The sequence below is a fragment of the Gasterosteus aculeatus genome, chromosome 2 (genome assembly GCF_964276395.1).
Source record: "Gasterosteus aculeatus chromosome 2, fGasAcu3.hap1.1, whole genome shotgun sequence".
In the NCBI taxonomy this organism is placed as follows: domain Eukaryota; kingdom Metazoa; phylum Chordata; class Actinopteri; order Perciformes; family Gasterosteidae; genus Gasterosteus; species Gasterosteus aculeatus.
Genome location: NC_135689.1, coordinates 15,987,773 through 16,266,273, shown reverse-complemented (window position 1 = coordinate 16,266,273; position 278,501 = coordinate 15,987,773). Strand labels below are relative to the sequence as shown.

General features: G+C 45.0%; 19 protein-coding genes and 1 long non-coding RNA gene across 76 annotated transcripts; 5 read left to right on the top strand and 15 right to left on the bottom strand.

Annotated features, from left to right (window-relative positions):
- Window positions 1-773: 773 nt before the first annotated feature.
- Window positions 774-15,141, bottom strand: ano11 (anoctamin 11). Of its 5 annotated transcripts, XM_040193309.2 has the most exons (25): window positions 14,165-14,386; window positions 13,920-14,087; window positions 13,343-13,463; window positions 13,036-13,229; window positions 12,832-12,939; window positions 12,201-12,337; window positions 12,053-12,110; window positions 11,866-11,976; window positions 11,612-11,777; window positions 11,053-11,143; window positions 9,887-9,983; window positions 9,654-9,797; window positions 9,326-9,463; window positions 8,672-8,770; window positions 8,428-8,530; window positions 7,080-7,191; window positions 6,938-6,992; window positions 6,742-6,839; window positions 5,787-5,923; window positions 5,427-5,632; window positions 5,202-5,338; window positions 4,916-5,006; window positions 3,859-4,054; window positions 2,609-2,631; window positions 774-2,067 (listed from the first exon to the last, which is right to left on the bottom strand). In XM_040193309.2, exons 2-25 carry the CDS (start codon window positions 14,049-14,051, stop codon window positions 2,041-2,043), a joined length of 2,781 nt encoding a protein of 926 aa, XP_040049243.2. In that variant the 5' UTR covers window positions 14,052-14,087; window positions 14,165-14,386; the 3' UTR covers window positions 774-2,040. The 5 variants fall into 5 exon arrangements, with proteins under 5 accessions (XP_040049243.2, XP_077941043.1, XP_077941051.1 ...); XM_078084917.1 differs by having other exon boundaries at window positions 774-2,631; window positions 13,920-14,074; window positions 14,165-15,141; XM_078084925.1 differs by lacking the exon at window positions 2,609-2,631 and having other exon boundaries at window positions 13,920-14,074; window positions 14,165-15,141.
- Window positions 15,142-15,781: 640 nt separating this feature from the next.
- Window positions 15,782-29,731, bottom strand: plekhm2 (pleckstrin homology domain containing, family M (with RUN domain) member 2). 2 transcript variants are annotated; one of them, XM_040193301.2, is made up of 20 exons: window positions 28,878-29,731; window positions 27,783-27,889; window positions 27,520-27,629; window positions 27,308-27,407; window positions 27,018-27,105; window positions 26,725-26,899; window positions 25,845-25,904; window positions 24,148-24,406; window positions 23,320-24,075; window positions 23,147-23,216; window positions 22,608-22,698; window positions 22,423-22,487; window positions 21,799-21,887; window positions 21,482-21,614; window positions 20,895-21,085; window positions 20,647-20,712; window positions 20,409-20,568; window positions 20,049-20,228; window positions 19,114-19,230; window positions 15,782-18,976 (listed from the first exon to the last, which is right to left on the bottom strand). In XM_040193301.2, the coding sequence occupies exons 1-20, from the start codon at window positions 28,935-28,937 to the stop codon at window positions 18,839-18,841; spliced, it is 3,015 nt and encodes a 1,004-aa protein (XP_040049235.2). In that variant the 5' UTR covers window positions 28,938-29,731; the 3' UTR covers window positions 15,782-18,838. The 2 variants fall into 2 exon arrangements, with proteins under 2 accessions (XP_040049235.2, XP_040049236.2); XM_040193302.2 differs by lacking the exon at window positions 25,845-25,904 and having other exon boundaries at window positions 28,878-29,722.
- Window positions 29,732-29,911: 180 nt separating this feature from the next.
- Window positions 29,912-34,225, bottom strand: ddost (dolichyl-diphosphooligosaccharide--protein glycosyltransferase subunit (non-catalytic)). Its single transcript, XM_040193349.2, has 11 exons — window positions 33,814-34,225; window positions 33,321-33,431; window positions 33,124-33,210; window positions 32,946-33,049; window positions 32,741-32,835; window positions 32,427-32,520; window positions 32,066-32,214; window positions 31,328-31,475; window positions 31,097-31,217; window positions 30,854-30,960; window positions 29,912-30,542 (listed from the first exon to the last, which is right to left on the bottom strand). The coding sequence occupies exons 1-11, from the start codon at window positions 34,208-34,210 to the stop codon at window positions 30,393-30,395; spliced, it is 1,563 nt and encodes a 520-aa protein (XP_040049283.2). The 5' UTR covers window positions 34,211-34,225; the 3' UTR covers window positions 29,912-30,392.
- Window positions 34,226-34,376: 151 nt separating this feature from the next.
- On the bottom strand, window positions 34,377-42,078 carry zbtb17 (zinc finger and BTB domain containing 17). Of its 4 annotated transcripts, none has more exons than XM_040193313.2 (15): window positions 41,700-42,078; window positions 40,667-40,913; window positions 40,342-40,521; window positions 39,592-39,912; window positions 39,391-39,486; window positions 38,886-39,148; window positions 38,435-38,577; window positions 38,039-38,339; window positions 37,764-37,851; window positions 37,329-37,445; window positions 37,100-37,220; window positions 36,570-36,700; window positions 36,191-36,454; window positions 35,965-36,042; window positions 34,377-35,614 (listed from the first exon to the last, which is right to left on the bottom strand). In XM_040193313.2, the coding sequence occupies exons 2-15, from the start codon at window positions 40,869-40,871 to the stop codon at window positions 35,175-35,177; spliced, it is 2,748 nt and encodes a 915-aa protein (XP_040049247.2). In that variant the 5' UTR covers window positions 40,872-40,913; window positions 41,700-42,078; the 3' UTR covers window positions 34,377-35,174. The 4 variants fall into 4 exon arrangements, with proteins under 4 accessions (XP_040049247.2, XP_077941064.1, XP_040049249.2 ...); XM_078084938.1 differs by having other exon boundaries at window positions 39,400-39,486; window positions 40,667-40,908; XM_040193315.2 differs by having other exon boundaries at window positions 39,400-39,486; window positions 41,700-42,020.
- A 396-nt stretch (window positions 42,079-42,474) lies between these two features.
- On the bottom strand, window positions 42,475-45,774 carry hspb7 (heat shock protein family, member 7 (cardiovascular)). The gene is made up of 3 exons (XM_040193376.2): window positions 44,787-45,774; window positions 43,272-43,396; window positions 42,475-43,097 (listed from the first exon to the last, which is right to left on the bottom strand). Exons 1-3 carry the CDS (start codon window positions 44,950-44,952, stop codon window positions 42,918-42,920), a joined length of 471 nt encoding a protein of 156 aa, XP_040049310.1. The 5' UTR covers window positions 44,953-45,774; the 3' UTR covers window positions 42,475-42,917.
- A 2,246-nt stretch (window positions 45,775-48,020) lies between these two features.
- Window positions 48,021-57,000, top strand: clcnk (chloride channel K). Of its 2 annotated transcripts, XM_040193328.2 has the most exons (19): window positions 48,022-48,372; window positions 48,749-48,880; window positions 48,963-49,091; window positions 49,889-50,028; window positions 50,140-50,217; window positions 50,708-50,783; window positions 51,194-51,319; window positions 51,984-52,068; window positions 52,333-52,434; window positions 52,863-52,947; window positions 53,414-53,569; window positions 54,132-54,201; window positions 54,324-54,434; window positions 54,631-54,847; window positions 55,359-55,492; window positions 55,768-55,850; window positions 56,112-56,192; window positions 56,522-56,608; window positions 56,803-57,000. In XM_040193328.2, the coding sequence occupies exons 1-19, from the start codon at window positions 48,198-48,200 to the stop codon at window positions 56,839-56,841; spliced, it is 2,106 nt and encodes a 701-aa protein (XP_040049262.2). In that variant the 5' UTR covers window positions 48,022-48,197; the 3' UTR covers window positions 56,842-57,000. The 2 variants fall into 2 exon arrangements, with proteins under 2 accessions (XP_077941026.1, XP_040049262.2); XM_078084900.1 differs by lacking the exons at window positions 55,768-55,850; window positions 56,112-56,192; window positions 56,522-56,608; window positions 56,803-57,000 and having other exon boundaries at window positions 48,021-48,372; window positions 54,631-54,884.
- A 1,251-nt stretch (window positions 57,001-58,251) lies between these two features.
- fam131c (family with sequence similarity 131 member C) lies at window positions 58,252-67,009 on the bottom strand. Its single transcript, XM_040193371.2, has 6 exons — window positions 66,661-67,009; window positions 65,246-65,310; window positions 64,166-64,250; window positions 60,174-60,413; window positions 59,810-59,899; window positions 58,252-58,800 (listed from the first exon to the last, which is right to left on the bottom strand). The coding sequence occupies exons 1-6, from the start codon at window positions 66,689-66,691 to the stop codon at window positions 58,529-58,531; spliced, it is 783 nt and encodes a 260-aa protein (XP_040049305.1). The 5' UTR covers window positions 66,692-67,009; the 3' UTR covers window positions 58,252-58,528.
- Window positions 67,010-75,192: 8,183 nt separating this feature from the next.
- On the bottom strand, window positions 75,193-96,221 carry epha2b (eph receptor A2 b). 2 transcript variants are annotated; one of them, XM_040193303.2, is made up of 17 exons: window positions 96,011-96,221; window positions 95,347-95,426; window positions 93,245-93,893; window positions 83,883-84,038; window positions 83,254-83,607; window positions 82,947-83,077; window positions 82,652-82,823; window positions 82,461-82,560; window positions 81,726-81,781; window positions 81,489-81,614; window positions 80,662-80,859; window positions 80,488-80,549; window positions 80,135-80,344; window positions 79,860-80,009; window positions 79,559-79,752; window positions 78,458-78,613; window positions 75,193-76,996 (listed from the first exon to the last, which is right to left on the bottom strand). In XM_040193303.2, the coding sequence occupies exons 1-17, from the start codon at window positions 96,093-96,095 to the stop codon at window positions 76,888-76,890; spliced, it is 2,988 nt and encodes a 995-aa protein (XP_040049237.2). In that variant the 5' UTR covers window positions 96,096-96,221; the 3' UTR covers window positions 75,193-76,887. The 2 variants fall into 2 exon arrangements, with proteins under 2 accessions (XP_040049237.2, XP_077941010.1); XM_078084884.1 differs by having other exon boundaries at window positions 80,674-80,859; window positions 96,011-96,220.
- Window positions 96,222-110,884: 14,663 nt separating this feature from the next.
- Window positions 110,885-136,342, bottom strand: spen (spen family transcriptional repressor). 2 transcript variants are annotated; one of them, XM_040193283.2, is made up of 15 exons: window positions 135,780-136,342; window positions 132,812-133,132; window positions 126,234-126,851; window positions 123,472-123,629; window positions 123,089-123,289; window positions 122,849-123,000; window positions 122,604-122,729; window positions 122,303-122,416; window positions 122,110-122,223; window positions 121,918-122,018; window positions 114,046-121,828; window positions 113,572-113,913; window positions 113,280-113,474; window positions 112,929-113,087; window positions 110,885-112,812 (listed from the first exon to the last, which is right to left on the bottom strand). In XM_040193283.2, the coding sequence occupies exons 1-15, from the start codon at window positions 135,860-135,862 to the stop codon at window positions 112,681-112,683; spliced, it is 10,599 nt and encodes a 3,532-aa protein (XP_040049217.2). In that variant the 5' UTR covers window positions 135,863-136,342; the 3' UTR covers window positions 110,885-112,680. The 2 variants fall into 2 exon arrangements, with proteins under 2 accessions (XP_040049217.2, XP_077941003.1); XM_078084877.1 differs by lacking the exons at window positions 132,812-133,132; window positions 135,780-136,342 and adding an exon at window positions 131,156-132,672.
- Window positions 136,343-139,362: 3,020 nt separating this feature from the next.
- Window positions 139,363-141,472, bottom strand: tmem82 (transmembrane protein 82). Of its 2 annotated transcripts, none has more exons than XM_040193362.2 (6): window positions 141,331-141,472; window positions 141,165-141,237; window positions 140,810-141,002; window positions 140,242-140,656; window positions 139,981-140,171; window positions 139,363-139,653 (listed from the first exon to the last, which is right to left on the bottom strand). In XM_040193362.2, the coding sequence occupies exons 1-6, from the start codon at window positions 141,422-141,424 to the stop codon at window positions 139,576-139,578; spliced, it is 1,044 nt and encodes a 347-aa protein (XP_040049296.1). In that variant the 5' UTR covers window positions 141,425-141,472; the 3' UTR covers window positions 139,363-139,575. The 2 variants fall into 2 exon arrangements, with proteins under 2 accessions (XP_040049296.1, XP_040049297.1); XM_040193363.2 differs by having other exon boundaries at window positions 139,981-140,168.
- LOC144385288 (uncharacterized) lies at window positions 140,581-141,930 on the top strand. Its single transcript, XR_013451485.1, has 2 exons — window positions 140,581-140,714; window positions 140,812-141,930. It is a non-coding gene; the product is annotated as an uncharacterized LOC144385288 (long non-coding RNA).
- Window positions 141,931-143,720: 1,790 nt separating this feature from the next.
- mad2l2 (mitotic arrest deficient 2 like 2) lies at window positions 143,721-147,138 on the bottom strand. Its single transcript, XM_040193372.2, has 8 exons — window positions 146,650-147,138; window positions 145,995-146,113; window positions 145,821-145,892; window positions 145,631-145,731; window positions 145,454-145,548; window positions 144,959-145,032; window positions 144,763-144,855; window positions 143,721-144,546 (listed from the first exon to the last, which is right to left on the bottom strand). Exons 1-8 carry the CDS (start codon window positions 146,687-146,689, stop codon window positions 144,508-144,510), a joined length of 633 nt encoding a protein of 210 aa, XP_040049306.1. The 5' UTR covers window positions 146,690-147,138; the 3' UTR covers window positions 143,721-144,507.
- Window positions 147,139-148,636: 1,498 nt separating this feature from the next.
- Window positions 148,637-151,686, top strand: slc25a45 (solute carrier family 25 member 45). Of its 2 annotated transcripts, none has more exons than XM_040193370.2 (7): window positions 148,637-148,825; window positions 149,213-149,269; window positions 149,355-149,398; window positions 149,503-149,574; window positions 149,683-149,871; window positions 150,726-150,960; window positions 151,119-151,686. In XM_040193370.2, exons 1-7 carry the CDS (start codon window positions 148,783-148,785, stop codon window positions 151,397-151,399), a joined length of 921 nt encoding a protein of 306 aa, XP_040049304.2. In that variant the 5' UTR covers window positions 148,637-148,782; the 3' UTR covers window positions 151,400-151,686. The 2 variants fall into 2 exon arrangements, with proteins under 2 accessions (XP_040049304.2, XP_040049303.2); XM_040193369.2 differs by having other exon boundaries at window positions 148,637-148,846.
- Window positions 151,687-152,351: 665 nt separating this feature from the next.
- Window positions 152,352-157,529, bottom strand: LOC120829332 (solute carrier family 35 member E2A). 2 transcript variants are annotated; one of them, XM_040193357.2, is made up of 9 exons: window positions 157,222-157,529; window positions 156,337-156,797; window positions 155,602-155,737; window positions 155,336-155,463; window positions 154,883-155,003; window positions 154,748-154,801; window positions 154,597-154,669; window positions 154,273-154,418; window positions 152,352-154,014 (listed from the first exon to the last, which is right to left on the bottom strand). In XM_040193357.2, the coding sequence occupies exons 2-9, from the start codon at window positions 156,608-156,610 to the stop codon at window positions 153,753-153,755; spliced, it is 1,194 nt and encodes a 397-aa protein (XP_040049291.2). In that variant the 5' UTR covers window positions 156,611-156,797; window positions 157,222-157,529; the 3' UTR covers window positions 152,352-153,752. The 2 variants fall into 2 exon arrangements, with proteins under 2 accessions (XP_040049291.2, XP_077940980.1); XM_078084854.1 differs by having other exon boundaries at window positions 156,229-156,797; window positions 157,222-157,523.
- Window positions 157,530-159,615: 2,086 nt separating this feature from the next.
- On the bottom strand, window positions 159,616-170,879 carry nadka (NAD kinase a). 6 transcript variants are annotated; one of them, XR_013451480.1, is made up of 12 exons: window positions 170,766-170,879; window positions 169,953-170,129; window positions 168,249-168,332; window positions 164,433-164,562; window positions 164,145-164,253; window positions 163,931-164,016; window positions 163,743-163,845; window positions 163,487-163,629; window positions 162,972-163,132; window positions 162,131-162,866; window positions 161,788-161,870; window positions 159,616-161,388 (listed from the first exon to the last, which is right to left on the bottom strand). XR_013451480.1 is itself a non-coding variant. In XM_040193344.2 (12 exons), exons 1-12 carry the CDS (start codon window positions 170,846-170,848, stop codon window positions 161,241-161,243), a joined length of 1,404 nt encoding a protein of 467 aa, XP_040049278.1. In that variant the 5' UTR covers window positions 170,849-170,879; the 3' UTR covers window positions 159,616-161,240. The 6 variants fall into 6 exon arrangements, 5 of the variants coding, with proteins under 5 accessions (XP_040049278.1, XP_040049279.1, XP_077940964.1 ...); XM_040193344.2 differs by having other exon boundaries at window positions 162,131-162,288; window positions 163,033-163,132; XM_040193345.2 differs by having other exon boundaries at window positions 162,131-162,288; window positions 163,033-163,132; window positions 170,651-170,827.
- A 646-nt stretch (window positions 170,880-171,525) lies between these two features.
- On the bottom strand, window positions 171,526-201,663 carry gnb1a (guanine nucleotide binding protein (G protein), beta polypeptide 1a). 5 transcript variants are annotated; one of them, XM_040193365.2, is made up of 11 exons: window positions 201,167-201,663; window positions 183,064-183,170; window positions 182,288-182,326; window positions 181,943-182,049; window positions 178,636-178,699; window positions 178,293-178,455; window positions 177,360-177,426; window positions 176,294-176,495; window positions 175,746-175,962; window positions 174,016-174,131; window positions 171,526-173,561 (listed from the first exon to the last, which is right to left on the bottom strand). In XM_040193365.2, the coding sequence occupies exons 2-10, from the start codon at window positions 183,118-183,120 to the stop codon at window positions 174,025-174,027; spliced, it is 1,023 nt and encodes a 340-aa protein (XP_040049299.1). In that variant the 5' UTR covers window positions 183,121-183,170; window positions 201,167-201,663; the 3' UTR covers window positions 171,526-173,561; window positions 174,016-174,024. The 5 variants fall into 5 exon arrangements, with proteins under 5 accessions (XP_040049299.1, XP_040049301.1, XP_077940950.1 ...); XM_040193367.2 differs by having other exon boundaries at window positions 201,338-201,645; XM_078084824.1 differs by lacking the exon at window positions 201,167-201,663 and adding an exon at window positions 184,374-184,724.
- A 2,486-nt stretch (window positions 201,664-204,149) lies between these two features.
- On the bottom strand, window positions 204,150-248,113 carry cfap74 (cilia and flagella associated protein 74). 28 transcript variants are annotated; one of them, XR_013451474.1, is made up of 40 exons: window positions 247,979-248,113; window positions 247,303-247,401; window positions 247,081-247,162; window positions 246,695-246,859; window positions 245,832-245,930; window positions 245,627-245,731; window positions 245,157-245,330; window positions 244,652-244,762; window positions 243,640-243,742; window positions 242,609-242,766; window positions 242,253-242,466; window positions 242,021-242,173; window positions 240,083-240,241; window positions 239,831-239,949; window positions 235,479-235,545; window positions 234,784-234,873; window positions 234,399-234,584; window positions 234,076-234,190; window positions 232,744-232,838; window positions 231,756-231,878; window positions 231,514-231,635; window positions 227,193-227,321; window positions 217,070-217,157; window positions 214,840-215,013; window positions 213,836-213,969; window positions 213,446-213,701; window positions 212,641-212,775; window positions 212,432-212,538; window positions 211,991-212,125; window positions 210,464-210,573; window positions 210,324-210,379; window positions 209,193-209,312; window positions 208,861-209,016; window positions 208,544-208,682; window positions 208,202-208,356; window positions 207,910-208,042; window positions 207,024-207,154; window positions 206,553-206,687; window positions 206,009-206,176; window positions 204,150-205,807 (listed from the first exon to the last, which is right to left on the bottom strand). XR_013451474.1 is itself a non-coding variant. In XM_040193288.2 (39 exons), the coding sequence occupies exons 2-39, from the start codon at window positions 247,394-247,396 to the stop codon at window positions 206,072-206,074; spliced, it is 4,965 nt and encodes a 1,654-aa protein (XP_040049222.2). In that variant the 5' UTR covers window positions 247,397-247,401; window positions 247,979-248,113; the 3' UTR covers window positions 205,916-206,071. The 28 variants fall into 28 exon arrangements, 21 of the variants coding, with proteins under 21 accessions (XP_040049222.2, XP_077940908.1, XP_077940904.1 ...); XR_013451460.1 differs by having other exon boundaries at window positions 212,432-212,775; window positions 214,840-215,043; window positions 242,021-242,176; XR_013451462.1 differs by having other exon boundaries at window positions 212,432-212,775; window positions 242,021-242,176.
- Window positions 248,114-248,743: 630 nt separating this feature from the next.
- gabrd (gamma-aminobutyric acid type A receptor subunit delta) lies at window positions 248,744-270,136 on the top strand. The gene is made up of 9 exons (XM_040193350.2): window positions 248,744-249,265; window positions 256,966-257,081; window positions 258,972-259,039; window positions 259,605-259,825; window positions 260,670-260,752; window positions 266,544-266,681; window positions 266,987-267,142; window positions 267,728-267,939; window positions 269,093-270,136. Exons 1-9 carry the CDS (start codon window positions 249,198-249,200, stop codon window positions 269,414-269,416), a joined length of 1,386 nt encoding a protein of 461 aa, XP_040049284.1. The 5' UTR covers window positions 248,744-249,197; the 3' UTR covers window positions 269,417-270,136.
- LOC144385036 (uncharacterized) lies at window positions 261,016-264,539 on the bottom strand. Of its 6 annotated transcripts, XM_078084764.1 has the most exons (4): window positions 262,648-264,539; window positions 262,268-262,413; window positions 262,021-262,166; window positions 261,016-261,499 (listed from the first exon to the last, which is right to left on the bottom strand). In XM_078084764.1, exons 1-4 carry the CDS (start codon window positions 264,496-264,498, stop codon window positions 261,249-261,251), a joined length of 2,394 nt encoding a protein of 797 aa, XP_077940890.1. In that variant the 5' UTR covers window positions 264,499-264,539; the 3' UTR covers window positions 261,016-261,248. The 6 variants fall into 6 exon arrangements, with proteins under 6 accessions (XP_077940890.1, XP_077940888.1, XP_077940887.1 ...); XM_078084762.1 differs by having other exon boundaries at window positions 262,268-264,539; XM_078084761.1 differs by having other exon boundaries at window positions 261,016-262,413; window positions 262,648-264,278; window positions 264,348-264,539.
- Window positions 270,137-271,641: 1,505 nt separating the features above from the next.
- Window positions 271,642-276,558, top strand: LOC120829329 (transmembrane protein 26). Of its 2 annotated transcripts, none has more exons than XM_040193355.2 (4): window positions 271,642-271,791; window positions 273,003-273,213; window positions 274,594-274,738; window positions 275,330-276,558. In XM_040193355.2, exons 2-4 carry the CDS (start codon window positions 273,020-273,022, stop codon window positions 276,230-276,232), a joined length of 1,242 nt encoding a protein of 413 aa, XP_040049289.2. In that variant the 5' UTR covers window positions 271,642-271,791; window positions 273,003-273,019; the 3' UTR covers window positions 276,233-276,558. The 2 variants fall into 2 exon arrangements, with proteins under 2 accessions (XP_040049289.2, XP_077940892.1); XM_078084766.1 differs by having other exon boundaries at window positions 271,667-271,795.
- Window positions 276,559-278,501: the final 1,943 nt, after the last annotated feature.

The following is a 278,501-nucleotide window of genomic DNA, read 5'->3' as shown; positions in this document are numbered from 1 at the left end:
TGGGATGTGCTGCGCATTAGTATTGCAAAAATCTTTTCATCACTATATGATAATGATTCTGCATTATACTCCACATTCTGAACGGTTCAGCCTTATCAGAAATGCAAATGAAAGCCGTTGGACGTGCCGTGTTTCAGCGTGCTGTTTGCTGCATCAATTACCTTGTGGCGGATTTGGAGCTGTATTTTGCAGCCCGTGCACGTGAGCGTCTCCTTTCTCGCCGCAGCACACGGCCCATGAGGCAGCCGGTGTCCACGGTGCATACCTGTGCTTACTGACAAGTACTAACTCACTCTTCCTGCAGGCTACGGCAGAGGAACGCACAGCAATCATAACAACCGGAATATGAATGTGGCAAAGAGAGGCGGAAAGGGAGGGAGGGAGAGAGCGTACTTACACCAAAAGTAATAAAATAATAAGCACGACAAGAGATAGAGGGAGGAGAGCGCGGGAACTGGTGGTGAAAGGCCGGCGGAGAAGGACGGGGGCAGGAAAGTGGAGAAGATCAAATAAAAGTCAAGAGTTGCCTAAAGCCACAGCCATTGGTTTAAGCTTGAAAGGGGAGGAGGGAGAGGAAGAGAGAAATCATCAACAAACATCTGTCTGTCTCTGACTCCTAATAAATCAGCGTACTCTTTACCGGTCTGCAATGCGCCTCTGTTTGGAGAGAGTAAGCAGTGACGGTAGAATGGCGTGAGAACAAACAGTTCCTCCCAATAGCACGCTGACATTACAGCAACAGCATTTCAAAATCCCACGCTGAGGAGAAATACGCATTCAACAAACTACGTTTATTTTGGTCCAAAAGTGTTTAAATGGCAAACATCCCACACATGAAAATATGTTCTATGTTGATACTATATTTCGTATCTTACAGCAGCAACTCGCAGAAATCATCCGTACGAAACTCTGCACAGAGTTGAGGTACAGAGGATGGGCATGCTCAGCATCCAATGTGTATATACATTGCAAACAAGTGTAGATGTCTAAATATGCTCTCCATCCCATTGAGGACATCAGATAATCAGCTCACAATCAACGCCTTTTGGAAATGAACTGAAAAATGACCGGTTGGTCAATCATTTCAACACAATGGTTAACTCCAAATGTAGGCCAAAGATGTACAATTTAGCCAAACGGGACCCAGAGGCTTCATTCATGTGTGTGCGTGTGTTTGAGACGGAGCGGTAGAGAGGGTCTCCCCTCTGACCACAACCAGTGAAGCTCACTGACGGGTGTGTCTGCGTGTACTCGGACACCCAACTGTGAGGTCACAGTTCACACCAACGCATTAGTGCTTCAAGATGAGAACTTACACCACTTGAGGTCAGAAAACACAACATTTTTGGGTGGAATTACCCTTTAAAGTCATTAAAACCATATAGCATCAAAATAATGACAAAACTCAGTAATTCAGTAATTAATTCAGTATGACTTTGTAACTAGAACAAAAAGAACAGAACACTGATAGCATTAACAATTCATGCTGCAAATTTAGTTAATAATACTTAAGTTTTTGGCATAGATGTGGCTTAACTATGGTAGATGTTATGCCCATTACTGTGCTGCATTTTGAGTTTTTCCCCAAACTAATTCAATACTCATTTATACATATATTAAGGCATCATTCCTGCCAAGATAAAAAAAATACATTAAAATAAAAGCGATGGATGCAGATTTAAAAGAAATTAGGCTGAGTGCATCAACAAACTGTACAAAACACATTTTCTGGGAGATTTTGTTTTTGATTCCTTCAAGTGCGATCCGGCAAAGCATCGGTTGCTGTGCGGTCAGCACCCAGTATGATTCACGAGGAGATGCATTTCTGAAGGCCTTAAGATAAGACTTGAGTTGAGGACTTGTGGTCTCCAGATGAAAAGAGGAGTTTCTGCTCACCAGAAAGTCCGCGTGGGGACGTGCACATTAATGAACACAATGACAAACAGAATCCCAGTGCAGGAGCCGTATTCCACTCAGCTTCACCAATGCTGTCCCAGATGTGAAGAAGAATCCCTCAAACCACCCGCTACCAGTCCTAACTCATGCTTCCAGAGGACGCGTCGCTGGCTTCAGGGGAGGACGTGCGGTCGGGTTTGGACACAGAAGGAATGGGGAGGGAGCGCAGAGGAAAAGCAGAGAATTAGTTTTTTCAGACTGACTACTGTAAGAGGAATGAAGAAGGAATATATCTGACACGTTTTGTTGGAACCTGCTACTAATGTTGCAGCTGGCAGCTGCTATCGTTTATTATGCTTTAAAACTGTCAATGAAACCATATGCGATGAAAAGCTGTTCAGTAGAATCCTTCTGTGAATGTAAATGTAAGCAGGATGTTACTCTCACGTCAAGAAGGAAGCTGTGGTTAGATTGGCATACCGCTACGCCAACGAGGGAAAGCACAGCAGCCAGAGCCAACCAAGTAACGCGTTTAATCTCCATCAGTATTGTGAAGCACGTTTACACTGACTGTGTACATGCTCCGAAATCGTGTTGTGTGGGTTGCCAGGTTTGGTAGAATTGTAACTTGAAGGCAAGACACTTTAGTTCCTTTTCATCTGATCGATCCTTGTGGGGAATGTCACTTGTTTACGGGTTGTGTGGTACTCACCTGCTCTCCTCCAGCAACATTCACTACATGAAACACATGACAACAACATGGGTCAGAGCTCAGGGACACACACACACACACACACATATACAGACAAGGAGGAAAATACACTCTGCAGGACTGTGTTTTACACAAACAAAATGTGATCCACAAAGTATGTGTTTGCACTGTTGTACTAATCTCTTTTTACTTCCTGCATGAATGTAACGCTGCAAAAGAGCAGCATTAACAGAGAACATTATAATATATGCCAACAGCCCACTGCCTCCATGGATGAAATCATATTCAGACACGGACACATTCGGCTCTTATCCCACACAGATTACCTCTAACGATCACGTTGTGTGACGTGCAGCAGGTTTATAACAGCAAGTCGAGCCGAAGGTGCTTTACAAGCGCAGCGTGGAGGTGCGTTCGCTGCTGGGTGAGCTTTTAAAAGCCTTTTGAAAACTGGAATTTATTTATGTGAAATAACAGTGACCGGTTTAATGCTGGATGTGAACTCTGGTGGTGTACTGTATTGTGTTACCAACTAACGAAGAATATCAACATCTAAATGTAAACATGAATTGTGATATTTAGGTGAGGTATCATGGAGGTAAAACAGACCTTTGTGGATATCTAATTTACTTTCATAAAAAAAAATCTTTATATTATAAGGACATTGTTTCTGAAAAGAAACAGCAAAAACTACATTCTTGTTCACTTCTCTGTATTTGTGTGGCAGCAAATCAGCAGCAGCTTGAGATGCAGATATCTGAAAACTTTAGCTTATAAAAAAATGGTAGCTAGATATAAACTGGGCCAAATGAATGAATGAAATATGTACTTAAGTGAGTTTGATTCAGAATAATATCACCAGAAGAATAAATATTTGTGTTTGTGAAATATGGAATGTACCCTGTAATATTTGTAAAATATGATATACAATTTATTATTTAATTTATTCATAATCGGTCCTTAAGACTCACCCTTCTGTTCAAGGCTGGTATCACCTTCAAGCAGACGAGACGACTGACATACACACACTACGACTGACATACTATACACTACATACTGATAATGATTTGATTTACATGTCATATCATACCGAATAGATCTCGTACTCCCCCCTCATTAAAACAGGTGAGGACACCTGATTTAGTCTAAACTAGCTCTCGTGCTAAATTTCCAAAGACGAAACTAAGGTTACAGCTTTTTAAAAGCAACATGAGCATCACCGCATTGTGTGTGTCCCTCGCTCTACTGACCGGGGCTGGATGTGCGCGCGGTGGCAGCGGGGGCAGCAGGGGGGGCCCCTCGGCCTCGACTCCCCAGCAGAGCCTCGTGGTTTTCGGCAAGCGCCTGCTTGGCTAAGTAGCGCTCCCTCTTGATCTTCAGCTCGAGTGACTCTGGGACATCGGGCACGATCCAGTCGATGGCTCGCAGCACGAAGAACACCACATGCTGCCGGGGGAGGGAAGACGTGCAGACAGCAAGACAGTTATGCTCCTTGTCAGATAGAAGAAAAAGGCAATTCAAACAAGGTAATAAATAAATAAATATATATATATATGAAAGCAACATCCTGCTTTGGTGTGATTAATATTTTGTCCAAAATATTTGCTTGGACAACTTTTTCAAAAAGTTTTCCCTGGAGCTTTCAGCCCCACTGTGTCCATACAGCCTGTTTTGCTGAGCACCACCTCCCTTTTTTGAGATGCAGCCTTTGCTTGGATTAAGAACTCAAACCGCTGAACAGACACAAGATTGAGTTGAAAACTCTAACGAATGATCCTCAAAATTAACTCTTTTATGCTGAAATTAAGTCACATGACGTTTCTAATGATCTCTCATCATTCTATTTTATTTTTTGCAGACTTTACCTCTCACCAATTGCCAGAATTCAAAGAATTGCATAACAGCAAAAAATGCTACTCCTGGTTCTCTACTTGATTTTTAATTTCTTGCCCCACTTTAATCGGACATATTTATTCAGTGATCACATGTAATATTAGTAAAATACTACAATTTTCTTAATGACAACAACATCAAATTAACAGGAGGAGAGGACGTTTTAAAGATGTAAAAAGATGAAGTGTTCTGTTGCAAATTTCCAAACCAGGAATGCAATTCCTAAAAAGAACAAAGAGGGTCAGAAAAACAAATCGCAGATGGTCACAGCTTGGAGGACAAATAGAGACGGACGGGGCTGAAATGCATGCAACTGAATAGGGGATGGGGATGTGAATCTGTGGGCATTCAAATCACTGAACCATGTAGAAGGAAATAGATGATCAAATGGAGACAAAGCAGCTCCTGCTTTACCTCAAAAGCAATGATAAAACCCAGTCTGACGCCAAGAAGCTCCCAGTAGAACAGAGAATAGTCTCCATTGTTGTCTCTGAAGGCTTTATATCTAAGAAAAATACAAAATGAACAGTTAATGCAGAAAATAATGTGTAATGGTTGAAGTGTTGCACTTTTAACTAGATTAAAATCAAACTGCCGCTTTCAAACTCCTTCGGAATTTTGCAAAAAAGACGTGAAACAACAAAATGTGAAAGTCAAACTCTCGGTCTACGTGCATTCAGACTATCAGCATTTAGTTTACCTGCACATGGGGTTCTCAGTGTAGTTCCGTGGGGCGTAAGCTAACGTGAAGTTGACATATCCATTAAGACCATCGTCAAACTTGTACTGGTAGAGCAGCCGAGGTAAAAAGTCGGATGTGAAGGCTATGAGAAAAGCCTGCGGACGGCAGAACAAAACATTACAAAACATCACGTTTGAGATCAGCGCCCGGTGGTGCGTGGAGGCCATTTTCGATGTCGCTCACGTTGGCGATGACGGACAGGTGGGACAGGGCCTCCAGTATGTTGAACCAGACGCCGATGTTCTGGGCGCGCTCAGCCACCGGCCGGCGGTACTCGCATGCAAACTTGTGCGCGTCCAGACGGATTTCCACCCAGTTGTTGAGGAGGGCGAAGAGCGGAGCGAGCGGGAACGCTGCCACGAAGATGGTGATGAACCCAAACTGGAGCACTGCAGAGAGATGAGGAGGCAATTCACACTTACATTATTATTTTTTTTACGTAGGTAAAAAGTAAAAAAGGTAAAAGAAAAAATTGTGATTCGTTTTATAAATATTAGAAGAGCAGAGACATCATGGATTTAGGATACAGCAGCTGATACTCACCCATTTCCAGGTACTCTTCAAAAAGGCCTTCACACTCCACCAACTTGTAGTCTTCCTCCCAGCGCCGAGGCTCACGGGACGCGTTCTCCCCCAGCACCTTGGCCAGAGTCCTCTTCTGGTGCCAGGCCTTCACTTTACTGTTGGAGGAGGACAATAACGTTAATAAATGCCTTTTATAGTCACGCAAATCTTTAAAGAATATTATTTAAGTTTAAAAATGCCTATTTTAAGTCTTTATCTGTAGCCTTTTTCATTTTGTAACTCCTGGTTACAGACAATAATGGAAAAATACTTTACATGGATAACCGCTAAATTTCAGCTTTGAGAATTTGGCATTTCTGCCAGCACAAATCAGCCTCAGAACAATCCGTACACGTGAAAAACACCTGAACCACACGGCCCTTTTAGCTCGATCCCACTAAATAAAAAACAATCTTTTATGGTGACGTTTTACGGTTTGACACAGAACGTTCCCCAGTGGCGGAACTGTCCGAGATAAGAGCAAAAAAGTATGACTAGGAACAGCTGCTCTGATACCAAGAGCAGATGCTGCCACTCGGAGGGCATTCGGTTTAGCTTTGCCTTCGGGGCATCAATAGGTCAAAACTATATTTTGAATTGGGACGCAGCTACAACATAAAAAAAACAACAACTAACCCGACATGCAGAACAAGCCTCGCTGACTGATCGCCTTTACTGACTGCAGGTTACTCTTTGTTTTACCAAAGTGTGTCTGTGCTGCAGAGTTATATCAATGAGCTTTACTGCATTAAATAAAAAGAGCTGCACGCAAGAGATGCAACGCCTCAAAAAAAATGACAAAAAAAGTAACATATCAGCTTTTGATATACAGCCTTTTTACACTAGAATACCTTGTTGCGCTCATTTCAATACAACACATTGTATTCCTGAAAATATATTCTATTAAGGTATTTTTTACGGATGGGAAACTTACGGGATAACAAACTCCTGAATGTTGTTGATGACTTGCTTCCCCACCATAATAATGAAGAGCTGCTCAGCCAGTTCAATGAGGCAACCGCCAGGACCACACTGCAAAAAAGAGTGAAGACACACAGAGAGATAGAAAAATGTTCTCACATCAAAGAAAATACTTCCATTTCAAATTCACTAGAAAATGATAGACTCACATCTTCATTTCTCATCCCAAACAAGGTGCCATAGTTGCTGGGGTAACCCACAAACCTGCGCACAAAGAGAGGAAGGAAAGTCCAAATCTGTTCTTCATTAGTCAACACCCTGTGTGTGTCTGTTGAGACGGACTTGTCTAACCTTCCTTTGAAGAAAGCCACATAGAAGGGGGACGAGTAGAAGTTGACAAACTGGAAGATGAACACCTTGAAGATGAAGGCATTGTCGTACTGGGTTTGTGTTCTGTGCATCTCTGCAACAGAGAGGACATGGACACGAGACAAAAACGAACTTAATGTCCTTGCTTAAGTGTAAAAACTGTGCTGCCATTTAACTTATAGAAACAAGGGACAACACCACGAGAACAACAACAACACCACGAGAACTAAGAAATAAACTAGAATTATCCTCAAAAATGTCCAATGCAGTGAAATCGACATGTCAGCCGAGCTCAGTTCTTGACTTGGACCCATTCTGATTGACTCTTCAGCTTCTTCCACTGAGTCTCATGGAATGAATCCTTTACACTGCAAAGGTGACCATAATCTAGCGTGGCCATTGTGGAGCGGCTATAATCTCGTTGTATTTAAGTAGCAAAACACAAGGAATGTGTTTATAGTACAGCTGTAACAACGGCGCTGGAATGTTGATTATTCATGCGTCACGCGTTTTATACTCTTGTTGTGTTTAGCTGTAAACTCAACAGCTACAGTATCTTGTGAGATATCACATTTTACAGTGACCACTTTGGCGCGTGCCCAGCATACACAACCTCCAGAGAAAAGGGTCACTGAGGTGGCTAAAATGATTATTATTATTTCGCTTTAATAAAAACCGGTGGTAGATTTGTTGGCTGTGTTTTTTGCATAGAAAATTAAATTATCATGTATTAATTTCTTTCATTAAAGAAAAGAAAATTAAATCCTAAATTGTACAAAGTTACCTAATTTTGAAAAACTGTGGACGCCATATTGTTGGTGTGGATGTATACTTTGTAACTGCTTAATCTGTTGTACAAAACACTTAAAAATAAATATAAAAAATGAGAATTCAAATCTCCACGACTAATGTTGCTGCAGTGTTTATGTGTGTGAATGCTGCACAAATGTGTCTCATCTTATTAATAGCTTAACATCCCTTTTATTATTCAGTGTGTTTTATTCCTCATCTGATCATTATGCACTCTATGTGTTAGAATTCATTTCATTTTGTTTTACTTTCGATCATATTTTACATCATGGCATTCTAAGCCTGTTTTAATGTTCATTCTGTAAGTATTTCCCTTTCCTGTAAGGATTTGTGAACTTCATTTCTTGTATAAAAGGTACGACACAAATGATTCATTATTATTAATATTAAACTGCTGGGATAAAATCCAAACCATCATCGACTCTTTGACGAGTCTCACCCTTTAGTTAGTGGAGCTCCAGTGAGAGGCTGATATAAATATAGAGCATTCTGCTTGTTGGAGAGCAGTATTGATTCTTACCCCATTTAGTGAGCTGCTCGGCTAATGCGGTGTAGACTCGGCCCATCAACAGAATGAGGCCCAGATTCACAACACTGCTGGAGACGTTGGCTATGGTCCCTGCCTGGAGAGGAGATCACACACATGTGCCAGTGTCAAGTATGCACATCTCATATACAGACACACAGACGTGTGCACTGCTTTTCAGTGCAACACTATTCATAACGGAACAAATGAAATGCACACCGATGGAACTGTGGTGTACCTCTGTACGCAGGACGGGGCTCCCAGTGCGGAACAACATCAGGCTGATGATACCTCGGCACATGACCACCGTCACCAGGAAAATCATCACCACACACAGCTGAGTGGGGAGATGCAGGGGTGGAGAACATACAACAGTTGGGGGATTTTGCGGAAGTAAAAAAAAAGCGATATTCTGAACTTTTAAACAACAGTACATGTGTATCAGTGTGTATCAAAGTTCCTTCCTGAGATTGCTGCTATAAATGATACAATCACCAACCAAATGGGGCGCAGCCATTATAAACTGCATCGCTCTGCATGTTTGGCAGATTTTTCCAGGTGCCGGTGAATTGTCAAACACTAGCTTATGTCGTATCAGATCACATCGAGCCCTGTGGGCAAATTACCTGGATTCATTAACAGACACTGCAGGAATAGTAAACACATGTGAAGTCTCTCCCTCTTTAGGATCGCAAGAGGAGCTGCTGTTCTTCACTGTATAATTGACTCAATAAGAGATTGTGTTCCTCGAATCCAGCGGAGTAATCAACCGCAGTAATGGAACAAACTACAATGCGTTCATCAGATTAGAGATTGGTGTTATCGACAAGCCAATATATTTCACAAGGAAAAGCACAACATCTGCCTAAACGCTTTGTCTACTGTGTCTCACCATCATAATAATGATCATGGAGCCAGTGAACATCCGGGACAACCTGGTCTTCTCAGGAAAGTAGGGCTCTTTCACCCCAGTCACTGGGTTTGGCTCCATAGTCGGGGCCGTGGCTGCAAACTCTGGGCGAGGACGCTCCTGAGGGAACACCGCGAGCCAATGGGTCAGACTTGAATAGATTCTCCAGAGGTGACGCCGCTAACTCCATTGACATAACAGAAGAAAATGATCAAATACATGTATGTATTATAAATTCTGTGTAAAACGTTCCGTGGACGTGTGTCGTATTTCATACTGGACGCAAGTAAGAGAGGAAGGATTGTGAGACCTCTTCTTCATGGAAGTCCATGCAGTCCCAGTGATGGGACAGGGTGGCCATCTTCCTCTTCCAGTACTCCAGGAAGGTCACGGCCCAGAAGGACATGAACACGCTGAAGAGGACTGTGCCTGGGTGGTCAAACAAGTAGCCCAACTGCAATGCAGACAGTACATCCAATTAAAGTATTTATGCATTTTAATGAAAAATGAGTATAAACAGGTTAGGTGGCAGATGTTTGTTACCTTGGCCATGGTGCATGTGTCAGACATGTTCCAGGCCTTGCATGTATTACAGAGAGGACACATCAGATAACTAGCTTCGCTGTTACAGATGTCTTTACTGTTGACACATAGACACAGATCAGTTACAACATTCAAACAACGACTGCTTTCCATATTCCTACTAGACATTAACTTGAAAAGTGAAGCCTGGACTGAGAAGCGTCGATCTTCCTTATTAACATGGTGATTATCATGCAGCATGAGGTGACTGCAGCTACTTTCCACGGACTGCTCTCCGACTATTCTACATTAATCAGGGGCTCTACCAAAGAACCAATAAACCTCATCAATCTGAGACCTTGGGTCGTGTTCTTTCCTGAGATATTGATTTCTTATTGACTCTTTTTCTTTATTTCTTTTACTGAAACCAACAGGGTGCCATAGAACGAGAATGGTTAACACAATCCACTGCTGAAGGAATCTTAGGGTACAAACACACTTGAGGGTGTGTTCCATGATGCTGTTTAGGTAGAGTGGAGTCCACTGGGTCGATGAATAATGAATAAGAATTTGGGAACAAAAACATACTGAATAATTAGGTGGTTTGCTTTGATGCTTTGAGTGGTATGTTTGTACTGAAATCTGTGCCAGCTTTAGATAACGCATAAGACTGTAAGTAGAGATTTCTGCACAATTTAAGTCGTCATTTAAGAATCTCTTGTCTGTGTGTGAAGTGGGAAGCTGGACTACAGCAATGTTACCAAACGTGGAAACCGCACTGCAGGAACAAGACTGCTAGAAGTCACTGCCCCCTGCTGTTATCTTCCATTAAATATTTCCATGTAAATAGACTTTAAGATTACTCATTTTTGGCAGATTTTTTAGGCCAATTTACATTTACTTTTCTGAAACGAATGAAATGTCTATCTGTGACATGATAAAAAAATATGTGAATATGTTATTTATTGTGTTATTTCCACTACTGTATATACTGGTAGTATAATACTAATACAGTACTACTCATACTACCAATACTAATACAATAGCATACATATCAAAACAAATAATATTGTAAAATTGGTGGAACTCCAATTTAAGATTTAGCGTGACATTCTAAATAAACTGCCTATTGCTCATTTTCATTCATCTTGTGTTCTGCAGTTACAGATGCAGGTGTGTGGACTCACGCTGGCGCGTTGGAACCCATGGACAGGACTCCAGACACAAACACCAGGGTTCCAACCACAGCCGCCGGCAGCAGCCACGCTGTGTAGAAACCTGCAGGGACACGAAGCTCCGTCAGCTGATGCCGGCATGTGCGATTACGTTGCTGTTTGGTGCCTTGAATATCCTTGACGAAGCGCTCGGTCAAGCCATGCAAAAGATGAACGTGTTTGAATATACTTTAGTATAACATACTTCACTCCTCATACCAAGATGTAAAATGTGCACTAGATGGATCCCTCCTAGATACATCTACCATGCAGGAGTAGCCTAGACCGATGTGTTGTACAGTGTGTTACATTGTTGAGGACTATTCATTTCATAGTATGTTGGATGCACAAACACGTATCCCGAGTTAAGAAAGTACGTATACCTCATAGAAGCCTTTCAAAATGACAAGTTAAAAAACGCTATCTGCTGATAAGCACCATGAGATGCAAATGAAAGCTGCAGAAAAGCTTTTGCAAACTATTCATTTCAAAGCACTGAAGCTAATGGGTCTAAATACAAACCAATATTTACCCAGCCAGGCAAAGTAGAGTGCAATCTTCTCTCCAAAGTACTCCCTGATGTGGTCCAGAGGTTGGTACTTGTACCATTTCCACCAGCGGGCCCAATAGTGGTAAAGAATCTGCCTCTGGTTCAGCTCGTCAGGACGGATCTCGTGCTTTGGAAGCTGAAAGGGACCCTGGGAGAAAGAAAAGAATAACTTGGTTAGAGAAAGAACAGAGCACGAGCTTTTCATTCGATTAAAGAAGAAATAAATGATATCGGACCTCGTGCAGCGGGAAAGCTGCCGTGTACACGCCTTCGTTTACCAGTCTGTCCACACCAACCTCAGCCCTCTTCCTTCTGCCGTACACCGTCCTGGCAAGAATCTCGTACACCTGAAATGGCACAGCGAACGCTCATTTGACGAGAGCCACAGAGCACACGCGCTGCAGAGGACGCCCTGTTACTCACAACACGGTGCCTCTGTGCGTTGGTGAAGAAGGACTGTTGGTCGTTGCAGCCTAGGAACCTATAAAAGAGAGACACATATACACTTTTATATATTGACAAACTTAATCTTAACGGATCCTACCATTTATTTTTGTTACTTAGAACACACCTGTTCATCTTTGACTTGCGAAAGGCACATGTGTAGTAGTCCAGCGGCCTGTTTGGCACCGACTCCATCATCGCGTTAGGTATGCACAGTCTCTTCAGAACCAGAGCAGATGTGTTCAGGTCCAGGTTGGCCTGGGCCTGCAAGTTAAACACATAGAGAATGAAGAACATTTATGCTTCTTCTCTTAATAAAGTCAATATTTTGCTGAGAGCAATCTTAGAGCTTGTTAGGAATGTTGAAATCAACCGTTTGGGGCAGTAAGTTTGACCTCTGCCCCCCCGACCCTCTAACGATCTAAAGCAGTATAAAAGATGAAGGACTATATTTCATAAAGGCCTAATGTTTATACCACGTTTCGTCCCGAAATCCGTAATCCAAGCCTCATGGCTGTTACTAAAGAACGGGTATATTGTCTGAGAACAACACATTTCTAGTATAGTAATTTATAATGCACATATTGAAAGAGCTTGTTTCACCATATTATAGTTCAGTGTATCATCAAGCCAAAGGGCGGGCATCTAAATGTCGTTCCAGCTCACGGTTGATGAGGTATTTCAGGCTGGACTCACACCTGATGGGCTCGGAGTATCATTCATAAAACATCACAAAATCCATAAACAGCCACACTGACCTGCAACGGAGCCCTCAGACAGAGTTCCTCCGCGTAATACAGCAACACCTCCCAAGGAGCGCTAAGTTTCAGAAAGTGAATCGTTTTCTTTTCATTGGCTGTTTCCTCCTGAAGGGAAGAGAGGCCACATGAGGCCCTTAAAAGAACTTTAGCCTTACGAAGACGTTCTAATAAGTTCGTGATCTACAATCTGATTGGCGGTACCTTTTCCATGAGCAATCCAGCACTCTCCAGATTCTGGACGAACTTCTCCCTCCACTGTGCCAGCTGTGCCTTCCTGCGTTCAGACCTGTTGTTCTCCTCCGCTGGCGCCGCTTCCGCCCCCTCAGCGTTCCCCCGGCTCTTTGTCTTCCCTCGCTTTTTTCTCCGTGAGCGAATCTCCCACACCAGCACAAAGTCTAGACCCGGATCCACAGAAAAAAGGTCCAGCAGGTTAAGTGAAGGACTGACTCCGTCATCCATCAGTGAGCTGCTGACCAGCAACACGAGGCGAGCTGCGGACGCTGCTTACCGATTTTGGTTCGGCCATCTCTGAAGTAATTCCCTAGCTGTGGAACTGGCTGGTTGCTTCTTGCGTTACAGCGACTGTACATGGGATCATCATCATCGCCCACTTCGTCAACAGCTGCAAACTAGAAGCATGCAAAACACAAGTTATTGTCAGAATCGACTAATCAGAAACAAGTCAGAACTGCTGGCGAAAACAGATTATGTTCTCTTAACATGTGCACGTCATTTCTTCTTGTATGACAGTTAATTAGCTCTGAAAGAGGTTTAGCCAATGAGATCCTGTGGCGTTACTCTGTATCATAAAAGCCTCCACTTTGCAGTCATTAGGCCAAGTCACATTGCTAAAACAAGAGATTTTTGATGGTCCCAGTAATGTGCGGTGCCTCGTACCACATTGTACCACTAGAAATTTCAGATTTACTGCAAAATCGGAGAGAAGTCAGTGAGGAGTGACCGTATGAGTAAAGCAGGGGTTATGGCCGCTTTATAAATATGCAGTCATTTAAAGAACATATATATCTATAAGATTACTACAAGAGACACAAAACATTATCGGACAAAAGTAAAATACTGCGTACACATCTAGCCGGGATGTAGCTGCCGTTCTGCAGGCTCCCATAGCCGCCCGTGCTTTGTGCTTCAGCCACGTAGTCCAGATCCAGGAGGACCTCTCGGTCTCCCTTCAGCAGCTCTGAGCCCTTCCTCAACATGATGAGACGGATGGCAAAAGGTACTGTGGAAGAAACCTGCAATTATCACGGAAAGCATCCTCAGATGACACGCGTGCTTAAGAGAAAAGGGAAAAGCATGGCTGATACTGCACCTCTGATGTGGTGAAAACCAGGCTGCCTCCCGTGTCCTCTCCCTCTTCTCTATCTCTGCATCCGTCAGGCTCCACCGATAACTACCGTAATAGACGTAGCATGCAGGCAGCAGCTGACAGCATTACAGCACGGCACACATTCCCACTTCGTAAATAATGTAATAGTCGGTGTGGGGCGGACAATGAGAGGATCTGCAGCACCCTCATTATGCAGGATATAGCGTGTTTGGGGGCAATCTGCTCTTTGATGTGAACGGGTATTCCCTCATCCATACAAGCCGTTTTTTGCACATTTTTATTTAAATGGTTGAGAATTGCCAGCGCTAGAAGAGAAGCTTCACCCCACATTTAGCTTAATTTGACCGGAGGTACGTCATCACAGGCACAAGACTTCAAATACTGTTGGCCGATATTCAGAGGTGCTGTTGTTGAACAGCCTCAAACTGCATCAGCGCTATAGGAGACATAATTGGATTTCTCCAAAAGCCCTGCTGCTTTTCAGTGGGCTGCATCGCTGCGGTCAAAACAGAGCTGGAGGAGAAGAGCCCGTGAGATACATAAAGAGGGGGAGGAAAAGGGAGAGAGGGAGGATGCGTTAAAGTGGAGGGCTAGAAGAGAGTGAGGTATTAAAATTGCATTAGAAGGTGAAAAACTGAGCACAGGAAATGAAGCACAGCAGTACGATTTAAGGGATTGAAATACTGCTGTCTTAAAATGAAGTCACCAAAACACAAAAATACCAACATGGGTAATGAATGTCACATAAAATAGCAATTCAGTTATTCATTTCTTTTCTTTTCTATTATTTCTTCTTTCTTCTTTTCTACACATGATGTCATCGGGGTCACGTTTGGCGGTTTCTAGTTTGAAAGATTTTGGCAGGAAGGATCCAATGCAAGATACATCCCGTTGAATGGTGGAAAGGGATCCAGTGGTTTAACTAGGGACTAAGGTAAAGGACACTCCCCTATATTCCTCTTTCACATCTGTAAAGTTGTGTGCAGAGAACGTGATTGGTGGAGGTTTTTTTTAAAATATTAACCATTTGGTGTTTGAATGGTGCCCCAAAATGATGAGGACTTCTCCCTCACACAAATCTCCTTTGGCTGGCTTTGTGCTGTGGAGTTACTGCACAGTGTTGCGCGAGCCACGATTGATCAACTTTAACTGCAACTAAGAAGCTTGATCCGAATTATGGAAACCAGTCTTCATTTCCTGAAGGATGCGTACAATCAAAGCACCGAACAGGGTTTAAAGAGGAAGTTCATGTGCGACCTCTACTAGCGACTGTGAGGAACTGCAGCTCTAATGAAGAATGCAGCAATACGACACGACGCTTATCTGACAAGAAGTCAGTGCGCAGTGTTCATAGTGAAAGCCCTCCTTTGACTAAAGCAGGAAGGACAGCGTGCAACGTGACCACATATTTCGTTTGTCTAATAACAGTTTACTTCCCACACAGCTGCTCTCTTACCTGTAAATCTCGTGTCCCTGCTCTAACATGACTGTCCTTGTGTTTCTGAACGCTCTGGTCTTACCTACAACAGAAACATATCTGAATGTTAAAAGGCAGGTATACTGGTCCGTAGAGCGCATGCATCACCACAGGAGCCGAGGTTTTGTTTCAGTTTATTCAGTTAGGCTGTCCAATCACAACGGTTTATTTGTACATTCATTACCATTATGAACAGTGTAAAACCCTCTGGGAATGCACATCTTCCTGTGTGAGTGTACAATATTTTATATTTGATTAGTGCTGTATTTACAATTCAATAAAACATGATACATAGGGGACATGCAGTAATACCGTTAGGAACAAAGTCAAAAAAGCGCTTCTTTTCACAATGCATAACTCAGACGATGTTATCCACCATTGGCCAGCAATGTCACAAATTCTAAACACTGCTCAAATAGACTTGCTTGAATTCTGTATTTATATACGTTCGTAAGCCACAACTCTGTGCAGTTGATTCTTTGTTGTTAACCCAACAAACATTTCAAGTAAGTCCAACTATTGCAAGTGTGCTCTCCCTGGTCCAAAAGTCCTGAAGACGACTTCAACCCCCCAACTTGCCTCCTCAGAACCCATTCGATTATTAAAGGACTTCTACACACCTTTTCCAACACCTAATATTATTTTTCAGCTGTGTCTCTGTGCGCAAAATAATTTCATAATGCTGCATCAAACCAAAATAGAAAACGGGACTTAAAAATATCAAAAACAAAACAAAAAAAACAAAACAGCAGTATTCAAACAAATAACACACGGTGGGTCTTAAGGTTTGGATGTGACGGACCCTTTTCACCTGAGAATAGATTTCTTTGTTTAAAAAAAAAAAAGATAGAAGAGACCAAGTGGCACTTAGAAAGGCTTAAAGCACAGATTAATGCTGACGTGTAACACACGGTGATTGAGACACAATAAATAAGTGACACATGTATAGGTCTGGGTATCATTTGAAGCGTTTGGCGTTTAAAAACAAACAAACCAGTATCATACTGTACTAATAGAATCCACTTTGACACAACACATAGGTTATTTTTATTAACTGAAAAACGCAGCATGATCTAATTAAATAACAACGAGCAAACATTCTGCACCAACATTCAACGTTGAGCGCAGAAACCGTATTGCGAGTGATAGCGAGCCCAACAGACAGCACATGTTTAGCCTCAGACGAGTGGAAAGAGAAGAAACTAGAACATCCAACATAAACCCAGGATGATTGTTTCATCGCAGTCTGCCAAGTCAACACCAGGAGGAAAAACAGTGCCTCGTATGTGTAAAAGGCTTCGTCCGGTTGAGTCGAGGCTGACAGAAAGGCTTCATTGTCACTGCAAAATAAATCCCCGGCTGATCTCCGCTCAGATCTCAGGTGATAACGACCGATTGAAACACATGCACAACCTCCTGCTGCCGAGAACCGTAGGGAAACTGAAGGGTGGTTTAGGCTCTTTCTATCCCGCTTCCAAAAACAGCTAAAGATATTACTATTTCAAAATAATCTGCTAAAAACAGAAAAAAAATGTCTGTTTAAAGTAATAATCTCAAATAGTTCTCTTTAAACGATGGTCTGCAGTCACTATTTTTTGGGAGTAATTAACTACTACGAGACAACGCAGTGGTGTTGAGCGTGCACGGCCCACTGGTGACAGCTCCTGCGAGCGCACTATGATGAAAATCCCAGGAAGATGACTACAGACACTATTGGGACAACTAGGAAGTTTGATCCAAAAAAAACACCTGCAATTATTTAGAGAATAAAATGGAGATTCTAGCTTAAAGGATTCCATAAACATCAGACATGGTCCGGCACCACTACATTGCTCATGGAGGAAGGGATGTTCTCATTAAGTAGAGAGATCCACTACTGTATCGTAATGTGCCACCAACCCCTGGTGGAAAATAAAATAAAAACAAGAGAACTTGTCTGTCAGAAACAGACTCTTCAGTGTAATTCTTCCTCCTTGCTGGCCCACAATAAGGGGCCGTATGTGTAACACATCGTGTTACTCACTCAACTAAATCATTTTGTAACGATTGTTCCCACTTTCTCTGCAGAGGTCATAAAAAGCATGTTATATTAAAACAACTGCTACCATTAAAAAAAAGACTAACAGCAAAAACAATGTGCAAGTCTGCATGGAAGCCTCCACTCGTCTCTACTGGGTGGAGATACAAGGCAAGTCTTCATTCAACGTGTGAAGACAGTGCTCAGATGGAGAATGAGCATGTTGTTCACAGTGCAACTGAACCGAATATTCTTCATATTGTGTAGTGTAGAGGTATGTGCACTTAAACTGAATATCAGACACATCCATAACCATCAAGGACTACGTGTTAATGCTGCACACAGACTCTAGAACCGTACTGGTTTAGTACCTGGTACTAAGGAGTGGCTTATCTTCACACTGTTGTCTGGCTTGTGCAGGTTAGAGGGCATCACTTCTGTGTGTACAAGGCAAGGACGGTGAACTTCCTCCACGTAGCGCACAGGCATCAACTGCTCCTGACGTGCATCGGATTGGTTTGTTTCTAAGTCACTGTGCAGGGAAGCTGCTGGTTACGGGTCCTTGTCCCCCCCCCCCTCCCCCGCCGCTTAGCTTCCTCAATGCAGTAAATGTGTGGGTTTTTTTCCCGTTCAAGCCTCAAAGTCAAGGTTTACTTTGTGCTGGCAGAATTCCCAAAGTTCCCAAATTTCAGCAGGATGTAAGAATCGTAATGGTGGCGGGCGTCAAAGTCTTTGCATTTCCTACAGGGCTTTATCTACACGGATGGCACAGAACTGCTGTTTCTTAAGAAGCTCTCTAAAAGGAATAATTCCAATGTGTCATTAGAATCTAATGCAAATCTCTATTGTCTGTTAAATATTGATTTATATCACTTGAAGCCAGAATATCTTGCTGTTGCGCTGTGCCGTATGCATTACCGATTCTGCCGGATGCTTCTCTGATAGAAACATTTCATCAGTGAATCAGAGGAGCTTCACATGCTTGTGCTGTAGTGCATCGAACCACTAACCTCGTCTGATTTTCAGCTCAGTTTACAGTCCCACCGACTGAAGTTACTCTGCGTATCCTGGAGCCATAGAAGACTGTTTACCCAATAGTCCCTCCTATTGGCCAACCACAGCTTAGTGTACGCGTGTGTGTGTGTGCGTCTGTGCGTGTCTGTCAGCACCAGGGCTCACGCTGGGCTCTGCCCCGGGCCAGACTGTCCGCCCTCTGCCAAGCGCTAGTCATCAGGGCGAGGGCCTCCCCACAGCGCTTCTGCACGGACACGTCCAACACTTCTCTGTGGGGAAGATCCACCTGTGTATAGTGAGGACATAAACACGGGTTTGACATTAGCAGCATTTAATGAATACGTGGAATGCGAAGATCTCTGGGTTGCCAAATATCGCAATATTATTCAACCGCAATAGAGACTGGTGTGATTATCCTCCCACCTGGTAAACGGCCTTCCACGTGTCGTCCAACGCCTTCAGCAGTCGATCTCGCTCTCCACAGCCGCTGAAGTACAACACCCATGGGGGGAGGAACTGGGACCGATCCGTTGCAAACTCCTACAGAGGGGCACGTGGGACAATTACACCAGGACTACTGTTCAATGTTAACGCCTTTAGATCCAACAAACATTTTGCTAAGGCTGTAAGAACTCAAGAACCTCCTGTGCCGTCAATACAATAAGGACATACTGAAGGTAAAACTAAAGCTGCTCTACATGTGACTAACAGACAATGTCAATTCAGTAATGTCATACTGTTCTCATGGTTGCAAGCAAGGCCGTCGATTAATACCAATTATACGTCTCGATTTACTCGTTACAAAATATAATGATGTGGAGGAAGGCCCTTTTATGACAAAGTTTAACTAGAGATGAATTAAACATGAGGCCCAACAGGTTGTACTCTTGATCTCCTTTTATCTGAAAGCTATTTCATACCAGAGTCAGCAGTTTGTTTGACGGATGTCTTATAAGGTTATGAAGCCCATTTCAGACTGGAAATATCATATTACGGAGAAACGGGTACATGATCAAACATCTTTGTCAAGACAAGAGGATTATCCAGAATACTTTGATCTGGATCGGGCGAGTAATCTTTCTAAAATCCTCCCATTTGACATTCAGTGGAGAACAATTCTGTAATAAATCATAAAATAGATGATATATATATATATTTGATGTAATGCATCTGTAATCAAAAGCATGTTCCTGCAAACACAAGGGAACTTAATAACAACTTGATAGTCAATACATACATATATAAAAGTGTTTTGATATCATATATATATCTCATATAACATAAATCAACTAGTTTAAGTCTAACATAAAGCCATACATTGGAACAACACCAAGAGAGGTTATGAAATGGCCACTCACAATGACACAGTACTCCTTGTTGGCCTCCACGCTGACGGAAGTGACATCACAGATATCGGCGCTGCCGAGCGAACGGAAGAAGCTGGTCTGACAGTCCTGATGGCAGGTAAGCAGCTTCCTGTCCGTCATCACCAGGCAACACGGGATACACGGAGCGGGGGCCACACCCTGAGGGATGACCTGCAAGAATAGTGGCTATTATGTCAATCAGACCTTTATAATGAATGTAGTATTAAAAAGGTTTGACGTAATTTAAGGCCGGTGGGTAGAAATGCTCATTGAGGATTGATCATAAACCAACTGGTGTACTAATGAGCAGACGGACAAAAGCCTGTGAGTAGGCGGCATGTAACTCGTTACCCCTTTGGAGACGGACTGGCAGAGCAGCAGCATCCACTCGGCCATGTCCTGCTCATTGTTGGCGCAAAGCTCCAGGGCCGGCCGCTCCGTCAGGATGACGTGGAAGGCGTGCGGACGCTCTGAGCTGTTTGAGCGACGGCAACCGCCACAGTGCCCTCCTCTGTCGGGCATGAAAACACATCAACATCCTGCAATGTCCTGCAATGACGGGTCAAAACGTCAGCCGGTTGAAGCTCACCCCATGGTGACTGACAGCACAGGGGTCACGTCGGTTCGTTCTGCATACAGGTACAGGATCCCCTTACTGCAAGAAAAGATAATATTCACCTAATCAATCAATCTGAATCAGAACACACGTGGTTGGTATACAATAAAAAAGACAGTAGTAGACAGTAAGTAACAGGATGATGGAACCCGGTCGACCTCAATGAACATATTGATCGGAGCGGAGCGGGATGGTGGCGTGCGTGCGTGACCTGTAAATACCTGAGAACGAGGTAGCAGCTTTTCCACACCTCTCTGCCCAGGTAGGTGCTTCCAGCCCGGTACTGCAGAGCCCCCTCCTTGGTGCTGGCAGACAGGCCCGAGATCGGTGGGCCACCCTGGGGTGACAAAGCCATGTCCATAGGATCCTCCCAGTGGACCAGTGAATACAGTTGGATAGACACTTCGCACACCTGGAGAAACGAGAAAGTGTTAGTTTACCCCGTATGTCAGAGTAAAAGATAATCTTATCATACGGGACTCCCCAAACTTAATACAATAAAGTAGTGTAAATGATATATTTTAAACTTCGAGGAAGACATTATCATATCATTGTTGTGATGCAATTTTAAAAAGTAATATTTTTACATATTTGATATGGATTTTTACCCACCCGTGGTATATAGAAATAGAGAGTAATAGAGTGTTATAGTCTGCCACACACTAGCTTTGATTTGAGATCACTTGTGTCACAAATCACAACAGTGAGTTTCCCTTTGATGAGTAACATGTTTGTATCATTCTTTTTCAAAGAGCCGACCTGTAAGAACGAGCCGATACGGCGTGTGAGAAGCTTATCGTGTCTGTACCTCACACTGAGACTCCTGGGAGACAAACTTGGTGAGGGACAGTTTCTCCATGGTAGCGTCAGTCAGCACAGAGGGGTAAGGAGGCTCCCGACAGCCCTTCACCATGGCCGATTCGAGGACAGACAGGAACCACCTGCAAGTGAAGAAGGGCAGAGTAGATAAGTTGAACAAAGTGCCGCGTGTGCATCACAGTGCACCACGTAAACATGTATAGAGTAAAGTTGTGATTTTGGAGGTGTGCATGCCGGCTCTTTGCACGGGGACAACGGGTTGCACACTGCTCGAGGAAACAGGAAGGAAGAGATTGGTCCACTCACAGAGTCAGAGAGGCATCAGCGGTGTCCAACAGAAATTTCCTCCGTCTGTTGGTGCAAACCACCGCCACTGTCTGTTGGTCAAGGCCCACCTAAAGAAAAACAAGCATTGCAGCTGATCTATCGGACGGTGAACGAACATGGTTCTACCAGCCAGCTGTCCCATCTGGCTATAGTCTACGTAGCTCATAAATATATTGTTATTAACTCTACATGGACCACATTTTGGACCATGCAGAGCTTTTCCATAATCACAGGATAGCTTGCTAGATAGCAAATATATTAGAACAAAAGATGAATATAATACAACAGTTTTAATTAACAAGTAGCAAATAACTATGAATGTACCTTTGACAACTACAAGCGTACGCTTCAGAAATATGTGAGAAATATGCATTGTTTAGCCCCGCCCCCACATTCCCTCCATGGTTGTGTTTGTGTACAGACGCGTGGGCTGTCATCAGCTGGCTACTTTTCCCCCACTGACTGCCTACTACATATCCTTGTAGAAAGCCCCCAGCATGTGAATCCAATGAGGCAAAAAAGACAAGCCGTGTGTAAATAACAGTGGCTCTAGACACGGACCCATGTTGGACAACAGAAAATCCATTTGCAGAGGACACTTACTGAAAGGTAGTCCAGCTCGTTATAGGAAATGGCATCTTCCACTGTGTACGGTTTCTCTGCTGCACCTGTGGAGGGAAAACGTAATTACAACCAATACGTGTGCCGAGCACAACCTGGAGCAGTTTCTGCCTAAAGAACACCTGAAGAAACTCTCATTCGTACATGCTGGCCATTCACGCACTTACCTTTCCTAAGCAGGTAGATGTAACAGTCAGTCAGCAGCAGGTAGAGGGGCTGCAGGTCCCCCTCCATGTGACCCGTGCTCATCCTCACCATCTGAAAACACACAGGCAAACATCCACAATTCATCTGTGTTGCTCATCAATTATTACAGACTAGTGAACTCTTAATTCATTTGGAATTATTCAGGCAATTAAGCGAATGGCAAATTGTAATACATCTACATTTTTCTTTCTTTATGCATGATAAAAGTGGGGATTTTTAAACCAGACCGCTATATCCCTAGAACCTGAGTAAAAGCAGTTACAAGGAAATTGGCAAACAAGAGTCTTTCAACACTTCCACTAAGCAACAGTCTCCAAAACCACTTCTGTCCTGTCAAAGATTGAAAACAGGCCTGGTAAGAGAATAAGAACAAAAGACCACGGCATTGTGCTGCCTTACTTCTCCAAATGTTAATATGTACATTTCAAATATTCACATAGACCGAAGGATGTTTTTTTAAAATAAAACCTCCCCAAAAAACAAGTCGGTCGGTCTTCACCTTGAAGAGCTGCTCCTCGTTCTCTCTGAATACGTGAATCATGAGAAGAAGCAGGTGATTGTTGTCCACCCTGAAAATGAGATGAGAATGAAGACAAACATTAAACCCACATTAAACAAAACTACAACTATAAGTGTGTGTGTGTGTGTGTGTTTTCCCTCACAACTCCTTACTTAAACTCTGCAGGGTGAGAACGCTCCGCTTCCTCAGTAAATTCATTGTGGACAGTTTTCTCTCCTTCCTCCGCGTCCACCTCGCCGGCCTTCATCTCGGCCTTCTGTCCTGCTGACGCTTCTGCGTCTCCTTCATCTTCGAGACCGCCTGAAAGAGTTTGCGACCGGCTATGCTCTGTAGGGTCATCGTAGCGACCACCTGAGGGAGGAGAGTCCGAACTGTTGGGGGTAAAGCAGCGTAACTCTGCAGGCTCAGCAGCGGCCTGCAGGAAGACGGAGGTCTCTCCCGCTGCCGGGTCGGGAGGCTCTCCCTCGGACTTCTCCCGAAAGGGTTGCCGCGTAGGGGGCTCGGGACCCCGGTTACAATCTGACCCCCTTTTCTCCCCCTCCCCTCGGCGCTCCCAGACCTCCTCAATCTCCAGAGCCCCGTTGAGCCGGTCCATGACCTCGCGCAGCGGCTGGCCCACAGCCTCCATGGAGGTGTCCGTCATCTCCGGGAGCCTCAGGAGGCCTTCTGCCCCCTCCTCCTCCTCCTCTCCTTCCTCCACGACCTCTGATCCCACCCGGCTTCTCCCCAGCTCGCCCTCTGCGTCCGGCTGAATTACGGCGCCGTTTAGCGAGTCCATGTCCTCCGAAGACATCCGCCTGTTGTCCGTCTCCAAGTGCTCGGAGGAGACCGAGTTATGGAGGCTGCTGATGGAATCCGTGGAGCCTTTCCCGCGTCGCTTCTTCGAGGTTCTCCGTCGCCGGGCCATCCTAGACGACCAGAGGGGTTAGCCGCGGTTCCAATTACAACAACTGACGCAAGGCGAGCCGGTCGCAGGTTACCTGATGACCTCCAGCTCGTTGCAGGCGCTCTCTGCGCTGTAGCAGCTGGCCAGGTGAACGGGCGTGACGTCGGCGGAGGTGTTGGTGTCCGAGTCCTCGTTGAAGGGGTTGTGTCTGTGCGTTGGGCTGTGCGGAGCCAGAGGAGCTGCAGCCCTCGCCTGGACAGCACCGGCGGGAAGGAGCGCTGTGTCGCTGACCACCGTCTGGGGATCGGAGCCACTGGATCGCGGGCAGCTGGCCTGGTCGGTCAGGTCGCCCTCTAACATGGAAAGTTACATCGAGGGTTCAAATAGCAGTCTCCCGTATTCAGTCCGAAATGTGCAGAAGAGTTACAGGGAATTCTTGCAGCCACCGTCTCGCTGGTAAGTCGATTGATCGATTTACAAATCTAAAAGTTTTTAGGTAGTAGTTTGAAGTACTTTCTAGCAATACGCAGTCAGAAAAGGTTATTTTTCCTTCATGTTTTGAATAGCAATAGAAAGCTGGCCAACGAGACAGTTTCACAAAAACTGTGTATTTCTTCATCAGCATCGCACACAAACAAATGTTAGCGGCTGCAGTGTCCTTTGTAGTTCTTAGGCAGGGGCAGAAAGGGACAAAACGCAATGCACAGGACATCAAGTAGCAGCTTTTTTTTCATGGCACAGGCCTAGGTCATGCTTTACCACTGCACTTATAGAGGCGTCATACTAAACACATATTTAGATGACATCATTTAGAAGAATCAGCATGTTTGATTCATCCTGAGTGGACTGACCTCACTGTGGAAGAGACAACCGCATCCATTTTCAAATTTTAGTGACTTTCGCTATGTGGTCATACAAACTACAAACGCCGACAAGCGTACTGCAAGCCGATGCTGTAATAATGTTAAAGAATTTGCCATCTATGTACTTAAGCAGAGGTTCTTGATCACACTACGGTTGAGCTGAACATAGACCAGTGCCACATATCACACGGAAAGACAACACTGCACCAGACAAACAGGTAGCACCGCGTAATGGAGACGAGAGCGAGCGAGGCGAGCACCAGGTTGTACACCAAGCGGTTATCTTGCAAATGAAAAGGCTGAGCAAGCATTCGGATCATTCCCAAGATGAGTAACACGTGCAGAAACGGGAGGGATGAACCCGCCCAAACCGAGGAGCCGTGCTTCTTCCTAAACTTACCTTTCCAATTGTTCACTATGATCTGGTTCAATAATTAAACCCAACTCTTTGAGGAAAGCCTTACCAAAAGTCAACGTGGATTCTCACATTTTACTAGAAATTAAAATGCTATCAAAATACTTTAGGTTTTCAGTTTGATCATTCCCGATGTTTAATGGAGGTTAACATAAAGGTCTGTGCATGTGAATTAAGCCATCGGCATCCTATATCAAGTCAAATCCACAACCAATCCAGGTTGTAGACTGGTCAAAGTCATATCAGCCACATCAGTACATTTGCTGAACATACCAGACGTTAGAAGCACTTTTCATTGTGCTCCTTTCCGTGGCCTCAGACCAGCAGTGTGTTGCACCAGCCAGCTGTACTTTACATACCAACACGTCTGATTACTGACGAGAGTACACAGCATGCATTGCACACAAACTGAGAGATGGCCGGGCCACATAGGAGGGACAAAGGGAGATAGGAAGGAAGGAAGGGAGGCAGGGATGAAATGGCAGGAAGGGGATGGGTTGACCAATGTCCCACCTTCCCAGTCTGCACTTGGCAATGACCGCAACACAGGGAAGATGTCACCGAAATCATAATCTAAAAAAACAAAAAGGATGACATTCAATATCAATATTAATATTAGAGAGATGAAGTGGAGACAGGAGATTACAATGGAAGAGAAAATAACATGATGTATGGTATATAAATAACAGACTCAACAAAGTGGGAACTGAAACTAAAGCGGGACATCTGACTCACTACTTTGTGACGGGGAAAACGTTAGGTGACAAAATCCTGTAACCGCAAGGACCTCTTGACCCCAAACGGCCCATTTGACGGAATGAACTTTGGTATTCCTGAGTCACGGGAGTCTGCGAGGATCATTTTAACTTCTGCTTCAACATGCCACCAGCATCACTCCCTGAATCTGTGCCACTGCATACGAGTGTGTAGTTGAGGCTCGAGCCGAACATGAACCTGAAATAAATGCTGATTTATTATCACGATTGGTCCTAAAGCGTCCAGATTAGTGGCACAAAAAAGTCTCACTCGTCTCATACGTGATGCGGCTAATTCAAAGGCTGGTGAATGATTCAGATGTATAAAGCAAGCATGATTATGTAACCAGTTAAACTAGCCAGGTGTCCCTCCTCTAAAAGTAGACAATCACTGGTGAATAAGTGAAGCAAAGGGCTTAAACAAAGCTGTTCTGAGCTGAAAATGTGGATCAGTATCAAGGCACATAATAGGAGATCACTATCAGTAAATAAAAAGGATTGAAGATGTTTTTTTTATCTCAGACTGAAACAAATCTGTTATCTCTCCTCTCTTATCAGCAAAGAGCAGCGGGCGCTTCCACCATTAATCACGGCTCCGACGCCAACCAGAGTAAATCGGGACACACCCGCCTGCTTACCTTCACTGGAGGGGGCGATGGCGCTGTCATCCCACTCCAGGTTGGTGGAGGTGAGGGAGGTGAAGGAGTGCAGGGACAAGCTGTCGGAGCTGGGCAGCCGCTCCTCAAAGTCCAGCAGGTTCTGGGGTTTGTAGTATTCCGGCATGTAGGGGGCCACGTCCAGATACGGCACATCCTGTTCCAGCGACACCCAGAAGAAACGTTACACACACACACACACGCGCATACACACACGCTGCGATCGATTTCGGAGCGGCTTTGTATATTGATGTCGTCATGAAGCGCATGCTAACCAGCTCCAGATCAAAGCGAATGAACTCCAGGCCGGACACCAGCGTGAGGAAGAGCGTGAGGTGGTCATGACTGCAGACCAGTGCGTTCCTAGCAGAGAGGAACATCAGTTAGCGTCATGGAAAAGACAGACATTCACTTCTCTCACCACAAAACCAATGTTTTCACACTTGAGATCTTTCGATTTGTTTTCTGAAAACCACAGCAAGTAGTTCCTGAAATGCCACTTCCACCCGTTACATACCATCAATATATTTTAGGTAATAAAGCTCAGGGGAACTGGATCACTTACTTGAAATAGTACTTTTGCAATAATGCCTGGTTCTCCTGGAAGAGGCGCAGATAGCTCTCTAACGAGCTCTCACTCAATGCCAGGTACAACCAAGCTCGGCCTACACAGAAAAGAGAAGTTATTTCCTCTGAAATGCCCCACAAACATGCACACAAATTAACACTGTGAATGTGAGTGTGTTTGACAAAGTGAGAGCGAGAGAAATGTCTCACTTCGACCGAGGTTGGTTGCTATGTGCTGAAGCTCATCGATCTGACGGACGGCCTCTCTCCTGGTGAAGTGAAGGACCAGGACCCAGTAGCCCGAGGAGATGTCCTGCAGGCTGGGAGAAGAGGGATGACACAAGAGGTACATTTTTACAGAAATGGAGCATTAACGTACTGTGATGTATCCACATGTTGATCTATTACTTGTATTCGGCATAATGCACCTTTCCTCTTTCTAGTGTGCAATTTGCTGGCAGAAAGTCTCTTACCCATAAAGCAGAGCATGATCGAGGTGTTCACAGAGGCGCTGGAGGACCCGGTCGTGATTTCGGATGGCGGGAGTCTCATCTTCGCAGGCGGCAAAGTAACTCTGCAACTACAGCGGGACACGGTTTCTCCGCTGCTGGTTTAGAGGCTCGTTTCAAAAGCTCACGGTTGAGCTACAAAAATCGCCCATTTTTATCAAAATCTGATTGTATTGGGAAAAAGCTATGACAAAAAGGACAGACCTTTAAAGCTACACTTATGAAGCTATTTCAGTTTAACAAATAAGTTCGCTGTATGAAAAAATAAAGTATGTTAGGTAATTTTCGGCTGTAAGGAATTTTTAAACCAGATGATGAAGTCATCTCATTATCTTTGGTGCTTCCGCACAGTGGATTGTAAAGAGCGGTATCTTCTGACATGACTCAGCAGTGCTTGAATGAGGTAAACACTGTACTCGTTCTTGGAACCTAGAGGAATACATTTTCATATGCACTGCCATGCTCTTTGTGCAGCCTTTACAATAGAAGGGAGGCTTGACTGCATGCATGTGGGACTGGTGGGCTACTAATGGGAAATCACTGAAACAGATGACGAAAAAACTGCATGAGTTCTTGGAAAGTGAATGTATGAGCGTGCAGAAAGTCCAGATAAGAGGATGCAACGTTGTCTGTCAAGTCGCGAGAGTCTCACAACCACATCAGGCACAATTAGTCTAAAAGAAATGGTTGCACGACTAATGTAAATTAGGAGCAGAAATCTACTGCGTTACGAATGTGTGTCCTGATCTATTAGCTGCAGGCGTGTTTACGACGCATGTTGCAGTGGGCAAACAAGACCAGTTCTGTACACGTAGCTCAACAAGAGAAACTGAAGCCACAACACAATAGAACAATTGAGAAAACGTAAAGAACAGTCGACATGTGATTTGATCCCGTGAGTAAGGGAAAGGCCCACCCAGCTGGTCACGTCCCGCCGGGTTGAAAGTTGCCCTCTTTGGCGGACAAAAGATGACCGATCGCTAGCTTCAAGACATCACGTGAAAACACTTATATTGCGTGACAACGTCTACGCGCGCGGACCAACGGGACAACACTTACCTTTTTGACGGATAAGGAGATGTTTTCCAATATGCGGTCCTTTACTTTCAGTTGATCCATCACTGGTCTGCTGGCAGCTCGCGGCAGCCGGTCAGCTGACTTCAGAGAACAAGAGCGCTTGTTTTTGCTAAAGCTAACGCCCGGCTAGCTAAGCTAGCTAGCTAGCGATCATGATGCTGTCCGCCAAAGTAACGACACGGCGCCGGCTGTCACTTGTACACGTTCCGCTCGACAGCACCGCTGCCACGCAACCGACCACGTTAACGCCGAGACGGTGGCGCGACGAGCCCACGGAGATGCGACCGACCCGGTTATCCAGGTGACGTTAGCCGCGTTGAGCCACTCGGCTTCGCTAGACGTCGAGGTGGTGAGCAAGTTCCGAACGCCGCCGAGGACAACTTTTAGTGGCGTTCGTTCATTCTCTAACTTTCACGTGTTTAGCGTCAGTAAACTACTTTAAACACGTCACATATTTGCCTATACAAGTTTATTCATTTTCAGTCACGGAAAGTTAGGGTTACTTTTTGTGCTGCTGGTTTAACGCCGTTTCAATGGGAAGTCACTGCCTCTCAGGCGTTACGTCACTGGTAGCCTTATTAGCGCGTGGGAAGACCGCAGTGACTACAAGTTGCATTTGCTCTTTATGCAAAAAATACATTAAATCCCTCTATTATAGATCAGCGGAATCCCCTCAACAATCCGGCGTGCGTACAAAGATATATATTTACTAATTTAGAAATAAACCTGTGTTTTGAACGGCTCCATCCGGTCTGACTGCGTGCAGCTGAGCCAATCACGTGGAAGAGACTAAAGCAGCGTTGGTGATCGTTCCTCTGGTTCACACTGCAATGCTGAGAAGATTGTATCAAGAGACCAGTAGGTTTCATAATCCTTTAGTGAAGTAATGTCGTAAATACGCTCGTTTCGCTCTGGAAAGCAGCTGCTCATATAAAGGGGCTTATTTTTAAACCACCAACCAGGTTTCCTGACTGGAGGCCCGTGGCATGACAAAGAAATCACAGGAATTTCTAGTGTGGAATGTCAATATTTTATTGTTAAGATGACTCCAACCTTTTTGGAAACGCTTATTAAAAAAACACATTAGCAGTTGGCATATTCAGTGCATTTAGCAATAACATTTTCTGATTGGAAACATTTGGATCAAATTGTAATATGGATTTCTCTCAGGTTCCAAGGGATGTGCTCTACTTAATAGTTAAACGTAAAGAAACTTTATACAAACATTGACTGAATGCAGGACATAAGCCTTTGAATGAGGAGTACAAAAAGCCCCAAAACAAACCCCTAAATGACTGCACCAGGGTCATATCTTTTTTGACTCCATCACCTGATTAGTTGAGAAACCCAATAACCGAACAGAAACTGTATTTTTTTTTAAATGGAGATTTGCAGACCAAGTCCATGCATGAAGAGATTCAAGCCATCAAGACATTCAATTTCAACTCCTCACACCACAAGTTCAAATGTGTATTCTGGTCGTTCCGTCTCCCTGCATTAGTCAGACTTCTCCTTCTCTTTCATGTGCAGGAAAACTATGCTGAAGACAAAGAGTCCTGCCATCATGGAGAAGACGCTGGCATAGTACGGGAAGGCTGAGGGGATGAAGCGCTCGTACTGAGTGTGCTGCAGGGGACGCACTGATACCTGTGATGAAGAAATAAAAGCGTACGGTCAGGGCACCACGAAGCATGGGTGTTAAATTCATTATAGAGTAGGGATAAGCTCTTCTATGCCAAAGTACTCAAAGTAGACATTTAAATACTAGACCAAGGCTTTGGGATACAGTAATCACTGGGATACTCATAAAAGGTATTGGGGATAAAGAGGTGAATTAATTGATCCTTAGTATTTCAGACCATTTGTCAATTTCCATGCATGTAGATCGGAGGACCGCAGCCACAGCAATATTCTGATATTGGTTTGCCAAAGTGAAGTACACCTTCCAATCAACTTGCCTGAGTCGAGGAGTAGAGATGTGTGTATCCCAGACGGTTGTAGTCCACCTTGAACTGGAAGACGCCGTACACATCAGGCAGCGTGAACTGCACGCTATATTTATCTCCTGGGAGAAAGACAACAGTGTTAAGCGTGGATACACTGCTTAAGTGCAGACAGCTCAAACACACAAATCACAAGACTGCAACACATTTAGACCATAAGCCTGAATTAATGTGTATGTTCTATAACCCCAGACAAACCTTTCCTCTTGAGATAAGTCCTGACGAAGGGATCGATCCTCACAAACTCAAGCTGAATGTCATCTCCGTTGAAGGGAACCCAGCGGCCCTCGGACAACATCTCAATGACAATGCTGTACTCCTGTGTGGGAAGGGTTTACACGGGTTGAGATATGCACTTAAAAAGGTACTCAGCAAAAACATTTTCAGGCTAAGGATTGTTCACATAGGCACCTGAAATTGTGAACTTACCACCAGGTCAGTGATTGTGTAGGCTGCAGGGGGATTTTTCTCTCCAACAGGATGATGGGTAACGGCTCCCACCCGGAGGACTCCAGCCTCCTTGAACACCCAGCGGGACAGCGCCTCGGCCAGCTCCCTGTTCCCTGTCTGCTCGTACCTAACAAGAGGACCACGACAAGAGGAGTTCTCATCAACTAGTCTATTATTGTCTGTCAGTCAGTTGTTTTTGTTCATGCTGGTTCTATTTGGACATTAAAATGTCCATTAGAATAACTTATATTAATGGTCAGAAACCAATTAAAAAATATCTGGGTTGAAAAAAAAAAAACAAGCTTCAAACTATGGCTGAACTATTCATTTCTTACTTGTTGCAGTCTTTCACATTACAAGTTAACTCCATTTAATACTCAAAGACCATGTCAGACTACTTTTCTCCACTACAAACCAGCTTTATTTAAAAAAAATTTAAAAAAAAGTATGCTGAACTACATTTGACATTAACAGTAACCTGACATCCACATACAAATGTGGTGAATTTTACCCTTTTTAAGGGTTTTAAGAAACTCAACTGTTGGCATTTTAAGACTATGTAAGGACTTGCATGCACCTTGGTTGAATAGTAAATGAACATTGTTCAAATTAAATTAAAAAAATCAGTGTCACTATGACCAGTGTTAGTCTGTAACTGGAAGCTATTTGCCATGAGACAAAAAAATGGATCGATGGGATTTGAAGAGCAAAGACTACCTCTGGGAACCAGGCGTGGCTTTCTGCACAGCAGAGTTGAAGAAGGCGTCGCTGAAGAACTCCAGGGAGCCGCTGAAGACCACTCTGGCATTGTTTCTGGCCTGAAGGCCGGCAATCATGAGGGTGTTCTTGCCAACAGCATGGGGGTACTGGAGAGGTGTAAAAGCATATTTTATTAGGCTCTCTCTGGTTTCTGGCTCTCCAAGGAAACTATAGATTCTCCAAAGTCGTCCTGGACGTTCATGGATGATGAAAACACAAAAGTATTTCCAGTCAGGCCTGCTGTGACTAAATAATGTCTGAATAGACTTTTTCGTGGCATAAAAATATCAGACAGAATTGTTATCTTTGATGATCTTACCTGAGAGATGGGTCTGTCAGGGAAAAATGAGTAAGAAGTAGAGGAGCCAGTCAGGATGTCCAAGACCAGAGGGTTCTCTGGGTCTGCCACCATGCTGCAGGGGAGGAAGGGGGAGATGTCGCGTTAGTCAGACTTTATAAGACTGCCATTAATAAACCGGTGCAATGAAAAACACATTAAGGATTCTGGGAAAGTAATCAAGTAGTCATTCACTTTCATGGAATAATAATAATTCAGAAACAGTGATGGTGATTTCAGGAATATACCATGAACCCTTAGTTGCGAACATGTAAATCGTGTTGCGTTTTGCTTACCCAACACCCCGGAACAGAACAGGTTTGTTGGTGGGTTTGCCGACGATGGTTGGAGCCTTTATCAGGATCTCTGGATCAGCAACAATCAGCGTGTGCTGGAGACAAGAAGGATCACTTGTAAGAATCCACATGCAGCATCAGCTGTAGGGACTAGATTCGTGAGACAAACTGAATGCGGCGGCTGTCTGAACAGAACTCTGCTCACCTCCCCAGAGTCAGACACGTCATAGTTGTGATGGTCAATGACAGCAGTCTTTTCCTCATCAAACTCGATGCCGCACTCGCTGCCCAGCTCCCTCAGAGGGTCACCTGTGTAGCAGGAGCAGAGCATCAGTATTCACATTTCTACACACTTTGTACAATATTGCAGAAAAGCCACTGACCAATATCTGAACTGGCAGCAACCAGGACGTTGCCTCCACCATCAATAAAGGATGTAATTGTCTCCACGTTAATATTTCCTCCAAAGTCTGCCAATGACCAGAAAGGGATACAAGTATTAATGTTACAAAAAAGGCAAAAACATCAACAGCAAGCTTAATTTATTGTATACAGCATGTGTGAAAAGTGTGCAGTTTACCCTCAACTGATGGAGAGAAGATGACCAAATGGTCGTACAGGAACTGGCCATATTTGATCAGAGTTAGAGAGGAGTCATCAGCGGTCTTAAACGTGATGTCGAAGCCACGATCTGAAAAGGAGAGAGAGAGACTTCATCACTGAAACATTGACACACTTGCTGAGCGTCGTTGCATGTACTACTGCGTTATGCCGAAAGAAAGTGGCTCAATTTCGAACAATTTCGCTGTAAGCTCACATTACCAAGCAAGTACCGTGCCACCGGATGGATAAATATAAGTTACTTCAAACTGCCAGCGCCTTAAACTTAGATTCACGCGACAGGGCTAACACAACATGCTAGCTTAATGTTAGCATGTTGTGCAGCGTGAAGCTCGAGTACGAGCACTTTAACCGCGTACTCCTGAGACCTGTTAGCAAAGCGAGGGACTGTCCGGAGTAAAGAGGAGAACAGTTAAGGGAGTAAAATGGCAAAAACCTCGTAATTTACTGACCTGCCAGACTGCGGAAGAAGATTGAATGGGTGTCTCTGATGTTGAGGTTGTCCAGCAGAACCAGCGTCTTACCGTCCGCCAGAGCACAATGCAGCATGGACGCTAACGAAAGGAACACAAGTATATTGTGGTCCAACAGTCTGAACCTCCTTTGGGTCATCGTGCCGCTCCGCTTTTTGGAGGATAATAAAGGACCGGACGGACTCGTCTGCACGACTGCTGTCAACGACGCCATTTTGCTGCAGAAGTCGGCGTCAGCCTTAGGAGTCGACTCAACTTTGACCCCGAGATTCAGCCAATCAGCGAGAGGAACGCGTCCTTCTGGGTTCCTCTCCGCCAATGGGATGGAAGCTTTATTATAAGACTGACAGCCACGGAAGAAGTAGTGTGGAGACATGTAAAACCAGTTAATGTGTGTTTGTGCCTGTGAGGGTGACTTATTTTCCTCAGTGAATCAATAGATTGTATTACTTAAACAATCTTGACATTCTGAGAGCAATATAAACACAAACTTAACAGCACATTGTACATTAGCAAAATAACATCACAACGAAGCGGATGCGTCAGACTGCAGACACTTTATTGATGAGATGAGGACTACCAGTGAGCCTTACAGGTGATGATATAAGCAGACAAGATAATGACATGAAACCATTGGTTTCAGGGAACAATCTTCACACTATTATGATCAGTTTACTGCAAAACAAGAAAAACAACTGTCCTTCTATCAATGTGAGAGTTCTCGACCAGGCTGTCATCTGCATTTATATTTATTCCTTTCTCTTTAAGCAATTCATTTAAGACCTAGTTGCAAGAACATATAACACATAGAAATATTACACACACAGCATTTACAGTGTTTGATTCATGACATCATCCAACTTCTGGAAAGAGGAGTGAATTTACGCCCATCTCAATCTTAAATCTGCTGACATGTTCATGTGGATAATCTCTATATAATGTGAATTACAATACTCAGTACAATAAAACTAAGTAAGTACAATAAAATATTTTTTACTATTAAAGGGAAATGTACATCTCTCTTCTGGGTGAAATGGAAAAATAACACTAGGACTTTCTCTAATGGAAAGACAGGATAATCCTGCGTTTCATTCTAAAAATAAACATACTATACAACTTAGTATAAACATCTCAGGAAGAGTATCAACATTTTTTATCTTATCACTGGACCCTCTGAAATTAGGACTGCAAAACACATTTTTGACCATACATTCAAAGATAAAATTGTGTACAAAGTGTTGTACGTTGTGAAGCCAGTTTAGATTCATAGCACGGCATGTTGAGACTCAGAGGCCTTATTAAACTCAATTAATGTCTTCATATTTCCTTCTCCTGCCCCACTAAGCCTGACTCTCACATTCCATCTCTTCTTGTTTTTCGTCTTCTGCCTCTGCTGCATCTTCATCTTTTCCTTCCGTGTGGATCTCGATGGGAGTTTCCACCTCTTCATCTTCCCTCTCCCCCTCAGGAATCACCTCTCCAGTCTCTTCGCTGTGCGTCTCCCCCACCATCTCCCCCTCTGCCTCTCCTTCTCCCTCTCCCTCCTGGGCTCGGAAAATCAGATCTCCTTCCTGGATGACATGTTCAGCTGTGGCTTGCCATGCTGTTGCAGATTCCCCCTCAGCAGTGGTGGCTGTGGTGTATTGGTAGAAGTCAGAATCTGCCTGAAACATGACCAGTGCCTGAGCGGTGTGGATGCGTACGTGCTGGGCCAGGGAACTGGCGTCCAGGAATTTGTCACCACATGAATCACAAGCATACAAAATCTGGGTGTTGGGGTCTGGAAACAAAAGAACATTTGACAGAGTTAGTGATTCGAGTTTGTATTTGGTGTCTACGTTTGAAAAAAAGGGAAAACTCTTATTCTACGCAGGAGACCGAAGATACAGATATTGTGTTTTCAATAGGAAATGTAATGTTTCTGTTAAATGTGTTGACAGTTAATGCTGAATTCCAGGATTTCTCAGCTGGCCGTCCCAGTTCCAAAGCCAGGGCCTAAATTGTAATAATGCTGCTGCACCCTTGCAGTAAAACAGCATTAGCAAAAATAGTTTCCAAAGCTTATTAAATATTCAAATACAATGTTTTAAGTAACGTTCATACTTTGTAGAAATTTTCTTAATGTCCTACCTGCTTCATGCACTCTCTCTACCGCCTTGGTTATTTCAGCTTTCAAAGCCTCCGTCTCATCTGCAGACACTGGAACAACTGTCAACAGACACAAAGTAAACAAACATTAAACACCTTCAAATACTTTTAATTCTCATATTTCCCATTGAACAGGTGCATCAATTGTCAGAGATTCAACCCAAGGAAATGTTGATATTTTCCCTGACATCACTGGATGCTGCCTGACCTGTCAGCTGAGCGACCGCACTGGCTGCCAGGGCCTCAGTTGCCAGGGTGACGATGTCCTCCGTGGTGACGGTGACTATGTTGATCTCGTTGTCAGAGGGGCACGCCCCCGCAGACCCGTCGCCCCCCTCATCCGCGCTGCCCCCGCCCATCACCAGCCGCTTCATGCCGGCCTTGCCTTGGTGGACGGTCTTAACGTGGGAGCGCAGGTTGTCCACCCGGTTGAAGCCTCTGCCGCATTTATCACACAGGAAAGGTTTCTCCCCTGAGAGAGCAGGACGGAGGAACAGAATCAACGGGGCGAAAGTAACAATCTCTGCTGGACGTCTCCCTATTTCCACCATTGCTCCACAATTATTTGACACTAATCCTGTCCATACCTGTGTGAATGATGATGTGCTTCGACAGGTCTCCCACATTAACAAATGCCTTGTTGCACATCTGACACTTGTGCGGCCGGACATTGTCGTGGTGCCGGATGTGATTGGCCAGTTGACTGGACTGCACAAACCTGTCCGGAGACAAACATTAAAATGCATCCAGCACACACACACACACACACCATGGCACCCCATTTAAACAGCCAGTCCAAAAAGATTCCAGGGAAAGAAAATATTTTCAGTAGATGAAGATCTGCTTCTCCTTCTGCTCTGTGGCAAGCTGCTAAATGGCTGGTTGTTTTATCCTATTCCTAGCTATGTGTTTTATTGTGATACGGGGAGGGAATTTTCCCCCTAAAGACAGTAACCTTAAGATAACACGTGAAACCGAAAGTTAATCTTTTGTGCTCTCATTCTTTAAACACTCTCCCAATGTCCTTGTTAGATAAATTAAGTTTACATTCCCCAAGAAAAAAGTAAATAAAAAAAATACAACTTTTGTTAAAGCAGTGATTTATCTGTTTGCTGACCTTTTGCCACAGCGATCACACACGTAGGGCTTCTCTCCTGTGTGCTGTCGGACGTGAGCGATGAGCGAGCTGGCCTGCGTGAAGGCCTTGCCACAGATAACACAGACGCAGGGCTTCTCTCCTGTAGCCCATGAACAACAGTCTCATCGTGGGGGATGTAAATCATACATGCGCCGTTTCTCAATGAAAGCACATCATTCCACAGTCTCTACGAGTGTCACGGAAGTACCTGTGTGAATGCGTTCATGCCGCTGCAGAGCGCCAGGGTCACTGAAAGCTCTCTGGCAGTGCATACAGACGTATGGTTTCTCCCCACTGTGAACTCGCAGGTGTCTCTTCAGATTCCCTAAAAAGCACACAAAGGTTGGACCAAATGCCTCAAAGCAATGACGTTCCAGAAGAAAACCTCCTTCAGATGACGCGCAGACTGCCTGAAAGCAGCTGGAATTAAATAATACTGCACCATTATCAGGAAGTGATTATACAGTTGCTTGGATTTAAAGTATCAGAAAGAGTTTAGGTAGAACTTCAGTTTGGTGGGTGACAAATGGACTGTCCATCATAGCGCTTCTCTAGTCTTCCTAGAGCTCAAAGCATTTTAACACTACACTTCACAACCGTACAACAGACCTACGCGTCTTAAGAAGAATGCGGTCTTTCTTACCTGAAGTCGTAAATTGTTTGCCACATTCTTTGCACTTGAGAGGCCCGTCGGTAATATGAATCTTTAAGTGAGCCTTCAGATTTCCCGGCTAAGAAAAACATAAAATCAAGTAATAATAATAATTGGTTAACAAAGTCAACATAACATCCGTAAATAGCGCTGAATTGCCTCTCGATGTGGCTGTCAAACTCTACATTTCACCGGCATACGAGAATCTGCCAACATTACCGTTTGGGAATAACATGTTGTGTTTTGTTTGCATGGTGTATTATTACCTGGTTGAAGCGCTTGTCACAGTATGAACACTTGTTGCCCTTCTCCGTGTTGTGCGTCTCCAGATGTCGCATCTTGGCGGTGGGGTCGGAGAAGGACTTATCGCAGTAGTCGCAGTGGTACGGCTTCTCGCCGCTGTGCACCAGCTGGTGGCGCTTCAGGTTGCCAGACGTGGTGAAGAGCTTGCCGCACATTTCGCAGCTGTACCGCGCTTCGCCCGTGTGCCGCTTGCGGTGCAGGTTGAGCAGGCTGATCTGGCGGTAGCTCTTCCCGCAGGTCGAGCAGCAGTACGGCTTCAGAGGGCTGCGAGGCAGCGACAGCGGCAATTTAAGACACAATCCCGGTAAGAGCAGGTGCCGGTGAACCATATGTGTCCAAGTAGAAACAAAGGGATTCACCTGTGTGTCTTCTCGTGGGCTTTACAGGCCGCGGGGTCGGAGAAAGCTTTGCTGCAGTCGCGACAGCTGAACGGCTTCTCTCCTGTGTGAATGCGCATGTGTCTCTTAAAATTGCCAGTGTGGGTGAATTTCTTGCCGCAGTCCTGAGAAGAAGAAAAGGTCACGTCGAGTGAGCAAAGCCTATTCGTGCTGAACCTTTATGTGAACCCCCAACATTTTACAAACATCTGCATGAAAGCTCCCGGAATCAGAAATGTGTCCAGGTTTGATGCAGATATATTAGATTTGATGCAACAGTTATCAACCATTCCACAATGTGTAGCACAAAGTTGATGACATTTAGTTTCATACACTTACAAGTACATACAAGTACAAAATTAATTCAGAATTATTTTGAACATTAGAGTTAAGAAAACGAGCCTCTTCCCTCCTGCACCCGGACGTTCCTCACCTCGCATTTGTGTGTCACAGAGCTGTAAAGCTTTGACTCGGATCGGCTGCTCATGGACGCTGACTGATTTTGTCCCCCTTCCCTCTCGCTGCCCGAATTGACCCCTTCAACATCGTCATCGTCACCTTCCTCTCCCGACCCCTCTTCGTCGTCGGCTTCCCCGTCCCCGGTCTCCTCAGCGTCCTCCTCCGGTTCACAGGCTAGTTCTGCCGCCCTCTTCTGAGTTTGGGTCTTTGGTGGGGCTTCTTCCTCAGAGTCATTGTCTAAAAAGGGCGACGATTGAGAAGTCTCAATCTCGATCTGTTTGTGTATGACACACAGCCTCACGCGGATTAAAATTTTTAAATTGGTATAAAGGGCCTCATATGCCTGCATTTAAATGAGACTGAAACTCTACACTAAAATAATTAACAAATAAATCTATTGAAAACTCTTCTAAATGTACCAATTTGCTTGACTTTTCAGTCTGGAATATGTTGGGAAAGAAGAAGTGGGGTGGAACTACCCTGCTCACCAGGTGGGAAGTTTCGGTGAGGCGGTTTTCTGATTCGTCTCCCCCGAGAGCTCATGTATGACGAGCAGGCAGATTTCAGCGGTGATTCTGTGAACAAAAGAAAATTGTCTCTTAATTAAGAGATAAGCAACTCTATAATATTTGCAAATAATAATGGACAAATTCAAAGTCATTCTGTCGCTACACACTCACTGGGGATGTGGTCAGCATCAGATGGGTCAGATACGGGTGCATCTTCTGCAGCACTTTCCTCCTCCTTCTTCACAGAGATCTTCTTTTGAGGAAGGGGGGCGGTTTTGCGGACTCGTCCTCGGTCCGATTGGGTTCTGGTCGGGCTGGGAGGAGAAACCGTCTGTTGTTTCTCGGTGGAGACGTCTTCCTCAATATTTTCATCATTTTGTGTGGGTTTTTTATCTTGCGTGGGCGCGCAGGGACTTTCCTCTGCTTGAGATGCCCCCTCTGCCAGGTCTCTCTCCAGTTCCTCCCTCTGCTCGCCTTCTTCGCGTTTCTCCTCTGGTTTGTTGGTAAAGACAAAAAGGAAAGGTCTCCTTCTTTAGTACAATATGGTGGATAAAAATGGTATATAAAAGGGACCATATTTTATACTTTGTGAATTTGAATCTAATATACTAATATCACAGTAGGCTTATAAATAAAAATCAAAAAGAACCAGATTAGACTGATCGATTGCACGAAATTTGGATATTTTTGAAATTGTCTGTTGATTATACTTCACCGGATGCAAAAATATGCCGGGGAAGTATGTTATTGTTAATCGCTTACCTGTTAACTAACAAATACACACAGGCAACTTAATTGAGGTTAACCACATTAAACTGTTGATTCATTCAACACAGAAAACTGTCTCCTGCTAACCTCATCTGTCCACCAGCGGTTCAGACATGAAAATCTGCCGAGGTTTGTGCATCAATCCAGACTCACCAACGGCAAAATCCAGGGTTATGAGGGACGGAGCAGGATTTGCCATCGACTGGTACGCAGAGCAGGCGTTTACAATTTCTTGCATCTGTAGAAAGTTAGCAACTGCAAGCACGTCTTCCACGTTCTGTGGACTTAAAGTCAGCTTGGCTGTGTACATGAACTCCAAGACCTGCCCCAAACCTGCAGCGATAACCAACAATACAACAGGCCGGGTCAGACAGCAGTAACGATGTGGTACATGAACTGTTGATGTAAAGCACTGTGACGCCATGGGCGGTATAAAAAAATGAAGTACATGTGTAAAGTATACAAAGACTCGACCCACCCGCTGCATTGCTGATGTCCAGGTGCACCACGTCTGTCTGGTCCAGGAACAGGGTGCGGAAGTAGACACTGCAGGCCGCCAGCACGGCTTTGTGCGCCTTGAAGTCCACCCCGTCCACCACGAAGGTGCAGTCACACAGCATGCCCTGTCTGCGCTGGCGGTTCAGCTGCTCCAGAACCTTCCCGCTGTGCCAAGGGAACTCCATCGTCCCAGAGCCCCCCAGGAGGGCTGCAAGAGGCCGGCTGCTCTGCGGAAAACACGAGCAAAGGGCTCGAAAAGGGCTGAGCGGCTTGGCGTGACATTTCAACCTTTGATTGCTCGGTTTCTGCCACACATTTTCCCCGTTAAAAAAAAAGGTTTCAGGCAGAGTTTTGCAATATTGGAATATCCTCAATTGTCAGACAACAACGTTGTAAGAGCTGTAAGTATTCTGCAACTAATTTATATTTGCAAACACGACAGTACCTCATTTTATAACGGTTAGGTCAATTAAATACATATTAGTTTATTTATTTATTTTTTCACATTTTTGTTGAGGTTTGTCCAACTACCTTTAATGCAAAAGTCAAACAGGTACTTGTGTTTATTGTTAGAACAAAGTGTGTCAACACAAACTTAGCAGGAAATACTAGAGGGAGAAGTAAAGGACCCCAAACACACACACGTCGTATATAAAGAACGTCATCTACCGCGTTAATGTAGGAAATGCGTCGCAATAATATGCGAGTCAACAAGAAGCGAATTGAACCACAATGTGGCTTCTGCCGCTGGAAACACGTGACCGCTGCTGGGTTTGTTTTAAACGTTTTGACAGCTTGGTTTGACGGTGCAACGCATCGATTACAATTCCTCCATCCTTACAGCTTCGTTATCGGGGATTAATTTAGCGTGCCTGAACACGCACAGAGCGAAGGGACAAGATGGCGGACGGCCGAGGAGCGCTCGTCTCTCCGCCGCTTGTTGTTTTCTCGGCTAGCTCGCTAACTTTGCTTTATTCAAGCGCCATTTTATTTAAGAACAGCTCGTGGATTACCTCTGTGTTATCGCTTCTTCACTCCGGGTTCAAACCGATGCTCGGGCGGTGATACCGAGTGTTTGGCTCGGTTAGGAAAAACAGACCCAATCGAGTTTTTCGGCGATCGATCCTCCCCCGTTGACTCCGTCCACCGCCATCTTCCTCTCTCTGATCGATTGATAGGGACCGGCCGGATGTATCGCGGGCGCATGCGCAGTGTGAACACGCGACGCGTGCCTACGACGACCACGTGGGGGCGCGATTTGCTCGACTAACTTACGGCCGCGTCGAATAGGGATCAAAATAGTTTTTACTTGAATAGAGCCCTTGATGAAAGCAGGACAGTTGTGTCGTAAATGCCGCCTTTGCGTCACAAAATAATTGAATAAAAGCACCGTCTTTCCTCTTAGCTCAAATGTCTCATTCATTTCCTTGTGGTATTCACTGCTTACCAACATTTAGGCCTTTGTTTGTCTCATGTAGGGATATATCGGGGAGAAAGCACGCATTTTGACGCTAATCATGCTTTAAAACAGCTCATTATTTCATTGGGATTGGTAAATTATGGTTCTGTTCTAAAAAAAAATACATTTTGGACAGCGGCTGAGGACTTAACACTGAGTTGATGCCTCCAACATGCCATCTACCAACAAAACAAGGTTCATAGAGGTCTAAAAGAAACCATTTGCACTTCACATACTATATACTATATATACTAATATATATATATTCATATACTATATGGCAATTTTCAATGTCATAAAGTATGTCATTCAAGAGACCACACATGATATTTATCGTCAAAGCAGGATCATTTAATTCAAATAATAATACATAATAAGTTATTATTAACGTGGCATCAGTTGAGGAGAGTCTTCATGTTTAGGACAATGTTAGGGGACCGGAGTAAAGCGATCAGGTAGTTGCTATGTGTGTGCGTTTGCTTGTGTGTGCGCGAGAGAGAGGAAATGCCCAACCTCAGTGTCTTAGCATGTTACGTGCAGACGTGACCCATCGCTGTCGCGTGAGAGGAAGTGACTCCGATGCAGATGAGCAGCAACAGGCATCGCTCCAGTGACAGAGGGAGAATGCGCCGTGTTGCACAGAGCACAGGGGGGGGGGGCAGCTCTCTCTGTTGGGCGTTTAAAGTAGAATGGTTAAAGTGAAGACAGGAAGTCCAGGAAGTAGCACGAGAACACAAAACATCTGGAGTGCGACACACGCAAAGGGGGCTCTTCAGATCTTGATCTCTGTGCGGAAGGTCTGTGCGAGCTCGTGTTTGGCCGGGTGTCGCCGCGCCGTGACTGTCAGGGTCCCCTCGGTGCCCAGCGATGATGTCACCGAGGTGGGGTCCACGTCGTCGGGCAGCTGGCACTTGTGCGTGAAAGTGTTCATGACCGAACCATCTTGCGCCAACTGCAAGTTAGAATATGACTTAGTGCATTGTGACAGAGAGGATGCATATTGTGACAAGAGGTGCGTCCACTGCACAGTGCTCTGCGTTAAACCACACCGTCGCTTCAAGGGGAACACTAATATTGATCTAAAGACTTATGGTTCCAAATAAGAATGAAAAGGGGGTCTGCACACCTTCTCTGCATGAACCTCGATCTGGTTGTTGGATGTGGTGACGATGACATCTTCAGGGGAGAAGTCCTGCACGTCCACCGTGAACTGGTACAAATCTCCAAGAGTCTTTACATTACCAGATGCACCTGACGTATTTCAGCAGGAGAAAGGATGTTAGAGCAGGAAAAGTATCACTTTTATTCCAATCTTATCTCATTTCTATGTTCAATAAAATCGTAGTAAACACTAAATGACCAAATGTCACTTCTCTGTTACGTCCAAGTTAGCTGAGATATAAAGCTTTCTAGAGAGGCAATTTTTTTTTTAAAAACACATAAAGGATCATTATTTTTTTCTTTAAAAACAAACATGTTTAAAAAAACAGTAAAATGAGGACCACCTCAAAACGTTACAAAATACATTTTGACCCAACAAATAGAAAAATCATTGCATTGCTCTGGTTCAGGGTGTTGGCTCTTAATGTAACATCAGGAGATGAGAAGTGCGTTGACTGTCTTTCTATTCTTAACACAATGGAACAAACGGGATTATTGTTTAGTCACATGTTTCATTTGGCTCTCCATTCCTTTATTTCCATTTGGACGTATGGACTAAAATACAAAAATATCATTTTTTATAGTGTTAAGTGTCTATTTAAACACCTTTTAAACTTTTAAGAACATATTTGGTCTGAGAAGAGCAGTAGAAGAGCTTTGTGTGCAGATGCAAGGTCCAAATCTCGGTTTGAGTAAATGGCCAATTATGCGGCACAAGACAAAAGAAGCAATGATGAGGCAGAAACAGGGTCCAGCAGAGACACACGAGTGGTGTGACTTCACATGCGCAGGTTAGTTTGACTGCGTGACATCATTCCAAATCTGCGTGTGTATTTGATGTGTACACCGGTCACCGGGCGACCATCTGGTCATTCCTCACGCAGGCGTCATTCCAGATTCTCAGTGTGTGAAGTCACACCGCCGCTGGCAGCCAGTCCAGCATTCTCCAGCCGTGCATGTGTGTGTGTGAGTGTGTTGTTTTGCCTTGTTGTGCCTGCAGACACTCACAGTTCTGCTCTGCCGCCGACCCCTGGGCCACATAAACCCAGAGCCCATTTAAAGTCACACGTTCACACGTCTGTGTGCCAGCGGTGAACCGACGCACAGCGGTTCACACCGGCCGCACACACCACCGAGCTTCCAGGTGAAGCACGCAGAGGGAAACGTCTCCCCGACCTACATGTGTATTCTAAACGACCCCAAAACATGTAATGGGAGAGCCGAGCGGTTCCTCCGTGCTGGCAAAAAAAGTTCCTACATTTTTGGAAACACATCTTCTCTGTACACATCAACCTCACCAGAGACCCTTTTCTTTTTTCTCTCAACGGTCTCAGCTCGGATATAATTTGTCACCACAGAAATAAAACACCACGAGCCTTCAAGCAAGTTGCCTCCAAGCCTGCACACAGATCTCAGTACAAGCTGCCCCTTCAAACCCCCCTCTAGCAGACAATACGAGAACCGGACCCCTCCGACTTACTGGGGAAGCCCAAGGCCTCGCTGCCGGGCCGCATGAAGGAGCCAAAGTCCTCAGCGAACAGTCCCCGGCTCTTCTCCATGTGTGGGTTCCCAGAGGACGAGGACGAGGACGAGGTCTGGTGAAAGCTGCGCTCCGATCGATAGGCAGACGAGTTGGTCCCGCTCATGGATGGCAGAGAGTGCTGGGCGAGGCACAGGAGGAGAGAGAGAGAAGGGAGGGAAGAGGGAGGCGGGGAGTCTTCTGGTGTGCGGACGCTTTCAACGCAATGAACAGCACACCCTTCTCCTGTCCTTCTTATCTGCCCGGTCCTTTATGGGTTTGAATTCCCCCTGTTTGTATTTTGTTAAAACTGTGTATTTGCCCCCCCTCCCTCGGCCCTTATCTACTGCGCCGTCCAGTCGGCGCGCACGTGCGTCACAGCTCAACGGAAAAGGGTAACAGCGTTCTATATTTATCATGACAGCGATGGAGTGAGCGGCTTGTTGTTGGAAAAGTTGAGGGCATTGGAGGCTTTGAGGTTAGCAGGATGTGATAGAGGTAGAGAAAGAGCCGGGGTTATGGCGAGGAGGTGGAGGGGCGGGGGGAGGGGGGGGCAACAGTTGTCATTTCAGACGCATCGCCCCCTGAAATAGACTTCCTCTCCTCCCTTTAATTCAGCTTACACTCCATTGCTTCATCGGCCCGTCCTCCTTCACCGCCATGCCTTTGTTCTCCAATTGGACTGTCACACGGTTCTGCCATCACATGGAATTGCCCCAGTGGAGGGATTTTTCTCATCCGTTTATTATCTCGGTTATAAACACCTCAAAAATGGCCGACCGTGGAAACCGCTGTGTTCGTCCCGCCGAGCCGGTCGGAAAGTGGAACTCCCATTGGAAAGTGAATCGCGTCGAGAGCAAACAAAGATGGAAAGAATGCGTGACAACAAAGGCGTCAGCGCGAGCAGGGGACTTAGTGGTGACATTGCTTTGTGGCTATTAATATCTGCGCAGAGAGCACAGGGCATCGTGATTAGAAAACACTCACTGCCCCCCCTCCTCCTGTCATCGGTGACAGCTAATCCGTTAACATCCATTTATGGGCTCACTGGACTTCTGCTTTTGTCTTTACAAAACAACAACCATTTATTGACCGACACCACGCAGCTGCCACGCCGGACCTCAAATCTTGGCGAATCGAAGATGTCCTGAAATTCAACGGTGGTCCGCAGCTGAAACCAAACGAACCAAAGTGTCCGACGCCATGTTTGAAAGGTTACCCGGCACAATGTGCCTGCAGTCTTATCAGTATAGAGCTCAGGGTCCTCGGCTGGAGGTCTAAATCCAGACCAGCAACTCACAGTTTCCCTGCCAGGGAGAAAAGACCCCCCCCTCAACCTCCCCCCACAGTACCAGCAGTAATATTGCTGGTTCATGCTGGGCTTTTATTCAGTTAGATTGGGTTTTGCTCCTCTGATCCGTTGGGATCAAAGCTGTAGGGAGAGTCAGGGGAATGAATATGTTAGTAATGTTAATCAAGTCGGTCATGTTATTTATCTTGATCATTTTTTTTTCATCATAACAAAGGTCAAAATGGTCGCGGCTGCAAGGAAATAAAAGTAATTTAAACAAATCAGTTTTCCAGCCGCAGGGTTGGAACACACAGACTGATCGCCAGAAAAGAAATGGTCTCATAAGTGACTTTGAGTCCCCTCTATGTGTGTGGGCTTGTGTTTGCATTCTCATCTGGCCACACACACACACACACACACACACACACACACACACACACACACACACACACACACACACACACACGTCTTCCTCAGCTGCTACATGTTACGCAATGTTGCAGGCGGCGGGTCAAGTCCTACAGTGATGAACCTGGAAGGTCGTCCCACTATGATTAATTTGATTAAGTAAGATGGTCGTCTTCATGAGGACATGATGAGGTCTGTGAGACTGGGTCTTAACAGGGAAAATATATATATAGCATCACTTCACTTTTGGACACTTGGGGCAGCGTTTTCATATTATAGACACTTGATAAATTGTTGACTTTTTATCAATAATGCAGCTGCAAGATGAAATAAAATGATACAGTTACTTAATTCAATTTCCTAATCCTGCAATTGCTGTCAAAGAATATATATATATTCAGTAAAGAATATACAGGTTCAGCTGCCTCATAACCCAATGTGTTAAGTTTAAGTACCACGTAAGTTGTTTTAAGTAACACATTAATATTGTAAAATGAAAGCCAGTTGTTCCCAATATTGTATAAATAAAAAAACTCAATCACAAATGGATATATATTTATATTTCATGTGCTTTCCTTTTGTATTTCTATTGGAAAAAAAAATGTTTAACCTATGATGTCTGATTTATTTTTACTGTCAGTTTGGAGATTTTTCTTTTCTTATAACGCCTGAGGAGAAACTTCTGTTTGTCAGCAATGAATGTTTATGATAGTTAAGTACAAAATTTACGGTCTGGTTCTCTGGTGGGTTCGGGTTGTTGTTTCCATGGAAACAAGTTTTTATAAAGACAAGAGCAGTCTGTCGATTTCTAAAAGAGAACATGTGTGTTTATGGGGGTTTAAGTGTGGCTGACGCTCTGTAATCACACAAGTGCTTATTGATATCCGCTTGGGGAGGTGAAACTGGGGAAAATAAACATTAACTAAAGGCTCATTTAAAGTCTGTGTGTGTGTGTGTGTGTGTGTGTGTGTGTGTGTGTGTGTGTGTGTGTGTGTGTGTGTGTGTGTGTGAATGTGTGTGTGTGTGTTCTCCAAGATCAGAACACCGATTGCCTCGACCTTCAGCAATCCGTTCGAATACACAAAACACTCACTTCCTACAAAGTGCCGGATATTTACCAGCTTCATAATGATCGTTTCCTCTTAAAAGTCTTTTTCTGGTCCTACAGGGACTTTCAAACGAGTCTTTGAAACCAATCACTGACGTAAGAAAAGCAATAGCAAATACTTTAGATGTATATCTTCAAATGACTCTTTCTCATCTAATTCCCCCGTTTGTTGAATATATTCCGCATTGTTCTTGATCTTTCTGCCGACAATCCTGTAATCTCTGCTAATAGAAAAATGATTGTGGGATTGCTATATCCAATTTTTAATTAAAATGCCCTGTAGCGTGAAAAAGTCTCTCTCACTGCTCCGCTGCTATAAAGTCAGATGAAGGGCACTTGTTCAACTAAAGAGTTAATATTAGCTACCCTTTCAACCATGACTGCTCCTTCACCTCCATGCAGATACCTCGATAAAGGTCAGAGTAGCAACACTGTGCAACCTGAAGGTAAGTCTACCTGTCTTCTAGTTTCTTTTGGTCAGCAACAGCAATGAGTGCATCCGGGCATTCATATTTCTCCCTCCAATCATCGAGCATTAGTGTTTGATTGAGACTGTAATCACACAATGACGCCAACACTCCGAGACCCAACAAAGAGCCCGGAGGAGCCTGCTGAGAGCCAAAGCGCCGGAGAGGACAACGACCGGGAGCGAGCAAATCAATCAGACCCGTCGTGTGATACGATTCTGCTTCAAGCTGATCCATGGAAACCATGCCAACGGTCCCGTGCAACTGTCAAAGGTCAGACCGAAGTAGAAAATCGTTAGAATGTGATCGATACCAACCCCGATCAATAAATCAAACTATCTATTCACGACCTCAAGCTGAGGCTTGAAGCTTTGAGCTTATTTTAAGACATAGATTTGACTTTTGCAATGCTTTGAAAATGAGGGGAACTGTTTGCTGCTTCACTACCGAGATGTAATATTCTTACGCATTCATGTGCGTTGCTATATTTCTTTACATTGTGCTGTTTAAATGTGTTTTTTTGGTGCCTGTTTGCATTCGTGCAAACAGGCAATGCAGCACGTAAATGCAGCGAGAAACTACACGTACTGGTAAATTGGAGAGACTTTCGAGACGAACGAGGCTTAAAGCTCCACCCTTGACTCCTCAGAGTGGCTGCTGAGGCTGAGGAGCTGTTTGGGGACAGTGTGTGGGATGGAGTGGTACGGCTACGCTGCTCTCGGCATTTCAATGGCCGTCCTCAGCTTCCTGGTGGACCTGAGTGTGACGAAGCTGCTGCGAGGTAGACGCACTCACGTACGAGGACGCAATGGGCGTGAGCCAATGACGGAACCGCTCACGTTTCGCTTTTGCTCCACGTGCAGCTCACCAGTGGCTTTATTTGAAGCTGGAGGGCAACGGCCTGCTGCAGTTCTTTTGCTGGACTCTTTACCCAGCATGCCTCTGTGCTGCCGCATCATCGTTCACTGACAACATCTGCCCGTTCTCCACAGGTCTGTACGGCAGCAGTTTAGGTTGAAGCATCAGAGTAAATATGGGCCTCACCTTTGTTAAACACAACTCCAAATGCATGCGACTTTTGTAACAAACCTTCATCTGAGAGCGACAGTTAGAACACAGAAAGAACAGGTAGGAAAGTGTGCTGAGGCCAGAGGTGGAGGTGGAGAGGCATATACACACTGAGGAGTGCCAAAGGGAACTACTGCTCACTTTCCACAGCCCAAATAATGCAATTTGTGTTTGAGTGCTTTTACTTGGATGGACAAGCAGGAGAGCGACGCTCATGCAAAATAGAAATTGCAGTTGTAAAATAATGGTAGGGAACATTTACAATAAAAACAGGGATTATAATGCAGCATACTGACGTAGGAGCTGACTCATCTACTCGCCACCTGTGCTGTGGGGCTCGCATTGCTCGGAGGACGGGGGGCAAAACAGTGGGCATAGCCCCCCCCCCCCACCACCCCCCTCCCACCCACACAAGGCCACAAGTTCTCATCAAGTGGGAGACTTGAAAAAGTTGAAATAAAATACTGAGACAAATCTAACTTTTCATTTTACAAACATTTTTCTTTTCCCACCGAGCAAACGGCATTGAGAAAAAGTCTAGGCCGATATTATCTTTCAAACATAAAGGTAAACTTGAAAGGTCAGGCAAGATTTTATCTATCTGACAGAAAATGTTTAGGAAGAAAGGATCTCTGTGCGGTGAAAAAGAGGTCTGGGTGCAATTTAATCTCAAGGAAGTTTTTCTTTTTAAGCGTCTTTCTGTCAATTTCTTTCTCTGCAGGCTCGGGGATACCAGAGGTGAGGACCATGCTGGCAGGCATTGAAATGCCTCATTACTTGTCCCTCACTAATTTGTTCACCAAGCTCGTAGCCCTCGTCTGTACACTGGCAGCCGGCAGCACTATTTTTCTGGGCAAAGTGGTGAGACGCATCTCAGTACACCTGTTTGTCCTACAAAGCGTCCATTTGAGATTCTTTGCCATGAGTCTTAAACATACATGAACATATATTCTATTTGTCTCTTAACATCAGGGTCCATTTGTGCATCTCTCCACCATCGTGGGAGCGTACTTCAGCAACCTCTGCACTCTAATACAAGGCAACAAGAAGGTAGACCTCAGGAAGAGATTCCGTAATGTGGAGCTGAAAGGAGAGTGAATATTGGACTCAGATTCAGCCTGTTGCCTCTCAGCTCTGAATGTACCTTGATGTACCTTTGAAATTAGTTTGATCAAATCATCTTGACTCACGGTCTATTAACTCACTTAACGGTCTCCGTCAGCTTACAACATGCAATTTAATGTCAGTATTTACACCTTGAATGAAGATCATTTGGAAGAAGAGAGGTACGCGTGATACTGAACCGGTTTCCTCTTAAAAAATATAAATAATGTCCTTGTTCTACTTTATGGATATCTTTCACAAATTTCCGAGCAAGGTTCGGCCTATTAGTAGAAAGGTGAACGTAATTGCGAGTGTCATTTAAATTTTGTACTAGATTTTCTCACGGGCAAAACAAATAACATTTCCCCAGGCGTGTAACAATATGGAATAAAATCATAAGGAATGAGGAAAAGACAGCTTATGCCGTCTCTTTTAGGAGCGAGCTGCTGGAGAGATGCTGGTTGTTGCTGCTGCAGTCGGAGTAGCGAGCTGCTTCGGAGCCCCCATCAGTGGTGAGGGTTCAGCATCAGGAGTAATGAACTACCTGCTCGCGCTATATCCGTACATCTCACACATTCCTCATCACCACAGCTCCGCCTCACCTCTCCCGCTTGTTAGCTTTCGCATATTCGCTCTTGCCTTTTATCCTCGCTATCATGTCAGTGTGATCGGTATTTTCTCTCACCTCTCCTTCTTTTGATCGCCTCTCTGCCTCATGCTTTGAGCCTCTCAGCACCCTCATAAGGATTCAGCCCCTCAGCACATCTGTGCTCACACTGTCAGGTTAATTGAAAATGACCTTATTATTAGTTAAATACTTACACTTTGAATGCATCATTTCCACATGTCCAGTTTGCATGACTTTTTTGTCACATTCAGATCATTTTTTAGTGACTATCTCGAACCTCCTCTGCTCCTGTAGGTGTGTTGTTTAGCGTGGAGGTGATGTGTTCTCACTTTGCACTGAGGCATTACTGCCCATGCTTCTTCTCGGCCGCGTGTGGAGCTTTGATGTTCCGCCTGCTCTCAGTGTGGAGCGGAGACGGAGGTAATGGAGACGCTGGCTTCTTCGCAGAAAACCATTGCAGATGAGTGGGAATCTATTACAGCCAGAAACAGGGGCTCATTATTGTGAGATGTCCACCAACGTCTGGCCTCGTAGTATATGTGCAAATTGAAAAATTGAGTTTGGTTTGAAGGTCCAGTGCGTCGGATAAGAGGCCGCGATCCCCCGAAAACTAAGCTTCGTCGTGCTTGCGTTATGAATGATTTGTTTTTCTGTGGCTCAAACCCAAACGATGATGCTTTCACATTATTCTCCATAACTAAAGGACACCGTAACTCACACAGTTGTTGGCAAGGGAAGAGTGAGAACAGGAATATTGTTTACAACCTGCGACCTCACCACCAGATGCTATAAAACCTTACAATCCTTCCAAGAACTGTCCTCCCATGAGCGCGTCACATTTGAGGGCTGACTGACGTACTTATTTCAAAGTAAATGTAAATGCTTTGTTCATTCCAGCTTGTCAGCAGCGTTGACAGCCATCTAATTACTTGTCACGACAATAACTGGCAGCATCAGCTTTTTCAAAATTAGCAGAAACATTTCAGCCGACAGGCTGCAAATTTCAATAAAACTACGATTCGATTTCGAGGGGGTGTGCGGGGATGAATAAGAGGGATGACTTCAATTTGTTCTGTGTCCACAGAGACTCCTCAGGCGTTGTTCAAAACAAACTTCCCCTCCTCTTTACCTTTCTACCCACTGGAGATTATCCTGTTTGCCCTCCTGGGGTGAGTTTATTTTTGACAGTATCCGCACAGTTAAAGTCCCCAAACTATAAAGAGACATTTTGTATTCACATCAACACGTCTGTATTCCTCCTCATCAGTTGTCAGATTCATCTTTTCCCCTCAGGTCAACAGTTTCTCAGCCTCTTCCTCCTCATCTCTCCCCCGAGGATAATGACTCCCGATCGTCCACTGATGGCGAGGTTAAAATGAGCCTCCCGTCTCCCGCTGTGGACTTAGTGCTTTGGGCTTTCCGTCTGCTAACAGGCTGCTGTGTGGAGCTGTCAGCTGCTGCTACCTCTTCTGCCATCGGCGCGTCCTGCGATTCACCAAAACCAACCCCTTCCTGGTCAAAGCGCTGACGACAGAGTGAGCCATTTGCCCCCCGCGAAAGCCAGATAGTGATGAGTCACCAGCGGCGTAAGACTGACTCGTTTTGATGTGTTTTGCGTGGAGTGACATTTCAAGCAGATTGATGGGCCAACGTTGCAAAAGCCTGGTGTGTTTCTACATTTAGTATTGCTCATGACATTCTGTCCATTTTACCATAACAACCAACCGATGTTAGCCATTTCATTTGTAAACCAGATAGTAGAATCTGGAGATGCAGATGTCATCCAGATGTCAGAAGTAGTTCCATCGTATAGCTTTGAAAGTATAGATCTGAAAAGGACCAGAGATGATCTTTATTTTGATCAGTCAACCCATTGAAATACATTTGAATTTTTAATAGGAATCACTCAAATGAAAGTAACATTGTAACAATGGTGTCTGCGTATGTGAATAAATCTCTGCAGGAAGGGTCTATACTCGGGCGTGGTGGCTCTATTCCTGGCATCTCTCACATTTCCTCCCTCTGCTGGTCAATATATGGCTTCAAAGGTAGGAATGAACTAAATTAAGGGGGGGGGGGGGGGGGGGGGGGGTGCGTCTAGAATTGATGACATGCTATTTAATGAAATTACATTGCATGAAAAAAGGAAATGTTCTGCGTGAGTCGACCGATCAATGATTATTACATCGAGCCAACCCTTCATAAACCCTCCAGCTGACGCAATGCTCATTATATACATATATATATAGATATATATATATAGATATATATATATATATCTATATATATATACAACAAACAAATATTCCCCTCTTTGAGTGTCTTTAGCTAAAATTCAAATCATGGATAGAGTATGTATAGTAAGTATGTACAGTACAGGCAGATGGATTATTAGATACAAATGTGCTTTTGTGAGAAAACCGACTGAATAACCGCAGCCTCGTCTTTTAATGTCCCGCCTTTGTCCAGTTGTCCTCGTGTTTGGAATCTGAATGTCAGAAATGTCTTTCGCAGCTCACCATGAAGCAGCTCCTCACCTCCTTACTGGATAGCAGACAGTGGAGCTCTCAATCCCACAATGCCTCCGTTCAACCGGGCCCCGATCCTTTGTTGGAGTGGAGCTCATCAGGGAGCCCGGTCCTTTCTCTGGCTGTCTTTCTGCTCGTGAAGGTACGAGCAAAAGGGGGGAAGCCAATTAAGAAAGGATTTTTTCTCAAATCTGTCACCTGCACTGACAACCAACAAGGCAGTCGCTGCACTCGTTGCCTTTGGTCACGATGACGCACAATTAACATACAGTAATTGACATTACTGCTCACTACTATTGGCATAGTGAGCAGAAGACTCTTCACCCCTTCAAGCTGAAATGTCTTCTGACGGCTGATGCTCCCCCACGGCAACGCTGCAGAAAGAAAGAAGAACAGAAATCTCAACAGTTTGGAGGAGACGCCATTGATTGAAAACCTCGTCAACCACTGCACACATCTAATATTCTCATTTGCACTCGTAGCGGATGGAAGGTTTACTTGTTGTTGCAGAAAATAGAAGCTTTTGTATGTGAACATTTTTTGCTTTGGGGAACAGTTCTATAGACTGTGATAGTACACCACCCCCCACCCCCACCCACATCACCACCAGCACATTTAAGTGGAGAAAAATGGGTTTATTTTTGCTACATTGATTTTGAGGCTGGCTGAGGAGGAATTTGACGGTGTGTGTTGTCTGTCTTGAGGTGTGGATGATGGTCCTCGCCTGGACTCTGCCTCTCCCAACCGGATACTTCATGCCAGTGTTTGTCTACGGTGAGTGAGAGTTTTTGTTTGGCAGTTTATCAGTTTGAAGTTTGCCTTGTCGTGTTCTGTGAAAGCTGTGAACTAAACGATTGAGAAACGCTTTGTGTTTTTTTTCTGTTTTGGATCTCCAGGGGCGGCTTTGGGCCGTTTGTTTGGAGAAGGAGCAGCGTATGTGTCTTCCACTGCGTTGACCTCCAGCCAGCAGTGGGCTTCTGTGAATCCTGGAGGATATGCACTGGCTGGTAGGGGACATCGATCAGTGCCTCGTTGTTCAATTAGAGATGACATCACCTCTATAGTGTTTAAATTAAATTGTATTTTCCAATGATTGAAATGAAAAAGTACCATGGTCGGCCTGGCACTGACAGTGTGGTGATGTCACCAGCATCAACGTTGCTCCTGCACGCTCGCTGTCTCCGTGTGGTTTCCTCCTCGTAGGCGCAGCGGCCTTCTCCGGCGCTGTGACGCACACCTTGTCCCCGGCGCTGCTGGCTTTAGAGTTGACCGGTCAGTTCAGCCACGCCTTACCCGTACTCCTCGCCACTCTGCTGGCCAATGCTGTGGCTCGCTCTGGGCACCGCCCATCTTTTTATGACGCGCTCTCCATCGGCAAGAGGCTCCCACACCTGCCCTCTCTGGTGAAGGCGTCCCCCCGGTGAGATAAACATCAAGGGGTCCGATTGTTTCTAGAGGTACGGCGGGTTTGAATGGTCACATCTGTGGTCGGCAGTCACAGTAAATAAATGGAAGGTCATATGGGAGCAGTGTCAGAGGCCCTGGAAGACCTTTAAAAGCAGTTCATGACATTTGTTGGCTCTCTGGATAACAATATTAGTCATGCACTGCTCCAGCGTGACATGGTTCAACTGATATTAGGTGGATGCCACTAAATATGACATAGACAAAGGATCCAAGGATCCAGATGCTTCTTCGATGTGTGTTGTGACAGGAAAAGCTAGAAAAGAGGAGTTAAATGTGAACATTGGCCGAGTGAGAAGACCTTCCCATATCTGTTAAAGTGAAGATATTAGTGTTTTGCCACAATATTCATTTGCAATTAACTTCTATCCATCAATGAATCGTTACGACCTGAGAATGATTTGAACCTCCATATGTGTCCGATTTAACCACAGCTGCTTTAGTGTGACACGATTCCCACCTTGCAGGCTTCCCTTCACACCAATTGGACAGGTTTTGGGATCAAGATCAGTGCAGCTCCAGAAGGTAGCTGGGCCAGCGGAGGTTCAACATGCCGTGAACACCAGCACTGACCAACAAATCCCTGTGGTGGACTCACATGGTGCGGAGACAACGCAATCGTTTAGTCTACATCTTCCCACAAATGATTAAACTACACATAAGTGAGAAGATGACATATCGACACAGTCATCAAGATCCTCGAGAAAATTAGCAGACAAGTGGCGGATAAAGAAGTGATTGTGACAATTGAAAAGCTCCAGCAATTCAAAACAATTCAGTGTTGAACTCGCAAATCACTTGGAGAGCTGCACACGCTGAACTGCTGCACCGACTGGCAACAGAAATGAAATCGCTCTCCTTTCTTCTGTTTTCAAGAGTCGCAGATTGTACTGGGCTTTGTTCTCCGGTCAGAGCTGCTGATGTTCCTGCGTCACTGCGAGACCGATGGCGTCACACAGGTAGAACGGCGCCGTTTAAAAAGACGGGTCTCGCTTTCACAACCCGCTCATCTCGTGACACCTGACATCTATTTTAAAGCATTATAGTGATAGAAAAATAGAGCTGCTACTAGAAAAAACAGATGGAAGCAATATCCAAAAACATATGAACATATTTAGAGACAGTACAACACAACTGTGTAAAATACTTCCTAAAATACTACTTAAAGCTGAGCATGCGTAGAAAATGTACACAGCCTTGTTTTGTGTTGCTCTGTTTAGACTTTGGAGAAACATCTGGATGAGGTCTGCTGCATTCACCCCAACTCTGTGCTGTTGTCACCACACAACACCGTTCAGGAGGTGGGTAATTACTCTTCAGGCCAATCAGCTCCTAGTTCACCAACCAGCTGGGGATCATGGTCGAGCATCCAGCAGTGCAGGAAATTTCCGAGTAGATGGCGTACAAAAAAAACAGAGCTAAAAGCGAGTGAATGCTGCACTTACATGGCCAGAAACACAAATGATGAATTTGGAAAGTAACTGCTGGTTAATGCAGGTTTGACAACATACGGTTGGTAGCAATCTTCTCACCTAACTCTCAAATAAATGAAAGTGAATAATCATATTTTGAGCCATTTCTTTTTTAGATAATTGTTACTTCTAATCCATTTTCCCTTTTGTCCTCACAGGCGCACGGCATCCTGAGTCTGCTTGGAGTTCAGACCTTGTGTGTCGCAGACAGGGGGAGGCTAGTCGGGGTCATCACGTGGCCCGAGGTAATGAGTGTTTTTTCACAAATATAAAACCCAATGCTAATGACACACCGAGCTTGAGTTTGTCTGGTTCCTCTTTGTCTCTTCTACAGGACGTTTGGACACAATGTCCAATGTCCTCGTGTACGTTGCTAATTTGCGAATTGAAAGCCGTCCCTTCCCTCCCTCCCTCCCTGTGTTTCTATTTTCTCCTCTAGATGAAGAGAATATTAGAAGACTTGGCCAAAGAAATCTGAGCAGCAAACATGAATCCATGTCTTTCCCCAATAGCAGTGACACAGGCTTGGCTTTAATAATGAAATCACTTGTTCATTGCATGAAGGTAACAGTGTTTGCATTCAAACTAAACTGGGATCAGCTGGTTCCTTAACATGTATTAAATGCTGTTGTCTTCACATTTTTGAATTTAGCGGGATCTTGTATCACACATCTCATTCCCTGACCTTTTTTTATGTAACATACTATTTAAAGTCTACACGTGTCAATGAAAGCAAAAGCTAATACAACTGTTAGACCAAATAACACGATCTTGCTGCGTTTCTTGAGAATTTATATGGATGGAGGGATCACTATGAAATTCAACTTCGGGAAAGATAAACCATCACATCTACCAGATTCCCATGCAACTTCAGCATGTCTGCCTACAACATCCCAAAAGCATCAAAAGTTAATATTGGTGTACTGCAATGCATATTATGAATATTATGAATAACATGAACATTCACGTGAATAGTAACTGGAGAATACGAAACCGAAGATAACTTCTTTGTTTCGTAAAGGAAGATGTGGGGCCTCAGCGTGGAGCGTTGCTCTAGCAATATTAAAAATATAACACCACTGCACAAAACATCAAATCAAATGTGCCTATTTACAACACTAACGTGACTCAACCCAAACAATTAAAAGCATGAATGCAAAACTCCTACTCTCCCACTCGAGCCCCCCCTTCAGCACGGCACGAATAAACAAAGACAAATAAAACACAAGAGGGCCCATTCAGTTAATTAGTCAAAATGCAAACTCAGTCTAGTGTTTTTCTGGACGGACTTAAAACAAGCTACGTGCAGACATGTCCGGTCTACCTTCCCCTCGGCTCATGTGCCCGAGCAATCACTCCAAGTTCCGTTCCCTCATTGAAAATGAAGAGTCAAATGGGTCTCTGAACAAAAAGCTGAGCTGCTCTCTCACTCGTGTGCCCGGATTCAATCACGCCACACGCGTGCGACAGGCGTGTTTGCTGCTTTCCTGTTGATTCCAGACTGAGAGTTCTGACCATGATTGTGAAATAATCATTCTGTCGTTACATAAAGACCTGGGCTGCTCTAGTTGAGGGTTCTTTTGCTGTGAGCTACGCTGAGATGGTGAAAGGGGAAACAGACCGAGCAGCACAGCTTCATTACACGTAAACGTTTTGCTGAAAGAAACACCGGGACGAGCAACGCAAACACCTCCCGTCCTCAACCAGCTCTCAAACACAAAGAAATGCAAACATCCCCCCAGGAAACACAGTGACAGCGTGAATGCCGGATAATCATCCTGCAGTTGAGACCCAGACAGATAATTGGGTTTGCGATTTTCTTTGCGACAGACTTCTTCTTCTCTCCATATCAGCTGAGAAACCTCAAAGAAGACACATTTACAATTCCTTTCTTGTTGTTTTCTTTACTCGGGCTGCTTTTTATTCAAGGACAAATAAAAAAAAAAAAATCAATTACCAATGGAATTATGTACATTCACAAAAGCACAAGCCTCAACATGGGGAAGAAAATACAATTTGGAGTGTTTGTAACAGAGGACGAGTGGCTGAAGCCACCCTCGGCCGGCCAAACCTCACAAACGTCCCCCCTTTATGTTTTGGATCGGCCGTGTAAGTCCCCTCAGCAGCGCTCCTTTCAGAGATTACCGCCGAGATCGCCGGCGAGCCTAGTTATAAAAAACATCATCCTCGGACAGAGAGCTGCTGTCTACGTGTCGCACAGCAGCCTCCGCGGGCGCAGCGCTTCCGTCCTCGAGGGGACGACCTCCGTCCCGCTGGGCGCTGGACGTGGGGGAAATGCTGTGGGCCACCGGCGGACAGACCAGGTTGGCCGCCCTGTTTTCACCATACGTCTGTGCGTGGATGCTGTACAGGTGGTGAGGAACGCTGAGGCTGCCGCCATCCAGCAGGAACTGGGACAAGAAGTGGTTCTGTGCAGCTGAGGAGGGACAAGGGGAGCGTCAGCGGGATGAACTCTGACAAACAATTACAGCCCGGTCCTCTCAGGAGGTGGAGATTTTTGAAATCCCTCACACGACTTATTCTGAACCAGCGGCTCCATGTGGTTTTGAATATAGATCACATAGAACTGTAATTCCAATAAACAGTGGCTTTTCTGCTAGTACCATGTATAGATAGAGGATGAATGTCTTCCTCTTGTTCATTTCAAACAAATTTAAAGCAAGTAGACTTCAACGGAACAAGAATAACAGGCGAAAACCAAATATTTGGGGTTCGTTTTGGCAAAGTTGAGTGTAATTTAGATGTACTGTGTGTATCCAGATGTGGACTGTGATCATATGGAGCAAACATGCACAGCATGCTTGTGCAGACGCAGTCTCACAGCAAAACGTGTAGTAGCTTTCGTTTCGTTTGCAACTAGGTCACGTGACTATCAACTTCCCCTCAGCTTAAACAAGAAAATGGCGGACTGTCGGTCTATTATCTGTGAGAAACACAATATTTTAAGAAAGCATCAGCATTTGTGTGCATTTCGATGGCATTTCTAGCGAGAAGTATGCGTTATATTTTCATAATCTTCTATCAGAGAATGTGGAAGACCTTCCGTTTATTAGTTTCTAGTGACGCTGCAAGGCAATGTAAATGAACGGGCCAATACAAAACGTAGTATTGTCACGATGTTGGGGAGAAAGCGTGAGAATACCACGTTCCACAACGCAGCCATCACACGTTTTGCTGTGAGACTGGGTTGGCTTGTGCAGACGCAGTATCTGGAGGGCCCACTAACCACCTTCAGAACCAACTTTGCGATCCAATCATAGACATCTGTGTTGCACATATACAAGTATTTAAGCAGTACAGCAGGTGTTGATTGTGTCAGGAGGTCAAAAAAAGTAAAAGATTTAGAGAAAAGACTTTAAAGTCAGACTTTTGGGACGCAACAGATTCCCATTTCGTTAAAAGTGACACACGTTGACGTGACAAACCTTGTAAGCTGGAGGACGGCTGCTGTAGGCCGTCATTCAGGGACCACACGTTCATGGACGCCTCGGCCAGGGCGAACTGCTCTGCTACTCCTGCGAAACAAACACGCTTGGCGTTTCTTTTCTCAGAAGTCCACCTGCGCTTGTCAACCGTTATCACAAAACAATGTAAATCGAAAAGAAAAAAAAACAGTGCTCTAGATTTGAGTCACTGCCCTGACACGTCTCAGTCGGGGTTATTGATTTTTTTTTGTCAACGCTCTGTCTGCAAAAAGCCAATCGAACAGAGACGAGGCCCGCGGGGACGTGAGCGTCTCTCCGCCGACCCTGTTTGTCCCTTCCATTGAAACCGTTTCATCCGTCTCACCTGCAGCGAAGCGAGCTTCCTTGATTTCGTCCGTCATCTGGGAGTAGAATTGCTCGTCCTCGTGCAGCGCCGTCCCCCCCCACCCCCCGCCGCAGCGCCCCCGGGCCGCGCTCCAGCCGACCCCGCTTCCTGTGGCCTCGCCTCCTCCACCCCAGCCCTTCCACTCGATCAGGTGAGCCACTCGTCCCTGTGCCATCGCCGTGGGCTTGGTGATGCGCTCCTTTATCGTGGCCACCAGACCTGAGTAAGAGGAGGAGAAGGAGGGCCGCCGTCACGACGAAGAGGATTAGGTGGACGTCCACAGCAAGGTGTGGTAGCAGAGGATGTGAGGAGACAATTTGAGGTGGTTTCCAGGAGGTCATATTGAGGGAGGAAATAATGTCGTATTAAGGGAGAGGAATATGGAAATGGAAAAAAAGTGAAGCGAAAGAGTGATTAACAATGAATTGAGAAGAGCACTTAGCATAATTCAGATTTGGACGGTGAACATTTTCGGCTGATTTGCATAACTTGAAGCATGAAAGAGGCGTTTCTGCCGCGGCCGTGTGATGTCGAGCTTCACTGGGGTTGAAAATTGCAGTATAACAGCACCCGAGGGAAATTTGGAGAGAAATGTACATTTTCTTGTTGATCACTGACAGCACTTCAGCAGCCGCGTAACAAGCTCACAGGGATAGAAGACCTATAATGAAAATTACACAAACCGTCACATTTCAGTTGACCAAAAATGGCACAACACGACGTTGCTCCAGCTTTACTTTGTAGTTTATTTCAGGCTCTAGATATCGGTTTAACAAAGGCTGGATTGAAACATATTGCAAGGACAAGGGAAAAGTCCATCAGCTCTCTGCATGCTGACTTCAACACGTGCAAAGCGTTCACGTTGCCTCGGCGCGTGTAGGTTGAAAGCAATGTGCACAGACACGTCATTTGTGTGATTTGGACTGCTGGGTGTGTTGATTCGCTGCAAACAGCCAATAAGCCAACTGTGCAGACATCAGCTGCACGTTAGCTAGCAACAGATTGCTCTGCCTTTTACAATCACTTCAGGTTTTGTCAGAGCACACCTTAATAATGAACTATTCAAGCCCGGTCACAATGGAAGGCCTGTCTTTATTCATTTAAAGGTTGAGAAATAAATCAGCTGCTTTAAAAGTCACCGTTGTGACTCAAATCCAAGCCTCCAATCATTAGCTCTGTTGCTTTGACTTAATGAACTTCTGTCAAGACTCGAGCAGCATCTAATAGACGCGTCGTGACCCCGTATCTCAGCAGTAAAATTGTATTCATAACCCGTAGAATCACTGGGCCGAACTACAATGGAGCCCTCATTTCATGTAATCACAGGACAAGGTTGGAGAGGTGAAAGGAAATGAGGAGGTTGAAGCAAAAGTGACAGTCCTGAAATCCGCGGCCCTTATATTGCAGAACAGCTCAGTTAAACAGATGCAAAAGGATGGAACAAGCTTGGAAAGGTGAAAACAGAGAATGAGGAGGAAAAGGTTAAGATTATGGAAAAGAAAGCAGGGAGAGAAACGCGATGAAAGAGGGAAAGAGGACACAGTAACGAGATCTAGAAACAGTTGATAAAAGAAGAGATTACAGAGAGTCAGCAGCCGCTAAGTGAAACAGAAAGAAAGAAAATCCTGACGCATTATTTTCATTCGAGCTCAACACCTCCCGACTCTTTTTCGGGTTCTCTTGTGCACTGTGACACCCGCTGCTGTCTCACCCATTCACACTGGGACAATGTGTCTCTGTGCTGGCTGACACTCTTAAGGTGATGAGAGAGACAAAAATACAGCTTATGTTTGCATCTATTTAAGTAACCCGGTGCAAAACCACAGGAAAATCCCATTTATTTGTCAAAATTGGATAACTTAGCATTGCTGTCCACACTGGATTGCTGAAATGACATCAGGCTGCCGTTACAGAGTAATCGTGCTTTGGATGTTTCAATGGGCTCGCAAATATTTCTCTGCTGATTTCTAGGGGTGAAATCCCTTTTGGATTGAAAAATGCAACATTAAATAGTTGACTAGAAATTATGAGTTGTTTCTGTGTTTTGCACATGAAAACCTATATTTAATAAAAAGTCATAATATTTGATGTTATAACATCATTAAGCTCAACTGCATTAACTGATATTGTTCACAAGATGGAAACAAGATTGATATATTATAAAGCCAATTTAATTTACACAGAAAACAGACATCTGAGCATCATTAGCATTCATGAGTCATACCCCACAGATGTAAGTCCAGTGATTACCAACTCAGTTTTTGGTCTCTTTACCCGCTGGGTTGAGTTTTTGATATTTTATTTTCATGAAAGAGGCAAGAAAAATAATACTGCCTCTTTCGTGGATGCAACAAAACATACATTATTCTGTATGTATTTATCAGTCTTGTTTATCCTGTTATCACACAGGGATGCATAATAATCATCGTGATACCATCATAAAACTGATACAGGGGATAATAATTCAACCAGAATCCGTAGGAATGAGTCCATTTACAAAAATAGATGCGTATTGTCAGGCATCACTCCCTGCTGTTGATGTGAGGAAACAAAGGGGACGAATAAACAGGGAGTGTAGGTGTCAAGCTTTGTTATTTAGCCAAACAACTTTATATCACATCCAGAAGGGGGTTTAATTGGTAGGAACTATGATTTGCAAGCACCACCAGTGTTGATTTCCAGTTGTTGTTGACGTCACCAATAAGAAAGAAAATCAAAAACTGCAGGCACAAAAAATGGATTTTGAAGGCTAAAAGATGGTCCAGTTCCCTCAGAGTTTATTGTTATTGATGTGTCAGGACATCTGGTGCATCCACTGAAATGAACTACAGTTCATACCAGGCGTTCAGCATCCTATGTGGATTGAATCAAATGTGGAGGCAGTCACTTGTCACCATTAGCAATCTTTGGCGCTTCCGGAGGTCGCCGCTTGGCAAGGCCGCACTACGTGAGCCCGGCTTAGATCACCGGACTGGAGGAAGCTTTTCAACAACACAGCTGTACAAGGGATCACTAAAGTCATGAGGCCCCATCCTTCATTTAGCGTGGCTGAATGTCACATTGGCTTTTTGGCATCTGATTGTTGAATCCCTGTCCATGACACATAACAACTGCTGCAAGGTTTACATTGTTCAATGGGACACTATTGAATTAGCGGAATCTAATGATTTTATTTATTTTTCTTGGTGACGCCAGTTTTTTTAACCATTCGCTGTTGAAAAAAATTTCCTCATCTTAATGAATCAATCCAACATCATTGCAGAAGAAGAAGAAGAATTGTAGCAATAATGTTCTGCATGATATTGTTCTAAATCTGATTCCAATGTATACTATTAATACAATTTGCTGCAGTGTGATCTGATTTCAGCAGCTTGTCGGCTGCACTTTGTGACTGCTTCCCTCAACAGAACTTAGTGAGTGATTAAGTCTGAGTAAATGCCAAAAAGCCTTTTTGACCGATTCTGTCATTCCCAAAGCAGATGTTGGCCTCTCAGCAGCCTCCCTCAACCTCTGCATTCGTCTGACATATTCATGAGGTTTTCACATCCTTCATAATTATAATGACGGGGTAATAAAGGAGCATTCACTGGGAAAGGTTCAGCGAGGAATAACACATTAAGTCACATAATTAGCCCCCCCCCCCCCCCACGCAGACGGAGGGAAGCGCTGACGATGGGGAATAAAAGAGTAGGAGACACCGACCGCCTGCGTATCAGACTGTGTAGTACAATGACCTCACAGCTTATGTGTTTGTACCCTATGGTTGAATGCACTTATTGTACGTCGCTTTGGATAAAAGCGTCCGCTAAATGACATGTAATGTAATGTAATGTGTGAGAGAGAAATGGTATGAAGCGGGATTATAATACTACACCAATACTAATGCCATTTCCCAACTTGCTGTTTCCCCAGTTTCATAATGGAACACTGCATGACCTGAACCTGTGTGTGTGTGTGTCTGTCTGTCTCACCAATCAAAGAGGAGGTAGCAAGCTCGCCGATATCATAGCCATCGCTTTTATCCGACACACTGCCATTGGTTGGATTCTGGCCATTCTGCACAGCATGATGCACAAGAAGTAGGAGAATGTCACATCCTTATCATTGATGTAAGGGGAAAAAATGTAAAACAAAGATAGTTGCTACAATTCATGACATGGAATTATTAACAACAGAGAGATGCATTGTTGTCTTATGTAGGAGCAAAACAAGAAAAATCCATACACACATAATAGCAAATGTATCTTCACACACACACATTGTTGAAGACAATAACAGGTGGCATTTGTGTAAACATATCAACACTCAACATGGTAAGAGGAACTCCGCTGTAAATTAATTTCCCTTGGTTTATTATTTTTGATCTAAAAGTAAAAAAGTTTGCAAGAACAATAGGACTACAAGTAAGTTCATACATTAGTGGATGGTTCCACTTCAAAGTGCTGGAATTCATTCCAAATTAAATTATACGGACAATAAGATGCAACATAAGAGTCATTTTAATGTAAAATGGGAAAATTGGGAAAACCCAGCAGTCTCTTGGGCAAATTATGGCCGTGTCTATTTTTGGAATCAAGTACTTCATTGCCAGATGTTTGTCACTGCAAACCCAAGAGGTCTTAGTCCTCCCAATGGAACCACTCTTTTTACGTGCCAACAAGATTATTCCTTCTTTAACAAATGTTTAACAACTTTTCATTTTAATATCATCACATCTTTAAATGCATGAGGACATAATGATTGTAAGACAAGTTTGACAGGTTTAACATTTGTTTTATTTCTAATGGTTTGAATTGGCAATACCTTTTAATTTTGCTTTTGCTTTTTTTTTATTGCAAAAGAATGTTGACATACTTTTAACAATCAATTAATGAATTGGTAAATCCACTCTATACCGCCTCAAGTACCTTATCGTATCCCGTCATAATTCAGCTGAACCAACACTGTAAAATCCAATACTTGTTGCTTTCAGTCTGCGTTTTGGAGGCAGACCCACTGGCCGACGTCAGGCCTCACAGGCCCTAAAGGTGAAGCAGAGGCCTTTCACTCACCTTTACAGAGGATGGCGGTACGCGGTCGGCCTGGTCCTGCCGTGCTGTCATGGTACGGTGGAGCTCTGTGGGGAGCCACACACACACACACACAGATGCCGGCGTTATCGTCATGCTCTATGTGCGATTGGTGTGTTTTCCTGGCGAGGCTGAAGCTCCATAAAGCCAAAACCCAGTTGACACAGACGGCCGGGGGGGGCCAAGCAAGATTCAACTGGAATCCTCTCTGCACAATTATCTCCGCACACCGGGCCTGTTTGCTTTTTAATAGACGGCGATGAGTTTCATATGAATGGCAGGAAGAAATGAAGCGCGCTTCAGAGCAACGGCAAATTAACATCATTAGAAAGGTCAGCGGGCACGTGGACACTAGCATTTACAAACATGGCTGGGGTTTCCCCCTGGGATGGTCTGTCGCTATGGATACGCGACAGCAACAAGAGGCCAGCGATAGGCTTTCATTTACTGGAGTCACGATCTGTGCTCTGGCCTCACCAAAGGGTATCAGCAAGTGAAAAAAAACGTCATGATTTATGGGCTTAACCACACACACACACACACACACACACACACACACACACTCCAGCTGTTCTCTCAGTCTTCCAGGAGCCTCACAGCTGGCTTCCCTCTTTTTTGTCAGCTTGAAAGCGCTGCCCTCACACCCTCCACCTTGTTAAAAGGGATCCTTGCTGAACAAAAGCAGGCTTCTTATCTCACAACATATTGACTCACAGATCCGGGCTAAAAATAAAGTGTGAGAATGTGACATGACGTTAGATGCCGCACACTAATCAAACAACAAATTATTGTTCAGGAGGTATCTCAGACACCTTCAACTGCCCTTTTATTTCTGATCCTTTGTTTTGACAGCACAAATAAGTGTTGTGTTCCCCCTGAAAGAACAAATACTGCCTCGTTTCCACTGAGAAGCTTCCTAACGCTCCCGGCAGACAGCAAATATGAGAGAGAAAATTGCAACCCAAGTCACATCCTCCAATCACGTGAAGTTGAATATGAGCGTTGGATGGGGCTGTCTTCTGTCGTCCGCTGATCCTGGCGGTCATCCGATCAACTTGCCAAAAGTCCAGTTTCTCAACGTCCATGGATTGATTCTCAGATGAACAATCACAGCGAAAAGTGCAGATGAAAACAAGTGGGTTGCCTGCTTTTATCTGCGCTCTGCATCCGATTACATGCAAGCGGGGGCTTAAAAATAGGGTTCAGGAGGTTGTCATTGCCTCAGGGACCTCGTTCGTTTTTTCTAAAATCGCCTCTAAAAAGCAAGATGTAACTTTTCCAAACAGCTGCTCCCCTCGAATGCTCGTTGGCCGCCGCCAACGCCTCCCGCGGGTTGAGCCGACCCCCGATGACACACGCAGACTTGGACACACAAACAGGTGGATTCGGGCACTGACCTTTGTGGCCTTTGCAGAAGCAGGCACCCATGGCGTCGCGACGGCCGGGCGGTTATCTGTTCACCATGGTGGCATGAGGATGAGGAGGACGAGGCACGGGTGACAGGGACGGAGAAGGGGAGGAAAGCAGGCGGGGGAGGAAAAAGGAGGGACGATCCGGCGGAGAGAAGCGAGGAGGGGAGGCAGCTGGAGAGTGCGAGTGGAAGCCGGATGGGCTGCAGGCTGATGCATTGGCTGACTTGTCTGTATAGGAGAGGAGAGGTGAGGGAGCGACACAGACAAAACGTGGGGAGGGGGAGACGGAGAGAGAGAGAGAGAGAGAGAGAGAGAGAGAGAGAGAGAGAGAGAGAGAGAGAGAGAGAGAGAGAGAGAGAGAGAAGAAATCGGGGGAAAAGGCATGAATGCCCGTTTGCTGACGATTTAGAATCTCCTCCCCTCTATTTCCTCTTCCACCTCACTATTCTTCCTCTCCATCCACATGCAGGAGACTCACTGTGAATGGAGGGCTTCATATTTTGACAGTTCAGCACCATTGCATTGTGCCAAATAATCAAATGGCCGCTACAAGTGCATTACACGCATCATGTATTGGACAGATACCATCTGATTATTGCTGTTTGTGGTGTTTAGGATGTTTACGCTCCACGAACTCTGAAATGAATATTTTAATTTCTAATTTTCAGAGATTACGGTTTAATAAATAAACACACAGACTCAATAACACACATTCACACCTTTAAACAAAGCCTGCTTTGTCTCTCGTGACCTCGTCGGCTCGGTTACACACACCTTCACCTGTAATGAAATGTGAGAATGCAATGTGATAATGTAACCAGGGCTCTTGGGGGAAAATCATGTTGCCATGGCAACCAAGCCACTTCATTTTTTTTAGAAGCTTTTTTTATTTTTTTTTAAATGAAGTCAAATGAGTCCAAGCTGGGAAATGTGGTCCTGATAAAGTTTGCGCAACCCTGGACACGCCAGCATCCAGGGGATTAGAAAAAGTTGCGTGCGATTTCTTCATAAGAATTTATTTACCCTTTACAGTGAAAAGTCTTCTCGTGCCCTTGCTAATGATGACAAGATAAGTTCTGTCCTCGATGGGCGGGAGTTTGTTGGAATAAACCTCACATCGATGACACACTTGTTTGTTTTAGTTCTCCACCTGCAACAAAGCGCAGCGTGCAGCCACTTCTGCACACTCTGTTTCAGGCTGAGAGCTGCCAGGTGACTTAAGTGTATAGAGAGTCCTCTTGGAAGGCGATTTTAACGTGTCAGCAGAAAATGAGTGTACTGCATAGCAGGCCAGCAGCTAGATCATTAAGTTATCGTTAAATTATGACTTAATTCACGCTATATTATGACCGTTTCCTCCAAATATTGCATCTTTATTGATGTGTTGTTGGGATGAATAAGTGCCACTGGCATATTTAAAGAGATTACTTCCCAAAACAAAACAAACAAAAAAGGAAGAAAGAAACGTGCGTTTATGTGTGTTGATTCAGCATAATAGATAATATTAGAGGACAAAAGTTGATCTTCACATGATTTTCTAGCATAGAGAAGCAATACAAAATGATTGAGAGCCTTACTTCATAGCATTTCCATTACATTTTTATCATTTCTGGTGTCGCCGTGCGCAAGCCTCATCCTGCGTGTTACCACCGCTCCCTGTCTGATGTCTGGATTAGCATTCTGTAGAAATACTCTTCATGAGAGGTCCGTACATTCAAATATCTTCAGCCAACGTGTGCTGACTTTTAAATTGAATCTTTACAGATGTTGTGTGTAGTTTGAAATCCCCTCCTATTCAATTAGTTTATTATTCCCTGTTAGTGAACAAAAGCAGTAAAAAGAAACGTAAGAGCACGACCACTAAAGCATCCATACAGATACTGATTGAATTACAGCAAATAGCCACAAATCCCAGTGCAGGTAGCTGTTAGGACAAAACAAACACCCTTGAGTCAGCTCTTGATGCTACATGACACCGTTACGTCTCACAGAGGCTTCACCCAGCACTTTGTGTTTGCTTATCCAGATGCAGTTGATAAAGCATTGACAGGGAGTCGGTCATATTTCACCAGCAGGTCACTGAGCCTTGCAGTAGATGGCTATTGCATCACATAGAGTTATGCTTTATCCGAAGGATGTTTTGGCATCTGAAAGATAACTATTCTGCTCCTAAGAATTTCACAAAATCCATCTTTTGCAATGATCCCTGGAACCTTTTCTAAGACTCTTTCAGGCCGCTGGACTGGAATTAGAGAGGCCAACGTGGTCGTGACAGAGAATCCTTGTTGGGAAGAGTCTGACATCTTGTGGTGAAAAGACAAATGTGCTCAGTTCATCATCACGCATCTTTTCGCCCTACATTTTGGAAAGCAGCACCGCAAACATCCACATGTGTTTTCTGTTGACTCCTTGGAAATGTGTTATTAATCAAAACTTGCAACGCCACTGAAGGCGTGCGTGGAAAAGTGGTACCTCGTGGTCCTCGCCTGCCTCGCATGTTGCAGACACCTTTTTGTCTTAACATCTACTGCCCATAGCATTGGATTTCTGCCTGGATTTGAAGTATGTTTGGACATTAACGATGAGAGAAGTCCTCCCCGACTCCCCGTGCAGCTGAGGAGAGCCGAGGGAGCTGGAGGAATGTGGCATGGCTTCACACACTGATGCTCCTCCCTTGGAAGCCACAGACATTCAGCGGCAGCCATTTGTGTTGCGCTTTAGGGAAGGAGGATCATTCTCAAAAAGCGCCATCCACCATCCACATAAAAAGTTTCAGTCAGTTTCGACTTTAGTCTCGAGTCATTTTGTGCTTTTTGAGTGAGCTGTTGTGGTTTATATCCCAAACCACCAGCTGGTTGGAATCTTTCATTCCCGTGGGGCATCGTCAAATCACCCTCACAAAGCAGAAGGAGCCATAAATAGACGCAAACACAATAATCAGATGATTGTGATCTCCACGATTGATCAAAATCACCATCTACACTCAAGTTGTCCCAATCAGAAGAGCTGAACAAAGCTGCAGGATATTGCATCTTTTCCCTGAAAAGAACAGACCAATGTTTGACAAGCATGTACTAAACATAACGTGTCATATATGCATCATCAATCAAATACATCCTCCAGAGATAAACCATTATCATAAAGTATACTATATAAAATGAAAGAATAATACATTCATTTATTTGTGAGGAATACATAGACTCTCCATATTTATATGACAAATCCCCCGAATCAGTAAAGAGCTTGTTCGGCTTTTGCAGTGGTAATGTGGACCCACGCATGTTTCCTTGTAGATTGATATGAGGCAAAAAGATGGGAACTTTTAATACAGTCTGGATACAATCAGTTTTATTTTTGATTTCTAGTACCAGTGGAATATGTAAAAAAAGGCAGATAAGAAAGATTAAGACATAATTTGGCTCTTGGTCATGGAAGTATGCTCATGGTAGATATATGATATGATTCCAAGATAAGGTAAGTATATCCGTTATAATCTAGAATGATAATTTATCAAAATAACTAGTTAAGTACTAAGTCCTCTTAATGTGTTAAGCCAATTCTCAAGGAGAGTCTTCGGCATGCGTAACTCACCAGCGTGATCCCCAGTGGACTGATTAGGAACAGCAATTCCCTTTATGTCTTTCTGTAATTCTCACACTAGCCGCTTATAAAACCCCCTAATCAAAAAATTCAGATTTGTTTTTAATGGCTTGTTTACTTTCTTTGATCCACATTTTCTAATGTCGGAGGTTACGAGGCCTGTGAACAAAGCTCACACCATTAACATCTGGTTAAAATTGTTTTTTTTCTCTCCTTGAAGATTTTGGAGACACACGTGCCAAGAAAAACATGAAGAATGCTGGGAAATGCCTCGACTGTCTGTTGTACAACGCAACTGACCATGTGAGACTTTCTGAGGAAGTGTGAGGGACTTTCTGTGGCTTGCCTGCGCATGTGGCCGGTGACTGGAAGTCAAAGTTCCGTTTGTCTCAATAACTAGGTAATCACAGTTGTGTGTCTTGTGTGTTAGCACCTAACTTTTGCCAGAACACCCTCTGTGTCAGCCCATAACATTAGCCTGAGAGTCACATGATAGACTGAGCACGTTGAAAACCACTGTCTGCAGACAGGCAGACCACTTTTCACTCCCCTTCCGATCTTCCTATCATTTTTAGTGTTTTGCCACAGAAGAGCCAGAATCCCCCATCTTAGCCTTGAGGAAAATATATTCCTGATGACATAAACCCAAATGACTGCTTCGTACCACACAAAAGGCATGTGAAAATAAGGAGGACTTTTGCTGGCTAATGGCTTGGCCGCTTGGCCTGCAGCAAAGTTGGCAAAGTCTGTCAAGGCTACACCAACAGGAAATTGCATTAATCCAGAGCTGGGCTGAAGTAATTCACTCCCTTCTTTATTCAAGGCTTTGCGAGGGTTTGCAGCGGACCACCTCGGCCGTCAAAGAGAAGAAGGGGAGTGGGAGGCCTGGGGGCCTGACTGGAACCTCCCATCCATGTGCTCCCTAATTGGTTTAATGACCGTAATTATCTGCTGGGGTGCATGTTGTGCAGGGGACGATTAATGGCCTCCAAAACATATGCAGACAGGCGGAAATTAAGGGAGAGGGGCGCTGAGGCAAAGAATAGCTCTGCAAAAGGAAAATAGCCATAAAGTCGCAGAGAGAGACGCATCCTGCTGGGTGAGAGAACTACAATAATGACACAGCAGTTTTCTCTCCTTCTTTATGTGAATTTTGTTGCTGTTAAAATGTCACATTAACTTCTAAAGCTTAGTTCTTCGTTGGATGTATTGTGAGGCAAATGCAGAGGACATACCACCCATGCAGGGACAAGGTATGATCAAATGCTCGCGATCACATGACACACACGACAGTTGAAGGTGCACACACATGGAAGTTGCAGCACCACTGATTACCTCTCCAAATGTTCTCTGACTGTATCGAAATATTACCATTTTCATTTATAATAATTGTTTTGGAACACAAGTTTGGTTCTGGATGGTGAACTTCTCTCCAAGATTCAGACTAGATTCAACATTTTTAATATGGAATGCTAAATATTTATTTCAAAACTCGTCTCAGCGCCACACACACACTTTACACCAATATCCTGTTATTACAGCATTCTGGCCTGTAGATGTTGTAGATGTACACTGCACATATTGTTTTAACATAACAGCTATGTATATATATATATATATATATATATATATATATATATATATATTTGCTTATCTTGCGATCTCTGTTTAGCTGTATGTCTGAATTTGTAACCCCCTGCATTTGTTTTCAGCTCTGTGTGTAAATAAATATATTGAGAGGCCCACCGACAAGCCGAGTCCCTGCGATGTGTCAACATACCTAAACAATAGCTGACTCTGATTTTTCAGGGGTGTGTTTTCTTAACTCCAGAACCTGAGTGCCCCCGGACTGAAAGTCGCCAGTTAACAGGGTCACTTGATAAAGTGAAACGGGGGGGGGGGGGGTTAGTTGCACGCACTGCAAGTACCAGATAAGGACCAGCTATATATTTGTCCTGCATTAATACGTTTTTTGTAAGGCAGAAATGTGACCGTTGACTTATTCCACGTTCCATTTTCCTTCTCATACTCCAGATATCTCGCACACGTTACATTAACTATGAAACGGAAACTATTCAAAGAGGCCTTGCAGTTGCAGAGATGTGTCATTGCAGTGGCCTGCGGTTGGTATCGCAGACACTCGAGGATTTACAGTAATTTTCTACCTTGTTGGCCTTTTGTTTGTTGCAGGTCATTCAGGTTACAATTCTATTCAACACGTTGTTACTGTTGTTAAGACTAAACTACTACAGCTCAACTTCATCTCCTAAAAGACAAAAATCCCTGCAAATCCCTTTAAAACACACAGAAATATATGACCTTTTTAATTGTGTGCCACCTCAGACGGTTTTAGGACGAATTCTGCAGTTCGGCGATTCTGTGCTCAACACAGCCAGAGAGGCACCGTCAGATTATAGCCTCTTGTAAAGACGGATCTGTGCGAATTTTTCTGTGTTGAGTGACATCAGCGGTGCCATTAGCAGGAATATGGATCGAATTAGACCGGCGTTTTAAAATATACAAAGAGTGCGGAAAGACAAGGCTTATGTCAACAGCAGCTTGTGTGTCTGCTCTGCACCCCCCGACCCCCCCCCCCACATGTCGCCTGGTGCTGACATCAAACAGATCACAGCAGCACAGTTTGGGAAAATGCTTGCTGCTGGTAATCATTATTTTCTCCTTACTGTCTCATTAAATAAGTTCATTAAATCATTAAGTTCCAGCAGCTTGATGAGGTTGATGAGCCTTGGCAGAGTTTAGGGTGTAATCTTAGATCAGGATGTATAAAATCTTTTTGCGGAGAATGTAGTGAAAATTGGAAAATTGAGGGGCCCGGAGGAGACTTGAGTAGCAGAATAATCTGCGAAAGCCTCGCAGGGCTGGTGAGAGAAACTGCAGCGGAAAGACGCAGGAAGACCAATATAGACAGAAATTGGAGGATGTGTTTTCTGGTCAGGAACCCATTGCTAAAATTAGCGTGGATGTAAATTCCTCGGCGTGGCCGCTTTTCGGATCCCTGCATGACACTGCGAGCTGCCAGGAAAACACAAGACGGGAAAAAAAGAAAAGAAAATTGAAACAAAAATGGGACGGGGCCGTATGCATGAACATGATACACCACGGTGGTGTTTTCCCTCCTTCCTTGTGTATTTTCAAATTGACCTCCCCCCTGTGAACAAAGACATCTAACAAGCCACAAGAAGGAGGAGAAAATCTCTGAAAGCGAAAGCCGCGGCCCCCACACACAACGGTCCACCACCGGGGGGAGGCCGTGGACGCCAAGCCTTCAACACAATCACCACACATGCTATTGTGGCCTGCATTAAAGCCCTGGCATGGCTCGAATCTCCAGTTAACCCGCTCCACCCCCCCCCGCCCCCTCCCACGCCGTTCCTCTGTCTCTCCATGCATCCCTGTCATTTACAGGCCTAATGACAAGACACAAACTTCCACACATTCAACCCCATGCGGAGCGAGGATAATCACATTACAGCTGACGACAGGGGCATAAACCGAGCCGCTCCAGCAGTCCGTTTTGGACGCACTCAGACGTGGATTTGCATAAATCCAAACAGTGCAGTCAGCAGCTGTACGTTGTGGCTTCGCTCCTCTTTTTCCATCGTGGGAGAGAGAGAGCGAGAGAGAGAGAACGAGAGAGAGCACTGCGCTGTGAGACACTGGAGACGGAAAGTAGTGGAAGACTTTCTCGGTTTACAGTCGCCACACAAAGCCAGGACTATTTCGAGGCATCCTTTTGGCTTAAGGCAGGAACACACATCCAACTGTGAGTCAAGGACAACGGCTCCAAGGTCCCAGGCCCCGTCGGCATTGGGCCCGTTCCTGCCACTTCTCAGTCGAGCCGAGGATTAATTCAACACCTGAACGTTGACATTGCTCCTTGCAGTGTGCAGATCTTATCTTAGGAAACCCTTAAAGGCTTTGCCGCTTGTATCAATCAACCAAAGACGATAATTTTTCAAAATGAGCGGCGCCGTGGACGTCCGTGCCAGTGCAAGGTCACAGCGAGTGAGATAAGGCAAAGCGGATCCGTCAAGGTGAAGTACAAAGTGAGCCGGGGGGGGGGGGGCATGTCCGGACATGAATTCTCTTGCTTGAAGATTAACTTTTTATTGCATTCTATTTGCATTCTTTTCATCAGCAGGTGGGAGTCTCTCTGATGCAACATGCCGCCCACGCAACAATTTGCATGCTCGGCTGCCGCCGTAATGCATTCCATTCAAAATCCGACATGGGAAGTTCCCAAATGAAATGGCTGACCTCTGACCTCTGGTTTAGTGTACAGAGAAAAAGGTGTAAATGTAGGGAGTGAGAGAAGTGGGCGTTACACAAAAGGTATTTATTAGTTCCTTGAGGTCGAATTAAGGGATCAGACGGAAAAATAACGCATGGCATTCTTTGACAATTTTGGTTAGTTTCGACAAGAACAGTTTATAACATTTTTGAGCCTATTCATTTTCCATTTTCATATTAATAATATGAAAGTATTGCATTATTGGAATGCTAAGCATTGAGGCGTGTCATCCCACAATCATGTCTGGGGACCGTGGCTCTGCAAATATATCACAATTCCCGACCAGATCTTCCTACCCGTAATCCCGATGCAAAGGGCGGGTGCTTTTCTTCCATCTAAAAAAGAAATCCATCTCAGTAAATGCTGACAGAGGAATGTTGATTAATGTTTTGCACAACGTGTGCGTGCGTGGGCATCGATATTAGAACAAGTTCAACACTACAAAGTCACAGTTTCCCCTGCAGGTAATGAAGCATGTTTGATCAAACCGTCCCGCTGCACTGTGAGGATATCCAGGCTGAAGTAAGAACATGCTGGCACCGTTTGAAACAAATAAAGCATTAATTCATTATTCTTTTATCAGCAGGCTGAAATAAACACAAGACTTTATTGCTCCACAAATGCAGTGAATTTTATTTCATTATTATTGAGAATGAGAGGACAACCTTCAATTATAATCCCAGCTCAGTGTTTCCAGCATAAATAAATAAAAGTAAAAAATAAATAGGCTATTAAATACAGTATAAAACAGGCAAAAAGGAAGGAGTTTGCTTGCTGATGAAGGAACTCTCAAAAAGTTTGAAAAAGAAGCAAAGGGAAGATACATCTCTTTGGAAAGTGATGAGAACTTAAGAAAAATAATCAGTTTGGTAATATGGTAAAAAGTGAGATCTCACAAAATGTACGAGAAGCAATGCAACCTGTAAACCAGAGTAATAACAAAAATCCCTTTTCCAAAGATGGATCTATACACTACAAGAGAATCACAGATGCATTTGAAAACACAGTAAAAATTCAAGTAAAGAAAAGGTGTACATCAGTAACACAATGATTTGCAGTCATCAATGAACTGGGGAAAGTGTTCACTAGAGCAGCAAGCTGCTACATTAAGACAGACGCAAACTCACGCTAATGTTCCACCAACAGGCACTTTAAAATGTCTTTGACTGTGTGGCACACACCGGGTAATTATCAGATTACAGAGAAAAATGTAGTTTTTGCAAAACCAAATGAGACGTTGAAATTGCAAACCATACTATTATTAAGAGTGAAATCATCTCAACCACAACAAGAATCTTTCTTTTGACTGATGCATTTTTTTTTTTTTTGGCAAACTTTACCTGCCTACCCCCCCCCGTCTTTATTACCGGCACGCTATGAACAGATGCATAGCTTTCTAGTTAAAACTCATTCAATTCACACAATTTCCAACCTCAATACCATTTTATTTAGTTTATTTTTGTTAGGAGTTTGTGTGTCATTGCATTGTCCATGCAACTCTGAGACCAACCAAGACATTGAGAGCTTACATCAAGTGCTACATTATAAATTGCCACCTCAATGTTTTTGGTAATCTTTACACAGAGTACCGGATATATTTTCTCTCTTTTGCTTTTTTTTTTTTTTCAAACATCACTCACATGATTATAGCTTAATTTCTGCACGGAGCATCAGAAGTAGCAACACCAGGTCCTTCAGTGTTTACAGACCGTCTCTTTAACTTTGGGCCAGCTCAAGCTATTGACGCTCCATCTTTATTGGTCTGACAGGAAATGGACCAAATTACAGTTTTTTTTAAAAAGGCAGACGGCGCGACATAAGCGCCAATGCCCACGTAAGCAAGGCCTTGGCTCCACCTTCCCCCACACAGTCACACTTACTGCGTTTGTTTGTTTGACGCTGGATGCGACAGGGTGCAATTGGGTTAAGTTGAAGCCGTTCCCAGAACCGACTTGATTGATGATTTTCTTGAAGGAGGAATGCAAAATGAGGAGATAAAATAAGCACGGGAGGAATGAATTGAAACTGTACAGGAGACGCGGATAGTAAAAATAGAGATCTACATATTCAGAGTCTACTTGATACATCTACTGTTGTATATTTGCTCATTTCCCATGCGGATAAGATGAAGAAATCAAAAATGACCAGCAAGTCAGTTCGATTCAGTCGGCCCCACTGGCTGGCACATGTCTCTTGGTCCTGCCCATTAAACGGCGCGCCTGTAGTTTCGCTCCAGCTCAGCTCAGGGTTCAAAGGGCCGCGTGCTTCAGAGACGCGTTGAATTCCCTTCCTTGTTACGATCACACTGCAAAGACGCTTAGGGTGCTGGTCTGGTCCTTTAAACCCAGGATGCTGTAGGCGATTCTTTTCAAATGGCCTGGCAGCCTCACGCCAATGTTTTTAATATCCCTGTGAAGGAAAGAGACGTGAGAGAGTATAAGAGGAGCAGCACATGTTTTTTTTTAAACGTTGGAATCTTTCTGACACTTTTCATGCACAGCCTTCCTGCTTCCTAAGCCTCGCAGTAACCACTGACTCATCCCATGTGCTGGAGTACCTGCCTCCACCCAATCGCTGATCCAGCTCAGCAAGGTGCGGGTGGTATCCAAGTTAGCAATCTGCCGAGGTTTCATTTCATCTTCCATATAAACGGCTAATAACTGGGATCTTTGCCCTCGCCAGCGTGCACATGACGCAAACCGGGGAAAATCTGTGAGACGCAGCAGCCCAAAGTCAAAGCCTTGATTACAGCCTTAATTACTTAACGAGGATTCTCCCTGTTGACCATGAATCACTCGTCTGGCAGGCAGAGGGTGGGCCGTAAATAAGAGCTGGTTTTCCAAGAGTGCTACCAGATGCCTCCGAGATGGAAACATGGGGCCGTGAAATCACACCATTCAGCATGACAAATACTTCAAAAAAGGTTTGTCGTCTGCCTCCCAGCCCGCCCATCTCCCCCAACCAGGAGCAAGACCTGCTGAGATACTCGCACCATGGCAGAGGGAGGACGGGGCCTTGGGGGGTCCTACGTTAGGAAAGCTCTGGCCCTCATTATTGCTCCAAAACAACCTCATGTGCTTCACTCACTAGGTCTTTTATTTTTAATTTTTTCAAGGTTGAGTCCATTTTATCAAATTGACACCAGAGCCCCTCTGCACATCTGAGCAAATCAAATAGCTTTAAACTACTTTGTGATACTTTGAAGTTCAGGGGCAACATCCCGAGAACACGTCACAAATAAGTACAAACATCCCATCCCAACTATGGCCTCTGAATGTCATCCATCTTCCTCAGTTTTAGCTTTTTAAACTCCTCTTCCTCAGCTTCTCTCCTTTTATGTTGAGGGAGCCACAAAAGGCCTTTGCCCTAAAGGGACAAAAGTGGTGGTTTTTGGGGCTCTAGCAAAAGTGCTGCCCGGAGCTGCCGACAGTGAAGGGAGGGATGAGAGAGAGAGAGAATGGAGAGGGGAAAGAAGAATAAGGACTGTAGGGACCACAAGCCACCGCCCCACCACAAATGAGTCCACTCCTTCTGCCTCCCTCCATTGCTTTTTCCATTTAAAAACATTTCTCAAGTTGTAACTGAGGTTGGAGATTATATTGCGCGCACACCATTATAAAAAGGTTTTGAAAAGCAACCTTTCTTTAGAAAAACAAATCCATAAACTACAGGGGGGAGTGGTGCAGGAGGGGTGGCGGTGGTCCATAACAGACTTCCTCTTGGGAAGAAAAACATCTTTGTTGTTTAGAAATAAAGCCATAATTAGAGAAAAAAAAATGTTCCTCTTCTTTGCCAAAAACACACTGAACTAAATAAAGCAAATAGATCAAAACTCATTATGTGGCGTCTGTGAAAAGAGGTCCTACTCACTCGTTCTTCATCTGCAGGACATGGTCCATGGTGACGACCCCAGCACAGGTGAAGTTCTCACTATACTGACTCATCTTGATGGACTCCAGCCACTCTGACACCGACCTGAAGGGGGAACCGTCCGAGCCGCTGGTGCTGGGCAGGCGGATGGACACGCTGCAAGCGAAGAAGAGTAGATCAAAATGATGATGATGTTGATCAACGGGCTTTGTCAATAACAAAGGCCGACCGGCGGACGACTGTGCTGGTGATGACAACCAATTGGCGCAGTCGGGCAGAGAGCAAATTACAAAGTTAGCGTGGCTTTTTGTCCTTTTCCCTCCCCCCCCCCGTTTCTGGCTTTGATGCTCACAAAGGAGATAATATATCACCTGCAAACAATCACTTACAACAGAGCTTTTGTGATTCCCTGGCAGGAGCGTGCACACGTTTCTGTAATCAGCCTGGCGGGCAAAGTGTCAGTATGTTCTTTTAATGGTTTGAGTAGAATATCTTAAAGCTATTGCATCTTCTCCAAAAAACACACCAAATACTGAACTGTCAAGGGTATTTTCATTAACTGGAATAAGATGGGGAGCTGATTGTTTTAGCCGGGTCTCCAGCAAGTCAAAAGAAGTCCAAGTCAAGTTTCAAGAGGAGTGAGACAAGATATGACAGAAAATGACCAAAATATCCCTGGTTAATATCTCTATTTTGGTTCCAGACTGCATGTAATCACCTTCTCTCTATCTCTGCGTTTCCTTTCCTTAATGGTATTTTACATAAACTCAAGAGCATATCCCGTTAATACAGAGGCTTAATGATTAAATTCCGGAAATTTTCTTTCTTTCTTAATCGGATAATAGAACTCTAAAGTTGAGAACCAGTGGACTTTGGTCACTTATTATCAAAGTTATTTATCGAATAGACAACATAGATAACTAGTAGAGAAACGGAGTACAAAAGGAACAGAACAGAATTGAGACTAGAAGTTGTTCTAAAAAGGCATTGAAATATTTTTGGTGGCAAGGTTGTTTCCAAGAATTGATTGCCGATAGCGGCAAGCTACTGCACAACTTTACATTCAAACTCTTACTTTTTTTTTCTGCAACTAAATCTCACCGTGGGTCAAAATCTGCGATGGTCTTCAGGGAGTCTGGGCTGCGCAGAAGCTTGTCCAGCAGGTTGACAATGTCTCCGAAGCGCGGCCTCTTGGAGCGATCCTGCAGCCAGCACTGCAGCATCAGCTGATAAACCGCTGAGGGGCAGTCCATCGGCGCCGGCAGCCTAAAAGCTTCGTTGATGGCCTTCATCACCTGCAAAAAGATTAAAAGTTGGATTCAATTGTCTCCAAATGGTGGCCTTCTTTTCCTAGCATAAAACATTGACTTTAAGAGAGGGACTGCAAACTCTGAATACTTGCCTCATGGTTGCTCATGTCCCAGTAAGGTCTCTCGCCAAAGGCCATGACCTCCCACATGACGATACCAAAACTCCACACGTCGCTGGCTGAGGTGAACTTCCTGTATGCGATCGCCTCTGGAGCCGTCCAGCGGATCGGGATCTTGCCTCCCTGTTTAGGAAATAAAAGCTTCAAGTGAGAGACAGAAGAACACGGAAGAGAAACACCAGGCTGTACCTCGCAATGACATGACCGAGGTAGATTTGAGGCCAACGGGAAGTTCCATAGCTACTTACACTTGTGGTGTAGGTGCCCTCGGGATCGTCTTCCAGCACCCTAGAAAGGCCGAAGTCTGAGACTTTGCACTCCAGGTTGTTGTTGACGAGGATGTTGCGGGCGGCGAGGTCGCGGTGGACGTAGCTCATGTCAGAGAGATACTTCATGCCCGCAGCGATGCCGTACATCATGCCCACCAGCTGGAAGGAGGGGAACTCGCCATCGTGGTCCTGATGGGAGGAAGTGAACGCAGATTAATTTTGCAACACAAAGATAATTGTTTAAATAGCAAAACAGAGATGATGGCAAAGAAACCGCTGTAAATCTACTTTTCCCAAAGTTTATTGTCACAAAAGTAAAGTGATGGACTTACCTTAAGGTACCTGTCCAGTGCTCCGTTCTCCATGTATTCAGTGACAATCATGGCATGTTTGACTGCACACACACAGAAAAACAGAAAAAATTATGTCCCTGAAACTGGCCCAAAATCTGCTAAAATTATTTTGGATAAAATATATATGAAAAACAAAAAAGTAACAAAACTCACAGAAATCCTTACATTTGGTGACCACCCCCTCCAAGCGAATGATGTTCTGGTGGGAGAACTGGCCCATGATGGAGGCCTCGCTCAGAAAGTCCTGCCTCTGCTTCTCCGTGTAACCCGGCTTCAGTGTCTTGATGGCCACTGCCACCTCTTTCCTTCCCGGCATCTTAAGATTTCCACGGTACACCTCACCGAACTCCCCTGCAGGAAAACAACAATCAATGGGACGATTGATTTAGGGAGGCCATATGAGGTGGTGGTGCGTTTGATACGTCTCCTCGGGTTTCTAGTGCAAATAAGGAAGTCTCTACGTCTGTTTTGCCTGAGGCTCACAGAGGCGTGTCCTGGCTGGGTGTTGAGAGAGAGCCTATGTCGTATAATTGGCGGATGGCCTGTTGTGTGGACGCATGGGAATCAGCTGTCACACGAGGAGAAAGGTGGGGGTGGGGTGTCGCAGTCGTGGGAACTTGGGGGGGTGCAAGTGGAAAAGAGTTCAAAGGGTAAAGGTGGTCACACTTGAATAAACATTTTAAGAATTGAAGATGTGGGCAGAGCCCGGGAAGGTGCTCTGATATCCAATCAGAATACTGTTTATGCAACATGTTCTTGTGTAATTGTACATGTTCACATCACCTCACAGCAAAACGTCTCAACTTGTTGTGTGTGAGCGCTGCCAGAAAGCTGATAATCTCACTAAAGTAACCTCTGTCATTCAGCCTTCGGAGCTGTTGAAAATGCACAATATAAACAGCGAATTTGGGGATTGGAAAAATCTTTCAACATCTTGGAGTTAAGCCCCAGCAGATTGTCTCAACAGGTTTGTCGCTCACCAGCTCCAATGACTTTCTGTTTGGTTATGTGGCTGGGGTGGATTTCGGTGGCAAACTTCAGGACGGCTACGTTGGGGTCCTCGTATGTGTGCGGGTCCACGTAGGTCTTCAGAGGTTTCAATTGCTCTGTGAGATGACAACAAGACAACGTTGTGTTATTGTGTTATAATGCGTCATTGAATTGATTAAACACATTTAATAGGGTGACGTGCCGAGATGAGAGATTTGTTTGAGTACCTGAGCTGGAGAAATAGGTGTCCTCTGGTCCTTGTCTGGAGTGAGAGTTTCGCTTCCTGAATAAAAAGATAAAAATCCATCTGCAAATGAATATCTCACTTTCAAAGCCCAAATGGACAATTGTCTGATTTAATATCAATAGCACATAGAAACCTTTGTAGCCATTTTTAAAGATGTTCTAAGGCTTTCAAAAGGAACCAGACACAAGCGCAATGGGTCTATTCACACAGGGGCGGCCCTTTGATAAAGGCTGACGGCAGACTGTGTTGGCCAAGGCGATTTCAAAACAGAAAGAGAGGCAAGCAGGCGGGAGGGAGGGAGGGAGGGAGGGAGGTGGGCAGACCGGCCACAGTCTGCTACAGGTCCAGGTCACCTTCACAAAGTGCCTGCGGTCTGGTAAAGACGGAACCAAGCGCCTCTTATCGCCAACAATGTGCCACCCCGGACCGATTTCCTTTCAAAAGGCCCCAAACACTCACTCGAGTACAACTATTGAACAAGGCACATTGAGCACAAGTTCTCCCCCAGTGAGTGCCGGGACACAGATCCAGATAAAGAGCAAGAGAAAGTTGGCTAAAGGAGGAGAGAAAGAGGGAGGTGAGGCCAGAGAGAATGCAAAGGCCACGTGGAAGCCCCACAAAGGGAAAGGCGGAAGAATGAGACAGGAAGCCAGTGAAGGAGGACTGATTAACAGGACGGAGCGATGTGGAGAGCAGCAGAGGGGCTTTCACTGACCGTCTGCGTAGGAACAGGACCAGGATCACTATGAACAACATCGCCGCTCCCCCAATTGCTGCGGCGAAGATGACCGCCGTGTTGTTTTGAGTGAGGGGTCCTGGAATAGGCAAAAAAACACAGACATAAGAGAGAGCCCTTTCTTCAACGAAGCCTTTGAAACGTTGCTGTAGAGCTTCTATTCTCTGTACCTTCGGGCGAGGTCTCAAATTGTTCCTCGATGCTGGAGCCTCCGGGGCTGCCATCGCTGCCGAGGGCCTGCACCTTGCACATGTAGGCCGTGCCAGGGGTCAGATCCACGACGTGCACAAAATTCTTCTCCAGGATGCGCACGATGATGGTGGTCGCAACCAGGTTATCATCCTGACCACGGGAGACCAGGGAGAAACCAAATCTTAAAGTTAGAATATCTGAAAAGCATCTTTGAACTACTAATTTAACTGTAATTAAACTGGCATTCATTTTTACTATAGATTTCTTAGGCACCTTCTTGCGGTAGGTGAGTTTATATTGGATGGGCTGGGATTGGCTCCGCGGTCGGGGAAAGACGTCCCAGGAAAGGGACAAGCTGGCGGAGGTCCTCTCAACCATTCGCAACGTGGTAATCCTTGGGGGATCTTGGGGCACAGGGTAGAGACTACTTCAGAACCTTTGCAATGCCAAACAATCCCAAACATACGTTTCACTGATCACTGCTCACCAGCAAGAACTTTATTTCACTGTGATTCGACTGTAACTGCCATGTTGTAGCACTGATATCATCCCACCGCCGCCCCTCATCAGCAGCACTCACCTGTGTAGCGCAGTGATACCGTCAGACTAATGGAGGACGGAGGTCTAGAAGATCGTGGCTCTGCCTCGAACATCGACACGCCGCTGTGGGCCTTCACGGTGAACGTATAGTTGAGGTGTGCGTCCAACGAGCTGACGGACACCTTGGTGTCGGTCAGGCCTGTGCCGGCCGGCTCGAAGCGGATTTTCTCTCCGCACAGCTGGCAGACGCTGTCCTCGCAACGCTGGCATTCGACGCTGTAGGTGACGTCGGTACGACCTGCGGTGTCCTCGGGCGGGCTCCAGGAGAGGAGCAGTTTTCCCGTGGAGAGCTGCACGGTGGTTGCGACGAGGTCTCGTGGGGCAGACGGGAGGCCTGAGGAACATCGATTGGGAAAAGATGTTTAAAAGAAGCGGGGAAGAAAAAAAAAAAAAAAAAACATGTAGCAAAATGCGGGAATTCCTTTTTGATATGAGGTCAAATCAGAAACAATTGCAGTTTTGCATTGTAAAGAATTGTCAATTATTTATTGAAACCCCAGAGGGCGCAGAGTCACATGGATATGACATTACTTAAAAGCTCGTCTGCAGCGAATATTACCACATGTTCTTATTGCACGGTTCTCATTGGAGATCGATGGCACTCGTTACCTGAGCAGGGTCCAGTAGGGGGGTCAGTGGGGGCCCGGTAAAAGCCATCCGTGCAGGGGCAAACCAAAGCCCCAGAATCCAGCTGCTCGGAGTTGGCGGGACACGGCTCACACTTGTCACCGGATGCTGCGGCTTTGAAGAAGCCAGGCCGACATTCTGCAAACAAAAAACACTTTTTGTATGAGCAGGTGAACGTTGACTTCAGGCAACATTCGCAACGCGCATAACCAGTCGGTCCAGATCCTTCAAGCCCCTTTGAATCAACAATTCTGTATGAACTCTTCACCTCACGAGCAACACGGCGAGGTTGAGTGGTCACCTTATTATGTAAAGGGTGAAAGGTTAGATTTGGACAAGTCACAGATATACGGGAGGCAACGCTTTGCATCCATTAAAACATTGTCCATTCCAGCAAAGTAGCTGCTCACAGGAACCTAACCCTAAAAAGACTCCCTGCCTAGTCGGCACTCCTACTCTTTTAAACCACCAACCCCCCCCCCCTGTTACTGCTTTCCTACGGTTTCTCTCACACAAACACAACCAGCTATCCCACATTCCACAACGGTAAGTCACTCTTCAGTGCTGTGAACTAAAGACAAGAGAAAACTAGAACGTTTTGGGAAATGGAAGTGAAGCAGTCCAAAGCAAAGCATCCGTTTGCACACATTGGACATTTGAAATGTGTGTTTTTTTTTTCCTCTTTCAAAGTCCCACATGCACACCTTTATTTAAAATAGTATTGCTAAGATAAGACCAAGTTTCATATTTCCGGCTCGGAATAAAGAAATCCAGGTAGAGGATCCAGCTGTGCATAGCGGTGGTGAAATACGAACTTAATACGGTGTGAAATTTTAGAGAGAGCGCACCATAAAAGAGTGAAAATGAGACGGGGCCCCCCTTCAACTCTGCAAGAGCATTCCACCGGCTGCTGCTCATGTCCTCGCACCATCACACATTCATCGACACACACATTCATGTATGCACTGCACACATCCACCCACACCCAAATGTATGCACAAAACACACATACATGTCTGCAAAGCACACCCATGGACACATGGCTAAATCTGAAATCAGAAGAGGGATTACGCGCAACCGCCTTTCACCTGTTCATGTCACTCTGCACAGTCAGTTAAACACACACACATTTCAACTCTTTTGCTTGCAGTACTCAAATAGCCCGCGACAGATGTCACGAAATGTTGACAATGCAAATGAGAGCCAGGATGGAACAGAAGGTAAAAGGTGCAGGAGAGAGAAAAAAAAAACTGAAAAGGCTCGGAAAAGAGGAAGGTTATGGCCAGATTGGGGATGAGAGAAGATCGAAGGATCGAGGACACGAAATGAAGCGTGAACGTTGCTCATGCCAGAGACCGAGGCAAACGAAGTTTAAAGATCAGATTCCAGCAGAAGCGAATTGAAATGGAGAACCAAGGACTAAGACAATCTCACGTTCACTCGGAGATACTGTCTCGGTCGATCGCTGCGGTTCGCTTGAATGAAGTTCATTTGGAAGCCGCAAGTGACCACACGCAGGACGGAGAGCACATGGCTCCATTTAAATGATATCAAGGGGGATTTACTCGATTGACCAGGAGTTGTCCGACGCCATTCTCGGCTTCTTCTTATCACAGCGGCTCCCCGAGTTGAAGAGGTTTGATTATGTTAAGAGCGTGACACTGATGGGGTAATACTCGCCATGAGAAGAATTTGAGAGTTTGTGTAATAGTGTTGCATGTGACTCAATCCTCCCCTCAGGACATTGTCTCCTCTCCGTCTTGGCCAGCTGTTTCGCTGTAGAGCCACTGCTACTCATTAACCCGAACGAGGCAGAGGTTGGGCGAGGCCGGAGGGAGGCGCACTGAAGGAACAGAAGGTTCCAGAGAGACAGAGAGGAGCACCGTCTCCAGCCGAGGACTGAAGAAAAGGAGACCGGCCGGGGCGAACTCTTCCATTGAGAAGGGGGAACAGCTGCTGCCCCAAACCCCAATTCAGAGCCGTACCTCTCCTCCTCGTAATCCCCAAATTCCTTCCTCCCCTCCTTTCTCTCTACCCAGTCCTCACTAAAAAAAGGCTCCCAGCTAACCCATTAACATTGCCATTCACCACTGACCAGCAGGCAGGGAGAATGCCATGCCATTCAAGTGCTGAAAGAAACGCGCACACACACACACAAGAATAGCCTAAATGCCACATGGCAACCGAATAGAGGAGGACTAGCCTCTTTTTGGCGCTACAGTGCGGGCTGCGACGCATGGCGGTCAGGTCTGCGGAGACGATGGCCTTACACTATGAGCCGCCTCTGTAATCAAGGTGCATTCCAGCGCACACCACCCAACAGGAGGCCCGTAGCAGAGCCGCTTCACTGCAGCGAGAGTTTCCGCCCAGGCCGCCGTTATGAAGGTGAATGAGTTTGCGTTCCTTCAATGTAAACGAGTCGCACAAGACATTAAATGGATGACGCTGGTGACGGGGTAGCGGACGAGAAGATTCCTCGACAAAAGAGCAAAAGTCCGGTGAGAGGAAACGTCTTGGTTCCACGGAGAAGGAGGAAGGGCTTTGAATTGTTGCTGGACACAACAGGAAGCAGGAAGCGCGCGGCTGATGCAGCCTTCCTTCCTCGAGCAGCCAATCAAAGCACGGAGACAAAGTGAAGCGTGACCGAATGAAGACCCACAGCTGAGACGACCAGAGTCCCGAGACGGAGTAATAACTGAAAAGGATGCTGAAACGCGTTGACCCGACATGAGCACTAAACTAAAAAGGAGCCTAAAAGAAGGGAGGGGGGGGGGGGCTCCTGGGATGAACGCTTTCCCTACCATAAACAAAAGTCTCTCAACCTCCCTTCTAAATTGAAACATCTAACAAACTTAAACCGGACATCCCCCCCCCCCCCCCCCCCCCATTTGCTAAAGAGCAAGGAACTTTTTGTCATGCGAGAGGCCCCATGTGCTTTGAGTGGCTCTGTGTTTGTTTATTGAGAGTGAGTGCAGGGGCCTGTTACATTTTGGGAGTCCGAGTGGCTCTGGAGTGGGAGCCCCCTAAGGGCCCCCCCCCCCCTCCTCCTCCCAGGTTTGTCGGCAGAAGTTAAGATGGATGAGATTGCCGACAGTGATGAATGCATGGCCGAATAGATGGATGAATAGGTAACATGGGGCCTTGACAACAGAAATGGCCCTCAGGGCTGCAGGAGTAAGTGGCAGGGGGGCCCCCCCACAACCGAGTCGGACGCTGGGCTTTTGAAAAAAGGCAGAAAGGTCACGTCTGCCTCGGGGTAGCTGTGAGTTAAACTGTGCATGGCTTACAGTCAGTCAGTGGCCAAGTAAAACAAACACATGTTCGCCGTGAGGTGGAGGAGAGAGAGAGAGAGTCGCCGCGGGAGCCGAAGGCTTGCCTCACGAGGAGGGAGGTTAAATTTGTTAAACAAAGCCAGTGGACGAAAACACAAAACATCATGGAAAAAAAAAAAATCCATGATAAACAACTACAAAGAAGACTTATTTTATCGAGGCCTGCCAGGGGCTCCTTGCGTCAGTCTGTTCCATCATCTACTAAACTCATCTACCAACTCCTCTCCCCCCCCCCGTTTCCGCTCCTGAGTTGGTCCGACCCGTAATTGCAATATGTCATGTCATTTTGTTTGTATGCGGACTGACAACATGTCATTAGCCTTTTCGGGAGTCGGGTTCTGCTGGAACAATGGGGTTCTCTGATGGGGGAGGTGAGCCGGTAACATGAGCCAGGGGTCACTGAGGTAGTGGAGGAGAAGGAGGGGGGGCAGTAAAGGTGTAAGAGCCGATGGAAGTGTGTGCGTGTGCGGGGAGGGGGGCATTAGTCAAAAGGATTAGCCGACCAATGGAGCAGCTGTAGGGGCATTACATCTGTTTTACAATTGCACTAAGGCTTTCATCTGGGGTTGTTAACAAACACAATAAATTCCCTGATCCCCTTCTCCTCTCACTGTCAGGCTGCCAGGCTGAGCAGCAGGAGGAGAGATACGTGGAGTCTAGAAGGCACAAAACATATTAAACGCAGTTCACACCACCGGTCGCAGTCACAGACCCTCGCCGCGCAACCATGGTCCCTTGGCCACGTTCCTCCGTGCTGCTGGTAAGATCAGAAAGCCAGGTGGCAAACGCAACAGCACTTCACGAGGGCACGCAGAGCCAACAGGTCACACGCTGGATGCCGACGGCCGTCTGCTTCCTGGCTAGAGGAAGGGGCCAAATCGGGACCAAATGCACCAATAAACCACACGACTTATCAGGCAATACAACAAAATGGAAAGTGGCTGAGCGAGGCCGCTCAGAGTCGAGCGACAATGGAAAGCCCTGAGCCAACGGCTCGGGGAGTCACCGAGGGATTAGGTGACCTCCGGTTTCCGCTGCGGGTTCGTCCTGTTAGCGGTGATGGGTGGGGTGGTAGCTGGTGAGGGGGGGGGTAGTGACTGACTGACATAGGGGAAGGAAAGTGCTGACCTCACACACCAGCAGTACAATACAATGTGCTTCACATTGCTCTGGAGAACCCAATCACAACACACACATCCACACACACACACACGAACATCCCCCAGGCTCAGGAATGTCACCAAGAGGAAGTGTGTTCCAACGCGCACACACACACACACACACATCTAAGTTATTTCCTTATAGCAGACGTTTACACGTTGTGAACTTAAAGCACGCTACAGGACCAGATAGATTTGGGAGAGGCCAAACCAGGAAGAGAAGAGAATACTGAACTTGTTTCGTCATGTTGCCCGGCATCTTTGACATGTGAAAGTGACCCAGCATCAGCGTTTATGGTGGTTTTATAAATAGTTTGTATTGAGGGTGTTCAACGCGGTCTGATACCTCAAAGGCTCCACCAACAGAGTGATGGCCGTGACTATTAGCTCCAATCCACTTTAAAGAGCCGTAGGAGCCACCAGATCTCCTCTTAGAGAGATTTCCTGTCAACTTTTTCACAGTAATTGCCAGTATTCTGTTCACTCCGAACGCGGCCCAACAAGACGGTGCACGACACCACTTGAAAGCGCCTTCAGAGTTCCCCCATTATCTAACCAACTGCCTCAAGTTCAGCCCGCTAGACAGGGCCTTACCTTGGCACAAGATCTGAGGAATCGGCGAATTCAAAGTAATCGCGGCTGTTTGCAAGAGCAAAGGAATAAAAAATAAAAAAAGTTACATCCATTAAATGCATCCAAAAAACGAGCAGCGTCATCCGATAAGTCGGTGACTTACGACTCAGTTTTTTCAGGGACTGGCTACGGGAGTAAAGAGACGAGGGAATTCAGTAGAGCACAACATCTCAATGTAGACTTTGTTCCGCAGGATGACGTGATTGATATAAAATCAATCATAAGGAAGCTAAATTAAATCCCTGAGATCCTGAGGCGTGGTCCCGCACCGGCACACACTCCCACACCCTTAGATAAGCTGAAATTGCAGAAGACCTCTTGTTCTTAGAAGGTCTGGGCTGATCATGATGAACAGGTTGGCTCCAGGTACGAGCAGATTTAAAGACTCTCGGCCTTGAAACACTTTATTGCTAGCGTGTATTTCCAAGGGAACAGTCAGTGTTCCGAATCGCTAACTCCATCATAAAGTTCCCCAACAAAAACAGGAGCTGACAGCTCGAGTTTACGTTTCACCTCCACTTAATGTTTATGCCTCAACCGCGATGAGAACAGGGCCAGCTGTTGTTTTCTCTGCGTCTCCACTAAAAACGCTCCGATCGGCAGCATTGTCCAAATTTAACCTCTATTTATCTTTACCAGTCGGTTGTAGAAATATGTATTTACCAGTGAGAGAGAGGAGAACTGTACACAGTCTAAATAGCCCCATCAGGCCCGTGTGAAACGGGATGTTTAAAGTCTATTGGTGTCATATTCATGACCTGCACGCCGGCCAAAAACAACAGTGGCTCTGTGATTTCACGGACAACAAGAACACAACACAAATAAAAAGGAAAGACTGTCAGTTTGTTATACTTGGGACAGCTTGAGCAGCAGCGAACGTCTCAGTAATGTGCAGCAAGAACTGTGAAATTGTGACGGGAATCGAGTGTTGAGATAAGAAAATATCAAATAAATACAAGACGAGGAGCGGAAAATTGCAAAAATAGAAAAGTCCTCCAGGGACTGCCAGGATGTGGGGAGAGAGCTATAGAGGATTGCACAAAAGGCAAGAAAGCATGCAGAACCTGTAGTTACTTCGCTTAAAAAGCACAAACACACCCAAGTCAATTACTACCCATACAAATCACTCACCACCGCGCGCAGTCACATAACTACAACTTAGTCACCAACTGTTCGTACATGAGCGGGGGATGAGTTTGAAGACACGGGCCGAGAGGAAAGGAGGGGCAGCGAAAAAATGTCTCACTGGAACGTCTTCGGCGAGAGGAATAATAACTTTGGTGTTGTTCCACCGAGACATTAAACCTGCACTCAGCAGTCAAGATAAATCACGCTGCATCCCTCGGCCTTATGGAAACCATGACGCGGGATTAAGACCTATTCATTGAGGGTGTAGAGCGGCTGATGAGGTGCAAACCTGGGCGGTCAAACACACTCCTGAGGACCAGCCAAGCTCCATTGTGCCAGGGAGGATTATGGGTAAGAAAGGAGGTAACTGAGGAAAACTGCGTCACTGTCAACAGCGAGTTGCAGCACTGCTGTCGGTTTTAAAAAGCAAACGGTTTCATCGCAAAATACGTTTTTGTTTGTTTGTTTATTTTCTCACTAAGGAGATTGAGTTCACAAAAGTAGTGCATTGAAATATAACCAGACAAATATTTGTAATATTGGCCAATTTTATGAGAATAAAAATAAAAGAATATAATGTTTTGGCACTGGTGCAGCAGGTCAAGACGAAGAATAACACATTGAGAGAAAACACAAAGACCCTGTTCATCGGGTCTTCATTAGTCTTGTGTGGATTTTGGCAATAAACAAAAATCTTGAGAGCAGCTCTCACCGGGTTTACTCTATTTCCAATAGATTTCATAATTGCCGTTCATGTATTTTGAGAGCTAAAACAAATATTTTCGATAAGTCTCAGAGGCTTTCATAAAAAAGGAAGGCCTCTACTGTTGACTACTATAATTTAGAACCGGTCCATGAAGGCTTTGATTTGCTGCTCTAAACACTGCGGTAGGTTTTTCTGCAGCACAGAAAAGTGACGCGTTTTCATCTTCACACTTTGTTTGTCTACAAGACTGATGGCAAAGTTCACATGAGCGGCGGCTAACAAGAAGGAGAGACCATGCGGCACCTGCAGATCCAGAGTTTAGAGGAGAGGGGGGTGGGGGTCGGGGGTCGGCGGGGGGGGGGGGTGTTCCTAGAAACTCAAGTTTGAGCGACCTCCAAGCCAAGAACACCATCGCGGTGAGCAATGACGAGGAGAAGCGGACAAAAACCAGATAAACTTACAGATTGCTACATTAACAGATCCCTCGGGCCAGAGGAGTCATAAAACTGAGTGAACACATCACTGAACATGGAAACTGTCAGGACATTTTTTTTTTTAAATCCACATTTGAAGTTTTGCGGTTTCTCCCCGAACAGCACGCAGCAGAGGAAAGACGCTGGGAGAATGATTAACTGTGTGTCCGTACGAGATTCCACTTTAAGCCCCACAAGCCATTCATCTTGTCCCGGCTCTGCAACCCTGTGATTCATTTCCACCCTCATCTACAACTGCCCCTCTCCGGCTTCTCATTTGACTTCATCGCGGTAGTTTTTCTGGGGGGGGGGGGTTTCATTGTTTGGTCATTTTTATGTGAGGGCTTGACCCGGAGCTGCTCTTCCGCCGTTGGGAATTCCACAGGTCTGGAGTAATGTTGGGAGACTCCTTCTCAGCAAACTGATCAGGAATGTACCAACCAAGGGGGAGAGGAGGTGGAGGTGGGCTCCTCCGGCCTCGCAGGGAAAACACAGCGCTTCATTGTTCTCCTACCTTTGCATTCCGTTCCTCACCGCTCTCTGTTTTATAATCGCACCCCTTTGCTAAGCAAATCCTCTCTGTCGCTTTTGTAGGACTTTTCTTTCACTCCTTCCTGCCTCACCTCCCCGATCACCTAAGCTGGCACTTTCCCGCGGCGGAAAATGATGTACTGACAGAAAACTTCATCACTTTTTTTCTGTCTGTAGCCAATGGGAGGGAATCTATTATATACGGGCTGTGAATTTACAACTGCAGTTGTGTGTGTTCCAGAGTGTGATTAAGGATATTACCGGTGTGTGTGTGTGTGTGTGTGTGTGTATATAAGAGAGATTTTCAGCAAGAAGGAGGAGTACTTGAGGCTGATGGGAGTCTTTAGGTGCTCGGTCATGGAACAAATTCCAACATGCCCTTGCACGCCAGCCCGTGTTGCATGTTCACCCAGGAGCCGGGGCTCAGTAGATTCACAGAAACAGAAGGGGGAGCAGGGGGGAGACACATGCAACCAGGAGGCCCCCTGTTTTTCTCTGATGCTTGAGATGAACAAGCGTCAGGGAAGCTCAGGAGCTCCCCCCGTGCCTCCGTCCCGCCTCCGCTCCCCTGCAGCCTTGAAGATGCTAATCCATCACAGCACACTTGCCTTCCAGTTTCTTTGATCACTTTCTGTCACTCTGATAGTCTTTTCCACAACAATAAAAGCCTTATTAGCAGGACTAAAAAACACAGCGACACCATGGCAACCGAGTCACGGGACAGTGTTGTGCAGCACGCCCATGTCAAGATAAGAGAACCGAAGATATGAGAGAGCAATCATCTGACGCAACAGGCCGCAAGTTATTGAAGGGTTTGATTACGACATCAACAGCCATTTAACAACTATTAAACGTGTAGCTTTAAAAGGGGAAAACTTCAGAGCCGACTTTTTCACAATCTCTTGTGCTACAAAACTTGTTTATGAGAATTATTTTGAAATGGTAAATAGTTGAATTGAGGTTTGAAAACCTGTAGGTGTAAACTAAGCGGGAGCTTCATTATCACTGCTCAATTTCAGCATTGATGACACAAGGGGTGTATCACTTTAAAAGCATGAGCAAATGATCAGGGCTTGTGCAAACATTTCCTGGGGATCTTAGTATAATATCCACAACTCAAAAGCACACATTCTGTAATTCCATTAGGTATAGGTATCGGCTCACGGTCAGGGATGATGCTGGGACACGCATGAGAAGTCTTAAGCATTCCTTCCATTGCAGAGCAGCCTTGTTAGCCAGGGGGAGAATTCCACTAAACAACGATAATAACGTACGATAACTGCATATCAAATTGTCTTGTTTTAAAACTTATCCAAAACACACTTATCCTGGGGGCCTAAATACCTTTCCAAATACCAAAGATTCAATCGCACGACCTCACCTTGACACGCCTCCTTGACTTCTTCGTAGCCCGGTTTGCACTGGCACTGTCCGACCATCACCGCCCAATCCCCGTCCACGGTGCAGTAGATGCGCGGCGACTCCTCGCTGACGGCGTTATCCACGCACGCCCCGCTCACTTCCCTCAGGCCCTGGTTTTCCCCGCCGGCCACGGTCTCCGGGAACAACACAAGGCTCTTCACGGTGGCCGGGCACGTTTTGTAGTAGACCCTGGTGGAGAGGAGAGCGACGCAGGCCCCGATGTCTTGGAAAGCCAAGTAGAAGCCTTTGCGAGACAGGTTCTCCACCACCCGCGTCTCGGTGTTGATGCGCAGCTCGTTTTTGCCGGTGATCTCGTCGGGCGCTATGGTGGCCACTTTCTTAAACTGGCCCTTGCGGAAGGTGGTGCCCACGTCGGCGTCGGACTCGGACGTGAAGAGGTTGAAGGTTTCCTTGCAGGTCAGCGAGGAGCCACCGAAGGAGTTGCAATCGCGCACGATGAACTGGAGTTCGACGAAAACCCGCGAGGCCGACTGATGCCGCTGGATGAAGGTGGTGCGCAGCCAGTTGTCCTGCTCACGTTCCCCGACGTTGCAGACAGAGTAGGTGTAGAACTGAGAGCCGTTCAGGGTCCTCTGGGTGACCTCCCACTGAAACAAAACCACACAAACCAACGAGGTTAGGAGGTAAGAACACTGACCCCTGGCAGCATTTCATTCATTCTACCAGGGTCAACCTGGGTGCCCACGGCTCTGTTGTTGCTAATTACTCCCACTGAAGACTTTGAACAATCCTCCGGCCAAAATATGCTCCTGCAACATGGAAAACACTCTTTTATGAGCTTTAGCTGCATAACAATGCAGAAAAAAAACTCAAGGACTGTGTGTGAGAAAGAATTTCTGGCATTGCAAAGATTTTTCAATTGGCTCTTTCACATGCTGTCGCTACTGTTGGCGTCTTCCCCGAACGCAGTTCCAGCTGGAATATTAAATGCGGCCGCAAATATTTTGGGAAAAAAAAGTGACAACACGTTTTAAGATAACCTCAGCTCTGTGGAACAACTGGCCCTCACAGGAGCAGAGCCTGTGGTTTGCCCTCCGCATGTAGCCGGCGTGCTATTAATTAGAGGAATGTGCTTGGTTAGCGGAGTGTGTGGTTCCGCGTATAAACCAACAACACCTCTTTTAAAACAGCTGCTCAACATTACTCTATAAGGGGCCTTTAAAACTTGAAAAAATAATAATTGTGAGTGAAGTTACGGTGCACAATACAAAGGGTCTCCAACAAACCTCAACCTGATGCTCATTAATGTGAAAAGGTGAAACCTTAAAATGCCAAAAGGATTATTTAGGCACTGAAACCTCTAGTTGCCGGAGTCACCGTGAACGGTCTGCACATGCCTTCAGTCCTCAGCACAGGGAATGAAGCTATTTACAGTGAATTTGCATGAGCTTGACTGGTCAATTACTTTGAAACCACAATATGGAAGAAGGCACACATCCCTTCTGTATTCTGGCAAAGAGATAACCGCAACATTTGGGTGCAATAACGCAGCGATTATGTGGACGCATCTGCAATACAAAAGACACTCTACCCTGGTTTGAGAAAAAAGCAACTCCTCCCGATTGGCTGCATCTAAACGCCCCTTCAGAAGAGGTACCACATGTTGCAGACTTTTAAAGTTAATTGCTCTCTAACATACAATTCTGGAAGCTGAAGTCTTGAAACCACAAGTATTCCCAGTTAGGAGCTAACAGCTATTCTGTCTGCCCGAGCTTTGGTGTAGCACAGACATGCTCTGCAGGCAGCGCCTGACGGGATCTTACAACCCCACCATCCATACTCAAGCAACCATGAGGCTCTAACTGACAGATTATATGGTAACCTGACATGTGTACACGCGCGCACACAAGACACACGCGCGCACACACACACACACACACACACACGGCCAACCGGCTTACCACACACGTCAAATGGTCAAATATGTTTGCAGTGGAGGCTCTCGGCTCGGCCGGGCCCTTCCTGTGCATTTTCTCCATGCAGCATTTTGTCCCGAGGCAAATTCCAAGTGGAACCAACAGAAGTCGAAGAAAGACTCACCCCGGGTTTGTCTCCCTGTTCTAAGGGCCATGTCAACCAGCCCAGTTCACCTCCTGTTGCCTTCATATCCAAGAGCACCTCTGTGGAGACATTAGAACGATGTCAGTACACGGAAATAAACTCATTAAAACAAAAAAAGGAAATCACCCCACTTCTATTTCTTGATGAAACACAGAAACTGGAACATTCATAAATAACAGACCAGCGCATTTAACACGTATAACCAGATTAAATTATAAATATAACCCTTTTAAAATAAAGGTTGTGTTCAAAATTATAAGTAAAATAATCATACGCTCAAACTTAAAAGAATAATACAAAGAGGGGAAAATATTAACAAAAAAGTTATTAAAAAACTTTCAGAAACAAGCCAGAATTCACCTGCTGACAGATTTGCGCAGCGGACATGCGGACATGCTCGTTCTGCTCAGTGATTACATATTCAACCTCAAACAAGTATTTTACTTGTTTTTTACAAACAAAAAGTACTTTCTTTGAATATAACTTTGAGAGAGTCACAGGATTCAAGGAGCGCGTTTCCTGGTTTTTAAACTATTTCCAAGGAAGTTCCTGGCTTGGAACACGCGCTTCACTTTAAAATACTTTTGAAACATTTACCTTCACCAATTTATGAGACATTGTGTTTCCAGCAAAATACACTCACCTTCTTTCGTCTGTAAAGTTATTAAAATCCCGTTAATGAGCACATATGAGAACAATAAAGGTCTAAATCCAGTAAAGAAATCCATTTGGCAAACTTTTTCCCCTCTCTCTCTCTCTCTCTCTCTCTGCCTCTCTCTCTCTCCCTCCTCTCGTGCGCTCGTCTGGGACTCTGAGTGACGGATGAGCGCTGCTCTCTGCGGCTCATTCACAAAACGGGGCGTGGTCGGTCACAAACTCCGCCCGCTGGAATGCGCGTGTGTGAGCGTGCGCGCTGGTGTGCGTGGGTGCGTTCATGGGCGGGTGAAGCTGTTGGAGAGGTGATAGCGGCGCATTGGCAAGGTTTCGCAACTTTGGAGGACTTTTTGCGCACAAACTCACGTGTTTGAGCCACAAGCTGCAAACGCTTTGATTTGAGCTACAAGCGCGATGCGCGTCTGTGGAGAGAAAACAAGAAGGGAGTTGGGGAACTGTGTTGTTCTTTGTTCTCTTTTACCAGGGTTCACATGTGTACAATGTGATTGTCTTAACTATGGAGACGTGATGACGCGTAACTTAACAGAATTTTTAAACATTTTTGTCACTTTCTGTTCGCGGGTGCACTTATTTTTAATTTCTAAATATTTTTAACTTTAACTTTTATTCCTTCATTTTTAAACTAACCCATAGCCTTATGTTTTATTTTATTCCTTAAAATAAAGCTGTTGTCTTGTCGTCCATTGTCGTACTGTCTGCTGTTACGCACCAACTGCCCCGTCAAATTCCTTGTATGTCTGACATATTATGGCAATAAATGTTTCCTCATTCCTGATTTACATATTGTTTCATAAACGTGAGGCCTTTTTGCTTCTTATGTGTTATGAAAACAAGCAATTTGAGGACGTCTATTCACTGTTTAATCCAAAAATGACCATTTCCATTAAATAGACCTGGTCTGCACTGTGTTGTCTTATTAAACATGTGAGTAAAAACGGTCCTTGAATGGGTTAGAAGGTCAGTTGAAGTTGTGGTTACAGTCTCTCTACCTGGCTAGAAAGCAGCCTGCAGGCCCACGGAATTATTTGCACGAAGATATTGATTCAGAATAGTTTTCCCCGTTGAATAGGAGGGAAAAGGAGCGGGAGCAGCTTTATTTTGACGCCCCCTTGTTCCGAGCATCCGCATATACAGAGTTAGAATCATTGTGACAACCGGAGAGAGATGTATTCACATGAGCATAATGGCAACCATGAATGTCCAATTCAAGAGTACAGCTGGCCTACTGATAGCCCGTCATAATTTATGTGAAATATCCCAAAAATGTTGAACCCAGCCAACCCTGCAGATAGACAGTGGTCAAGTTATGAACAAAACAAAGTTTAATCTGGTTTTTCACTCCCAGGAGGGCATGTGGGAGTGGGAGTGGGGGAGTCCACTATGCCTGTGGGGAATTAGGAAAAGTCCTTTACCTAGCAACTGGTGCACGGTGGAATTCACTTTCAAGCTTTATCTCACTCACTTTCAGTGTTTGTTGCCCCGTGTTACTGTGGCCGAATGTTGAGCAACGGCTCCGGAGACGCCAAGGAGATGCTGTGCTTTGTATCTGGCTTTAACCCCCCCATCCGATCCTGTATGACTGAACGCGGTGCTCTGGCCAGAGGCCTGTACCTAGTTCATACTAATTCATTGTCGATGGTGTTTAGGTTTGAGCACCGGCATTGTGCCCACAATGGATGATTACAATACAGTGTGTGATTGATTGGACACGGGCCTCACTCTCAGACACAAACACGCACACGTCGTTCGCACACCTGTGACGCCGACACTGCGGGAAAAGCTTCTGCTGTGTCCCGGACCACTGCACCCCCCTCCCCCTTCATCTCCCACCACCAGGCCCCTCTGGGGGGGCTCTAGTTTCACAAAGGCCCCCTTCCGACCGCAGATGAACGCCACGGCTCTGCGCGAGCTTTTAAAACCCTAAAATCGAACCACCGCCATCTCTCCCGCCGACTACGGCCTCCACAGCCGTCCTCACATCCCCTCCTTCTTCTCGCTTCTCACATCTGAATTTTTTTATTTTTTTTACATAAGACGCGCTTGAGCGGCCGCATGGACATTAACTGTCCTGGTAGGCCGATTGAACATGCATTGTTCTTTGTAGCGCAGCATTAAAAGGCGAATGCAGGATGTAAGCCGAGAGCTAAAGGGGAGGGGGCCGTGAGGTGGTGGAGTGCGGGGGTGATTGCGGGCCGGTTAGGGGGATGTGCATCTGTGTCCGTGTTTGGGAGGGGGCAAGGGGGGGAGGGAGGGAGGGAGCACAGGTGTAAGGCAACTACAGCAGCAGTGGCGGATGGGCAAACAGCACGGCCATTGTCCCCCCCACACACACACACAAAACACACAGTGCAGCAAGTGTGGGCCAGCATTCAGCCATATGTGAGAACAGGATATCTGATCACCTTTGCGGCCTGGTGCTTCTATCTTCAGCAAATAAAACAAACAAAAAAACACCTGAACATCGTTGATCCAGCTATGTTTGGGACCTGGCATGAGAAAGTAGATCCAAGGGCTTTATCAGATTCACTGCTACCTGATACGCTTGACAGAGGGGGGGGATTAAGAGGCAGGTTCACGGTGCATGAGGTTTGTGCGGAGGAATTGCAAATGACCTGTGTAAGCCACGTTCACCATGAACGGGTCACCATTTAAGGACAGATAACCATCGCTTAATTTCCACGTATGCTGCCAGAAACCTCAACACTTCACATCCCTCAGGAGCCGCAGACATCATTGTATATATTATGCATACAAATGTGTGTAATGAGCATGTTTGTGGTAATGTGGCCGTGGTGTGTGTATTGAGGAGGCTCGAGGGCGTGTGTGACCTACGTGTTGAGTTGTAATGCAAACCCACCACGTGTGCTGGCAGTGTGGTCATTTGTATTTCAAAAGACTAAAGAGACCCTTCCTCAAAGGAAACGTTCATCGACAGCTGAGTGTGAGATTAAACTCCCGCACTTCCAAAGTGGAGCCTGTAATTCTTTCCACGGTTTTCATCATTTGTTTGTCTTTTCAGAGTTTGTCGGTCACAATACAACCCGGTGGACCCCTTTACAAGTGTGGCTTTTCTTCTACAAACACATGTAGGAAATAGGATTCTTTCAATGTTAAAAAAAAGAATCCGGTAGTCCAGTGATACAAAAGACCGCTCATCCGTTATCTGGTACCGTTTATGCTGGTCGGGGTCGTGGGGAGGAAGGAGCCAATCCCAGCGGACATTGGGCGAGGGCAAGGTTCAGCCCGCACGGGTCACCAGGCTATCGTAGGACCGACGCGTAGACACAGACAACATTTTACATCCACAGCTACGAGCCATTTAGAGTCATCAATCTCCCTAAAGCACATGATGCCGGGGAACCCGGAGAGAAGCCGCGCTTCCTTTTTGACTTGACAGAGGTCCTCCAGAGCCACACGTGACATAATGCAGCTGGAGGATGATAGAAGGTTACTACTCAACTCTACTGGATCAGTACATCGGTTTGAGTGTCGCTTTAATAGAAATAGGAATTGTTTGCTTTTTTAGCGTAGTTTTATTCTAGTTAATTCTTAAGTAAATGTTCACTAAAAAATACATTTTTCAAATATATAAAACGCTGATGCAATGTTATTCAGAGTAAACTTTGCTGATGATGACACCAAAGCTTAAGGCTACCGAGAATTAAACTCAATAGTAACTGACAATAGCTGTAAAACCACACATTTTATCTGCAATATCACTGAGGAAACCAGAGTGAGCCTCTAGTTTTCCTACTTTAGTTTGGTGATACTTGAAAGCATCTCACGTTGGAATGACTTCATCTGACGGAAACAAAGAGCAGTTTGGAGCACATACTGTATCAACATATTTCAGATATTAATATCAAGACCTCATTTAAAGGTCTAGCTTAAACAGCTTATATAAATACGTTTGTTGTGGGTTTAAGGATTTGAATCTAGACTCTCTGGTTGTTCATCATTCAAACTATGCTGAGTTTGTATCAGAGCACTTTGACCAACCAGACGTTTCCTCGCTCCTGCACACAGAAAGAAAAATGTGAAAAGATTCATTGTTTGCTGTTACCCACACATTTCCTTATTAAACCACCTCTCACGTCTCTCCTCTTTCTTCCTGCATGTGAACAGACAGCTAACAGGAAGCAACGGCAGAATAGATGCATCGTACCATTCATTCAACACCTTATCACAACATTATCTCAGCATTCCGATGCCCTGAGCTGGAACAAGCCCATCTCAGACGACGCCTCCGGTGTTTTTTTTTATTGGAGACACAGGTCACACTGGAGTGGCAGATGTTCCCATTCGCTCACCCAAGTAGAATGACCTGCTCCGTCAGGCACCTCCTTCCATATCGTGTAACCGCCGGCCCAAAGGCCATTGTGGACGTTTAAGGAAGCGCAGACGAAAGAGCAAAAGAAGGCAGAGCTCAGAATAAAGTCAAAGTGTATTCCTGGAGGGGCTGAGGAGGAGGGACCCTCGGCTGTGGAGACCCTCCATTGAAAGCCACCTGTTGATTCAGTTCCAGATGACCCTACTGGGCTCACTGGTATCAGATGGGATGCAAAGAGGGAGGAAATGGAGAGGTGCTTTCACGAGGACTGTGTGAAAATGAGCTTTTACAGACATGTTCTTTTTTGGCGCAAGCCTATCCTGTTCCGTGGGTCAAACAGATCACAAACGGCAGGAATTCACAGCAATTTTAAATAAAAAAGTCTACATGCATCCCCACTTCTTTACCTTCTTCAAGCAGCAATAAGCTTCGTCCTCCTCTAGTTCCTCAAATAGTGAATCTTAAGGTGTTCCCAGGTCAGGAGGGACGTCCCTCTGTAGCACGTTCGAGCTGTGGTCTCCTCCGAGTCTGATCACCTAAAACGGGTCCTATTGACGGAAAGAAGGCGAATTCCAAAGCTCCCTCTGGACCTCGGAGGTCCTCGATATGCGGAGGGAACAGATTTTTTCAGGTTGTAACCAATACAACATTCTTTCAGTCATTACCCAAAGCTCATACGAGTGAGGGTTGGATTTTAAATTAGCTGGTAATTCGAGAGCCTTCAATCTTTAGCTCAATCTCACCCCCATTGTTAACATTATATACAAAAATAACACAGATTCATAGTTAAGATTAGTCTTCATTCACCTGCAGAAAGAAATTCAGTCGTTAAGCCACAGAAATAAATCCGGAAAAATAGAGAAAAGTGGAAAATAAATTAGGAACTAAAATAAGAAGTGAATTAATATTCACAGTTGCTATGAATGAAACACAGTCGGTAGGAGCGTATTCTCAGCTGCAAGGGGCAAAACAAGGATCCTCCAACGGCTCAACGACTAAATCTAAAATTGCTGCCCTCAGTCCAGCTGACTAAGTATAATCTGCAGTTAACTTGTCTAAAAATGTCCGCAGATGTTGAAGCTGTGGTAGGTAAGTTTAAAGATCAACTGTAAGATAAATACTTGGTAGTTTCCGCTCCCCTTCTTCCTCCACCCACCTGCCAGTAGCAATTAGCAACAGGTGATTGACAACACGGAACAGCTTTCATGGTTCACTGTTGATTCTAGCAGGTCAGATCCCCACGCTGAACAACTTAATTTAAAAGCAAACAGAGGACTGTCAACTCCGGCCAGACTCACCGGTACGTTCACACAGTACATCGTTTGCTGAGCTCACACGTGATATCAACTTGCCTGCATGTCTCAGTCTGCCCTTTTGACATTTTAACAGATAGGCCGCCGGCAATGGTGTTAAAAATATAACAACACGTGCTTAAGTTATTGTGTCAAAGGATGATTCACACATTTCATAAGGCACCATTTCCGTTCTTTGTGATTCTCGCAAACCGTCTGTCATGACTGCAGTTAATCTCCACCGCTGCTTTAGTCTAAAGAGACAACAGTGTATTATTGGTCATACTCTGTTGATTATTATATGCCCGCAATCTCACAGTTGTAGCTGTCAGCGCTGCTTTGTCCTGGATCTGTTTAGAGGTTTTTGAGCCGCACCCACCCAAGAAACAGAGACGCCCTATATCAGCAGCACCTGTCGCGTTGGTAAGAGACCACCTCCCCGCGGTGGTTTGTGGTTTGCAGAGGTAGGCATGTAAAGCATGTCTAACTCTGACACCGAGTAACAAAGTGCTGTTATCCCAAAGAAAGTGTTGGGACAGCTGTGTGTGTGTGTCCTCCCGGACTCGATGTGTATTTTAGGGGCTCAATCTCCTTCTTGTGCATGACGTTTAAATATAATTGTTAACACATAAGTGTTAATGAAACAGAAGGCATTGATTATTATAGTAAAACAATATATATATGACTGCCCAGACGGTATTGCCCAAAAAAATCATACAGTCAAGTATTGTATTAGGTGAACCTTTTTTACTTTACTGAATTTATTGCTACACAAAAATCACTGCTGTGCAGTGTAAGACTATTTAAAATGTTCAAATTTTTAAATTTTTAAATTTTCTAATGTACAAAGACTTTATGTTGACAATGGATCAAATATATTGATCCGTTCTTATGTTTCACTTGAAAACAACAATAATTACACAATTTTGCATTTTTTTTCAGCAAAAGAGATCTGAGAAACCCAGTTCTGTAGACAAAGGAAACCTCTTGGCCTTTTAAATTAATTATTAGTTTTTTTCTTTTAGTGTTAAAGCAATAATTGGAAGTAAGGGTTAAATTTCTGGATTAGTTCATTTAATTTGCTGAAAAGCAGCTGCACCCATTGCATTGCCATCCTTGTCATGACTCACAATATCCATTTTGAAGGGATTCCATTTCCTCCCATTGAACTATAAACCATCTGATCTTATAGCGACAAGCAGTATGAGCATAAAAATTGCATTGTTTGGAAATGTACATTAGTCTTTAACATAACTACCCTTACAGCACTAATACGACGGGTCATATATTAATAGTATAGGAAACCAGCTATTCTATACAGTCTATAATTAAAAGGCTCTCGCATGTGACATGAAGAGGTTTAATCTGGTTTAATCTGATCGAATAAAAGGAGTTGCCATCTTTGCCCTTACTTAAATGAGAAAGTGAATGCGTAGAAGGGAGGAGGAAAGCCCCACTTTAGCAGCAGGCCCGGATAAATCCACCTCTCAGCACCAAACTAGCTGGTTAGCTTAGCCCCCCTAAAGAGACACATTTCCCACAGGTATTGGTGGAGACCAAAATCAAGCCATAAGAAGTGTGCATTTTTTGGGATCAACATTATTCAGTGTATTTACATATTGTTGCAGCGTCTCCAATATTAAGTAAAAGGTCTAACCCTCTACCAACCAAAAACATTGATATTATTGGGGAATGGGACAGACGTTCTGTGATTGTCTATGGGACGCCCTGGAATTGAAAAGGTGCTTCAAACAAGATTGGGGTCCTATTTCTATTGGCTCTCGAAATGCCATCACAAATGGCTGAGTTGGTGGCTCGCATGATGGCAAAAATGTTGCCACAGCAAACGCAGTCAGCTGTGGAGATGCAGAAGCACCAGCAGCAGCAGCAGTGCTAATAGCACCCCTTGGTTCCACTGGAGGGTTTTGTCGTATTGGGTAAAGACTTTTTTCAGTTTCCACTTTGCAGAAGTACAAAATTCCTGTGGTAAACCTCTAATAATAATATTCATATTCATATCCACATCTCGGTTTGCCAACGAGAATGAAAATATAGTTGTAATGAAAAAAAAAAGCAGAGTGGTGTTTGTGTTGGTCGCTCTGACACGGATACAGGATATGAAATGGTGGCACTTCATTTCATTGTTCACAGAAGATTTCAGGTGGCGCCACGCAACTGCCGACTTTGAACCTTCTGCAACCATAAACACACACCCAAAACGACCTTCCAGATGGCAAAATGGTCACCGACACACACGCCGTCCACTTTCCCTTGCTGCAGCGCTGTCACTAGAGGTTGTCCCCTCTCGGTGTTTGGACAGCCTGCCTGCAGCTGCCGCATCCGCAGACTCAAGTGTGGGAATGCAGGGCGTGCGTGCGTGCGTGCTTGTAAATGTGCATACATGTGTGAGCAGGTACGTTACAGTCAGACGCACTCATGTACCAGCCTGCAACTTTGCCATACCAGAGACACGAGCGAGCGCTGGTGGTTGTGGTTCAGCGGAGCGCTTCGCGTCACAGCTGTTTTTGTGGAACGGCGGCTCATTTGGATGCCTGTCGGTCGGGGCCGTTTTCGCCGAGAGCCTGTTCCTGCTTGTCGGTCTCTTTCACCAAACACCAAACACCGCAGGGAACCTTTCTCTGACACCTACGAGGACGATGACATGGGCGAAATTAAACTGAAACTGAGTTTTGTAATAAGTGAATATCCAAGGTGGTTCTCTGTAATTAGGGCCCGTGCACAATCCTGCCCAGGTATGACCAGACTTGCCAAACCGGACATTATCTAAACCTGATTTCACTGAGTAAGCTAGTTTGTTCCACTGCTCGTGGTCGGTAAGATAATCAGTAAGGTGTATCTGTACCAAATGTTGTGAGAATCCATCAAATTAAACAATTTAAAAATGGAGTGAATAAAGTGAGCTTCATGACGGCAGTAGAGGAGTGTTCAAGGGACCGTCAGCAAATCATTTCGAGGCCTCCTCTGCGAAGGCAGACAGCGAGGCTAACAACACTGACTATATATACAAATATGGTGTCACTGATTTCTCTGTAGGTTTAAGGGTACTTAAAAAAAAATGATTCCACTAATATCACAAAGGAATTATTTCCTCACACGCCCAGTTGTCACCATGCGGATAGTTTCAGTTTTATCCTGTGAGGTTTTGAGATGTCAATCTGTAAGATTACTTCCACCACCAAAACACAATGGAGCCTAATGGAATTGCAGTTTCAGGGATCAAAGCATCAAAGAGTGACAGATGATAATATGAGCGGCAACATGTCATTCCTAAAACGGTGTCCTGGGCGCGCTGGACAATGCATCACTCGTGGTCCGACAGTTTCCTTTTGAACTTCTTTGTATTGAATACGTGATTCGTGCTAAAGCGAGTAAGAAAGCAGAGCCCATGACGACTGAGACAGGAGTCAGTTAAGTAGAAAGTGTTTAACTCTCACTTCATGTGAAATAACAGACACTGATATCATATTTCAAGAGTAAAACGGGAACTTTTGAAATAGGTTTGAATGGCGAGAGCGATTGTAGAGGCAGCATCTGCTAACCATCAGCGGGACTGCACCTTAAGGCAGCTCCCATGGTGGAGGCAGTTTTAAATGGTCCAGATGTAATTTGGGGGGGTCGGGCGGGATCTGCCCCCCTCCCCCACCCGTCCAGGGACAGCTTTGTGCACAGATCAAGAATATAAGAGAAATGTTAAAAGACAATGTGCTTTCTCAAAAAACAATCGGTGGTAAAGTCTTCCCATAGTTTGTGCATGTGCATTGATACTACTAAGGGAGGGGATCTTTTCCCAGTTGTCCCAGTAGTGTTAGTTCCATGTTAACTATATTATTAATTAGTAACTGGGTGACAATTGTTTTGGTCGATTTTCAGTTCAAGGTTCAACTTAAATTGCAACACTTGTTTGAAGAAGACTATAGATATGTACTCATTAAATGATCAAATAATAGCTCATTACAAATGCACTATTACAGATTAATAATCTGAAATACAAACAGAAGCATTCAAAATGATCGCATGGGGTTACGCTGGTGACATACATGGTTTTAAGACAAACCAGTGCACTGTTCAGTTACCTCATGGTGCCGGCTTTTATTATGACAAAGATGATGTAACTACGGAGCAAATTGTCCGCTTTATTAAATGTAAGTAAATTGTAGTGTTTCTTCTAGACACTGCTCTTTACTGGTCACTTTAAGCGGCAAAAGATTGCACATTCGGCAGAAAATGGGGATTAAAATGAAATATCGGTGGTTGTCCATGCTCAGAAAAGGAACACAAGGGACACAATTAAATCTGTGAAATATACAATAAAAACGAACAAACTACCTCTAAAAGTGCATACAATTCAACCATTATTACTGTCAGAGGCACAGTGTTCTAGTGTATAACTTGAAAGGCCACAGAGTCTTTCCACAAGACATAAATCTGTGTGAAACTAGACTTTGGTGCCTAAATCTATGGTGAAGCCACAGATTTCCATAAATCATACCACGGTTAAGGTTTGAGAGCAGCACTGACATTCAGAGCTTGTAAGGTGCCCTGAACGCTCAGCAGAGAAGATTCCAAAAACTGGCAATGCAGAGACCGAACAATTAGCTGTCCAACCCACATGAATGGAACCACGGCGGAAAGAGGAGCTGCAGAGGAATCCAGATTGTCCCTGTTAAAAGCCTTCCTTTGTGTGTTATCTCTTCCTTAATTCCCCTTTTGCATTTTGCGGAAAAAATTCCAACCGCATCATTTTCGCTGTGCAGGCAGAGCACGCTGAACAATCAACACATCCTGACTGGCATAATACCTCTTTGTACTCCCCCACCCTAATTCTGGGAACCTATTTAAAAATGAGTAAGGCACAAGCACGCTGCTTTCAAACCTACACCCACCTCAAGTGAGCTGTGTCCAGTTTGGCCAGCCGAGCAACCCGAGGCACAACGTGAAGTCTCTCGCGCACATTCATTCTGACTGACAGATTGGTTTCTGGAGGCGGAGGGTGGTTAAATCCAGAATAGATGGAGGGTGAAAAAAAGAGGATAACTACCAAGTCTGTCTTTTATTATCCCTAAAAAGTGTAGGAACCACAAATCAACTTCACATCTCCCCAGAGCCAGATTGTGACCCAAACCCTGCCGCTCCTGGAAAGAGGGAATGGAACAAGAAACGTTCAAAGTCCGACTGTAGAGCAACGTCATTCATCTGTACTCTACATGCGTGCTTGTTTTTTATTTTGAAATGCTTTTGTGTACCACTCCAAGAACAGTCATCACTGATGCATTCGGGTTCTGTTAAGGTTTAATGCGATTCCACTGAAAAGAAATCAACGCGATTGTTAAAAGTTGAGCAAAATGAAAGGAAAGTATTTAACAGTTTAACTTCCATGCTGAGCTCTGGGAAAGCTGCGACATCGCTCTGAAGAAGTCAGTTGTCGGGGAAGGAATCAGACAGTTTTAAACAAACTAGAAGAGAAAATGAAAGTCAATGGAGAAAGGCCTATACTTTCTATTCCAAACAACCTTCACCCTGTTACCTAGAATACCTCTCATAATTATGTGTGCACAAAAATGTTTTGGGTGCGCCCAGTTTCTGTTTTAGCCATGGAATCTTTTATTAAAGCACTAAAGAGACCAATACAAGCTATTATGTGTGCATACTAGCACACTTGAAATAATTAAAATGAGCAAACAATACATTTACGTGTATAAATGTGCAGAACAGATAAAAAACCTGCATAAGACACCAAAGGAAGCAAGTGAGACATAAAATATGAAAGCAGATATTAGATTGCAACTAGGCCACGAGCCATGATTTCAGTGGTGGAAGGTGAAGGTGTTTATGAGGCCTGAGTCACCAGGCTGGTGCCATATAGCTGCAGCAATGCCCATGAACACACCCAATGTGTACAATGACCCCATCAGTCACTGGATGAAGCAGTGTTTGTCCAACGCTGACCTTTCATATTCAGCCTGGTGCAGCAGGTGATATAAATCATCTGTGTTGTATGACAACTTGTTTGCAAGATCTCAAGAGGAATTTAATTTCTTACATTAAGGAGTGTGAAAAAAAGCTTAAATCAATGGGAATTGTACTGAGAGAATCTCCATAATTGATAGAACCAGTGTGTATTAATCTACATGAACGTCTACTTTCTGGGATGGGTTTCATTCTGACTGACGCCAGTAGACAGAACATTTCCATTTCTTTTGGAAGGGGCCATTTGAGGAGTTTGTTCTATCTATAATCTTGCCAAATATGCGACGATGACCTCCATTGAAAGCCTGTCACTGACCCCACAAAATAGTGATGTTTTCATGGAATATCCAGGCTTTCTGCTGAAAGCTTTAATAAACAGTAAGCCTGCAAGCTTTAGGGAAACCAGAATTTCTGGGTCACTGGCAAGAATTTATTCAAACATTCACATTTAACCTTTTGGAATAACTGAAAAGAAATTATTATTTGCCACAAGCCCACGGTGGTTGTGGGGTAAATGCCGTTAGCTTCCCAGACTGAGGCAAGCTATAGAAGACAAACACTGAAAACAAAACAGACAGCTGGGATTAGAACCGTGCTTTGCTGTGCTTTGACATTGTGGATGGGAGCTGTAGTGTTTTGAAGGTAAACTATTTGACTTGACTAAAACCACAAGAGGTTCAAATTCTAATAGCAAGGTGCCAGATACTCATTTTTGTTGGAATAGAGTTGGTTAATCTCTTTTACATTTCAGAAAAACCGATGGCAGAAACTTTTAATGAGGGATTTTCCAGAGTTAAAGAAGATAGTGGAATCGGGACAGCGTTAAAGTGGAAGGCTGTTAACATATTTGGTGCTAAATACAAGATTGGGAGCAGCTAATGGAGCTAGCAAACAGTGCTAACGGTAGGAAAACAACATAGGGATTGACAGAATGAATGAAACAAAATAAATAAAATCATTTTATTTTGACAGACCAATAAAAAACAATTAGCCAAGCTGGCTATAAAACAATATTTCAAATTTATATGTGTTGTTGAACATTGCTAATTTTTGCTAAATTCCCTCATTTATTCTAACAGGTTAAGGGGTGTCTTTTGAATAAATGAACCATCACTACACATTGTCCCTTTAAGACAAGTCAAAGCATCAACCATTAGCACAAAGAAATATCATGGTAACCTTACAGAAGGCACAAAGATGAATTAGTATCAATCATCTGGTGTATAGAAGTAAAATAGTAAAATGATCATTGAAGTGAGTAAAACATGACTAGTAAATCAGGTTGTATTAGTAATAAATGATATAGGCTGTAGGAAACTTCAGTGGCACATGAAGGAGTTCGCAAAATCACACAAATCAAAATGTTTCCAAATGTTTAATAGCTGAAACAAATTACAACGGTTATTCCATGCTGCTGTACAGTTTATCCAAAGTAAGTTTTCAACTGTAACCACATCAGGCTTAAAGCTTACAACTCTGCTGACAAGAACGCTGCTTTTGTGAAAGGTGATATCACTGTTTCCTCTGGTTATGAAAGTTAAGGCTGTCGTTAATTAAGGCTGACAAGTTAATTTTTAAAATGCTGAGTTGATGCTGAATTTTTAAAATGAGTTATTCCTGTTACTGTCAGCCACTCTTTCTGTAAGCTTAGTCATAAATGGATGGATAACTGGTAAATGGCTCCTCAGAAGCATGCGCGTGCACGCGCTGGTCTGCAGGGTCTTTCCGGTGTTCGTCATGATTGTCTCTATTCAACATTCCAACACTCTGCAGCAATGGGATCAAAGTAAGCAGTATTTTAATCAAATTATCCCTTTTACCAGGTTTATTCTTTGCCCGTATGTACAGACATACAGTCCAAACACCATGGAATGGAATGCATGGAGCTCAATGCCAAAAGGGCACAAACAAGTAAACAAGCACTTATCAGGGTCTGAAAATCCACATCCAACCGCTGAATTTTCAACATTTTTTACATTTTGTTGCTAAAATTGGGCTTTCGAGATGTCGTCTTGTGGTAAAGAACTTAAGAGGGGAACAGCTCAGAGGTCTACTTTAAGGGTTCCCCTCGACTTGCTTCATTACTCAAGGGCAGAGCCTGTAATTTAAGAAGTATGAATCCGTAGAAGGAAGCGAGACAATGTGCAGGAAATCATCTGGAAATTCACAAGTATTCACTGTCCCAACCTGATCTACGTCTCACGCTGCAAACAGGGCGTCATTTAAAATTCCAAGCGTTGGCCTGTCGGGGCTATAAATGACTTATGCCTCACCTCTTCTCCTTTATTTCCACTGTGCGCATAATAACATGAGAGAGAAAATGAGAAAAGCCTGGTTATGGCTCATTTTACCCTCCTTTGGTGGCTCAATGACCATCTTTTGCTTTTGCAGCTGGCATTCCTGTGTCATCCTTTTTCATGGGAAGTCCTGACCAACTGGATCGGCCTTCTGGAATGAAGGTAGAAAATACAAGTCCATAATTCGTTACATGCAGTTGTTTTGTACCGAAAATAACTTCTGGTGAGTAATGTTGAGAAGTTTACTTTAAACTAAATACCGTGAGTTGGTGTCTCTCACAGGCATTGTAAGGAACACAAATAGGGAAAGATCCTGCAGCCCAATATAATCCCAATCACCACTAAATGCCCAAAGGCCTAACGCTGGGGACGCCGTCGGCTGGTTCCCTTGAATTTGATTGTGGACTTTGGAAACCTTCATGTTCAAGCCATGGTTTTAAAATTATTGTATAATGAGCAATTATGAGACAGCAAACCTATGCATCCGAATACTTAAAGCAGAACACTCCCTGACCAAGACAGAAATTTTTAGCCATAAAAAATCCTTCAAAACTTAGTAGAGAACAATTAAACCAATGTATTATTTGCTGCAAAAACTCCAATACAAGTTTACCAAAGAAAATGATATTACTTAAGAGTTATTCTACTGTGAATTCAAATGACAATTAACTTTTGTGTTGCAGCAATGAAGTTAGGCAAATACTGACATCTTCTGACTGCTGAATGGACTGCAGCACTTATTCTGATGAACAATGATGTGGTTTTATTTAAACTGTTCCAAAACTTGTGGCTTCCACACAATAAACAGATTAGTTTGCAGCTCATGGATTACAATGATTCCTGTGTTCTTTAAAAAAAAAACAAGACCAGATTCTGGATAAATATTTCCTTACCAACAGTGCTTCAAAATAACTTCAAATCACAAAACCACAAACCAAGAGTGACAGACCATTTAATGATCTTTGCAAGTAAGTTAAACAACCATTTATTTTACAGTTTAAAATGTCCTCATGGAGGAACAGCAAAATACACTCAAAATGAAGATTGATCAAAAGACAGTTTTCATACTAATCACCGTTTTAAGTATTTTTTTTTCTTCTCATTTGTTTATGAAACATTATAAGTGCCTTCAACATAACCATGAGAGTATTCAGCTCGCAGTCATAGAAATATTTACAACACAAAACCGACGAGCTCGGTTTTACTTTCAGCATCGGTTTCTTTCAGACTGCTTTGCTTTGTTTCACAAAACAAACAAAATGACCCTTAAGACGGACAATTATGAAGGGAAAAATACACAAGAGCACAGATTAAGGACATTAGTATTTACAGCTCGGCTCAACACAGTTAAGGGGAGGGATGGAAACAGATGATCAACACATCCAATAGCGGTTTAAGTTACATTCTTTTCTTACGATTTCTGTTTACCCTTTAAGATTTGAAAACAAAGCATGCTATAGCACATCTGTTATGAAGTCACGGCCTAAATGACCTCGGGATGCAGTCCCTCATATGTGAGTGGATGATTTTCAGACAGGAGGGGGCAGTAGAGGACCCTATTGGAGAGAAGGAGAACAGGAATTCCAACAGAAATGTAACCCCAACAGTACAATGGTTCCTTTAAAATGAGGATACAACTTCAGAATGTAAAAGCACTGTAGTAAAAGAGTTGGGGTGATGAACATTACCAAAAAAAAAGGAAAAAAGGAATCAAGTCTGAGTGGCAAAATACAAAGTCACATATGAAAATAGGTTCTGATCAATTTTTGTTTACATTGCGTGTGTAGAGCGTTTGCAAAAGACATTTCTGGCACAGAATCAATTTTTAAAAATATTTTTTCTTGAATATTCATACTGAATCATGTACAGATCCTCCCCACTATTCCCATTCTTGCCGCTGCCCAGAGAGAAGAAAATACAAAGAAAAGAAAAAAAAACATTTGATGAGTTTAGTATAATATAATTCACTAGGTCTCTCCACATTCCTTCAGTCTTTAAATATTTACAATATTTACAATATTCAATTTTGCAATAGTCCACAATACCCTTAGGCTTAAAGAAAATGCCAAAAAAAGAAATATACTCTATATAGTCCCCTGTTGAGGCATTGAGTGTAGCTGTGCTACTCTAAAAGTTGCCTTTCGAGTTCCTGGGGTAGGGAACCCTTCAGGATGGAGAGTCGAGTCCGGAAATGGTGTAAAAGTTGGCTGATGGTGAAGGAGCAAAAGCATCGATCATGCTGAAATAATCCATAATCATTTTCCAGCCAATGATTTTCTTTCATCTTGCACAAGCATGGCTAATCACAAAAGTATTTTCATAACATGTATCATTTTATAATCAAGTCTGTACAGAGTTCACAATTTTTTCCCTTAACGTAGTGCAATGACTTCCCATTCGTTTCTCTTTAAAAAAATTATCACAATCACTTTTATGAAGGTAAAAAATATCCCATAGGAAGGCCTCAATCCATACACCTCCAAAATTGGCAAAAATGACATGATAAATCAAAAATGATCATCAAAAATCCTGTTCAACCCTTCAGATCCTCCTCAGTAGAGGTATAGTTTTTGGAATTCAATGTAATTGAGGGGACTTAAGGACTTGGTGGAGGATTGGTAAGTGCATGCAAAATAACTCGAAATAAATAAATATAAAGCAATTCCAGCTTATAAAACTCGACAGTTCCTAGAGGGCTGGTGTTGGCTTTTCTCAGGAAAGATGAAGGTAATTATACAGAAGCAATGACGATCATGAGGTGAGGGGAAATGCTGGAGATGCTGTTGAGAAGGTCCGGGGCTAGGCGCGAAAGGTGGCTCTCCGAGAATTCACACGGTGGGAAAATCTGCACCACATAAGCCGGCTGCGAATCAGAAACAACATGATCAGACATGACCTCCAGGACTTTTAAACAAAGGCAACATTAAACAAAAAAAAAGAAAAAGAGATGTAACAACAAATGTTTAAATGACCACACACCTGGTTAGAGCCGGGGTTGGGCACATTGATAATTCCAGCTGCCTGTTTGGCTTGCAGGTAGGTAATGAAGCCACTTGTCAGAGCTTGGGTTTGATCAAGGACATCTTCTTGGTCTCGACCACACGGTAGTGCCAGTAGCAAACAGTAGTCATTGTCCACCTGCCATGAATGATAAGTCTTTTTTATAAATGTAAACATAAAAGCACATCCCACAGGGTGTTAATCGGGTTATTGGCTGGAAATCCATACATTTGTGTCAACAATCTTTACTTTAATATTCTTGTGTTAAATGTGTTCATCCAAACTTTAGCAGCCAACATTCTATAGGTAGTAAAAACCGAATATACTCACAGTCATTCTGCGTGCCACACTGTCCAACTGGGAAGCCTCAAGCCTCATCCTCTGGACAATGCGTAGCAGAGGACCTCCCTCTGTGGGTGGCAGGGAGCGCTGAGCCAGCACGGTGTTGCCCGAAACAAAGTGCAGCTGGACGGCCGCCTGGTCGTTCTTCAGTGCCAACAGGCCTTGCCATACAATAGGATATTTCTGTACAACAAAAAGAGAAAATGGGTTTTAAACCTATTCCCTCTTTGGTATGGTGTTCAAAAATCATTCCATCTTGCTGATCAATGTGTCTTCCTACCGTCATAAGCTGCACCATATCAACGGAACGATGTCCCGAGTGTTCCAGCTTAGCATCAGGCCGTGAGTGGAGAGAACTCGATGGGGGTCCTGCTGGCATAGGTGATGTCAGGAAGGCTGTAGGACCTTTCTGTAGAGATAGATCCTGCTTATGAGTAAGACTCATGGGGGACGTCATGGGAGACGGGTATGAGGGGGAGACTGTATCCCGTGATATTCGGGAAATGTGCGAGAGTTCTGGAGAGGCACGGTGGAGATGGGAACTCTCAGGTTTGGAACCATTTCCTCCAACATGTGACTGAGACATTTTTCCCCTGGGATTGATCTCAGGTTCCGGGGGCACCTGAACAACAACATAAGAAGTAAAAAGAGTAATGCATATTGAATGTGCATATGAATATGATCAATTAAATACATTTATTATAAAATGCTAAAATAGTTGCAAAATGTGAATAACAAAAGCATTTCAAGTGACCTGGGAAGATGTGACGCCTTGGTTAGCCAGGTTGTGTCCCGATGAAGGATGGCCTGGAAACTGGGAAGGAAAGCCGCGTATTTCACGATATACTGAGAAGGAGCCTGCACCTCCTGGATGCATTAACTGAACCCCATGTGAGTGAAGAGATACCAGGACAGGAGAAGATGCGTGGACTCCCCTGATTCTACTTTCGTTGGTAGGTGGATGTATCAGTTTTCCCTCTGATGGTTTGTGAGATTCTTTCGCAGAGAGGTCAATGATCTTTCCCACTATCGGACTCTTTGAGGGCCCAGAAATGTTGCTTGAAGACATTCCGCTCTCTGAGGTGCGTGACTGTCTTGCCTCTACAGCGACCTGCTCTCCCAGTTGCTGGTGCATGAGGATGCGTTGGTGCATGTCCCTGTACTGGTCCATGCGTATGCTCGGGTGGAGCCCTCTGTGATCACTGTGAATCATCATCGCATCTGATTGGAGCTGGGGCACAGAAGATCTACTATGGACTTGGTTAAAGTGACTGGGGTCGTCTTCACTTACACTGCTGCCCCCGATGCCTGATACTGAACCCTGGGGACTTGAATGGGACTGCAGTACCAGATCCCGAACAACGTTAGGCTGAGGCGTGTTTGAGCGCTGAAGAGGCCCTTGGTGGGAAGAAGACAGGGAGTCACCGCGCCTTCCATAATTTATCCCAGACATTGGTGAGGTGTTCCTTCTCGCTTCATGAGCCATTGCCTGAGTGACACTGTGAGGTTGAATTATGACAGTGGACTGTTCCGGGTGCGGGTGATGCATACCAGAATGATATGTAGATATGCTGTGACCTAGAACGACAGAAGTACCTCTAGGAGAACTGCTTGGGGGACAGGCTTTGACAAAGTGGGAAGGGGAATGAACGGCTGTTCGTGGGGAATGGGGTTCTTGCTTTAGGTGTAGCGCTGACCGATCAGTTGGTATGCTCGGGCTGGGGCTCATGCGGGTTCCAGATATTGACGGGTGGTGGGGATTCATGACTGGGCTACGGGTAGACTGCTGAACAGCTTTCCCAATGTCCACCTTTTTGGGTAGAGGTTCAGATCCGAGTCCTCTCTTGCCATGCTGCTGCTGTATCACAGCTTGGTTGTACATCAAGACTTGAGGAGAACTAACTGGCTGTTGGTACATCTTTACAACCCCACCTTGGGACGCAGTGTGATACGGGGCTTCAGATGTGTCACACCCAATACCTTCCTGCTTCATACTGGATATGACAGGTTGAGAGTTATAGGACTGGCCTGTCAAGAGAACCCCTGTGTGCCCATAAGCTGCGGGAGTTGGGTTCACTTTAGGGGTAGGGGACTGGGATGATGTGATAAGTGAGTCTTGCTTTGTGGAAGATTTGGACACAGATTGCTGAAATTCTATATCACCAGCACTCGCTGGAGGGATTTGACTAATTTTGGCTCTCATCCTATGAGGTCCCTCCGTTTTCTGACCAGAATAACTCAAAACAACTACCCCCTCTGATGTATTAACCCGTAGGCCAGGACTAGTGCCTGTACTGTAAGGAGTGGCCTCAACAACAGAGCGCCCTCTCGTCGCATCTTCAACAATATCCATAGCATGGTAGCGATTATTCTCGTTAGAGTTTGACCTAAATTTTTGCTTGGGAATAGACAAACCAATGCTACGGTTGCTTAGAGAAATTCGTGGAGTTTCCTCTGTATCATAAGGCATAGGTATCCGACTGATTACTGAGGTAGTGGGGGAAATAACTGTATGCTGGATCTTCTCTCCACAGTTCTGTTGGGACTCAGTCAGTGGAAAGGGTTTGTGGTGTATGGGCTGGGGAGGTAAAGGTGGTCTCTCCTCTGGGTATAACTGCCTCGTACCTGCTCTATCAGAGGGATTTTCATTCTCTGACATTCGTGAAGGTTCTGACAATACAGAGGTCACCGTAGTGGTAGGCATGGAATTGCTGTTTGATGCAGAAACATATTTAGGTTCCATCAGGATTTTTCTTAAGGTACTAGAACTAGGGTCAACATCGGAGGCCTTGGTGTCAGGAGGCATCGAGGGATTTGTTGATGGGGTTCCAAGTGTAATTGATGCTGCTGGAGAAGAAGTTACCACCGTAACATGGCACGAAGGGGCAACACGAATTCTACTTTCTTCAGTTCTAGGAGGCCAGCCAGGCGAAAGGGGAATTTTAGCATGCCGCAGCAGGGGTACACTGGAGTGAGATACAGGTTTCGGGCGGGCAGGTGCAAGAGTAGGGGTAGATGGCTCTTGTGTTCGGGAAACCTTTTTACTGCAGGATATGTTGCTTGTGGAAGAATGAAAGGCAGATTCTTTGGGTACGGGCTGTTCAACTTCAGGCTGCTCTGCCTCTTTGGGCGTGTCTACAGTCATAGCACTTGTAACATCCCGTCTACATGTTGCAACAGCGGTGGCCACAGAAGCTGCTGCAGTGACCCCGGCTGTAACAGCGGCTGCTTTTGAATTGCTGATTTCTGGGTCTTCTGGGATAGATTCTGGTAACTTGACCGGGGAGGAATCAGGTTGTGAAACCTCTTCAGCAGTATCCCCTTTCTTATTAGCTGTACCTTTGCGACCTCTTGACTTCTTTGGGGTTTTGGCTCTAACTCTGCCTTTTTTCTTGGGTGTTTCGGGTACAGGGGAATCTGCCATTAGCACCTTTGGGGTGGGTGTCAAAGGACCATCATCTGAGTCTGCGGCAAGAATATTATTGATCACCATGTGTGTTTCAGGATCCATAATCTCATTTGAAGAGGATGATGTCACTGATTCAGGGGTAGGCATAAGACCAGTGTAATTAGGAGGAGCTGTGAAAGTCTCTGCATCTGCACACATTTCTTCAGCTGTAATGGAATCAATGGCGGCTGCAAGTTCTGTTTCGCTAGCAGGATTAGCTCGCTTCTCTTCAACCTCAGCCTCTGGCTCCACTCTGACAGGAGGCAATGTGGTAGGTGGCTCTGAAGGTGGTACCTTGTATGGTCGAGGAGGATGCTCTACAGCAAGTTTAGCAATATTTTCCACTGCCTGCTCTAGTTCCATCTGCCGTGCTAAGAGAGCTGCTGGATCTGCAAGGAGTTCAGGCTCTGATAGGGAGTCATCCTCTTCCTGTGTGTCAAGTTCTTTTGATTCTTTCGGATAGCATATTATCTCTGTTTCTTCATTCTCCTTCACTATCATCTTGTTTTTTGCCATGTTGGGAGCTTCAAATGAATCAAGGTCATCATCCCCCGAACGTAGTAAACCTTTTACATCATCAACGCTTACACGGATCTCAAGATTTTTTAAGCTGTGGGATTTATCTTCAGTGCCCTGCTTGGTATTTCTTTTCAACCTTGGTGTCTTCATTTTTAAATTCTTTTCGGGCTGTTGTCTACTCTCAGGGGGGGTGGTGTCGACTTTTTCAAAATCCCCAACAGATTTCTTTCCACCAGAATCTGTTAAGTCTTTTTCCTTAATGTTTACTTTTAAGCTTTCATTTTCCACCTTTTCAGAGAGCTTCAAAAACAATTCCGAATCAGATTTAGGATTCATCTCTGACTCATCAAGACTCGTCAGATCAGCTTCTCCAGCTAGCACTGTCGTGGTCCCACACTGTTTCTCTATTCTACCTCCTTTCTTGTTAACTGGAGCAGGTGATGTAAGTTGTGTTTGTTGCACTTTCTGGGTGCGGGGTGAGCGCCATCCCTCAGAGGCTTTCACAACCTCTACAGTAGTGGAGTTATCTTTGACCTCTGTGCTTTCTTCCACCATTTTCAACTGATCACCCTTAACCGGGGATGCATCTTCGCCTCGTTTGGTGCCTCTTTTAGGTGGACGTCCTCGCCTTGTATTGGCGTGTGGAATAGGAACATCTTGCTGTATTGGTTCTTTATCTACACCGCGTTTGCGCATGGAACGTGCTGACTCAACCCCCTCTTTACCAGCTTGGTCGTCTTCATGTAGTGTGGCATAGACTGATCTTACATTCCTGCGACGTGTTCTGCCATGGATCAAATTAGATTCAAGGTTTTGCTCCGAATCCGATGCAGGAATTGGTGACTTGGATGTGGCTTTGGACTCAACGGAAGCTTTTGGTACTTCTGCCCGAGGAGATGAGGCCCTTTTGAGTTTTTCTCTGTCAATACGTTCACTCTTTCGTGTTGGTGGTTTCTCACTTTGTGAAGGTTGGGAAGTACGTATTACTGAGAGTGGTCTTGCCCTTTTACTCTTGGGTTGTCTGCGATTTGGTAATGGTTTTATTTCAGCCTCAAGGTCTGGCATATATGCCTCGCTATTTGTCTCAGTTTTCTGAGACTCTTCAGAGTGTTTTGTTTCATGATTTTCTAATTTAGGTTCTGTCTTAATGATTATGTTTTTTTCTTCAATTTTGGGATTATCAGGGAAAGGCAATCCTGTCGTCTCTCGCTCCAAACCACTGAGGGAATCACCAGGAGTGGAAAGATCAACTTCCACAAGAGGTTTATGTTCCATTACCAAATTATCTACAATTTTTGTTTTGGGTTCTATTAACTCTTCTTTTATTTCTGTTTTTATTTCATTTTCTGGCCCCAAAGGGACAACTGGAGGGACTACGGTGAGCTCAGGAGCTTCTGGTTTGAAGTCCATTGTAAACGAATGTGATGGAGATGCCTCAGAAACTGTCTCTACGTCTTCTTCTGTGATAAATGATACAGGTTGATCCGACAATGGAGTTAAAAATTCTTTCTTTTCTGGTGAAGACATTTCTTTAGAGGAAAAAGGAAATGGTGAGAATAACATGGTTAATGGGGAGCTAGCTGATTTGGGATCAACCTTCCAAACTGGCCTGGATTCTTTATCAAACAGTCCATTATCAATGCTCTGTCCTTCATCTATTTTAATCTCTCCCACTATAGAATCATTCTCAGAATCAGGTGAAGAAGGGTCTTTGTCTTTTTGTTGTTGAAGCTCCAAAAAACGACTATGGAAAAGCACTATGGGCTCTGATGGCATGTCACTTACTCCAGGTTCAGGCTGGGCCGCAGTAGCACCCGGCTCAGTAAAAGGCCCACCAACTCCAGTCTCTAAATCTGGATCCTTACGTTCAAGATGCTGCAAACGGCGGGAGTCCTGTTCAAAGATGGAGCTGTGCAGGAAGCGAGAGGCAAACAGGGCATGTCGTTCTTGGTCCTGTGGCTTAAGCTCCTCCTTTTTATCATGTGGCTTTTCAACAGAGTCGGTACGAATCTTTTTTTTTTTCATATACCAAGAAGGAATAGGTCGAGGTGCCAGCTCTACTTTGTCCTTATCTGAACAGCTGTGGGAGGTTGGAAAACGTGAAGGGAGAAAGGACCAATTATCTTCCCTGGAGGAATACAGTGTCTTCGCTCTTTCGAGGAGCGCTTTGGTGTCCGGGGTTATAGTTTTATCTAAAGCAAAAGAATAAAATTTATTCTTTTCCAATGAGCCTGAAAGCTTCAAATCCGTCATCCTCTCATCACGTTCCCTCAGGACAAAAGACAAGGAACTATTGGACTTGGGAGATAGGTTTTTGTTTTCTCCGTCCTCATCAGAATCAGATTGCACTTCTCCAGGTTCCAAATCTTGGCCAAGGCGTTTGCGGATGTTTTCACATTTTGCTATATCACCCGGGAAAGTCACATCCATTCTTAGGGAATCAGACTTTATCCTTCTTTCCCAATGGTGCATCAACTCCTCATCACAGCCAAGTAAGGTTGTCTTAAGCTTTGGGAGCTCAGTGTCTGTAGACTGAAAATGTCTCAGTCCCAAAGTGGTTTTCAATGACTCATCTCGTGTTGGCGATTTTCTGTCTTTGTTTATAACTGACACAGAAATCTGGGCAGTGTCCTCTTCCTCATTCGCACAAAAGTGACCATGTCCTATTGAGGTTGTTATACTTTGATAAATGTCTTCATTCAATTTTTGGGAACTTGGAAAGTTGTGCTCTCTTTTGGCTGTGACTATTTCAAAACCTAAATTCTCAAGTTTCTTCCTTTTACTGGAAGACAATTCATCATTGACGATATCCTGGATTGATTTTGGAACATCACGTATGATGTGGTCTTTTCCAAAGTCATGAGTCGGATTACTTGCTTGGTTTTCCAACTTGACTAATTTCTCAGGATCGTCGCCAAGCTCGGGTCGGAGCCATTTACTCTGTTCAATTTGTTTCGTGCAAACGTTTTGGTCAACGTGCACAATGTGTCCATCTCTCTCATTTGAGTCACTGAATTTGTCTCTTCCTGGTTCATTTTCAGAAAAAAACAGTTTCCGTTCTTTTAATTCATCCAAATGAAAGCCGCCGTCCTCTAATACCTTTGTGAGACTCGAGGCGTTTTCACTTTTTGATCCAGCGAAATCCTTTTGAAGGTAGGGAGACTCCAAATGATCAGTAGAAACTTCCGGCAGCTCCTCTAGCCGGACCTGCTGCTCCAGAGAAAAGCCTACAGAGTTGATTTCACAGTCTCGTCCATCTTTAGGACTGCTAACTGAAAGCATTCGGACACATTTATCCTTGTGGTGCTCCTTTTTATGTGTCCCTTTTACCAAAAGATTCTTATCCAAGTCTGTTTCCTTAGCCTTGTTCCATAGTTTATGAAGTCCAGGTTTAACAACCTCCTCCTCGCTAGTTCTCTTCTGTTTATCAGTTTTCCCGGAGACTTCGAAGCGTCTTTTCCTTGCAGCTAAACGGTCAATATCTACAGAAATACAACTGTCAAATCCAGATTCAGTCTTTCCGTGTTTTTTGGATTTCATTTTAGCATTTTTTTCAATAACCTGCACTAAACTGTGTATACTTTTGTCTCTGGGCACATTTACATGCTTAGCGACATCACTTTTTGATGGTTGTGAGCAGAATGGAGGACTCCTTTGGTCCGCTGAAGGTGATGCTAATCTAGGACTGTCGCTGCCACCCCTCGGTATTTGCTTCTCTTGGACAGGACCAATTAATTTTCCTTCTTTTTCTTTGACACGTGTTAATTGCACAACACAAGGAAGAAGATCTAACCTCCCTTTGCTCGAGGCTTCCTTTGGAATTTTAATGCTTTTACTTCGAAGGGCTGACTCTGGGCTACCAACTTGTTCAAGTTCAGGTTCCGGTTCTATCTCACATGTCGGGATAATGGGTGATGCAACTTTTAGCTTCTTAAGCCTCTGCTTCTCACTTTTGTCTTTGTCCCCCCGATCTTTACGTCCAGCGCGCTTCTCCTTTTCAACCAAATTCCCTCTTTCTACTTCAAAGACTCGATCCTTCTCAAGTTTGTCGGTTTTGTTATACCTTTCAGTGCGCGCCTTTTCAGCTTTTTCAAATCTGGGTGGGGAGATTGAACTGCAGCTGCCACTTCTTTCAGAGGATTGGCAACAAATACGGCGCTCTGTATCACTTGGTATCCTCTCAGAGAGCGCAGGAGATGCAGTCGGGCTGGCAGGACGACGAGAGGCAACGTGAGATGGGCTTTGGCTACGCTCAATGGTCCTCCGTCCATGGTCGCGTCCACGATCTGTTTCAAAGCGCTCCCTCTCTCTTTCGCGCTCCCGTTGCAGATAGCTGTATTTGCGAATGTCCTGCTCATAAGGGTCAGCTCGGTACTCTCGATATTCACGAGGGTCTTCAAAGTATTGTGGATCATAGTAATCTCCCTGATATGGGTCCCATTCAGTGTAGAACTCCCGACTCCTGGCAGGGTATTTGCGACGTGGATCTTCAGTATATGTTCCTGGTGTTCGTACATTTTCGTAATACTGCCTTTCTGCTTGGAACTCATATTGAGTTCGTCGATCATCCCTGCCAAGAAATAAACCCCAAACAATCAAGATATTCTTTCCTCACACTTTGGAATCAAAATGATTGTTCCTTAAGAAAACTGCACAAACCTTCTTTCAGAGAGAAGGTCATAAAAGTCTCGAATGTCCTGTCCAGATGCCTGCATGGAACGATAGAACGCCATCTGACTTTCCTGATTGGCAAAGTCCACCTGACAAAAAAAACAAGCATAGGTTGCAATATTCACATGATGTCATTGAGAACACAAAAACATTACAAAATGGGGTTTTTTCCCCGCTTACCTTGATTTTACTTCCCCCTATCTTCCATCCCTTTGTGTCTTTGACAGCGGCTTGTGCATATTCAATGTTGTTGTACAGAATAAGGGCCATTCCTTTCATTCTGTCAAATACAACCTGTGCAAAACAGAGGAAAATAGAGTCCCATGTTGCCAGAAAGTAAACAATGGGCAACTTTCCGGGAGGGAAGACTTACCTTGACAACATGTCCATAGCGGCAGAAATGACGAGTGAGAAACTGCTCCGTTGTGTTTGAAGCCAATCCATCCAACCACACACACGTCGTAGGCATACTCTTCCCAAAGCCCAGCTGAAAAGGGATAAAATGAAAAGAGTGCAAATATTTATTCCCAAATCCAAAAATATACAACAAATATATAACAATTAAAATAAATTGCGCGCATAAATAATACCAGCATTGTGTTAGTTTGTGACAGACCAGAATGTGGTAGTTAATAAGGCAGTATTTTAAACCAAATTAACGTGATGAATTTTACCTTTAATCTATTGTTACCAAGGTATTCTCCATCCATCTTCTTTATAGCCTTACAGACACTGGCAATGTCGCAGTATTGTAGAAAGGCATACTGTGGGGCTCCATTCACCTTCTTAATGTCGATGTCCTTTGCACAATAACAAAACAGCAATAGGCTTTCATTAAGCATGGTCATCTCCAACTATGCAGCGTGGTAACCGTTGCCTATATGAAGATATCGCCTCCCCCTTCACAACAATGACCTACCACTATTTCTCCAAAACGTTGAAAGATGTTAAGCAGGTCATGGTAAGCTGTGGACTTCTCCAGGTTTCCGATGAATAACGTCCGTGTGGCCTTTGGATGAAACTCGTCTATCCTCTCATCCAAGGGCCGAAACTCATTCTCACTTTCTGTCTCTGAAAGATACAGCAAGTACCCGTTCAAACTTCCGGCGTTTTGTCGTTTCCTGTTTGAGCTGCAATAGAGTGAAAGATCAGAACTTACCAGGGCCACTCCAGGCTGTGACCTCAATTTGCATGCCAAAAAAGAGCTTCCCCTTTGATGCTCCGAGTGCTTTCTCTTGGTCCTCTTGCTGGCGGAAAAAGACAAGCCCGTAGCGCTCCTCTAAAGCTCCATGGATTTGTACGGATGTGACTTTTCCATGTTTCTTAAATTCATGGAACAAACCGTCCTTTAGGCTTGTATCTGTAGTAAAACAGTCAATTGTTTTATCAAGTATGTATTGAAAAACACCACTTTAACGAATAGGACAGATTTTCATCAAATCAAATGTGGCAATGTTTGAGGGATGAAAATAACATGCTAACTTGCTAGTTCTGTACTATTATGCTATTTGTAGTCGCAGAGAGCAGCGGCTTATTACTAACCTGTCGAGCGCACAGGAAGATTTTGGACCTTGATGCCAAAGCTTTTACGTGGTTCATCCTTGTCAAGCGAGGATAAAGGAAGTGCCGAGGGTGCTGGAACAGCAGCAGACTGCACTGAACGTGCCGGGGAGTCATCACTTGAACTACTGCTAGAATCACTGTTGCAAAAGAGAAACATGGACTTATATGTTGTTGCAAGCTTCGCGGCTCTTAATTTTTGTTATAACCTTTGCCAAGTCATTCTTGAGAAAAAATGATTGTTCATGCCATGAATGATACATTGCTATGATGCAGGCTGTACAGATTAATCATGTATCATGCAGTGCTATGCTGTCTGCATCTGGAAAACCCTTCATAGATTGATTGATGCATGTTGAAAACTCTGCTTTGTGACAAGAACAGCAATTAAAATGTCATTTCTTTTACCACATTTTTACTTAATATATTTTCTTTCTTCCAATCCAAGATAAAGGAAGGACGATTAGGTTACTGCAAAGAAAATGCAATAGTATGCACACATTTCAGATTATAGTGCACTATTTAAAAACCACAATGTATCTCGGCAGAAGATAAACACCCTCTACCTCCCTCATATAATCGTCATCTGATTATCAGTATAAGAGGATGGATTTGAACGTCAGCGGCTGCCTCGGGCCTGTTTTTACTGCAGCCGTTCCCATGCCTGTCTCAGCTTTCGAAGCCCTCTGCTGTTTGCTTCTTTCTCACTTTCTCCTCCTGTGCTCAGACACTCGCGGAAGCGCCGCTGACGGAGGCCGGCCTGTGGGAGTGGGCAGGCAGCCAGCAGCGGCCAGAAAATTCCAGTTCCAACTGGATCTCACGGAGGGGGGGGAGTGTGTGAGTGTGTGTGTGTGTGTGGGGGGGCATTACACATACACAGAGGCAGGTAATGAAAAAGAAATACCAGCCGTCTCCTGAAATTCCCCACAGAGCGCTACCTCGTCCAACCACATGTGTCGCTACACGCCATTCAAAGCCGTCGCCTCTGCTGTGTCCAAAGGTGATGCAGTTACCCAGAAAATACAGAGTGTGTTTGGGTGCGGGGGCCGGGCCGGATGTGTTTATGTGGTGGAGTCAATTTCATGGAAAAGATATGCTAATGTTTTTAAAACTGCCAATCTCCCCTGAATTTGACCCCAACCTTTTGTTTAGAGGCCTTCCTTGTACAATATTTAGTCAGCACAAATAAATAGTAACACATTGACAGGAGCCAGGACACAAATAGCAACAGCTGCACCAAAACCCTGCAGTGCACAAAAACAGCTCTGTTTTGAATGCAACGTGCTAATTAAGCTGAGAACAACGATGACGGGCACAGTGTGTGTGGAGATACATGTAAACAACTCAATCCAAAGTAAGGCGGTAATATACACGTTCAGCTTCAATTCAGGCAATCCAAAATATTACAATATATATATAACAATATATAACTGCTACATGCAGCAAACGTCATTTTTCAGGCTCTGACTCCAACGAGCTAAAGTCCACAACCTTTTAAAAGCAGATTTGTCATCTGAAAGACAGATGAGTGCAAAGTTCACTGACACAAAAGGACGGGACAAAGATATTTGTACACGTAACGCCGCTTGAAAGGTTGACGGATTTGTGATTGCAAAATGTGTGCAATTTGTGTCCCCTGCCAGGTGGAGCACAGCTGACAACGGCAAAAGCCAGCCTGTTGTTGCAGCATTAACAATGAACCTGACGTTAGGCCATGTTCTTTTATTATTAACAATAGTTTAAAATAATAACAGATCACGCTGCTGAGGAAACAGACATGACAGGGTATTAGGAGATAGGATATCTCCAAAGGGTTGTTATAATCCGCAGCGTCTGCAAAGAGGAAAGCTTTACTTCAGAGTGTCACGACATGAACACGCGTCACCACAAAGACGGGGGCGATTTATTTGCCATCAGGTAGTAGCTGATGGAAGAATAAAGACATTGATTTGCTGAATGCAGCGTTTTAGAATTTTGCTATATGGCGATTTCTCCAAAAGAAGAATGTTATAAAAGGAGGCCATGATGGGCCCAGGTGACCAGAAAAACGGTAATATAACCAACCACGCCGATACGCGTAAAGAATGGGTGTGGTTATAGCGCAGCAGCCGGGTGTTATCAGGAGATTTGATGAAGGTAAAACGAGCCGTGACTTAAGACCTGGGGCCTCAGCAGTCAGCTGATTAAGCAGGTGTCTCTGCTAATCGAGAACCAACGTCTGCGTTTCCGTATGTTATAGGGCCAAACCAACTGATCAGATATTAGAAAACCTGTGGGGTTTTTTTACAATTGGCTGATTGGACAAAGATACAAACATGGGGGGGAAGCGAGGATACTTGGCACTGGTGGGGCAGCCTCTGAGGGGATGATTGTTCTCATGATGAAGCTTGAGGGGTGTGTGAGGGAGACTGGGAAAGCTGAATTGAAATCATTCAGATATTTGAGGTACACAATCCACCACAACGAATAGACCATATTGTGTTTACTGTCGTAGAAAAGCCAAAGACACTTAAAACTAGCATCAAAAACTAATTTCCCGTCCTGCTTCAGCTGTGATCTGGTCTCACAGATCAGAACAGAGGGACGGGCCTTTTTAATCTGTAGAATTTGAATTGGAACAAAGTACAGCTGGATTCTGTGAATTGAAGAATTACAGCCATCTGAAGTACTGTGTCCAGCCTGCGTTTAAGACTTGGGATCCACAAAGGTAAACAACAGCCACGAGGGACCAAATCTCCACTCACCTGCCACTCGTACTGCTGCTGGTACTGCTGACCGAGTCTGAGCTGGAGGAGCGGCTGCGGGAGCCCGACCCGCTGCGGGAGCGCGGAGGACGTGTCGCCTGGCTCGCCAGTCTCTGGGGAGATTGATTCCGCGAATGTGTCGAGTGCGGAGACCGGCTGCGGCTGTGGCGGTACGACCGCTCCCCGCGGCGACCCCTGTCCTCCCTGTAAAGGTCCCTGTGAACCACGCTGGCCAGAGTGAAGGGTTCCCTGGTACGAGGCTCGTAGCGAGGCTCCGGCGTCTCAAAGCGACAGGGGCTCCTGCTGTGGGAGCGGAAGAAGCCGACCACGCTGGACGTGGATACGCCGCTTCCTCCCGGCGTGGCCCCCGCCGACCCCCCCACCGTTCCTGCGCTGGCAACGACGGCGCTGACGATGGTTCCGCCGACCCCAGACGCAGCCGCCGCGGCGCCCCCGCCGGAGGCCCCGGAGCCGCTCGCGGCTGTGCTGAGAGTCCTCTCTCGCGCGTCTCGGTAATAGTCTGCCTCGTAGTGCCGCTGGCGCTCAAAACTGCCGCCGGGACGCTCGTGATGTCCATAGGCACCGTGATCGTACGCCCGATCCCGACTTTCGGCCGTCCTAACAGAGACGGGGAGACAGGACATCACATTACCGTTCACGTTCAAGACAGCGGCCAGCATCAGACATCCGGGCAAACTAAATCATCATCAGGTGTCTCTGCTGGGCTTTTACTTAACTAGACACACAGGGAGACAGGGCGCTTAAGTGTTTGGACAAGGGAGGTTCTAGAGCATCTAAAGAGATGGTTCTTTTCCAGGCTGAAGACCGAGCTACGAGGGGATTCGATTGGTGAAGCGGTTCTTGGATCTGAGCATGTCTGAACTGTCTCTGGCTTACGGATGAAACGTGTCAGGTCCGCGTGCCACAAAGACGCTGACGGGTCCTTCGTGAATCTGCTTGGAAGGTGTTCACACAACACGTCTACTGTTTAACACGGCTTTCCTTACAGATGTGTTGTGAGTCAACAGCCTCAAAGAGATGTATAACTACATCCGACTGTAAACTGTTGAACCTTGAATGGAATTTCAATTTAAAAATAACAGAAATCTGCAGTAAAATAGTTAAAGGTGAATTAGTTAAAGAGATTTGTGCCTTTATTGACTGTCAAGTCATTCTGGTCTTGTAACTATAACAAAAGCAACGTCCTAAAACATTTAATCATTTTTCCGAGAGGCTTTGATGAAGGTTTTGGGATACGACGTATGACAAGCCTTTTGTTCATAATGTTGCGCAATTAAACGCCACTTCTTCTCCTGAAGAAAAGGGGTCTTCGAAGAACCTTCAGTGAAAGCACACATTAGAAAAAGGTGCCATTAAGGAAATTCTGCTCAGACCCGAACATCCTCGTTCTGAATAAAGCAATCAGAATTTAATTTGGAAGTACGGCTGCTGTGTCATTACAACAGTCGTGTTACCAAACTGGCAGTAATGAGCGGGACAGGACAGGACAGCGAACTGTTTGAATTCAGATCAAATTATAATCAGCAAATTAGCCATGATGGTCCAACACAAGGCGGGTTGTGGTTTGATTTAAACAGCACTTACAAACTCTCCATCATTTATTCTTTGTCCGGCTCAAACAAAAGGATGGAAAAATATGGATATTTAAGATGGTGCCAGATGTCAACGGTATACCTCAACTATGGAATTTAATATTTTATACATACACATTCATAGTAATTACTAATTGCAGATGACTATTCAACAACAAATTGTTAATATAAATATGATAAATATCCATGTGATAATATAAATCAAGGCTTTCTATGTGGAAACACTTAATATAGTGATCAAACCAGAAATCCTATAAATATAGTCGGTAAAACCAACTACGGTAGTGTGCACAGTACCTTGTTGGATGTTTTAATGCCCGTATTACCTCTTCATAGAAGGTAGGGAGACTTTTTAAGACCCTTACTTTCTTCCCCAATAAGTCCTGCCAGTGCCAATTTACAACAAAGAAAAGAGATGTTACATAACTGGAACTAGATAACATAACTCTTATAATATCGACATTATCGATATTATTATTATCATCACAATCTTCATGCGAAACAAGGTAGTCAAGTCAATTGCCTAAACGTGTTCGGCACACCGTCCTTGCTGATAAGTGAGACAGGCGTTCAAACCCTTTTGATTTGGACCATCAGACATGTTTTAATTACATCTTTGTTAGGATGTTTTGCGTGCTGGGTTGCATGCTGCTTAACGGTCTATTCCCACAGAGGAACTACTGAAGCGGTTTATCTCATCAAAGAGAACTAGGAGCATCCTTTGCTCGTGAAAATGAAGCTACCGTGCTCTTTGTTTGGAAACATTTGTGGATGATCACATAGGCTTCGCTGTGTCATGCTTTATCTCTTTAGGATTTCAGGGACAAACTCTGTGCTACAGCTTTGAGAAATGCGCAGTGTTGTTTTCCACCACAGATACAGTAGAACAATTTGTTTTGGGTGACGCAGGGATTTGCCTGCTCATGCGGAAACAGGCTCCGCTCTGAGCTTCAGAAACCACGTAATGTAGGGCTAACAGGAGGCTACTGCCATTCCTCTGAAGATATATGGCACAGGCATCACTCATGCCCTGGGACGTCCTGAAAAGGCACTTTGGTAAATGATCCATAAGATGAGTTTCCTCAAAATGCCCGAGCTGACCTTTACAACTGACTGAGAATGTGTTACTGATATTCACAAGCCTTGAGAGGACTTTGATGGACTGCATTCATCCACTTTCTTCTTCTTTTTTTTATCCCTTTCAAGGATACACCATTCAGGTTTCTGTTTTAACCGAGCCAAATATCAGCCCACTGGGGATCTCAAAGCGCAGTGAAATAATTTAACAGATAGTTGTGCGGAAAATCTGTGTAAAACATTTAAATAAATAGAACCTATAGAAGCAAATGTATTAGCCCCTAGATGGAAGTCTTTCATTAAGTCTTTCCAACAAAGGCCTTGGCCATGGGGCGCGGGAACAAAAGACTGTCTGGGATGACCACGGTCTACTGGACGGGGAGGATAAATTGGATGGCGGAGCCAGCACTGTGTCCGTATTTCACTGCACTATACATAAGGTACAGCGGGTCGGGGGCAAATTCTGTTTCATCCCATTTGATTTAATCATCCGTTGGCTGGATTCATGAATAACATCTACGGTATAACGATGTCTGCAGTGAAAGTGATGGATTACCTTGACCCCGAGATGCTCCCGAAAATGCTAATTTGGTGGCGCAGGCTCGCTGCTCAATAGATAGCCTTCAATTTCACTTCAATTTCACTTTGCACGAAACCGGGTCTACATTATTCATGGAGCTAAAAATAATTCAGTTGGACTTTTTTGTTGGCAGATTTTCCATCAGTGTTTGATTATGAGTCTGCTGCGGTGCATGCTAAGCGCAGCAACTGTTTGGGGATTACCCGAAAAGCATAATTATATGGATGCATTCCGGCAGCTTGCTGAAATGGCATTTTACATGGAGACTTTGGGAGCTCTGCATGCATATCAATTCAATTCTAAATCTCCAAAACTATTTAAAGATAGTTCAATGTTGAATATCCTTCTGCCTTGCAAAACCACCAGTAACACGGTGCAGCTGCGACGCCCCCCCGTTGTCCTCGCAGACTGCAGCACCAACCACAGAGCCTTAGTTGGATGACGATGGCATTTTATTTAGCGATATACAGCATATATATTATATTATTGATATATATTTGTTTATTGATTTGTGATCTTCCCCTCAACGGTCCACCACAGTCAGGAATCAAAAAAAATCAGTGATAGCACAGTATGAATTCTAAAGAAGAATATTTGACTATTGTGAAAATTTCTAACATCACACGGCAACTGTGGTGTAATCGGCTAACCCGACTCAGACCTTCAGCGGCCAGTCAAGGACGTTGGGTGGTATAAAATCTCTACCTTCATAGTTCCTGGCAAGCACCATGGCCAACTCGCTTCAGTAAAATTCTAAAGGAGTTTAAGAATGAAATGCGACAGGTTACACCGCACTCATGTTCCTCCCTGCTCCCAGAAAAAGGAAGCTAGAGACGTTTTAAAACTGCAGCTGCAAGGAAGGCACAACAGGTAATGGTGCTGGAACTAATGATCATCTTCATAATGTATGAATATCATGATTATTATTTGTTAATTAAATCCATCAATCATTTAGTTTATTAAATGATTTTGTCTATTTTTTCTCCCAGAGCATAAAGCCACATTTAAAATGTTGTTTGGTCCGTCCACAAGCCCCGACTTCGACCACCACATATTTAATAATAATTTATACAAACACAGAAAAGATAAACATTTAAATAATACAAGCAACAACCGACCTTGAACAATCTTGAATTAAAGCAAAGAGGTTAATTTAGGAGTTAATTGATTCTCACTGTTTTTTTACACCTTAAAAAAATGTTTCAAAATTAGATTATTTTATATTTTTATCTATATTATTATTGTAAATAGCATGCTGCCCCCCTCTTTTCACTGCTCATATTGTAAATACAAGTATGTGACAAATGTTTAGGCTTTGAATCCATTGAATTTTCCACAGCCCCGTCCCTGCGTTTTATTAAGATAAATAAATGAAAGGGCTTTTTGATCCCAAGCCATGAGTACATATCAAATGGTGGCTCTGGTTCTATTTATCTGAGGAGGACGAGGGGACATGAGCTGAAGGTTTAGTCAGGTGAGAGGAAGAGAAAGAGGAAAACAACACACGGTGAGGTTATCTCGGCATATAGACACACAGTGATAGCAGTCTATACACCGGCTACTTCGGTTAGTGGGGGAAATGGAGAGAGACAGGGGTTCAAACTAGGGGGTTAGAGAGGACAGCTAAAATACACAGGGCAGGACATACCAACCTTTTGAGAGAGTGGTAACTTGACCTATTATTCCGAATACAATCTAGGGAGATAGGACTTTGTGAGCAGAAAAAAAATGGGCAAAAACGTTGAGTGGAGACGGAAGAAGCCGAAGCAAAACAGATCATTACAAAATGTAATCCTCATCTTCAGGGCAAGGGTCCTCTTGAACTTAGATCAGTGTTGGTTTTTAATTAAAAAGTATGAAAACAAAGTTGGCCTCGTACGGATCCCGGGTGGAAGGAACTTGTTTCTTTAGCTAGAAAATGTCCATTTGAGTCCATATACGACGATCCAAACGCGAGGGAAAAGGAGTCCAGTAAAATGAATACATGATATCCATAAGTCCCTCTTCTTATAAAATAGAGGACACTTGGTTCCTCAACAGCCAAGATGGAAGAGACGGAAGTTTTGCGTCTTCACTCGAAGTCAAGGGAATTCCGCGATGGTCACAAAGTGCAGAGTAGTAGAGTTGCTCATCTTGTTTCGCAGAGGGCGGGAGATCTGCCCGTGACAGATGAAGAGTAAAGGACATGTCTTTTAATGGTAATCCAGATTCTTGTTCATAGCAGCACCGCCATCATTTCCATCGTGGCAAATATTCAGTGTTCTAAAAATCATGGACGTTCATGTCTGTGGATCTCCTTCACAGTTTGTTGGTGCAACTTTGTTGACCGACTCTGTAGGTGTTTGTATCCGTGTTTAAATTATAGTTCCATACTCGGGAAAGGAGTAGGTAATCCACGGACATGAGGAGGGTTATCTCCGGCGGCTAACGTTCAGTCTCAATTTCCAGCTTTCTTCTTTGAATTGTACGATCCAAACATAGTCCATGTTGGTCCTTGTGGTATCTGGAATTTTCGAGTCAACGAAAAATAATCTCCACAAAAATGAGAAAAAAAATGCTCAATTTTTGTTGTTTGTTCCGAGTTGAATCCCGAGTAGAAGTCTCCCATCAAATTGTATTGCCCTGATTTTAGATATGATCCCAAATAAAACAACAACAAAAAAACAAAAGAAACCAAGAAAGCAACTCATACCTTTAGCATGATTGTGTATCCTTTGGGTGTCTGGCCAGCGTTAATCCATCAGGGAGGGATAAATATCCTGTGTAGGTTATCCTTGTGACTCCAGCGCCCGAGAATCGAAAACCAAATTAGACTAATCCAAGCGAGGGTGTTTTGTTTACATATATTGCGTGCCCTTATTTGTGACACGAGGAAAAGGAGCGACATTAATCCACGAGCAGGGCGCGTAACTCCAGATTAGGGGAATCCCAGGGATGGCTGCTGGACCACTCTCTCTTTTTCTCCCCTCCCCCCTCTCCAGCACTGCAATGATCCTGGGAATTTTTTACCACATCCAATCTTTGCCCCGCGTTTTTCCGCAAATGATATACATCCACCTCACGGGGATGTTTTAGGATCACAAAAGATCTCCCAACAGAATAAACTATTGGCCAATCCTGACATGCTTGCGTATAATCATGCTTTCATCGTTTATGGTATCGGTCCGCGTCTACCTGAGAATGCCCCAACCCCCCCCACTCCCCCCTGCCCCAAACAAGAAAATGAATAGATGGTGGGAAGATGCTTGGAGGTAAGGTGTAAGAAACCACGGCCTCCCCCCGTCTTCAGAGAAACTTTGTCCACTTACCCGTCTAGTCTGCGTTCATAGCGTCCATCTCTGCTGTGGAGCGGCGTGGGGGGCCCGTACACGGTCCCCCCGGCCGCCCTTGTGAACCCTGATACATCCCGACCTCGAGAGCCTAAGGACAGACTATCGTCCAGCCCTCTCGCTGCAGTGGGAATTGTGCCTGGTTCATTGTAATCAGTGCGCAGGTCTCTGTCTCCCATCTTGTTGATAGCATTATGAGCCTTCTGAGCACTTTTAATGTCCACGAAATCCACAAAGGCTGCGACTCCCCCTTCTGAACCACGCTTAGGCAGGACCTTAACACTCTCCACGCGTCCATATCTAAGGAGAAGACAATGGAGACAAGAGGTGATCAATAGGTTTGCAACTGCGATTCTGTTGGGTCAGGGAATTTTAGTTTTGCTTTGAATTTCCGGTCACAGCAAAAATAAAGCAGTTTCCCCAAAAATACTTATTTTGAGCATGGGGCTTGATCAGCAGCCCCATGTTTAATGGATGGATGAGGATAATATTTTATGTCAGTGTGTGTCTGTGTGGGGGGGGGGGGGGGGGGGGGTATAGTGGCTTTGCTTCAATTATTTTTGACTGGTAATTTATCGAAGGCAACAGTAACCCAGCAACTGGCACATTTCACGTTGGTGAATGTATGTATTTTTGAACATTAGCATGTTGTCTCGGAGGAGGGTGGTGCTCATAACATAATAGCAACTGAAAAGCGCACAGCAGGTTTGAGCTGGACAAAAAGAGAGACGTGACATTTCCTGGTTTGCTTTGTGTTCAGATTCTATATGCATTATGCATGTCTGTGTAGCTTCTTTTGTTGCATTATTAGCAAAGTACCATTGGTTCTATCATCATTTATAACATCATTTCTTTCCCTTTCCGTTTTTTATTAATATTACTGAAGATGTGAAAAATGAAGGTTGGTGTCCCCTTGTTTCCTGACTCATTCAGTCGTTAAAATGATGTTTGAATAAACAGAGAAGTGTAATAACGTTACAAGCCCAGTCTCTTTGGCTACAAAGCACAATATCATCTTTGCGCCTTGAACCCCCCCCCCCCCCCCCCCCCCTTGCCCCTCCCCACCGAAGAATCTTTCGAGACCGTATTCTCGCTGTCCGACGGGGACAGCAGGGTGCCCATAAATGCATTGGCACGCCGGTTCCCCAACGTTGAAGAGCCTCCGACGCCATTTTAGAAAAGCTGTTCACGCTGCTGCTCACTCACTCCGCCGTCCCCATCTTCAGTGACTTCTACCACCGCCACGCACCTGCAGCCTCGCACCCCCCCTCCCCTCCCGAGCTACAACAGCGACCTGCCGAATCACCCCCCACCCCCACCCCCCATATCCCCAACCCTCCATCCGCTACTGCTATAATATGCCGCCTGTCACCCCCTCTAAAAATAAGGATATCACCCGTATCGCCCCGCGCGCGCATCATAGCACGAGCGCATGCAAATGTGTGATCCGTGATTCAAAGACACCGGCCACATCTGCACGCCGTCCGTGACGAGAGTGCCAGGCAAATTAGCATCACGACACGTATGCACGCGCACGCACGCGCTTGAACACACACACACGCGCATCGCGGACGGAACGTGCCTCTCGGTTGATTTTTGCCCAACGAGACACGTGGGATTTGCGTGCGTTTGTGATTTAGCAGCCGTCGTGCGACGCGGCGACCGGCTGCCCCGCGGCGGCGGTGGGTGGAGGAGCGCGTGCAGGTGGAGCGGTGCTTCGCGTGGACGGAGGAGCGGGCTGCTGACTTGCTTTACAGCAGACGGCAGATGAGAGGCGATGGCGCGCGGGCGACCGCGATAGACACACACACACACACACACACACACGCAGTAAATCATATTCACATTTTCTTCCCTCCCGGGGTGGCAACAAAGAGCCAAAAGCCCGTTAATGGCGCGTGCGTGTGTCGGATTCATTTCAATAGACCAACGCAACGACAACAAATAAAAGGCCAAGTGGGGCCCGATCGGAATATCGTAATTAAACCATCGACGTGTTGGCCGATTTCGTTTCGACCCGATGGCGCTGCACGCTGTGCGGGTCAGCAGCTGTGTGCGGCGGTAGGGGGGGCGGGGGGGGGGGTGTAATAACGTAGATAGAAAGAAAACAAAAGCAGTTTCCGTGCGCATCATACGCGCACGCGGCAAACACGAGTGGAAAAACGCTACAACGTCTGAGACGAGCTCACGCGGAACAGACCATTTTGCAACAGTGTCGCGGCGCGGACGCCTTTTCGCTTCCACTCGTGTGGCGTTTGGAGCGGGACAACAGCACAACAACAACAACAACAACAACAACAACAGCCGATAGATGCGTTTGACTCGCAGTGTGCTCATTGACGACCACTTTGTTGCGCGCGTCTGGTCGGAAGCGGACGAGCTCGCGCGGAGTGGAAGCACCGGGTCCGCGGCTCCGCTTCAAGCACCGGGGGATAAAACACACGCACGCACACGCGCGCGCACACGGGGCGATATACACCGCGTTCCGCCTGCCAGAGAGGACGTCGCACGGCTCGTTACGACGCCAGCGGCTCTCCCGGCGGGCGGGGAGTTTGTTTACTGACTAAGAAAAGAAGAAGACGTGTTTCGCGGTTCACCCGGACGAGGGATTCCTGGAAAGTGCGACGGTTGCTTGGTGCGAATGAACGGCCGCGCGGCGTGCAAAAGAGGGGGGGGGGGGGACGAGTGAAGTCAACCCGGTAGCCCGCACGTTAGTAACCCTTCATAAGGGGCAAAGGAAGCAGCCGGTGTAACGCGCTGGTTGGAGCGTCGGTGACAGCGCGGCGGAGTCGCCAGATGGGACTTTGCTACGGTGGGAACCTCCTGCTTCATCCCGACTTCACTCAGACGTGACACAACACAGAGGGAGATGCTGGCCGTGCACTCGCCGTCAAATGCAGACACGCACACGCACATTCTCATCGTTCGTTTTGGGGTTTCCACTCACCGCTTGAAGTGCTCAATGATTTTCTCTTCTCGCACGTTTTCGGGTAAATTTCCCACCCATAAATGTCTGGTTTCCCGGACCATACTGTGTGCTCCTGCTCCCCTCTCATGCAGATGAGTTGGCTGTGTCAGTTTTTAATCCCCGTGCAAAATAGAAAATCTTTGCAAAAATAAATCAACGGAGCATAAACAAAAAAAAAATAGAGTCAAATCATTGACTGGTCGTTGTGACCCAGTGTGAAGCATTAGGCTGGATCCCCACACGCTGTTAGATACTCTTCACTGTTACAGCGCGATCATTCACTGCGTGAACGCGCTCCGGACTGTTCCCGTGACTAGGCGCGTCCCTGACACCATGCGACCTTTTGGGTGTCGAAAGAAAGCATGTAGCTTCCTAAAAAGATGCAGCAACTTCGCTTGCAACGAGCGGCACACCGCGCAGGCGTGGCTTTGTGTGTGAACTTCTTTTTTTCTCCCTGATGAGATAGCCGCCCGCCACTGCGCACGCGCGAGAAAACCCCTGTTTGAATGAAGGTGCTCTGACATCCGAGAAGCTTTGACTCTGCAGGAGGCTCCCATCAGCGCTAGTCCCAAGTGGCGATGCGTGTCACTTTGCATTAATTGACACGCTAAATGAACCAGGGTTGGATTGTTTTAAAGAGCTTTTGTTCATTTGACCATTTTATCAATGCACAGTAATATTATCACCCCTGATTTACCAGGGATTGCTCTGATAAGGCTAAAAGCTTGTTGGGGTATTTCCATCATCTATCAGTGATTAATAATAATTACTGGATGTACTTGGTTCTGGGATGGGCTCCAACCCCCTGTGATTTTTTTCATCAGTAAAACGAAATTCCACGTAGGGATTTAAGGGTCTGCAAAGTTCTCCCTTTCATTTAGAAAGTGTTGAACATTTTGACCAACAGTACAAACTGGCAAGTGAAGTCGGCAGGAAACCAAGGGCCAATTGTAGGATATTCTAATCTAAATGTTAATGATTAGAAAATGTGAGGCTGTGATGAGCTTTAGTAAATAACAGGTTGTGACATACTCTAAGTCACGATCTGTTTAAAGTGCAATCCCTCAGTTATTGCTCTGGTGTTATAAAACAGCCTCACGAGACAGTTTTTGGCTCATGCATTTAGCAGGAAGTACTAAAAACGTTCCAACAAAATAAAGGAAAAGTATTGTAAAGAGATTTGGAACATTCATGCCACGTGTTTAGTGTATACGTGTTTGTCGATAACAAATTGTGGTAAATTTCAATAACATGCCGTTTCCACAGTCTGCCGCTGAAGGAGACTTTAATCTTGGAAGGAAAATCTGCAACTTGTGGATCACCAAAGCTGAGCCATTAAACACCAACCAAAATAAAAACATTATTGAAAAGGATATTCCACAAAAAAAGATGGTTTAAAAGCTGTGTGATTGACGTTTGCATACACATAGAAAAAACAAAGCAGTATAAACATTCCTTTAACATGTTCCTTTAACAGTTCACTTGATCTATTTCAGAAGAAGAAGATTTGTAAAAATCACAAATGAAACAATCATGCTGTATTACTGGCTGACATATTGACACAAAAAACGATAGAAAAACCCCAAACCCTGCCACAGTTTAACACAGAAATGGGCATATGAAACAAAACGTTTATCATGAGCTTTATCATTTGTCTGATTCCCTTGTCTCAAAAATCCTGCCCTGAGCTCAGTTTAAAGCTAATTAGTAACACGAGCAACGAGGTCCATGTGCAAAGGTACAAAAGACCAGTGATAAACATTAATGATGGGCAAATAAAAGCGGCGCTGGTTTCCTTACGTCATTCCTCGACGGACCATCTACCTGTTTTTGTGATGTTTGTGCAGCTTACGTGAACATATGTTAACCTTTAATCTGACATGAATGGAATGGTGAGTTCCAGTCGCTTCTTGGTACATTCCTGCCCATACAAGCCGAATGTAACAGGGAGGGAAAAAAACAGAAGCGCTCTGTTACTACACCACGGCGTTATTCTGCTTCTGTTACTATATTAAGCACGCACATGAAAGGCGGAAGTGCGCTTGCGTTGAAATGCGGTAACGAGGGACTCGCGCGGCGCCTCTGCGCATGCGCGCGGCGCTCCTATTAGACGAGAGCAGAAGAGCCTGGAAACGTACCGAGGAGCCGAGCAGTCACTCCGGCGGGCACCAGCGCCGCGTCCGCCCAACGCGCCCTGACGTGGAGCTCTATGCAGTTAAACATCCAATGAACCCGCGGGAGGACCATTTCCTATTTCGGTGGATCGACTAGACACCAAAACTCAATGTCCGCTTCAGTGATTCTCAGACGTGGATTATCTCGGGAACCGGACCGTCGGGCCACTGCGCATGCTCACTTCACTCGCCTTTTTCTGTTTTACAAGGAATGACGGGACTGGTGAAACAAAAGACCGTCTCCTGGGATATGTTTCTTTCAGGCCGCAGCTCTCAATAAAGACACATGCCGGCGTCAAAACGCGGATTTAATGAGACGCGCGTCGCTTGTAAAGTCCGTCGAGATTTGTGCGTCGCGAAAAGACGAAAACAAAAAGAGTCACAAACATCTCTTCAGGTGTCATAAAGCCAATAAAGCGAGTGTATGAAAACCCGCGTGGGTCACTGCCGTCAACCGGGCTGCGCTGCAGGTATTTAGAGGCAGTCAATTACCGAGAACCCCCCCCCCCTGTCCCCCTCTGTCCCGCTGTCCCTTTCTTTGTCCAACGCCATTTTGTGTGACTTTACAGCAGCAGTGATGTCGTCAGCCATTTTGCCTTTCCCCCCCTTTCCACGTCGACGGGAGACGAGCGGGAGGCGGGATGACCGCTCGAGCCAACGCCATTAACGCGCAATTAAAAGGAGCTCAGCGGGGGGGCCGCGCTGCCCGGACCGCGACTTAATGTCCGCATTTGTTCGCCTTCCGCAGCTTCCGGTGTCCGCGGGGGCGGAGCGGGACTGAGAGCCGCGTCGTCTTTGAAAAAACGCGTTTTTGTTGTAATTAAACGGACAAGTATTTGTTTTACTGCAAAAAAAAAAAATAGACGTGAATCGTGTGTGTTGGTCTGATGGAATTAACTCGATATAAAATTCAGGTTGTTAATGAGGCGTCATCATGTGTAATATGCATTTTACATTCGCATCGACTGCCTTTGTGTGGTGGGCTCTTTAAACATATAATATATATATATATATATATATATATATATATATATATATATATATATATATATATATATATAATATAAAACGGAACTTTTGTTGCTGGGAAGGAAATAAAACACATTCTTGAACCTCCCTGATGAGAATGGGCCAATAATTAAGGCTCGGTTACAAGCAAATGCAAAACATGTCTTATTTTGACCGGCATCTATCAGGTTGTGGAAAGAGTTACAAGCTCCGTGGAACAAGGAGGAGTAAAGTCTCCCACAGAGTGCAGCATTGATTTAACACAGGCCCCTAGAATAACATCCAGAGTGAGTGTTAACGACCTGTCAATCAGCAAGAATAACAGACAGAAGAGGATCCGTCCCTGAGGCAAGAGGGGTTGAAAAGAAGCACAATCAGCTATGATTCTCTGGATCATATATTAATCCAGATGGTTATTGGTGTTTTTTTAATTACATTTTTTGAAAAACAAGATATTTAATGGCAGGATTGCTCCTGGGATTTTTTTAATGAAAACATTACATTTTAAATACAAAGCCATTCCTTGTTGGCGTGGATCTAACAGGACTCATAGTGTCATGAAAGTGGAGTGACACCGGACTGTCTCAGAGGGTCTATCTCCGATGCTGCTTCTCTTGCGTCTGTGCTCTTCGTTGATCTCTTTTGGTGTAGTGTGTGTAATCCTCCTCGTCCTGCGTGTACAAGTATGACAGATGAACCCACATGAATCACATCGTATTTTATGTTTTAAAGCGACTTTACAGGTGCAGAGCTTTTTCAACATGGTTTGCTCGGTGAAAGCAGAAGTAGGTTCATTACTGTGACCTGAATCCGTCCTGGAGATCTCACACCTTCTCCGCCTGGGACACAAGTTTGAGAAGTTCATTCTCATCTTGGGACCCAGTCTAACGAACACATTGACATTCTGCCCCAGTTTTGGGGTCCCGTTGGGCAGAAAGTGCCCCCCCCCCCCCCCCCCCCCCCCCCCCCCCGTGCTGCTTCCAGGGAGAATCACTGACCTGTGACAATGCGGCATCTAGCAGATCCTTAGTGGGGATCAGACAGCTGGCCTCACCCAGGAAACACATTAGGATGTGAAGCACGTCGGCCCAACGTCCAACAGTCAGCATCAGGACCATCAAACCACCGAGACGCACCACCACGGTGTTCAGGACCGCCTGGCCCCCGGGCGCGCGGTGCTGCTCATCTGCTGAGGCGAAACACGTCATTAGAATGGCCTGTTTATGCGAGTGTTGCGCCGTCTGCCGGTCGTTTCTCACCCTGCATGTACACAACCAGCAGCGTGTAGCAGATAGTCAGTGGCGTCCAAAACCTGAGGGCCTCAGTTGCAGAGAGGAAGTGTTGATTGATGACCGACACGGCGGCCACCACAGCCACGGAGAACGTGATGATCATGGTCCTGCAAAGGCAGGGCTGCAGGCGGCGGCCCCATGCCAGCAGGCCGATGCAGATTGCGCAGTAGCGCTGCGAGCTGTGGAGTTTGTACAGAGACACGACGTGGTGCAGCAGGAGCGTGGCCCGCCTCGCCAGGAACCAGCTCAGCCCCGCGGCCACGAGTAAGCACAGCCAGCGCTGGGACGCCCCCTCGTGGAGGAAGTGCAAGCTGCAGGTTAACGCACAGCCGAGGGAGAACTGGCTTTGAATCAGCAGCTGCTGCACGAATGTCTTTGACCCCTGGGGACATAAAGGAGAAGTGTGAAGAAAACTGATGGATGCATGCAAGCACATGATGGTTGGTTGTTATAATACATGCCGTGATTCATCAAAATTAAGCACGTAGGTTGGGGCAGAGTTAGGCACATTTTCAGCACATGAATGGCTTCTTACAGGTCCTGCTGTAAAGAATCCGGAGATGGCGCGAAGACAAAACTCCAGGACCACCAGGGAGGCTACGCGGGAGCCCACCACAGCCAGCGTCCCAGCCACAAAGAGAAAGTGGAGCTTCCCAACGAGTCCAGTGGTGGTTCTACTTTGATGACTGGCTGTCCTCTGGCTCGGTGTGTCATTTTTATCACTCCAGCTGTGGGTTGTGGGGAAACAAATCAGGAAAGAAACACACACGTTAAATGGGTCCCTTCTACCAATGAAAGAGTTTTTGGATGAGAATGGAGAAAAACAGTTGATGAAAAAATGAACATAGCATTAATCCATTTGCTGATCTATTACAGGATATCTCCATAACCTCTCCTCCTTTAGAAATAAGTGCAGTCTTATCAGGGAGCACAGCACCGAGATCCCACAAGCACCGACCAGTCCTGCAGTTTAAACAACACGGAATGTTCAATTAGCCAAAGCAGTTTGGAAACAGACTGCAGCGACGACGACATCTCAGACTATGAGGAGCTCACCTTGTAGTAAACTATGCACTGGGTTTGTATCTGGAGTCAACCACCCTGGTAGGAAGTAGGAAGTCGGAATAAGAGAGGTAAAAAAGGATAACATCGTGCCGCCGTCGACTTTTAAATGTCGCACGTTTTAGAAAAAAGCACGGACGTAAAAAGTGACCTTAGCGATCACGCTCTGTGAAGGATCATGGTTTGTTGGTATTCCAAATCTGGTGCCCGGAAATGTGAAGTATAAGCTCGGCCCTTCTGTTTATCTCTGTTGCCTCAGCGTTGAGCTTTGCTCACAGAAGCCTGTGCGGTGCCTTGGACCAAAGGTCGCCAGGAGTGTCGGTGAAACAGGGGCCCTCGGGCCCTCGGGCCCTCTGAGTCACAGCCTGACAGTGGAGGCCATTGCTTCACACGGCAGGTGGTGCTCGTACTCTGAAGTTGTCTGCAAGCTACATTTTAACCATTACACATCTAGGGCTGAGTTATCGGTCAATCACAGATATTAGAATGGGAAAACGGCCAATTTAACACACGCACGCACAAAACCAAGAAAAAGTGACAAAGCTGTGACCGTTTAGAACAAATAGCAATACAATGTCAAATAAAAAATAAAAATGCCAAGTATATTAAGTTTTAAGATGTTCAAAGAAAAGTGTAAATGTATTTTGAGTGAAAAATAAAGAATGCTTTATATCTTTAGGTACAATATGTGCAACTCAACAGTCAACTTAACGTCTTATTGTGAGACCACCAAAAAACATAGAATTATGTTGCATCGCCTGATCTTATGAACTATTTTGATGTGCTTAAAATGCAGTTTTATAAGATTAAAAAAACCATGAGGATACATGGGTTTATATTCCCAGCTCGGAGGAAGCAGGTGTTCAGAACACATGTCCAGTCGTAAGATTGACGCCTGTCCGCGGGGGGGCGGCAGCGTGCAATGTTTATTATTAATTGAACTGACATCCATCGGCAGAGAGCAATGAGCAGCAAACGATCAACGCTCAAAGTCAAAGCTCTAAGCTCTGGAACCACAGTGAACATGAATAAAACAGCCCTGTGCAGTAATGCGCCAGAATTAGCCACAAGGCTATTTTAATGCAAACACTGTAGCAATAATATCTGATGTATATCACAGAGGCCACATGAGTGTTGAAATCTAATCTGAGAGTATATTGGTTAACTGGTCCATCCCGCGTTTGAATAAATTGTGAATGCATGTTGCCTCCACACTGTAAAAACACATTTCTCTTTTCTTATTGAGCCAAAGAGAAAATCTGTGCATCAACAAAGGGACATTATATATTCAATCAATTCACATTCTCCTGAATATCTACAGCACAGAGGTATTTTCTTATCGACACAGCGTTGGATGAGACTAGAGACAAACCAACCATAGGGGGCATAAATCGCCGCTTATCACTGAGAAAGAATAATAAAAGTGGAAAAGGTGAAGTCCAACCAATGGGTTTATGAATTTATTGGATTGGGTGACCTCAGTGAACCCGTCAACAACGACCGCGCTCTCGAGAAGAATTATGAACAAATAATGTTTAATTAAATGTAGGGATGTTAGGTTAATTCTGCTTTGTGTGGCGACGGCTGCTTTTGATTCTGAATATTTTAGTTGTTTTAGCTCTGGACTGATTAAACACTATACTTGGTTAACGTGATTTATTTCACTTTCATACACGATACATTAAAGGTAGATTTATACGGTTTGTATATTTTCTAGATTAATTTCAAGTCATAAAATATCAAATCTGCATTTATACCTGGTGTACTGTAAAAGATTTACAGTCAGATTGAAGGGACTTTGTGGTGAAACCAGGTCATGAGATAACGCGAGGAGAGCCTCAGATGACCTCACGCTGTCTGATCAGAGTCTCTCTCTCAGCGGGGGAGTTGTGGTGACGGCAGCAGGAGCTTTGGCTGCACTGGTGTCTGTTTACATCATGGGATCCCTCACAGGGTGAATAAATAACTGCAAAGAAAATGTCCCTTTTGCCTTGTTATTCCGGTCTCAAAACCTTCAATAGATAAAATTTAAAAAATAATATATATAATTATAAAATAATATACATCTTTATTGTTATTTTGTGTTGCAACTATGCATCAACAAAAGAGTGACTATTAAAGACAAAGCAGAGCTCAGGCTTTGTTTAAGCCAGAGTCTTTAGTTGTGCACGTACATTTGGGACAGTAGCTTCCTCTTTGTATAAATCCTCACCTCAAGCTGCACAGCTGAAGACAGGAGTCACTGTAGATCAGGGAGAAGCGGAGTCGGATTTGACTGCCCAGTTAAACTGAATCAATCTAACATTCTGGTGAAGGATTGCTGCATTCTACAATCATTCTACAAAGTCGTTGCTTCATTACACACTAACAGAGCTATACAGTAGTTGTATTTGAAAAACTTTTAATCACATTTTTTATTTTCACATAGTTATAAGCGGTTCCTTTGTCACAACAGAAAACATTTGAATTTGGGATAAACACACACACATCCCTCTTAATATCATATGAACCCACCAAAAACTCTCATCACGCATCCTCGACCAAAGACGTTGCAGACACCAAGTGGGGGACACTTCAACATGCCATCACTCACTCAGACGTTATAGTGGGTGAAAAAAAAGAAAAACTCCTTGTGTGTGACTTCAACGTGGAGAAGAAAAGACCATCTCTAGAAAGCAAATTCCCCACAAAGAGAAACAACGAATCGGTTTTACACTGAAGACACATTTAAGGGTTAATGATACCTGTGCTTTGTAGATCTCGTAGATATTTCAGTTGCTATCGGATACACCAATTCCTCTGGAATTGTATTTTTAAGTTGCGTCCGCTAAATTCTTATCCTACTGTTCCAATAAAGTTCTGCATTGAAGTAATCAAACACGATACATGGCAATATAATTACAACCGTGCATATTTGTATGGCATGCAATCAAATCACGGGCTGGGTAAAAACTACATGAGCCCGATTTGATTCTTAATGTGGGTTTCATCCGTCCAACCCTAAGCGCTAGCTGCAGCTCAGTGTGCACATCTCACCCACACACGCTCATTCTTGATGACCCCACGTGTTCCACAAAAACACGTTTTCTTTTGTTTCTTTAGAGTGTTTCAGGTAGCTCTGATATACTGTGTCATATACTTTGCTGATGATACGTTGCAGTTTTTAAAGGCCTACGTTTTCTGGGCTCTCTCTTCCACGTAGAGCTGCATCTGTTAAAGACAGACAATAAATCAGAAATCAGTAAGAGCAAGTGGGGGACACTTCAACACGACCAAATGAAAATTGATTACATTGACTGCGTGATTTGGTTTTAGGTGAAGGGTAGCAGATTAAAACTATCACATGTTTAGGTTTTGTGGAAAAAAACATCAGCACGTTTTTTGGCCTTTTGGGAAGCTGAACAGTTTAATGACATTTCTGCTCACTTTCACGATGTCAGATGTCATGGTCTTCAGTGGGATGAGTCTAGGCTCCTGCATGTGCACCTCCTGCTCATCAGCAACTATCCATGGGAAATCCTAAAGGGTGAAAATGCACAAATGTGACGCCACAGATGCATTTCACTATTCCGCGTTAACATATTACTAGAGCGGATTGCAATAATGCCAAGGAGAACCTCACCTTGATCACTTGGACCTTCTCCATGTTGCGCGTGGCAGCATCTCTAGTATGAACCAGTACTGTAAACGAACACCCTGCAACAAACAACAGGCCAAAAATGAGTCTAGGATTTGTTCCTATCTGACTAGAATGTCTTCATCATTAAATGTGGCGATCATCACACACTTGGTTCTCTTGTAATAGTCCCTGGTCTGGTTTATTTCCTACATTACACGTCATTTAGCAGACGCTTTTATCCAAAGCGACTTACATGCTTGTCCAATAGGATGGATGCATTTTGAGAAGGACCATTGCTGCCGTAGAGTTGAGTCTGACAATTGAATACCCTGAACAACTTTTCATCGTATTTTGTCAATTTGGTGCCGTACATTTCTGCACACGTAGCAGTAGTTAGTCTTACAAAAGAGGGACATCACTACAAAAAATTTGGGGAACCACTGATCAAGAGACTGCTGATTTATTTTTTGTGTCTGTCATGTGCATCTCTTTTTGTACCTGGAGGATTATTGTTTAAAACAGCGTCACACACGCTGATCTTCAGGATGAACGCCCTCAGCAGCTGCTCCACGTGGGACAGTAAGGTGTCCGAGCTGTAACAACACAACCGCGCGTCGTTAGCGGAACTCACTTCAAACTTTGGAAATAACTTAAGGAGGGGAAGAAGAGAACAACCTGATGGACAGCAGTGGAGGTTGGGAAATCTCAAATACAAATCTTTCTACTGGATGATGCTCCTTGTCCATGATGACCACTGCAACCTTCTCTGCGTCATTCTGGTGGGGAAATGAAAGACTTAAGTGTGTGAGCACGCAGAGGAGACACGGTCACGTTAAACAAACCTCCCTATCAGGTCATGACTTACCTTCTCAATGAGGGGCTTCACACAATGAAGTGTATCTTGGATGTATTGATTTAGCTCTGGATGACATGACATCTGGAAATAAAAGACACCAAACACTTGAAGAACCATTTTTGAGGTACAAACAGGTAAGCCCACCTAACAGAGGGAGCGAATGACACATATATCCTCCTGTACCTGCACAGGCACGTTGTATTTCTTTCTCTTCTGAAATATTCCCGAGGGATAAACTTCACGCACATACAGGATGAGATGAATAGCGACTTCCAGGAACTCGCACAGGATGTCAGCAACCACTGGAAGAGAGGAGTCAGCTGGTTAATTACGTTCAAAGTAGCACCAGACTCAATGCAAACACCCGGTCATTTAGTGTTTCCATACGAGGTCACAACAAGCAACCCAGGGCGAGATGGATCTAGTGAGGAGGATTTACAAAAACAATCTGCTGTTATTTGAGTCAATTCCATTCATTTTGTATAGTTGGAAATCCCAACGCTTTACGATCTGTACACAAACGACTTTGTACTGGAACCCTCACATCTCTTCCAGGAACAACTTTTAAATATATTAAAGTGTTCATATGACGGCAGTAGATACGTATTATTACTACAAATATGAAAGCATGTGCCCACAATAAGACTGCATGCGACAACATGCAGCATACATGGCTGGTGGGTTATTTGTCCATAGGCTGAGTCCAATTTAAAGGCCGAATATGAAGTTATATAAACGGACATTTGTCATGGCAACGTTAATTCAGGGGCGCTGAACCACCGCTAAAAGGACCCATAACAGGACCTTGTCATTCTGTAGGTTTGTGCGGTAAACGTACCTTGTCCAAAATTGAGATCCTGCCTTGTTAAAGTCGTCATGTTTTCTATCCAACAAACTGTCAGGCGAAACAAACAGCCGGCGTCTACCGCCAGCTAACGTTAGCAACGCGGTTGTCTGTCAGGCGTTCATTATCTTCAGGCGGGTTTTCAGCTGCTATCCTTCTTTGGTCGCTGCTCGGATTGACGGTGACAACTAACGCGAGGGGAGGATTAAAATGTCCGTTTGCACGCACATCTACGGGGAAACATCAAACACGCAGAGGCACACTTCTAAAGGACCAGGCCAATTTCATGAAACAAACACCGCGGCTTTCCCCCCGTTTCCAGAGCGTTTCCGAAGCTTGGTGTCGCATTGTGTTGACGTCACCATTTGTTTACATGTCGCCTGGCGTCTACTAGTGATGACGTCGTTTGTCAAACAATACCGGGTTTATTTGTCGGGAATAATTACCGCTATTCCTTCCTCGACTACACGTGTGTTTGTGAATAGCCAGAAACGGGATACGAGTAGCAGAGGAATTACACAGAGAAATGCTGATTTATCACAACAACGGCCTTGAGATATAATATATGGCCACTAAATACCAGTCTCATGCAATTAAAATCCAAGGAAGAAAAACGGATACGGTGTGTTTTGACACATTATAAATCGTCTTACTGACGTTTGTTAACACGCGAAACACAGTTGTTTTGACTTTTATAAAAGTAAAAGGTTGACCTTTGGTGTGCCCATTCTAAAGTTGGTATCCAGTGGTGCGGTAATCGGATCGCCTGGAGACCAAAAACATGACTAACTTAATCTTTACCCTCCTTCATATCCTGCAACATGTTCGTCCCACCTTTTTTATCCAGGTGATAATAAGTCAGTGTGTTGCATTTAAAGCAACCTTAGTGGTCATTGCGGGTTTAAGAAGGGTGAATGAAAACACAATTTAAAGAATAACTGAAATGTGTTGTTTGCATCTGAAAAATGAGAATAAATTGGATATGTGATATTTCTGTGTATCTAAATCAACAATGCAACCTGCTCAAAGGACAAACATCTTTTTATGAATGTACTAGATTGAAAACATTTTCTTTTAATTTTCTGCATCATCCATCCGTGTATCATCATCAAATCGAAGCCCTTCAGGTTGTAAAAGCCCATTAGAAACAGGAGGTAACCAGGTAGAATTACATTTTTATAATATATGTAGTTATATTTGTTCAAGTCAGATCACATGGGCTCATATAACTAACAGAAGACGCTTGTGGCCGTCCACAAACCTCTGGACTAAACAGTCACTGCTTTATAACAGCGGGGCCGCGCATCAATCAACAAGCAGCGTGAGGCTCGTTCAATCAGGGCAGCGTCCGATGACGTAATGTTGTTCTACCAGATGCGCAGTTTTCATCTTGAAATAATCCCAAAAGATCTGCCATGCAATAAATACAATCCATAGATTTATTTTTCATAAACTTTCAGAATTCATGTTTTTCTACCACGCGGAAAAGTCGAAACTAGTGATGCATAATTAGCGGAAAGCGATTCAGCCTTCAAAATAAAACCATACACACGAGGTATTTAAGAAATATACTATAAGACGATCTGTTATTTGATCTTAATTGAAGGATATCCCATTGTCCCACATAACATTTAACATCATTGAGGGGTTTGCTACAAAATATTTGACTGAGAGCGTGTTACACTTTTGAATGGTCGCAAATGTATAGTTTCACTTAAACTGACATGAATAATAATAACACAGATGTATACAACCACAACTGGAGTTGGAGGGGATTTTATTAAAATGTATTAAATAGACTTAAGACTTAACTTTAAGCTGACTTAACTTGATCAATTACATTTTGTATGTTTGGGCTGCACGGCTCATATCAAATAATATACATAAGGTTTTGTATTCAGAGGCTGAACTGAATCTGTTTACCTGAAATTTTAGCAATTCCACTTTGTCACTGACAATACACAAACCTGGACGGCTCATGTGTTTAACTGTATTTTAGACGAACTGATCAATTCGGTGGCTTTTATTCCGACAGACAGACGAGTCCAGCAGGAAAAGCCCCTGTAAATACATGTGGATTGCTTCGGGACTCGATTCCATGGATGCAGATGAAGTCAAAGATCGTTTATGTACGCTGACATTGAGGGAAAACGGATTACATTGAGCACGAGTATCCTGAAGGAACAGCGAGGTGACTCTTAAATAAGGCAGGCGATGCGATCCCGTTTGAGTTGAGCCTTTCGTTGCACGTCGTGCGCGCTGCGCACAGCGGGACAACCTGCAAGTGTGAAACTGCTGCTTTTGCACGTGAAGTGTAGTTATGTTGAGAGGCTAACTAATCTCTAAAGTGAAGTTAAGTAGTTTACCCATTGGAAACGGAACTTCCTAGGTTATATAAATGGCATCATAATTCTTCTTGTGTAGTAATTATGTAACAATCAGTGTTACATAATTCTCACAGTTGAGCAGGAGTTTGTCCGAGGTCCGTTTCTATTGTAGCTGCTGCAGGATTGTTCATCTTTTTATCTCTGTAACCCCTTAAACACGCTGCGTGCAGTTTGTCACATCGTGCAAGGCATGCCTTTCATGGAATTCATAGCTGGGAGCCTTTCCGGTAAGAAAAACGATGCTTTATTTGATATGACTAAATGCAGTATTCATGTGGAGAAATAACACATCCTTGTTGGTCATCTGTTTAGGTGCACTCGGACTGGCAGTGGGCCATCCATTAGACACTGTGAAGGTTTTATGAGATATATATATATACACACACACACACACACTAAAATCTTTAAATTAACCAGATGCATAAAACTATACTGAGTCAGGCACTGTTTATGTTTGTAGGTGTGTCTGCAGGCCCAGTCTGTGTATACAGGGATATTTCACTGTATGTCTAAAACATACTCTAAAGAAGGGGTAGGTGGCGCGTCCTCTTAAACGTATTTCCCCAGTTATCACTGCAGAAATAGCAACAGAAAGTATTGATTTCTGTGTATTCATCTGTTAATTATGTTTTATTATCAGCTCCATGGATTCTTCAAAGGTATGGCTTTCCCCGTGCTGACCACTGGCATCACCAACTCTGTTGTCTTTGGCTCTTACAGTAATGCCTTAGATCACCTCACTCAGTCTCAGCAGGGGGGCCGCGGCCACGGAAAAGCGGCCTCCGCTGCACAGGTCTTCACTGCTGGCTGCTTCTCGGGCTTGATGCAGGTGAGGACGCCCCGGCTGGTGTTCACAGCCGCGACGTTTCTGCGGATATTACCGGCATGATGGAAGTTTTGGCCACACGTGTGAAACAGACCACATCCAGCTCTTTAGTTACGGTTTCACCAGGACTTTGTGCCCCCCCACCACCTTTAAGAGAATCGTGTGTGGAGTCAGGACAAGTGCAATGAACTACTGGCCCCTGGAGGTTAAAATGTTCATCACATCCCACAACACGAAAATCTCGGTGAGGGAACTGAGGAGAAGCCAAAGGTTCATCTGGTGCATCAACCATGTGCATGAGGGTATTTAGGTAGACATTTAACCGCAGGCTTGGGTCCAAGTAAATGGTGTAAGGTTAAGTATACGTAATTATTGATACATACACCTTGTTGACTCATAAGTGTGAGTCGAGTGGCCTGCGTCTTTAGTTAGACCCAAACAAAAGTCGTGACAGTAAAAGGCTCCTGACCAAGAACCTTTTCCTACTCTCGCTTACGTAAAGTTGAGTACAGATGAAGGGAACGGGTCGACCTTTCGTTGTGGATGTCGTTGCGTGATATTTGTTTGTGTGGCTGTAATCAGGTAGAGGAGACAGTACAACAATAACAATATCACAACGCCTGTATTGACTTTACTGGGATGGAACTGGTGGAACCAGTCAGCCCTTCAACAGCAAATATTAAGCTGCCACCGGGCAGGACTCGCCCTTGTTGCTTTTAGCCTGAAAATAAAATATATCTCCATGCTTATCATTCAAGCTTTTGTCTGAAAACCTTGGATAAAGCCTTCAACGTTGAACCGTGAAGAAATGATAAACGTTTGGGTGGAACGGCACTTAAAGACGAACCGCCCTGCAGGTGGGTGCGTACGCCCCCATCGACCTGGTGAAGGTGCGTCTGCAGAATCAAACCGGCGTCGGCAGATACCGAGGACCCGTCCACTGTGTCGCCGTCATCCTGAGGGAAGAGGGGCCCAGGGGTCTGTTCAGGGGGGGGCTGGCCGTGGCCCTGAGGGACGTACCCTGCTACGGCCTCTACTTTCTGCCCTACGAGGTCACTCGGAAGGCTCTGACCAGGAGCGGCGAAGAGCCAGGTCAGTGTCAGAGGGGAGAGGGCAACATCACATGTGTGAGACACTGAGGGTGATCCACGTCAGGAACGCTGAGGGGGGGGGGGGGGGGGGGTGATCAGCCAAACGTTTTCCTTTAAAGTAAAACTGATTATTCACCACCCTCACCTTTCTGTCCTCAGGTACGTTTGCAACCATAATGGCGGGCGGCTTGGCCGGCGTGGTGACCTGGTCCTTCGCCACGCCCATGGATGTGGTCAAAGCCCGGCTCCAGATGTCAGGGGCCGGCGGCAGGGAGTACAGGGGGGTCCTGCACTGCATCGCAGCCAGCTACAGGGAGGAGGGATTGAGGGTCTTCTACAAAGGCCTCCTGCTCAACAGCCTGAGGGCTTTCCCAGTGAACGCCGTCACCTTCCTCAGCTACGAGAGTCTGATGAGTCTGTACTGTCCACCACCGAGATGAGGCGCCCTCCCAGCGGGGCGGGGGGGCTTTAATATGCAAACGCAGTTTGAGTGCAGGTCAGATACCCTCTGAGTTGCTTAACATCAGCGTAACAGTCTGACGTGTGGACAGTTTTAAGATGAGGTGAAACTTCTACAAAGACTCCAACGAAGCCCACGTGGTTCTGGACGTGTATATATATATATTTCTCTGTACATGACAAAATATGAAGGTATAACCTTAACCGGAGATGTTCACCATACGTTTTCATTACACAATAAAGTAAATGATTTTTCGTGATAAATAAATACAGAGAATGTGTCTCATTTTAATGTGGTGTCTAGTCCACCGAGTCATTCACATGAACAGCCACTAGACACTTTAAGATCACACATAAATGAACTGTGTTAACACGAACAGAATGAGGACAGCTACGTATTCATTGAGTCGCCCAACGCAGTTAGTCTTATTTCAATAAATAATAAAATTATTTATAATTATAAATTATACATATTAGCCAAATATGAGATCTGTGAAAATATTCAGTGACGGAAATTTAAATTGTATTTATTTGTGTGTGTGAGTATGCGTGCGTGCGTGTGTGTGTGAGAGAGTGTGTGTATGTATGATATTAATCTTCAAAGTAATATATACTAATTAAGAATATGGATAAGATAGGGGTGGGTATCTATAAGCTTTTGCTTCCCTCTACTCCTTTTCTTGAACAAAAGGTGACTTTTCTAATTTTGTGGTCTATGTCTATGTTGATTTTTAATTTTTTTTATTTTTTTAATGTCTATATGTTCAAGAAATAAAATGCTTCAAAAAAATATATATAGTGCTGCTTTTAGAGACTTTGTTCTCATTGCCCATAGAAGTCGAAGAATACGGGCATCTGAATTGGATATAATTCGTGTGTATCGAAGTCAGTAATGCAACGTGAAATCGCTGTTACCCAAGAAAACAACAAAAGTTTCCACAATGTGAAAATACTTCCTTTTAATTTTCTCCATCAAACATCATTGCATCTGCATCAACAACCATTGGACAATATTTTCTACATAATTGATTTGCACGTTCCCAAGAACCTGTGAACGTCAATGACAAACGCACAACAAAAGTAAATCTGTATATCTTGAGTTCACATTCGAGGCAGCATTCCAACGAATTAAAAAAGGTGTAAAAAGATGCTATTCTAGTCCGTCAATATCACATTGAACCGCAGACATGAGTTGATGAGCTCTTTTCAAATAGAAAAATTCCCAGAATAACAGGAAATAATAATAATGTTTTGAGTCAGTCCAAAACAACTCATCTGATCACATTAAAACAAACAAAGACTGAGTAGAGCGTTCCTAAAATACTCCACATGATGCGATGTTCAGACTGAGGACATCGCGGCGGATTGGTCCGTTTTCATTAGTGGCGCCGGTTGTACACAGACTCGTACTGCAGGGAATGAACAGTGGTTTGATCCATTTTGATGAAAACTAACATTACACACAGGGATTCTTTTTGTTTTTCAGCCCGTTGGTCCGGTTCTTTGCGGTAATAACGCTGCACGACCATCGAACGGCTTCTAAACAAGCAGCTCCACCACCCAATTCTACTCCTTAGGGTGGAAGAACCAACGGTGATTGCATTTGAAACGTGCTCTACAATCCTCCGCAGCACGAAAAGATTGACCGCAAACAACCGCCGCAAGTAAAGTAGGTTGTTCTGTAGACGACCACGAAAATAAAACCAACGTTGTATTAAACCGTTTCTTCTGAAAGATTGAATGAATGTGTTGTCTGCAACGCCGTTCATTCCCTATGGCCCTTTTCCTATTGAAGGCTGCTTTCCCAGCATGCACTGGGCGGAGAGAGAGGCCTCTTACAAAAGGAAATGAAACGCATGTACATAAACACACGCCGTACTTGGAGGATGAGCATTCATTGAATGCAGTATGTGGCTTTCACATGTTCAACACTTGTCAACTGTGTCAAACGGCAAAGTCAAAGCGTCGGCCACCGCGGCTCCGCAGTACAATCTGACATTTTATGATACAGTGTCGGCACAGAATTAAAATCTTACAGCTTCAACGGTTGAAAAATATTCAGGCATTTTGACTGATTTAGCAGCTGCTGAGCAACGGAACCAGCACACTGTGGAATACAAAAGAAAGTTCTTCCTCCAAAAAGCAGACGGAGGCCCTGAGCTTCCCCCCCTGATCAGACAGCAAAGGATCGAGGGCGCGTGAGAACGCAAAACCGCGCTCTGGAACAAGTCAGCGGGTCCTCTTTGACTGCGGCGCGCGACCCCGGCGAAGGACAAACAAACGCCCAGTCATCCTCGCGGGAAAATGGTTTTTGTCCACCACCGCGATCCCATTTCAGGCAGCGCTTTGGTGGCGGGTCCCGGGTCCCATGTGCGACGGAGGAGCTCGGGCGCTCGCGTCGTGCAGAAGCGGTTTGCGGTCCTGCTCTGCAGCCGCAGCGTGGAAGGAGGCCCTCTGGTGCTGCCTGGCCTTGTTGTACAAAAATACCCCGATGAAGACGAGGAAGGTGCCGATGGCGCTGAGGAAGTGGATCTGGTTACTGAACACGAGGATGCTCATCCACACCGACAGGGCGTGTTTGACGGTGCTGGCCACGCTGAGGGAGAGAGGAGGGTTTGTCTTATTGGATACTAAAACGTTTACAGCGTGCTGCTCAATCTCACCTGAACTCTGTACCAAGATAAGAAGGGATTGATACCGATGCGGTTCATCTGAGACAGGATGCACAAGTGCATAATTATCTAGCTTTAATGGGACACCAACCAGTGCAGCTGGTTCATGCCGGTTGGGACTAGAGTAACAGGAAGAGACTCAATGTCACAGATGTCAGAGCCGCGTTCTAAGCGTGGCTGACCTGAAGGTTACTGGGGAGATCCGCCCCATGAGCGCGTAGGCAGTGACGCTCTGCAGGTGGAACAGGCAGCCGTCGAGCAGCAGCAGCAGGACGATGTGCTGGTCGAAGATGAAGCTGCGACCACTCTTGCCGATCACCGGGAAGTCCTGGACGCAAAAGGGAAGCAGCATGTCAAACACAACCCTCTCCCCCCCGTATGGTTTAGTCCAACACCTGACAGAACTTGGCAAAGTCCTCCCGTTTGTTATTCCAAGTGACGACAGACCTCAGGTGTGTGTACTGCGAATTCACTTGGTTGGCGGGAAGAGTAAATTGTGGACCTACCAAGAGGAACGCCCAGGCAGGTATAAGCATGACGACCGCGGCGGCGCTGGTGTAGAACTGCAGCTCTGCGGGGCTGAAAAACGCTTTTATAACAAGAGTTTGATGGCGCCCAATTCAAATAATGTGCCGTTATGAGGCGGGAGTCTTTTACCTGAACCTGTAACGCTCCCCACACAGCAGCTTTTTGGAGAAAACGTTCTGCAAACTGAAATCGGACACAAGAGGGTTAAACAAAGCATCGCGGGGCGGTGGGTTTGGGGGAGGTGGTCGTCGGGCGCTGCCGTACCAGTCCATGATGTTGGTGGAGAGGGCGGCGGAGAAGCCCAGCATGTTGAAGCTGATCTCCGTGGCCGTGCACAGGGCCAGGCCCGCCATGACGGGGAACAGCGACAGGTTCACCCGCAGCCCTGCACACACAACGACTCCATCACACACACAACACAACACCCTGGTCCCTCGGCGCGCTCCTAAGGCGGGCCCGTATTTCCAGCGTCGCTGCCAACAGAAGGTGACAATGACCGATCAGTGTTGGGAAATAAACTGGTTTTAGATACGGCATTAAAATGAGTAACGCCTCGACACGTCTGCTCAAAGCCCGAGCGGAGTCTGTACAGCGACGGCACTCTATTTCTTCCTTACCCCCTTCGGATCAAGTGATAGACATTCAAATCTCCCCAAAAGTGCTGCTGTGCCGACATGTTCTGCCCCCTATACACAGACCTGAACGCGTGTCCTCTACCTGTGTGCTCCCCGAGGATCAGCCTGGACATGATGACGGTGAAGATGGGTGCCGAGCTCTTCACCGTCTCCGCAAAAGACACCGCCACATTTTTAAGGCTCACCAAGCCCAGAACCACCGTCGTGAACCTGACAAATGCACATAAAAGGAGACGTGAATAAGGGACTTTTTGTGAAGACAAAATAGTGTCAGCGCTTAATTAATAAATCTGTCAGCAACTCAACACTACTTTATGACTGAAATGACTTGGTAAAGAGAGGAGCCACCTTATGAGCCCAACAAACAGCATGATCATGATGAAGTTGGGGGGGTACTCGGCTCTGGACTTGTGCTGGTACAGGCAGCAGGGAACACACATCTTCAGGAAGCCGATGGCCGTAGTGGAAAGCATCTGCACGGCGCCTGAGCAGCAGCAACAAACAACAACTTCACTTCAACGGGATCAAAACTAACACTAGTATGTTACATGGTCATAAAATGTGACGGATGGGTCGTCGCGGCGCAGAGGTAGAGAGGGGAACCCCAAGGTTGGTGGTTCGAGTCCCAGCTGCGCCATGTCCCAAGTGTCCCTGAGCAAGACACATAACCCCTAATTGCTCACTGGGCAAAAATGTAAAAAGCCATGAATTAAAAATGTAATTTAAGTCGCTTTGGATAAAAGCGTCAGTTAAATGATCTGTAATGTAATTTTGCACAAGTGACAAATTGCCTGTCGTCTTCTCTACTACTATGAGAGGAACTTGGAAAATGCTTAAAATGTTATTTCTACAACTTGGTAGCTCACTGACACGGATTAAATATCTCAGGCAGCTGAATGTTTCCGCAAGTCCACATCTGGAAGAAAACCGTACGACTCATTGTGTGCAGTAAAGATGTACACATAAAGAGTTTACCCTGCTAATCGCTTCTATGAAATGTCACAAAAACAAACAAAGAGGGCAATAACGTTGCAACAAAGTGTCCCGCTTCCTTTAGGTCTCATGTGTGTCCTTGGCGTTTACCCAGCACGCTGGGCTCCCCCTCCAGCAGCGACAGGATGTACTTGTTGAGGAACAGCGTGCAGAAGCTGAATAGGTACCAGAGGCCCAGGTAGGCCAGGGAGCGCCAGTTCCACACGCCGGACTCCGCCTCCATCACCGTCGTCTCCGTGACGGTGAGCTTCAGCATCTGCTCCCCCGGCAGGCTCTCGCTGCGGGACACCCCCACCTGGTGGGTGCGGAGGGGGGACAGCAGGCGCCATAGCGGGTGTAAAGCGGTCTGCTTGCAGCACGGCATCCCGCCTTACCGCCAGTGGGGCCCCCAGGGGCCACGACAGGCGGGAGGCAGGTGGCGGTTGGATGAGTTTTTTTTTTTTTTAAATGTCTTAGTCCATCTTTGGATTGTTTCTAGGAAAGCGGCCGCTGTGTCAGTCCCGCGTCAAAAGGCCTCAGGTGCTTTATGTCCTGGAGTCCCCGGTCCTCTGCTGCAACAACACACACACACAAAAAGACACACAATCATCCTCCAATCATATATTATGCAAACCGTGAATGAACGCACGTTTACTTGCAGCCATCAGTGCATAGAAACAAGTCAATTCCTACTTGAAAACAACTTCTGCCCCACAGACATTATTGCCCCGTCGCCCTTCAGCATCATCAAACCCACAACACAGAGGGAATATATTAACGTCAGATAACAAAATAGTAGTGACGTGTGTGGTAACGTTTCTATTCATTCCGGACTTCAGCTGCTGCGTCGCGTCATTGTTGAAACTGTGTCACACGCACGCGGCTCCTCGGCTGCTAATGAAAACAACACGCGCGGTAAACTCCGCGTGGGAAGAAGCGAGACCGCCAAGAATCCGGATTGAACGCAAACCCCAAATTAAAACAATAAAAACTCACCTGTTGGGTTGCTTCAACTTGGGAGTGAACTACGCTGCGCGCAGCCGGCGAACGAGGCGGCGCGGAGCGGAGGGGAACAGGAAGTGGCCCGAGCATGTTAGCTAGCCGCTAGCATGAGCTCGAGGTCCGCGGAGACGACAGAGCCGGTCGCGTCGTGCGCCATTGTCCTCGACGGTGACTCTAAACGAACAGGCGCTGTTTGTCTGCGTTATCTGGGTCGGGAATCCGTGCAGCTGACTCGCAGACGTGGCTGCTGGCGACCAATGCGCCGCGTCAAGATTAGCCGGAAAAACACAACTCCGGCGGGGCCCTTCAAAATAAAACCACACGTCGCGGGTTACGTTTAGTCCAGGTTACACAATTGCTCGCACATGTTGGGTGACACATGGAAAAGTTTAGTTCGGGTCCAAACTCATTGCACGCAGTTCGAGCTCTGTGACGTTCGGCTCTTTCTTAAGAATGATATTTTACTTTGCAAGACACATTCACTACGTTTCCGGTATAACTCATTGCGGCTTGTTTCAGTTCCAGCTGCCACTGGACAATAATGCAGAATGTATAGATAAAGTATGACATACGTTGTTACAAACTACTACTATGTAAGTTATTAAATGTATTTATTTTAGTGGACAACTGCACTGCCACGACAACGACACTCATAAGGTTGCGTACTATGCAGTTGAATAAGAAGAATATAATATCCTGCATTACTATATCAATAACGCGAGTATCACCATTAAGATCTGTTGGCTTGTTCATTTGTGGTGTACTTTTGCACAAAGGGGAAATGATCATTCAGAATCTGTTAAATTATTGGGTTCACTTCCTCAACTAAGAGGATCATTTAACTAGATACGTTAACAGTGCGCAGGATGTGCAGATTTGCACTAAAACCACTGGGGGGCAGAAAACACCGATGAACTGGTACTAAATGTGAAGATAATTGTTTAGTGTTCATTTAGGGTTTCAAAAAATTGTGGGATTGTAAAAAATAGAATGTTTTTATTGGTCAAAGCAAGTCAACCGAAAAAATACTGTCTTTTCATGCTCCAAAACCACTGGAAAACCTCAACAACCAATTGCATCCTTGTCTTTTCTTGTTCTTTCCTGTGGTTTGTAATACAGGTCTGTTAATACTTTAAACTTTTCCCTGACTGGACGAGCTTTTCCAGAACCAGATTTGCACAGGATGAATAATCTGATGTCTGTGGGCAGAACTGGTGTTTGCTGGTAAAAGCAGAGGTCCACTTGCCGGGATTAGTGGCATCTACAACAATCTGAGTATTCCTTAACGTCCACTTAACACCTGCATGTTCAGGAATAACTGGTTCTGTCAATCACATAAAATATCCTAAGCATTCACTCACAAACACTGGACTGGCTGAAGCATTTCTGCCCTGCAGAGCAGCTCTTTAGAGCCGCAGAACAACTATTGACACAAATAGATCTTGTCAGCCAGATTTATTTCAAGTAATGTAAAGATCAGAGTCCAACAGACTGAAATGGACAAGTGTCCGTGTATAGAGACACATAGAACATATTTCTAGCCTTATGTTACTTTCAAAAAACTCGTTTCAATTCTCATTTTTAAAATTTGTAGTATTTTCAAGTTAACCCTACACACAAAACACGTTTTTGCCATTAATTCCCCAAAGGTCCTTATAAAAGCCCTGCTTCAACTTGCCATGCTTTATTAGCAGTCATTAATGACTATTCACGTGTCCCAAGACATCATTATTGGGAAAGCGGACTCTCACGAAGGTCCAAATTCCCTTTGGTTTCACAGAAGGATTCTTTATGACCATCATGACTAAACCTCGGCGCTCAGAGCGACAGCACTGCAGACACACCATCCATTTATCAGCAGTCTTTATTTGTGCCGTTTGGTTGAATGAATCACCTTTTCCTCCTGTCAGGTAGCTTCCCTTTGACCCTTGTGTGTTTCTGCCTGTGTGATTACCCGTCGGCCCGGACTAGTTCCCCCCGTCCCTCGTCTTTGTGCGGCCTGCGTCTGTCTGGACTGTCAAGTGTTGTCCTTTAGAACTTTTTGGTTGTGCCTACTTGCAGAGGGAGTTACATCCATGAACCACTTTGTTTCTGGTTCTTGGAGTGAAGCACAATGATCATACAGGAGGCCACACACTCCCTAGCTACATGTGGTTTATTAAAGTACTCTGGGAAAAAATAGCATTAGAAAAACTTACAAAAGTGGGTTAGAAGAGTTGACAATTCCAGCCACAAGTAAAAGCTGTTATTTTTGCTGTTGTTGGCTGTTGGCCTCCCCCATCAGCTCTTGACTCTTGGGTTGCAGTACTTCAGAAAACTAGATATCAAGTTATCCTGGAAAGCATTTAGAATGTAGAAGTGCTTCTAGAAATGTAGCCGGACTGCCAAAATTAATTAATTATACAGTTTATTAATGTAAAAAAAGTATCAAATATTTATTTTTAGCAATTGTACATTGTAAACTGATTAATAGACATATTGACTTTACAAAACCCATCTTACTCAAGCGTCCCATACAATATATACATACATGCTGAGTTAAAGGAATGATTGCCTTTCACAACTCAGTTGGTCCACTTTAGTTACCGTTACACTAACAGGTGACACCGTCTTCATGTTTTCCATCGGACACGTTTAGTTGAGCCAGTTTATAATGTGTATATACGTATTATTAACAAACATGTGAACAGATCAGCCGCACGTTTCAGAAAAAGACTACACAGTGGCAGAGACGTAGCGGTGGACAAACTCAAAAAAAAAAACACAACAGAAAATCCTTCTTTAAATCCCCCGCAGCCCACAGACATTGTCTATAAAACCTACAGAGTTCAGCTATGGCTTAAATGGCTTTTTATAAAAACAGACGTTAAAGACACTGAAGAAATGGGACCTGGAATGATTCCTCCTGCTGTACAATCCACCGCAAGGACTACATGACTGCAAAAGAGGGGAGTCATCGCGTACTGAATAACCCAACCTGGTGTCGTGTGCAGCAGACGGCAAAGACAACAGTCAACACGCGGCTACAATGAAAATCCACAAATCACATGAAGTGCGTGACGACGTCACCGTGATGTAAACCAAAATGACATTCCTATAAAGTAATGATACGCGTGTGTAAGGCACAGTCTGTGCATTTGGGTCACTAAAGCCATGTAGATATCCTGTAAATCAGCTCCCCCCCCCGAGATGCAACTAAAAAATGTGTAACACCATTTCTGTCATTCATTTTTAGAAAGAGCTTTAGAAAAAAAAATCCTTAACCTCTGCTGTAGGAATTAACTTGTTTATAAAGTACTAGATGTGTCCCTGCCGTTTTTCAGACTAATGCAACGGTCGTCCACCAACGACCTTTAGTCCAAGTTCCTCCGAAGTCTCGCATTCCTCCAGATTACTGGACGAACCACCAACCCTTCAAACTGCTTTTGGATTTCATCAACAGTTTGCAAGGGATGCAGGAAGGAAAACAACAAACGCCATTCAAATAGTCGCCATTCAAAACGCGTTTACACATTAGAACAGGTCAGAATATCTTCTAGGGTATTTTACAGACTCCTTAAAAACTATTTTTAATGAAATATTACGATTTATATTTATTTGAATCTGAAAAACCCCTTTTTCAAATGTATTTTTTTTAGAATAAATTCTACTTAAAGAAAAAAAGAAAAAAAAAGAAAACATCATTCAAGATTGGAATTGTCCCCAGTCTCTGTCCTCACCTCTCACACAATAGACTGTAGATAAGCTTCTTCTCTCTGTGGCGTTATGTAAATAAGGCTCGCAGCAGCAGCGGCGGCGGCGTTGCACTTTGATTGGGAGTATTAATGAAAACGCACGCGAGCACACGACAGGTCAGCTGGGGGCAATTAGCATTGTAAAATAAAATAGAGTTCCTGTTGAAAGGGCATTTTGAAATACAAGTTAAATAAATTGAACTGTTAAGATGAAAAATGAAGAATGGTTTTTTGGGTAGGTTTAACCAAAGACTAAAGGGTGCTTTAGAGACTGGCGCCTCAGAACTCCTCGTCCTCCGAGCTAATGTGGTTCTGCTTCTTCCTCACATTCCAGTGCAAACACTGGGCCAGGCTCTCGAACCAGTCATTGACCGGGTCACGGAAACAGATGGAGGGAACAGGGAAGCAGGAAGTGGTGATGGTAATGCTGGTACGGGAAGAAAAAAGAAAAAGAAAAGAAAGATTAGAAAGTTCCGATTTTGAGTCACAGTTGCTGCGGGGGGGGGAAGAAGCAGAAGTCCAGGTACTTGCAATCAAGGAAACCAAAGACGGTGTCAACATGAGAGCGACGCAACTTCCTCCTAAAGCAACACTGAACAGTTCTCAAAGTAAAAAAGCTTCAGAGACTCAAAAACAAGGGTAGCTTGTTTCTAGAATCAGAAAGGTGATCTCTAGATAAGATACGCAAAGAAAGAAACCTGGCTCACGCGCGTTAAGCAGGCCGGTGCGGTTACATAGAAGGGTCGAGGCGGTTCTTCTCTACTAAGGACTCTGTGGGCTTTGTCATGCTCCACTTCATTGTCTCCGGGTGTTAGTGTGGACTAACCTGTCCCCGTGGCAGATCTCTTGTCTCTTTCTTCCATCGAATGACACCCAGGCGGTGTTTCTGGCATCGCGGGACAGCATTATCTACAATAATAACAGTCACAGGACGCACATGAAATGAAGTGTACTCTTTCTTAAACCGCAAACGTTTTACATAGAATTCACATTTTAACATCCTGCAAAAGCTGCCTGACTCACTCTGGACAATGATTCAAATTCTTTAGCAGAAGGTCACTTGTGTCCACAAGTGTAATTCCGGTGCTGCGTGTCACAGCACCCAGCTTTGTAAAACCAGCGCTAAACAAAGCAGTTGCCGAACCGACTCATACGGTTGGTGCAAATACCTTGAGCTCCACCCCTGCAGGCACCACGATGGGTCTAAAGGAGAGCGAGTGCGGGCAGATGGGGGTTATCATGATGGCCGGCACGTTGGGGTGGATCATGGAAGCTCCTGCTGCCACCGCATACGCTGTGCTGCCGGTGGGTGTGGACACGATCACGCCTGAGGGGACAGAGACACAATAGCACATGTAGGTCGCACCACCCTGTGGGACTCCTCGCAGCAATATAGTATAGATTGAATATCAAAAGTATACGGTTACTTTTAATCTAGCAATTGTTCGAGCATTCATTTGGACGGACGAGGCGCTCATTTGTTTTGCAGGAGTTGCACATGGTCGTTGCCCGTAAAACTCCAAATAAACACGCCAAATATTTTAACTCACTTTACACAGGTTGCACTTAATTATTATCTTGAAAAGACATTCAGTGCAAAACAGACTAACTACACACAAACTATGTTCTGCCAAATGTTTCGGCACAGATGGAACTTTATTTCCATTGTTCCAACAGAATACATTTACATTTAGTTTCTGTCAGGCAATCCGGCCTACTTTAAAGTGATTGCAATATCTTTATTGCATTTTTCGAAAAAGCACATGGAGAAGTGACAAAGTCTTATTTCAATCAAAACTCAACATGTACACTTGGGTTGGGGCGGAGGGGGATTTTACTGTTGTGAAACGTCCCGGTCAGACCGGTTCTCCAGTCGGCCTCACGCAACACTCGTCTACTTTCTGCCTCGTGCACGCGCTCACTCAGACGCGGGGGGGGTGTGGGGGGTGCATGTGTACGGATTTCAAAGGAACGAAGGGCAATTCTTCTGAAACTGATTTCGAGCTCTACAAAACAAAATCAAACTGAATATTTCCCGCTGAACATCGGGACAGCCTGTCCGTCCACTCACCGTCTCCCTGCACGGTGGTGATGAGGTGTCCGTCCAGGAAGAGGTCCACGTTGGAGAGATACGAAGAGGGTCCTCGGTCCACCACCACCTCGTTCAGTACCTGAAAGACACACAGGTTACCCAGTTTGTCACGGACTCCTGCAGCCACACGATGTTGTGATGTCACAGACACCTGGTCTAACCGGACACGTAATGGGAATGTGCCAGTAAGCAGACACTGAGACGGCCCATTAACCTCATACCTGCAGGCAGAGCTACGTTTCTTGTAATGGAGCCGATGACGGAGTTTATTTCGTACTTCTCTCACAACATGCATTTAACCCGCCCAAAAGCATCACGGTGCAGTAAGGCGAGTCGTTATGTTGAAACCACATGGCTTAGGTGGATTGTCATGTTTACAGGGCACACTGAGATCCAATTGGTCGTTGCCACGGCAACGTGGCGCAGCCATTACCTGATACTCGGCGGCTTTCCGGCTGCTTTCGGTGTCCCCATTAGTCAGGACGATGCACTTTTCGTCAACTCTGGCCTTCTTCTCGCAGCTCTCTTTGAGCACCCGGACTTTCAAGCGACTTCGCAGGACGATGGCAGCGTTACCTACACACACACACACACACACACACACACAACCAATACAAATATGTCAAGTGTTTTGTGTTTCACAAACAGAACAAGAGCGTCCACGCTGTAGAAAGACAGAGGTCACCAACCGTCAATAATTTGGGTGACCTGAGACTGGTAAGTGTCAAATTTAAAAGGAGTCAGGAATCCCAGGGAGCCCAGGTGAAAGGCCATAACTGGTGGAACGCTCTCCTGCAGATAAACAAAGCAAGGGAACCGTTGTGTCATACCAGTAAAGGGAGAAAAAAAGCGGCAGGAGGAACAGCTGGCCGGATACCTGGAAAAGCGAAGACGCGTACAGCAGAGTCCCATCTCCCCCGAGGCAGATGATGAAGTCAATGCGATTGGAGATGTCATCAAGATCTGAGAAAGAGACATTAAAGTGTTTACTTATCTGGGCAAAGCTCCTGATTGTTTTGGCTGTATAAATACTTTCTGTACACATAACGTGCATGCAGTCATGGCAAAGTTGACTGAATGAGTTTTCATACCATCTCTGAAAGTGCAGAATTTCTTAGTAATGGTCCCAAAGTTCTCATCGTCCAAAATCGCTGGGTCCTCCAGAACCTTCTTTTCCACATATACAATCAAATCTTTCATCTACAAAAAACACACACAGAAACAAGATTAGCAAGAACTTTGAAAGAAGAACAGCGTCCTACAAACTGGGTTCCCATTGATCCCTCAGCAACTTCCCACCCTGAAACCCAGGGCATCATTTCCACTGCTGGCGGCCGCCCCGTCACGGTGGGAGGGGGTCGGTGAATTTGTGCTCCTACCTCGGTGAGGAATACGCAGAGCTCTTTGAAAGGCTGAAGCAGGCTGGCGTCGCGGATCTTCTTGATGACAAGGACACTTTTTGGCTGCTTGTTCCACGTCAGCCTTTGGCTGGCTGGGTCTTGAATGTGCCTGAAAACACAACAGACGCACAACGATGAGCTCAGGAGGAAAAGACAAGGCCGCACTTCCGCCCGCCCACCCAGCCACAGATACAGACCCCTCAAGCAGGTCAGGGAAGCTAACGGCACAATGCTAATGTGGATGGACAGAAGTGTGAAATAGATCCGCTTTGCGGATAAAAAAGGAGGGTGAAAGTGTGTCAGCTCTTAAAGCTTTGCGTCATTCGCGGCGAGCAAAGAGCCACGAGTTGTAAGGATCAACTCTGAGGGAAACCACCTCAAGAAAATGATTAAACCGCACAGAAGCATGAAAAAAAAAAAAAAAAAAAAAAAAAAAAAAAAAGGTCGTACGGAAATTTGAAAAGTATTAAAGCTGTAATTCATCAAATCGTAGTTGTCTAAACTTATTTTTATATTTTGGTATTTAACGATCCTTTACTCTCATTAGTTACAGCTGTTACACATAATGGGCCGTTAAAGAGTTCACTTTTTTAGTTGCTGCACGCATGGTTTAAATGGTCAAAAGGTCCACACAGCCCACCAATCAATTCACTACATGACAACCAGTAGCTCCCGCTTATGTTCAGCATTACACAACAACATTCACACATTCGCATGTGGAACGTTGCCGTTTGAAGCCTTGCTGGTAGCGGCTGAACCAATGAGCGGACGTCACAGACATGATACGGGAGAAGGAGGAGACGTAGCCTAAAGAAGAACGGTCAGATTATACAAGAAAACAAATAACGCATTCAGCTTTAGTGGCACACATTGTTGCGGAGTTGTGAGTTGTTGAGTGTTGCCTCTGGTCATGAAATACTTCTACAGTTTGAGGGCCGATTTGCGACGTCACATTCATGACTTGGTTTTATTGTGAAAACCAGCGGATACCCTAAATTTGCCTTGAAATGGGGATTTAGTGTAAAGGTTTATAAATAAATGTTCTTTTGGGCTCCGATGTCTCTGAACAGCCGCACAAGTGACAAACAACTCCACCTACTGCAGCAAATATTCAAGCGCTCAGGCTCAATACAATAGACACACACACACACAAAAAAAAAATCCTGTGGTGGTGGAGACTAATACAAATACATGAAATACCTTCCGAATTTAAGGGATCAAACCGGTTTCATGTTCAGGTAAAACATGAAAGCTTCTCCAAATACAAATACAGAACACAAAGCACATCTCACATCTGAAGCGGTGTCGAGCTGAGGGTTGTGATCTATTCACGGACGATTTCTCCTCTGTTCACCTCAAAGCATCCACGCCCCGACCTTCCCCCTTTTCATCGAAAGCACCAGCCAGCAACACGCCGACATTGACACTTCAAGTGTTACCGGCTGGACGTGGCACTATTAAGCCGTGGCATCACATTATCAGCCTCAGGGGGGGACGTATCAGCCCAACATTCAAGTTCCCTAATCGACTCCAGCCAGAGCCAAAACGAGTGAACTACTGAGGCGCTGCTATGAGTGTCTCCGATCGTCTGCTTCACATCAAACGTCCCCTCTGTTGAGAAAAGAGACTGGGCAAAAATAATCTCACCATTTCCAAACTTTGTTCTCGCTCAGGTTCCCGGGAGCGTCCTGACGTACGCACTGGTGGAACTTCATGGCTGTACACATGTAACAAGGATGAAGCGTCTGGTGCGTTCAGCTGGAGAGCGGCACTCTGTCTCGGCTGACAGAGCAGCTCCTTCTACATTCTACCAACTTCCTCGATTGCTTCACGCGGCTTGAGCAGCGGAGTCAGTTCACTTGTCCCCCCCATGCGCTGTGGTCAGGCTCCGGGACGGGCGAACAGTGGCTGCATCCACTGTAGCTATATTTGTCCCAGCGAGGACTTACCACTAAACCGTCCTGGTGCATTCTGCTGCCGAGTTAAGGCTCTCACTCGTCTTTAAATTGACTTTATCTCGGCTCAGCCCACTCGGCCGTGTCGGACACGCCCACTTCAAGGAGAGGCTTTCCTTACGGGACGGGTGTGATTTAGTGAAACACAATAAAGCAGTTCCTCAAACGAGCAGGAACACTTTGATGGCAATCGGGCCATTAATACAGCATTGCATTTCACTTAAATGATCTAAAACGACAGGATAATAACAGCTGTCTATAAAGTAAACACTGAGCTTAAGTATGAGGACAGAGGACGTGTGGGGTGGAATGCAGCGATCGGCCATGTGATTATAAATGGAAAAGTGCTTGTTTATAAAGAAGGCAAAAAGCATGGAACCCCCCCCCCCCGGGTCGTTCACACCCCAGTGGGTGGCTCCAGGACCACATCTTGCCGTGATTAAAAACCACACGCCCTGAAAACAACGGGGAACATGACGTACTGACGCGCTCGGGAGACGACTGGTTCTGCTACTTTTAACCTGTCGAGCAGCTTTGAGCAAAGTAAACCTTCAATGGCCGCTGCCCCGAAAACAAGCAAGCGGCGGAGCAAGCGATGTGGCCGAGGGAGTCGGGAGGCTGTGGCCCGTCAGCGCGTCGACAGTCCGTCTCACCTCCCACCACTGACTCCTGAGTAGATTCAGGGCGGTTTGACACCTCAGCGCCTGCCTTGTTTGAATGTTTAGGATCATCATCATCATCATCTCGCTCCATCGCTAACCTCGTGGTCACCGTTTGCTCAAACAGTACAAAGAATAATACACGTGGCGCCAAAACACGGCAAACCAAGTCACTTTACATGTCGTCAAATCAAAAGTGAGGCCGACTGCGAATGACAGGTGCGTGACGGGAACTCGTCTTTAATATTAGGACGGATTCTTTTCACCGGTGCAAGTCGCAACCGAACAATCAAACCCTGTTCAAATCCACAGAACAAAGTTAGTAAGTCTATGCTGCTGAATTCAAAAACAACAAACAAGAGAAAATAAGCAATGTTTGATGCATTAGTACGGCCATAAAGCACCGCCTTGGTTCAAATAGTGAAAGAAAAAGCAACGTTGCCATGTGGTGGAATGCATTTGTGTTTCCGCTACGTCGGAGGGGACTGCATAAGAGGAAATTAAGCAACTGAAGTGCAACACTGGGCTGGTTATAAGCTTCTCATAAAGAACATGTTTAGAACAAACAGTACCCTATAGTGTGCTGTATTTAGCACTTGAAGGAGAATGGCTTTTAATAATTGACTCATTAGAGAACAAGTAAGACTCGAGTCACTTGCCTGCTCAGATTTTAAAATAACAAGTACATACGTAAACAGTGAGTTTGATGTCAGTTTCTTTAACGATTTGACCAATATTGAAGCTCAACACACTGTGCTGCTAAAGTAGTTAGCTGGTGTGTAGCTGGCAGGCGGCGGTCTGTCACGGCGTTAAAATGGTCTTTGTTGGTCATGTCACATGTTTAACACTTTCTACACATCTAGTTTCTCTTTAAATTCCATTTACTTTAAATGGGAAGCTTGATGTTGAAGCTACATGGGAACTTGGTCCAACCATTCGTACACAGGTAGTTTGTCTTTCCACAGCGTCTGCTGTGAGTGGGGGCCTATTTTTAACAACAGGTGTTATTTATGCAAGATGGGGAAAGTTTAGTTCATGTGTCATCTCAAAGTTAACCGCTGTAGGTAAAATGGTGGAAAGAACGGTTTAACATTAACAGCGTGCCGACTGACCGAGCAACAGAGTCCTGCCCAACAACACCTCAGCGGTCAAGCCGTCCACTGTGATGAGAAGAGACTCACATTACGGTGTGTGGATTCTGCAGCATGCACGCCTTGGGCCCGAACTTGGTCACGGGGCTCGGTCCATGAAGTGACTGAGGCCTCCTAGAGGAGAGGAGGACAGAGGGGTACACAGGTTAAGGAAACAGAAGCTGCCGGTAAAGTACAAAGTATCCGTACAATTTGTTAGAGAAAAGCAAACACTTTTATCAATCACAAGTGCTCTACGTACACTTTATCAGTAAGTGACGAAATGAAGGACAACAGTTTTATAAAGACAAGGCCCTTCGCAAATATTACATAATTGCCATGATTTGAGCTGATCGCTTTGCTTAAATGTAAAGTACCAGGTAACAGAAATGCCAAATAGTGAATCAAGTGTTTTTAATGCCGCTTTAAAGTGTAAAAACATTTCACGTATGTACAAGTTTCCTTTAACTGTAAACTTGGGAGAGACTTAACGAATATTGATTCTAAACTCAAAAAAAAAAAAAAAAAAAGAAGCGAGGTTGAAAGATACACATCTCAATTGATATTTAAATAGCATTACTTTTTCCACACAGGGTTTGTCTACTACAAACCGGACCTGCAACTTAATTACCGATCAACATAACAATTATTTTCTTTTGATCCCAAGTTCCCGAACAACATTGAAGACTGAAAAAAATAAGAGTCCAGAATTACACCCTAAAATGTGGAGTAAAAAAGGAATGTAAATACATACAACTGCATGTGAACATGCTTCTGTCTATACCACATGCTATCACCAATGTTTTTTTTCAAAGACATGCGAGCAGAGAGAAGCCTGTAATGTCACTTGTTTTATTATTCTCTTTATGTCAGGTTTTTATCTAAAATTAGTTTGATTCAACGCACGGTTCAGCAAAGAAAACCCACTTCCCTAATCTCTGGTATTTATGAGTCACTGACCGTAACATGGCCAAGTAATTCAATAGAATTAATCACCTCCCTATTACAAATCTAAACAGCTTTTTGTTTACCTGAATCCCTCACAACGACCTTCTGCCAAGTTTCATGAAAACAAGTAGTGTCCATAGAAGATTAGGATGAACTCAACTGCGACACCCGTTTCAGGTTGAACAGCTTAAACAGCCTTTGAATAGAAAGTGCATAAACGACAACACCAAAACGTAAATTCCTCAAATCCAGGCGTGGTTACTTAAAGCTTAGGTCATACGAGGCCTGTGAGACACAACAAGGGACACCGGGACGTCTGCTGATTCACATGCACGAGGCGAGGTTTGCTGTAATTGGCAGAAGAAAATATCGGCCACAAACAACCTGCACCGTGGTTGCATGAGAGCGTATAAACAACGAGGCTGTAAAGTGTAGTAGTTAGTAGTACTGCATTTGTTAAGGCACACAAAAAGGCTTTAAAATCCCAGAAGGCTATTTACCGACATGCTCCATTATTGTAGGAACAGAAATGTCACAATCTCTTGTGGGGGTATTAACCAGATACTGTATTTCTGTCATCCGGCCGGAACCAGAAAGGCTAAAATGCAAAAAAACATGCGTGTATTATGACTATTAAACTCCAGTGGTTAAAGCCATCTATCCAATTATTATTATTAATAATAATATTACAACATTAGTATTAGAACAGTCGAAAAAGGAAACCTATCAGATTAGACAAACAAAAAGACAACTCACGCCACATTACAAAGGGAAAATGTCCTCACGGACAAAGCGGTCCACACGCACCTGTAGTCAGAGGAGCTGGCGGCCGAGCAGCTGCTCAGGCTTCGGGTCTTTCTGCTGCGACGCGCCAGGCTGCGTCCGGACGCCTCCCCTCCATCACAGGTGGAGCAGCAGTACGGGGCAGCTTCCACGCGCACCTCCTCCCCGCGGTCCATCGCAGACAGCCGGGCTGCGAGCAAACTGACGAGGCACGTCCGTTGTTAGTGGCGCGCGAGCCGGTGAACTTCCGGTCAGTTCAATAAGAGTCGGTATCAAGTCGAAACAAAAGTGAGTTTCAAAGAATGAGCAGAGTTTTTAAAAAAAGTCAATTTTAAGTTTATTTTTTACGAGTTAACGTTACTTCATGTGAGCTGACCGTTTGATAGCCAGCTGGACAAATCACGTGACGTCATTTAGCTAGAGTTACATAACCGCTAACGTTAACTTACAGCTGTGTAATAATGTCACGGCTACATAAGCCAAGCAGCCGCGTTAGCGAACGTTAGCCTGCTGTCCAACTCGCATATGTCCAGTATTTTATCAATTTTAGCAACAAGCCCTCCAGCACAGCATTACATGAGTGTTAAGAGGATAAAGGGTGACGAGTCCAGATGGCAGGGTTCACAGTGAGCGGACTAATCTAACTTGCTAAGCTAGTTAGCGGGCTAGCTAATAGTTGGGCATGCGGAGCGTAAAACCGTCCTCTCGTTTGGAAACAGTACCTTTCACTCACAGCCTTACACGGGACGACACAAGTGTGGAGGCCAGCGAACTGCTGTTGGATCAAAGCCTCGCCATAATTTCTATAATGTTAACGTTAGGTGACACACGTCTTACGTTGCAAGAGACCTGTCAACAGTCAGCCCATCACTTCCGGATACGACCCGACCAATCACAGCCTCGCTCCTCATCGACGTCATGTTGCCCGACTTCTCCAAGCTGGCCGGAAAGTCATGATGAACAGGATATATAATGAATGCACTGATTGGAACAAATGGAAATGATTAACTATGTAATTACATTATGACTAGGAAACATCATTTTACAGGCGTTTCCCTTGTGAGCTTGAATTCACAATGTTTGTTCTACCGATTAGTCGTATTGTATAATAAATCACAAAAGAGGGCTTTCATGTATTTATGCGCACATAACGAACCCTGTGACAAATTGAGTGCTCTCCATAGAACTTCATGTGTGACATGTCGAATCACACAAAACTGGATTTTTCACAGTTGATAATGATTCAATTGGACTGCTTGTGGCACAAATCGATCGCCACAGTGTGATAGCGCCACCTTCTGGCTCATTGCTGACACATCTACCTGTTCATCCAAACCTTTGGAATAATAAGTCTCAAAATGCACGGAGCAATGAAATACAGGACTTTTGATTTAATCGTTTAACGCAAAGTACTGCTGAAATAATTGGATGGCAATGCAACTATGAGAAAATGAGTGTACAGTGACGCCAGGCTGATTCAACAGTGGATAAGAAATTGTTTATTTGACTTGAACATAATTACAGGGAAACCAAACAGTCTGCAACATTCTAGCTTCAGTGGTAACCTCTTTAAGTGAATCACACTCAACACAGTAGGTCATCTCAAACTGCTTTTTATTACATCTTAAATAACAGTACATTTTAATATAGTTTCTATCTTGCATCCAGCTTTCGGTTGTACACTGACTGACTTTAAAATTAAATACAAAAGGTGAAAAGGGAAGAGTGGGGGTGCAGAGCTCTACAGTTATTTGATGGAGAAAGAGAAAAGGGAATTTAATTAATTTTTTATAGTTTTTATTTCATTTTACTTTTTGCCAACTCCAGGCCTAACGCACAATTACAGCACATTTTTTGTACAGAATGTCGCAGAGAAAAAAAACAGAATGGAAAAAAAATGTCACTACTGCTAAAGAAAGAGCGTCTCTGTTTACAAGGAGAAAGGAACAACAGAAAATTCTGCCATTCAGATGCTGCAAGATTTTTTTTCTCATTTTTTATTAAAGGACAGAAAAAAACCTGTTATAAAATGTTTCTTTGTAAGTGGAATTTGTTTGCTACAGAAGGAATGAAAATTTGTTCCATTTGAGATTGTGTATGTTTAGGTGAATGAATGTAGGTATGCATGTGTATACAATTTGAACATTTTACGTTGCTTCTTAATTTGTGGAATCCCTCCCAAGTATGGACCAAGTAACCTTTCATGTTGCAGGGTTTGCTTCTCATGTGCATAGCTTTGACATTTTAGTTGAATCATGTATGCACGGAGTAGCCAAAAGGGAAAAAAAGAAGAAAAAAAAGGAAAAGAAAAATATAAATACCATTGTATTGATATATTCAACAGGTTATTTTCTTAAAGAAAAACATCAAAGGACTTAATTCCATATGCACCTTTTTAAGCAATTCTACAGCATGCGATTCTAAGAGATAACCCACCCATGGCAGACAACCAAAATCTTTTTTTTTCATTTTTAACTTAAAAAGTTTCAATATCATTATTTTCAAACATTGATTTATACAACATGTCATTCACAGAGTAGTAACTGCATTTCCAAGCACGGAATGGGCACCTCTGTTAAAAGAGAAACATCCGGACTGCAACCGGGCTCAAGTGGAGGTACCAAATCACATCACCGGTCCCAACCACGGGCAACAGAAACCAGGGGAAACTAAATTAAAGGAGGAAAAAAAATGAATAAAAAAGAGGGGCGGGGTGGATTATGAACCGATGGGTTAATCTTCATTTAATTATTCTACACTGTCGCCAGACAAAAAGGTGTAAGAATGGTTAAAATGGTTGTTTTTTGTGTTTTTTTTTCATTTCAAAAATGAGCATTCATCCTAAACAGCGTGTGCTTGGTTAGTTAACTTGTTGTTTTTTTTACTTTAGACATTATTCTATATATGCAAAGTTTAATTTTTGTGCAAACAAGGATTTGTGGACTACACCGGAAAAAAGAAACCGTAAAAGTATCACGGAACAAAATATACAGTAGGGCCAGAAGTGGCTTGAGGACTCCCTGTTGAAGCTCAATTCTCTCACTTTGTTCTCCAGTGGGATAAAGCTGGATTTAAAATGACATGATCTGGAGGTTCTTCTAGCTCTCAACTTAAAAACATTCTCTAAAATGTGGAAAGACAAGGAAATAAAACAAAGTTGTGACCCTCAACGCTTCACTGATCTACTTCTCTTTAACGAAAAAAAAAAAAAATCAAAAAGGAAAAAAAGAGCCAAGAAACTTTGCCAAAAAAAAAAAAAAAAGCGAGTACGAGTTCAATGACGTTCATGTTCACTCAGACCTGTGCGTAATGAGGACACAGGAAAGGTTTCCTTTAAGGTGGCTTAATACAATTCCAGACCATGCCAACAGGAGGAAAGCACAATTTCCCCCTCAACCGAATTCCTCAGGCTTTTTTTTTGTTTTTACTTTTTCGTAGCTGAATGAGTGACAAGACAATTGTGCTCTTTCAAATGAGAACGGGGGAGGAAGAGAGAGAATTTTTGCCCTTGACAGATTTTTGGGGTGTTTGGAGTCAGTATCATGGTGTTTTTTGAAAAGATGGATATGCAATAAAATTGAACATTGTGATGTTGGAATGGTCTTCCACTCAACTTTGGAGTCCAGATGCCATCTGGGGAAAACAAAAAGAATGTAATGAGATGATCAGCATTATTCAGCTATACAAGTCATCGGCCACTGCACATCATTCAATTCAGGGTTGATCATACATGTATATTCCTGCTTGATCAGCACTTATAAGAACAAATATTCTCCAACTGCAGACAATAGATTAACTTTACTTCCTTTTACTTATGCTTGTGTTCAAATTCATTGTCTAAAACAATATCACCAAAAATGTCTGGAGCTGTGCAAAGAAAAAGACTCTGGTCATTGAACAGTGAAGCGACATTAACAGGATAAAAGTAGTCGACGTGATAACATGTTTGGTTTCTCTCCGTTTTAGATGTTGCACCTTCATTCCCAACCTCCAGATGGCAGTCTCTACAAACTCTAGACCCGCTTCTATCTAGCTGCTGCCCCCCCCCCCTCACACATCACAGAACAATGGCCAGGTCTCCGTTTACCTTCAGACTCTAGTTCCAGATCTTGAGGAAGCTGTCCCAGGACCCTGTTGCCACTGCCATGCCGTCGTCGGTCACACCCAAGCAGCTCACCCGGTTATCGTGACCAGCCAGGACACCTGTAGAGACGCCAGAGGCTGAGACGCGGCAACAAACTTGGCCTTGCTTACGAAGGACATGGATAACAGAACGTGTTGGAGATAAATGATGGGGAACGAGCTGATGGAGGGGAAGAGGGGGTGAAGGTTTCATGTTTGTTGTCGTGATACCAGCTGTGTTTTTCTTTGTGTGGTTTGGACCACAACAAGAGGGAATACACAGGACTAATTGAAGGTAAATACTGACCCACTGCGCTGCGGAATCAATATTCCACCCACCAAAAGGATCAAATGAGTGTGTGTGTGTGTGTGTGTATTTGAAACAGCCTGCTCAGATGTGGGCCTCGTCTGATCCCTGACTCTATACAATCGATCGCTGTAAAGTATTCATGGCTCCACAGGGGCAAAGGGCTGCTGGGGGGGGGAAGGGGAAGGGCGCCTGCTGCGCTGCCATTTTTTTTATTTTATATACATACACACACGTACGCCTTCTATACTGTGGCCCAACAAAACAGCTCTTATCGAACTTATCACCAGCAAACGGCCAAGACCAAAATCGCAGTGGAAAGAGGCCCTCAGTGGTGGAGGAAGAACTCTGGCAGCACATACGTACAAATACGCACAAATAACCACAAGTAAAGTCGCAATGCTTTATGCACCACTTTGTAATACCCGGGGAGCAATTAGAGGTTAGGTGTCTTGCTCAGGGACACTTCAACATGGGACATGGAGCAGCCGGGGCTCGAACCGCCAAACTTGTGGTTCCCAGTGCACCCTCCCTACCCCTGCGCCATTATGCCCGTTATGGTTGCAGTGAGTCACCCTGGTCCCATCTTACATTTAGTGGTTTATAGCGCCATTGACGGCGCGCTGGCTCCTCACTGGGAATTTTGAACCAGCCACTCCCTTTCGTGCGACCCCCTCGAGGCGTTTGCTCGCACGCCTAGTGGCTTGTTCTCTGAATTTAAATGGAGTGCGTTTGTGTGTAGACGAGGAGCGAGCCCATCATCTGTTGCGTGGATTGGTGGATACACACGTGGCCGAGAGTTGCGCTCTACAGAGTTTCCCTTTCTAGTTTAACTGTATTTCTGATGTGGCATTGTAAAGGGAGCCATGACAACGCCATGGCCGACTAATTAGTACGTTTTCAATCTGTGAAGGTCAATACAAATCAAAAAGACTGACAAATCAGTCATTTATATTTCAGTACTCGCTCTCCCTCAGCGGGCTTCAGGACACTATGCTGCGCTGTTTGGACAACGTGATGGTTGGTTGTATAATATGGCACCCAAAAAAAAAAACAATTGACAGCCCCGCCCACTTTCTGCAGAAACAGACCAGGTGTTAAGAGGAGTGAAAAGCAAGAGAGCTAAAACCATGCTACAGAGTAGTTCTCCACATTTCTCAGGTTTATCCACAATTACAATAACATCAGCTTTACTTTAAAAACAACAGCTGGCACAGATGTGGTTCATTTCTTCAGCATATTTCTGAACGGGGTTGACACCAAAGTGACTTACTGCTGACCGATCAAACGGAGCAGCCATGGAAGTATTGACCCCTTGACACATTTTCAAACCGGCCCAAACTGACCAATGCAACCACGCAGCTCCCCCCTTTGTTCTGGCGCCTTACCTGCACGGTCGGCCTTCAAAGTGTCCCAGACGTTGCAGTTGAAATCGTCGTAGCCGGCCAGCAGTAGGCGGCCGCTCTTGGAGAACGCCACGGAGGTGATGCCACAGATGATGTTGTCGTGTGAGTAAACCATCAGCTCCTGGTCGGCACGCAGGTCAAACAGCCGGCAGGTGGCGTCGTCTGAACCAGTGGCGAATGCGTTGCCGTTGGGGAAGAACTACAACAGAGGTCAAAGGGGGTTTTCAATGTTGATACTGGTGTGCAGGCCTTGAGTTCCGAGTGAGGATACAAATGACTCCAATGACTCCATTTAGTCATTGTAAATGATTTAGTTAATTTCCTGAGGTTGTGTAATACGTTTCTTCCGTGCTTATATGGCCCTGGAGCATCACATTTTCTTGCTCTGCGACAGACTTACTCTAAATCTTATGACCCTCCTAACTAGGACACGGCGAGGAGGAACGGAGACTCGACACCCTCATGTGATTAGTAGATGACATGTAAAAGAGTGTGTGTGTGTGTGTGTGTGCGCGCGCGCGCAGCCTTACGCAGATAGCGTTGATGTCCGACTCGTGGCCAGTGAAGGTCTGTCGGCACATTCCTTCTCTGATGTCCCAGAGCTTAGCCGAGGCATCGCAGGCCCCAGACACAAACAGCCTGGTGTCAGGCGCCAGGGAGAGACTCATTACATCGCCAGTGTGACCGGCAAAGGTGGTCGTCTGCTGACCAGTCTCAATGTCCCACAGAGCACTGCGAAAAAGCAGAAGAATGTCAAATTTAGCATTGGGGGTGGTTAGCACTCCAATCAGTTCTTGCTCAATAGACAATAAGAGATTTTTAATGACTCATTAAACATAAAGTATACATTCAGAGCAAGATTTGAAATTTCTTGAGTATTTGTTTTTGAGCAGCAAAAGTATCTAAGCTATTGAAAACAAATCAGTAATAGCTCACTGTAAAAACTTCTAAAATGTCATTAAAATAGATAAGGGCAGAACATGGGCAGATATTTAACTTCCGCCGGTTCCAGCAGAGGGCTGCTCCATGTCAGCCAGCAGACACGTCTGCAAGAATTTGCCAAATTTAAGATTGATTCAGATATCTTTTGAATTAGCTTGTTTGTAGCAATTTGCCATTAGCCAAGCTAGCGCAACGTGCTTCTTTAAGATACAACAGCGCTGCATAATAAAGCATCTGCTGACAGAGCAGATCTCTACTTCTTCATTAATACACCTGCTCAAAAAGCACAAATGTTGCCTTCAGCTTTCAAAGGTTTGATTGGACTGAGAGTAACTAGTTCAGCTGTTGCCAACTCAAGTGGTCTTTGCTGTCTGAAGAGCTTAACACAACAGTCTTCACTCAGTCTTCTTTCAGCAGGGTTATGGTTAACCGTTTGGTACCGGGTTCAAGTAACCGTTCTGCAAAGCTGCAGTCTGAACCGATGGACTTGGACGGGATGCTGGCAGCTCAGGAGGCTTTTAGTTCACCAGTATATACATGGTACTGGGACACTAGTGTCTGATGTTCCCATGTTTAGTGTTGATAAGGTGGACTTAAAGTATAACACAAACATACAATATGAAAACCACCTCTGGGTGCAGTACCACAACTTACCAGGTGGTGTCTCCAGAGCTGGTGACGATCTGGTTGTCATCCAGGAAGCGACAGCAGGACAGGTAACCTGCCAGAGATCGAAGAACTCATTCATGAGGGACTTTTATATATCGAATTAAGAACTACAATTATTTACTGTCTGCACAGAGGACAAAGTCATAAACCAAATGATCATCACCCCCTCCGATTATTCAAAGCGTGCCATGTGTGGGATGCAGAGAAGAATGGACTTATTCACTCCCAAAATTAGGGGGAAAAAGCTCCAGGATATCTCCCTGTGCATCATCCTTTACTAGCTGGCAGAGCGCGCATACCCCTCCCTACAGCAAGAACAAGAGCTAAAATGCTGACACACTTCCTGCATCATGTGACCCTGATCAGATGAATGCTCCTTGCCTAAGAGCTCAACGCTTTCATTAGTTTGAGCTGGGACACAACTCAACAATTCCTGATTCTATGGAGAAAAACAACATGCGACGGGAATCTAAGAAAGGAACAGAATTGGGTTGCACTTGTAGACTGTTGAAACAACGGCAATATCAGACATCCATCCCAGAAAGCTTTGCTGAGCTGGATATTACCTAGTCAAATAAATGCAACCTTTTCCAAAAATGGGAGCGATTAAGTGCTCTGTCATGTGAACATTACGACGTGCACACCGGCCCCGTGTTGTCTGAGGTTTGCTATTTTCCAGTTTCTTTTCACTGACATCGGGGGAAGCCCCAGAGGAACTTGACAGTAGATCTGACACTAATTCATAAAATCCCAAATGTATTCTGTGTAGCTTTACTGAAGAGCCCAGCAGGATTTCCAAATAGAAGCAGAGACTACAGGTCCCGCGCAGAAATTCTGTATTCCCTGTGGTTCCAAATGTGACTGCACTGATCCATCCTTCAAAGCGCCGCTTCGTATCAGCCGATGGGTCCAGCCTACCTGTGTGTCCGGCCAGCTCGCGGCTGACGCGCACATTTCCCTCGCGGGTCTTCAGGTTGTAGATGGAGCAGATGTTGTCCAGGCCTCCGCAGGCCACGTAGTTCCCAGAAGGGGCGTAGGCACACGTCATCACCCAGGAGGAGCGCAACGGGATGGCGTGGACCTGGAAGAGGGGAGCAAGATTTCGCATGAGGTGACAGATGGGGGAAGAGATGAGGGCATGCGACAAGGTTGCTTAACCCATCAAGGGCACAGACTCTCACTACAAATAGTGTTACCCTCAAACACTTTATTTTATTAATAACCCAGTACATTTTGTGAGCCCAAGTCAAACTTTGTTTACCTTGTTCGTGGTGTAGCTGTCCCAAATAATGAGTTTACCATCCTGGGAGGCGCTGACCAAAAGCCTGATAAAAAGAAAGATAGTTTAAACTTTAGGACCAATTCAAAGTTCAGGCACAGGCCGTTTTGTATAGACAGTTTATTACAAACAGAAATGGCTTCTTTCATCTAATTTGATACAATCATACAATCTATGTACTCATGTTCTGTCCTTCAGTAATGAAAATAACAATGATTGATAAACACGTGACATGAGATTATTTGTGTATGAACATTTTTGTATGTTTTGCAGACTTTACTTCAACTCTTCAAAACAGCAGTAATTCACATCAGTGAATTACAAAAACAGACCTGCACCACGCTTGCATGGAGTTTAAGCAGGTAATGAATAGAAGAGCTTTTAATCCAGCACGTGTACACCAGATAAATATGTCACAGCATTCTTTTTTTTAAAGCTGCATCAACAACAACACAGTATTCCATAGAATGCACACTGCTAATCCTAAAATAGGCCCATAAAGAGCGGACATGTTGCTGTGTAATTTACGTTTTTCAGTATTTTAAGTACCTCAATAATCCAATCTGCAAAGTCAAAGTGCGTTGAGCACAGTAGTTGCAACAGGAGGCGCTCTCCGGTGCCCAGCTTTCTGGGTGAATCCAACAAGAGTAACCACAGCGACGGTCCCAGTACGCAGAGGAAGAGGAGTGAACACACCCGGGCCGGCTGGGACCGCGCACATCTTAACTACCGCGCTCACATGTGCACACACCGCTGATAATAAGATGGGGACAGAATGGTGTGTGCTGGGAATTTCAGTCTAAAAGAGAATGAGGCATTAACGCGGCAGCCTTCAAATGATCTGATTATTTTACGTGTGTGTGTCAGCTGGGACACACCGATGCAACGAGATGCTCCCTTTCCAGGCAGAACTGAGCTCTGACGACACGGTTGGGAACAGACTCCGATGTCTGGAACGCCCCGGTGAAATAAATCAGTGTTGCTCGTCACTGGTCAGATGTGTCTGAGTAACCGTGGTGCTGCCGAGTGACGCAGTCAAACAGAGTGAGTAGAGTTTCTGCCAAGCTGTGGTCCTGTGCAGCTGAAGTGAGGGTTGTGCGATGATTGATATGAATGAAAGTTAAATTGTCTTTAACATAACCGGTTCAAATGAATTAGAGAAATTATATTTCCAGGTGTCGACGAACTACGTTTACATGCATGCAAACAAATAGTTTCTTTATATATTAGTACAACCGTTTGCTTTCAGCAGCATTATTATCAATTCAACATTGGATTTGGATGTGCTTGTTATACGTGTGTGTCTCAATAAATGAGATCACAACACTACTCCCTTGAAAGATAAATCCTATTGAATTATTGCCCAGCATAAGACGGAACTGAATAGCAGCAAAGGCTTAGTGATTTCCTATTTATGAAATAAACATTTGGAAAAAGGTTTTATTTTAAGAAACACACGGTAACAAAGTCGTATAATGGATATGGACGTTGGATATTGGTTGCGACTCACTGGCTGCATGTGGAGCAGAGTTATCGAGTTCAATAGTTGTGGCCGATGCCCAGTACTATTATTCAGAATCTTTTTCCACCACAAAATAAAGTTTTGGGAAGAATACAATGTCACAGTCACGTTTTTCCCGAAATAGAAGTAGAAAGGAAGAAGCCAGCTCTTCCATTCCTAAACGAGGGAAGTGGGAAAGCTGTTGAGTAGAGGCGCCAGAGGATTGATTCAAAACTTCTCAAGCCGTATCAGTAACATGTGTCTTGGAGCATCGCTCTGTCTATGAATAACTAACAGTACTTCCTGTTGAACAATGGATAGTGTGAGACTACTCTTCCTTATTTCATGAGCTGTTTGGGCTTTACACGTTATCACAGCAAACGTGATAAAAAGGGGAAAGGCATTTGAATACCAATTTGGATGTAGATTACCATGGCGACGGTCGTTGCTGAAAGCTTTGAGTCATGATATTTCTGGGGCTCCGGTGTCGTCAGCGGACATCCGGGCCCGGACCTTTCAGTGCGCTGCTCATGTTTAACATTCTGTTTAGCAACTTGAGATGGAAGTCTAGAGTTAGAGTTTAAAGGCAACTTGTCCAACCGGATTGTTTACAAGTAGCCAGTTTACAATCTTTTTTCAAAATCGGTCAAGATCAGGCGCCGCTAGAAGGTTGAAGGCATTTCGTGTCTGGCCAGTTTGCTCTGCAGACCTTTTATCTGTATTCAACTAAAGCCTACTTGAATGCGATTGGTCAATATCACACTAAAATGCTGGCAGGAATTTCCTTGTAAAGGGGAATAACCAACAAAATGATCAGCAGTAACATTACATTCGGCAGCAGACTTTTTATATTTATTTTTTCATTATAATACTACACTTTGCCTCTTAAAAAGGACTTCAACAATTTATAAGTTAGGATTTCTGGTACATCAGAGTGCAAACCCCTGAATCTTTAACACAATATACAGTTAAACCAACGATGGTTCTTTTCCAAACTTGGAAACCTGCCACTGCAGACTGAATCCAAGCAGTGTCTGTGTGGGGCTAAAAATAGCAGACTATGGGTCAAAACATCTTCATGTGACCTTCGTCCTGGGTTGCTGAATCTCAGCAGGTAGTCTAATAAACCCCCCAATGCCTCTGGGAGGTCAAAATTAACACATGAAACAAACAAACAGGAGGAGCTGGAGTACTTCCACTGGATGGTGATGAGGTGACGTAGCAGTTTGCAGCGCTCTCCCTGCGGACTGACGCACAGCGGCACCACGGTGATTAACTCGCGCGTTGCTGAGGTGAGAGGTGTGTGCGACTCGGGGGAGGAGGGGTTACGTTTAGAGGCTTTGCATGCGAGGAACGGGAGCTTCATCTTCCTCGGCTATCTTGCTCCTGCACAGCTCTAACAAAGGCCGACTCCATTTGGAGTATTTCCCTAACCCACATACCCCACCCCCAATGCACACAAACACAGCACGCACACACAACAGACAGACTGACTGACGCCCGCCCAAATGCGCAATGAAAAAAATGCATTACTTCTTGTGTAAGTGCACAAGTATCCTGCTTTAGAATGGCTAGAACACGGAGTATATGTTAACCTGACGGACCGCTTTGTACGAATGTCGAGAGCGAGCCATTGTAGAGCGCCGTGGCTCGACGAAGCCCCTCAGGACCAGTGACGAGCACAAAGACCGTCAAGGTTGCCTTTATAGTCACTTCCTGTATTTATGCGAGAGGCACTGGAGGAATGATTATTTCCTTAATGGACGGAATGGAGTTGAATGAGATTACCTTGAGTCAGTGCCCCAGTGCATGGCATAGATTTTAGCCAGATGACCCCTCAGTGTCCGTCTAGTGCGCATTTGAATTCTGCCAACGGGGTCGATGCTAGCTGTGATCTAAACAAGATAAAAGGGAGAGAAGAAGTCAATTTGAGGAGGCTGTGTATTTAAATGCTATTTGCACTCAAACTTTAAGGAGTACTCCTGAGGAAAAAAAAAAGAACATCACGACCGCCCACAGTCAAACATCCAAGCTAATTTTAGTACATTCTCCAATAGATTTCAGCCTCATAATAACTACTGGAAGACACGTTATATAATTATTAATAAACACGTCTCTCTCCGTGCATCTTACCTGAGACAGAGTAGCATCCGCACACGCTTTCCTGGCATCCTGAAACACAACAGCAGAGTCAAAATTGCTTCAGCACAGTGCATCAAACAGATCACTTTATGAAGAACACACAACAAACTAAATAAAAAGTGTCCTGTGGCAATACAATTTACCGTGCCTCACCAAATTGATACCTACAACAGTATAAATTGGTTCAAAAACAAAGGGGCTCTTAATTACTAAATCAATGCACTACGTTAAAATTACATATATATGATTGTGTGATCTCAGATTAAGTGCATTGTTGCCATAATCGCACCATAGAAAAAAAACATGTCATTATGTAATTATGAACCAATACAAGTTAGAAAAATGAAAGCATTTACTCTCTGCATTGTAAGATGCTCTCATTAGGTTGCACAGCACTACGATGACGCAAATGGGAAGCCGGTATGGGCTTTATGAGCGCGGCTCATAAACCGCGGCGTAGGCAAGGAATTCTGTGAATTTGTCCTAATAGAAAGACTTAACACGCCATTGGCTGTAAAAGCTGTAAAAGCCTTTCCGTCACTTTACCCAGATAGACCGGTGTTTTGAAGCAGAAAAACACTGGATGACAGAAACGGCTTCTTTCCTGCTTTATCTTCATAATGCAAACTACGATGCTTCTCAGTGAACAACCTGCTTTTATCTACACCATCTGGAAATATCTGTCTCCAAAGCACCTAACGGGAAATTAGAAACTAAGAAAAAAAAAAAAGAAGAAACGGGCAGATTTGAGGACGTGAAGGCCTTACTCTGATCTGGTTCTTGAGCTGCTCAGCCTCCTGGCGTAGCTGATCCAGTTCACTCATTTTCCTCTGCTAATGGTGTGCTTCGCTCCGCCGCCGAGACTCTTGCTGATCTAGGGAGACAAGAAAATGAGAGGCTTAACACATTAATATATATATATATATATATATATATATATATATATATATATATATATATATATTTTACACACACACACACACACACACACACACACACACACACACGTGAACAAACACAATGTTTGTACATAATGTGCAACCAAGACAATCGTACTGCATGTCTTTCTTGACTCTGCATTATGTGCTTCGTCTTCTGTGAGGAACTTACGGAAAGAACACGTCAGAGTCCCATAAATCTGATCCAGACAAAAGTTACGGGGAATCAGAACTTCAACACTTTCTAGACTGTAGACTCGTCCTTGCCAGCTTCGCACTGTTACCTAGCAACAAGCACTCAGCTGTTACTTTAGGCTTAAGAGACAGTTTTTGAAGATGATGTTGAATTCGTTCTCTTCCTTCACAAACAATAGCAAACCCTCAGGCAGAGATTAGGCCACACGAAGCAGCTGATAGCCATTACTCAACAGCCAAGGCAAAGAAAATAATGGCTTTAAAAAAAAAAAAAAAGAATCCACTCAGCTATGAGGGAGCAAAACATACCCGTTTACTGACAAAAGAAGCAAGAATTAAGAGTCCAGAGACGGCAGAGAGGCACAACAGGACACCAGCCTTGGTTGCGTGGCACTACTGGAACCCCAAGGCGCTCAGATGACGGGCAAGGTTTGATGAAGCTGTCGATGCTCTGGCCTCTGGACTCTAAACTCTCTTCCAATGTCATCGCTGTAATCCTGGGACACAGTTGATTCAGCGCCTACAGCCAAATCCGGTTAAGACAAAACCTGCTGATGATCCTAAAAGCAGTGGCTATCCTGCTGACCTCAATCCTCTAGTTGACACTCTTAGCATTGACACTTTCACTCTCCATAGCTGGAAGACAAATACGATCGAGAAGAGCTACAGTAACAATTCTAGCCAACAGGCCTGTTGGTCACTTATGGTATCCACAGTTTCAGCGGTACAATCATCGATACTAGAAGAGCCGGTAGAAGTCACACTACGCCATCCAGTCACAATCATTTCACGCAGTGTCGTCCTTTGATACTCCCTCCTTTTACTCATTCCAACAAGCAAATACACACTTTTCTAAACACAAATGTTCCTTATAGGGAACTCCTGGTAACATAAATGCCTATCTGTGAAATAACTGCACCGACTGTCCTGCAAACACACCTTACCTCCCTGTTTGGATACAAGTCCTTGGTCTTGGAGAGGTTGCGACCTTCAGAATGAACACCGTATGCTTCAAGTCCTGACATCCCAGCAGCTAACCGTCACCTGATTGGCCAGCGCCGCTAAACGAGTGTGCAATTGGGCCAGGGGCCTTAACCCCTACTCTCTGCCATAAAAATCTCTGGGTAATATCAGACTAATTCTTGTGTCTGCAACATCCCACTAATTGACAGGTGAAGTAACATTCCACTAACTTTTCCAAAAAAAAAGAACTGGTCAATAGATTTTGTTTGAGGCTTGTAGTAGTCACACATGTGTAAACGTATGAATGACTCCCCGATCGCACTGGCACACTCAACATTTGGAGATTGTTGCACCCCATAGTAGCACACGGCAGTTCCGCCCCGCCCCGAAGTCCACGTGCGCACGCAACACCGGACAGAGTGCGCGACCCTCCACAACGACCACCCCGACTCCTAAACGCTGTTTAAAAAAGTGAATTCAATAACTGCCGCTACGGACAGAGGCTTGATTTCTTTCCTGGGAATGTCCTGCTGGGCCTTATTTTAGGGACTTTTGGGTTTTACTTGTTTAAAACGAGTGAGCAGCTGGGCTGAGGTCAGGTTATCAATGGAGCCCTTCAAGAACATTCCACTGCTCGGTCCTTTAAGGGCTGATCTAAAACAGGGTTTGTTTTAGACTGCTTCGTATGAATGAACTGCAAACATTTCTGCTTTACAAAACGGCCACATGCTCCAGAACAACCTAATCAGATGAATGTTTAATTAATGAAACGCAGAGAGTTATAGGAACGGAGAAGATTCTCTTGACAAAAACATAATACGGCAGTAGTCGTTACTGCTTTTCGTGTTAGAGGTGTGATTTGGATAACCGTTTTTCCCTTGTGCTGGTGGTGGGAGTGTTGAAACCACTGGCAGGCCAACAGATACAGCCTCCACTGCACTGCCTTCTCTTTCTGCCAGCTATTTTTAGACAGGTGATGGGGGAGGGGGAGGAGGAAGAGGGGAAGGAGAGGGGAGGGGAGCAGACTTCACATTTTCCAGCCACTCCTATCAGCGCCGACATCTCTAGCGCAGTGACAAGGAGAGAGGAAGTGTAATTCGACTCCACACACTAACACACTTCGCTGGTATTTCTCCTTCCTGAACAACAATGATCACGCTAGCGCCGTTCATTTTCACAGAGGAGAGACGCTCATGGTGTCCAAACCGAAGGACATTTTTACAGCGGTTTTCTTCTTTAAAAAAAGATTTAAAGTACTGAAATAGAATAGAAAAAATATTAACTTGCATTAAATGTTAAATCTATTCAAAATAATAAAGTGTAATTCATTTTTTTTTTAATCTTTTAAAACAAATACGCAGTGCTCCTTTACTTAACAGACAATGCGTCCAATAGCATATTGTGTTGCGCTTTTTAAAAGTGGACCAAGGCAACCAGACGGAGGAGACTAGTTATCAAATAACTAAAAAAAATATTTATTGAATTTACAAAAGAAAATGCTGGCTAAATAAATAGAGGAGGGCAGCGGGTATCTAAACTCGCATGTGATGTGTATCCTTTCATGAGTTGGACAGTAGATTTTGGGGGAAGACAAAAGGCTCCACCCCGATGACACACGGCGTGCGGTAGGCTGAGAGATGTTCTGGTGCACAAGAGGATCGAGGCAACAGAGCCAGATTAAACTAATGAGAGTGAACAAGCAGAGGACAATTGGGAGGGGAGCTGCTAATTAACCCCTTGGTGAACATGAGCCGGGCTCACTTACTTTACCGGCATTAAAGAGCGAGCAGAGGCGGCCCACACTTCGCCGCGCGTGTTGACCTTCGCAAAAGAATACTCTGTAGAAATGACACAGTAGAATATGCTGTACATACTGTACTGGCTGAGATAACACGCGAAACGTAATGCAATCCGGAACAAGAATGAACTATTTGATGCTATGAACAAAACTAAAAATGAACCACTGCGGTGATAATATTCTACCAGACGCGAATGACAAGCACAGATCATCAAATAATAATTATTAGTCTTGATCATCAGGAGCAAACCTTGCATGCTATTCTAGCCTGGAAACATTGCAAATACTGAATGTATGTTCTGTGGGTGCACCAGGTAAAGTAAATGCGGCGTAACTACTGTTAAATAATGAAACTGAACTGCTGAGCGCATGAAACAAACTTCAACTGAGCCCCTTGGGTTTTACAAACGCTTGTCTTTGATCATTTGGGGTCAGAGTGCATAGAAGTGTTGCAGATGTGTGTCAAAGACCAAGACATGCTGACGGGGGACATTGTGTACAAGGGAGGTTTGGTCCACGTTGTTGCAAGTGAAGAGGGAATGTATCCGACTGGGCAATAACCTATTATATACATTTATGATATATTTTCACACTCAACATGGAATGATTATTGTTTACACGTCGCCCAGCTACGTGACAGACACAGCCATGTATTTGACACACGTTACTGTCGTATTCAAAAGGTGAGGTGCGGGGTAGTGCGCTTCATCATTTACGGCCTCCTGCTCGGATACCATGTGCCCCACCCCTTGCCTTCACGAGGATCACATCCTGCTTCCCCGGTCTGATTGTTCCCGCTCCCTCACATTCCAGGGCTTCAGAGTGCAATGACTGTTGTGGTGCCTTTGCTGCTTCTACAGTCATGCAGTATGAGGTACAGAAGGGAATGGAGCGGACTGTTGCAGGGAGACTTTCACCAGCCGGCTGTGGCGGCGCTTCGCCGCCGATCGCCTGTGTCAGCATGCCGCCGCCCCCTTAATGCCAGCGCGTAGCTTCTTGAAGCAGGCGTTTCCTCTTTCAGGGTGTTTCCCTAGCTGCGCTCGTGTGTCTCTCTCTTCCTTTGTCAAAACATTCAGCGGATGTGGCGACAGCGAGCACACTTTACAAATACACCCGCTCTGTGGTTTCTGCTGCCTCCATTGCACCCGGCATTGTCCATCCCGGCTTCGAACCAGGCGATGCAAGCAGCTGCATTACAATAACAGGTTTCACTGGACATCATACGCCAACAGACAAATGTCAGGATAAAATCGGGATGGACGGGTGTGGGGGTTGGTGGGTCAGCAGGAGGCCGCGGTGTGTGTGTGTGTGTGTGTGTGTGTGGGGCTGCAGCGCCAGAGGCGGCCACTTCATAAAAAATTAGGTCAGTCTGGCTTAAATCAGGCCTAGTCCATACTGGTAAAAGAATAATCAAAAACGCACCGTTGATAGAAGCCTAGTGCACCGAGTGCAGATGCGACGCGGGCCTGTGGGAGGACGAGACCCCGTGCTGGCAGTGGGATGAGGAGGTCACTGCGGTAACCCAGAGGAAATACATAAAATAGAATAAAATGCGTGTCGGATGAAGTGAGTTGTTTCTTCGCAGCTTATTTTAGAAGAACCAAAGAGCCATTGTAGGTGGGGTCTAAAATGTTAAATTTCATCCAAAAAAGGTCCCACACAGTAGCTAAATCGAAGCTGGACCGGTGAAACTGCAGATGGCAACAAGACTCCTTTGCCGAGCTTACAATGGGACTGCACTTTCAGGTCAGCATGCAACTGGTAGGCTTTTAGAAAAGCACTCTGTCTGGGGAGAAACCACCTAATTTCTTCTTCTCCTCCCTAACCATCCATTAGAAGAAAACAATGCATTATTTAAAAGCATTCTCCCATACCCGTGACCTTTGCATTTGGGTCAACCCGTATTGTGCTCGTAGCTTCCAGTCCAATTAGTGTTACTGACTGGCTTTAACTTTGGGTTAAATAATATGAAAGAACTAGGTAATAACATTTATTCACTTATGTCAGCTCCCATTGTGAATGTTTTGACAAGTGGCGCACATATACGAGATGATACTGTAAGTGCATGCGTCTTTTTTTTTGTCTGGTCAGTGGGCGGGAGCCCAACTAAGTGCTGTGGGGAAGGCATGCATGGTAAATGGAGCTGAAACACAACCAGGTCACAAGGAAGGCAGGAACAAGGGAGATGATGATGCAGTGCAGGAAGACAGAAGGGGATCGCTCCTGGACATCTCTTAAAAGCCCCATCCCATCCCCTCCCCCTCACTTTATTCTCTCCATCACTCACTTACTATGGGCCTGTGGTATTCCAACCAACAGGAGGTATCTGCAGCAGTGGGCGCCAAACACCGGGCCGCGGACCTGTACCGGCCGGTGGGCCATTTGGCACCGGGCCGCACCACAGAAAGATTCTCTCACGATTGCGTGCGCTCGTCCCTCTTGACATATTCTCCAAGCATAACCAAACTTTTTTTTCCCCATGTTAACAATTATCCACTCCTCGCTGGCACTAGCAGACAGCGAGCGCGCAACTACATCCCCCTCACCCCCAGTCTGCAACAACTACTACCCCACCCCCTACCGGCTGGTTATTTGGTCGTATTTTTTTCCACCATGAAAACGGTCTTTGAGGCAGAAAGGTTGGGGACCACTGACCATCAGCACCGAGGAAGTAAAGTCTTCACAATGAATAAACATCTGGTGAAATGTTTTCACCATGGTAAAATAAGAAGTTAGAAATCAATACAAAATGTAGGTGTACAATGCACGTCGGCTCACTTTACATTATTATTCCAAAACACCACAACTAGCAACAGCAAAAAAAAAGAAAAAAAAACATTCCACTGTATGAAAATATTGCTTTGGATCAATGGGGGTTTCAGGCAATGAACCAATACCCGCTTTCTTAAACACAAGTAGAAGCAGTAGATGTGGTGAAGACATCCCTAATATTCAAAAATCGTCTGTACTGTGAAAACCGACCAAACTCGACTTCGACCCTAGTGGCTATTTTTTCCTGCATCAAAGTAAAGGTCCATTTGACATATTCAGGTTTCTGCCGCGTTGAAGCAGCGTGTGCCGATTATCACTGTGACACATGTTGGCAACTCCGAACACATTCAGCATGCGGGTGAAGGTTGACAATGTGTGGATTAGTCCTTTAATCACAGTCGCAGGAGTAGGTGGATTTCAAATCCTTATGAGTCTTAAGAAGAATAGATTAACTGAAAATGAATTGCCTTGGGCCCCACAACCCATGTTGCACTGTTGAAAGTGGAGCAGAATCCTGGGGCTACGAATGAGTATGCACAAGCTGACACAGTTCTGTTCATCATGTTCCACTGAATTTGGCTGCACTAACTAATTTAAGGAGAGACAAGAAACCTTACAGTTCAGCATTTTGTAGCTTGAAGAGGCAGCCTTTACCTTTCCCCTGAATACTTTCGGGGCACGTGTGGTACATTCCAATCTGCTTTAAACGGAGTGGAACTGTACCAGAAGGATGGTTTCATTTTCAGTGATTTGTGGCAAGACAACTTTTGGCCACTGAAACGTGGGCCCAGAAAGATGATATGCACTCACAAAATAGCTTCAAATGTGTGTGAAACAATTCGGCAGTTGAAGCCTCATAGATGACGAGGCTAATATATATATATATTTTTTTGGGACCAATTGAAGCTGTAAGCATGAACCAAAAACCTTTCCACATCAGCGCAAATGGAGCCAGGGGCAATAAGCATATGGTGAATTGTTTGCATTTCCTGAATTCAGTAACTGTACATAAAAGGTTACAGGAAAAACCGTTACACAGTGCACTGAAACCCTCTGTTATTGTACATCTGATCATTTTGGGGCCTCGTCATGTGATGTGTAATCTGCTCAAGGGGTGTTGGTGCAGGCCTGGCGATAAATTGATCGCACACTATCTGAAATTGAGTGCAATAATATTTGGTGCTGCGATATTCATTTTACATATAAATTAACATTTAAGTTGATCGCGCTGCATCTGTCCTTTTTCCTTGTGGAAAGCGGGGGCGGGGCTTAGGCAGCGCACACACAGATACAGAACAGTGAACCCGCCACGTTAGAAAAGGTTATTTTTCGTAACATCTACAGCCAAACCCTGTAATATAATCAAGTCCCAATGGACTTGATTTCGAAGGCACAATATTTGGCTTCAACGTTTTGGCTTTAAGCCGAATGAGAGAGAGGAGAGCTAATCAATGTGAACGAGCCGGTGAGTCGACTTTGTGGCAACGAAAACGGGCAAGGCATCAAAGCTAAAATCTCACCTAAAACAACAACCATCCGCCCTCCGTCTCTCAACCTGAACTACTGTCGGCTCCTCCGGACTGCTCGTTCGCCTCTGGCCGGCCGATTGTTAGTGGGAGCGAGCCGCTCAGTCTCTCCCTGCAGCCGCGGAGCGCGGCGCCCTGCAGACGGTTGAAGCCCCCGGGTTCAACCTCCCTGGCTGCCGCGCCGGACTTTCCCGCTGGACTCATTTTCACCGGGCCCGATGCTTCGCCCGCTCCGTGTCCCTTGCACTTAGTTAGGATATATTTTTTTACATTCCGATTATAATATCGAACTATTCTGACGAATAAAACGTCCTTTGTTCTTTGAAAGAGCGTACTGGTATTAATATGCTATTATTTTATCAATATGTTCACTGCATTGGCATAAACTGGTCTGAAAATTGCAATAATATCGTAATACACGTTGGTGCAATAATTGCACAATAAAAGTTTGATATCGTGACAGTCTATGTTGGTGACACTTATTATGACATAAAGCAATAAATGTGTATTATACCTTTGTATACACTGATGACCTGACTTGTGTACCTCACAAACTGGCCAATGTAAACAGATTAAACCAGCACATGCACTTCACGGTTAAACTGGTACAGAAAAGGGACGAGTAGATAAACGGTATTAAGGCTTCATCTATGCAAGTTGTTAGTGTTGCTATTGCGACAATATGGATTTAGCCATTTATGACTTTTATAACATGGCGCTGTATTCTAGACTTCCATTATATTTGACAATTATTCTAACTGTGTTTTCTTCCCCCATTGACTTGAGGAAGCTTCATCCCCACAGCTCTGAAAAGGCTGATGTACCCTGGCATTTCTTAAATTACAGAGCTGCTCCAGTCTACTTTCTTTTTTAATTGTAACTTTTAAAATATTCAAATACTTAGTTTAATCATCCATGGGGAAAGCAATATTCATTTAAAGAAAATAAATTAACGCATTGAATCAAATTCTTAGAGAAGAATCTCAATTCTTACATATATAGATTTCCTTACGCCACTATATCAAGATCAATGTGTTTTAAAGCTGATCTGTGTATTCTTATGCGTTTTAAGCTTTACCTGAATGCAGGACAGGTTATGGAACCCAGCGTTTCCCTACTAAACTTAACGCTATAAAATAAACTCCTGTGCTTGTAAAGATGTCTTTTAGAACTAAAGTGGTTCTAACACACATTGTGGAAATACTTTCCACAATGTGTGACATTTGTTTTCACGGCTGTTGACTTGAAATAGGATTGGGCCTTTGTGAAAACAGTCAGCCTAGATGTGGAATTTGTGTGAACTGTCCTTGTAACTGGGCACAATTTTGTGTGGGCTGCCTACTGCGGGTAACGGCTGATGATCGCGGACATAACGTCAATGGGACTGACAGTGGCGTTTAATTGATTGATCAGTGAAACATTCCATGATGCTCTTACTAGACAGGGGGCATTGTGAGAACACCAGAATTAGCTAAATGAAAAACCACAACAATCTGACAATAGAATCCACAATAAGATGGTTGGTAACACATTCCTCTACAGCACCACCTCTGAGCAGCAGGGCCGTGCCAGAAGGGCTAGCACTAATGTCTGCTGATTTTCTGCTATCATATCGAAGAAATTCACAGTGAAAGTGGGAAAAGCAGTCCTATACATTACCATGGTATGTTTTGTGCTCCGCAGAGTTTCAAAACCAGCTTTTCATTACAGCTAAATGTTAAATACAAGAAGGAAAAAAAGGTCAGGCTAACCTAGAGCCAAAAGCATGGCTTTATTTAAAACATAAAATCCACTTCTTTGATTGCGTTAATAATCATATCCCTCCCTCTGCTTTCATCGCAAGCTTCCAAGAGAGAAACAAGCGTGTGTGGAGTCACATGACAGCCAGTCCACTAGATTCAAATAGATCTTCATTTGAAGGATCCGATATCAGTTTCTAAAAACCACAAGAGGGAACCTGTAATGAGCCTTTTTCCGTAGACATGTGAAGACACTTAGTTGAAATAAACTGGAGAGCAGTTCCTCGACTGAAGGATCTGCCAAGCATCCATCCGCCAGTTAAATGGCAGTGCGCAGGGGGGCGGGGGGGGGGGTCTTGCCGTCATGATCACTGGCGATATCCAGCCCTATATCCTTTGCACAAATAACTATTGACTATGGCCGCGAAGACTAAAACTCACCAATACCTGCTAGCTATACCGTTCAGGTTTGGTCCCATTTTCCTGTGACAGCCAAATGTCGAGAATGAAATTTAAATAAAGCGTAAATGGTTTCTATTCAAAGCTGGGCAGGTGTTGACGTGCATAGGCAAAGCACCGCTTGGGGGTTGTGATGGGCTTTCGGCAGGGTTCCAGGGTTACGCGGTGTCTAAGTGCTGACAGGTGTGTGTGTGTGTCACTAAGCTGCCGTGTTGCCACTTACTTTGACTGTTAAAAACAGTGGCTTTTAGAGGTAACAGTATTTCCCTCAGTCAGCGCCCTGTAGGAGTGCGCAGTATAAAAAGCTATAGAAACACATTAGTATGCAATGGCCCTATGTAATGACTTTTGACTACATCTTGCTGACATGCCCCTTTAAATCGGCTGCTTTTAAAATGTGTTGTTTTTCAAGAAACATTCAAGGCCATACTTCCCCACAGTACCAGGAAAAAGTGTCCCAACGTTTCACTGGTACTGCATATGAGCTGCAGGTCAGACATTTTTATTAGTCTTAGAATGGAAGATTTGATATTACAAACATTGAAGAAGTGTATTTCTTCCTGACAAAATGGAAGCATTTGATTGCTGCAGAGTTCTCAAAACTAACCAACAAGCAAACATGTTTGTGTTTTTGTCCACAGTAGAGTCAGAAGTAAACTCCATTCAAAATCAAAACCGCCCGTTCAGTGCTCCCAAAATTGCCTCCGGTTAGAACGTTCAGTCATTCATGTGCAAATGACAAGTGGTTATGTCATTTTAAGTTAGACTAAGTGGATCCACAACGTTGATTTTAACTTTAACCCCCTGAACCCAAAGCAGTTTCTAGGTATTTTTGGCTCCATTCATATTTTTTGCGAGGCTTGTCATTTTAAAAAGTATAAACAATACCAGTCAATGGTTTGAATCGAATGAGAAGACCTGTCCAAACGTTAACGGGTACTGTTTATATTTGGCCTTTAAGTTGTTCAGAACCAAAAGGTCGTTTGTGCAGTGCAACAGTTAAAGATGCCAGAAATCCTAAGAGACTATATAATGCAAGTAGATTGTCTTTCATAATTAATTCACAAAAGAATTGGCCAAAACAATGGAATCTATAAATCCAACATTTTCAGGTTGCAACAAGTGTAACCAATGTCTAAAAAAGCAGACAATCCACATGCTATGTATGCAGTCACATTCGTACAACTTTAAGCCTTTCCTGTCCTCTCCACGCTGTTCAGCAGTCTGCAGTTCAAGTTTCACCAAAATGTCATGGGACTGCCGTCCTCCCATGGAAAAATCATGGCTCCTAATTAGCACGGAAGAACATCAGACGTGTAGGGGGAAATATTGTCTGATATTTTTTAGGCTTTGTCGGTGCGTTTTTTAGGGAAGCTTTTGTAATACAAGTTGTCGTAACTGCTCGACATATCAGTGACATTGTAGTACGGCAAACTCCAAATGCCAACCAACAAGTTACACCACTCGTTGCGTTGCACGCAAAGTCCCCCATTTCACCCAAAACGCGTCCCTGCATTTGATTGCTGCAGTAAGAGTTCTGGCCAAAGGGCCACTGCGGAATGTCTTTTGAATGTTTCAAATACATTATAAAAAATGTATTTGTTTTCAGTTTTATTAATGTTTTTAAATGTTCTCCCTAATGTATGGTTAAGTTCTTGTAATAAAGAGCTTCAATCTTCCACCTGATACAATCTTTCACTTGTATCATCAGGTGGGACTTTCCATCAAGTCATAGTCCGTAACGTATCCGTTTGGGATTTTGCCGTTGGCATTTTCATCATCATCCCCACACTGAAACATGCACACACCACCTTCTGGATCACAGGTATTCAACCACATTTAAGAACGTACAAATAGTTTATTGGAGGCCGAGCTCCAAACTGGCATTTGGGGTTAAAAATAACACGTGAACATGGGACTGGTGACATTGTGAAGTGTGTGTGCGTGCCAAACATATTAAGTTAAGTGAATAGAACTTACATAAACTTACATACAGCTAGGCAAATTTCAGCTTAACTGTATGCAGGTCAAACTCACCCGCCAGCAGATCTTTAACAAACAAATGACAGCGCCTACCTAGCAGCACAATCTTTAGCCCCACATTTGACTATGGATGTGCAACACGCATGAGGAAACTGTTTCAGTTGTGTTCTGAGAGAAGCTCACTGAGTGAAGAGGAAAAGGATTTTGATTGCTAAACCACAACACAGCAGAACTTAAGAGTAGTAATTATTGCCATAATGCAGCGGCCACCAGTAGTGGCAAGTTTAAATTCAGACTTCACACGCAGATGAGAATGTATTCTCAAATAATGTCTTTCCTTCTTACATGAAGAGTAGAAGCATTATAAAATTCAGAATTTAAATCCACAACAGCTGCAGGCAGCCGGTCAGCAATGAGTGTAATTATTTATCAGCTTTGATATTGACCATCTGTTGTCTGCTGCCATTTGTTTTATTCTGCAAAAGAATAATGCGATTGAGGAGTGAATAATGAGGGAAGGACACATTGTGCTCATTCCCAAACATGTAGCCTTGTGAACAACTTCAAACCACTCCCTTTTAAGAGATCCAAAACGCTGGAAATCATATGGTCTTTAAAACACTCATACAGTGATGAAGTCATGACACACAACTACATGATACAAAATTATACTTGAATTTGTAAATCATCATATTGTTCCTAATAAAGTATGTATTGGTATATTTACGCACTGCTGCGTAAAATGAAGACAATGGAAAGAATCAAACTGTGAAATCTCCTGTCGTTCACATAACGAAATGTAGTCACCGTGTCTGCAGCCCCATTGCGGCTCAATGACAAACACCGAAGGAACGCCGCTACATCCTCGGTTTACAACTTTGTGTGCAGAACAGCACTGCCAACAAAGACAGGTAAGTTAAACACAGAGGTAATCAATGCTGACCTGATGTTTTACTTCATTCTTCAATGTCACAACGTAGCCAGATTGCTGCTTCGTATAGGCTGCACAGTCACAGCCACATATGACCAATAAATACAGGAGGCTCAGAAGCTATGGCTTAAGTTCTTTGTACTCTCAGAGCGACACATCGCAATGATGATCACATCCTGGATTGAAACAACAACATGGAAGTTTGGAATTCTTGCAAGGAACATCAAGGCTATAATGCATGACAATGTGGCTAATGTTGTTCCAGCCCTAACGTTGTGTATGGGACATCTATAGCCCCCACAAATAGTGGTAAACGATGCACATTTAGGCATCCCTGGCCTGAACACAAGCCAATTCAAGATGCAAGATGGAAAAGCTCTTACAAGATCAGCCGCCTCATACAGCAGCGTTGGTCTGTTAAGACAACACTGTTTGGATCAGGAAGTTACATAAAGAGAAAAGCATTTCCCTGACCTCAAACCTCTAGAGCGAAGGCTGGTGGAGGAGCTACAACACTCTCAAGCTATTTGAGTATGCTGCGGTTTCATCTCAGTGGGGAGTCACAGAAGACCCTCTCCACTTGCATCTGTCCACACAGAATGCAGCCTCTGGCAAAAAAATGCCCCCATAATTTCCTCCGAAAATTACAATTTAGTTAACTAAATGGTTCAAAACAAAATATCCACGCACCGATCGGCCATCGAAAAATGGAAGATAGATTAGCTTAGGGTGGAGGAAGACAAGAGAACCACCCGCAGTTTTTGAAAGGCACTCGAGGGACTCTTGCCGACGACGAACTGTTGTCAACCAGCAGCGGCGAATTCTTCTGCTGACTTTATCGAGGTGAGCAAAAACATTAAGAAATAAGTGTGCTTGCATCACCAGACGACCGAGCAACATACCATCGCCTATGGTGAGTGATAACTAACATTAAGTATTCATTATATTGAAATGATTTTGTTAGCTAACGTTGGTTAGCTCTAATTAGCTATTTAACTAACGTTAGCTACGAAGGTTTGCGTGCAGGAGTGCAGTCGGTGAGAGAAGTTTCCTCTCCTCATTAGTTACTGCCACCTTTTGGTTAACAGCCAGTCCTCTATTTGGGTAAAATACAATTAGTTGAGACTGCAGCTGATTCAAGGTTTAAATGTTTTGTTCTTTGTTTTTACAGAAGCATGGAGTAATCCGCTCAATAACAGAGACAACTGTGGAAGCTGAATCTGATGCAAAGACAGCGTTCTGCAGAATGCTCAAGCCGTTTGACATTTCTTGACATATTGCTTAACACAAGAAACTACAAAGAAATAAAAGTAAAATTTAATGAGTGATTTGTTTTGTTAATTTTGGTTTAAAAAAAAAGAAACACTTTGAATCTGTAGACTACTGCCTAATGGTCGTATTGCTGCCATTTGATGACAAATGCATATACAGGAAGCTCAAATAAGGAGATTTTATTCTTTTTAACCAAGATTAAATGTTATTTCAAAAAATGCCCCCAATTTCTTGTAAAATGCCCCTGGTTTTCAGTCAGTGGGGGCAAACATTGCCCCCTAAATAATATGTACATACCCTGGCATAACCTCATCGGTCATTTAGTGGGAACCACAATTCTCAAACAGTTTGGGGAACAGCCGTTGGCTAAAAAAAAAACAAAATACATATCCTTTGCGGCGGTGGAAAGCAAATGAGGCTTGGTATCTCCCTCTGACATTTCTTAGGCAGAGTCTTGCTTGCGTTTGCCTGTTGCATCAACACCTCTTCTCTGCAGCTGGAAACGGTTTCCTGGGACGGGGCCAGGCTAAGTGCAGAACACGAGGACATGTTGGATTTATTTAATTAATTACAAAACTCATTCCAACGCCGACGGACCTTTGATTCCAAAATTTGAGTTGGGCAGCGCTGGACACCATCCTTCACTCCCAACACGATGCACTGTTGGCAGGACTCAGTGTTTCACTTAATAGAATAACATGGCTGCTGACCTTATAATAGACCTTCCTTTAAGTTAGGTTTTGCACTTTGATATGCAGACCCTTGTTTACATTTTGTTTTGTGCTGCATCATACGGTGATAAACGGACATCAAAACGACCCAAACGAGTGATAACATAGTAATGGTAACTAATTGGTGAAATAGAATATTGATTAATCCAGTTTGTTGAAGCACTTTGTGACACCATCCACTAATGCAATGCAGAGTGAAAACAAAGTCTTGACCATCAGGAGTTAGACCCAATCTGCTGAGTGAAAAAACACACGGCACTCAAAAAAATAAGTACATTACCGTGTGCTTTTTCTGATGTTAATAGACACTTTAAATGGCATACGTACAGTCAATATGTCATACAGTCATATATGTATGTTTTAACTAATTAATATGACTATCCCAAAATGTGAGCACCCCGTCCGTTAGTCTGTAACAACTTCAAACTGAAGTCTTGAGCGCCGATCTTTGTACAAGCTACTATTTGGTACGGCCATATATAAAAGATGCCTTATGAACATAGTTAAAAGCAGGATCACATCAGACATGAAGGAAAATCAGCACTATCGCTGACCAAATCCACATAATCCCAAAGAGTGAAATCCCCAGAGATTTTAATCCTATTCATATCCCGCACTTGCAGATTAACAAGAAAAAAAATACACATGAGTGGGATAAAAACAAAGACCCCGAACGCACTAAAGGCCAATGACTAGTTCTGAACACATGGTCATTATCTTGTAGTTTACACTCATCCCACTGAAAAGCTTGGCTGTGTATAAATGTCTTAGACACATTACTGCCATTAAGGCCTTCAGATAAGCGCGTCATACACCACTTGTACTGCATTATATCAAAAGACTTTTTGGAAAGAACAGCATTGTCCACCAGGGTCACTGGACAGAATATTGAACACGCTCTGCCTGCCAGTATGGTTTGGGTCACGGCAAGGTCACAAAAGCTGACAGCATTTAATGAAACAATGTTTAAACCAGAGTGTCATAATGGGATGCTTCTGGGTGTCAATACAGGTTCTTATTAAAACTAATAAAAGGTCAAATAATTATAACAGGCTCTGACCAGTGGTGTGTATATGCTTCATTTTATATTTGCAGTGGATTACTAGATAAAGAGAGCCATTACATTCAACGCCAAAGTGTGTGTGGGGTGCGGATCCCAGCGCTTAAAGCGGAGGATGGATCTTAATCACTGCATTTGCAATTTAAAATCAGAGATTTATCTTTCTAATCTATTCAGTTATATCTAAGAGTTCTAGTCCGGCTGGAGACAAATCTTTCCAACTTCCCTAAAGTGTTTGTACGGATGTTTCAAAATATGCCATTGGGTTTAATATCAAAATATGCTTAACAAATGTTGATTTCTCATAAATCATACATGCATTGACCATGTTCCGTGATGTTAATGATCCAACAACCCTTCCCCACCATGTTGTCCTGGATCAGAGGTGCACATATTTGACTCATCTGAGCAGGATTCCGCATGCACTCTTAAAACGTTTCAATCCCAAATACGTTGTGTACATTTTCACGATGGGTAAATCAAAGCAATCTAGTCTGCCAAGCCTGAACTCATCCGATGCTCGGCATCTGTCTCGGAGTCCGAGAAAAAGCGCTGATGAGAAAGGCTTTGAACGCCATCTTGTTCATTGCAGCTGCTCGGGCCCTGAATACAGGAACCCATTCATTCGAGGAGGCGGCGGCGGCGGGCGAGAGGGAGGGAGGGGGCACGCCGGCTACATGAATTCATCTGTGTGAACCCGTAAATACAAATAGCTCTGTTAATACACACCAAACGTGTCATGCCAGCGGGATATTTCCGGTAATGCATTGTGTAGAAGCCACGGACGTTACATGCATGCTGCCCGGGTGCTGCAGGAGGCGCTCGGCTCGACTTCCTGCGACAGCCCGCCTCGACTCGCTGCTAAAGCATCTCTGGGCTCGTTCAACGTGACCACTAAAAACACAAATCTCAGAACGCATCGCTCGTGCTCGATACACGCTATGCGTGTGTGTGTGTGCTAACCCCGGATCCGGCGTCCCGCTGCAGGATCGAGCTCCGGGCCGCTTTAACTCGTCCGGCCCGGTGGAGCCGCGAAACAACTCGCGCTGCAACAGACCCGTGATCGAGATAAACAGATTGGGGGAATCCAATTATCACAAGGCAATCTCGTTTTCGCATCATTAAAAGAGAAGTTCAAATTGAGGTCGAACGGTGTGTCCGCTAGGCGACGAAGGTTTAACACTCGTGGAACTAAAATGGCTAATGCCCCACCGGGTCCACGGCGGCGCGTACCCCCCCCCCCCCCCCCCCCAATACTCCCTCGCTGCGATCGGGAAATCAGCGTTTCCGCTCGCCGAGAGACGTAAATATCTGTTAGTTTTACACATCGTGCGGTTCTCGCAATCGCAAAACCGATTTTTTGGTTTTGCGTGCTTTGGGGAGACCTCGCGGGGAAGGCTAGCGTGCAGTTCGCTGTGGCGTACAGCAGCCCTACACACACGGAGGGTTGGTTTCGATTCACCGGATTAAGCACTGCTAGGTCAACGAGCCCGTTTAAACACAGTTCGCCAAAAGAACAGATTGCGACTGAGAAATGTGGCGGGCGCGTCCAAAAACGCTTAATAAAAAAAGGCAAAAAAAATCAACCAGTTTAGAAAAGAAGCTGCATTCGAACACTGTCCGTATTCGCGGAGGGTTATGTGTAAATGGTTCTGGCTGCCATGTTCGCAACACGTACACACACACACATATCAGCCATACCGGGAGCCAGACGTAGGCTGCTGCTGGCTAACTGGCCGTGGAGCAGCGGGTGGTGGTGGTGGAGAATCAGTTGGTAAAGTGGCCACATCTAGACTCGTTTTGCTGGTGACGTTACGTCTAACAGCACGAGAGGAAGTAACCAAATCCAAACTCTGTTCACGGCTGTTGGGGCTACGCAAGCAGATAAAGTTGCAATTATGTCATTACCGTAACTCGCCAAAGGGTTAGTCAACAGCGATCCGAGTAGCGAACGTGCCACCAAATTAGCTCACCGGGTAACGTTAGATGTGAAATGTGTGCCTACAGACAGATCCAATATCTTGGGGATAATTAGGCTCTATATTACGATTTAACGTGAAGTGGATAGACTGGCTACAGTTTGAAACAAATAGCGATGTTTCCAGTGAGAAGTAGGAAGGTACCCGGACGTTGGAGAGGGGTGCTGGCTAACCTAGCAAGCGTTCGCCAACTAACAGTTAACCTTCCAATTTAACTTTTCACTAACACGGGGCTTCGACTAACCCCACCAGCTTACCGCGGGGAACCATGGTACGCTAAACCAGCTGGTTAATGTCCTGGTGAATTGGCACTGGGGTTAACGCAATGCGTTAAGTTTTCTTGACCCACACCCACTCTCTTGGCAACAGCGAGCAGCTAGCAGCAGGCTAGCGGCAGGCTAGCGCTAACTCTATCACTTTTAACCCCTTTCGTTCATCTTCCCCGCTCGAAAAGCTGGTAAACTGCACAGACACTTACTGCATTTGCCGAGGCGCACATTCAGACATCAAACACCCATCCTTACCAGCGTTCAGTTGAGGGTATCCGTTGTTTATATCACATTGACTGGAAACAGCTAAATCTTGTCTCTCCGCTCTCCGCCCAGGCGCCTAAGATTTAGCTAGCGTTAGTTAAGCTACCGAGGAGCGGCACTCCCCGAACCCAGTTTTTGACCCGCCGAGGGGGGGAGACACACCGGCACAGAGGCGCAGAGATAAGTCGGCGTTCACCCAGAAAGACGTGGCACAGTCCCGTCGGAGCGTTCTTCCGTCTCAACGAAAATTCCCACTCAAAGCAAAAAAAAAATCCCTTCTCGTCTTTCCCACCGTCGTCGTCCCTCTTCTTTTTTTTCTTCCTTCACGCCAGGATCTCAGTCGCTTCTTCCTCCGGCCATCAAACAGCAGAGATGGGCGCGGTAACCCTGCACTCAGGTCTGGGAAACCCCACGTTACGGCAGCGTCACAACGCACGGCGTCGGGTCGGCAGCTATCAGGAAATGCTGCCATTTTTGGTAACACCCCACACGCTTAAATAACGTTTACCTGGCAAAACGGCGCGTTTAATTCTACGGCCGTGGTTATTTGCAGAGTTTAAATCGGCTCTCATGCGAGAATGGGCTTTTCTCAACCCCAGAGTAGTTAGATAAACAGCACTTGGTTTTGATATGTGGCCCACACAGCTCTATAGGCTGTGTCGGGTACTTTCATAATAACCAGGAATTATTGGTTCAAATATTTAGCAACAAATGCCCTGTGTAAAGTCCCAAGTCTTTGGTACACATGCAACCTTTGGCTCTTTGGGGACGGTTCTATCAAAGTGTCTTTCAGTGAACTTGTGATATGAAAAAGTTTGGGAACTTTTAAAAACGTGACTTGGGTATTATAACAACCACCACGTATGACTTTCAGGTCAGTACGACAACCGCTACCCCTGAGTCAATAACACAGTCTCATTTGCAAACCAAAGCAGACCGTGCCTCCAATTTGACTAGGAAGCTGCGAGTCCTTTCCTGCCAGCGGGCACGCATCCAGAACGCTCTTTGCTGCACGCAAAGTCATTTTAATACACGCTCATGGTTTGATGATCTAATTCATACTGATCCATTAGTAATAAGTCACAACTCGCTCCGACCGCCGGCAGAAAAGTTGTCAAAATATGCCGGCAACGGCAAGGTTTCTGTTGACGGGTGATATTACCTTTGCCATACTTTATTTGTTTGAACTGATGTGCCCTAGTTCAAGACAGGAAATCACTGGGGACTTGCCTCGCGCGCTCAGTGCTTGAGGGTGGGCCTTCACTGCAGCGCAGGGATCACTTGATCATTATCAGCAGCAGTCTTGGTAGAGTGCTCCGAGGAGGGGATAATGCTCAGTGGGATAAGTCGTTACTTGGAGACGTGGAACACTTTGGCGTCCACCGGGACAACAAAGTATGTGTGTGTGTGATGGGGGGGAACAAAAGCATCATCAGCCATTGGTTTGTACGCTCCAGAGAGAGAGAAAGCGCTGTTGTCTCCGCTGTAACCCCGGCGTTTGGGGATCCACTGTTTGTGCCCGGCCTGTTGTTCCGTCGTCTCCTGACGGTCACATGTTGCAGTTGATCGATAAATGCGCTCTGAATAAGTACGTGTCTATTAAAATCAACATGCTGTAGATTTTCCCCCTGTCGTTTCAATCTCCGCACGATTCTTTGAATCTCGGACTTCCTCTCAAAGTCCTCTGCTGCGGGACGGTCCGCTCCAGAAATACCTTCCCGATAACATTAATTATAGTTGGGGATTAGAAATCTGAACTCAACACCTATCATTGCCTGCAACTTAAATAATACATAAATACAGATAGATGCAGGACGTGCTTCACGCACCCCCCTTGTGTGCGTGTGCCTTTTTGTTATTAGGTGTGGCTCTCCACCGGGACTCATCTGCTCAGGTTGATGCTGGTGAGATGCAGTTGCCCCTGGATACCCCCCCTGCCTGCCTGCCTGCCTGCATTCGCGTGTTGTGAAGCTGCTCAGGGGAGAAAGCTCACCGTCTGCGTTGGGCCTTCTGACGAGGAGAGCGGAACGGGAGTGGTCCAGGCCTCGATGGGCCGCTGGTGTCAACACATTCTCTCATTTAGTTTTACTAAATCAAATAGTCATGACGATCATGAGGGCAACCGTTAAAAAGAGATTTCAACTATTGGGCCATTTTATTCTCTTGAGAAACATCCATTTGTTATGTTAATACGGCCGATAGCACAATGCTAACGAATATATTAGCCACGTGGTTGTTTTAATATTGTAGTTGCGCATAATTGAAATACGTCACATGGACGAGGCCGCCAACAACAAAGAACATTTGCTTTTTTATGGCCCCAGTGGGTTGTATTCACACACAGACGCACAGTAAGGCAGCCAGAGATGCACAAACACACACAGGGCACAGACCGTAAGTAGCACTATCTCACAGTATTAGCGAGAGATCAGAGGAGAAATCAGATTAGAAAAAGAGGGAAAACCGCAACACAAATATTCCCTAATATGATCTCATACTTTTCATAAAACGAGTGACATTACATGAGGCTAAGCTCATAATGACCTTGCTTTTTATAGGCAGGTTGGGGTACAGTAATCTGATTTAGCATAATCTCCTCCAATCTCTGATAAATGCTTACAGCATGTATCTCTTAGAGAGGTCAGATCCCATTGGTCCGTTTTGAGGCATTACTGACATCTGCTGTTCACATGTCCTGCTTCCCCTGGAGCTGCACACCGCCCACGGAGACGAGCAAGTGAACACTGAATGCAATGAGCATTTCAGATGTGGATATTTGTAACATCAGGTATTACAAAAGGGAAATGATTTCCGAAATGTCTTATGTGATTGGAATTTGTTCACCATTAAATTGATGAATTTGGTAAAGCGCAAAGACACACGATCTGAGTGATGAATGATATAGATGCCCTGGGGACCAACAGGCCCCTATGACCTATTTTAACCATAAATGTTACATGCAAATGATACACAATTACCATTGTCACAATCATTTTTATTTTTCAAATTGCAATGTTGCCAAATATAAGCCACTCAGGCCCGCGTGAACAAACTCTAAAAACACAATTGTGCGTTTCATTCATATCTGGAAAGTCATATAACGTTGAACAAACTATATGGAATACAGTTTGACACCATGAAGTTGATAAATATCTTTGCCCCATGATCATTTGGAAGAGTCATAAGTGATGCTGTCTATTGTCTGTTAAAGGAGGAATTGCGTTTGAAAGTTTTATGATTTATTGATGATTTATTTAACAATACTAACGGGCCATAAATAATACATTAAAAGGCCATGATCGGCCCCCCGGGCCGGACTTTGGACACCCCTAACGTCTAAGGTGACACAAAGGAGTAGTCTATGCATTAAACTACTACTTTTCACCGTTGGATCTTTTAACCCATTTTTGTCATGGAGTCCAATTTGATTTAAAAAACGCATCTAAAATTATAGTAACGTTATAAAAGAAAGAATCAAGAAAAACTGCTTTTGAGCGGCTAGTATCACATATTCAAAAATATCTCCTATGACTAAAGTTGATATAATTCTTATTTTTTTTACAATGAATGTTATCCAGTAAGCTGTATAGACAGTCCAGCAGGAATAACAAGAAGAACTGGGAACGAGAAAGCAGTGTGCAGGAATGTATTCACATTTTGTGCTGACTATTGCAAATAAGCTTGTTGTTAAAGAAAGTTCCTAAAGCAACTGTTTTATAACACATGCTGATAATGCAGGACTTTTCCCAGAGCGGGAGGTCAACTTCCCTAACCTCCACTATTTCAAATACACTACAGCACATTCAATTCCTGGACATTCCAGGGATTCCATGACCCCAGGAGGAGCAGTGGGGGCATCAGGAGGCTCCTAGTAGCAGCTACTGGTACGTGGAACATTGTGGCTGAGCCCTGGTCTGGTCCCAGTCCACGGAAAGGAGGGCCGACCCAAGTGATATCCCTAAAGTTCAAATTCAGGCAAAACCTATTTTGATCTACAACCAGTTACCTCCCAGTAAATTTATTCTAAGCTGTAAAAGCCTTCAACGACAATATCTCAGTGGACATTGTGACAGTCAAAATATTCTCCCAACTGTGGAATAACAACATTTATTTATTAATTCATGGCATGTGAGCTGGAGATTTGATAATCCAATGAAAAAGATTAGGATTGCAGACATCCCAGTTCCATTGTTAAATCTTTCACCTTTGACTCTTTGACACAGGCCCTAATATCTTTGGATTGAAGCTGCCAAAACCTGAACTCTAGCTCTCAATAATACAGTAATAAGAATACAGTGATAATTACCACTGGCCTTCTACTAAGATTGATACCAGTGTTATTGACATCACTGTTCGTGCCATCGAGCTTCCAGAATCAACTTCTCCTCTTATGTTAAACCGATGCATCATTCGATGGCTGATCAACGGGCTATAATTGTGCAAAAGTAGCCTCTAATCCAAACTAACGTTATCCATTATTAATCTATATTAATCGTTGCATATTATGTATCATGTTTGACAGATTTTGTCACCTCTGCGTCCTCCCACCTCACGCATGTAGTGCCAGAACTCCACCGTCACACCCGTAACCCCGATGTAACACAGCTGCTCAGTTGGCATTAGGTACAACCCCTGGTGGCGAAATTAAAAACATTTAAAAAAATGAGCCGGTGACATCACTTGACCTGTGGCCCACCGGGCATGTCGGTCACCGTGGAGAAAAGTCCACAATTAAGACGATTTCCAGATACATTAACTCCACCTTTTATTGATTTGATTGAATACATTTAATCCATAAATAGTCAATGTTTTAGTTCATGCCTTGCCACATACATGTCAGAGTGCATGTGGGTGTGAGATGATTCCCAATTGTCCGGGGTCCCGACGCTGTAGAGGTCAGTCGGCCGCGGTGGAGACCAAAGCCATGAGGGTGACTCTGTAAACGTTGGTCTCATCCCCCGTCAAGGTGAGAGGTAAACATGTCTGCACCACCTCATAGGGCTGAAACGCGCACAAACACACACACACAGGAGCTTACATGGTGGTATTGCAGTACAAGGTACTGACATAACTCAATATTAATATTAATTCTATTGTACTTAATATTTTCTATAGTACAACGTACAGTGATCGATTCTCTTAAGGTTGCAAAAGGCTGAAAGAAGCTGAATCAGATTTTAAACCGTAAAAAACTGAACAAAAAGTGACTCCTTTATTGTTTTCACTCAACGAGCAGCTTATTATGTGTATTACTTCTTTTAAAATAGGTCATTTAGCTGTACAACCTACATATTTATGCAGACTTGCCCATGCCCCTCCTCTGTACAGCTTGTTTCCCCCCCTACTCAGTAACAGCCTCGTGGCTCATCGGCCTCACCTTGTACCCACTGTGGGGAACCCATGTGACCGTGACGGTGCGTTGGTGGCCCGGTTCCACGGAGCCCCTGCCGGGCTCCACGCTGAAGCCGAGCGGCTGCAGGGACGCCGCGTTGTCCCACTGAAAGTCACCGCCCTGGAAAACAGGAGAACACGGACCTTCTAGACAAAAGCCACGCATTTGATTTCCTCACCGAAGTTGAAACCTGGTTTGTGGACACGTCTCACTTCATAGTCTATGTGTCATTATGCTTTGTGGGTCAAACTATGTTTGTGGATTTAAGAGGCCCCAACAAGGGCCCGATGGAGGAGTCAGATCGGTTGTCACATTGACGGCAGAATAGCTTTAAATCCTTTATAGTGTAGTTTTAAAATAAAGCCGTTAGCACATCAACTCATCTTGTCTCACGATGCATCACAGTTCCCTTGATGAAACACGTGGTAGTATCCACGTCCGATGACGTCACAGTACCTTCTTCACGGACTGTGTGGCGATGCAGCCCACCTGCAGCTCCCTCACCGCAGGTGTGATGACTCCCGCGCTGTAGCCGGCCCGAAGGGTCACCAGCACGGGGGTGGTGGGCTTCTCCTTCAGCTCCGGCTCTGACAGATATAGAGAGCACCGGGGGAGCGGTTTGCTCAGATTCAGCCTCTTAACAACATCATTTCACTTTTCTTTTAAAGTCAATGGAATTGGAATACGGTTCATTGGTTATATGTTATATGTATAAGTTATATGCTGCAAAACTAGACATTCCCACCAGGCTCAGCTGTATTTTGTGTCAATCGCTCGGCATGGTACTGTTAGAATGTAGGTGTGCCTCCTGCTGATGAACGGTCTCTACTGTTCCAGACATCCTTTTGCTTCCATTCATGAATTTCAAATCCAAATAGAAATAATTTACAGTCACTGACGGATATCAAATAGCCCAAAAGACATTTACTATGTTGGCTTATACAATTCAAGCAAGTTTAACGAGTGTGCTGAGCATTTGTTTCAATTTGTTTTTTGATCGTGACTGTTGACATTGCTTTAATTTGGTGAACTGTACAGCAACCTTGTCTTTGAGATGTGCCACCTTTGGATCTTGTGTTACTATATGATCTGAATGCTGGTGACCAGCACATTGGCTGTATCCTATGATTGATGAGCATGAATGACTAAAACTAAGCGCCTGCCCCTTGCTGGCATAATATCTAATGTGTCTAATCTTTTGAGATTATACTTGAACTTGAATCCATTTCCAGTGGAAATATTGACCCCTTCTGCAATGACTCCATGTCTCTAGACTACATCATGTCCATCACAGCAGAAGTGGATAACCGTGAGGAGGAGATGAAGGCAGCGGCCTGCGTACCTTTGAGCGGAGGTCGTCTGGTTGTCGGTGGAGGGAGGAGGGATTCGATGGGCACCGTCAGCACGTCTCCTCCCAACAGATACATGTTGTGTGAAGAAGCCGCTCCCTTCACATCCACCACGCACACTTTGCTCTGAGAGACAGAATTGGATCAGTGTTCAGGTCGCCTTAGAACGGAGACGCGCAGCCTTTCGCCGGGACCCCGGGATGCTTTTCAACCAGCGATTAAGATCAAGGTCCAGTCGAGTGTCCTGATCTCAACGTCTTTGTGCGTGCGCGGCGTTGTGCTGACCTTATTCGCGAGCTCTACGGTCAGCCTGTCAGAGTAGTTGACAGAAGGGTGGTCGGGCCGAAAGGTGACGGCGATGTCGAGGCTCCGTCCCGGAGCAACGCTGCCCTCTGCTGGAACAGCGCTGAACACACTCAGCCCGTTAAGGTTCTGGGATCCTACACGGGACACAAGTACCAGGAGTAAGTGTTACTCAGCCAGACACTGGTTTCATGGGGTTGTTTGCATCTGTTGCTTCTACTCTCATTTATTTCGGTTCTGACCTACGTGTGTCAAAGTGAATCTCCGCCAGTTGGGAGTTTTCAGGTTCCCTGTGGAATGGCTGCAGTGTTAGTTGTGCCTTACCGACAGCAGGCTGGACCGGAGAGTCAGTGTGAGTCCGCAGCAGGGAGGCCAGGCCGTCCGCTCCACCCGGAGGCCTTGAGGGAGAGAGGCTGGCCAGCAGCGCCCTGAAGCCCACGGCCACCACTGAGCTGTTTTGCAGCTGCGGGCAGAACAGGACTTAATGTCAGTTCCTACCCTGCAAACATCAAGGCAATGTGAAAACAAACCAGCAATCGTAATCAATGGAGTTGAATCAGACATGAAAGGAACAGAGAAGCCAACAATCTTTGTCTCGCTGGTCTTTTCTGCCCTCTGCGATCGGCACGCTGTGGACTGACCTTCAGGACATGCGTGGCGCACTCCTTCTGCAACACATGGCCAAAGTCAAGGACGCCTCCAGGGTGGGAGGAGGTGACGGCAGGGACCACGGCCACTCCACTCAGAGTCATCTCCAGGGTCATCTTCTGGCTACGCACCTCCAAAATCTCGCAGTACTTCAGAACAGTGGAGGGGGGGGGGGGTCACTAAATAATATTTGAGTGGCACAACAAGCTGAAGCTGGAGAGGAATAAATCAGTGGATTCATCCAATGGTGGGAAAAGCGTGTCACACTTGCATGTTTGTTACGTTCCAGCAAAAAGCAGTGCTTGATCGTATATGTTCTACAGACCTTTTTCTCCAGAGAGGGGCTGAAGGCCACAACCAGAGTGTGCTTTTCCCCGGGTCTAATGCACCTGAGAGCATTCAGAAGGGAAAAAGGGCCGTGTACATCCAGCACCGATGACCCCAGCTTGTAAACGGTCAAAGAAAAGCACCGTTGAAATGTGATGAACGTGTTATCTGCTTTAGTAGATGTAGTAGTGGTATTTTAGGATGAAGACATACTACACTTATTGGAAAGACTTCCCAGGATATGAAAATAGTACAAAAAGTGCCATGTGGATAATACTTCTAAATATACATGTATATCTAGAAGGATTATTACTTGTATCCAGGAGGTTTACATTCCGAAGTAGACAATTGGTAAGTATGTATCTGACATGATACGTTCAAGACTTAACTTTCATTGTGACACATTTATTCAATTAGAGAACTTCTCTTTTTTTTTCAAGAATTTGTCATCCATTTCTATCAGACTTCTGTCTCCATTTTATTTTGTCCTCATCCTAGATTCTCAAAAGTAAAATGCATCATCAGGGGAAGTGTCCTTGTTACCCTGTAACATCTGCACTACACTACCCATCAGTTTTCTTTAGAAATGCATTTAAAAAGTGTGTGAGAGGTTAAAGGCTTTGGCTATCAATCAAATCTTACCAATTTGAGTAAGTTGCATGTCATTTCCTATCCCTCTTTTATCGCTAAAAAGACCTCATTTCCTTTTACTGTCAGCATTTAAGATTAGGATCTTTCTTAGGACAGCAATGCAAAATCAAATATACACACACATTTTCCATCTCACTTGTTGTGCTATTTATCAATCCAGCTTGTTTTGGAGTTTCCTAGTTTTGTCTCCTGTTGTCTCCTCTTCGATATAATGTGACTATAAAGGCACTAAAAGTGCTAAATATATTTGAAAAGCTCAACAGCAAAGTGTCTTCCCAAAGGATAAGAGAATAAATATGTATCAGATTATAATGTGAACTGTCCCTTTAAAACATAGAATCAGTTTGTCATAAAGTACGTTTACATTTTCTACAGTTTTTAAGTTGAATTTTGAGTAAGAGTAATTACCGTTTTTCTTTTACATTAAAAGTTAACAACAGAACTCTTTTATCCATCAGTGAGACTTTTGACAGGATACATCCAGAGTTTCCCTTGAAATGTTCTGAACGGTAAACCTCTTGATCACTCGTTCTCCTGAAGATGGACGACACCAAAAAAACCCCCACAATCAACGAGTACCAGAAAACTGAAGCACCATAAACCTTCACAATCACTCACCCACTGCCACCTGATGGAAGTCTATGACATTCTTTGCACTGTTGGATGTGACCACTAGGGGGGGCTGGACGGCCGGACACTGCAGCCTGAGGTGCAGCGTATTGAAGGCACTGTGGAGACGATGAACACAACAAGCTGTTCTTTGTTTTCACAGCATTATCAAGACCCGTACACTTGAGGATGAAACAGAGTTCATTTTAATTCTAATAACGCTGTAAGGAAAACACTTTGATGAGCTCACAGTTCAAAGAAGAATGTTTACTATTGAAGTGAAATAGCCTCAGGATGCCTACTTCTCTTCAGCCGCTTGGATTTAAAGACAAAGTTGATTCTTTTTCTACCACATTTATACTCCCTGGATAAAAACAGGCGTTATGAAAAAGGAGAAAGAGACAGACGAGGCGAAAAAACAAGTTTGAACCCTTTCTTCTTTCTCTTTCAAGCTGCAGTGGAAGCAGTACAGACACTTGCATACATACGTAAAGCTGCACCGTGGCTTCACGTGAAATGGGTCATTTTTGCCTTACAAAGGTTGTGTTTAGAAGAAACAGGTTTCCCACTCAAACATCTCTCCGACATCCACTCACTTGAAGCCAATGACCCCAAATGTGGAGTTAAAGGACCCTAACCCTAAGACCACACACCTCCCTACATACAGTTTTTTCACATATCTAAATATTCAATTCCATGTGATATCAGACGCAGGGGTCCATGTCATAACAATTATAAATGAATACTAATGGAATAAAACCAACACATAGGTATAATTTTTGCAGTCCTCAATGATTAAAATACACAGACATGTGTACCAATGTTTCCAAATACATGACACACTGTTTCAGCTCAGTTTAGACCGTTAAAATACTATTTTCTGACATTGGAACTTGTACATAAGTTTATTCAACACTGCAAGGAAGGTGGAAACATTACTCGGCGCGACCACGCGACATGCACCCGTCCACCTCGGGAGCTCGAGCAAGAGCTGTTTTAACATAATCTGCACACATGTTGGCCTGTGCATCATCATCAAAGGTCATTTCTGAGGATGCCACCAAAATATCTCCCTTTGGTCACATTTAAATGGGTAAAATCCCATTTCAATGGGTCATCGTTGGCTTGCCCGGGTGATTCTAACCGTCCAGTCCTTCCTCTATTCATCGGGTAATCAGTGTGTTCCAAACTCATAGCGTCTAAGTGGTGATTCTTTTTTCGGGGCAGCCGAGATGTTTCCACCATAGCAGATGTCTTGGCTATTCATTAAAAGGAAGAAAATAAACTACATAGCAAAACCACAAGATCATTTCCCACACATCTTATTCACGTTGAGATGGAAGCTGTAAATGCAATTTACTGGAGGGGCATCCAGACCCTCAGGCTACACATTGTGGAATGTGCACCACAAGATCGACCGAAATGCTAAGAGCCCAAAAGGAAAAGAAGCGTATTCGTATTTTTGAAACTAAATATTCTGCATTTAAAACACAAGGCACGACAGGGAACCACAGAGCGCTGCTGACTCAGCGCTACCTCCACGCCGGCTGGGCCTGCGGGTCGTCCTCTGGGGGGTCTCCGTCCGACACGAAGCAGGGGACGGTGCTCTCGCTGTAGCGTCCAGTGAAGGAGTGCAGCAGAGAGGCTCTGGCCTCCTCCTGCCGCTCTGACCTTGAAGGAGAAACAAATCAACAGCGGCTCTTGGATGTTAACGCGACAAAAGCCTCCCTCAAACCTTTCCTGCAAAAGTCATGTGAACCCTGAGGGAAAGTTTAGGAGAAAGCTTTGGTTTAGGGAGGCTTTCAGCCGGAATGTGAAAGATGATTCTTAGAGAATAACATATTTTTCTTGCATCAATCGTTGGTATTTAGTAGTAGAATATTTAAAAATGAATATTTGTATGTGTATTCTAAAGTAATATTGCCGCACAAAGCCGGCCAACAACATCAAGTCTTTGTTGGAATGAAAGCCTCTTACCACGGCCGCAACTCAGCAGGATTTGGTGACTCGGTTGGCTGGTCCGTCTTTGGGATCACAGGGGCCTTCTTCCCTTTAGCGGTGACCACTGGGACCGCTTTTAAAGCCTCGGGGCACATAAACACACACACACACACGATGCAGCATCTACAATCTGTACGAACACCAGCATGCACATGACAGTGAAAACAAAGGGGGGGTATCCGTACCTCCTGCTCAGCGTGTCTGCTCCTCTCCTGCTCCTCCAGGCGGTGCAGCTCGACTCGCCGGAGGAGACGCAGCGCCTCCTCTTGGATGTCTTGGTCTGGCAGTCGGGGTCTGAACGTCACTTGGAGCAGACATCTCTGTGTGAGGGGAGCGATGGGGTAATCACGTTGGGAATATGTCAGATTTAGCTAATTGATTGTCACGATCGCGTCTTGTGTTAAACACATTTGCAGAACACTTTAAAGTGGCGTTCAGATTTCAGTGCTCTCCCTCGCCGTCGATATTCTATTCAAGCCTCTGCTTTGCTGTTACGAAGCAGAGGTCTGAATTAGTTGCGGGCGGTCTCCTGTTTTCTGCATCCTGGCTCCCCCTAACCCCTACATTTTCAGATGATGCTCCATTTACTAAATGAACATTAAGATTCATTGATTTGGCCATTATTCCCTGTACCCATTGCTGTCAAATTGCAGTGCAAACTAAAACTAAAAAGCCCTTTTTCACGTCCTTCAGATGTCCAGCAGAGTGCATCATTGCACTGCACAGGGATCCGCTGCGTTTGTCTCTCAGCCCTGTCTGCTCTCTGATCGGTGCTTGTCTTTGTTGCAGGTTTGCAAAGTAAAAATGTATGGTGCTACTCCCAGGTTGGGTTTATTTACAAAGCAAAATTAAAGGAATACGATCCAAACTCAACTCAAATTTTTTGATCAGTCAAGAGTTTGGACTTAAATTCTAGCGACATACTAATCATTTGCAGGTTACGTGTAAAGACTTGACATCACTGTAACTATTAGAGGTGTGCTGCTCCACCTCTCCCGGCAGTAGGCGGCCTGCTGACGGAGCGATGCTGATGTCTGAACCCTCGGGTAGGCTGAAGGAGAAGAGCCTGGGGGCCGCGGGAGCCACCGCGTCCTTCCCCACCGGAGGGATTGTTTTTTTGGGGTGGATCAGGTGAAGTACGGCAGTGGATTTGTCCCCTATGGCCGTGGCCCCAAACTGAACCAGAGAGTGGGAGAGCTGCAGCGGGGGGCGGACACCCGCCGCTCGGCACGACAGGATGAAATCTCTGTGGACAAATCGTTTTGTTTAACACTCATGAATAGTCATTGAACCAAATACAATCATAGCAAAAATGTGTTGTCTTTTTTTGAATCAGAAAATCCGTTCAATTTACACAGAATGCAAGATTAAAAAGTTAACCTGTTAAATCCTGATTTGCAGCGGAGCTGGAAATTGTATTCTTTGGCCTTTTTGGCACTGAAAATCAGATCTATCTCCAGGGTCTCTTGTGGGAGCAGAGTGCCAAAGCCGTCATTGGGCTGCACCTCAATAAACTGTAGCGTGAGAGAAGAAGAGCAACACAATCACTCATTTAGAATCTCTTTCATTTCCATTAAATTAAACAATTATTTTGTGTATTCTGCAATAGCCATTTAGCAATTATCTTACAAAGATTAAGCGTTTTAACATTAAGTAAGTGGAAGTAAGTGCTGACTTTGTCTCCCTGTTTACATGTGGAGTGAGAATGCCAAAGCTGAAAGAAAATGACACCACTATAGAAGAAAGTCTATACAAACAAACAGCACTATTTATATAGCAGCGCTAATTGGATCAGTGTTATTAACAGCGCTGTTGTCCCAGAAGTTAAGAGCGGAAACCGGGGAATGATTTCCGCCAATTTTTCTGCACAAAATTGCAGGACTCGTAGGAATAGTTGTTCTATCATTAGTGGCGGAGTGGGACCCTGATTGCCTTCCTAAGAATGAGGGATTCACAACATATGCAACATAATTTGGTTTTATTACTGCTGCTTCACAGCCAACTGCTATTGCTTTTGCTGTATTTTTACTAAAGTGTCTGTCGTGGTGCTGAGCGACATTTGCTGTTTCCACGGTAACGGCAGGGGATGCCAAATCCACCAAGTCTGAAATCCTGAGGACCACAACATCAAGGGTCGAATGAAAAGAGCAACTCTAAACAAAAAAAAAAGGGAAAAACGTGTGAAACGATGAGTGAGGCCAGAAACGGTGAACAATGGACGTCTTATTCATTTCAATGAGTAAAATATGAGCCTGAACACACCTGACACCATCTAGTAAAGCAGTACTGATAGAATCATTGTTTTCAGTGGCTAACAGTAACTGTAACGGTAAGTTTCTGCTTGCAAACGGACGTGCTAGAGGTTCTCGTTCCTCACGCTGTACCTCTGGAACGCTCAGGAAGCCGAAGTCCTGAGGCAGCAGGGACAGGTTGGTGAGGCGAACGCTGCTCTTGACCGACTGGTAGATGGAACAGAGGCCAAAGTCCACCGGAGTCCGGTCGAACCGCAGCTCTGACGAGGTGACGACAGCTTGGACCGTGAAGTGCAGCGGCATCACCTGAACGCACGTGAAGCCGAGATGAATCAGCTGCATGACAAAGGGATGGATGGGTAGCACCTTTTCTACGTCACACGCAGGCCCGAAGGACTCAATGATGTACTATGTGTGCTGCTAACGAAACAAATTCATGTTTGAGGCGGGTCTGCTAATTGGGAGAGGCTTTTATGCATAAAGTCACGAGCCGAGCGCTGAGCAGATGAGATGTAAGACTTGTGTGGGCGTGTGACAACGCGCTTTAAAACTAGTACAGGCTTAATGGGAGATAAAAGAAAATTAAAATCTCTCCAGCAAACCCAAGAAACTTTTTTATCGGCGACATCGCAGTTCTTCTGAATTGTCTTTGGTATAAAATCAATCGTGCAAGGCAGGGGGTATTCTTTTTTTTTTATTGTCGTTAGGTGCCACAAAATGAGTTAAACGTTTGTTCTGTCCTCAGTCAGGAACTAAATCTTTAAACATTTGTCACAAATAGGATTGAATAAAAAAAAAAGCCTCAATCATCCTCTAAAACCAGGGGTGGGTATTGTATTGTATTGATTTCAGCAATCGATACTCATAACGGTGTGCGTGTGTTAAGTACTACACACTTTTGAATCGTGATTGTGTACTAGACCATATCAATATTGGTTAGATCAAATCCTTTATTGCTATTGATCGTTTTATGGAGAATTAAAATATAGGGTATTTAACACGCCTTTATCCTTCATCACCTACATTATACTTGCTGTGAATGGAGTCAGTCCTCAGCAGATGACCTTGCTTATTGGTCTTAGTACCATTCCTGTCCTGCCTGCTGTGACGTCTGGTGGCCATACAACAGGGTGTGTGTGTGTGTGTGTGTGTGTGTGTGTGTGTGTGTGCACATGCCAGGAACTCAGGGGTGCGACTTGGGGCAACAGCTTTGGTGCACCACAGGAGCATCCTGGCCCAACACACACACACACACACACACACACACAACCCTCTCCTCTCATTGTCGTGGAGGGGACGCAGGCTGGATGAGGCGGGAGAGGAAGGTTTTCTTGAACCGTTTGCCAAGAAGATGGAATAGATTTAGGTTTATTTAGAAAGAGGACTGGCATCAATACAGCAGCACGTCTAAGCAGCCGCTCTGTGTTTTTTAATAAAAGCTGCTGCTGACAAGCCGACGGAATTTAGAGGCTGTCAGCAATTTATTACTTGCATCAAGAGGTCCAGAATGAACTGTTTTTATATTTCAAAAGTTTTTAATTTACAATATTGGACCTGGTGGAGAGAATTTTGCGACGTCTCCCCCTGAGGGGAATTATTTAGAATTTTCAACACCGAATAGCAAATTATTTCTTGTCAATGTTTGGATGCACATTAAAGTCACAGGATAACAAGAAATCATTGATTCATCTTAAGTTACATTATGTCATGATTATCACAACAAGAAAACATTAAGATTGTCAATCTTAATGTTAATGTTCTCAATTAGAATCTTCTGCTTTGTTTACATAAACTGCCTTTGGATGGTTGCGCAACCTTCTGTTGAGTAATGACAATAAATTACCCACGAAACCTTGAATACATTAAGTATGCGTATGTGTTATATCCAGTTATGTTTATAACTGATATCAAATATAAAAAACTCTCATGTTAGTATGCGATGTGCCATAAATGAAGGCCCCACTAATCGCTTACTTTACCTAGTAAACAATAGTGAGCTTAACCCCATCTTCACCGATGGTGTTATGAAATATAACATAGATAGCTGCTCCAGTAACTGACAATATGATTGTAATGAATGTTAGCACATAATAAGACAGCACAACGATTTTCACCCTTTTCTGAGAGATCCTCTGTGAAACTATTTGGGATAACCTTTATGCTTGGCTTATTAGCGCCCGTGGAGCAACTAGGCCTTGAGGGTGGGAGATAATTTTAGCTTGTTACCAGCAAAATAGGTTACAACTTTCAGTCGCTCTGCTTCTGTGAGGGACAAAGTAGGACACGGGCGCTGTAACGCGCTTTAAGGATCACGGGGAGGTTTCCTGTGAGATAAACTGCAGCGTGTTGCTGTAATACAAACCTGGCCTGCTACTTCAACGGCCATTGGAACCTCCAGGACTCCTGTATCGCTGTCAAAAAGATCCTTGGCATCTTTGGATAAAGAGCTTCTGTGAGAGAGCAGACACACTGTAGTTGCATCATGTGCAGACGGAGAACAAAAGACAGCAATTAGTTGTTGAAAAAACAGCTGCAATTTCTCCCCCCCCCCTTTTTTTCCTCCAGAACATCAGTGAAAAGACACGAGCCACTGCTGAGCCCTTCAAAGACAGATCGAGATTCAGACCCCTGAAGAAGAATTTATTCACTTTAACCCACCACTGTAGCACCGGCTCGCCTGGGGAAGCAAGGGGAGAGATGTGGAGCGCGCCTCCACACGACTGTAGGTTGTAGCCATGGTGATGGGAGACGTAAGTATGATTCAAAGAGGCCCAGTAGTCATGCACGGGCTTATGTAAAACTTACAATATAGCACAGACACCGCATGTGTAGCTAACTGTGATGTAAACGATGGTCAAATGTCAAACGCCGTCTCGTGGCTTGGATCCCCCCCGTCTCTCCCCTTCTCCCAACACCTCTCTCTTGTTCCCCCGCCACCCCATCGCTCGTCCCTCCTCTGTTTTCCCCCCCACGGTAAACTGTCTCCTCTGTCTTTCATCCGCTGTGGATGCCAGCTGTTTTAAGGCTCCCCAGATGTCAGTGTCAGTTCTTTCAAAGCACCGCGAGCGAGCGTCGCCCCCCCACGCATCAGTCAGACGCAGGCTGGAGGAAACGATCAGGTTTCCTTAATCGCGTCACCCTTAAATCTCCTCCTTTCCTATGGGCATTAACAGAAATGGGTTGTTCCCCCCGCTGGGTTCAGTTTGACCGAGGGGCACAGGGGGTGTATTTAAGGAAGCGCTCTTGTTCTGCCTGCAAATAACATCGCTGCTGGAGAGCCCCTCTTGAATTAGCTTTGGCAGGGCAGAGTGGAAAAGCGTGGTGGGACGTCGCCAGGACCATATGCTCGGGATAATGCCTTTACGGATGGACGGGGTTTCAGATTTGTCGGTGTCAAGCACAGATTTACTTGGGTGCTTTTCTTCTCTGGAGCCAGATTATCCGCACAGCCTCGACCCAAAATGAATTCTCCTCCGTCTAAATGAAACGAAAGGAGTCTCCGTTTGCCTGCACGTCTCCACCACGGACAATCTGATCCACCTCACACTGTAAGTGTCGCCGAAGGCCCAGAGGAGACCACTGTCCAGTGTGGAGTTGTTAACGTGAGCATTACAGGAGGCCAAGCAGGTAGAGGACGTAGCGAAACGGAAAAAGTTGTTCCAACTTTGAGGTGCTACGCGAGCAGCGGTGCAGATCTGGAATGGACAGCGATATCTACTTTATCTCTGTGTGCATCCCTCGAAAACCTGGAAAGTCAAAGAGAAGATAGGAGACGAGAGGACGAGGCCAAAGGTGAAATAACTCAGAGACACGTCCGATTCTAGGAAAGTGGCTGCCGTAAGGCTTCCTTTTACCCAGTGGGGGCAAATTCAATGTATGGACTTCAGTGTGGACTGCGGCTAGATTTCATCACCATTAAAAAATGATGATCAGGACGGATTACAAAACCGATTAAGAGGCTTAGGGATTTTCCCCTAAATGGGGAAATGGATTGCTAAAAAACTAAAACCAATAAATAACTTTAAATATAAACTCAAAAAATTAAATAAACCAGACAGGATGTTTTCGTTGTTTGCAACTGACAGCGTTATCAAAGTTGCGGTGAGTGCTGTGAGTTGTGAACTATTGGTGAAAGTGCTGGCAGAGCTGTCTGGTGTAATCTGTAGTAAATCATCCTCGTAATCTCCCTTTTATCAGGCAGAACTGCCAGGGTGGGACACGTTGCTTTGCTCTTCAGGGATTACACCTAAAACCGTCCATTCAAGCTATCCTATCCAAACGTCATCAGGTTCAATTATTCTTTTGGTCTAGTGTGTCCTACTGAAATTCTCCTCATGCCGAATGCTTCACTTTACCCTCAATCATTGTTTCTTCAAAAGTAAAGGCATGGCGTTCTCAACGGTCCAGGAAAGAAATACACCATAAAGTCTGAGCCAAAGAAAGCGGAGTGGGATAAAAAACTGGAAACATAAATATGGGGACGGAAAGCGAGATTGGAGATTGGAGGAACAACTGACCAATCAGAGCTCTGCCCGCGGGATGAAGAGCGAGACGCAGTCATTAAAAAGTGACGCGAAGCGCAAATGACACCCATTCAATCATAGAGGTTCTTGTAGATTGACAACTTTTGCCACATTGCCGTGTTTCTTTAGCTATCATTAAAAAAAAACAACCTCAAAGCATCCGACTTCAGGGTCGACTGAGAAACACAGAAAGTGGCTAATGGGAACACAGTGTCGGGCTGAAGGCCGACAGTGGCCACTCGCTGAGCCTGTTATGCTGTCGGTGTCCATTTGCTTTTGAATAACAGGATCTCCAACATGTGAAGCACTGGGCTTTGTGTGGTTTAGAGGGGATTGTGTAGTGAACGGATATGTGAGGAGGAACATGTGGGTTGCATGGTGACAAATAAACGTGGAGGAAGACGGGCAGAGAGGGATGACGCAAAGGAAAGATGGTGGAAGATGTGGGCAGGTTGTGCACAATCCTTCAGAGCTACAGAAGCAAGAATGTGCTCACCCGCTCCCAAAAGCCAGAGGAGGGAAGGCAAGAAGCAAACACCTGTGTAAAGAATGAAAGCTGTGAGTCATTTTGAATCCAGATTTAACACTGTGTGTGTGTGCGCGTGGATGGATGAGACAGTGAGTGAAGGCAGTGCTGCTATTGAGGATTTGGAAATCCAATCACAGGCTCTGGCGAGGAGGACTTGGCAGGGACATTTTAAATGAGACACTGTTGCTGCATGAAACAAAAGCAGAGAAGAGACATGCAGAAAAGCGAGCTCGCTCACACGCGGGAACTGTCCATTTCCAGCGTGATTTGTGTGAATTTTCAGGGCAGGCGGAGGACTGTTAGGGCTCGACCAGCCAGAGAGTCGCACACCTGACGCCGCTCTGCTCATCGCCACAGCTGCAGCTCGTCAGCTCATCCCACAGGGAGGTTAAGAAGCAGATCTGCCAGTGGCTCGCTGTGAGTTCGTGCTCTGTGTTTCCCCAGAGAGGGTTGATTGTTCTTCCCCTGTGCTCCTCTTGGAAACCCTTCCGGAATTCCCTACGCAGAGTTTTTTTGTTTTCCCTGTGAGTATCGTGTGAGTTTTCATTTTTTGATTGGACTAAGAGCGCCCACGGACTAGAGAAGTTTTTGGAGTTGTTTTTTTCGTATTTGGTTATTTTGTGAAATAAACTACGCCGTTTTCCGGTTAAACCTAAGCTGTGTCTGGTGTCGTGCACTTGGGGTCAGAGACAATCCATAACAGTACGAACTCACCATGATGACCCCAGCCGACACAGACGGTGGCAGTTTAGAAGCTGCCCTGGATAGACAGCTTCAGCTGACGGACAATCATACTCACCAGCTGGAGGCGGCCGCCATTGCCGTGCAGAACCTCCAGGTCCAGGTCCAGCCCCTTCAAGCTTCGGTGGAGAGCCTGACTCAGCATCAGGTGGCGTCGGCGGCCCAGCAAGCCGAGATTCTAATACAGCTACGGGCATTGACGGCGGCTCTCACCACCCAGCCGCCGAACCAGCCTCCGCCGGTGAGGGCAGTGATCCCGCCCCCGGGGGATCCCCTCCCAAGTAGCCCTGCGGAACCTGCCTCGTTACCCTGGGAACCCTGCCTTTCCAGCCCACACCCGTTCGGGGGTGACTTCGAGACTTGTGCCACCTTCATAATGCAGTGTGAGTTGGTGTTTACTCACCAACCCAGCCGCTACACCTCCGACGCTGCCCGAGTCGCATATGTGACGAACCTGCTTACCGGCCGGGCCGCCCAGTGGGCTGCCGCTTCCTGGTCCATGGGTGCCAGTTTCCGTCACTCCTACAGGGAGTTCGTGGCCGAGCTCCGCAAGATGTTCCACCATCCAGTAAGGGGTAAGGACCCCGGCGCCCGGTTGGCCAGCATCCAACAAGGCAGCGGCTCGGTGGCGGACTACTCAGTGGATTTTAGACTGGCCGCTGCAGAAAGCGGGTGGAACGACCCAGCCCTTCGGGTTGCCTTCCGAAGGGGACTCTGCGAGGCAGTGAAGGACCAGCTAGCTACACGGGAGGAGCCCGCCTCCCTCGACGACCTCGTCAGTCTCGCCATCCGCATCGATGGACGCCTTAATGAGAGAAGGCGGGAGCGAGTTCCCCGGGGACCCCTCCCTATCCCCCACATCTTCAGCACACGGGAGAGGAACCCGGTCGCCCATTCGACTTCCCCCAGTCCCGTCCGGCCTTCCACGTCACAGACAGCGACCGAGGAGGAGCCCATGCAGCTGGGACGCACGCGCATCAGCCCAGCCGAACGGGAGGCCCGATTCAGGGGAGGGCTGTGTCTCTACTGTGGCCAGAGGGGGCATCGCATCAGCGGCTGTCCCACACGGCCAAAAGATTAGGCTCACCAGGACCCCGGGAGATCCTAGTGAGCCGCCTTTCGTGTTCCCGTAGTCCTGCATCACCTAACCGGCGGGTTAGCGTCACCCTGGCTTGGGCAGATCAACGGATTACGGTAGGGGCCCTCCTCGATTCAGGGGCGGATGACTGTTTCCTGGATTTGGGTTTCGCTGTCCAGGCTAACATTCCACTGAGGACACTGGAGAAGCCTTTAGAGGCCTTTGCACTGGACGACCGTCATCTAGCCCGCATCACCCAATGCTCCCACCCAGTCTCCCTCACTGTGGCGGGTAACCATGTAGAGACCCGCCAATTCTACCTCATCCAGTCCCCGTCGGCCCCAGTGATTCTCGGGTACCCCTGGTTCGCGCAGCACGAGCCACACATTGCCTGGTCCTCTGGGACTATTCTGGAGTGGAGCGCCTCCTGTCACGCCCAGTGCCTCCAGGCAGCTCCAAGTCCGTCACCCCGCCCGACTCCCCGTGCCCCCTCCCCGGACCTTTCCGCTGTCCCTCGGGAATATCATGATCTGGGAGAGGTTTTTAGCAAGTCTCGGGCTCAGTCTCTCCCTCCACATAGGCCATACGACTGTGCAATCGACCTCCGCCCAGGGGCCCCCCTTCCCAGCAGTCGGTTGTACAGCCTGTCCATTCCTGAAAAGGCCGCCATGGATGATTACATCTCGGAGTCAGTGGCAGCAGGGCTCATTCGGCCTTCATCCTCACCGGTGGCAGCGGGGTTCTTCTTTGTGAAGAAGAAGGATGGGGGTCTCCGACCATGCATTGACTATCGCCAACTAAATGACATTACGGTCAAGAACCGGTACCCCCTCCCCCTCATGAGCTCCACCCTCGAGCCCCTGACCCAGGCTGCCATCTTTTCCAAGCTGGATCTCCGGAGCGCCTACCACCTGGTCCGGGTCAGAGAGGGGGACGAGTGGAAGACCGCCTTCAAGACACCCCGAGGTCATTACGAATACCGCGTAATGCCGTTCGGCCTTACCAACGCCCCGGGGGTTTTTCAGGCGCTCATGAACGACGTGCTCCGCGACATGCTGGATGAGTTCGTGGTTGTGTACCTCGATGACATCCTGGTGTTCTCCAGGACTCTCGAGGAGCATGTCCAGCACGTTCGTCGGGTGCTCAAGCGTCTCCTCCAGAACAGACTCTTTGTCAAGGCTGAGAAGTGCCGTTTCCACTCCGCCTCTGTCGACTTCTTGGGTTTCATTGTGGAGAGAGGGCAGACGCGGGCCGACCCCCGCAAGATCCAGGCGGTGGTAGACTGGCCGAGCCCTACGTCGCGAAAGAAGTTGCAGAGCTTTCTGGGATTTGCTAACTTCTACAGAAGGTTCATACGGAACTACAGCGTCGTGGCAGAACCCCTCACCAGGCTGACCTCCTCTTCCCAGCCGTTCATCTGGTCCCCGGCCGCCGACGCCGCTTTTCGGTCACTCAAGAGGAGGTTCACTAGCGCCCCAGTGCTGCTCCATCCCGACCCTAAACGACAGTTCATTGTTGAGGTGGACGCCTCGGACACCGGGCTGGGGGCAGTCCTTTCCCAACGGGCGGTGGGAGATCAGAAGGTGCACCCCTGCGCGTTCTTCTCCCGGCGTTTTCTTCCCGCGGAGATGAACTACGACATCGGTAATCGGGAGTTGCTGGCAGTAGTAGCTGCTCTGGGGGAGTGGCGCCATTGGCTGGAGGGGGCAGAGCAGCCATTTACCATTTGGACAGACCACAAGAACCTGACATTCATCCGGGCGGCCAGGCGTCTCAATGGGCGACAGGCTCGTTGGGCCGGTTTCCTCAGTCGGTTCAATTTCTCCCTGACCTATCGTCCCGGTTCCCGCAACATCAAAGCGGATGCCCTGTCCCGACTACATCAGGGGGGGGGACTGGCCACCGAGGAGTCGGCACCCATCGTCCCCGAGACCCGGGTGATCGGCATGGTGGCCTGGGGCATCGAGACTGTCGTGAGGGGGGCGCTGCGCTCCCACCCTGCACCGAGTGGCGTACCCCCACGTAGGCTTTTCGTCCCGGAATCTGTCAGGCCCCGGGTACTTCAATGGGGCCACGCCAGCCAGTTTGCCTGTCATCCCGGGGTCCACCGCACCTTCACCTTCCTAGCTCGACGTTTCTGGTGGCCCACAATGAGGAACGAGGTGAGGGACTTTGTGTTGGCCTGCCCCGTTTGTGCCCGCAGCAAGGCCTCTCACCAGGCACCTGCCGGGCTGCTGCAACCCCTCCCTGTTCCTAGCCGTCCCTGGTCCCACGTGGCCTTGGACTTTGTGTCTGGATTACCGGCCTCCCAGGGTAGGACGGTGATATTAACAATAGTAGATCGGTTCAGTAAGGGGGTGCACCTGGTGGCCCTCCCCAAACTCCCTTCGGCGTCAGAGACGGCGGACCTCCTGATGAGCCATGTGTTCCGGCTCCATGGCCTCCCCCAGGATGTGCTCTCGGACAGAGGACCTCAGTTCATATCCCAGGTATGGCGGGCATTCTTCAAGGGGTTGGGCGCCTCTGTCAGTCTCTCTTCTGGTTATCACCCACAGACTAACGGGCAGACGGAGAGGATGAACCAGTGTGTGGAGACGGCACTCCGCTGTGTGGCTGCCAGGAACCCGTCCTCCTGGAGTCGGTTCCTCCCATGGGTTGAGTACTCGATTAACTCCCTTGTCAGCTCTGCCACAGGTCTCTCCCCTTTCGAGGTGTCGCTGGGGTACCAGCCACCGCTGTTTTCGGCACAACAACCTGAGGTGGCAGTTCCGTCGGTACAGACTCATCTGGACAGATGTCGTCGCATCTGGGGAGTCGCCAGAGCCGCTCTACTCCAAGCGGCTGAACGTAGTAGCCGGGGGGCCAACCGTCGCCGGAACCCAGCGCCAACATACCACCCCGGGCAGAGAGTTTGGCTGTCCGCCAAGGATCTTCCCCTGCAGTCAACCGCCAGGAAGCTGGACCCCCGTTTCGTGGGCCCCTTTGAGGTCACGAAGGTGCTCAGCCCTGCCGCAGTGAAGCTGAGACTACCGGCTTCTATGCGGATCCATCCTGTGTTCCACGTATCAAGGATTAAGCCCGTCGCCTGCAGTCCTCTGATGCCTCCTGCCCCGGACCCACCTCCACCCACAATCGTGGATGGGCACCCTCAGTGGAGGGTTCGCCGACTGTTGGACGTTCGGCGTCGGGGGCGAGGGTACCAGTTCCTGGTGGACTGGAAGGGCTATGGCCCGGAGGACCGTAGCTGGGTATCTCGCCGGCTCATCATGGACCCGGGGCTTCTGACCGCCTTTTATCGAGCCCATCCCGAGAAGCCTGGCAAGTCGCCGGGTGGCTCCCTTGGAGGGGGGGGTAGTGTTAGGGCTCGACCAGCCAGAGAGTCGCACACCTGACGCCGCTCTGCTCATCGCCACAGCTGCAGCTCGTCAGCTCATCCCACAGGGAGGTTAAGAAGCAGATCTGCCAGTGGCTCGCTGTGAGTTCGTGCTCTGTGTTTCCCCAGAGAGGGTTGATTGTTCTTCCCCTGTGCTCCTCTTGGAAACCCTTCCGGAATTCCCTACGCAGAGTTTTTTTGTTTTCCCTGTGAGTATCGTGTGAGTTTTCATTTTTTGATTGGACTAAGAGCGCCCACGGACTAGAGAAGTTTTTGGAGTTGTTTTTTTCGTATTTGGTTATTTTGTGAAATAAACTACGCCGTTTTCCGGTTAAACCTAAGCTGTGTCTGGTGTCGTGCACTTGGGGTCAGAGACAATCCATAACAAGGACACTGTTAAGGATGTGATAAAAGGATCATTCTGATCCTATGGTCACTATTTAGATGCTTATTATAGCAAAGTGCTCACCTAGTGCCAGCATGACTGGCTCAATGTTATTGTTGCATTCGAGTCACTGAGAAAAGCATTAGCTTTTTTTGTCATAAAATAATCCCAGATGGTGTTTAAATGACACAAAACTGCCGTTTCAAAGGTATTTCCAGAATCCTGAAAGCCTGAGAGATTCCATCACGCACACAATAAAAAACAGTTCTGAAGTCATTTCCTCAGTTGTCCAAATAACGATGGTATCCTCAAATGGTCCAGTATTCATTCTCTTTTAATGACCTTAATGAGTTCAATGTTATATAGTCCATGGATCAAATCTATAAAATATGACCCGAGAAGTACCGGTAATAAACTTTAGAACAAATAATGAGCGCACAGGGAACTGGGTCTGGTGTCTCGGGTTATGTAAGCGGAATCAGGGTCAACATATAAGCAGTGGTGGACGGTGGATGCACAGAGGGATGGGAGCCGTTTGAGAGTAACAGCGAGAGGCAGCATGGATGCAGAGTTGGGGAGGAAGCGGAGGAGCACAGAGATACAGGACTGCAGAGATGATTTGAGAAAAGCAAAGAGAGAGAAGTGTAGTTAAGCACGGAGGTCAAAGGCCAAGAAAACGAGAAGCATGTGCGAGAGAGTGGGAGACGACAGCACAGCGAGCGAGGGACTGTGTGATGGGTAGAGAGTAGGGAGTGGGTAGCCGTAGCTGCTTTAGCGCTTGTGAACGTTGCACCATCTCAGCGGCTGTACTCTAATCCTCGCATTAAAACCTCTGCTGATTCACTGAGGCAGATTACTGACATTTCCCCACTTTCCCCTCTGCCCCCCCCCCCCCTCGCCGCACGATGACCACTGCATGCCCTATCATTTGTGTCATGTGTGAAGAAAATATCCTCACGACATCAATAATCTCTCGGCCGTCAACAAACAAAGCTGCTGTAAAATGCGGAGGGGAAAAAAAAAAAAGGCTGGCAGAAGAAAACGAGCGCCCACGCTGGGTTTCTACATACTGCAAAGCCTCTCATATTTGGCCTGGAGCTCCCCTGTCCGCTCTCCTGGCTCTCAACTCCTGGCTCTCCGTCTAAATATAGAGCACGTATTGTTGTGGAAAGAATTACCACGTCCTTCAAAGTCATCAGAAACCATTACCATCGTGCTCAGAGTGAAGGTATGTAGAAGCGAGAGTTTCGTACCCGCTGGCTGTCCCCTTCACAGCTGATTGTCTTAGAAATAAGGCTTCCAAAATGGTTATTTTGGAAGGACAGATCTCGATATCTAGAACCATATGTATCTGAAGAAACCTTTTTTTAATAGAGGGCTTCCTCTTCAAGACTATGGGTTTGATACAAAAAAAACTCGTCATCATAAGAGCCTGTTTTGGTTCTTTGTCGGTTCTAGGCCAAACCCCCCAAAAATCGGTCCCAGCCTCATGAGGAACCCTGGATGGTTTCTAGATGGTTTCTTAGGATACAAAAGGGCTCTAGGGAGGGTTTGGGTTAGGGTTTGGGGTGGGGGGGGCAAAGCCAAAGAATACTTTATGATGCTGGTTAACACCTTTATTTCCAATAAAGAGCAGCAAGCGCCCTTTAACCACAGTACGTTTCTTATCTGCTGAAGGCTGGGAAGCCACGCGTCTGCATGCCTGGCTCGATACATACGACAAGTCTCCTTGGAGCGAAACAGTTTCAACTTTCACAGAAGGTTGATTGGAGCTGAACAAGGTGACTCTCTAAAATACGATTATGAATGCTTCATTGATTCCATTATCATAGCATCCTCTATGTGTCCTTCCTTACCTCGGCAGGAACTTGAGTTGGGCGTTAAAGCTGCATTGGGCCTGGACGAAAGCAGTCTTTGGAAGGATCTCCATGTGTTTCCTCATTTCCGGGCACACCTCAAAGGTCAGCCTCAGGGCCGAGCTGGCTCTGTCATGCAAAAGATACAACTTTTTGTAATATGGATGTAATCCAAGGTGATCTGCACTGTTAAACAATGAACAGGAAGTAAGTATGACGGGGACACTAGTAGTCTATGAGATACACAACCACGATCCACAGGGTCATCGCAGGTCCGAGAGAACCCTTTTGTTTGACGGACACAGAAATGTCCCCTGGAGTGGTGTACCCCAAGTCCAAGTCGTTGGGGTGACCCAATTTTACTGGAGCTCCAACAGATGGTTGCGCCCGTGGCTACAAGCCTCAGTTATAGCCGAAGCTTGTGATATAAATGGCTCCTCACTGTGGGAATTCTCCAACACGTCCAACCGCAGCCCACACTCGCACGCCGCCGTCAAACGACGATGTGCGGATGCAGCGGGAAGGTTTTCTTGTGGCTGCTTTTACCCTCAAAGATACAAAGGTGAGTGATGCCAAATAGACTGAGGGACCCGTTGTTTTTTTTTTTTTTTTTTTTTCGATTCCCCTCTCAAATGAAATGGCCCACTTTGGATAGCAAGGTCAACCAGATGGTTGTTTCCCTGAGGCGAGGACTCTCAGGCACACTTGGGGATATACAGCCGCTATCTCTGTTCCTGCCAAATGATAACCTTCAAATCACTCTCGCAGGAATGTTCACGAATGCATCATAATTTTGGGCAATTAGGCATTTTAATTAACACGGGCATTTAACTGATCCTTTTTTTTTACAGGCCGCCTTCGACCATTTCATTTCTGAGGCGATGTTTAATGATTGAAAGGTTACTTCCCAGCAATTCCCGTAATTTGCTTCCTCAGGGATGAAAACATGCTTATAATCTGGACTGTGTAACCATCACATTATACAAATATTTGTTTCACTAAGTTTTGTTTCATTGGTGATTTCAGGAAAACTATTTACAAAAGTTATAGATGATAAAAAATTGATTTCTAAGAATTGATCTCTGTATTTTTTATGCCTACATTTTTAGTGTTTAACGTTACACCATAGACCAAATGTAGAGTAGGTGGACAACCAATGGTTTCCTTTTGGAGTAAACCCCTTTCCTATTGCAACATGACCTCGATGCACAAAGCCTGTTTCCCCCGGATCGCAGACAGTCATCCCAATAAAAACAACAGTATCGTTCCAGCAAGTGTCCTTTAAGAACTAAATGTGTTTGCGTTCAAGTGACAGAACCCTCTGAGAACTGAAATGATTGTGAATGTGGTGAGCCATGATTACATAACCAATAGTAATTTATTTCAAATAAAATAACCATCGCTGGATTCCCTTCCTGGGTTTGTTTGAGGCAGTTTACTGTGACAACACACACCCATTCTCTGTGTTCTACTGCCTTTGTAATATTCCTAACAAACCTTTGTTGAAGCAACATTGATAATGACACTCATAATACTCATTGAGGTTTTTTGGCAATTGTGTCAGCACACGTTCCAGGGAAATGGCTCTTGTTGAGTTTACGAGTACCCTCTTCCCTTTCTTAAAGGGGACAGGTGACTGTGCCTGATTGCTCCAAATCTATTGCAAAGCCTCATGGGATGCCCCGCCTTTGAACCATCTCCCATAATGCAGCACCGTCCGATTAATATGATGTTTTTTCAAAATAACTCTGAGGTTATTAGTTAGCAACAAACTGGCTTTAAGCGTATTCGTGGCCAGACTTGGGGCAGAATACTCAAATCCCCAGCAGGAGCTAGTGGAGGAGGGTTTGAAAGTCCAGGATCACTCCTGGAAAGGAATTTCAAAAGAACATTTTCAGTGCTTCCAAAAAGGAAAAAAAAAAAGAACTTTGCCAACCGTCTGCGGAATATTCCAAAACGTTGGCCCACGAGCAAAAATGAAACACTTTGCATTTTAAAGTCTCTTAAAAATCTTTCAATTAGTAGGAGTAATATTCAAATGACAAGAGCGAAATATTCAATTATGCTTCGTGCTTTTCTCATGAAAAACTTAGGAGGACTTGTGTGATATCTACTCATCTACTCAAAGGAAAAAGAGACAAATTGCGTGATGAAAGCCGCAGCTCTCTTATTGTTCCCCCGAAAAGCGTGCCAAGCCATCTTGTGCTCAATGACTGTCTTGGAGGCAGAGTGACATGTTGCATGGTTTGCTGGCGCAAGCGACATTTCTACTGTAAAAGCTGCCGTTCACACTGATGCTGTTGTCATTATCTTGTCACATGTGCTGGAGTTGCCTGTACACCAGATGGCAAATGTCACAAATCCCTCACCCCCACACATGCACTCCCTCCCCCACATGTAACACAATGGTGGTGGAAATGTCTAGGTGGTGGACGGCAACTCTCGACCCTGTGTTTGCATCATAATGTATTGCATCCAAAATCATAAGGGATTTACCATTTGTCCTGTCTCATTGCTCGAACCAAAGAGGATTGTGGGGATGTGAGATTACCGCTTCGTCCCTTTAATCATCCGGGTGTTTATGATCATTTATAAGCAAACGCGTCTCTATTTTATTATGTCTGCACGTTTAATGAATATCTCAATACTTGGCTCTGAGCGCAGTAAGGAGACTTTGATGCAGGGCCAGCTGGAAAAAAGTAATCTGGCTCTGTCAATTTTATGGGATTTTCACGAGCTGGTTTTCTGTGAAAATGTCCGTTGTGACTGAGACTGAGTACGTTTTAGGGAGGCAGTTTTAGTATTGCGCTCAGATGAGCAAGCGTGCTGCATCAGCAGTTCGTTTAACCAAACGTGATTCCAAGGATGTTTCCATGCCAACAAATAAAATGGAAATATGACAAGCGCCACTCCCTTCTGCAATATCTCATTCTCAATCTCAATCTCATTGGCCTGAGGGGTTTTAATATTAACATCCTAATATGCTAAGTTCTATTTCTTAATAATAACACATCAATTCATGACTGAAAATATGACCGAAACACTGAGTTTTCAGTAACCTCTTGAAAAGCAAAGGAATATCTGTCCATCTATCATCTTCTGCTCTCAGACAATATCTACAATGACGTTATAATAAACTCTTTGGTGGGTAATGTGCTGTTTCCTACGGGATTGAACGATTGCATGTGTGTGTGTGTGTGTGTGTGTGTGTGTGTTGCAGAGTTTGTATCTTGGTTGATGACCATCTGCTCAAATTATACATGAAAAAAACAATCATCCCAGATGACACAGGCTCTTTTTCTCGTGTCCGGAACTCGTCGCTAGCGTGACCACGACTCATCGGCACTGATCCTGACTACGGGACAGCCCTTTCTTTAAGGGCACTTTGCAGTGAACAACGTAGCAGAAGTAGTGGATGTATGACTGATGAATGAACTGCTGAAGATAAAAAATAAATAATGATAAAAATTTTATTAAAAAGATCAACTATTCCATATTTCATACCAAATTGGTACGCTTGTCGGAAAAAAATGTTTAACAAAGGGACAACGATTAATTCATTCATTATTGAAGGGGCTCCCTCAGGTCTCATACAAGGGGTCACTGTCACTGTTTTTTCAATTTCACAGGTGGTAATAAGTATAAGTTTTTTGGCCCACTGTTTGTCCTTGTCTCCAACTGACATAGATCATTACTTAGAGTAACACTAATATTGCATTAAATGACATCTTAATCTTACTTAATTTGATTTGTTCAAACAAGGTTGTTGAACGAGACCTTTGAGTCAACGGCTCAATCTAATGTAAACCAATTGGACACCAACAGGGACAGAACACTAGTTTTCTTCAATGACAGAGCCTAGTATGAGTATTCACCCCTCTTAGATCTTTTCCTCTTTTGTTGCTTTTATACGTGCAATCCTGGTCTGTATAGTTTGGCTTTTTTTTTACATTAATTTGCAAACTATTGGTGCTCTTGAGTGTGTCAGAAAACGAGCTAACCGTGTAGGCAGGTCATTCTTTTCTGTGTGTTTTATGCACCCTAAAGTATCAGAAATGAAAGGTTTTGTTGTTTTACTTCATCAGGAAGTACACAAACAGTATTGCCGTTCGTACAGACTTAAATAAATGTCACGTCAGTGAATTGTCGAGTAGGTTGAATAAGACCACCCGTGTTACATTCTAGCTTCTTGATTTCGAGCCGACCACTAAACACAAATACGTTTCAAAGAACCACAGCGCAGGTGTGCAACAACATTTATGTATCAACGGTCTTTAAATATATGACACAACTGTCAGCCATCTCCGGTTCTGGGACTCACCTGCTTTGGACCACGATGCTGTCTTGATAGAGGCGGTCAAACATGCAGATCTTCAGGTCAATGCTGGGCTGCACCACACGTACAGGGACACTGACTGCATCCCCCCTCACCTGGATGGGAATCTGTTCGCGATCACAAATGGTACGCAGGGGCCGACGCTAGTGTGAAGTGTTTCGCTCTGTAACCTTTTTTAACCGCACCGCTTGTCTTTCTACTTCTATCCACAATATATTGTGTCTTACTGGTTTGCTGGTTAAGTCAGAGAAAATTATGTGGAAGTCGAGTTTGACCGTTCCTGGAATGGTTGGACTGAAAAGAACTTCCAGCTGGAGACTTTGAAAGGGTCCGATCTCCCCTTCACGAACCTGCGGAAGGACACATTAAACTTGACCGGTAAACATTTGATTTTGTAAAAAAATGTTGTGTATTCTACAAGAATTCCACGAAGTGAAAGTAAAATGACGAGTTAACGAGTTATCAAGGTAGGGGGAGCCGTCGAAGAGACTAGAACTCCTTGAACATGGTGGGACCGTGATGAACAATCTACCATTTAAGACGCCAGCCTTCCACCACACAATGTGAAAGTATCAGTCAAAGTGACATCAATCGAGCAGAGGACACCCAGGGACAAGCAACACACAAAGACAGCCAGAACAAGCGCAGAGGGAGAGGCGTTGCACCATTAACCCCCCACCAGAGATGTAATGAACCCTGAACAGCTCCAGGACTTCCCATGTGTCACAAGGCCCGCGTAGCATCGACGCTGAAAACGAGAGGCTGAAAATCATCTAGAGGCTGATGTAAGAGTGTGTTTCTTTGCAAGTCTCGGTCTAAAAGACGTCCATTCAGGGAATGTCTTCAAACATGATCACCGTCGCCCCACCATACATTTGGCTAGATTGGTTTGTTCCACAGGGGACCTTGCTTGACCTGTGTTGACTGCTTCTTTGATCTGGTACAACAGCAACAGCAGATCTTGGGTTGACTGGGCAAAGGTGAGACATTATTCAATTGTATATAGTTCTACATCTTTTACTGCAAAATGATAATGGCAACTTGGCCCACGTAAATATGGAAACTTTGGACGGTCGGCCTTGTGAAGAAGGTCCGACGTCTTAATAAGTCCTAATATAAGAGGGTTCAGTTGAAATAGAACGGTCAGGGATTCACCAGATGAACTGTGTTTCTGTAAGACTTAACAAAGTTTCTGCTCTTGGAACAAATACTTACACTTCCGAGGCTTATGTCACCGGGGTCTGAGTGCACATCGCTGGACGCACAACCCTCAGGAATGATTTCTGGATCAGTAGCCGAAGCCTCTGACCCTGCCACACAAACACACACACACAAACAAAAACAAAAACGAGGCAAAACTTTGACCTAAGTTCATTTGTACTGTTATTTGGTTGAGTGGTCAAGAGGAGCCAACAATGCACCAAACACAAAGGAAACAATAATTGTTTCAAAATCCAAAACATGGCCTCTCGGTGGCACAAAGGGAAATCTCATTATCAGAAACCTGACAGTTTAACCTAGAAAATAAACAACCACTTCTGCTTCGGAGCATGAATGGGCAAATCAAGTGTGATAACAATCTGCAATTTGGCCATTAGTTCAAGAGATATCAGGAAAGTGAAAGGCAAACACGGTAAAAAACATAATATCAACAACTCTCAGCTGCCTTAACATTTAGCCGGGATCAGACTGCCTCTCCCAGCTGAATGGAAGAAACAGAAACAGTCTTTTCCAAACCAGCAGAGCAGAGGCAAAAGACTGAAAAGCTTATCAAAGCATCAGAGGAGAGAAGTGCTGAGTGTAGCGATGAAGACTTCTGATCTGAGAGGACATTAAAGAGAAGATGCCTCCTTGTCATCAACTGTGAGAGCAAGGTGAACCCGTCGCTTTCTGTAAACGCGCTTTCCTTTTTTTTGTTCTCACCGGGACCAAATGTCCTAACAGAAATAGGAAGATGAGAGAAATGTTGAACAATGAGGAGATTTTGTCAGTCCTCACTTCCCGTATTGCAGCCGTGTTAGGAAACACTGTCCTCTACAAATAATGTTCATGCACAGCTGCATTGGCTAATGTATGTTGTGCAATAAAATGATGCTCAGATTATGTTTTCGTCAGGATAAACTGACTCTTTGTACTTTCTTTTCCTCTTGTAACCGAAGCATGGTTACAGCTCTGTTTAGTCACCTCAAAACACTTTGCTAAGACCAGGGGAAGATTGTGGGTGTCGGGTGAAATTGAAAAAAAAGAACCAACACTTTTAATCAGCATAGACTTTTTTTTGATACTGACAAGTATTATAAAACAAGAGTCTTGAGCCATGCTATCGACTCTGCGAGGCTGTACTTGGGCTAAAGGCTCACATCAGTATGCTAACATGGTCCCACACCAGCAGAGGTAAAAAATATTCCTCAATATAACCACGTCTGACTTCCTCCATCTTCCTCCATCCCCCAAGTACTTGGGTTCAGGGAAGAAAACATGAGACAGAAACCAGGCGGGACTGTTGGTAAAATTAGCATCACGTGCGCATGTGTATGACAGCTGTACCTGTGTGCAAAGCCTCAGAGAACTCCTGACTCTCCTGCTCTGGTTGGAGTTCTACGGTGCCCATGGAAACCGAGCGGCTCCGGTCCTCAGACGTTGTGTGTTGACTGCTTTCCTCCTGTCAGCCAACAACAACACATTGGATTTTATACATGATTATTATACATGACATTTATTCAAATGTCTTTTGACCTGGTAATGTCAACTGACTGCACGTTCGTCATGCGCGCTGCAAATCTTTTCTCCTTTTAAATTCATTTGTGAGTGTAAATTTGCTCCACCAGGCCTTCAAAGGAACAGTTTGAGGTCCAGATCGACAGTCTGACCTGGCGGGTGTTGGCAGAGACGTTGGATGCCGTCTGGACGCGGCTGGTTTCTGGACTGAGACGCGAGGAGGTGTCCAAGCTGAAGAGGGTGGCAAGGGCCCCCTTGTTGGTCAAGGTGATGATCCGTGAAATAGTCTGGCCCACCACATGCGAACCGAAGTCAAGGAACTGGCTGTCGACCTCCAGCTACAGAGAGCATGCAATGACCATCAGCAAAAAGCAGCGGCAAAGCAGAGCTACTCAGTTGGTTCATCCGTGAGGCAGAGATGAAAAATGATTATTATTCATATATTATTCATAAATCCTCATGGCTACAGCAATCTAAAGCTACACCTAATAGGACCAACACAGTCAATGCTGTATAGGGTGGTTATACGACACTAACCTCACATTTCTTTATGGTGCATCTGACGGGCACAGAGAAGGGACCCAGCGCAGACTCAAAGTGGACCTCACCTTCCAAGTCCTCGTTGATCTGAAAGGGATTAGATAATGGGACATGGCTGATGGCCGTTGGCTGATGAACATATATCAAAAATTGTATTTTCCCTTATTTGTTCTATAATTTTTCGACAGGGACACGTGAGACATTTGTAAGGTTTTTGGATTTGACTACAAAGTTGTAATTTGTTTGTTAACAGAACTCAGGGTGCTGGAGGGAAAGCCTGAGGCCTCACTGCTCATGGTGGTTATGAGCAGATCAGTCATAGACTCGGTAGCATAGAAAAGGCATTAAGCAGACATCCCACTTCGGAGTTATTAAACTGTTCATCTGAGGTGCATATAAAATACACAATTAAATCTAAAAATCAGAAGCATAACCGTGTAAGCATTATTTTCACTTTAAATCCAATGTGTTATAGACCAGAGCAGACTGTGATTGACGGCATCATAAAACAAACAATTTAAACTAGGCTATATGAAGAATAAAGCACAAATAAAGCTGCGTGCTGTTGATTTTACAGTAAATATAGCATATTGACTATTTATGTACATGCAGTAACAGACATGTGATTATGTACAGACACTAAAAGGATGAATGCACTGCATAAGTCTAAAAGCAGCGCTGATGTTACTGACCGTAGGTTGAAAAACAGCCTGCATGTCACATGACATCCCAGTGGATAAAGAACCAGGAGGCGCAAAGCTGAAACACAAATGAGGAGTTATGCAAAAAAAAAGCATTATTTCTTTTACAGATTAAAATGAAATGCATTGTTAAATAACGGAAATCCAAATGACTTTCCTATGGTTATTCAACTGGATTTTACACAGTTAGGAGAGCTCACAGTAAAATATTGATCCCATTGATAAGTCTCTGCTGTGTAACACAATGTTAAAGCAGTGTTTATTTCTGACCCTCCGCGGCCTCACGCGGTTAGATTAATGACATCAAACCAGGCTCAGTGGAAAGAGTTTGGTTTTAAAGCACCACAGAATGTTCATGCCTTTGCATTAGAAGGTATGCTGCTTTTAACTAGAGAGCTTCAGATGAAATGCCAAAGTGGGACAAGTCTCCGGAGACTGGAGACGATCAGCGGAAGATAGAGGTCAAGGGTCAACCCGGTGCTCAGTTAACACAAGGCAGGGAGACAATAAGCCGTTGTTCCATGTGGAATTATTTTGTCATAATCTCAAACTGTAAAAGGGAGTAGAAACCAAAAGTTTATTTCTAGACAAGAGGGGAAGGTACGAGGACAGGGAGGTATTAACAACATGTGTGTCTCACAGCACATGTTCACGTTAACACTAATACGGCCCCGAGGGCCCAAAACAAACTCCACAACTCGCTGCCCCTCAAGAAAACAGACAGGAAAAAAAGGAGATCGATAATAAAATATAGAAGGAAGCCAGCCACAGAGGCCGGGGGGCTTCTCAAAAATTCAATATATGAAAAAGAAATTGGAAACATGCAACTATGAGCATAATTAGGGAGCAGTCCCAGAGCATCACGGATACCAAACAGCCTTGTTACAGGGTCCTGGTAATGGCATCTGCTCACACAGGTGGAAACAATGTATTCCGATGGCAGTCATGCGCTTTTTTTGTAGATTAAAATATATAAATGTTGACATTTTGGCCTAAATACACAATCAAGGATACATAGAGAAAATAAATAGTAGATGACCTGTTAATATTTTATTTGATAAACCCAAAAAGGTGAATTATGTGCAATTGTTAGATTTCTGTAATACATGATAGATTTATAGGCTTGAAAATGGTGACATCATTGGCAATCCGAGCATACTATAATAAACAGCAGTGTGCAATGGACTACTGCATTTGGGTTGAGCCAACTATTTGAAGTGGCTGGTACAGCTGTCCGGATGGCTGGCTGAAGCTGGTATCCAGCTCACCACTGAGCCCTGGACGTGCATGAAAGCATTCCAACTGGTTGGCTAAATTTGTTGGTAATTATGAACATCACACTGCACTTTCATTAGAATTCCTGTTTCATTTGGTTAATTTCCTTCCTTATTGGTACAACTCTTCCAGTCAAGACAGGCGGTATTGAAATGACATGCAAAGAGAAAAAAAAAAAACTAGAACAGTTCACTTGGGAATCGATGCTGAGTGAGGCGAAGTTTGAAAACGCCCTATTTAAAGGGCTTCAAATAAGGCCACGCTGTGCAGTAGATCTATTGCGGCAGACTGACGTGGCGAAGCGGATGAAGCGCAGCTGCACGGTGCTTCTGATAGGCTGCGCTCTATTTTACGTTGAGGCTCATTGGCTTTTTCTGCAGTGAATCAATAAACCCTCTCAGTTTATTATTCAGTTCGACAGAGCTAAAACACTGTGCTTTACAGTGAAGCATCAGGACTCCGACGAGATGTGAGATTGTTACTTGAATAATCTGGCTTTTGTACTTATTTTGCTCTCTTTGAATCTATCAAAATAATGCATATTTCTGCATTTTAGCTTTGGAAGTGATATGAAATCGAGTGTTTTTAAAGAATATGGAGCTCCACTGCAGTTTTGACCGGTGTTCCTATTGAATTATTTCTTTGTAGATTCGTAGACAGAAGATGAATAAAACAACAAGCGCAGTTAAGTGCAGCACGGTTTTTTGATGTCAGTCATTGAAATTTCCTTTGACAGATTACAAGCACTTTAGAATGAATAAAAGAAACCTGTATAAACTTTTTTTTTATCTAAGATGTTTTAATCAGCTATAACATACAGCTGTCAAGTTTGTAGAGTCACAAACTCTAAAGGACAAATCAAAGGCTGACAGACCACTTTGAAGATGGCTGAAACTTACTTATGATAATATTAATTATGGTTTGCTCTGATCAGATGTCTAGTTAGTTAGACTTGGAGGTTCCTTTTTGTTTGTACAAAATGCTTACAAAGTTTGTAATTAAGTAATATCCACAGCCTGGATGCAAAATGAAAAACTGTGTTGCTTTACAAATTTCTACTCGAGCTTCCTCTCTCCAATAGCAAAACACGCCAGCAAGCGACACTTGATCCATCTTGTAAAATACTGTTTTAAAAAATGTGAAAATGTACTACTTTCATTATTATTAATAATCAAATGAATTTCCAATACAGTAGTGGTCTGGGCCGCTGTGTGTTTAGTCCCACTAGTGGAAACGTACAGGAGAGCCCATCCAGGCACGAATGCACAGTGTGTGCGCGCTAGTCGGCGGGTGTCGGGGGATGGGAAGCCATTTTTAGACATTCTGGGGGCGTTCAGGGAACCATCGGATGGTGTGAAAAAAGCCCAGTTTTTTCCTAGTTCACATTTCTCTTCCTCCTGATGTGCTAATGGTTTCAGCTGAGAGCCACAAAGGGTTTGCGGTTGTCATGATCTCAACATTGTAAGTAAACAAACATCACAGGCAATGAATAAATGAATAGTGCATGACCGGTGCAATGGCAGAAATAGGTGAATCTGTTTAGGCATAATTCCTTTACTACAATGTTTACGTTAGTATTCTGTAAACATGATCCAACATGTATTTAATACGTATTTTTTTACTCATCTTTTTAAATCAATCTGTCGTTGAGCTTATTCCTCCCCCACTAAAATGTATCAATACAGCACCGAAAGAATAACAGGTTCATTCTACCCAATGTGTCTGTGGAACATCGATCATTGTTCTGGTTCTTATGGTCTGGTTTCATATTTGAGTTACTCAGCAGCTTAGAAAATGTCTTGGTAACCTTTTCTTCCGACAGACTTTTAAGAATAAACAACCACTCAGACATTAATACAGAAATGGCTCACAACTGAGAAGGTTATATATAACCTGCAATAACACTAAATAATAAAATTGTCGTCTTCCTTGCTGCTGCTGAGCAGCACTCAAGTGCCTGATGAGAAATATAAATACGGCAACATCTTTGACTGTAAAGGGTTTATATTGATGCGTTTCTTAATACACATGGTCTCCACTTCATTTTGGGAGATGGACATCTATCAGCAAACAACAGGAAAGCACGACGGAAGGAATAGGGAGTTGGGTGGGTATAACATACACTCCATCACAGTACGGGTGCGATTAAGGACCAGGGGGACTAGAAGGTGATACGTTCAGACAAGTGGCGCAGCACGAAAGGCTCCAGGACGCCGCCGGTGGCCCCCGGCTGACCCTGCTGTATCCGGGGGAAGCTCCGTCAGGCGGAAAGAAGAGAGACGAAGGAACCGCATCAAGCCGCCGTGGAGCTGATGGGAAAGTGATACGCGTTGAGTGACCTGGAGAACGAGGCTGAGGGAGACGTAGACTGACTCACCGAGCCGAGCAAGAGGAGCTGCGATCGCGGCCATGCAAGCTGGCGTCAATATGTGGGAGGACAGGCTTTGCTTTCACGTCCGCTCCAACGTCTTTCAAAAGGACAGGAAGTGGTTGCGTAGAGCTCCTACGTGGTGTTACATCAGCAGATTGAAGCGACCAAACGTGTAGTAGCTTGATGGGAGCTTTAACATCGTTTGTTGTACACACCTGTAGCCCTGGCGTTGTCACAGAGGACAGTGTTTATTTTGGGTGTCTATTTTATCTCTGTTAGGTGAATATTTTCCTCAGATGGGAGTTATTTGTAGTGGGCTGCTTGATGCATTGGTGGCAGGTATCTTCTAGGAGAGAATGTTCATGTAGTTCTTCAATCAACCTTCTTTCGTAGTGATGGGACGCTACGTAACCACGGCACATGCCTGTTGTAATTTCCCAGAGGATGAAGATCAATTTACTCCCTGTGCGTCCAGTGGAGCCTTAACACAGACGTTCAAGGAATTTGGATGTATCTATTTGACATTTTCTAGGTAGCATTAAGGAAAATTGAAAAATCCTATTTAATGTTATATCCTATTAAAGGTGAGCACCAATTCCATGCATGGAGGTCTGTTTACAGGTCTCGGAGTGTGCTTCCATTGTTGGTTTCAAAGAGCGTAAAAGACTTCTGCCTCTACGGGAATGTAAAACCTTACCTGATGGAGAGGAAGTCTTTCAGTCGGGCGGAGACCCCGAGGAGCTTGCAGTGGTTAGTGACGTAGCTGACGTTAGTCAAGGCGATTTTCTTCTTATAGATTATCCCAACTTCAAAGTCCTAAAAAAGAACACTCGCTGTAATATCAGTATTTCACTAATAAAATGCATCAACAAAAGATAAAAAACTATTAATTGAGCTTCTTTGAAGATATGGACTTCTTTCAGGAGGTGTAGTCTGCAGAACCAGGTACCTTGAAGAAGACGACCTCTGGTTTACTGATGAACGGAGGACCTTTCAACTCTGTTCCATGAACCTTTTTAGCAGGAATGTTCAGTGCACCACCGCCCATTGCTGCTTCTTCCTGCTTAACTTCTGACTGCACCGGGGCCCTTTTCTTATTCTGGAGCTTCTGAAACCACAAAGGGAGGCAAAAATAAAAACGCACTGACAAATAAGAAATGCCTGGTGAATATGAAACTAAATCACATTCCATACATAAATTTGAAACTGTCAAGTTCCCATTGTATATGGTCCACATATATGATGGCTAATATTGGCTTAAAAAGTAGAACCTACTGGGTTACCCTGGTTAGTTACTCATCCTCTACACATTACATGTGCTGTAGGGCAATTTTCGGTCCTACCGATTTACTAATCCAACACATCCAAAGCCTCTTTTTATTGGTGCGCAGACAACACACAGCCACGCCTTCCCTTGAGACCTGACAAGCCTATCTGCTGTTGGAGATTGTTTTAGTAATCTCAATTTATCAACTGTTTTTTCAGGCCACAAATCAATATCTCAACATCTCAAAATCCCAAATAAAATTATTTTTGTTCCATATCCGTCCCATTTTAAGTGGGTCCACCACCAGATTTAAGCTTCAAACAACACATCACAAAAGCTTTCCAGTCCTGTCTTCTTCAAATCAGAAATCCATAAATCAAACCAATCCTCTCTTTCCTCTGGTCTGGAAAGAGTAATTTATCCAATAATCCTTTTCAATACTTCTGTCACTCTTTCCTCTCTGACACCAAAGGTCACTGATGACATCACATAAATGTCGTTACAAGAGACTGCATTTAAAGAGGTTAAATGTTTGAGATCATTTAGAAAAGATTGCTTGGTTGGAAAAGGATGACAACGAATATATGAGATGTGGAAGGGGTTAGGGTTAAGGTAGTTTTACAACATTTAAGTTATAAAAGGAGAAACAAAAGAGGTAAACCATGTGCTTATAGTGTTAAAAATGTGTTTTCCACTTGTTATGATCATTCTGTGCCTGCGCTATTCTTACTGCATTGCACAGCACTCATCATTGTCCCCCTCATGAATCATCTCCTCAGCCTTGTTACATTGCCGCGCTCATCTCTCGCACAAGCCATTACTGTTGAGAAGAAGCCTTTGATGAGGAAATGAGTCTAATCTGTTCGGAGGAGCGACCGCCTCCTCTCGACCCGCCAGTTGCTCGCAGCTGTGATCTGCGGCCCGGCGCTCGCTGCGAGGCCTTTAGAGGCTCCAGCTCGGGGAAAAGTGACGCCTGACGTCCCACATTTCAAGTGCGTGGACTGGCTGGGTGAGACAGACAGCCAAGTCACCTCCATGGCCGCCAGCGAGAGACACTTTATCAACAACCTGCCACGGAACCGCCCTTGAGCAAGGCACTGCGTCTTCGGATTGAAGAAACGTCAGAATGTGATGCTGTTACTGCAATGAAATGCTGATAAACAGATTATACCGTCTTTTGTAGTGAACCTGGCGACAGATCAGCTAAGCCTACATGTGTTGAGGTAGATAATAAAACAATACCAGCTTTGGGTTTCTAAATCTGCAGTGTAAGAAAGTCAGCTCTGGTCTAGTATTTTTTATCTTATTAATGAAGGCTGCTAGTGGATTCATGGATTTAGCCTCCTATAAAGGCGCAGTTGCTGTAGAAACGAGCAGACAGCACTGAAGATAATCCACCACAAATAATGATAATAATAAAGTATCGGTCACATGGTCTTGAGCAGTTTTTGATTTGGTTTTCCAACAGTGAATTTCCAAACGACATTATTAAAACTTTTACTATAATATGAGATGAGAAGCAATAGATGTGGCGGCTGTGAATGGGACCGAATGGGAGTGTTTGCACTTGACAGCCTGCAAGGATTTGGTTTTGGTTGGCCGTGGCTCGTTTTAATGCACCTCCTGGTTCTGCTCCCACAGCCCAGAGAACTCGGGCTCAGCCAGGCTGTCAGCGAGCCTCTGGTGCTCCTCCTCCTGGGGCACGGTTCCCTCCACGTCCTCAACATCAGAGGAGGCCGACGATGAGCTGCTGACGTCACTGAACCGGATCAGCTGCTGAAAAAAAAGGAGCACACCCATCGGGTCGTAGTCGTTTCCACGGATGTCGTCTGGGACGTTGCGAACCACTCACGTTTGGCGCTCGCTCTACGGGGGCTGATGGGGGTCTGGGAGCCAGGTAGCGGAGGAGCTTCTCACTTGCCCTCCCCGGTAATGGGACCTTGTGACAGGTGGAGGGTTTGGGCACCAGTGCCTGCTGTCTCTTTCTGCTCTTTACCTGCTGCTCCTCCTGAAGGATCTTTGCCACAATCTCCGCTCTCTTTGACTTCTGCCTCTCCTCGAATTCCCTGAGAAAGGGCGAATCAACAACACCGCATTATACTGAAATGGCAGCCATGTATTCTTCAGCACACAGCGAGAGAAAACGCCCACACACTGCTGCATGGCGTGGGAGTGGAGGACACGCATGTGGGAGAGGAGAGGACGTACGCTTGTTTTCGTTTTATCTCCTCTAGTTGTTTCTGTTGGTAAATATGCTTGATACTGTTGATTCCTCGGGCCTCCAGGGATTCTCTTAGTTGTGTCTGTCGCACCTCTTCCTTCTGGGCATTTACCCTGGCTCTGCTTTGCTGCACCCGTAAGCTCTCCTGAAGAAAACACATTAATGAAGAAAATGGAAGAATATTTTTGACCGCGTCGCGTCATCTGATGAATCATCTGATGAATCTGACCAGAGTTATTTTTACCCTAAGCTATGAAATGCACCTGTTGAGCGTGGAATTGTAAAATACAGCACTCAGCATAATTACGACAGCATTGGTAGATTATGATCATGAGTGTGTAAGTACTGGCGAAAAAAAGCAGAGAGCTGAATTTACCGCATTCTGGGATCCGTGAGGGGGTGTAATAATGAGAAAGAAATGAAAATGTGGTTTCTGCTTCATATCTCTCCTCGCCAAGAGGAGAATTTGGTCAGAGTGGATGGAATAAATATATCCAGGTCCAAGTGGCATTAAAAAGGTACAATGGTTTATTTTGGCTTTCCCTGATAGTGTTGACAAGTTGATTATTTGTGTACAGTGAGTAGTTTGCATGTAAGATACAAATGATCAGAGACATTAATGCAAACAAGTCACACAACTCTTTTATGCATATCAGACTGCAACATCTGCCCCTGAATCGGAGCTATTCATGCTATAAAAACTACAGAGCACAAATCTATTTTGTTAATACAGCACTGATGGCGGTGAAATTAATTAGGACCCCTCGACTGAATTAATAATAATCAGAGATGGACATTCAGTTTCATACATTCCTAAAGTTATGCACAAATAAACTCCAGTTATAATGCATCATTAAATAGAGTTGGCACTCCTTTGCACCTTGGAGTCTTTCTTATATGACACGATAGATATGGTAGATATAAAAAAAAGGTCACATGACTCTGCAGCTAGTGTTTCTCATTACTACAGAAACAATGCTGATATTGCTACAGATCAGTATGAGAAGGTGTTGCTCACCTGGGTGGCTGCTATGTTCGATTTCAGTGAGTTGACCGCCTGAATCCTCTTTTCCAGGAACTCCCTCCTCTGCTGCTGCTTCTCAGCGTCTTGCCGCTGCATCCTGGAGCAAAGGGGGCACAGTCCCAGAAAAACAATCGTCCGTTACTGCACGCATCAATTACCATGACCCAGAGAAGTGAGTACCATCCAAATATAACATATATATATTACTTAAGCTCTTAGGGGGCTTACTGTTAGAAAACACTGTTCAGCTCAGGTTCCAGACACATAAGCATTTATAAAATATACAGATGCAAATATACATCTATTCCAATGAATTTGTTTAGGAATGGTAAGCAGAGGAAGTGATCAGACAGAAGGAAAGGCGTCTGATTGGCCGATAGCTTCCTTCACGGTTCCAAGCAGGAAATGAATGTTAATCAAAGAGTGTTGTCAAAGATATTTTGCTTGAGTTTACAGTTTTCAGCCTCTGATTAATTGTCTGCATGTAGGCTCGTCTCATAATAAACCAGTGCATATCATCTTGGTAACCGGGTAACATGTGACCCAGTGGCTCATTGATGTGTTTCTGGCGCTTAACAAACCAAAATATATCAGGCCAGACTTACTCAGGGAACACTCGCAACGATCAGTTTATTGTTGTTTTGGTATGATAATAACACACTCTAAAACACTACGAGAGCTTCTCCTTTAAGGCTTGTAGGTGGGCTAGTGTGACCACATTGGCTTTTACTTACACACCCGGTGTCACTTTAGACTTTCACCCCATGCTGAAAGCTAATTTCACGTCCAAGAGTGTATTTTTTATGTTTTTTGTGAGGGGGCAGAGAGGTTTTACCTTCTGTACATTTCTTTGTGCTTTCAAATATGCTGTCTGGCCCACATGTGATAGATGTAGCCAGTGTGAGTAAATGTTCAGGAGGATATGTCGACTCTCCAAAGAGTCCTCAGAGTGACACCATATTCTTGTCCCAGTTAAAGCCTTTTCATTGGCTTAGAAGCTGATTACCTTCTGATGGTCTCTTTCAGGTACTTGGCAGCTATCTTGCGGTTTGCCCGTCCCTCTTCAATTTTCGTCTGACATTCAGCCTCCTCTTTCTTCAGCATGGCTGCCTGTTTCCTAACGGAACACAATCCTAACCACTTCAGTCACGGCCTTGGCTTTTCAAGGTTGATAGAACGGATTCCCCATGCAGGCTTCTAATCAAAGAATCAATAAGAAAATGCTATAGCACAAAGTCATAGTACAAATATTGCCTCCATAGGAGCGTGGTACTTTGGGTATACTTGATGCACTAGTTGTCATTTATAATCATTTACCATGTGCATGTAAGCGGCATTTTGCTGAAATCAGACTGTCAACTTACTTGTTAAGAGAATAACTGTGTACGCTCAACATAGCAGTAGCTGTCACACACACACACACACACACACACACACACACACACACACACACACACACACACACACACACACATAAAAGGCAAAAGACAAAAGGCAATTGTTTCCCCTACTGCTTGAGATGCTGCATCTTGAGCTGCAGGTTCTGGCTGGCTTTCCTCTCCTGCTGCAGCCTTGTCGATGCCTTCTGGTTCTTATGGGCCTGGAAGACTCGCTGCTCCTCCTGCACCTCCTGCCGGAGCGAGGAGAACCTGGCAAGCTCCACCTCCACCTCCCTCAGCACAAGTCTGAGGGCGAAAGATGCAGAGGGAGATGGATGTAGACCTTTCTGACTGTATGTTATCTACCAGTAGTCACTTGTTGCAGTAGAGGCAAGAAGCTAGATCTATATGCGGAAATGCGGCTTTGATTGATTCCTTTTTAGTTTTATCAAATGAAGCAACTGAATCGATTGGTCTGGGAGGGAATCCCTTGACGGGTGATGAATGGAAACATTTATTATTTAGAAAAACAAACACTTGTTGTTGTTTTTCTTTTTTGTACAATGCTCCCTACTGTCAAATGATTCTCCTCTCTGACTCACTCTTGCTGTTTCAGGCCGGTGTTGACGTGGCCCTCCAGTTCCTCCTCACTCTGAAGCTCTTGACACAAATGTTTATGTTGGGATCGCAAACGAAACACAGCCACGCTGTAGATTAAAAATAAACCATGAGTGGAATACACAGTGATTGGACAAAGCAGGGACATCTCATATGTGACTAGAACGAACAGACCGGTCACCAACTCGCCTGTCGTCTGCTGCTCTCTGTCGCTCGATCTCTCTCTCCAAGTTGTCCCTGTGCTTCACCAAACTTTCAATGTTGTGACGACGGAGTTTAAGCTCTTCTCTGAAACAAATAACGAAGGAAACATGAAATAACACGGATCAGGGGTTGACATTGAAAACATCCCACATATAAGCAAACAAGAATGAACATTTTCAAGGCTGTTAAAGTGCAATGTACACAAAGCATCAAGTTAGGGGTCTACTTGTGGCCATTGCGGTAAAATGACACAATTATCCTGGTTAACAAGGTAATCTAATAAAGATGTTGAAAATCTGAGAATGGACATACACACACGCACACACATCAACAGCTTTGAATTGCCCAATGTTTGTTTTTTGCAGTTATGCAAAAGAACAATCTGTGATCGGGGAAAAAACAAAATTACGGCTCAGGTTACAGCGAAAGCTGCGTTGCGGTTAATACTCAGGTGTGCTTAGCTTCCATTAAACTCACGTCTGACCTTTGATGTTTTCTGCTAAAGGGAAATAATAGCTGTTTTTTTTTGTTGCTCAGAACTGCATCACAGTTCATTGGGTGCGTAATGGCTCGATGTGCAGACAAATAAAAGGAGGGAAGGAAAGTGTGAAGAGAGGACATTATGGGAAATTTTCTCTCTGCGGTTGAAACGATTTACTGCAAATAGCTGAATCAATTGGTGTAGAAATGATTGGCTCTGGGGGAAGAGGGCAAGAGGGGAATGACCTGGGAAAGTGGAAGAAAACAAGAAAAAAAAGGATCTATTCCAGAAACTGTTGTGGAAAATTGTTTGGCTTCTTCGTAGCGCTACTGTGGCTCTAAAGGTCTGCAGATTGCCAGGTCCGGACCTGGCTTTCAGCACGTCACGCTCCTTCTGTCGGTGAAAGCAGTCCAGCTGGTCCAGGTTTCGTCTCAGCTTGAACATCCGTGCTGTCTCGGCATAACGCCTCTTCTTACCGTCCACGGCCGCGACCGCAAGGTCGCCATCACCGTCAACATCATCATGGTCATCTCTACGGGCAGATGGGAAACTACATTCAGCAAAGGTTGCATGTTTAATGCGAAATCTGACACAATTATACCACCATTATGCCTGGATGTTTTTGAACTGATCACAATCTTAAGGAGCTTTGCTATTTTCTATCAAAATATCATGTTGAGAATTACAAGAACAGGATTGATTGATATGAAATATATTGTATGATATGAACACAGAAAGGCAAGAATCACTCACTCATACAACTCCTCTAACCACTCCAGATCAGGAGGGAAGGCCAACTCTTCTTCGGTAAAGGTCCCCTGGACTGAAAAATCTTCTGAAATAAATGTTTTAAGTGACTGATCCCACTCAAAAACTCCCGTGAAATAGACACTTATGTGTATGATTGTGATTGAGAGTTAAAGATATCTTGGAAGTTGAGACTACTGGAAGACACCAACAGGGGTTGTCACTCACCATCACTGTCCTCATCAGTGCTGAGGTGGACACTTGGCAGTCCACACCTGTCGGACGCCACATCAAATGGACTTTCCCTATCTTCCACGTCCATTTAACCTGATTTATGAATGACACTGGGAACAATTTAGACCTTCATCATCTCCCCGAGATTGGTCCGAATGCCAGCACACCTCTTCAGTTACACCTCTTCAGTTACCCGGCAATTTAACTTAGCATCGTCCTTTGAATTATTGGAAGCCAATGCTTTTATCCGGCGGACACGGCCTTTATTGATGACCAGTCAGACCATTCTTTTGGCATAATTTCAATTTGCTCTAGTCGCTTGTTACAACGGCCGCGCTGGTTTCTGTTAAAATGTCATTTTAAAATTGTATTTAGAGCGTTAGCTATGTCCGCCGATTAAAAGATGGACTCTTACTGATTTTCAGCAGATGTGAATTCGTATGTTTGAGGTATGTGACATTGCCACAATGTGTGGTAACATTCAATGGCTGGGTTTCTGAGTGGAATTTGGCGTGTCGGTGCCTGACAGGCTAGCTTAAAGTGCTAACGTTAGCTAGCTACGCCAGGGAAGGAAGACAACTTGACAGCTAGCGTTAACACCGCTAATGCTGAATCAATCACCGCTTCTTAACACTTAAACAACTTCATTTAACAAACAGAAATAATTTACCTTGCGCGTTAAGTATTTCCACCTATTGGCAAGATATTTTTATAAAAGTACTTTTTCTCACTACGAAAGTTAATCCGCCATGTTTGTTAGTGTTTCCAAGGAGACGGGACACAAGGGGCGGGGCCTGAAGACGACTACTGTTGAATTGGCACAATGGGATTTTTACTGGCCAGAGTCAAATGACGCACTAAAGCGGTCTTTTAATACATCATAGTGTTTAAGAGGAATCGAGAATAAAGGGGAAACATGAAGCTGATACAAGAGGTCACTTTTAATAAGGAGACAAATAAAGCCTGCACATTTTGACAGAACGAAGGAGAAATTTGCCATCAATCGTTTATTTATGTATTATCGTGAGGAGATCAAAATGCTCCTTGAAAGCGGGATCGTCATATCACACACACACACACACACACACACACACACACACACACACACACACACACACACACACACACACACACACACACACACACACACACACACACAAGCAAAATGAGACAAATACAAATACAATATCATTCATTACTTTCTCTGCACTCTCCCAGAATCAGAAACTGACTTTGTGAAAACTCATTCATTGCATTCATTACAGGGAGGGGGGGGGGGGGGGGGGGGGGGCACTTTGAGGGCACTTTGAGCCCCTCTAAGCTGTTTGCAGTTTGTCTATTTTCCACCAGAGTGAAATGCGACCTAATGGGCGTGATAAGAACGTGTCCGACATTACATAATATACTGACCCCCCCGCCGCCCCCTTCCCCGGCCAGATTGAATCGATGTTTGGGCAAGCAACGGAGAAAATAGACAGATTAGTGCCCCCCCCCCCCCCTCTCTCTCTCTCTCCCTCCCCCTCTCCCTCTCTCTCTCCGCTCGGTTGCCGGCGGACAGACGTCGGGAGCAGCGTTGGATCGGCTCGTTGTCGCGATCGGACCGGGAGTTTTCCTTTTCCTCGGTGCACTGTGCTCCTGCGCCCGGGAGTCGGGGATCATGACCATGGGGTCATCATCATCATCTTCATCATCATCGTCATCCTCTCCATCCTCCTCTCCCGCATCAGCACCACCGCACTTTACTTTTCTCTCGTCAGCACCGGATCGCGAGGGGAGCGCGTTGAGATAAAACTCCTGGCTGTGGCTTTTTATCGTCCGTTTCCATTCCGGGAAACTTTTTTCTTTCTTCTTTTTTTTTACACTAAATTATTTCCCTTAAAGCGTGTGGAATGGAGATCCCAACTTTCCTCATGGCAAGTCTCGCTGTGATCTTCTTTGGAGGGGATATTTTCACGTGGTGAGATCATATTTGCTTTTTATTTCTGTCAGTTGTCAAAAAGATGTTTATTGAAGTTGGTTAAACCACCGAAAAAAAGGAAAACGACCACTGAAAATGAAAATGAGAAGATGAGAAGATCATTGATATACCAATACTTACTGCAGGACGGTGCGTCACTAGAGAATCAACAGCATCATACAGAAAAATACTTGTAAGCTCAAATATCGCCAGTTTGCTGTGTAAAGCCTCCAATAGTCTCTCTGATAATATCAATGTACAGTTACAGTGAAGCTTCTCCTCACCCACAACAGTCTGCTTGATGGTGCTATTTGCATAATACACGTGCACAAAGAGAGGTGACGTTTTTTTAAAAATGTATTTTTTCTAATTTCGTATAGATGAATTCAATGCAAGGTGAGTGGGGGCGTTTTGTTGTGCAACGTCGCCCACTCCCAGGCCTGCTCCATCAGGGTCAGATGGTGCCATGATGGGTTACAACACTGTACAGCCCCCTGTGCTAAAAACAACAACTTAGACGCAAGCTCTGTTTGGAGAGTTTAAAGAGAGACGGGGAATTAACAGATGGACGGCCGCCGTCTAAAATACGCCACAGAATTCTGCTCCCGACGCCTCCTGACTGCTGCACGCTGAGCTGAAATGAGTCTTTTCACATGTATTTTAGGGCATCGCACTGCAGATTTAAAGTTAGGTGAGATCTGCAGATGAGGATCCCACGAGCTAAGACAACATTAAACTCAGTGCCATTTGGAATTGAATCCAACTGTGAGCTCAGATTGTCAGCGTTGTAAATGACCTTCTCACACAGCTGTCTTGAATACAAAGCAGGTTGCTTTTGTCAGCAGGGGGAACCCGGTGCACCCAGACCACGAGGGGTGAGTTTCAGTATACTTTATGTATACGTCTTCAATGGAGGCCTACAGCGCAGTCCTCTGCGTGCGGTAAAAATGTCCTCGGGCGCTCCAGTTCTTGGGATAACAAGCATCCACAGCTGAGCCCCAGTTTCCCCCCAAGACCGTATTCTGGCAAGGGGCTCCACTGAAGACCGGGCAGAGGGTGAAGCTACTTAGGCTCTGGGTGAAACTATGACAAATCACTTCTTTTGTCCCTCTCGGCTGTCCGCCAGCAGGGGGGTGGACCGCTACTGTAATTGGATTTTCCTGCCTCAAGTCACTGCTGCTAATATCATTTTGTATCCAGCACAATGCAAAGTGTAGGCTTCTCTTTGTTCCTCTCACACACAGAGAGACACACACACACACACACACACACACACACACATTGCTGTTTTGGTTTGCGTGAAACGGTTTCCTTCCCTTGTGCCTCGCTCTGAACAGAAATACTCCAGTGCTCTTTTTAGCTCCTCATTTATCTCCTTCACCAAGGTTGCTTTGCTGAGTTACGCCTCGTCTCCTTTTTCTGTGGTGTAAATTTCACAGCTTCTTCTTTTCAGCTGACGTGTCACAGAAAGCGACTTTGGAAAGAACAGAATCCAGAGGATAACAGTGGGGTGCTGGACAGAAGAGCGTGTATCCTTTGATGCACGTTTTGTTCACGTTGTCCATGGTGTTGGACTCTCATGGAGCGCCATGATTGGACAGTGAGAAAGTCACGAACTGATAGAATCTACCGTCCAGGACACAGTGCATCGGTTTACTGAAACTGAAATGAAACGGAGGATAGTGCCGTTCAGAACACAGTCGTTGTGATTTTCGATAAGCAATTGAATTTGTTTGCTACGATGTTAACGCACCTCTGTCACAGCAGCCAGCGTCACTTATTGGCGAGGAAGGCTTAACTAATTATCTAAATGACTAAGACATTAAAAGGTTCTCCGTTCAATGTTCAGAGAGTTGACACAGCATCAAACAGGTGTGGAGTAACGTTTTCCTGAATAGAGACCAAAGTCGGCCTCCCTCTGTGTAGCTTAGCTAAACCATGTTTAAGCACAGCTAGACTATGTTGACATAGTCTTTAGCAGTTTTAATGCGCCGTGGTTACTGATGACGGCGTCAGGCTAACAGGGTTAGCTCTGACCGCACTTTTCTGTTGGCTGCACGTGAGTGCTACACGTTTGCACCGCAGTTAGCACTGTTAGCCGCGAGCTGCCGGCTCAGCCGCTGCCACGTTGAAAGCGGCGTGGAGGCACGGGATGAGGTCGCTGTAGCAGCTTTGTTGCTGTGTCACGGCGACGCCTTTTCTGCCATAAGGTTTCAAAATGGCTGTTGTGAAATTATTGAGTATTAGTTAATGAAATCATGCTTCTCTGAAAAAGTTCAGCGAGAAAAATACTGCACCTTTTTTGATCATCTGCTGACAACAAAACACAACATGATAACCAAATTGAATATTTATCAGATGAGCTAACCACGATTTGGTGTTCCCTCCAGACTGCCTACTGCTGGATGATGGTAGAAGTGTTTTGTAGACTGTGGGATATTTCTCAATGATTTTGCATCTAATGACCACAACTAGCTGACACAAAAACAGGTCAAGCGGCGTAAAATTAAATGACAGGTTGTATTTGGGGCTGACAGTGTAATACAATGACATATAAATCTCTCATGCATTGTCGGCTGTAGTTGCAGAATGCACACAGGACAAAGAGAATAGGAGGTTTGAGGGTCAATAGGAGCCTCTTATGAGAGCCGGAGCTGTTGAATGTTAACAACAACATTTGATCATCCTGTCAAACAGTAGACGCTGTTATTTATCTTGCAACACAGACAACAAAATCAGTTGTATGTTTCAGCTTTGTAGAAATAAATAAAAAAACATTGAGACGTAAACACATTGTCTTACTCATGAGCTATTTCCGAATGTCATCATATAACAGTTCAGCAGCAAGATGCGACGCAGCAGGTTTTAATCCCAACGTGTCACGATCTCTCTGATCGGTCACACTCGTCCTTAAACGGCAAGTGGCGCAGTGATCCAAACCAATCTGTGTAAGAGGCTGAGTCAGCGGGTTAAATCTGTCCTGCTTTCCGAAGAGTACATTTCCCAATAACACGTTGATTGGATCATGTTCCTCTGGCTGCATGAGCTGGCTCCGTAAACACGACTGTCCTCCTGCGGGTTGAGGAGGTGAAGGGACACAGAAATGTAAAAAAAACCCTTGATTTTAATCATGTAAGTATTTTGTTGTCAAGGCTTTTCAAAGTTTCTCATTTGGGATTCCTTTCTGTATTTAAATACTTTTTGAAAAATCTCTTTAAAGCCCATCTGCAAATGGAATATTGTAGATAAACATGAATTATGTAATAATTTAAAATGTCTTCAGTGAGTTATTTCACATTTTAAATTAGGGCTGTAGCTAAAACGAAGGACACTGATGGTCCTCTGCAATTTTATTTTTTTGATACATTGTATGGGTTTTAGCAGGTTTAGGGTGAATAAATAACAACTTTATGGAGATAATATAAGATACAGTATATTGTACACTATTATACTCCACTATAAATGTGTAGATTGGACTAAGTTCAATGATTGAACACAAGATTCAGAATTTCAGAAGTGTTGAGAAATCTCTGACTTAGACCTTAATGTGTTTTATTGAAATTCAAAAGTCTGATTCAAAAGTGTAGAATGTTTGCTGTCTGTTTGTTTCTTAGAAAATATAGAAAATAATGCGAGCTCGTAACAAGAGTCAACTATTTAGTCTGACTAACAGTAATGAAGAAAAAAACTGAAAAAACTGAATCACCATTGCCATTTTCAAACCTGATAAAGTACTACAACTATTCAATATGTGAAACAAATAATTTGGACTTTCACAATAAGATGTATTTTGCATTTTCAAATGGCAGTTATTTATATATTTTTAAAGTAAAGCCTTGCGATAACCCCAAAACAACTGACATTGTAGCTGCAGGACCGCTTCTGTCTTCTCTTTCTGAAGAAGAAAAACGTATTTTATCAATCGATCTATTAACTCCAATTTGATAATATCAAATAATATCAAATTATCAATTTGATAATATCAAATAATATCAAATTCATATGACAGCCTCTGAAATCTCTGAGGAAGCCCAGAGATCTGAATGCTTTTCCCACTCTGATGAGGAGCTTCTCTGCCCTGCGGGGCTGTGTGCCCGTCCAGCAGACCTCACTGTGTTTATCAAGAAGGAACGGAGGCCTCATTGCAAAGAGAGACCAGCCCGTAATTAGTGGGTCAGAGGTCAGACTCTCACCCTGCTGAAGTTCCCTTGGGCAGCATCATCGGGGTGACATCATCGGGGATACATTCTTAAAACGACCCTCTGGGGCCATGTAGGATATTACACCTCCGTTGCAAAATATTTATACTGAATGCATGTGATATGAACAGAAGTATGGACACGTTGGTAAAAGTTCGAAACACATCATGTATATTCAAAAAGTCCACACTAACGATCATGCGACTCAGGGTGCTGACCCTGAAGCACGTGTACACACACTGAAAACCACAGTGATTTCTCTACCGCTCAACGTGCAGGACCGCTAGACTTTTTTGACCGAAAAAACAATATGGTTGTTAAAAAGTTGAATTTGATAACTGGTGCCCACTTGTTTTATATTTCATCCACAGTTAATAAAAAGAAGTTTGGACAAACACAAAATACAAAATATTTTCTCTATATTTTTTAATTGTTTATCAACCCTATATAGTTTAGAATATAAGAATAAAAAACAAATCAATCAATATATAAAAAGATAAATGAGATTAATGTAAAAATGTCAGTTTTGTCAGTGACAAATGATAAAAATACAGTTTTGGAGACTTAAACACATCAGATGAAAAGTACGCTCCTTCATGGACTCTATACCTAAACTAGTAAATATAAAGTGTCAATGTAGTTCATAAAATAATCTGTTAAAATAAAAGGGATCAATTATTTCCTGTAACTGTCAGTTAATGCAACACAAACGCACACAGAGCTGCACACAGGCATATAAATGTGGCCGCTGCCTGCAGACTTGTGTATGTTTTATGATGATTTATCCAAATGGATCTCGCCGAGCTGCCCGTCTAACGTCGACGCCACTTAAAAAATTGACACACTGAGCGTAAACGTTGCGTTCACAAGAAGGCCCCATCAATTTGAGCGGGGCTGCTGCTCTTTATGTTTCCACTGCTCCGCCGCCTCTCCCCATCTGTTTAATGCCAGCTCATCAACAGACGGGTGCAGATCCAGGCCTCGGGGGAGACAGAAGGGAGTGGAGCGCCCGGGAACCAAACGCGCTCCACCGTTTGTCATGGATGGAGGAGTGAGAAGATGCAGAGGTTCAGTTGAAAGTTTAGAGAATCTCCATGGAGAGAAAAGAGACGGTCGACCCCTCACATGTCTTTTTAGCTCCTCGGAGGGCTGCGTGTGTTGCAGTTGGGGTATTTTTGTGGTTGGAAAATGCATATTTTGGGTCAGGAAATCTCACATTTTTCTGAAACAACATAAATTCCGAGAGTCAGATGAGGTCCGATCTGCTCTTTAGAGAGCAGCGTTGAATTAAAGCGATGAACTGTGACAGTGGTCCATTTTGTTAGTTCATCACAAATATTAATAAAAAGAATGTGGGATAAATGGTGTTGCAGGTCTAGTAAGTCTCTCTGATAAGTATTTTGGAATCGTCCAATCGTGGAATAGTCACCTACAGAAGACCTCTACAAAAGTGAATTGACAAAGAAAGAAAAAGATGATATAGTTACAAATAAACCTCAGGAAGTTAGGGATGGCAATACCAAGAATACTGAAAAGGCCCTGAAAATGAATAGGAAGGTCCAATAAATGGTCCAATACGGCACAGTAGGATTTGTCCCTATAGCAGACACTCCTCCCACCATTTGAGGAGGCCGGTTTGAAATGGAGCGCTGATGGTCTTTTTGAAGGAAAAGCTCTTTATTTCCATATTTAGAAAGTCCCAATTAGTGAAGAAATCCTAGAGTCACACAGTGATTCATTAATTCACTCGGTGCTCTCATTTACTTCAGAAATGACAGTGATTGCCCGACTAAAAATACATCTTTATCTACAACATTCATTTGAAAGGGAAATGTTAATGTTAATTTTTGTTCTTACTAAAAAAAACTATTTCATAATTAATTTTTACTGAAGAGGTCAGTTTTCCGCCCTGGGTGTAATGCTTTGTAATGTAAGTCGACTTTCTCCAAATGTCAGCCTTATTTCAAAGGCCACTGACTGGCTCCTCATTGTTGGTTAATAACTACGCCTTCGATCAAGCCCCCAATTGTTGGTTAATAACTACGCCTTCGATCAAGCCCCCATATGGTCCATTTTATGGTCAATGCCAACACCAGCCTTTGTGACTGTGAATGTCAGTGAAACCTTTCAGTTCATTCAAGGCATTCATCACACGTCGGTCAGCTCTTTCAACTCTGGATGGCAGTTCAGCTTCTGGGATCAGATTCTTTGTAGGAAGATGTTGGTGGTTAACCCCCCGCTCATGTAGAATGACAGCACGGTGTCTCCCATGGCCACCTGACAAAAACTAAAATACAAACAGGTCCATACATGCAACATTCATCTGCATGTCGTCTGTTTACAGGCTCTGTTTCAGAATGCAAAGCTGCCACCTGGTGGAATCTGAGCTGTGCTGCCGCTGTTAAATCCTGCACGGAGGCGATGTCTGTCCGCGCGGGCTCTGGGACCTCTAGGACTCCCCCCCGGGGGAAAACTTTTCATAAGATATATATAAAATGACTCCCCCTATATTCTATTTTTCCCCTCTCGAGAGGTTAGAGGAATGGGAGAAGCCTGCTCGAATTGCTAACGTAAAAGTGTGGCTACGTGGTCTAATGAGGATGAAATGGTCCCGAGGTTCATGCACTGAGGCACAGCGTGATGTTCGGTCTGAGCTTTGTGAAACCTGAAGCTGTGCTGCTAAATTTGGATCAGCCTCTTTGTGGAAACACTCTGGAGACACAAAAGGAGGAAATAATGCCAACCAGGCTTCAACCCATGTAGCTTTAGTATGCTTGATAGAATTGAAGGCATTTGAAAAGATAAAAGAATGTCTTCATTTTCATACAAGAATCCCAGAGTAACGATAAGTTGTTTTTAAATGAAATGCGGCTGATGATAACACATAAATACATGATAAATACATTTTTCATGAGACTCTTCTGAGGGCACACCCCTTGCACTGAGAAATAGATGCATATGAATGGAGTGCTGTGCATCATATTCATGGATACATGAAGACAAAGTATCAATAAAAACACAAGGCACAAATAAAGCCTGATTAATCTAACTTTAATCTCATACATATTTATAGAAAAACATGTATTTTTATTGTTGTTTAAGAGACTATATTATTCCTACATTATTCATTAATAAATGAATAAGTCAAAAGGTGGATTTATTGGATGTAGCAAAGCTCTGTATATATTAGTTGAGTTTTATTCTTCTTCTCCGTGTAGATAAGCCCTTCTTACTAACACGTTTGCTTTAACTTCAAAGCTGATGATATGTCATTGTTGTGTTTACAGATTGTTTCTAGCAAAAGTAGCAACCCCCCCCCCCCAAAAAAAAAAAACCCAACTACGCATCTTTAGAAGACAAATGACAGACATGTTTTTATTTGTCTTTGCAGAGAATTCTAATCCTTTTTCCATCAACAGCTCCCAGTGTGTGTCAGTGAGTTTGGGACGTGTGGCTGGACGACCTCTGAACGCTGCTGTGTTTGCTGTTTCTCTCCTTTAGGGCCATGCTGAGTGACATTGGGGACTATGTAGGTAAAGACATTCAAATATCCTGGTTACCAAACCTGGATGAGTTAATGAAGGGCTATGCCAGAAATTTTCGCCCTGGGATAGGAGGTGAGTATGAGATCTACTGCTCCTGGCGTTGGGTTGCATTTCACCCCCTCACATTTACAGCCATCCTTAGCATCACCCGCCTCCAGTTGTTACAACATACGCCTCCCGCACCGGGCGTTCACATCTCATCCTCCAATTCCATTACCCCGAGAGGTTGTCTTCTTCTTTTTTCTTGTTTGACATTTGAACGAAGCCGTATTTGCCTCATGTAAATACCCGCTTTGACTCTTCTGTTAGCTGAGTCATTTGTTAAGGGCACAAAAAAAAAGAAAAAAACATAACGGTGAAGAGAGGTTTGTCGAGGACAACGTCCTTCAGGGACGGAGAGGTAGATGGGCGGTGCAGACGGCGAGCGCCGCTCCAAAGACGTTGCTAAGAATGGCTGCAAGATGTGAAACATCCAATGACCACAGCGATAGATTTCTCAATCTCACAGCTTAACTCAGCTGAGCAAAAGGTGAAAATGTGGAGCGCCGTCAGCTCGCGCCTGCGCAGACCTGAGTGACATGATAGGAAGCTAAAAGGGAGGGCTGAGTAAGTCCCTTCATTCAAATCACATCCCATAACCGTTTACTTTGGAGTTATGTTTGCTAGCATTTGACTGAAATGAAATATATAAAAATATATGAAATTTGATCAAATATAAAGAAAAAGTGGATTGATATATGTGTTTTCTAACTTAAACATATATTCATAAATATGACTTTAGAGAATCCGCATGAGCAACTGGCAAATTATAATTTAAACCATTTATTTTGGTTTAACAATATTTGGTAAAAATAAAAGATTAAGGCTATATTATATACATCTAATATACAACCTTTGTACACAATTTGTACACAAACAAACCAGTTGTCTGTACTTTACAAAAAAGAATAACTGAACCCAGAGTTTTGTGGATTCCTTTTCAACATTACAACCATTTACATTTGATCCTATTCATTTTGTCGATGCTTTTGTCTAAAGGGACTTCCTATAATGTTAAATTGCATCCCTGCAAAACAATAACATGCAGTGTCCTGTATTACAGTTAAAAAGTATATCAACAACATCACCACATTTGAGTTCTTCCTTATTTCAAAACCTCTGAATCTTATTGTATTTGTTTAATATTCATGTTATATGCTTTATGGTGCAAAATATGCCGTATTAACATTTTAGTATATTGCAAGCCATCTTTTCTATTTTATTGGTCATGTAGTTGATGTTTTCAAAAGGTATTATCAATCCGTGCACAATCAAGGGTAATATGTAAAACATATTGCTATTGCTATTACATCAGCTGACATCCTCTAAGCGTGTGCTGCTGCCCTTGGCGTTCAATGAACACGCCATTGTAAATCACCTCACACCATACATCAAGTGTATGGTGTGAGCGGGCAACCAAATAGGATTCCAAATGGTTGAATGGTGGGGAATGGTAATGTATGATTCCATAATACTCAGTATGAATAGCTTTTCTGCTCTACATCAGTGCGCTCCCCTGTAGTTTCTGCCCTCTAGCATCCGATCACACGGGCACACTCCATGCTAATCATATGGCAAACTGTTGAGTGGAAATGTTAGCGCGAGTGCTGGTGTATGTGTGTGTGTGTGTGTTGGCAGACGCCCGCCCATGAAAGCCCAGTGCCGTCGATGAATGCCCGCAGTGTGATGTGCCACTTAGCACGGTTGAACTGGATGATGCTTAATCTCTCTGCACTGTAGGAGTGTTTGCGACGTGGGATGATGGTGGGCGGGAGGGAAACAGATGGGACATGGAGAGCGGATGGGGAGGGATTGACGCGCTTGAAAAAATGAGCAGAAAAGGTGTGTGTTTGGAGGCGAGGTTTGCTTTCTCCTCTCACTTCTCCCCCCCCGCCACCCACCCCCACCCCACCCCTCCCACAGGTCCGCCAGTGAACGTGGCCATGGCCATTGAGGTGGCCAGCATCGACCACATCTCCGAGGCCAACATGGTAAAGCATAGAGCAGCTTCCTCCACAGAGATTCCCTGTCAGCCCTGAACTTCAGTGCTGCGGCACAAATCAAAGATTTGCTATTTTGCATAATCCTGATTCATCCCACTTGAAGTGCTCGGTGTGAACACGTGTGACACACAGGCTGAGTTGTTAAATCATTCGATACTCTACTAGGGATTTGGGATGGAAGGAGGCAAATCTAGCGGATGCCCTGTATGCATGTGGCCCTGATTCTTTTCCACACAAATAAACATTTTCCTTGCTTCAACAAATACAGGCTGGCCCGACGCTAGAAACCAGGCAAAACCAGGATATTACACAGCTCCATCTTTTTACCTCTCTATCGACCACAGTTTGAGCTTTATTTGTATTGACGTGTGTAGGTGCAAACCTCAGTCAACACAAACGGGGCTTTGTTTCATTTCACAAAATATTCTTCATAAAGAGTGAGTTTTGTTCCTTTTTTCCCCCCCATAACGCTGCAGCGTAGGTGTTTTTATTCCTGTGTTCCAACCACGTCCTTGACTCAGCCTGCACGTTTGCATCGCGTGTTTGTTGGCAGGATTACACCATGACCGTGTACCTGCGGCAGAGCTGGCGCGATGACCGCCTGTCCTTCAATCACACCAACAAGACGCTGGGGCTGGACAGCCGATTTGTGGACAAGCTGTGGGTGCCCGACACCTTCATCGTCAACGCCAAATCCGCTTGGTTCCACGACGTCACCGTGGAGAACAAGCTGATCCGCCTCCAGCCCAACGGAGTCATTCTATACAGCAGCCGGTGCGAGCAGGCCGAGTATTGTAGCACCACCAGTGTTCATCCAAGGAACACAACAGTTGACTTGAATGACAAACTATATGATTCTTTGGCATTTGTTTTTCACCGCCTCCCAAAATGCTACTAATGAGGAGAGAAGAAGATGAATGGGATGGTTTTCTGATCCATGTCCTCTGTGGTTAAGCTTTTGTTAGGATTAGGCGAATCAATCGTCTTAACGCGTGGAACGAGGGACAGCGCGGTTTGTTTCTGTGAGTCTGTGTGAGTGTATAAAAGGGGGGCCGGGGGGCACTGAGGCGCTGTGGAGGAGCCGCAGACGGGAGGGAATCACCGGGAAGAGAAAGTACACTCGACAAATGACAGAGAGGGGAGGGAAACAGCTGTTTCTATGCATTTTAGTGCCATTGCCTGAACACGTCTTTGTATTGGTTCAGCCTTGCTGCGCTCGGCGCTCATTAGCATTGAGGCCTATTCCTCATTAGCGTGTGGGAGCCTTTGACAGCTAAAGTGGCAGATATTTTTCACAGGAGCCAGTGAAAGTCAGAGATAAAAAAGCTGAGTGAATATTTGAGTTGTATTTGACAGGTGGCCAAAAACACGACTCCAAGTGAATGCCGATGTTGCCCTGTGTCTCTGGATGTGTAAACAAGCAACTGTTTGCCAAACATTTTGCCATTTTAACTTGATAAATGCCAGTGTTGTGTGTACTGAATGATGGAGAACATCTTGTAGTCACTGGGTAAATAGGTGGAACCGTGTGAAAGTGTGGTTTTAGACCACGTTTTAGACCACGAAGCAACAGATGATGCGCGTTGAGTCATAATTAACTGGGCTGCTTGGTTCCTAGGATCACTTCAACGGTGGCGTGTGACATGGACCTGACCAAGTATCCCATGGATGAACAGGAGTGCATGCTGGACCTGGAGAGCTGTAAGTCAGGATTTACATAAATAATGGACGCCAAGGAAAGGTAACGAAGTTAAATTAAAGACTGTATATATACACTGTAGGAGGAAGAGCATGTTGTCGCCATGACATTACCCACAGTCTGGGGACGGCATTTTTTCCATCATCATCTTGCTTTTTTGGCCGTTGAGCAAATTCCAAATAAAACAGGTTGTAACGGACTGTGATGTCACGAGAGGCGCCGCCGCTCTCTCCGGGGTAGTTCAAAATAGTGCGAGGACACCGGGTTCAAAATATAACAAAAGGTTTTAATTTCCGTCCTTCAGGTTCAACAGAAAACAGTCAAAACAGGGGGTAACTCAGGCTTCGGTCAATCTTTGCCGGTAGAACTTAACTTAACGGAAATCCACTTCTGTAAGGAAAACAACACCGTCCTCCCGGTCTCTCCTGCCTCCTCGAATCCTTATGGCTTGGTCTGCTCTTCTCAGCTCGTCTCCCTCCAACGGTGTGTCTTCCACCTTTATGAAGGCCTCCGGGTCGTCACACCCTGATGGGTCTCAGGTGTGAGGGGAATGCTCTGAGTTTCGGGGCACCAGCAGATGGAGCCATAGTTAGAGCCATCGCCGGTGAACGTATCTCCCTTCCAAGACCAAGCCTCTCGTGACATCACACATCCCCCCCCTCGAGACCGACGTCCTCGTCGATGTGTAGGAGGTGTAGAAGGCGTCCCGTCTGGAGAGTGCATCCGCGTTGCTGTGGCTCTTGCCCGCCCTGTGGACAACAGAAAAATTAAAGGCTTGTAAGCTCAAGAACCACCTAGTGATCCTACGGTTTGTTTCCTTGTTCTTGGCCATCCACTGCAGAGGGGCATGATCCGACACCACCGTAAACTGTCGGCCCAGGAGGTAGAACCGTAGGGATTCCAGGGCCCAGGTAACTGCGAGGCATTCCTTTTCCACTGTGGAATAGTTCTTCTCCCTTGGAAGTAACTTCCTGCTTATGTAGAGGATTGGGTGTTCCTCCCCCTCACGTGTCTGGGCGAGTACCGCACCCAGACCCACCTCTGAAGCGTCCGCCTGTACGATGAATTCCTTCCGGAAGTCTGGTGCCACCAGGACTGGACCGGAGCACAGAGCCCGCTTCAGGTGGCTGAAGGCCGCCTCCGCCGCAGGGTTCCACCTCACCATTCGGGAGTGCCGTTTGGTGGTCAGTTCTGTTAGAGGGGCTGCTATGGTGGCAAAACCCATAATAAAACGTCGGTAGTAGCCGGCTAGGCCTAAAAATGTCCTCACCTGTTTCTTGGTGATGGGCTGTGGCCAGTCCTGTATGGCCCGCAACTTGGCTTCCTGGGGCTTGACCAAACCCCTCCCAATGGTGTACCCCAGGTAGTTTGTCTCGCTGAAAGCCAGCCTGCACTTCTTGGGGTTTGCTGTGAGCCCTGCATCTCGGATTGAATCAATCACAGCTTGTACTCTGGGTAGGTGACTGTCCCAATCGGGACTGTGTATGACCACATCATCCAAATATGCTGCCGCGTACCTCTTATGGGGAGCAAGGACCCGATCCATCAATCGCTGGAACGTGGCCGGTGCTCCGTGGAGACCAAAGGGGAGCCGGGTATACTGGTAGAGCCCCTCCTGTGTCGCAAAGGCAGTCTTCTCCTTAGACGCCGGCGTCAGGGGAACCTGCCAGTAGCCTTTTGTGAGGTCAAGCGTGGTTATGAAGCGAGCACATCCCAAGGAGTCTACCAGATCATCGACACGAGGCATTGGGTATGCGTCAAATTCGGATACTTCATTCAACTTCCGAAAATCGTTGCAAAACCGTATTGACCCGTCCGGTTTGGGAACCAGTACAATGGGACTTGCCCAGGCACTTTGAGATTCCTCGATCACTCCCAACTCCAACATCTTCCTTACCTCCTCCTGAATGGCCCCCTTATGAGCCTCCGGCACCCGGTACGGGCGCTGGTTCACCGTTTTGCCTGGCACGGTGCGTATCTCGTGCTGGGTCACTTCCGTGTGCCCGGGAAGAGAGGAGAAAACATCCCGGTTACGGTCCACTAGTTCCCGAGCCATCTGCCGTTGATGGGGGGACAGGCTGGGACCCACCTGCACCTCTTCTCGCCCTGGTTCCTTGGACTCCGTGGGTGTTGGGCAACTGAATAGCGCCTCCCTGGCGTGCCACTTCTTTAAGAGGTTAACATGATAAATTTGCTCACGTTTTCTTTTTCCCGGTTGCCTTACCTTGTAATTGACCTCTCCCACCCGTTCAATGACCTCATATGGTCCTTGCCAAGTTGCCAGGAATTTACACTCCACGGTTGGCACCAGGACCAGCACTTTGTCACCCGGCTTGAACTCTCTGGGTTGAGCCGACCGGTTGTAGGAGGCTTGCTGTTGCCATTGCGTGGTCTCCATGTGTTCCCGCATCATGGGATAGATGGCCTTCATTCTCTCCCTCATGGCCCCGACATGCTCAATCAGGGTCCGCTGTTGGCATGGCTGCTCCTCCCAGGCCTCCTTCGCAATGTCCAGCAGTCCTCTGGGTCTGTAAGAAAGCAAGAGCTCAAAGGGTGAAAAACCAGTAGAAGACTGCGGCACCTCTCTCACCGCAAACAGCAGGTACGGCAGCAGGTGATCCCAGTTGCGCCCATCTTCCCCAACGGCCTTACGTAGCATGGACTTTAGAGTTTTGTTAAACCGTTCTACTAATCCATCCGTCTGGGGGTGGTAGACTGAGGTTCTTAGTTGTTTGATCTTCAGTAGCGCACAGAGTTCCTTCATCACCCTGGACATAAACGGAGTCCCTTGGTCGGTCAATATCTCCTTTGGGATTCCAAGACTGGTTGAGAGGAGAAACAGCTCGTTGGCGATGTGTCGGGCCGTAGCCTTCCTCAGCGGGATGGCCTCAGGATATCGGGTTGCATAGTCCAGGATGACCAAAATATACTGATGCCCTCTGGCACTTTTTGGTAAGGGCCCTACTATGTCCAGTCCAATCCTCTCAAAAGGAGTGTCGATAATTGGTAATGGGATGAGCGGATTTCTGTATGTGGGCTTTGGTGCCACTTGCTGACATTCTGGGCAACTACGACAGAAATTCTCAATCTCTTTGTGTACTCCGGGCCAAAAGAAGCGTTGCAGGATTCTCTCCTTAGTTTTCTCGACCCCTAGGTGGGCCCCTAGTGGGTGCGTGTGTGCTAAGTGAAGTACGGTGGCTCGATAGGACTGTGGTACGAGGAGCTGTTCATGCACTTCATCATTTTTCTTTACCACCTGGTAGACTAACCCCCGACTTACTGCAAAATGTGGATAGGTAGGGTTTGTCCGATCCCCTAGCACTACTCCCTCTAACACCTGCACATTTCTCAGGGCATTTGTCAAGGTGGGATCCTGTAACTGGGCTGTACCGTACTGGCCTGTGAGCGGGGGAAGTGTGTCGATGCCCGGGATGTCTTCCTCGCTCGAGATCGGCGCACTTTCCTGAGCCATGTTGTCTTCTCCCGTGTCCGGACCCGCCTCGGTGTCAGCCTGGGCACCTGTCATTCCTGCAAGAGCACAGGCCGGAGAGCGTAATTCTGAGGGTTTCACATGAATATTATCAGGATGAGTCCTACCTCTCCGCTTCCGAGGTACTCTGCTTAGCCGCTCCTGAGTCTCCCTCCACAGCAGGTGGAAGGCTGGGAAGTCTCGTCCAATTAGGATGGGGACGGGCAAGGAATCAACCACCCCCACCTCCGTGAGTATGGTCCCCCGGGTAGTGGTCATCGTGAGTTCAACGATGGGGTAGTCTCTGGTGTCTCCATGGACACAGGAAGGACTTTCCCTGGGGTCAAACCAAGTGGTCCTATCAGGTCCTTCCGTACCAGGGTAGCTCGGCTACCCGAATCTAGCAAGGCCTCCACGTCCTGGTGATTCACAGTCACCGGGCAGGTGGGAGGTCGATCTGAGGGGGCATCTACAAGTCCTATGAGCGAGGCAAACCGGGGGGCGGGTGATGAGCTGGATGACTTAGCCGTGGGCATAGGGTCGTCCGCCTGCGTCCCACAATGCCAGGAGAGGTGTCCCACTCCCCCACACCGGTAACACTGTCTGGTTTCCCTTTCCTGGTGTATTTCCTTGGGACCCAGCGGGTTTCTGGCTCCCCCTGGGGCTCTTGAAGAGGCTGGGTTGGTAACCTTGGGACGGGTTGTTTCAGTCTGTGGTAGGGCCATGCTCCTGGGTTCTCTTCTGGAGGCCCGAAGCATATCTGCTGTGGCTTGATACTTTTCCACTGCTTCCACGGTTAGATCGGCCGTGGTCAGGGCCTGTTGACTGAGGAACCGCTTTGCCTCATAAGGCAGGGCACGTAAGTATCGATCCACCACCACGGCCTCTATTACTGCAGGCGCCGTATTCCTCTGTGGTTCCAGCCACTTCCGCGTGATCCGTACAAGTTCGTGCATCTGTGCTCGAGGAGGTTGGTCGGGTTGGAAGGTCCAGTTGTGGAAGCGCTGGGCCATACCAAACTTGGTAATTCCATTTCTGCTCAAGATCTCCGTTTTCAGGGCATCATAGTCCGTCGCTTGGTCAGGCCCCAAGTCCCGAACAGCATTCAGTGCCTCCCCAGTTAGAAAAGGGGCTAACAGACCAACCCACTGGTCCCTGGGCCAGGCTTCCCTAGTGGCCGTGGCTTCAAAGGCATGCAGGAATGCCTCAACGTCATCCGTGGCACCCATCTTGGATAAATAGTTACTTGCATTTATTGGGCGTACATTCCGGTCGGCCATCTGTTTCTGCAGTTGTAATTCCTCCGCCCTCAGAAGGTTGGCTTTCTTTTGTTCTTCCAAGAGAGCCAAGTTTGTTTGCATCTGGGCTTGCTGGCCAGCAATAAGGGTCTTCAAGATTTCTTCCATTTTGTCCAGTGAGGGGCCTACAGTCAATCTAGAAAAGTGTTGAATCAATCTTTCGGTGTCCTCCTCTGACATGCACTAAATCCGCTTGAACAGTGCCCGCATCCTCCACCATATGTGATGTCACGAGAGGCGCCGCCGCTCTCTCCGGGGTAGTTCAAAATAGTGCGAGGACACCGGGTTCAAAATATAACAAAAGGTTTTAATTTCCGTCCTTCAGGTTCAACAGAAAACAGTCAAAACAGGGGGTAACTCAGGCTTCGGTCAATCTTTGCCGGTAGAACTTAACTTAACGGAAATCCACTTCTGTAAGGAAAACAACACCGTCCTCCCGGTCTCTCCTGCCTCCTCGAATCCTTATGGCTTGGTCTGCTCTTCTCAGCTCGTCTCCCTCCAACGGTGTGTCTTCCACCTTTATGAAGGCCTCCGGGTCGTCACACCCTGATGGGTCTCAGGTGTGAGGGGAATGCTCTGAGTTTCGGGGCACCAGCAGATGGAGCCATAGTTAGAGCCATCGCCGGTGAACGTATCTCCCTTCCAAGACCAAGCCTCTCGTGACATCACAGGACCAAAAAGGCTTTAATACCTTTCTGTGAACTGTAAAAGGGTTAAAGTTGTAAAACAAAACACAGACAACTCCCAGAGAGGATTACGCCGTATAGCCCCTCCCTGGAGCTCCCGTTAGATCCCTAATGGGAATATAATACTAAATGAACCTGTGACGTATTAAAGACAATGGATAAGTGGTCATAAATCAATTAAGAAGTAGGGTTTTTTTAATAGACTGCAATACATCAGACCTCTCTTTGCAAGCAGAGGAGTCACTGCATGCTGGCATTTAGAAATGATTTAAACAAGTTGAATAATAACCTTCTCCATCACTACTTCTACCCTCATTGTTTTTGTTGTTCCTCTTTCTAGATGGCTACTCCTCCGAGGACATTGTGTACCACTGGTCAGAGAGTCAGAAGCACATCCACGGCCTGGACAAACTGGAGCTCTCCCAGTTCACCATTACAGACTATCGGTTCGTCACAGAGATGCTGAACTTCAAATCTGGTGAGAATCCGACCTTCTCTGTTAGATGGATTTCTACTTAAAGTGAAATCACTTTTCTGGTCAATATTCTATGCATAGAAGGAATGAATGAATGAAGTCAGGCTGCCTGAGCCAGGCAGGAGGTTCAAGAGATGATAGGAGGCGCTGCTGGATAAATCTATGCATGTTTTATCTTGAGGCTTTCTCACCAGGGGCACAAATGAGCAGATATCAATTTCACGATAACGGCAAAGCAATCAAACATTGTGTTAATTTCCCAAACACAGTGAAGCATTTCAGCGCAGTGTCGGTTTTCTTCTTCTCAGCTGGACGGTTTCCGAGGCTCAGCCTGCGCTTCGAGCTGAGGCGCAATCGAGGCGTCTACATCATCCAGTCATACATGCCTTCCATCCTGCTGGTCGCCATGTCCTGGGTGTCCTTCTGGATCAGCCAATCGGCGGTCCCTGCTCGTGTGTCCTTAGGTTGGTAAAAGTGATTTACTGTGCTGCAGCATGCTCAGGTAGACAACGCACTCCCATCAACGAGACTCCATGTCTCAAATGTTGAGTAGAAGAGTTCATCATGACAGAACAATACTGACCATTTTGCTATAATTAGAGCCTGGCCGGTGATACCAAAGCAAAAATATGTATATATGAGAAATGTTGTGCACTATGTTGACTTCCTTGTTTGACGGGGAAACCTCATTAAATGTCCACGTTCGTCCTCCCAGGAGCATATCATCCTCAGTACATTTCATGGCAATAGCTTGACATCTGGCCAGATGGAAGCTCTGTTGGGATTTATTGCTCAAGTGAACAAAGGCTGAACAAAAAAACATTAATTGTATTAATTCAATTAATGTCAAGTTTGCTCTTAACCTTAGAAGAACGTCATGATGATAATCGGCGGCGGTTTGATGAGTTTGTGGCGACAGGTGCTGAGGGTGCTGAGGTCAACATACTTCACGTTGTCAGTCGATGGGAGAAAATGTCTCCATGTTAGTGGCCGTGTGCACTCGGCCACAACCCAGAATAATAACCCTAATCTGCACGTTGTTTCCACAGGGATCACAACCGTGCTCACCATGACCACGCTGATGGTCAGCGCCCGCTCCTCCCTGCCTCGGGCGTCGGCGATCAAGGCGTTGGACGTCTACTTCTGGATCTGCTACGTGTTTGTGTTCGCGGCGCTCATCGAGTACGCCTTCGCTCACTACAACGCTGACTACAGACTCAAAGAGAAGGCCAAGGTGAAGGCCAACAAGCTCAGCTCCGAGGTGAGGAGGCGTAATGCAGACGCGCGGGGCGGGAGTGCGGGGAAGGGGAGGGGCCGTGAGTGATGGGCGCAGACCTGCGAGCGGCTCTTCAAACGCCGCCGTTCGACAAGCAACCGCCGCGCCTGACCTTCAGCAAGACAACACGTCTCTATAGAGCATGATGGGGAAATGGAAGATTTCCCCTCGGGGAGTAATGGGGCCTCTCATCAAACTGTCTGTTTGCGTTGCTGTGGGTCTAAATCTTATTGAGGTGGAGCCTCACAATATGACGTGGATCAAATACAGTGAGATGAAAGAAAGAGGAAACAAAACCTCCTGACAACACGAGGAACTGAAATGGACAGTGGGCACTTTACAAAGCTACCAAGGATATAAAGCAAACGAGCAGAGGAGACTTAGACACGTTTAAGGCCTTCTACTAAATATTGTACTTCTCCACTACATTTATCTACACGCTTTCATTACTATGGATTTGTACATGTCAAATCTATGTTTAGAAAAAAAATATTTAACTGTTGGGAAACTTAGTTGAACAACCTTTTGACTCACTTTTCAAAGAAAATCATTTGTAACTATTCAAATGCAGGGTTTGTAACAGAGTACTTTGGCATCCATATTTTTACTTCAGTTAAGGATACAAATACTTCCTCCTCTATTGAATAGTTTTCTCCAATCAAGTCCCGAGGACGTCCTGATGCGCTTTGTTCCAGGCGCAGCTGTGAGCACTCCTGCATTGTAACGTTTTATTTATAATATCTAGTGGCGTCAGATAAGTGTTTTCACTGCAAAAATGTGCAAACGCCATGTTAGTTAAGAAATGCGCAAATACAAAGTACCACTATTATAAAGCAAAATGAGTGTGAAGTTTCATTAAGTGATCCAGTAGCACAGTGCGGGTGGTTTAACAAAAAGCTTCGGGCATTCTAGGGCTCTTGTTTCAAATCTTTTGGGAATGATGAGAATACTGGATGATGTTATTCTCCATTCTAAAACACATTTTTGCTACTTCTCTTCTCTATTTATACAGGGTTTACACATTTGTGTGGTTTGCTGACAACAACGTTTGCCTCATTTGTCAAATATTCATTTCTGAGTCTCAGCAAGTTCCCTCTCTCTCTCTCTCTCTCTCTCTCTCTCTCTCTCTCCCCCACAGTCCATCGTGAAGAACGGCAAACAGGCCATGGTTCTGTTCTCCCTGTCTGTCACTGGCATGAACCAGGGCGTGATGATTTCCAACCGCCACGGTCGGCCCCAGCGCCCCAGCAGCGAAATCCCCGGGGAGGGCGGCAGCGAGGAGGCCGAGCCGAGGAGGAGAAGGTCCAGGCAGCCGGAGGAGAGCGCCGACGACAAGAAATGCTGTTCCAAGTGCGTGTGCAAGCCCATTGACGCAGACACCATCGACATCTACGCCAGGGCCGTGTTCCCTTTCACCTTCGCCGTGGTGAACGTGATCTACTGGGTGGCGTACACCATGTGAAGAGGAGGCGACAAGGTCTGTGCCAAAGGCTGCCGTCCAGGACTGTATGTAAGGAACTGCTAGAGTTGTGCCGCTCCGCTGCTGGCAGACTGGCGCAGCGGAAAACACACCGGAGGCCTCCGAAAACCCCCCCACAATATACATTAAATACAAAAAACTTCAGAGGAAATGAAGTGCTATACGGCCAGGGAAGTCTGAAATACGGTAATGGAAGTAGTTATGAGTTTAGAAAGTGTTAACAGGATGTCATATTTAAAAAGGAAATACGGAAATGTGCTGCAGTAATGCAAAGGACTAAGTTGCCTATTGGGAGGTTCACATGAAATGTGAATCCCGACCTACACGCGTCCTGCTGTTGTAAGATCTAAGCACAGGACACCAAACAACACATTCTGCTCACAAGCGCACTTTGTGCAAATAAGCATAGTCGGCTTAACTAACTCAAAAGCAACAATCTAGAACCGCCTGTTATCTCGAAACCAAAAAAAGCCGCCCCAAACTAGAAGGATAACAAGATGAGGTGTCCCGCTACTCTGCATGGCTGATATCTCACTCACCCTCGTCCTGCACCATCGCCACCCCCTCCCTTCCTCTCCCGCCTTTGGTCCTCCACCCGTTTTCTCATAGATTCATTTTTTTTGTTCAGGACACCGTCTGGGGCGTCTTATCTCCCTCTGCCAGTTCTGTCTTTTTCCTCTCCATTAAAGGACTTCCACTACACTACCTGCGTGTGTGTGTGTGTCTCTTTCTCTTACTTCAAAAGTTCACTCTGAAATTCTGAAATATGTTGTTGGAGGTGAAAATTTGTCAATGCAAAAAATCAACCGCAGAGACTATTATTTAATTTCAATTCAAATTAAATTTTTTTTTTTCATCACAGTCTTCCCATTAGGATTATCGCTTCACTCTGACTAGTCTTCCAACTCTCTTATTTGTTCCGAATTAGAAGCAATTGTACAATTTATCTCAAGTTTGAGAATATGATGTTCATAAACCAAATATATGGATGTTATTTTATTTTAAGAAGCGTACGTATAATAGAGCTGAAGCTTTTGGTCTTGGTTGGATTGTGACACGTCCTGTTGAAGGGGACATCTTATTTACCCGATGTTGTCTCTGGTTGAAAGGTCCGACAGTCACCAACAGCATTAGGATTCATCCCCTGTGAGGCATTAATATTCACTGTAAAGGTCGCGGTCAGTTCTCACAATAGCTTTTCACGTACATGGAGTTGGTCAAAGGAAAATCCTGACGTGACAATGGGACGATGGAAAAGGTCAGGGGCTCTGCACGGAAATACCCAGACATATCAAGACCCCCATTGCTAAAAAAAAGCAATAAGAAATGCCTTGGAACATTTAGAAACACATTTCACTTGTAGGCCTACTTTTATTTTACTATAAAATGTGCCGCTCACATATTTCTGTTACAAATCGTTACATTTTCTTTTTCGGAATGTTTTTATATAATTCGGTTCTCCAATATCTGTGCATTTCAACCACAGGACGGTAAGGTGACGGTTTGGTACAGATGGATTTGGAGCAGACAGACTAAACCACGTCCTCAACGATTCCTGACTTTGAGCCTTAATATAATCGAAACCTGTAAATTGATAAAATAAACAAGATCCCGTCATGGACGGGACAATTTGCTAAGAGAACAAAAAAAAAGTGTATTTGTTGTAGGCTTGTAAACACATTTACTGTGCCAATGTTGTTAGGAGTGTATTGAATTGGAGTTCCTGGAAAGCATTGGCGGAGGGGGGGGGGGCATTAACATCTCCAAGGACCTCCTCCTCCATGTTTGTGTGCTCCATGAGTGCATTGGCCGGGGAGCGAGGCCGTTATCAGCGGCGACAGCGCAGAGGCAGAGCAGGCATGGGTGGGACCGGGGCAGGGCTGGGGGCTCTCTGCGCGACGGGCCGGCTTCTCCCAGAGAGATAACTTTGTTCTGGGCCAGTAGGGGTGACATCATGACGGATGGCACATGAAGAAGTGGGCGCAGTGGGGGGGGCAGGAAAGGCCTATCTCCTACAATGGCACCAAAGGGACGTGGAGACGCGCACATACACTACTGCTCGCTGACACTCCAGTGGGCTTGAGCAGCAGTCACACACACACACACACACACACACACACACACACACACACACACACACACACACACACACACACACACACAGCATTGACTTGTCTACACGTCCAGTGTGTCTCGGTGGTGTCATATAAAAAGGCGAAACCGGACTGACACAGGCCTCAGAGTGTGTGACTGCTCTGTTATTGACGTTTTCTGCTGCTGCAGCATCCGAGTGCTTTTGGGGAGTACGCTGAAGGACCTGATCTCCACCAGCCTCAGCGAGGAGTCCTGCTTTTGATGTAGGTCTGTTCTGCATGCAGCCGTATGCATCATCCTGCACATAGCAATAATTATCTTCAACGCATATAGACGCCTCGAAGGTTTTGTTATTTCAAAATAAAGGGCTTTGTAAATGAAGACCGATTAAATATATGATATGTAACTCATTTATTTATGGTTTGAATAATAGGTACTAATCCATTTGCATTTGTTTTTCCTTTTGACTTGTTAAATAACATTTTAAAAATATCCAGTGAAAATTGTGTATCTCCATACGTGGTAAATGTTTTATTGTGAGTGGCATCGCTGCTCTTAAGAATTTAGTTTTATGTACAGTATTAACAATATGTGAAGGGAACATGATGGAGACTGGATGATATTTATGGCATGATGAGTGAATGTTGTTGCTACAAAGTAAAAAAAAAACTTAATTAATGACTTGCTAAAGTTTGTGACAGGAGACTGAGATCTTTCACAACATGGCAACACAACATTGTTGGTATTATGGTGTGTACTTCATCCGTAGAGTTTAGATCTTATTACAAATGGTGAACTATTAGAAAGGGACATTACAACTTTTTAAAGTTGAATGTTCTGAAACAATCCGAGGGAAGAAGTAAAGGTTATGCTTTGCAACCAAAGTCCCTGGCTGGAGTTCAACTGGCTTAATGGAATGTATTTGGACAACTTTCAAGTCATCACAATAGTCCAGAGATCTGATTTAAGCGAACCAATGCAAAGCCTCCAGGAGTTATTTAACATTCTTACTAATCGCTGCTTGCTTTGAATTCCCCCAAAGATCAGAAGCTTTTATCCTGAACCAACTCATTGACAGTTAGGACTGTTTGTACTCACATATTATGCAATAGTTATTGATAATTAAAGCTTTGGCTGCCTTACTGACCATTCTTTGTGAGTTTATTGTTTTATTTTATTGCAACATGCAATCAAATTAAAGGGGCCCTTGGCAATGCTGTACTCTGGAAAAGCCTTAAAATATATTGCAGTTAAACTATATGAGATATGAAAGAACGTAAAGGCCTTTGTCGTTGCAAGGATTTTACTTACATTATCTCCTTGTATCGGACAATAAGTTGTGAAAGTCAGTGATTCAGTCAAACAAACAAGGAACAACGTGAGGGAAGGGGAGAGGTAAATCCGTTCAAACTCACGTTAAAACAAGTATCCATCATATGAAGTAAGTTGCACTGCATAACGATCCTCTCCGCAGGCTTTCTGTGGCGCACGATGTGTCGGCTCCTGGACGTCCTGCTGGCTTCGCTGAGTCGCTTCCTGTTCGCGGTGCACGGCGTGGTGACGGTGTGGCGTGTGGTGGCGGTTAAAGAGGAGCCACTCTACTGGCTGCTGCTGACGGGCGTAGCCCTGCTGGGCGTGGAGATGGCTGTCACTCTGAAGTGCACCCGAAACGCAGAGTGGAAATGGTAACATTTTGGTCATTTTGGGCCCAGATTTGACCTCTATTCAAACTGCATTCTCTGCAGCCAATACAAACTTTATTAGCTATGCTGCTGTGCTAGCAGTCGTTTAGTCGCCCCATCTAACCCTCACTCGGATGGTTGATATGTAACAATTGCGTTACAGGCACAAAAACACGTCCAGCTTAGGCTGAGGAGATGTTGCTAGTTTTGAATATTCCTGCTAAAATAAGAAATAAAAGGTCACCAAAGTCGTTAGATTTCGTCATCTGCAGTCTGCAAAGGCCTCTATAGAAAACGTCCCTGTTCCCAGCAGTCCCCTGAGCTTATGTTGAAATATTTCAGTTTGGACCAACCAACGAAAAAGCCGTCATCCCAACGCTGCCAAAGTGCCAAAAAAGTTCCATGACAGACAATGTCAATAGCATTATACACTGCTCCATTCAACCTCACCCACCTGCAGAGTAACTCCACTGGGTGGTGTGTCTTTGTTCGGCCATGCATGGCTGGTAAAGGAAGCCGAATGAACCGTACAGCATTTCCAGCAGAAGACACCTTTTCAGAGGCTCATTTGATACATGTAATCCTATCCTGGACCTGCTTCAGCTACAATGACCAGAAATGTGTTTTCAGGCAAAATAACCATTTACAAACCATGTATTTTTAATTTGTAAAGCAAGGACATGGCGATTAAGGTGTGAGGGATGTGATGGCGAGTAAATAACTCTTCATCCCCATCTGCTAATGTTCTCTACGGCCTATAATATTCTCTCTCTCTCTCTCTCTCACTGTCTATCACAAACAAATCTATTCCTCTGCGGTGTTGTTGCTCTGTGTCTTCTCTGAGCTTATGCTCTGAGCCTGACGTGGCGTCTCTGTCACTGTCGCTCCTTTCCAGTGGTGGAGAAAACGTCTGCTGCTGGCTCAAGCCGTTTTTCCTGTCCAGCTGGATTAAAAAAAGAACATTTTTTTTTTGTCATTTGAGAAACGGAAACTGACACCAACGTATATTATGCAAGTCTCAAAAGGATATGAGCATTTAGTGTCACACCTCATTCAACGTCAAGCTCATTCAGGAGCTCCCTGACACACACAGTGAACATCCCCGGACACGAGCTTTCTTCAGGCCTCTCTCTTTCTCACTGAGTCTCACTTTGAAGTCCTCTCCTCGTAGAGAAGGCTTTGCACTGTCAAGAGGGATTTGCATATATGATGAGAATAATTGCCTGCCTGAAATTCGATGCTTCTTTTGCAGCAAAAAAAAACTTTTTTCTTCTTAAGCGGGTGGAAAGTGGAAAAAAAAAGAAGGATGTCCCTAAAAATAACTTTCCCCCACCTTTCCCCCAAACACCCTCCCTCCCTCTCCTTTGACGGCCCCCTTTCCAGGTTCTCCCCCATGGTTTTCCTCTACCTCAGTACTGTCATCCCGTCCATTTGGTTCCTGGAGCTGAGCCTGCTGCAGTCCAAGCTGCCCGTCAACAATTCCTCAGGCCCCGAGCTCCATCCGCTGGCTCGCATCCCGATCGCCGCGGTAGGCGCCGCCACCAAAACAACTGCATGCAGCCACATCCAGGCAAACACCTGATATCAGATCAGATTTAAATCAGGCAACTGGGCGGATAAACTATTAGTTGCAGGAAATGTGTAATTGAAACAGCGAGATCAAGTCCAGATAGGCTCCTGCTCGGAAAACTCTCAGATCTCTCTTCTTCCAGGGTGAGTTTAGTGCAGTTTCTTTCATGTAGGATTTGGGAACTTTTCTGCCCCTTAGCTGTGCTGGAGGCCAGGCGGCAGCTTTTGAACGTGGTAGACGGAGTGTTTTGCTAATGTTGTGGAATGTCGAGGGGTGCTTTCAGGATAAACTCCGTTATCAGTGCAACGGGGAGCGGCATCACGAGTCACGTCGAGATTAGAGAGGAGATGTTTTGTGGAATGGATATTGACATTTCTACCGAGGAAAATTCAAAATAACAACATCTCAATGGGTGATTGGTCAAAAAGTAAAAACATATCAGGGAAAGACAATCCAGATGCAATTATCATCAGAGACAAAATGTGTGAAAGGATTTGTTAAACTTGACAAAAGCCCTCATAGCCCGATGCGGCTGTGTTCTTCCCCCAGGCCATCGTGGAGCTGGAGCCGGAGAACTGGGTGGCCGGCCTGGAGCAGACCATGCTCATCGTGTTGGTTCTGGGTCGCTGGCTGATGCCCAAGGGGGACATGTCCCGCGACCAGCTCTCCCAGCTGCTCATGGTCTATGTGGGACTGGGCGCCGACATTCTGGACATCTTTGACACCTTCAAGGAACCCGAGGTCCAAACCAACCAGACAGTTGTCTACATGGGCCTGGGCCTTTTTTCTTGGGCACTGATGCAGTTTCCTCTGGTGCTGACCCAGACTCAACAGGGGGAGCCTCCACAGGGGGGTGAGAATTGTGTCGCCCGCCTCCCTGCTCCTCCCGTTACCTCGGCCTCCTGCTGCTCCAACGAAGTGTGGAGCCTGCTGCTCACTGTGGGACTCCAGGACGGCCCGTTTCTGATTTACCGGCTCTACCTGATGCTCCAAGAGCAGGTGCTCAACCAGCTCATGATCTTCTTCACCTGCAAAAACATCCTCATAGTCCTCTTGGAGCTATACAGGATTTTCGTGGTGCAGTGTGAGCAACGCTTTGGCGATTCGGAGTTGGGAAGGTGTTCTGCTCTGGTGCAGCAGTGTCAAACCCGGAGGGTAAGGGAGGATGAGGAGGCGGAGGAGGAGGAGGAGGAGGAGGGAACAGGTGGAGAGCAGCAGAGCTTTCATACAGACACTGAGAGGGTAACTGAGAGAGAGGAAGATCCAAAAGGTGTACAGGTAATGAAAGGCCCCAAAATGCAGCGAGGCACGTCTCCAGCCCTCCGGGGGGAGAGGACGCCTTTCACACAGCGAGCAGGAAAGTCCAAATCTTCTGCATCTCCACCTCGCTCAGAGACAGCCAGCTCTCTGGAGGTTGAGGGAATAGAAGTAGAGCACAATAGAATCGAATGAGTTCTCACTGAAAAGATCAGAGAGCAACCCCACTTTCCAAGAAGGGAAGAAAACTATAATTCTACAAGTTCACACTTGGATTCATGAGACCGGTGACAAGAGAGCTGTAACCAAATCACGGGGGGTTTGTGCTCGATTTATTCAATCAACAGCAGCTTGTGGCTCGCATTACTCAGCGCATGGGACTTTTTTCTCATGGAACTATTGTAATGACGTGGGGTTTGACAGTCGGCATTAAACAGACCTAATGAATATGCTGGACTAAGATGAGGATAACATGCCCTGCCTTAATAAACCTTTCTTAATAAAGATACTTCGGGAAAAACCATGTGCGTTTTTTGGTTGTTGTTCTTTCACTCTGATCACCATGAGGTGGCAGTGTTGCCAAGTCAACCAAAGCACCACACACATGTACATTGTTGACTTGACAGGAACATGCATGCCTGGTACATAGAAAAAAAAGAACAAACCGGTGAGCAAGCAGCACGGTGGCACAGCTGCAGCATCCAACTCCCTCAGTTGTTTACTTCATACATGAAAATCACCCCAATGAAACCTCTCCTCTGATACAGTGAGGAAATAAGGCATCTGATGAATTTGTTTAAAAAAGATCTAGTCACTTTCCGGGTGCGGGTTTTTCATAAACATTCAGATGAAGACAATCGAGAGACGTCTCAAACAGTATAACAAGTGGGAGGAGAGTGAAGAGGTTTGGTTCATTTGACAAGGTTCATTTTCCTCTAGAGCTCAATCAGCCTCGTTCGAGAGCTCGGTGCATTTTTATTATGTCTGAAAAAGCACACTCGTGATTATGTGGGAGTTTCGCTCTCCCTTTCTCTCTTTCCGAGAGACGGAAAAGGGGCTTTTGAGACGTATACCCGGGGCCCAGAAATGTTTAAACCGAAGCTCTGTGTCTTGAGGTTCGCTGCTACTTCAGAGTGGGAACAAGCCGAGCACCCCTTCCCCCCCCCCCCACAACCCCCCGTGCCCTGCCCCCTCCACTCCCACCTCAATCCAGACGATCCCTCTGCTGTCAAACCAGGGTTTAGATGCAGCCCCTCTTGTATTTTTCCCTCGGCGAGGCAGCGATTGGAACAGAGGCCTTTCCCGCCCTGCCCGGCGTCCCGGTCCAGCTGCACGGGCTCTTTGTTCTCACGGAGCTCTCAATGACATAAAAGGCTGAAACATAAAGACTAAATGGAGGAGAAGGTTTGTGTGCGCGCCCTCCCTTCGGTTGTAACGTGCTCGATTTTTTAGAAAACGAGCAGGATGTGATCCTGATCCTGGAGTTTCTCCAGTCAACGGCTGTGCGCTTCTTTCAGGAGATTTTCTGGAGAGCACCACTTTTATTCGCTATTTCATCTTTGCGGCGGCACTTTGGTGTAAATTATTGATGGTGGAGCCAACTAGTAAAAGAAAGAAGAGGGGGAAAAAAAATGTCCCCATTGAGATGTTGAGTACAGGCTAATGCTCAATTCACAAAGTCACTCCCAAGCAAATGACATCGGGCGCAGCCGAGACGAGGAGGCCGCTGCTTCTTCTAAGGACCTGAGGTTTGCGAGAATCCGATATTGGCCGTGACAACGGGATGTGGGCAACACAAAAGGGTGATGAAAGAGTCGCTTGCTTGTGAAAGAGTCCTTTTCCTCTTCAGATTAACTGCATGCTTTAACAAGATTGTGTGGGCAAGTGGGAGGATGGGGATGTCAGCTGATGCGCGGGCTGCCCTACATAGATAGAGAGGGAGGGAGAGAGCGTGGAAACTCAGAGCCTGCAACTCAATTGCACATGGACATGAAAAAATAAAAATAAAAATAAATCAACCCTCACGGGGACCTCGACTGAGAAATAACTGCTCACACGGCAAAGAGTGATGCTGCCTCCAGGTGCTGCTTGAAATCTCTCGTCTGATCAATTCATTTAGCAAAGCAAAGTCCTGGCGTGTGATGTCGTTTCCCCCCATCCCCGCGAAATATTTCAAAACTGTCTGTTAATACGATAGGAAGTTTCCCGAGGACAAACCGGAGTGACTGATCCCGGTCAACGCGCCGCTTGGTTGCAGTGATTTAGCTCCGTGCTGGAACAGATCTCGCTCCATGAGACCGAGGTTTGCATCCGTGTGTCACACCATTGTGAAAATAACGGATGCAACTTGTGGCGCGTTCAGCAGTATCTCCAAGTATTCTCCAATGTACGTAAAATACAAAATGTATCCAGTCTTACTGCTTTCTAGGCACTGGTTAAACCCCCAGGGGGCCCATCGCAAAGC

Bases quoted from the DNA above. Each gene is read 5' to 3' on its own strand.
- spen (XM_040193283.2), bottom strand. From the start codon at position 135,862: ATGGTCCGGGAAACCAGACATTTATGGGTGGGAAATTTACCCGAAAAC. The intron at 122,730-122,848 runs GTAGGTCATTGT...TATTGTGCAAAG, and splicing joins AACGTTTTGGAGAAATAGTG to GACATCGACATTAAGAAGGT. The intron at 112,813-112,928 runs GTGTGTGGTCAT...TCTGATTCGCAG, and splicing joins CCAACCCCGGCTCTAACCAG to CCGGCTTATGTGGTGCAGAT.
- gnb1a (XM_040193365.2), bottom strand. From the start codon at position 183,120: ATGAGTGAACTGGATCAGCTACGCCAGGAGGCTGAGCAGCTCAAGAAC. The intron at 178,456-178,635 runs GTAAACAAAGTT...CCCCTCTTCCAG, and splicing joins ACAGCTACACCACGAACAAG to GTCCACGCCATCCCGTTGCG. The intron at 174,132-175,745 runs GTAAGGCGCCAG...GCGTCTCTACAG, and splicing joins TTTGAAGGCCGACCGTGCAG to GTGTCCTGGCTGGTCACGAT.
- mad2l2 (XM_040193372.2), bottom strand. From the start codon at position 146,689: ATGACGACTTTAACAAGGCAGGATCTCAATTTTGGACAAG. The intron at 145,732-145,820 runs GTAAGTCATGAC...TTTCCCCACCAG, and splicing joins TGAAGCCCCTCATTGAGAAG to AATGACGCAGAGAAGGTTGC. The intron at 145,033-145,453 runs GTACAAAAAGAG...TGTTTGTTGCAG, and splicing joins TTTAAACAATAATCCTCCAG to GGTGTTCGTTTACAGTACTG.
- fam131c (XM_040193371.2), bottom strand. From the start codon at position 66,691: ATGGGTGCCTGCTTCTGCAAAGGCCACAAAG. The intron at 65,311-66,660 runs GTCAGTGCCCGA...GGCTCCCCACAG, and splicing joins CTTCTGCAAAGGCCACAAAG to AGCTCCACCGTACCATGACA. The intron at 60,414-64,165 runs GTGAGACAGACA...CCTCTTACTCAG, and splicing joins TGCTACCTCCTCTTTGATTG to GTCTGGTGGCCACGATAAAG.
- gabrd (XM_040193350.2), top strand. From the start codon at position 249,198: ATGGAGATCCCAACTTTCCTCATGGCAAGTCTCGCTGTGATCTTCTTT. The intron at 259,826-260,669 runs GTGCGAGCAGGC...CTTGGTTCCTAG, and splicing joins GTCATTCTATACAGCAGCCG to GATCACTTCAACGGTGGCGT. The intron at 267,940-269,092 runs GTGAGGAGGCGT...TCTCCCCCACAG, and splicing joins CCAACAAGCTCAGCTCCGAG to TCCATCGTGAAGAACGGCAA.
- slc25a45 (XM_040193369.2), top strand. From the start codon at position 148,783: ATGTACGCTGACATTGAGGGAAAACGGATTACATTGAGCACGAGTATC. The intron at 149,399-149,502 runs GTTTTATGAGAT...TTATGTTTGTAG, and splicing joins ATCCATTAGACACTGTGAAG to GTGTGTCTGCAGGCCCAGTC. The intron at 149,575-149,682 runs GTAGGTGGCGCG...TTTTATTATCAG, and splicing joins AAACATACTCTAAAGAAGGG to CTCCATGGATTCTTCAAAGG.
- zbtb17 (XM_040193313.2), bottom strand. From the start codon at position 40,871: ATGGAGTTCCCTTGGCACAGCGGGAAGGTTCTGGAGCAGCTGAACCGC. The intron at 39,149-39,390 runs GTAGTTCCACCC...CGCCCTTTTTAG, and splicing joins CTTCCCACCTGGTGAGCAGG to ACAATGACTCTGAGGAAGAA. The intron at 37,852-38,038 runs GTAATAATACAC...TGTTTTTCTTAG, and splicing joins GTGACAAGCGCTTCAACCAG to CCGGGAAATCTGAAGGCTCA.
- hspb7 (XM_040193376.2), bottom strand. From the start codon at position 44,952: ATGAGCGGGACCAACTCGTCTGCCTATCGATCGGAGCGCAGCTTTCAC. The intron at 43,397-44,786 runs GTAAGTCGGAGG...GAAATACGTCAG, and splicing joins CGAGGCCTTGGGCTTCCCCA to GTGCATCTGGTAATGTAAAG. The intron at 43,098-43,271 runs GTGTGCAGACCC...TCTAACTTGCAG, and splicing joins TCGAGGTTCATGCAGAGAAG to TTGGCGCAAGATGGTTCGGT.
- LOC120829332 (XM_040193357.2), bottom strand. From the start codon at position 156,610: ATGCCGTGCTGCAAGCAGACCGCTTTACACCCGCTATGGCGCCTGCTG. The intron at 155,464-155,601 runs GTGGCTCCTCTC...TGCATTTGTCAG, and splicing joins CTGTTTGTTGGGCTCATAAG to GTTCACGACGGTGGTTCTGG. The intron at 154,419-154,596 runs GTAGGTCCACAA...TTTTGCGTCCAG, and splicing joins CTGCCTGGGCGTTCCTCTTG to GACTTCCCGGTGATCGGCAA.
- LOC144385036 (XM_078084760.1), bottom strand. From the start codon at position 264,498: ATGACCACTACCCGGGGGACCATACTCACGGAGGTGGGGGTGGTTGAT. The intron at 262,414-262,647 runs GTAAGGAAGATG...GGCTACTGGCAG, and splicing joins AGGGGGCCATTCAGGAGGAG to GTTCCCCTGACGCCGGCGTC.
- plekhm2 (XM_040193301.2), bottom strand. From the start codon at position 28,937: ATGGATCAACTGAAAGTAAAGGACCGCATATTGGAAAACATCTCCTTA. The intron at 27,106-27,307 runs GTAAGTGATCCA...CCTCTCTGCTAG, and splicing joins TTGCAAAAGTACTATTTCAA to GAACGCACTGGTCTGCAGTC. The intron at 24,407-25,844 runs GTGGGACATTGG...TTTCCATGTTAG, and splicing joins GCCAAGTGCAGACTGGGAAG to AGGGCGACCTGACCGACCAG.
- ano11 (XM_078084917.1), bottom strand. From the start codon at position 14,051: ATGTTGAGGAAGGGCTCAGAGCTGCTGAAGGGAGACCGAGAGGTCCTC. The intron at 12,111-12,200 runs GTGTGTTCTAAG...TCTCTTTTATAG, and splicing joins CGCAAGTCAAAGATGAACAG to GTTCCTAGGCTGCAACGACC. The intron at 9,984-11,052 runs GTGAGTCCACAC...ATGTGTCAACAG, and splicing joins ATGGGTTCCAACGCGCCAGC to TAAAGACATCTGTAACAGCG.
- ddost (XM_040193349.2), bottom strand. From the start codon at position 34,210: ATGTCTCCACACTACTTCTTCCGTGGCTGTCAGTCTTATAATAAAGCT. The intron at 33,432-33,813 runs GTCAGTAAATTA...TCTCCTTTTCAG, and splicing joins CTTCTTCCGCAGTCTGGCAG to ATCGTGGCTTCGACATCACG. The intron at 31,476-32,065 runs GTAGTCTTTGCT...TCCTCTTGTTAG, and splicing joins GCCACGCCTGGTTCCCAGAG to GTACGAGCAGACAGGGAACA.
- nadka (XM_040193344.2), bottom strand. From the start codon at position 170,848: ATGACGTCGATGAGGAGCGAGGCTGTGATTGGTCGGGTCGTATCCGGA. The intron at 168,333-169,952 runs GTGCGTGTGGAC...CCTCTCCTCTAG, and splicing joins GCCAGCTCCTCTGACTACAG to GAGGCCTCAGTCACTTCATG. The intron at 164,017-164,144 runs GTATGAAAACTC...TCTCTTTCTCAG, and splicing joins ATTCTGCACTTTCAGAGATG to ATCTTGATGACATCTCCAAT.
- LOC120829329 (XM_040193355.2), top strand. From the start codon at position 273,020: ATGTGTCGGCTCCTGGACGTCCTGCTGGCTTCGCTGAGTCGCTTCCTG. The intron at 273,214-274,593 runs GTAACATTTTGG...CCCCCTTTCCAG, and splicing joins CGAAACGCAGAGTGGAAATG to GTTCTCCCCCATGGTTTTCC. The intron at 274,739-275,329 runs GTAGGCGCCGCC...TTCTTCCCCCAG, and splicing joins CTCGCATCCCGATCGCCGCG to GCCATCGTGGAGCTGGAGCC.
- epha2b (XM_040193303.2), bottom strand. From the start codon at position 96,095: ATGGATTTCTTTACTGGATTTAGACCTTTATTGTTCTCATATGTGCTC. The intron at 84,039-93,244 runs GTGAGGTCGTGC...TTTTGTTTGCAG, and splicing joins AGTCAAGGAGGCGTGTCAAG to AATGTCGGCCTGGCTTCTTC. The intron at 82,824-82,946 runs GTGCCTAAGAAA...TCCCGTGGTCAG, and splicing joins AACTCACCTACCGCAAGAAG to GATGATAACCTGGTTGCGAC.
- tmem82 (XM_040193362.2), bottom strand. From the start codon at position 141,424: ATGTTATCCTTTTTTACCTCTCTTATTCCGACTTCCTACTTCCTACCA. The intron at 141,238-141,330 runs GTGAGCTCCTCA...TTTAAACTGCAG, and splicing joins AGTGCATAGTTTACTACAAG to GACTGGTCGGTGCTTGTGGG. The intron at 139,654-139,980 runs GTCAGTGATTCT...TTGTACACGCAG, and splicing joins TAGATGCCGCATTGTCACAG to GACGAGGAGGATTACACACA.
- cfap74 (XM_078084767.1), bottom strand. From the start codon at position 247,396: ATGGACGTGGAAGATAGGGAAAGTCCATTTGATGTGGCGTCCGACAGG. The intron at 245,732-245,831 runs GCGAGTTGGTGA...TTTAATCTACAG, and splicing joins CAGAGAGCAGCAGACGACAG to CGTGGCTGTGTTTCGTTTGC. The intron at 234,874-235,478 runs GTCAGTAACATC...AATCCCTTTCAG, and splicing joins AGGCTGTTTTTCAACCTACG to ATCAACGAGGACTTGGAAGG.
- clcnk (XM_040193328.2), top strand. From the start codon at position 48,198: ATGACGCCAACACTCCGAGACCCAACAAAGAGCCCGGAGGAGCCTGCT. The intron at 52,948-53,413 runs GTAGGAATGAAC...TGTCTTTCGCAG, and splicing joins GTCAATATATGGCTTCAAAG to CTCACCATGAAGCAGCTCCT. The intron at 53,570-54,131 runs GTACGAGCAAAA...GTCTGTCTTGAG, and splicing joins CTGTCTTTCTGCTCGTGAAG to GTGTGGATGATGGTCCTCGC.